The sequence below is a fragment of the Zalophus californianus genome, chromosome 8, assembly GCF_009762305.2.
Source record: "Zalophus californianus isolate mZalCal1 chromosome 8, mZalCal1.pri.v2, whole genome shotgun sequence".
NCBI classification, from domain to species: Eukaryota; Metazoa; Chordata; class Mammalia; order Carnivora; family Otariidae; genus Zalophus; species Zalophus californianus.
The window spans coordinates 6,752,694-7,012,213 of NC_045602.1; the positions used below are offsets into that span (position 1 = coordinate 6,752,694).

Here is a 259,520-nt window from a genome sequence, read left to right on the forward strand (position 1 = left end):
GCTATACATTTGGGCTTTTATCTAGAATTTCATAAACAGAAAACTTCATTAAAACTAATTCAAATTTTACAACTACTAGGAAAGAAAACTGGTAGAGGTGAACAAATCTCTCTTCTCCAGCGACTGGGTAGCAGGATTACTGAGTGGTAGGTAGTATCTTCTTGACCCCCTTAGGTTTGGTGAGGAAGCCGACCGTGAGAAGCTAACCGAATTGTCACGAGAAATGGTCTACGGGCAAGGTACTAAGATCTAGAGCCCTTGTTGCCTTGAAAGAAAACAAGGTAAATAAGTATAAAATATATGTTAGAATTAGAAAATGATGGTGGGTAATCAAGACAATCTTTGTTATTTCAAACAGCTTAATTTGAATAATATGGAGCATGTAATTCTATATTTGTTTTAATAGTAAAAGGTCATTTATTCAAATTTTAATAATTTGGTTTCATATATTATTTCACATTTTGTTAAATCTTGGCAAAACTAAGAAAGGGCTCCTGATGTCTATCACTGATGTAAGTAGCACTACAAAAACCATATTCAGACTCAGAAAATTCAGGACTTAAGTGTGTTCTCTGTAAACAAATGACTGCTGATTACACTCCATAGGCACATTCAGAATACTGTGTGCTCGAAAACAATCACACCGCCTTTATCACACAGATTGTGTAATTCACATTTCTGCCAACTTTGGTCTTCAGTGAGATCAAATCATTGACATTTTCATTGACTTTTTCAAGAGTCATACTACTGAGAGTCTGGAAATAATTGCTCTTCCTTCTGCAGGACCCTTTTATGTTCTTATAAATTCTTTATTTTCTCGATGCCTCACTGTAATGGGAAATTCAGGGTGGAGCTAATCATACAAGCCACCCAAGCCCCATTCAAGAAGTTCTCTGCTCTGAGTCCGAGTAAGGCTGAGTTAATGAAACCTTTCAGCCACCACAGGGACCTGGGCACAGCGGACTCAGGACGGTGTAAACCAAGACTGTGCTTTACTAGTAATTTTACTTACAAAGTTTTGGCTGTGTAGGGGACAGTAGTTTGTTTCTAGTGATGGTTTTAGATGTTTCTTACCTAACTCTGTTTCTTAAAGCAGTAAGAATATACTCTAATTGGTGAGAATTGTGTCTAAAAACTGGCTTAAAACTAGTTGAATTTGAAAACTAATTTTTTACGTACCTTAGTTTAAATTGGATCCTCTGAAGATGTATCTATTTCAAGGGCCGCATTTTCTTCCTAGACATGAAAGGGTTTAAAATTACGTAAGATTTTAATTTCTCTTTCTAGTTAATCAGTCTCAACCAAGGATTCTCAACCTTTCTGAAGTGCTGAACCATTAAAAGACCATCCAGTGCAGGCTCACTGTTACATATAAATTTCTATTTTTCAATTAATTTTCATAATTATGGCCTAGGCTTGAAATGATGGGGTAGGGAAGGGTAAGGGGCACCACCACCAGGAAATTAAAAATTAAAAATTAATTAAAAATTAAAAAAAATCATTTCAAATAGCCCACCCCAGGCTAGCCAGCCCTCACCTGTACCCCCAAGCAAGAAAGTTTCCCCGCCTGCTTCTTCCCTTCTGCCAAGTGTCAGCGTAAGTCTAAAAGGGCAGGTAGGGAATAAGGGAGCCTAGACGTTCAGTCTCAAGTGTTTGCCAAAATTAATTTTATCGCACCTTCCCTTTTCCCTCCTTTTCCCTCAGTGTCACTCACCCACAAAGTGAAGGGGACAGTGACCTCTAGTTCCCTCTTTTCCGGGTAGTTGTGTTGATTTACTCAAGAGTGAGCCAGGAATTCAGGGATTTTTAAACTCTGGGATACTTCTAAATAGGCTGAGAATTCCTGGTATAACCAAAAATTATCTAGTCTTAAAACCTTTTTAGTATTTTAGTCAGAAGAATAAAGAATTTAATTTCATCAAACAGTATTTTCTAATGGTTAGTATTTGTAAGAAAAAAAAATCATGATTACAAATGTATTTTCCTGTAGCACTACAACATGCAAATGATCTTTAAAGAGTTCTCAAGTTGAGAATTTTAGCAAATAAATTTCTAAAATTATTTGGCTAGGCAATTAAAATTATTGACTGCTATCTAAAACTCACATAAATAAAATATCACACAAAAACAGATTTTCCCGTCAATTTTGGAAATGTTGGTTCAGTTACGAATGCTTAAATTTCCCAGAATTTGAGAGCTGACCTTACACGTTCAGCACTGTGAAAATTATATCAATTGAGAGATGTCAATAGCTTCCTTCCATTTCCAGTTTCCCCCACAGGAGGGCTATACTCCTATGCACCACTCCACATGTCCAAGGTGAATGACTGGGCTTAATGTTCTGCTATGTGAACAGAACTATCTGTGGCTTATGGTGAAGGCAGAATGATTTATAAAATATGGTAAGACTCTAAGTGACACAGAATCGAAGGGACTAGCAAGATTAAAGCACCAATTTTCTTTTCTATCATTTTCCACCCAGCTTAAAGCAGAGTTTTGTATACGTGAGGATCAGACTGAGCTATATAGTATAAATAGACACACATACACGCACACATAGACACAAAGCTTCAAAGTAATGATGGTATGACTCAAAAAGCCATCTGGCTTGTCAATTTCTTGTAACAGTATGAGAAGAAAACTTTTCCACAATGCTCATATAACAATTAAGTCGATATCCTCCCAGGATCTGAATGAGCTACTTCTTGTAGCTACAGAAATGCACAGTGGAGCGTTGTGCTGCTGGGCACTGATGCCACAGCACCATCCAGGTGCGGGGACCTAGGAGCCATGCTCTCTCCAAAGGACTATGGGGCAGCTCAGCACACATCTGCCCCGTGAACCTGAACATCTTTCACAAACTGTACACACATACGACAAAACACACACACACAGTACTCTTTTATTTGTAATCAAAATGTGAATCATCATCACTGTAGTGAATAAAAATTCATGAGTCAGAATAACATGCAATTTTTTTATTGTTTTCTAAATCTATTTGTACACTTAATACTCTAGTATTAACTTCACAAACAGCATAAAGAATGTACGACAATCTTAACAAGCTATCAAGCTGCATCTACTCACCGGAAAAAGAACAAAATATCGCCTCTGAAATAATTACTAATTATACAACATTGTGAACTAAAGCACTATAAATACTAAAATGTTAACATTTCAATATATAATGTCAATAACATCCTGCCTTTTTTTAATTGGTTAAAACCATTTGTTAAAGTCATGCGAAATAAACACTTTAAGGAAATGTTAGATTATTCTCAAACATCAAGGCAATGAAACCCAAACAGCAACTATTTAGTGCAATGACTGGTCAACTAAATAATTTATTCAGTGTATTAATAAAAATCTATTAAGTGAAAACCATCACAAATGTAACACTAAATTTGGGTAATTGCACATTCTACGATCTCACCATCTACGGTCTTATCTGTGACTGAGGATATACTGCCAAAATTAATTCTACATAAATAGGCTAAGTTAAAACAACAAAAAAATTCAATGCATGATGACAGGGTCCACTTCTAGTCCATACAATACTTATATGTGATCATTCTCTTAACCCTGCTAACAATAAATGGAAAGTCTCACCAGTTTTATCTGCTTTTTACCCTTGCTTTGTCACATTTTAAAATATTTTAAAGAAGTATATCCTTTCTTATGGTCCTCCCCTGGGGTTAGCATGCCAGTTTTGGAATAGATGAAGTAGATAGACATACTCTACTCTGGCATAGAAGACAATAATTTAGTTTTACCTAATTAAATATTTCCTTGTCATCTGTCAAATGACACTGACCTTTCTGATGTAATTATTTCCTTACTCTCTTGGTCCATGAATATTTATTAGAGCCTATTATTACCCATGTCTCCCTGATTCTCCAGAGAAAGAATTCACGTTTTTCCCTCTCATTGCTAGGCTAAGAAAAGTTGGGCACACCATTTAAGAGTCACAGGAGAGACCAGCATGGGTTCTCAAGCTGGTGGATGGTGCTTATAGCCAGGTCTGGGATTTGGAGGCAAGCCCACAGGCCACTCTCCTAGCAGCTCAAAAAGGTCTTGTCACTGGGGCTCTATTTTGAGCACTGTTCATTCATCTTCTTATCAATTTTTAAAGCCCTTGTTAAACAATATGTCTATTATATACAACACTGGTTCTCAATTTATAGAGCATTTAGTCTCTGGGCTACTCCATAACCTACAAATTCTTATCTTCTACCCTCTAAGAGCAAAATTTGCTTCTGGTTCGTCTAACACCATGTCTTCCTTTGAATATCTGATGAATGAATGTTGTACAAAAGGGGTGTCTAGCTTTCCATTTTCTTTGGCAAATCACGCCCTTTCTATCTAATAATATTTCTGACCTATCTTTATACTTAGATCTTGTCTCAAAAAATTTTATGGGGTTGTGTGCCAATGAAAGTTCCAATAACAACGAGTTTTTAAGCTTCTAATTACAAAGACAGCGGAGGCTGACTGATCAACCACCCTTTCTTATACTTTCCTCTGTTGTAGAGTGTATGTTTTTTTTTACCAAAGACTTTCCCATTCGTTAATTATTTGTGAATGAAATACAAAGATGACATGCATGGATGGTTTCACTATAAACTCAGGTCAATTCTGTCATGGGGTATAATACTATTCTGCTTTTGCTTATTTCTCTTAAAGAATGCTTTCTCTTTCCTCTCCGAAGCCTGCACTATCAGCAGAGGCCACTGCGTGAAGTTCTGAAGAATCCTTGGAGAGCCTTGTGTAACTTGAACGTTGGCTTCGCTTATGCGTCATGCTTTTTAGGTTTTCATTCTGAATAGCAGTTGGGTTGGAACTGGAACCAGGCCTCAGAATGACTTGGGAAGTCTCCCTCATTCCTTCCATTTCATCAAAATTCTGATTGGATCTGTTAGCTGGGGCACTGTTGTTGTTCAGAGTCACAGTACTGGGTGTTCGATTCAGATTATAGGCTTTTTGACACGCTGGCCAGTTTTCTTCAGGACTGCTGGCGATCAAGCTACATTCGGAAGGGCTTTTCTTGTCTTCAGAACAAATGGACATCCGAGCTATAATTGGATCTTGCAGGCCACTCAAGCTATGTGGTATTCCCCGTTTTCCACTGTGGCTATCATCTTCAAGCTCAATGAGATTTGCCTTTTCAAGCTGGGAATCATCAGCCCCTTCATTGTGAAGAGAGTGATTGGGAGAACTTTCGCTGGATCTCACTCCTGAATCGGATGAGTCCTTTTTGTCAAGGAGGGCATCTGACAAATATTCTTTTGCTTTAATGAAGGTTCTAATTGGCTCAGCACTGTGTTCTGGAGACTTTGATACCCTCTCTACTTTGCCTTCAATTTTTTTATCTTTATCATCTTTGAGCAGTGGAGTATTATCTGATTCTTCTGTCCCAGATTCATCCTCATCACTTGGAAGTTTTTGATAGCGCAGTCCACCTCCCTTAAGCTTCAAATCTGTCTGGAAGAGGCTTGACCTTTCTGAGGACTTCTTGCCTGGGAGAAGCTTACTACCTGACTGATCAGATTTCTCATCTTCTTCAGTAATAGGATCCAGGGGTGAGGCATCATTAGTGGAAACCCCTGATGAAGAATAATCTAGAACATCTCCCCTCTTCATTAAAAATGACTTCCTTCCATCATCTTGCTTTGGTTCACTATCCTTCCCTTTCTCTGGTTCTAGATTAGAATGAATAGAGCCCCCTGATGAACTCTGACCTATGTAGTATGTGCTATGTGGAGAAGACCTGCCGCTGATTGTTGTGGAGCCTGTACCCCCTTCTAACTGAGACATCTGAGCGATATATTCTCTATAGGCATCTCTATACTCGGCCTGCACCTTATCAGTAAGCTTTGAAATTTCAATACTGGAATCCTGGGAATTGAGACTCGAAAGACTTGGGGTTCTGCGAGTTTGTGACTGTGAAGACAGAAAAAAATAAATTTAAAAATTCAAATAAGCAAAAAAAAAAAGGCATAATAAATATCAACTTAGGAAATATATATGTACACTCAGAATTTTTAAAGTCCTCAAAATACCAAATTCTTTTAAAAGAAGTCTACATAAGACAGTTTAATGAAAGCTGTGAACTTATGGATAATTTTACTGTTATTAGAAAGCTTTATATAAATTTTAATAAAGTTAGTTTATTATTAATATTTAAAAGTATAATTAAAGGTTGTATTAACAAATAATCTTAGCACCTATTTTTATCACTTTAAACTTTTAGCTTTTATTTAAGGTAAAAGTCACCTTTGTTGATAAAATATAAAAATTCCTCTTAGAAAAGACAAAGAAGATTAGAGTTAAGATATATCTCAAAAACAAAACGGTCAAGTTTTCAGTGTATGTTAAAAAGAACCTTTCTCTGGTGAGCACTGGTTATTGTATGGAAGTGCTGAGCCACTATATTGTACACCTGAAACTAATATTACACTGTATGTTAACTAACTGGAATTAAAAAAATATATTTTTAAAGAGAAAAAAAAGAATTATTCACTAAATATCTTAAAAAAAAAAAGAGCCTTTCTAACTTGTACGACTCAAGTTTCAATTGGGAAAATGTACTCTAAGTGTCAAAAAAAATAATAATAATTTAAAAGGAATAAAGTATAGGGTGCAATATAAAAGACAAATACAGGATTCAAATCAACAGAAATGGAAGCCATGAGGCCAACAGTCAGGTCCCAGTAAACAGGGATATGAAGTATTTTTAAAAGTTTGATTTCCAATGTGAAGTTTTAGGATTAGAATCGCTTTAGATCTCAGAAAAGCTGGTAAGGGAGGAGTAAAGAATACAGATTAGGAAAAAGAGGAGTGAAATGGAAGAAAAAGAACCAAGGAAGTCTAAGAAGGGATAAGAGTAAAGGCTGAAGCAAAGAAGCAGAAATAAGGCCAAGAGTCTTCCTCCCACGGGAAGAAAACGACCCATCTCCTTGAGAAGGTCTCCTGCAAGTGGATTCGGACTGTACAGACAGCGCCATCTCCGCTCTCAAATGCAGTGTGTACACACCACTTCGGGGACCCAGGAGGTCTAAACAACTCTCATCAGAGCATCACAGGACAATACCAGTGCCTCTCACTCTCATTCCCACCAGTGTGTCCAGTGGGGCTTCCAGAAGTCCAAGGTGTGTGAGGTCACAAGAGATTTAATGCAGAAGCAGATACGGGGGCAGTGGGTCTGGTTGCCTTCTATTGAGCCAGGCATCAAAGAGATTTGCAAAGCAATCCCATTTTCACTAAAGTTTGTCTTGTTTTGGAAGATATTGCCATTTCTCATAAAAATGTTATTCATGTTAACACATAAGGGGTTTATTTTTAAATAAATAAGTAATAAAGTATTTCTAAAGTTTCTCAGTTTTTATTTCTAATGTAATATACAGATACAACTCACATAAACAAAAGCTCTCTGGGGTCTTCAACCATTTTTAAAAGTGCAAGGGGACTCTGAGATTACAAGACTGTTGGGAGAGCTGCTGCATGGATGGGAAGGCTAGGAGTTCCCAGGTCACGGGAGGAAATACCAAGTGTGGAAAAGCAGAGGAGGAGGATTTCTTACGTAACACTAAAAGGAATCCCAGGGAAAAGAAAGGAAACACTGCTGCAGAAACACAGGGACGAAAGGGTCAGGTGTGAGCTTATCTTCTCATAAAAGGGAATTTTTATCTCAGTCAGTACCCAATGATCAAATAGTTTCCCAACATAAAGAAAAAGGTACTTGGTAATATAAAAAGATACAACAAAAAATTGTTTTTAGTACCAAGCCAAACCAAACTGCCTTAAAAATCGCAGACCTACCAGGTGCTGCTTTTCCTAAATACTGCTGTCAGCACAGTTTCTCTGCAGCTACTTACTGCGTTTCCGCCCTGGCTTGTCTCCTCTCTTCTCTGCAACCTACTCTGTTTTTCCCTAGTTTATTTTTCTTATTCTCTCCTTACTCCCTCTCACGTGTCTCTCACTTTCTTCTTTATTCCTGATCCTCCCCAGGCTCCTGTCTGCTAAGAACATCCAAAGAAGAAAGTCACCCAGGGGCGCCTGGGTGGCTCAGTTGTTAAATGTCTGCCTTCGGCTCAGGTCATGATCCCACGGTCCTGGGATCGAGCCCCGCATCGGGCTCCCTGCTCAGCGGGAAGCCTGCTTCTCCCTCCCCCACTCCCCCTGCTTGGGTTCCCTCTCTCGCTGTGTCTCTCTCTGTCAGATAAATAAATAAAATCTTAAAAAAAAAAAAGTCACCCATATCTAATATCAGATAACAGAAATAAAATGACTATCCATGAATACTGGGTATAGGTACTGACAACCAGATTATGCTGCTCAAAGGGATAATATATGGTAAATTTCCAAAATAGATGTATCTTAGCCACCGATGAATGAATTTAACAAGAAAATAGCAAGTGAACCCTGAACTCTGCTAACCAGCCTAACCAAAGCAGACCCGTTCCCACTGCCTCTCTGTGCCATTACCCTAGTTTATTGCTTTGACAGTTCTTGCCAATTTCCAAAAAGATCTTTTTTCTTTGTTTTACTCACTGTCCTCTTCAGAAAAATACAGTTCCTTAAGAATAGGGAGCCCTCTGTCTTGCCCACTGAAGTACTCATTAAGTATTTTCTGAATGGCTACATAAATGCACCAACATATTCCCAGTGAATTAAAATCGCCCTACTTCTCTTCAGTAATATGAAAAATTACATTTAATAAATACCTGCCAACTTAGATTACTGTGACGTGGGGCACCTTCATCTAGGCCAAGTGTATTCAGTTCTTCAAAGCTAAAGTTCAGCGTGTAGGGAGTTTGATTGGAAAGCTCGGTATGAGGCAATTCATTGTGTGAAGAGCGACGAGCAGATTCACCATGAGGAACTGGGCCACTGTTGTTCTCACTAAGTAAACGTGGGTCTTCAGGGACCACTTGGTTTTCTGCATTTCTCATTTCTAGTACCTTAACAGAAGAAAAAAAATAACATTAATATCCACACTGAGCAATCACATTTTAGAAGCTTTAGAAATTATTTTTTAAAATAAAACATTATAGTTATTACAATGAAAATGAGAAAGCAGACTTCTTGTGAGTTTCTAATGAATTTGAAACATATCTGCTTATCTTTCATTTCAATTATACTAAAAGAAAGAATGGCAAAACCACCATCATATACGTATTGCACTCTAATCTGACCATTATGTTATTATTACTTTAGTTTAAAATTTAACTGGAGAACAAAACAGAACGCAACTGTAGTGTGTCAAAGAGAACCAGAGCTGCACAGTGGCTAATGTGGTGAAAGCAGATTCTAATCAGAAACTACTGCAATGGGCAAAAAGAGACCTCAGGATAGAAATGGCCTCAATCCAAAAAGCAGCATGGACGAGAAGGTATTTATAGCAAGCAGTGGGGTGCGGGTCAGTGGGTAGAAAATTGCTAAGAGGAAACATCAAGGTTAAGGGGGAATTCTGACTGAACCAACTTGACAGGATTCTCGCTGAAGGCAGGCCAGAGTGATCAGATATCATCTGGGGGGTTGGTGGGGAATGAGGAGTTTGATCACGGACCAAGGATGATCAGATAGTGAGGGTGAGAGTTGTTCCTAAACTGACTTAACATGATGATCCTTGCTAAAACTGGGCAATGCAGGCCTGACAAGGACAGACACCAAGGTCGAGGCCTAGAGGCTTAGGGAGCCTGACTAGACGCAGTTCAAAGAGAAAGCCTTCGTCAATGAAAGCACAGAGAATCGGCAGGTCACCTCTTCCCCAAATCTCCAAGTGAAATGCCCAAAGAAAAGGTTACCACGTGCTGCTATGTATATTCTGCATAACATAATAGACAAGGGTCATAGTTAAGTGTAAAATGTATTTGTTACATGTTTTTTAAAAATACAGAAAAACAGTTGGACCAGTAATGATTAGCACTTGCCTCATACAATATTATACATAATTCTATAAACATAAAATATCTTACTGTGCTTCTAAAAAGATGCCAGTCCCCAAAATTCATACTCATCTCTTTCTTCAGTTCATCAATGTTACACTGAGCTAAGACACGGCCATTTATGTTTGCCTGAATAAAAATAAATGCAAGTATAGAGACAAACAAAACAGGAGATATCTGAATTATTAGTGATTAAAAAGTACATTTATATTTAGTACTAAGAAAGTCATTACTGACTAGAAAATACTGACCTAAACAAGTTTACTATCCTATGTAATAATATTGTAAGCATGCTGACTTTGAACAACATCAGCCACTCCGTATTTTTCCAAGTGTCTTAAGCACAAAAGTAAAACAAATCACTCTTCAGGGACCAACCCAAGAGCTAACCCTCCCAACTATTTCCAAAACTACCTACACACTGCCATGAACAATAAACAAAACCGTTAGTTTTTCTCCTCTAATCTCGTAAAATATGAACAGGAACGAAGCTCCCGGGAGGGGACAAAGACATCCGTCCTTGTAAGTATGTCAGTCACAGATAAAAGTTCTAAATGAAGTAAACTCTGACAAGCTTGTTTATCAGTTATATTAGATAACTTCAGCCAAAGAATGTCCACCCACTAATTTCCCAATTTATTAAATTCACCAAAAATGACTGTGTCACCACTGGGTCTCTGTAATTCTAATTTCTGCCAAAAAAGAACAGATGGAATTTTCTTCATTAATAGTAGGTGGGTTGCTGATTTTACAAAATACACAACCTGGATTTATTAACTGTGGCAAAATGATGGAATACTTCTGTTTAAAACTGATGGAATGTTCAGTCTCCAAGTTAATTCTGAAGACATGAGTGTACAGAGCAGTCCTGGGACAGAGGTCCTGCTGCAGAAATGCAAGGCAGTTCACCACACTTAAGAGATCAGGCGCTAGGATGGGCCTCAGAAGCCAGGGCTGCCGGCAGAGCTGAGTGGGAAGAAGATGCTGTCACAATGGAAACAAAACTGCCAAAGATTCAAGTTGGAGGGCTCACCCTCTCCTGACACTACCCAAGCTGCCTGGAAGAGTCAGGTTTGCACCTCAGAAAGGCAGTGCTTGATGCTTTCACAAACAGGGATTAGCACTAGCCAGAGCTGTAAGGAAACTGACGTAAATGCAGTTTATATTTCCTAAATGTAGACTGAGATTAGTAAAATGATATCTATACATGCTCATAATTCTTTACAAAACTTTTTAGATGCCATTCTTTAAAGTATGCAAACATTAGAGGCTTGTTATTAATGTTTACTTTACTGTAGTTCTCTGCTAGAAAAAAACATAAAAAGCATATTTAGTGGCAGTATCTACTATAACAGGGACGCAGCCTTGCGTAACATGGGAAGCCTTCCCTCAATCCCAGGCATTACTGTCCAACTTCATGGTAGCTACTAGAAGGGCAAGAACAGGACCTAGGAAGAAATAAACTCCCTCAAATGTGTTAATCAAACCTATGAGGTTCATCAAATGGGACACACTCATAAGTCCTATTAAGACACAAAAGTAACAGTTTGGGGAAAATGAAGTGTGGTTTACTCTGATAATTATTAAGTCACAAATAAGTAATATAATCAAAGAAAATAACACATAAAAAGGCTTCAAATGTTCTATGCTGCATACTGGAGACATGAGTTATTATTACTCTGTGATGCTCCATAGAGCTTTGTATTTCTCATCAAGGCATTTCTACTTATATTAGGTCATTTAAAAAATAACACTGTAATACAGCTACTTTATTTTCTTTTATCCATTTATAAACTAAGAAATAATAGGGCAATTTTAGGATACAAAATAATAAGAATCATGTTTCCATTTGGAGCTTTCCTATTTCAACAGAGCATCCATCTTTGAGAAGCTAAAAACAGAGTGTTCATTGTCCACGGAGCCCCATCTCCCACACCCTCAGTCCTGCTTCCAGTCGGCAGGTAAATATGTACATCACCTTTTTGATGGTTGCACAATACTGAGGCAGCATACTCTGGTCCAGCCCTTCTATTTGTTTCAGTTTCTCACATACTGCATCCACATTCATTGAATTCAGTGATATCATTGCTCCTGAGGCTGGGCCTGACCCCTAGATGAGCCATGGAAAAATACACATATGAATAGCTTTTAATGCCAGATGTACACAGCACAGGACAGAGAAACATTCACAGAGTTGCACTGTGAAGTACTCTGATTAATAACAAATTTTCAAACTAAAGCTAAAAACAGTAAATGTGTATAGTATGGGAAATGCCAGTAGGGAACAGATTTAGCTACTGTTTTACTTTAAGGAGTAGCTTGTATTATAGCAAATACAGCCTGATCACAACCACTTTTCTAAGAAGATGGAACATTCCATGAATCAAGCATAGGCTAACTTCTCAAATGTCTGCAGCCTGACCACGGAAGAGTAGGGTGCAGCCCTTAAGGAGGAGTTAAAAAAAAAAAAAAAAAAGGAACAAAGAGGGAAAATTACTGATGCCTATATTATAAAAACACAAAATGTAAAAATAAAAAAAATCTTTGAAATAATTTTTTAAATGCCTAAACAGCTTTAAATGTCTCTATATACTACCTTAATAATATGACAGCTAAAGTTTTCAGATCTTGATCATATTTTATATCCAAGGAACTTAAAATTTCCCTTTAAGAATCTATACAATAAGCATATAAAATATAAAATATTACTTCTTAACACATATAAAAGTAAATACAATCCATTAAAATTTGGTCTCATTTAAAAGAAAAATCACAATAACAAATAATCTAGTATTTATTTAGAAGAAAAACGTTTTCTGAATGTGGTGACATACTAAAGAAGTATTTGCCCTGTGGTCCATTATATATGGATCGCCTCAATTACAGACGTGGACACTGAAGTCTAAAGAGGTTAAGTTTTGGCTTCAAAGTCACAGAATAAATAGCCAGTTAGTAGATTTGGGCCAGAACCCTAACTTATCAGGTCTTAACAACTTCCTACTTTCCTTTTTGAAAAGTTTAAAGAAACTATAACCTATAGTTATAGTGGACCTCTATAATGGAGAGAAGACAAACGAACTAGCATAGCAGATAAAGACAACGTTCCAAATGATCTGCCCTGTTTACCATTCAATCTAATCTTAAAATAAGTAATATTTATCCTATCCTCAAGGATGTGTAAATTTATATTTTCTATCTTCTACCATTATCAGGACAAAAGTACACTATGACACAGCCAAAACGGCCTAGTAGCCAGTTGTTAAACTTTATTTGTAATGTGAAAACATAAATGATACTGTCTTTATGAACTGATAAGTAAATATATACACAAATAGTATATACACAGCATACATCTATATTACATATAAATACAGCTAGGAAATGAGACCATATTGAACAGGGAGTTGGAGTATTAATTCTATGACAGGGAGTCTCAGCAAGTTAACAAGTATGAGACGGGCCCATAAAAGTTTTAAAATTAATGACTTGGAATATCCTGCACCAAACAGGTTTACTCATAGTTTGTTTTTAATTAAATATAAAATTGAAATATGCCATGTTATATGGTCCGAGGTACAATGCTTCAAAAATACTAACAGCAAAACACTAGTATTTCCATAGTTTAGTTTTCATATCTCTACACATAGTTTGATTTTCTGCCTGAATGAGTATAGCCAATATTCAAAACATAATTCCCCAGTATCTACAATGGAAATTTCAAATCCTTTGTATGAATTTTTAATAACCATACTTGTTTTATCTTCCTTTCCTTTTAAACAGCTTTATTGAGTTATAATTCACATACCCTACAATTCTCCCTTTTAAAGTGTATGATTCAATGGTTTTTAGTATATTTGCATAGTTGTAAAACCATCACCATGATTCACTTTATGACATTTTCACATCCCTAAAATGAAATGCCTGTATCCATTAGCGGTCATTTTCCATCCCTCCAACCAACATCGATTCCCAGCCCCTGTCAACTAGGAATCTTTCTGTCTCTAGATTGGCCTATTTTGGACATTTTATATAAATGGAGCCATACAACATGTGACCTTTTGTGTCTGGCTTCCTTCACTTAGAATAATGTCAAGGTTCACCCATGTGATAGCATGTATTAGCACTTTGTTCTTTTTTATTGCTGAATAATATTTATCTTTTAAATGACCTTTAATACTGTCTTCTAAATATTCTTATTCCTCAACCAGTCTCTTCTCTCTGGATACATTTCTACTTTAGATATTCTCGGTTCAAAAAATAACAAATGAACAGTTTGATCACCAAAATAAATAATTAACATACTGGATTATAACTTATTCTATATAGAATGAGTCTATAGTGATATAAAGAAATAACTGAATAAGTGAAAATAAATAATTGAATAAATGATTGAGGAATAAAAGACAGCTTTTCCTTATAGAGTTGGATTAATAAATGTGGAGAGAAACAGAGAATTACCATTAAGAAAACATTACAGTAATAGTGGTTGCACATAAGATACATCAATGTGTACTAAAATTAATGGGCAAAAGTATAAGCAGAAACAGGTTATTTGCAGAGTGTCAAAGTATCTTTCCCAAGATATTTATTCATTACAAAGGAAAAAATAAGACTTCACAGTGTTGAAATCCGGCAGACGCCACCTTAACCAAGTGATTAAGGTTGGCATTACCAGGGTAAGACTGCGGCCCAGCACCGACCCTCTAATAGGATGCGCTGAGAAGGGCATCGCATCATTCCTATGGGTCTCTTACCAGGATATATAACCTCCAGAAGACAAACCCAAGCAGAGGAACAATCTGCAAAACACCTGACCCGTATTCTTAAAAGTGGTAATTAAGGTCATGAAAGACAAGGAAGGACCAAGGAATTGTCACAGACCAGAGAACTCTAAGAAATAATTAGCAACAAACACAACTGAATTAGATCTTGGATCAGAAAAATGACATTAGTGAAAAAACTGGTGAAATTCAAGTAAAGTCTACAGTTAGTCAACAGAATTGTACCACTTTAATTTCTGCTCTTAAACAATATACTACAGTTATGAAAGATGTTAACATTAAAGGAATACTATTTTTGTACCTTTTCTTTAAGTCTAAAATTATTTTAAAGTAAAAAGGTTTTTTTCTTAATCCCCAAAAAACTTTATTTCTGACTGTGCTTTTAAAAAGGAAAAGTATAACAGACATGGAGCAAATTAACTCTGCCAGCTTAGGGGGAAATGTAAACTTTTAGAGTATCTTATTTCCACAGGGAATCTGGAAACTCAGCAATAGAGACCTGCTGATAGATACTACTCTTGTCCTTTGAAAGAGAAAGCTCCATATGATTTTACTTTTATGAGTCTTTAAAACTTGCACTTTATCAATTATCTTAAAAATTTCTCAAAAAAAACCCACAATTTATCATTGGGCATTATGTAGAAAATATATATTCCCTAATGACTTTTAGAAGCTTTATAAGACAGACACACACATGAACATAAGATCCCTGTGATTCCATCAAAGTTATAGTCTGACTCTAGATTAGATTTAAGTAGGGCTTTATCAAGATAAAGAGTAAATTATCAATAAGTTAAAATATGTTACAATATGCTTCTCTGAGGAGGAGAAATGGTAATTATCTGCCAGGTCGTTGCTAAAGTAATCACATATAATACAATTATTTTGAAACCAAATCAATCTTAGTAACCATAATAATGATTTTTGGATGGAAATCTCATCAAAGGAAGGAGAAAGAGTACAAAAGTTATAAGGAAAAAGCATACTTAATAATCCAACAGGTAAATTAATAGGAAACTAATTATGTTACTTTGACAATACAAAGGATGGTAATATTTTCAAGTTTATCATGCATTCTTACTTGAAATATACCTGCTATAAGTCTAGAACAGATCATTTCAGCAAATATCACAATTTATTTTTTTAAAATTTCTAATGTGGATATTTGAATAAAGAAGATGTTAGTTTGTTTAAACTGTTAAGTATAAACTTCAAATTGCACACAAATCAGAATTTCTTCAGGAAAAAGCAAAGATAACAAAACAGACTAGAATTACCTTGACGTACAACTGTATTGTTTTATATGTAAGTAGATTAAAACTACACTCTGAAACATTATCACTTTGGTAAATTTATTAAATAAGTTTAGAATTGATTAGCCAGAATGAGTGCCATGCAAAGGCTGAAAGCAGCTATTAAAATAAACCCAAGGCACTGAAATAAGCACAGATTTATCAACAGCCCAGCGTGAAAGTGCCAAAGACTGCTTCTAATAGTCTAATAAGAAAAGTGAGTAAGATTTCACTGAAAATTTCTGTACCTGTCTCTGTTTGTTAAACCCAGAGTCACACGGCTTTAAAGAAGGAATAAAACAGAATGAAGGACACGAGCTTAAGTAAAACATCAAACAGGTACATAAAATAAACATAGGCAGCACGCTTGTCATTCCTCAGACTTTCCATTAACTTTGAACACACCACCTCTGCAGCAGCACAAAGCAAAGAACGCTCACATGCGCACACGCACACACACACACACACACACACACACACACACACAGTAGTTTAACATGTGCTTGGTAACTTTACAATTGTACTCTCAAAATTCATTGAGAGTACATTTCCCATTAAACAAATGACTCATAGGCCATACATTCAACAAGGTAACTGGGTAAATAAAACTTGCTCTGAAAAGTCAGTATTCCTACCACATACCAACGTAACATTAATATTTAAATATTCTGATTTTAAAACACTACAACTAAAGTTAACCAATTTAATAATAAGACTTAAGCACTTGGAATTCACATGATCACTTCATAAAATGAAATATTATCTAGCCACACTATACTTAATGCTCAGAAATATACTTTTCAAACTCCAGTTTTGTTCCATTGGGCATTTGGCACATGACAGATGCACTAAAACACCATCTGAAAAGAAAGGCCTTAACAGCCTTACAGCTTTATGCTGTAATGGCGAAAAATATCTGCATACCATGATTAACATAATTATTTTAGTGATGTAGATTTTTAAAAACTCCCATTCAAAGCAGATGCCACTGCTGTTACTTATTTTTCTATACCCATTAGGTTGGTGGCAAAAATTGTTTAGTTAAAATAATCTACAGATGACTGACAATATTGATTCAAAGTTAATTTCTAACATTGTTTTTATAAAGGACAGGGCTCTGCTAGCCTAATGTCAGCTGTTCTCCTTCTGACCTACTCAATATCTGCAATACCTAATGGAAACCTTTCTTTCTAATTTACATACCAGCCTTATAAATAGGATTTTCAGGAAGTTATTATGTATCTATCTATATATCTGTGAAGACTTGAAAAAAACATCAAAAAGGAGTCCAAGCTTAGTTTAAGATACCCAAAATACAAAAGAAAGCTATTGTTAACCTAGCTGGAAAATATAACTTATTCTTCAAATTACATGAGAAATAATGAGGTCAAAGTTGACAGATGAGGCTTAACCTACAATTTAAGGGCAATTTAAAAAAAACAAAAGTACTAAAAAGTGCAATGAATGTGATTTATTTTTTTAACTTCTAACTGTACTCTAGTATCTCAGTGATCTCATTACTGCAGTATATTTCTGTGGAAATCTATCAATTCCGTGACAGTTTATTAATTGCTTAGGGAAAAACGTTTTCTTGAGTTTAAGTCTGGCACAAAGACTTTCAAGCTCAAAGTGAATACAATTTTTCACTATATTATTAAAGTAAAAATAAGTGAATGCTTTTCCATACTGAAACAGAATAATAAAAATGTACTTCTAATATACTTTAGAAAGTGTGAATGACCCTGAGAAAAGCCACTGAGAGGTGGCAGCGAGTACCTGTCTGGATCCTACACTCAAACAAAACCTAAAATAAGCCCATTCCTTACCCAAGGCATCTTTAACTTTCTCGTCCAATTCTGCTCCTGAACAATGAGAGACAGCTTGATTTGGACATACATTTGTTCGAAAACAGGTTAAAAGTTCTAAGCCAGTGGTGGAAATAAAAATTATCTACAGTTGAGCCCCATCTTTTTTTACTTTACTTTTTTTTTTTTTACTTTTTACTTAGTTACTCTGCCAATTGGATCCAGTTTAATGAAAACCAAGACCTTCATTTTTAATACCTTTATTAATTCAGCAATTTTCATTGATCTCTAACAGCACACTAGAATTAAGGATACTGTCATTAACACTGTCTTTGCACTTCTGAAGTTCTTCACAATGACACTGGGTACTAATTCTTTTCATGCCTTTTTTTAATTAATTTTAATTTTTTTTAAAGATTTTATTTATTTATTTGCCAAACAGAGAGCACAAGCAGGGGGAGCGGCAGGCAGAGGGAGAAGCAGACTTCCCGCTGAGCAGGGAGCCTGATGTGGGACTCGATCCCAGGACCCTGAGATCATGACCTGAGCCGAAGGCAGACGCTTATCTGACTGAGCCACCCAGGCATCCCAATTTTTCATGCCTTTTCAAAGTGGTATGTAAGTGATCTAAATACAGCTGCCTAAAGGTATCAAGTAAACCCTGAGGCACAGAAGCCTGAGAAAGAATGACTTCGGAGCCCGGATAATTCCCTTGGTAGCCTTTGAACCCCCAAGCTCGATGTGGGCAGGAGTTTCATCAGTTTTGTTCACTGTGATATCCTACTAGGATGGTGCCTGGTAGACACTCATTAAATTTGTTGAGCCAGTGAGTGATCACACAGGCACCTGTAGAACTCAGTGCTAAATAATTTAAGAAAGGATAAGAAGGAAAGAGATGCTGCATCATTCCTGCTTTTGAAGGACTGCTTTTCAGTGAAAAACAGTTTCTACCATGAGCAGCAGACCTTAAATAAAAACTGACTCCCGTACTCCTAAGAGCAACTCTGAAAGACCATAACAAAATGCCACTGAGGCGCCCTGGCCTGAGACAAGTCCTCCGACTGGGTCCTCCCCTTCATGGTCACAGAATGCTCGGATGCCACTACTTCTATTGGGACCTGGACTGAAAGAAAGCACAGGCACCAAGTAAATTCCCTGGAAAGCTGTCAAAATTTTAAAGTATTTGGAGCATTCAAATAACCTAGAAATCCTTCTCAATTCTAAGAAAACAAACCAATTGACACCTTTGGGGCCAGAGAAGCATCAACAGATAAAAGGCTGAGTTAATCTACACTGACTAGTGTATTTGTACACTAGTCCTACTACTGAGACAGAGGTAATTTAACATGAAACAGTTTTGGTTTCTGAGTCTTTAAAGCTCCATGAAATTTGGCCTTTGGTGTAGTAATAATAATAATTAAGTCCTTAAAGTGTCCTAAGGCTGAGTAATCCTTACATCAGACCTATATGGTAGGTCTGCTTTTTCCAGATGAGGTTGGGTATCCAAGAGGTTAAGTAATTTGTCCAAGGCAAAGTGCTAACCACCAGGGTCTATTTGACTTAAGATCAAATACCTGGCTAAGTCATGCTTAGTATTAACAGGAGCAAGGAAGGCAGCATGGTCTGAGGAATGGGCCGCGACACGGGCATGTGGATTCTAGTCCCACATCTGGCACTCTCCTCCTGTGAACCTCAGGCAAGTCTCACAGACCCAGTCCTGAATGATGTCTGCACTGTGGAGCTGAACGAGGCCACAGGTCCTAGTGTCCCTGAGGATCCTTAGGAGGGGAGGCAAGTCCAAGGTGGGGGCCACACTTGTGCTTTTACTGGTTTTATGAACTAGAGTTCTGATTAATATTTCATTTCTGAAAGAAACTTCTCTGCTTTGAAAAGTTTGAAAACTACTGGTCCTTTCTAGCTCTAATCTTCTGGGAAACATATCTTGGGTCCAATGTTAATTTTCTTCCCCAGTTTTAGAAGATGTGGCATATATTTTCTCTATATAAAATTATTTTTTTAAGTTAGCACAGAGTCTTGTATTTTACATCTTCACTTTTGTGAAACACTTGGACATATCTGTAACTTATCTGGTAAGTCCTTGGCTGGCCTTCACAAGCTATAATCATTACAATGTTCCTTAATGTGAGCAAAACCAATTGTTTCATTAGGATCTACTTTATAAAGGTTTATCAGAATTCCTTGTGGTAAAAAAAGATGGGACCATTTATGTTGAAAATAACAGTTGGTTAACTCTTTATGGTCTTGCTCTATTGGCAGTGTTGTTATTTTTACTCATTACTGTGTGTCTGTAATGACTAGACAATTTATCCAAAAGTATTTGTGTGGTTCCTGACTTATCTATAAGCAGCTCTTGTCATCAACTGTTGCAAACAGGAGGACAGTTGAATAAGCAGATGGACTCAACCCATAGTCCTGTTATCTCAGAAATATAAAACTTTCTACTACAGGACTGTAAAGCCGTATGAGCCACAAAGGGCTAAATAATTTTTATATTAATACTTCTATGTTGGTTCAGCTATAAAGATCCTGGACAATGTTCCCATGTACAGGTACTTCACATTTCCACCACTGCTTTTGATTTGGCTTTGAACTAAGTTGTCTATTTTTACTAGTCTTCTACCAAACAAATTTTACATGCTATTGTCATTGTTAATTTCTTAAAAGCAAAGAAAAGCTTGGTAAGCACTTATTATTCATTAAGCCAATCACAAAACTATCGTTTAATATTAAAAGAAGAGCAAATAGTATGGTTATTTTACTAAACAAAGGCACTAATATATGCAGAGCACCTTTATTCTTTGTTACTGGGTTTCTAAACACATCACAAGAATTGCATTATTTCCCCTTCCCCAAAAACTCGTTTTAAATTTGCTTAATGCTCCTTCACTGGTCCCTGAAAGAAACTACAGATATCTTTTAATTACAAGTGTTTGTTCACATTCTTAAGCATAGGAATAGCTACTATTTTAGCATATCTGTGTCGTTAAGACCATCAAATTCTTCACAGTCTCTGCTTTTCATCAAAAGTTTGCTAAGGAATTTTAGCTTAGAGAATTACATTACATGCATGAATGTATGTATGAAGGGTTCTCTGACTAAACTAAAAGTCATTCTTGCATATCATGGCAATGATCCACGCATTAAAGATTCCCCCAACACCCAAACAGAATTATTATGGTTTATTGTGTCTATTATTCCTGGATAACTGGAGTCACTCAAACACTTCAGCTGAAATGTTAATATGACTTAAAAAGAATTATCAACTCCTCAACGAAAACACCAAAATGGTTCTCTTTCTCTCTCTTACTAACATTAACTCAAAGAAAATTAAAGCTAAAAAACTACTGCCTACCCAAATGCATGTTTTAAGTTAAAAGTTACGGATAAGCTCAGGATGCAGTATTTCCCCCACAGTAATTCTAACTGTCATGCCACACTTCAGCAGAACTCTAGATTAAATTGATCATGTCCACGTGGGCGTAACATTCTGTAAATAAATCAATATAAGTTAAAATATAAATTGGATTCCTAAATTCCACATTGAGTAAATGAACATTTTGAGGCTCACCACATTAAACATGTTTCTTATTAAACACAAAGTCCTGAACAATAAATATACGAAGTGATTTCCTATAGAATTTTTTTAAGAAACCCACTTTAAGGTGTTGGCCCAAAAAGGTTTAAATAATTCCCTTTACATAATGAACTACCTCTGTTTATCTTGAAATTTTATTTTAATAAAAATACAGAAAAAAAAATAGTACTACATTCACACTAAGGTTTCATAAACTGTGAACACCCAGATTAAGAATGAGTCACTACAGATGCATTCTGGTCTACACCATCTAGCTTATAATGTCCTTTTGTGGTCTCAAGGGTGATTCTGGATACTTTCAAAAGTATTCCACATGTGCAGTACCAACTGCAGGCTTAAGAAAAATAATCAAAGGTGAAAATATTGCTCAACACTAAGGAACAAATACCACCAACTGACTGCTCCTGATGGCTGCTAGAAAAATCCCGTCCTTCTTGGACAATAAAAAAAGAGCCCATCCCATGTCATTGAAAAAGGGGAAAAACAGGAGGAAATAAAGGGTAAAGTTAAACATTAGCTTTTAAATTAATCCGTGAACTACAATGATTAGTATCAGCTACTCTACACTAGCGGCCATCACAACACAGATGCAGAGTTAGGGGACTGCTGTCACCACAGCTAAGACACTTGTTACTGCTGCAGAAGCGATGACAGGCTTGTGTTCCCACCACAAGACTACTCCGTTACCCGCAAGGAGTCTGTGGGTGAAGGAAGCCCCTCAGCAGCATCCTCCTTGATAACCTCCTAACAACACAAAACAAGAGTGTGGGTGAAAGGTGAGTGGGGCCAAACTAGGATGATGAATGAACACGATGCTAACATGATCAGAGACAACACTGAAACCTGGACATGAAGAGAGTTTCCCTCAGTGACATTTAAATTTGAAATAACAGTTTAAGTTCTATAGCTTTGACCTTCTAACTTATAAAAATATATTAACAGGAAATTCCTTTTTTTAAATTGTTAAACTAAGCTGACCACCAGGAACACATAATATTTTACAATGTATTTTGTTTCGGATTAGATTCAATCATACATTTCAGTAATTCCCTTATCCTATTTAATTTCTGCCATTAGATTAAAATGCTCTTCCAATATATCCTCAAATTTTCATACCATAGAGCTAACACACACATATATATATATGTTTTATATATATATATATATACACACACACACAGATACCATGTATGTATGTTTTTGTAAAAAGATATTAGAAACTAGCAGATGTAAAGGTTTAGTTTTTAAAGTTTTGGTAACAGACACTGCACTATAAGCCAGAAACTCTCGTTGTAAACAACTCAACATTTATTCACTGAGGCCACTAGTCATTTTCCTTCCATAGACATTCATCAGAAATGAAAACAAAATACATTTTATGTTAGTAATAGCTTATGTGTCTTAAAACTATTTATAAAATAAGTTGCATTCTTTTGCTACAGAAAGAAAATAACCAAACTTCTACTGCTGTCTATGTGTCTTAGCAGATTAATACTTTAGTTACCCTTTTTTATACTTACTAGGCCATTGCTCTGATCTCTGGGCAAATTCGTTTTTACTGATGGACGTGAGATGAGGTGTTGGGAGCCGCCAGGGTAATACCTTGGCGTGTAAAGGTAGGGGGCAAAGAATGGCTATGGAAAAAACACGTAACAAAAGAAGGGGATAAACAATTACAGAAATCAAAATGTGATGAGATTTATCAAATGAAACTAACCAATAAAATACAACTCCAAATTTTTAATAATGCAAGTGACAAAACAAAAGAAAAAGAGCCTTACTCATAGTCTATAAGATATCAAACCCAAATTTAAGACCCAGTATTTAAATTTTCAGATTGTTGATTTAATATAAGGTTTTTTAAGCAACTAAAGTTTTACACCTTACAGTGTGACAAGAGTTTCTCCTTAACATTTTTATGGGCTTACCATGTATCAGTTCCTAAGTGATTTACAAATATTAACTCACTCTCTCTTAAAAAAAAAAAAAGAAAAAAGGCAGAATGGACTCTTAATAGAATACTATTTTTTACAAAAAAAGATTAGCCTTAAGCAAGACCAAAAAAAGTCTCAATATACATGAGAAGACCCTAGCATGGATTCCAGGAATATTTTTACTCTAAGTTCCTAGAGCTTACTTTATATCCTATTCCCTGGAGTGTATCTCCTAAATCAGGTGTATTTTTTTTAATGGGGAATCCATTGTTTAGTGAGATTTATAACTATGGCATTTATTTGTAGCCAACTTCACATAAACAGGAGATATGAGATTATATGGGCTAAACATAAAGATTAAAACTCATTAAGCTTCATTACACTGAAATAACATCTTCTCCTACCTTTTTACTGCTGCCATTTAAGAAAATTATTCCCCTTTTAACTTTCAGACTAAAAACCTCAAATAACTAGAACAAAAAAATAACTAGATCTAAAAACATGAGAAAATTTTAAGTGTTTTTAAAATGATAAAATGCCATTAAAGCATCACATCAGCCTATATGGTATGGTAAATTAAAAAAATAAATAAATTTCTTGGTTTCAAAACCTCAACTGTCATCTACTGATCAATGAGCCATTTTATGTTAAATTATAGCAGATTTTAAGACTGCTAAATAAAACCCTGCATTTCAACACTGTCTACCACACAGTTAAATTTTACAAGGATGGAATACATTATAAAATGTTATTGTTCCACCTTTTTCTCCTTGTCTGAATAAAAGAGTAGAATAACATTCATACGACCTGTATGAATAGTGCGCCTAATTACAGTTGAGCTTGAACAACACAGGGGTTAGGAGTGCTGACACCCACCCCTCCATCGTGTAGTCGAAAATCTGTCAAAATAACTTTTGACTTCCCCAAAACTTAACTACTAATAGCCTACTGGCGACTGGAAGCCTTACTGAAAACATAAACATTCTGAATGCACATATTTTGTAGGTTATATGTACTATATGCTGTATTCATACAATAAAGTAAGCTAGATCTAGAACAGAAAATATTAAGAAAATCATAAGGAAGAGAAAACACACTTACAGTACTGTACTGTATTTATTTTTAAAAATGCTGTGTATTAAGTGGACCCACAGAGCTCAAACCCGTGTTGTTCAAGGGTCAACTGTACTTACATGGCCAACATTTTTCAAAACCTGAAAATTTAACTTAAATTCTGGAATTCCTTCATTGCCACATTTATTCTAAACTTCACTTTCTTCCTAGCTCACAGGATATTTCCTTAGGCATGCAATTGGCTTCTGTGACCACTAGCCCCTACGTTTTTCTCAAATTAGACTAAAGAGGGAGACAACAAAAATAAGAAACTGTAATGGACCTTAGTGTACAGTTCCAGAAAGTGTAATACTAGGGCTCATGCTCCATTACCCTGTAGAAAATATTAATGCTTAAGAACAGTAGGATGGGTATAGCTCGGGCCACTAAAGTTGACAGGGTCTGTATACCACCGATCATCGTACTTTCAACTTTTTCAGTAGAAAGTGATCATATTTATACTAAGTAAACAATTACACATGGCTGCAGATAACTTGAAATATAACTCTAGAAATGGGCTACAGCGCTATTATTTGGCAATAACATCTAAATCCTACAAGCAGTATCTTCTATCATAATCTCACATTTAAAAGCTGTAACACATATTAAATATAGGTTTACTGAATACTGTGGAAATTTAAGTTTTAAGTTAAATCATTGTTCTAAATGCCAATATAATTTTGCAAAATGTAACAAATGGAATATCTGTTTATGAACAAATAGAGAAACATCTCCCTTTGTAGCATAGGATAGTCGCTGATGACCTTGTGGAGTTCGCTTTCTTATAAAAGCAAAACGCATCTCTAACATTCAAGACTCAATTGAGATCTAGAACCCATTAAAGTTAAAATTTCTTTTGATTTAAAAAAAATCATATATTTTAACTCATGACCATAACCCTGAGAGCAAGAGTCACTCGCTCTACCAACGGAGCTAGCCAGGCGCCCCTATACCTTTTTTGAACATATAAATACATTACTCAAAAAACAAAAAAAGTTCTCTGTAGCAAATACAACATCAAGATTTGACAAACCACGAAGATGAGTAGTGTTGCAACATTATTCTCTCTACTTTTCTATAGCTTGAAGTATTTTATTAAAATTATAAAAGAGGGTTGCCTGGGTGACTCAGTTGGTTAAGCGTCTGCCTTCGGCTCAGGTCATGATCCCAGGGCCCTGGGATTGAGTCCGAGTCTGGCTCCCTGCTCAGCGGGAAGTCTGCTTCTTCCTCTGCCTGCTACTCTCCCCACTTGAGCTCTCTCTATCTCTCTGACAAAATCTTTTTAAAAATAAATAAATAATAAAATTATAAAAGAATTTAAAAAATCATATTTTAAATTCAAACTTAACATTTTTCCTATTTTAAAGCTAACATGCAGTTTCAAAACAATAACAGAATCCATAGCAGAAAACTTCTGATATTTCCCCCAAACAAATTCTTAGAATGAAAGATTCCTAGCACTTTCTTACTCTGTTGTAGAACGGATGCTGAGGTCCTGTCATCCCACTGTAATAGCTGCTATGAGGCTGTGGTGACACGACCCCACCTCCAAATGGTCCATTGAAGGAAGTGGAAGAAGAACAGACAGATGGAGGCTGACTGTAGCCTGACGGTGGTCTCGGTGGAGCTTCATGTAAAGGCAGTGGAGGATACGCAAGTCCTCCGATATTAATCTGGTCTCTCGCAGCGCGAACATCTAAAAGATTAAATGGTACCCCAGAAGGCAAAAGAAAATAAGACTTTAGTAATTAGTCCAGCTATCACTTCCGCCTTTAAAAGGTTATCAGATAGAAACATGCTTTTTTTCACTCTTGCCAAGGATTCCAACTGACTTAAAGGAGACAGGAAATCCTGACTCATAAAATCTCATCCACAGAAATTCTAGTGAGAAAATCCAACTACTCTGCATAAAAGCTTTTGTCACCATTTGAAAAGTCACCAACATCTGGATTCTTCTCTTCAGTTACCAGAACAATAATTTTTCTCTGACTTTCTAAGGTATTTGTGCTATTCTAACAATGGTTATGATCCATAAAGTGTTACTATTAATAATTCAGTGGTCTAATATTAATATAATGATTACTAAACTGTGGGTTTGCGAACTATATGATTTATCCTTCTCTGAACAAAACAATTCCATAGCCACAAACTACACTTTGATATCAGCCTTCAAGAATATAGTAGTTTTAAGCTCTCTCTTCATAACTCCCAGAAAACTCAACAATGGGTCAGCAGTGCCACACAAAAGATAATGTGTTTCAATAAAGGTTGTGTGTGTGTGTGTGTGTGTGTGTGTGTGTGTGTGTGCGCGCGCGCATAGTGGTACTTCAAGAATAAATGAAATTATTCCAAACCTTTAACATCACTATCCTTAAGTTCCAGTCCACAAATTTAAGTTAAAATTTAGAAAGTAATATAAAAATATGTTTGCCCCTTTGGACAGAGACCCCTATTAAGATTAGTCACAGAAAAATTACAATGGACTGACATCTTAAAGTGGTGACTATATCTTAAAAGGAATCTGATTCCAAAGAAGTCAGGTGTGTGGGTCAAGAAACATTGTAATAAAGTGGTTTAACAAGTAACATTTTCTTAAGTCTCTAAAGGATGTCAAGACTCCTAATCCTCAATTTCATTAATTATCCTGCCTAGTGCTTGGTTCAGTATTTCCTGGGTTTTCATGGAGCAAGACAAACTTCACATAGCTAAATTAGAAATGGGAAACATTCTGAAGACTTCAGATAAGACAAATTAAATTTACTGCTAATACCTACCTGCAATAATTTCCCGTAGCTTGGGGTCTAGGTTTACAGTGCATGGCAAAAAGGTTTTTACATCTCGAGCCACAAGAACTGGGGTCCTTGAAGACAAAAACACTTCAAAGTTTCTTATATCTCCATCTATTTCAAGCAGTGGCTCAACATCTTTAGTTGTTGGAATATTCTTTGATATTCTTTAAACAAGAAACAAATGAAAAAGGTCATTAATGTCACTATTAGAAAGGAAAATTCTACATGTACCTTAAAATTTATTTATAAAAATAAATAACACATTATACATCTTGTTCTCATTAAAAATTTTAAGGAAAAAAATTGGTACACTACAAAATTACTAAGATAACAAGTGTGAGGTCAGAATTACAATGCCTTTGACCAAAGGTAGGACTAGAGCTAGGAAACAGGAGAGTAGCGTATTCCAGGCACTTCACATGTTGGCGTGGACCTCTCAGGGAAAATTAAATGAGTTATCATTTTACACATGAGGACAGTGAGCCTCAGACAAATAAGGTGTCCTGCCTAAAGACACACAACTGCACAAGAGAAGCTGACTGGCTCCAAACTCCATGCTTATTATGAGATACTGTGGTTCTTGCCTTTGCAAAGAAAAGGATAAACAACTTTTAAATAAATTACATAAACTAGAAAAAAGTTAGCATAGGTTTTTCCTTTTTCAAAAAAGGTTTTATTCTCTATTTCTTCACTGCTCAGACCCAATCCTGGGCTGGTAGCCAAATATTAAAAGCCATCTGAGGGAAAATCCAGAGAACAAAATTAGCAAACAAGAGAAGAATAGTGTGCTGGTGAGAAGATAAGGACGGCAAGTTTGTCTTCATGAATTTCAGGGAGTCCCTCTTACGCCCGGACTCACTCACGTATGTACAAAACGGAAAAGCCCTCCGAAATGGGATTACTTAATAAATTAAAATGGCATTCAAACTGATTATTAATATAGTTTAAATGATATGAAAAACTTGGAGAACGATTACAAAGAATCATTTGCCAAAGTGGCCAAAATTTCAGAGCTTAAACAGTTAAAAAGGTGGTTCATCTGTTTCAGAAGTTTAACATAAAATACTGAGAAGCTAGAAAGATTTAGATAAAAACACACAGCTGACAAATCACATGAAACAAATTAACTGAATTTTAATGCCAGCTCTGCTTAAACTTGAATGTGAACAGTGTTCTCAATATGATGAACAATACTGCTGTTCACAAGCCAACAGTCTACTGCTGGTTTCCAGATTGAAGTCTCGATTCTAACCTTTTGAGCTCAATACATTAAGCTCTTCTACTGAAAGAGATATTTATGTAAATGATAATCTTTTGGCAGTGGGCCATTAAAATCATATGTGTCTTTTATTTTTCAGATATTTTCCCAAAGGTTAGTATTTAAAGAATTTCAGTAACTTCACTTTTCAATTAAGACTGAATTTAAATTTCTAGTATTATGAATCATGTGAATTAAAGTTGCCAGCAGTTAAATGGTCCACAGAAAGCATTATAAAACCTCAGGAATCAATGAGTTCTTAGTAAGTTTAAATGCAATTTCTTTCTATGCTACCAATCTAGCAGTACTTGTTAATGCCAACATCAATGTAAGTTAAAAGCATTTTGATTATAAATGACAGTGGTTTATAGAAAGTCCATATTAATTCCTTGGCAGAAATTACATAAGCCATTCAAATCACTTCCATTCAAAATGAGGTCTTAAATTACAGGGAAAAAAACTTCCTATTTAAATCAAAATATAAACAGATTCGAAAAGCGTAATTTATGAAGGCATTACTTATCATACTTTATCTAAAAGTAGCCACCTAATAATGTCATTATTTAATCATTGGAGGTTAAAAATAAGATAAATTTTCTTTAAAAATTTAAACAGGGAAAACTCTTAACTGCCTCAGAATTTTTTACCTTAAAACCAATTTAACCCCTCATAGACCCAAATACTTTCTATCACAGTGAATGCCCATTTGTTAAATAATGTTGTATGCATTCTGGAAAGAGATGGAACATACAGACAGAAAACAGCTACTCTGCACTGTAGCGAATGGGTGAGGAACAAAAGATGAAGTGAAATGCACATCTGTGGAAACACAACCAAACACCCTGAACACCTTCAGAGCTAACTATGCTCTCTTGTTCTGTCTGGACGCAATTAATGCCTACTCATCCTTCGTCTCAGCCCAACTCCCCCTCTTCAAGGAAGTCCTCCCCAAGAGCAGGCCCTCATAGCACATACACTTTCTTGCACACCACATATCACTATTGGAATTATTTTATTAATGTCTACTCCCCCTCTAGACTAGAAGTTTTCTTAAAGCTGGGAACAAGTTTGGTTTTGTTCACTACTGTATCTCCAAGTGCCTTGAAGTGGAGTACTGTCACATTACTTTTGCTTAACAAATATTTGTAGAGTGAATACACACAAAAAAATGCATTGTTCTCAAAGAACTCTACTCTTCTACAATAATTTTCACTTTCATTACCCTTTCTGATTTTGAAAAAGAATTTATGCTTGGAAAAGTGTAGGTCGATCCACTTTCAGTTAATTTTTGTACATGGTGTGAGATAGGGGTCCAACCTCATTCTTTCGCATGTGGAAATCTAGTTGGCCCAGCACCATTTGTGGAAGAGACTATTCTTTCCCCCATGAAATGGACTTGGCACCCTTCTCAAAGCTCAATTGTCCAGAGATGTATGAGTTTATTTCTGAACTCTCAATTTTATTCCATTGGTCTATATACCTATCCTTAGGCCAGTGCCTCACTGTTCTGATTACTGTAGTTTTGTAATAAGTTTTGAAATTGAGAAACATGAGCCCTCCAACTTTATTCTTCTTTTTAAAGATTGTTTTTGCTATTTGGGATCCCTCACAATTTCATATGAATCTGAAGATCAGGTTTCTATTTCTGGAAAAAAAAAAAAAAAGGCTATTGGAATTTTGGTAGGGATTGCACTGAATCTGTAAATCACTTTGGGTAGTACTGACATCTTAATATTTACTCTTCCCTGTCAATGAACATGAGATATATTTCCATTTACTTAGATTTTTTAAAGATTTTATTTATTTGACAGAGAGAGACACAGTGAGAGAGGGAACACAAGCAGGGGGAGTGGGAGAAGGAGAAGCAGGCTTCCCGCAAAGCGGGGAGCCCGATGCGGGGCTCGATCCCAGGACCCTAGGATCATGACCTGAGCCAAAGGCAGACACTTAACGACCGAGCCACCCAGGTGCCCCTAGATTTTTTTTTTTTAGATCTTCTTTAATTTAGCAATTTGTAGTTTTCAATGTACAAGTCTTTAACCTCACTGGTCAAATTTATTCCTGGGCATTTTATTCTTTTAAATGCTATAGTAAATAGAATTGCTTTCTTAATTTCCTTTCAGATTGTTCACTGAGGGGGTATAGAAACATGACTTATTTTTGTGTTGATCTGTAGCCTGCAACTTTGCTGAATTTATCAGCTCTAGCAGCTTTCTTGTGGATTCCTTGGGATTTTCTGTATATAGGATCATGTCATTTGCGATGGGAGATAGTTTTATTTCTTCCTTTCCAATTTGGATCCTTTTACTTCTGCTTCTTGTCTAATTGCACTCAACAGAACTTCCAGTAGAGTAGTGAACAGCAGTGGTGAAAGTGGGTGTCTTAGTCAACTCGGGCTGCTATAACAAAACACCAAAGACTGCACAGCTTAAACATTTATTTCTCACGGTTTGTAGAGTCTGGAAGTCTGAGACCAGAGTGACAGCTCAGACAGCTTCTGATGAGAACCCTCTCCCTGGTTTGCAGCTAGCTCTCTGGTCCTTCTCATAAGGATACTAATCCCATCGTGAGGACTGTACCCTAATGATCTCATCTGAACCTACTTACCTCCCAAAGTCCCCATCTCTGATACGATCACATAGAGGAGAAGGGCTTCAGCGTATGAATTTTGGAGGGATACATGTAGTCCATAGAGCAGGAATCCTTGTCATGTTCTGTCTTAGTGGGGAAACTTGCAGTGTTTCATCATTGAGAATGAAGTTAGCTGTGGGTCTTTTACAAATGCCCTTTTTCATGTTGAATAAGTTCCCATGTATTCCCAGTTTTCTGAGTGTTTTTATCATGAAAGGATGCTGGATTTTGTCAAAGGGTTTTTCTGCACCCTCTGAGTATTCTCTTGCAATCCTTTTTATTTCTGTATGATTGGTGGTAATGTCTCCACTTTCTTTTATTCTTTGTCAGTCTAGTAAAAGGTCTTTGATCTTTTTCAAAGAAACAACTTGTGGTTTTGTCAGTTCTCACTACTGTTATTCTATTCTCTATTTTATTTATCTCAGCTTTTTTTTTTTTAAGATTTTATTTATTTGACAGAGAGAGACATAGCGAGAGCAGGAACACAAGCAGGGGGAGTGGGAGAGGGAGAAGCAGGCTCCCCGCAGAGCAGAGAGTCCAATGTGGGACTTGATCCCAGGACCCTGGGATCATGACCTGAGCCGAAGGCAGACGCTTAACAACTGAGCCACCCAGGCGCCCTACTTATCTCAGCTTTAATCTTTATGATTTCATTCCTTCTGCTAGCTTTGAAATTTTTAAAATATAGTTTTTTTCCTAGTTCCTCAAGGTCTAAAGTTAGGATATTTAGGTCTTTTTTTTAGATATGTATTGGATTTATAGCTATAATTTCCCACTGAGCACTGCCTTTGCTGCATCCCTTAAATTTTAATCACCCCTACAATTCTTATAAAAGTACCTTGATAACAATTCATGAATCACCTTCATATTATGTTGGAAAGGCCATTAGCCTAGGGAGTCAGAAAAATAGACATTTTCCTTAGCAATAGCTAAAGTAAAGTTATAACATAATAAGAGCTAAAACTGCCCACATGCAGAAGGCTGTGTTGAGTGTAGAACAACACTCAATGGAGCAAAGAACTTGTTAGAAGTGAAAACAAAGAGACATCCCCATGCAGTGGTCAGAGCTGATTCTCAAGACAACAGTGCACACAGTGTCAAGTGTTCTCAGTAACACTACTTTTCAAAGCTTACAAAAGTAATCTTGCATTTTAAAGGCATCCTATTCAGTAACTACACTAGGAAACAACAAAGTATTTTTATATGTGGCAGAGTGAATACATAATCACGCCAAATCTTCAGGTTTGTTTCTGGTTTCAAGTATTTAATGTGTTTGATTTATGTGCTTAAGGATGGTCCAATTAGGGTTATATAATACAAACCATAAAAGTACTTGTCTGTTTCCAAATAAAACTTTGGCAAAGCTAAACAATGTATTCTTTTCCCAAAGAGCTTATTCAACATGTAAAAAAAATTATTTCCTTCTGAATGTGTATATATCTAAGAATATGTACATTTCCTACTTGGTCAAAATACTAGGACCAAAGATTACTTTTTTACACTGGAGGAAACATGTAGTCATGTAATAAAAAAATGTTTTAAATGCTCAATACACGAACTCAGTAGACTATCATTAAGACCACAATTTGCATATCAGCAGCTGGGCTTCAGCTAGACCTCACAAGGGCAGCACAAGATATGACTCTGGTGGCAGAGATAACACTACATCCAGGACCTCACGTGACACGGCTCCCCCTCTTCCCAGTTATGTTCACACTTCTGAATTGTAAGTCAGTGCTACAGGCCATGTCTCGTTCATATGTTTCAGTTGTTCTTGCTTCTGGCTTTGAGCATGAAAAATAAACTAGGGCTAGAAATAACAGGAAAATTTTATGACCATAAAAATCTCCTTCTTGGGATTAAGAGTACACTTATTGTGATGAGCACTGAGTAATGTAGAGAGGTGTTGTATCACTATATTGTACACCTGAAACTAATATAACATTGTACATTAATTATACTGGAATTTAAAAAAATCTCCTTTATACATTTTTAAAAGCATTGAATTATTGTGACACAGAAGCATTTACACTCGAAAAGAAATGCAGCTTAATAATCTCCAGTGATGATTCAACTCAATCCAGTAATGAACAACAGTGTGTTCAACTGCTGAGAGAACTTAGTATACCAAAGTCTGGGGTAAAAAAATCTCCCTTTGCAGCTTTTATATAAACTTATTACATATTTACATGTTAGATGCTTTCCATTAAAGGCAGTTATTTCTAGGAATACAATGCCTACACTGCCACTTGAAATGCAACTTGGATGGATTCTGAAAGCATAGAACAGAGGCAATGGCTTTCCTTAAATCCAGATCTGATCATCTCAGTCAGAATAAGGCTGTAATATTTGACAATTAAAATTAAAAAGAAATTAAAAGCAATGAGGGGGGCCTGGGTGGCTCAGTGAGTTAAGTGTCTGTCTTCGGCTCAGATCATGATCTCGGGGCCCTGAGATCAAGCCCCGAAGGGCAGGCTTCTTGCCCAGTCCCTGCTCAGTGGGGAGTCTGCTTGTCCCTCCTCCTCTGTGCCCCCTCCCCACCCCGCTCATGAGGGCACATGCACTCTCTCAAATAAATAAAATCTTTTAAAAAAATAAAAACAAAGGCTGGGTCACTTGTTAACGGTCACTGGGTCAGTTACCTCTCTTTGATTCCAGTTTCCTTACTTCAGAGGGCTGAAGCAGATCTCTCAGATCCTGTCGACAGGCCTTTAGATGCTTCCCACACACCCTGCCATGCGGGAGATGCTCTTTCAAAGTAATGAAGGAAAGCACTGGCCTACACAGTCCCTTCCACATCTGAGCTCCCTTGGTCTTTGGTGTAAAAATGACACAGGAAGCATAACTGTACTTGGCTTTAAGGTTGCAATTTTGGTAACTACAGGGGTGAGAAAGGATCAACAGACAGGAAGGGTAAGATAGGAAAGCCCAAAGAGGCATCTGCCTAGGGTCACCTCGCTACTGATAGGGCACTGCCTTCATTCCTGTGTGTTGTGGAAAATGTTCTGAGGAACGCGTCCCTCTTCTTACATACAATCCAATAGGAAAACTGTATTTGAGGGCTATAAAGAGAAGAAAATTTTAAAAAACTAGCATTTGTAGAACACCTACGGCCTCCCATTCTCTGAGCCAGGTGTTTGATCTAGTTTTCTATCTCCCAACATTCCAGGAGGTACCACTTAAATTTTTGAAATGGGAAAACTGAGGCTCGGAGATGTTAAGCACCCAGCCTGACATTACCTCAGAGGTAGGTGGCCCAGCTGGAACCTATCTGGCCTGATTCAAAGGCCTGTGCCTTGTTCCCTCCACCGGTTCAAACTGGGTGCCACAGACATGGTTCAAAGTTCTTAATTAATGATTTACATATTTTTAATTCCTTAAAATATAATAAAATAGAATGCTGTTACATATTAAATTTTAACACACTCAAGAACACCAACATATAAGCCAGGTCATCTTGGCTTTTTGTTTTAATTTTTCGCAGACTTTGAAATAAAGTTTCTCCTCCATCTTCATGTGTATATTTAAATTCTTTCATTTTTTTAATCTAGTTTTTCTGTTCATAAAATTAGGCAAGCAAGTGTACTACTCCACCCTATGTGCCTGAGTGCAGAGCGTAATAAACAGAAAATCACAATGTTAATTCACAACATGACCCAGGACCTTGTCAGAGAAGCAGCACCCAACAAACACTTCAACCAATTATAAGAAATGTGAGCAACTGTAAGATAATGCTGGTGATTGACCTATGAAGCCAAATTAATTGAAAACATCCTGCCACTACAAAGCAGGTTAAAAAATTGGTAACATTTGTATCTACTTAGGATTTAGAATTTTCTCTTTTTTTCTTCTAATTTTATTTATCTGAGAGAGAGCGCGCGCACGCACAAGCAGGGGGAGGGGCAGAGGGAGAGGGAAAAGCAGGCTCTCAGCTCCATCCCAGGACCCCGAGATCATGACCTGAGCCTAAGGCAGACGCTTAACCACTGAGCCACCCAGGCGCCCCAGGATTTACAATATTCTTAATATTACCAAAACTAAGTAGAGAAACAAAGAGATGTTTAAACCAATGTAAGACTGCAAGGATCGTCCACATGTTTCAATTTTAATATTCTGTAGCACAGCTCATTTTTCTAACTAAATTTATTAGGAAATGTTATAATTTGAATCAATTAACTTATATTCATTCTGCTTTATTTACTGGGATTGTGCATAAGATTTGATCTGCAAAAAGGTTTCCACTAAGGGGAAAAAGCCTAAAAAACAATGTACTAAAGCATGATGCCTACCCAGTTGTTACCACGCAAGTGATAACAACAATTCAGACAGTAAAATAATAGTTTCCAGGTAGAGTTATGAGAGAAGACTCAACCTCGCAGTAAAGAGGTTAAGAGAGGCAAAATAATTCACAACTGACTCAGTATGAAAACAGTATCTATCATAACAGAGTAAAGACTATTGTTTTATATCGAGTTTGTACTATGATGTATTAAAAAATATTCTGATGAAAGTAAATGAGATCCAAGTTTCAAGGCTGTTGGAGGTACTAATAGTATTGTGAGGTGCTACCAAGCAGTAAGAGATACTCATGTTATTGTTTCATTTTAGAAATTTAAAAACTTGTTCCATTAACCATATAGAAGCAGCAAATGTTTTGCAATAAAACTCTGAAAAGCAGGTATAGAGAATGGAAGCTCTGAAGTCAAAGTCTGCCTATGAATATGCCTCAGATTAAAGGAAAACCTTTATTAGACAAGCTGTTTTGAAGACTGAATGTCTATTAAGTATAGAACCCAAGATCTAACAATGATTAGAATTTAATATTTTTTCATCCAAATACAAATTTTTAAGATCAATTTTAAACACTCCTCTTTTTCATGTCCACCCTTTCCCCAAAAGCTAATTTAAAGGTATTTTAGCAGGAAAAAGTACTATTTAAACTCAATGAAAGACTATGCCATATGATCAGATAACCATTCATTTGCCTATGATCATGATTCTCAGTGCTTATGAATGTCCTGTGAAGCCATTAAAAAAAAGGAATGGAAATTAAACGTTAAAATTTAAAATATTTATATTTAAACTCGGAGTTTTCCTTGTTTTTCTGCTATGGAAAGGGAAAAACAAAATGCATTAGATCTTACTTCGTGGCTGAACATGCTAATCATAATGTCTCTAGTGAAATACTCCCATCTTGTGGACTTCTCCGGTATTGCTAACAGAAGCTACTTGTAGCTTGGCTTTACAGGAGCATCTCCCCTTACCTTAGTGTTTCAATTATGAAGCATTCTTGTTTTTTATTCTCATATTTCAAGGAGTCTTAAAAATATTTTGATTTGAAATTCTGAAATCATAAACTTCTGTTGAAGAAAATAATTTCAGGTAAAAAACCTGATCTCTGAAAGTCTCTCTATAAAGATTCTACATATAGAGAGAACATACATATATGTGCGTACATAAATATATATATATGCTCTATACAGACTCTATATAAATATAGTTTGGTGGAAAATTTGAATTCTTCAATAATCAGAATGGGTTTTTTTTAATATAAACGTGCATAATACTCTTACTGTATTATAAAATAAACTGTAAACCTTCATTATTTTTTGTTTCACATATTAAAACATATACTTTAGAGAAATTAATTTTTCTACTTCTGTGTTTTCAAATAACCTTAACTAATATACTTCAATTTTTCATGTTGGAATTAGAAACACACAACTTTGGAATATTTAAAATTCTTTATTCTACATTATCATAAAATTACTGGACATGGCATCATGAGTTCAAATGAGAAAATATTTTAAAAATCAATTTTATCCTATTTAAAGCAAAGTTACTGAAAAGCTACCTAAAAAAAATTACAGCCACTTAGTGCATATAAAAATGATATAAAGTTAAACAGACGTACCAGCTGTTTAAGTGCCAAATATCACAACTGATTTTAAGCATTCCCTACAAAACCTACTGCAGTTACCAGACACAATTAGAACTGAATAAAGCACTTATTTGGGGTTTTACATAAGTTGGTAAGAAGTTTGCATTTTTCTAATAGAAAAGATATTCAATCTGGAAAAAATTCTATCTGCCCATTGATACATAATAACATTCCCATTGACTATAATATATAATTCTAAATATTTATTTGAAAAATGAATAGAATATATCTGGAAATAATAAAATTAGTATAGTTATGTATTTCTAATGTCTCAGACCTACTGCCCCACTGTGTAGTGACAGACCATCTCTCCTGGCTTCCAGAAATAGGCCTGGGGAAGGTCCAATAGTTACAGCTGTGTGATCTTAGGTAACTGCCACTCTGCCTCCCAGACTTAATATTAAATAAAATAATCTATGTAAAGTGCTTAATCCAATATATCCAACATATATTGAAGGCTCAACTAATACTAACTAGTACTTTTATTAGCATGTACCCAGGACATAACAGACTCTATAAATATTTGCTTAATGAATGAACCCAATGAGAATGTTTAGCATGAAAAAATGGAGTCCAGCTAATTTATAAGGCCTTTTTATTTTATTTTTTTTTTTAAGATTTTATTTATTTATTTGACAGACAGAGACACAGCGAGAGAGGGAACATAAGCAGGGGGAGTGGGAGAAGGAGAAGCAGGCTTCCCGCAGAGCGGGGAGCCCGATGTGGTGCTCGATCCCAGGACTCTGGGATCATGACCTGAGCCGAAGGCAGATGCCTAACACCTGAGCCACCCAGGCGCCCCTATAAGGCCTTTTTAAACAATACTGTCAACAGCCTGTAAGTAGGACCTGAAGTGGGAGGGATCTGTCTAAAAGTGTGCCAATATCAAAAACTGACAAGGCAAGAAACAACAAATGTTGGAGAGGTTGTGGAGAAAGAGGAACCCTCTTACACTATTGGTGGGAATGCAAGTTCGTACAGCCACTTTGGAAAACAGTGTGGACGTGCCTCAAAAAATTAAAAATAGAGCTACCCTATGACCCAGCAACTGCACTACTGTATTTACCCCAAAGACACAGATGTAGTGAAAAGAAGTAGCAGCAATGTCCGCAATAGCCAAACTGTGGGAAGAGCCAAGATGCCCTTCAACAGATGAATGTAAAGAAGATGTGGTCCATATATTCGATGGAATATTACTCAGCCATCAGAAAGGATGAATACCCAACTTTTACATCAACATGGATGGGACTGGAGGAGACGATGCTAAGTGAAATAAGTCAGCAGAGAAAGTCAATTATCAGTATGGTTTCACTTATTTGTGGAACATAAGGAACAGCATGGAGGACATTAGGAGAAGGAAGGGAAAAATGAAGGGGGGAAATCGGAGGGAAAGACGAACCATGAGAGACGATGGACTCTGAGAAACAAACTGAGGGTTCTAGAGGGGAGGGGGGGGTGGGAGGATGGGTTAGCCTGGTGATGGGTATTAAAGAGGGCACGTTCTGCGTGGAGCACTGGGTGTTATGCACAATGAATCATGGAACACTACATCAAAAACGAATGATGTACTGTATGGTGACACAACATAACAAAACAAAACAAAATAAAAGTGTGCGAATATGAAGCAATTCCAAACCACGGCATTCATAAAAGGATTATAAATGCAAGGAACCTTAGAAATGTGGCTGAACTCAGAGTTCAGGGAAATGTCTATGAAAACATTGCTTTGATTTTAGTATCACCCAACAAAAGGTGAAAACTAGTAGGTGTTAACTGAAATGGTATTCACCATTCAATTGTGTGTACTGAGAACTTACTAAGTGCCTCACCCAGGGATATACTGGTATAATAACAAGGAAACATTTACCCACATTTAGAACCAAAGAACAAGTATCTGTATGAATAGTATTCTCAAGATAAAACGTGGCTTCTCATTCACCACCCTCCCCCAATCCATGCTTTCCTCAATCCAAATGTCATATTTCTTTACTGTTTCAGAAATAATCACTACTGCCTACTCTATACCAAAAATGTCTAGAAGCGAGGAATTCAGCAAGGTTTAAGGAAGTTACAGTCCATGGAGTTAATAGTCTAGTTCAGGAAACAAGTATTAAAGAAAGAGCAATGAGAATATTTAAAGAAGGGTAACTATGATAAGCACTATGAAGGAAAATACCAGCACATAATGAACATATCTAGTAAAATCTTGGAGAATGGGGTATGCCTGGTCACAAAACGCTTCTTGAGGTTGTGGTATTTAAGATGTGAATGAGATGGTGGGGGGGAGGATGGGGGCCACAGAAAAGTGCAGGTGGAAAGGTGAAAAGCAAGAGGGAGAAAAAGAAAAAAAAAAGCAAGAGGGAGAAGGCATGAGAATGGGCTGGAGAGCCAGGCTAGGACTGTTTAGAACTCCAGGTAGACCTGATTCCTCTATATCAAATTCTGACCAATTATTTCTCTTTATCCTTAGAGCCCAAGTTGACATACAATGACCATCATTTCCATCTTATAGTACTCATAAATCAAATTCAGTATTACTCTACAAGCAACCCATTAGTTGCTCTCTAACACCTATCAGTTAATGCAATGGAAACCACCTTTCATTCACTCTCAATCAGGGGTTTAAATGTGAGGATTAGGGGACAAGCCATGCAGCTGGCAAGTCTAAGGGAAAGAAGGCTATTTAAAAAATGATTCAAAAAGTAGGCTTCTAAATCCAACATTTTACTAGAAAATAAAGAATAAAATGAACTTAAGAAACAAACTATTACAACAAGAAAGATATACATGGAAATTAGTCACTTAAATTACTGGAGATGTTTAGAATAACCAGTTTTCTTTAGTACACTGCAACAAGACTATAGAGGATATTGTTCATTTCTTAGCTTTTTCACACTCATCTCTATGAGCCATTCTCTATCACTCATTTCATCTTTACTGTGGGATCCCCACCTACTTTCTGCACAACTTTTCATTTACCCTAGTTTTCCCACCAAGATTCACTCTTACCCCTTTACCAGCACAGGATTCTCAAAATATGCTCCCTTATGTTAACAGAATTCCCTAACTCCAGCCAAGTTACAGTGATGCAACCAAATACTAGGCACCTTAAAGCATACAGGGTATGGATACAATTTTTTCAAGACCTTGCAACAGATCTCCTTTTTACTCAGTATAAAAAGCCAAAACCCTTCAATGACCCTCCATGTCCCACACTCCCCTGACCTCCCTGACCTCATCTCCTACCTCCTCCCCTTTACTGAGTCCTCTCTAGCCACATCAAATCTCTTGTGGTTGCTATTACTGGTACACCCCGGTATTCTCTGGTCTGAGGACCTTTGTCCGTACTGTTGCCTCCGCCTGTCCTCCCTAGACATCTGCTTGGCTAATTCTCTCACTTCCTTCAAGTCTTTGCTCAACTTTTCCCTTCTCAACAAGAACTACCCTGAATACAGTATTTATATTATATGTATTAAGGGAAAGTGTGTTTTGAGAAAAAAGATGGAAACAATAATTATATATAAGACAGCGATTTAATAAATGTTGAATGGTGACACCACCAACACATACTGAGAACTCACATCATATCAAAAAGATAGAATTTCATTAAGATTCTAAACTACACATAAAAAGCACCAAAACAACATGCATAAAACAGTATTTGGCGTAAGTATTTCTATCTAAATTAGGAGAAATATTTAGTACAAAGGATGTACTTTGTACTACAAAGGAGATGAGACAACCTCTTCACAAATCTAAACTAACTAGTCCAGCTTTTCATGCTATTGAAATTCATAACTTAAATCCACATGCAACAGAAATAAACCTGTTCATAATCTGGGTCACATGATGGGCGTAGGGGCAACAAATAATTGCCCAGAACATGAAGGAAAGAGGAAGGAGGTCAGTCAGAGCTAAGGGAGACATGAGATAACTAGAAATGAGCAAATTAAACTTAGGAAAATTTTGGCTGAATATCAAGTAAGAACATCATAAGATATGAGGTTTTATTATGAAAAATGTCAAGTACAGAAATACCACTACTTGAAAAATTTAAAGATACTGAATTGAGCATAAATGTTATAAGTCAGATGTCTATAGTGCCTATTCAGCAAACAGCTATTTCAGTGAAGTGGAACATGGTTATCATTCTAAGGCTCTCCCAAAACTTACTCAATTGTTTATAAGTATGGCACTATCCTTATCACAAAACTATTCTGACCATATCATCCTGAATAAATGACTGCTTGAGCAATGTCAAAACAGAAATTTAAAACATTATCTTCATGAAAACTACTTAAATTCAGCTTTTAAAAGCCTCTATCGTTGTTTAAAATGCTTACTGAAAAATACCAGAAATAAAGTTTTATATTAAAATATTTCAATGGTTGTCTAAAACGTCGTAATAAAAAGTAGACAGAAAATCTTTATCTATAGTTTTTATTTTACTCCCTTTCTTCTTACTAAATGTATGTTAACAAAAAAAAACCCTCAAATGATCTAGACAAAAGCTTTTAGCTCAACACATAATTGCAAGAAAATTACAATAATTGTACCAATTAAAATAATCTTGAATGAACAGTATGTCATCTTAATGTTCCGATGGTTTTTAGAGGGATCTACTTAATTAGCTGAAATTGCTTTCCAGTGTTAGTATCAAATGTCATTTGTTAAAAGTTGAACAATTTAGAAAATAATTTAACAAAGCAATTTTACCAAACACCAAGAACCAACATTTTCTTTTTCAGCTGAATAAAGCAAGCAGATGTGTCATCAAGTTGCTATAAAAATAAATGAGGCTTTTTATGGATTAAAAAATAAATTTTACTACTAGCGTTAAAAATACTATTTTCTGATTGTTTTTATCAAATCAGATTTCTTTAATAAAATAAATGAATATCAATTATATACTGCTGCTTTTGTCTGCTGTAAATAAAACTTTTTATTATTCAAATGACAAGCAATGGAATCAAAGAACTCAACTATGATTAACTAGAAAGAGTCATCTAAATTATTCTAACATATTCCAATATATGTTCTTTCAATATGCTGATCAAATTGTCTTCACATAGTTTTTTATTGCAAATCATCTTACATTCAATTATTAAGTCAATCCCTTAAGGAATTCTTGAAGATTCTTACTACATTGTCTTTTTCTCTCTTCCTTAGACTAGCTATAAAATATTCTTTGTTAAGTATTTGTAGGCATGTAAATCATGCTTCTTTCTTAAAAAAAAAAAAAATATCTAGGGGCACCTGGGTGGCTCAGTGAGTTAAGTGTCTGCCTTTGGCTCAGGTCATGATCCCAGAGTACTGGGATGGAGGCCTGCACAGGGCTTCCTGCTTGGCAGGGAGTCTGATTCTCCCTCTGCCCTTTACCCTGTTTATGCTCTCTCTCGTTCTCTCTCTCTCAAATAAATAAAATCTTTTAAAAAAATCTAAAAATCCCCCTGAATCCAACCCATTAATGGATGTCAGGCCCAGCAAGTTCTAAAGTCTAAAATAATGGATTAATTTAATGGCAAAACAAAGTTCTGATTATCTCATATCTCCAATATAGAATATTCTATATTTACTTGAACAAAATATCAAAATATTCCCCCTACAAAACTTCACTCCAAGTTATTTTTATTAATACGATGAAAAAATACCCCATCAAAAACATTTCTTTGGCAACTGTTCTATTTCATAAGCAAGATGAAAAAATTACTACTGTCTTTAAGCTATAGGTGATGTATTCTCTTTTGTAAGATACATTTTAATTCATAAAAATGTAAATTTTTGAACATTTCCTTGAGCATTAGAAAGTCATACAGTTTGACAGTCAAGCAATTTTCTATCAGCAAAGAACAGTAGTTTCAGCCTGAGAAGTGTTTTACCATTCAGAAAGCAATGTTTCAGCCTGAGGCTGATGAAACTTGTTAAATGGCTAATTGTTTGAGCTATCACATTTTTACTTTCCTCTGATTGTTTCAAGTGTGTATGTTTTACCTTCAGTCTGAATGTAAGTTCCTCAACACTCAAGCACTTAGGGACAAAAGATATGTTGTATGAAAGTTACCCTCTAATGGTTTAGAAAAAAGGGTGTGTGTGTGTAGAAAACCAGTCAGCACAGGAGACAGTATGAAACTAATGATATAGCAATTGAGACAGAATCTTAACTTCAGATAAACTGCATAAAGGGCACATGGGGTTCTCTGTACTGTTCTTGTTCTTGCAAATTTTCTAAGTTTGAAAGTATTTTCAAATGGAAAACAATTTTATTTAAAAACATGTAAGTTCCTCAAGGACATAACATACTTGTCATATTTGTCCCTCTATGCACCCCACCTCCTGGGCCAGCCCTGCAACAGTGGAAAGCATCAAGGACAACCATATAAGCCTTGGCTCATAGTAAAAACTCATGTTGAGTGAAGAAAATTGACTAGAATAGATAAACAAAAATCAAGGGAAGCTATGAGTCTCTATCCCCTATTCATATTGGTTTCTTGAAGAAAAGAAGAGGCAAGATTTTAGGAAAATATGTTCAAATGATATAGTATCTAAAATGAGATCAAATTACTCCTCATCCTTTTGTATCCTTGTCTTCCTGCCACTATCCCAGCAAAGATTAAATAGGAAACTCCAAAGCTAGTACTTTCTAATTCAAAGTACTACCCAACAATAAGTTAAAAGCTCTGTTTCACACAAACATGCTCAGCATCTTCTATATAATTTAACAACGTGCGGGAATAAGAAATTCTCTGCAAAGAAATGGGATACTATGGACTTCTTAAAGTCTATGTGGTTTCACCTGGATAATTTACTAACCCAAGAGCTGCAGATTCTAATCATGCTTGACCTCCTTGATGGACTGTCCACCTTATTTTCTTCCTGTAGGGTCTGAAGTGGCTAATGTGACTTCCTGGCGATTTGTAGATTTCAGTTCTTAACACACTAATGAGCACTGCCCCTTCTGCATCCATTTGCTTCATACTTTTTAGAGGTACTGCTACTGACATTAGAATCAATCAACCAACCAATCAAGTGTGGTTTGTGATTCACCCTGCCACCATGAAACAAAACACTAGGTTTTTGTGTGTTTTTTTTAAGCTTTCAGTACAGCTATGTTTATATACATAATGATTCTCAACTACATGCATGTAAAGGTTACTGAAATCATATGCGTTTACTAAGAAGTACAGTTCTTGGATGCATTTAGCTTAAACTATGTCCTTAAGTAAAAATGTTAGCAAAGCAACAAATAATTATTCAATATTCGCATCTCCTTTCTCCCAAGGGAAAAATACTAGTTCCCCAAAATATCTATTTATTTATTCATTTACTCTATCCTACAATATGCTCAAAAGGATTTCAAAGGTATAATCGCAATACTATCACCAACAACAAGCTCAAGATTTCTTTGCAGTTAATTCTGTCCTCAGGATATATTCTACTAAGAATAAAGAGTCAGAGTACTAAGTTCAAAGGTGATTGAATTAATTATTTTCTCTGTGTGGTTATGTTATCAATTTTATATACAGTTAGGATCATTTCTTCCTGTTTTTATATGATACTAGGATTTGCTTTTTCCATCCTCTTTATTTTGGAATATGACTGAGAGTCCAACCACATGATAATGGACAGAAATGTCTCATCTCCCATCTCTGCATCCACGACAGGCAAGCATTTTCACCAGATTCTGGTTTACCCTTCCTAGAAGTTTGTTTTCTATTTTGACCAAAAAAAAAAAAAAAAAACCTATTTATATATAAATGTTCTATTCCTCCTTCTTTCTTATACAAGCACTATCATGCTGTACACTCGTTCATACTTTGCTATTTTTACTTAATATATCCTGGAAATTCCTCCATATCAATCACAGAGTTTTTTTCTCATTCTTTTCTACAGTTATAAAATATTAGCGTAGATATGCTAAAATCTATTCAACCAATGTTCCTATACACGTATGCTTAAGTTGCATCGTTTTGTATTTGTGGAGGTGTATATTCAGAGTAAATTTCTACAAGTGGGATCGCTGGACTGAAAGTAAATATACATGTACTTGTTCACTACTGTATCTCCAGCATCCAGCAGCAGGACCACAAATAATAACCACTTAATACATTTTTATTGGATTGAACTGAAATATGAATTTTTTTGAGGACTTTAAAAACCTTGTATTCATTTTCACAACTCTCCTGCTTCTGTCTCCTGGGGACCCAGACTTTGACCACTTCCCACCTTCTTCACAGAACATACAGAGAGGGCCTAGTGCCTGGGGGATTCAAGCACACAGCCCTTGAAATGCAAAAAGTTGATTAGTGTTTCTGTAATCTTGAGATACAGTGTACTTCTAAGCAATATACTCCACTAAAGGAAGGTAAAGAGCCTGACCTGAGTCCTCTTCTGTACCAAAACCACAGATTGACATGGGCTATATTTACTCTGTTAAAAGCCCGGGGAAGGGGGGGGGGCAGGGAGGAAAACTGAAAAACATAATAACTAATAGGTTATCTTAAATAGAGAAAGCTGATGTTTTTACAAAGGCAAAGAAAAATTGTAAAAAAAAATAATATAGCAATGTCTGCTTAATAGGTTAGTTGTCATTGGAGTAAATAAGACAATTTATATTAAACATCTTGTATCTTTATATAGAGTATTACTATCTTATAATATTCTAGAAAGAAATGGAGAACACAGAATTGTAAAAACTCCAGACATTTCATTTTCATCATAAACGTTCACTGTCTTAAGTATTCCAGACAAGGCTACAGCTGAAGAAAATTTAGATGACACTACCATGCTGTGAGAAGCGGCACCCTCTGCCCATGGACTCTGGAGCAGGTACCCAGCTCTAGCACTCAGTGGCTGTGAGACATCAGGACGTGACTCACCTTCTCTGGGCTTCAATTTTCTCATGTGTAAAATAAGAATAATAACACTTACTGCTTCATAGATTGTGAGAATAAAAGGTGTTAAAACAAAGTGTTTAGAACAGTGACAGGCACCTAAGTAGTTTACAGACTCTGAGAGACCTGGATGGAAAGAGCTCTACTACTCAACAGCTAAGTGACTTTGGGAAGTGATCTAAACTTTCTGAACCACAATCTTCCTTGTTAATAACATGGAACTGTTCTAACCACCGAGCTTTCTAAAGCTTCAAGAGAACTAAGGCACCTGGCAGACCCTGGTGCTTGAGGAAGAAAGGCTGGAGATACACATGCCAAAAGGAGAAAACGCTAATGATGAGCAACCCCTCCTCCTTAAACGAGGACACAAGGAGCTCTCCTGTTGCCATGGTTTCAAATTTCTTGAAACCAAATGTATTACTCTAAGAACAATACCAGTTCAGACAGACTCTAAGAATCCTGTTTATAGTTCCTAAATGAAGGCTTAGTTTTTTTCTCAGACATATTTTTATTTACACACAAATAATAATTTCTCAAGGATGAGGTGAAGTGCCAAAGGACTACCTGTCCATGCTAATTAGCACTTTGTGTAAAAACTATACCATGTGAAAAATAAAACCTATTATATTGGTATGAATTATAATTAAGTTAAAACATTTAAAAAGTTAAATTTTAACTGTTTAATAATAACTACGCTCATCTAGCAAACATTCATAACTATGCAACACGTGTTATGATGTAAAACTTATTCATGAAATAAAACTATTTTTCTACACAACCAAGAGAAAAATCAATTGTGTATCTTATAAGAAAAAAGATTTCTTTCTTTTGTTTTTTTTTTTTAAAGATATTATTTATTTATTTGACAGAGAGACAGCGAGAGAGGGAACACAAGCAGGGGGAGCGGGAGAGGGAGAAGCAGGCCTCCTGCAGAGCAGGGAGCCCGATGCAGGGCTCGATCCCAGGACCCTGAGATCATGACCTGAGCCGAAGGCAGACGCTTAACGACTGAGCCACCCAGGCGCCCCGAAAAAAGATGATTTCTAAAATATCAAAGAGCAGACGGAATTCAGGGCCACGTCGCTACAGCATGCGGTACTTATGCATCAATGCCGTCTACTGGGGCACCTACTTGACACGGCATACAGTTTAAACAGCTTTAGTATAAATTAAACAGCAAAATCAAGAAGAGTTCATATCTGTAGACTATTACTACACCATTCTCTATAATTCTAAAGCCTAGGACTAAATAAAATGCATACATGAAAAATGGGGAGGGGTGCCTGGGTGGTCCAGTTGGTTAAGCGACCAACTCTTGATTTCAGCTCAGGTCATGATCTCAGGGTCGTGAGATCTATCCCCGCACTGGGCTCCGTGCTCAGCATGGAATCTGCTTGACATTTCTCCCCCTCTCCCTCCCACACTACCCCTCCCCCACTCTGTTTTTTTCTCTCTCTCTCTAAATAAAATCTTTAAAAAATATGGGGCTTGAAAAATAAGGAAAACTGTATGCTAACAGTACTTTAAGAAAAAATTTTTGTAATCTTAAAAGTTTTAATATATGAACTATACACTAATATATGAACTATACGCTTTGTTAGTTAGTATTTCATTTATATGTTACAATAATTATTTCAGTTATACCGAGTTTTACAAAACTGTATAATTTCTTGGTACTATCTTTTTTCTAAGAGATGTTTATTTAGAGCAGCAATTAAACACTTTGAAGGTATTAAGTATTCTGGCAAACAAAAAGGATTATAATTTCATTTGTGAATTTGATAAATTGTCAACTCTTAAAACTTTACATACTTGACATTTCGCTGAACCTTAACTGCGTATCTTTTGAGAAAAAATTTAATTAATTTCTTATCAGAAGAAAAAATCTTAAAAGTACTTCAAATGACTGACCTTAAAGGAACAATAAATTCCTTTATTGCTTAATGCAAAGAATGTTTTCCAGCTTATATTCAGTTTCAAAAGTCCTCCAGATAACAAAACTGAAAATATCTGTACTAAATGATTTAAAAAATTTAACCTCCTTGGGGCGCCTGGGTGGCTCAGATAGTTAAGCATCTGCCTTCGGCTCAGATCATGATCCCAGGGTCCTGGGATCAAGCCCCACATCAGGCTGCTGGCTTGGCGGGGAGCCTCTTCTTCCCCTGCTCATGCTCTCTCTCTCTCTCTCTCTCTCTGTATCTCTGTGTCTCAAATGAATAAATAAATAAATAAATAAAATTTAACCTTAATATTCTAAGGAAAGACACAGAATAAAAAATAAGATGGAAAAAATAATAACATTTCAAGATTTGCATTTTGTATGTATAAATACACAAAACTAATAGGACTATTAATTAAACTTTTTTTTACCATGTAAGTTACCCTGAAAAGGAAAGACTATATCCAACTAAAGAGGTAAATCCTACATGAGACATTTACCTGTGCTAATACAACTCCAAATTATAATGGAATTAATGAGAATGGTTAGTTGAATACAGAAGTATACATTTCATGCATATTATTTTGTATTCATTTTGCTTTATATGCATTAACTTTTTTCTCAAAAGTCAACTCAATCTAAGATAAAGTTAAATATCAAGAGGTCAGACAAAGTACCTTTCATAGATGGTTTTTAATGTCATTTGATCTGGAATACCTTCAGTCTCTTCCAAATATAATATGAGCCATGAAGTTCGGTATGGCCACTGCTCAGTAAGGTTGATCCAGCTAGCAAGCCTGTCCCAGTTGAAACTAATCTGATTGGCTCTCAGTAATCGTCCTTTAAAAAATATAAAAACATTTTAAAATTAATAGATGTGTAATATTATATTAAGCAAAACATTTAGCATATTGATAAATAATTTAAATATTTAAAAGTTGCAATTTAATTTACACTACAAATTCAAACCTACTATTTATATGGCTTCTATAATCCAAAGAGCTGTACTGGAAAAATGCTAGGGATTAAACACAATTCTGTTTAAGTCTAAAGTAATTTTTTTGTGTCATTCGCTACTAGTGTTACATACTGCCATGTACATGCCGGCAAAAATCTTTCAGAATTATGTGTCAGCCAGTCTCAACACTGCCCACAATCAGGCAGCAGAACATCAATGCACCCATGATGGACCCCATCCTCTAAAGTACCATTCTAAGTTGATAAGGAAATGATACAGTGCATTAGAAGGTGATCACTTCTATGAAGTAAATTAATAAAGCAAGGAATGTTGAAGAAGGAAGTGTAATTTTATATAAGGTAACAAAGGAAGGTCCCATTGAAAAGCTGACATTTAAGCAAAGACTTAAAAGGAGATGAGAAAGCCCATTATGCATCTCTCCAAAGAAAGATCATTACATGGCAGGAACGTGCTTGGCATTTTCAGGGAACAGCAAAGAGGTCAGTAAGGGATGGAAGAGGAGAGTAGAAGATGAGGTCAGAGGTAGGGAAAGAGGTAAAGAGAGAGACATCACGTCAAAAAGGGCCTTGTAAGAAACTGTAAGAACTTAAGATTTTTATCTTCAGCAAAATGGGAAGATAATAGAGTTCTGAGCAGAGAAATAACATGATTGGCGTCTATTTCAAAAGGTCACTGTAGCTGCCACATGGAGACTAGACCAGAGGAAAAGTAGGAGCAGGGAGATGTCAGGCTACTGCTATAATTAATACAGATGAGACATAATGATACAAAGGATAAGGGTAGTATGTTACAAATCATGAAAAATGGTTAGATTCTGGATATAGTCTAAACATAGAACTAAAGAATGCACTACAGATTGGAGGCAGTATATGAAAAAAAGACACCAATGTTTTTTTGCCCAAGGAACTGGGAAAAGAGTTGGATTAACTGAGATGGGAGACTATAAGCGGATTAAGTTTGGAGCAGAGGACCAGAAGTTCAGTTTTGGACCTGGTATGTATCAGACATATATTAAACACCACTAAATATCAAGTAGGCAACTGGAGAGCAACAAGGTTGAAGATATACATTTGAGAATCTTTTGCATGTAGATGGTATGCAACCCTTTGGGACTAAATGAGATCACCAAAGGAGCTGGTTCAGATTGAAAAGGAAAGAAACAATGACTGCACCAGGGGCACTCTGACACTAAATGGTAAGAGTAGATGAGGTTTTTATGGTACTTATCATTACATGACTTTATATGTTTCTGTCTTTACCAATAGGGCAAGAACTTTATCTTGTTTACTGCTTATCTCCACAATACCCAGACTGATAATCTGGCATCTCTAGACAGTCACCATATATTTGTTAAATGCATACAAAGATATTGATAATATGCTAGAACATTTCCATTGTAGAACATAATCAATTTAATAAAGTTTGAGACCTCACTTAAAGGGATTTAATTAGCAAAAATATTGTACATATATTAGATACAACTTCACTTGCAATTTAGTTCATAGCATGTACCCCAACCTTAGTCTAAAAGCAAATTCCAGTGTAACTATCATAACAGTGTTAACACTAGTCAATATTACAAAGTACCATTCAATATGATGCAAAGAAACATACACTTATATACTAAATTTATATTTATATGTATTTGTATTTATATGTAAGCATTAACGTGGTGAAGAGCTGAATTCTATGCTTGGAATTCCGTCACAGGGCAATAATCTTCAATTTTATTGTCAATATTTTTATTTAAAATATCATTTGAAAACTAAAACGATAGCAGCATATAAAATTTGAATTTCAACATTGTTTTAAAGATTTTATTTATTTATTTGAGAGGGAGAGAGAGTGTGCGTAAGAGCACAAGAGCAGGGTGAGGGAGATGCAGACTCCCCACCAAGCAGGGAGCCCGATGCGGGGCTTGATCTCCAGACTCTGGGATCATGACCTGATCCGAAGGCAGACGCCTAACCGACTGAGCCACTCAGGCGCCCCCAAATTTCAACATTTTAAATTATAAGTTAATTAAGACATCCATGTTCTTGGATTGGAATATTCTATTGACATTTTTACCCAAGTCATCTATAGATTCAATGAAATCTGTCAAAATTCCCAATGACGTTTTTTGCAGAAATAGAAAAACCCATCCTAAAATTCATATGGAATCTCATGTGACACTGAATAGCCAAAAGAATCCTGAAAAAGAAGAACAAAACTGGAGGACTCACACTTCCTTACTTCAAAACTGACTACAAAGCCACAGTAATCAAAACAGTATAGACTGGCATAAACATAGGCATATAGACCAACAGAACAGAGAGCTGAAATAAAGCCTCATGTGTATGGTCAAATGATTTTGACAAGGGTGCCAAGACCATTAGATGGGGAAAGGACAGTCTTTTCAATAAATGGTGCTGGGGAAACTGGAGATCCACATGCTAAAGAATGAAGTTGAACCCCTACCTAACACCATATATAAAAATTAACTCAAAATGGATCAAGTTAACTAAATGTAACTTAAAACAATAAAACACTTAGAAGAAAACATAGGATAAAAATTTCTCAACATTGGATTTGGCAGTACTTTCTTGAATATGACACCAAAGCCACACAAACAACAACAAAAAACAAACTGAACTTCAAGAAAATTTTAAAATTTTGTACACCACAACGCACTATCCACAAAGTAAAAATGCAACTCACAGAATGAGGGAAAATATCTGCAAATCATTTATCTGATAAGGGATTAATATCCACAATATACAGAGAACTTCTAAAACACAACAATAAAAAACCCAAACAACCCAATCCAAAAATGGACAAAGGACTTGAATAAACATTTCTCCAAAGAAGATATAGGAATGGCAATAAGCATATAAAAAGATGCTCAACATCACTATCATTAGGGAAATGCAAATCCAATCTTCAATGAGATACTACCTCTCACCTATTAGGATGGCTACTCTCAAAAAAAAAAAAAGAAAAAGAAAAAAGTGTTGGCGAGGATGTAGAGAAATTGGAACCTTTGTGCATTGTTGGTGGGAATGTAAAATGGTACAGCCACGGAAAACAGAATTAGGTTCCTCAAAAAATTAAAAATAGAAATACCATGTGACCCAGCAATTCCATTTCTGAGTATATATCCAAAAGAACTGAAAGTATGGTCTTGGAAAATATTAAGATACACTCATGTTCATACCATCATTATTCACAATAGCTAAAACACTGAAGCAACCCACATGTCCATCAACAGATGAATGGATAAGCCAAAATGTGGTATATACATAATGGAATAGTATTCATTCTTTAAAAGAAAGGAAATTCTACATGCTACAACATGGTGAACCTTGAAGACATTATGTTAAGTGAAATAAACCAGTCACAAAAAGATAAATACTATATGATTCCACTTTTATGAGGTACTTAGTGTAGTAATATTCTGTAGAAACAGAAAGTAGAATAGTGGTTGCAAGGTGCTGAGGAAGGGGAGAAGGGGGAGTAATTATATAACAGGTACAGAGTTTCAGTTTTACAAGATGGAAAGAATTATGGGGATGGATGTTGGTGATGGGTGCACAACAGTGTGAATGCATTTAATACTATCAAACTATACCCTTCAATACGGTTAAGATAGTAAATTTTGTTATGTGTTATTTATTTAACCCAATAAAAAAGAAAAAATCTATCATCTGAAAACTAAAAGTGTACAAAATCTGAATGCCAACATTTTAAATTATAAGTTAATTATACTCAGTCATACAAATTAGCATAAAATTATCTTTATATAAAGAGAAAAATTAAACCTGAGGTGAAATAGAAGATTTTTTAAATCATCAAGTTTTAAAAATAACAGTGTACAACTGATGGTTGATTTTCATTGTCAAAACTAATATAGGTTTTATTAGATACACTTAAGGCAAATAAAAGTGGTATACAGCAGTATAAACATATGAACACAGTACATCCTTTTGTTTCTGAAAGTGAATTGCTTTGCTAATGTGTTCAAGTTTATTATCTACCACAAGATAGTAAGAAACAAAAGTTACCTGTCACAGAAACAATATTAAGTAATCTTCTCATGGTCTGAGGACTTATGTCACTGAACCAGTCCTCGGTAACCAGCAGTTTTGTAAGATCAAAGGACATCTGCCGAGTAATGGTCCGCTGCATCTGCCTTCTTCGGTAAGTATCCTGAAGGAGTTTAAGAACAATGAGAATGAACCAATACTCCCAAGTCTGAGAACTTAAGGCTTTTTGAGAAGTTAATATATGTTTATGATGACAACAAAAATAATCTAAAATTTTAGTCAAAGAGGAAGATTATATACTAATAAGTCATTATTATTATTATTCCCTGAGGCAGAATCTTTACAGAACAGTTATAAAGTAATATTAGCAGCAACTGCATCAAATGGTGTGATTTAACTTCAGATGTATTTTGATTTATAGTCGTACAATTAGAGAAAGCTAAATACCTTTAAGATTATAAATAAGCAGAATTATGTAAAGAGAATTCAAGTCAAACTCTTATAGGAGTTCCAATTTCATAGGGACCCTGAAATAATAAAACAAATAAATTCTTGTCTAGTTGTAAGAATTCAGCATCTTGATGTTTATTTTTAAATGTGTGACAACTACCCTCGCATATGTATAAGAATTAAAGGTGATCCTGAGATTAAGAATTCCTTCATTCTTAATCTCAGGAAACAAACTGAGGGTTGCTGGAGTGGTGGGGGGTGGGAGGGATGGGGTGGCTGGGTGACAGACACTGGGGAGGGTATGTGCTATGGTGAGCACTGTGAGTTGTGCAAGACTGTTGAATCACAGATCTGTACCTCTGAAACAAGTAATACAATATATGTTAAAAAAAAAAAAGAAGAAGAAGAAGAAGAAGACAGCAGGAGGGGAAGAATGAAGGGGGGAAATCAGAGGGGGAGACGAACCATGAGAGACGATGGACTCTGAAAAACAAACTGAGCGTTCTAGAGGGGAGGAGGGTGGGGGGATGGGTTAGCCTGGTGATGGGTATTAAAGAGGGCACGTTCTGCGTGGAGCACTGGGTGTTATACACAAACAATGAATCATGGAACACTACATCAAGAACTAATGATGTAATGTATGCTGATTAACATAACAATAAAACATCTAAAAAAAAAGAATTAAAGGCGCTCTAGTGGGCAGAGTGGGATAGAGAATCCCTTCTAATCCGAGGAAGAATAAGCACAACAAAGGTGAGTTCTCATCTGAAGTCATGGCAGATGCAAGCACAGGGAGCCCAAAAGGCCAAACTACTAAGAGACAAATTCAAAATGTGAAATTATACCCTCCTTCTAATTTAGTACTATCAAATGTCATTCATATTAATTTTGCACTCATACTTATATAGGTTAGAGACATAAAATCAAAACATTAAAATGTCACTGAAGACACATTTTATATAAAATGTCCTAAATGTAATGGTAGCAAACTAGGAAAAAGAAAACAGTGCCAATGCTAGCCCAATGTTAAGTGGCACTATCACTGTAACTTACCTGCAAGTGGACGTCTTCCTGTCTTGTAACACTCTCTTGATCTATACACAAAAGAGGGTTCTAAGAGTGGGGTAGGACAGGGAAAACACGAGTGTTCGAGGAGAAACCTGAGGTGGCTGGGCAGGACACACAATCACTGTGTGGGTGTAAAAGAAAGGGTCACAACCTCACAGATATCAGGGAAAGAGGAAAGCCAGCAGGAAGAGCATGGAGCTCTTCTCACACCACAAGCCTCTTTCCGCCGTACAGCTCTGGTGGCAACAGGCACCTGGAACAGGTACAACCTAACGTGGAATGAATACAGGGCTTCTCAACCCCGGATGACATCATCTGGAGAGCTTTCAAATCTCACTCCCAAAGATTCTGATTCAGCTGCTCTGAGGAAGGGCAGCTGGGAACAGGTTAGGAGAGGAATGGGACTACCACACAATGCACAGTTGTTACGGGCTCTAGGCTCACATGTTTCCTAAAATGCCACCTGAAGCCAAAAGGAAATTCAATAATACAATTTATTTGATGAGTTCGATGCAGTATTTACAGTAGCACATATTTACGTAGTGTCACCTCAGCTTGACCTTAACAGCAGCAGCACAAACACACCGCTCACAACAGCGGCATCTTACCCGCCTGTTAAGGGCTGTCTTGCTCCGAGTTTAGTCATCTCTCCAAGGCTGTTTTGTGAAACTCTTCTGTCAGCATCTTCCTGTATCCCTTAAAGAATGTGTCGAGAGAGCACCACTGTATTAAAATTCTGTTGTACATGATATTTATTTAATTATTTTAAAGATTTTATTTATCCATGAGAGACAGAGAGAGACAGCAGAGGCAGAGGGAAAAGCAGGCTCCCTGCAGAGCAGGGAGCCCGATGCGGGACTCGATCCCAGGACCCCAGGATCACAACCTGAGCCGAAGGCAGGCACTTGACCAAAGGTGCCCCTGTTGTACATGATGTTTAAAGAAAAGTGAAATACCAACAGTATTTTTCAAGGTAAAAGGGGAGTCAGCATAAAATACTACGTAACTACTTCAAACTGAAGTACCTGAGGAACTGGATCTTTACCTGCATTATCTGTGCATGGAATGTCCCCATTTGTTGTTGAAGTCACAAGAAATTTTCTTGCATTGCTTAGTCCACGACTATTAAGGAAAACAGGTAAATGAACTATATTGCGCATATAGTCATGTCCATTTATATTTGAGTCACGAAGCACACTGTTGAGGTTCTGGTTAATTGCCTTTATAATAATATGTGGATCACTTGCAAAAATGGCAATGAATGGGCCTTTTGAAAAGAGAATTCGGACCTGTGGTAGAAAAAAATGTATACTTATGATATAAATTTCAAATTATCCAACAAAAGTCCCTTTCAAATCTGTACTAACCTTTGGTGACTGTATTTTTTAAATACTTTTTTCAATCTCTTATTTCATATGAAAACAAATTTCATTAAATTCTCAATCTGGTTTTTCACCATCTAACAGTGATAAAACCTCCAAAGAAAACAATTAATCCTGTCCTATTTTGAGATATTTATGGACAACATAAAAGGAAAGATCAAAACACATAGGAATTTTGTGAATATACGTGAGGTGCTGGGCACACTGGTCTCTCTCCACAGCTACACACTATTGTTTTAACATACCTTATAGAGAGCCACTGATGTACGCCTATTTAAACAAAAACTACAAATTCTGTGGGTTCCCTACTGTTGCCTCTGATTCTAACCATAACTATCTGCAAAAGAAAGCTGGAGTCACACTATGGACTTCAGAGCTATTTTGTTCGTTTTCTCCCACAGCCATTGAAGCTAAAATTATTTAAATCTCTTTGTGATGAGACATTTACTCCTGCTATCCTTCTGCACTTAAAAAAAATAGTTGGTTTGACAAAAGAGAAAGTACTATTCAAATTCCACTTGAGAAATTCACAAAGTCATTCCTCTCAGCTACCACATGTGACAATTATTTATAAGTTTCAAGACGGCAAAGACATACAGTGTCCAGCATCTGGAGTACTTTGTCCTGCTCGCAGGCATCTAATCCATCAATGATAACCACCAGCCTTGTCTGATTCTGAGTGAAGCTGTCAATGGTTTTTGCCATCCTGGCCATCAGTTCCACTTCACACTTAAGAACCTATGCAAAAGAAAAGGACAGAAGCACCGAAGATAGAAGGACATTTAAGCACATTTCTTAAAAAGCCTGACAGAAACTCATCTAATAGGAAGAAAAGAAATCCCAAGTCCTCACTGCCAGTTGTGGTCCCACTTAAAACTGCAGTGAGTGCTTCACAATTTATAAATGTGATACAAAAATTTATTGACTTTACATAAATTAGAGCATTTCACCCTTACAATGAGGTAGCCACAGTCATACCCACTGTAAAAGGACAAACTGGGCTGAGTGACTTATTTGCCAAGATCACATACTCTGGAAGTCAAAAGACTAGGAACTGAATGCAAATTCAAATGATCTAAACATCACACTACAGTTGGCTCCTGATGGCACATGACCTTGATCAAAGGAAGGGGTTACAGATATTGTATAAAGTCCCTTTTGATTCTAAAAGTATGGTGCTATTTTATATGTTTTGGTGGTTTTATTTGCTTCCTCTACCGGAATCTAGAGGAGCCTATATTATTAGGCAGGACACCCATTACTATTAGGTAGTTGGTGACCTGTGGAGCAATCTCCTAACTCCTAGAAGTACCTTATAAAAGTCTATTTTATAAAAACCTGTATTTTAATTTTTCCCACTTCAGATGTACATTTCCACAGGGCAAATCTGGACTAAAACTAAAAACAAATGCAACACTGTAACATTTACAGAGTCCACACCCTAAAGCCCCACCATCAGGGTCATGGTAGCATACCCACATTCATTTACTTTCTAATGATCAGTGAGTGCTTACCTTCATGAATCCTTCACTTTTCAGTTTGTGCAGTTTTGAGGCAGCATTATGGAGGCGTTTCCTTTGAGAATTTAGGAGAGAGTCCAGCACCTGCCACCATGTACGACAGTTCAGCACAAAGGCCAATCCCACTATTGACGCGATTGATATGAGGACAGCATTCACTGTCAGATGTTTTGGGTCAACTCTAAAGATAGCCAGGAGAGTAATTCCAGCAATAATGCAGCCAAAGATAAAAAGGAAGATGACAAAAGATGGCAGGCAACATGTTTTTTTCCATTTCTTTTTGCCTGTAAGACAACAAATAGTTTTACCAATTATTTACATACCAAGTATCTAGAGGATCCTAACCATGACAGACATGGCATATGAATTTCTGATGTTCAATTCGTGTTTTCACAGAAATGCACTGAACATTCATCTCAGCCTCATCCCCTACACATATACACAAAGAAGGAGGAAGAAGGAAGTCCTACCCTGTGTATCTTCAGTCTTGAATACTCGAAAGAGCCTGGTTGCCAAAAAGCCAAACTCTCTCTCACAGGCATCCGAGAGAGTTGCGATCATTTCAGCCATCGATGTTTCTCCACCTACACTGGACAGCCTGTTGTAATCTGTAAACAAAAACCTTGGGGTGAAAGGAAGTAAAGTGTTACTCAGATATCTAAAGAAATAAATAATTTCCACATACATCAATTCTGTATCATTGTACCCTACATTTTCTTAATGTCTCTTTTTAAAATATTGCCATTCAAGTTCTGAAGAGGGAAAAGAACTTGTAATTAGGTTCCTTCCACTTCTAACATCGTACATACTTGTCTTAGGAAAAGGCAATAACCAAAGTAAAATGTGGCAGAGTTGTATGAAGTTAATTCTGATGAAAAGCAGCAGGGTCAAATGTGGCGGCAGAGCCTCAGGCACAGCATCGGACACATGCAGGGCCCTCGGCACAGGGATTGAAAGAGCCACGCGGAGAAGCGTATGAGGCCCCAACCGAAGAGATCAGAAGGCTGACAGAATACTACAGTCATTAAGATTAAAGGCCATTTCAAAACTCAAGTTTTAGAATGTTTTATTTATAGCTTAAACATTTAGTAAGGATTTAGAAATGAGGTGTAAAAGATTCTTTTCAGGTTGTTCTTTGAGATAACTGAATAATTTGTATCCCTGATCCTCTTGAGTGGATAGGATTTCTGCATTTGCTCCTTTCTCCCCTTCCATCCCTAAATTAAATACTCATCTCAATCCAGTAGAAAAGCACTGCTTTCAAAACACAATTTAGGATCACACTGTACTCTGTGTGTGGTATTAATTTATGCTATTTTTTTTTAAAGATTTTATTTATTTGAGAGAGAGAGAGAGAAAGTGAGAGCAGGAACAAAGCAGGGGGAGTGGGAGAGGGAGAAGCAGGCTTCCCGCCGAGCAGGGAGCCCGACGTGGGGCTCTATCCCAAGACCCTGGGATCATGACCTGAGCCAAAGTCAGATGCTTAACAACTGAGCCACCCAGGCGCCCGTGATTTATGCTATTTTAATTGTTCTAACTTTTTTTTTAAATAACATCTCATTAATCTAAAATAAATTTTCTGTGACAATATTTCCCTCAATTATTTTATCCCACTCTGTATGTTTTCTTAACTTTTTCATTCTACCTTTTCATTTGTAAATCCTTCTCCTAATACTTAATCATATATGCTAATTATACAAGTTTTTATTTTATTTTTTATCTCATATTTATAGTTTTGATGTTTCATCTGGGTTTGGCCTATTAATTTTCATCTTAAGTTACACATTTTATCTTTTAATAATTTTAAAATTCTTAATCATTTAGTATGCATTTAACTATTTTCCTAATTTCTATTGAATTCCTCTTGCTTTCAATTCTGTTTTTCACTTGACGTTCCTCTGGAACCCTCTAACTTTCCTTTATTCTTGACATACATGTTTTTCACCTTTTCTGAACTGTTTTCTCACACATTTCCTATTTGACATTAATAATAATTTTAGATAGGCAAAGTCAATTTATTTCCACAGGTGAGGAAAGAGTGGTTCAGAGGGCACGCTCAGTAGCCAAGGTTACATGCTAATGCAAGGCGATGCCAGGACCCCATCCTATGCCCTGTGCTCTCTTCAAAGTGTTCCTAAAGGATGGAAAAGGTGTCATGGCGGCGGGGGGGTGGGTTATGCTCAGATCAAATTTGGTAAATCAAAGTTAACCAGATTTTTTTAGGGAGAGGTGTCTCTCATCCTTTTATGTACAAGAGGAAGATATGATATAAAGTGTTTCTCAAACCTACTTAACCAGGACATATTGTTTTATTTCTCATATAAAAAGTTCAAGAAACCAATGCCTTGGTATGCCTGGGTGGCTCAGTCGCTTAAATGTCTGCCTTCAGCTTGGTCATGATCCCGGGGTCCTGGGATCGAGTCTCACATCGGGCTCCTTGCTCAGTGGGGAGTCTGCTTCTCCCTCTCCCTCTGCCTGCCACTCCCCCCTGCTTGTGCTCTCTCTCTCTCTCAATCTCTCTGACGAATAAATAAAATCTTTGGGAAACAAAAAGAAATCAATGCTTTTTTGGAACATACACTGAGAAAGCATTATAAACTTTATTTTTGCTTCACTGCATGAAAAGCTACTTCTGTCAAAGGGACCAACTCACCTCACAGGTAAAGCTTTAGTGGTCTGCTCTGGCAATTCAGGTGGGTTTACAAACATCAATTTGAGGAGGAGCTCCAAATATCCAATATGTCTTGCCAATCTAGTGCTGAGGACCCAAGCCCAATTCCAACTCTCTCCTTCCCTTCGTCCACCAAAGTAAATGACAACTGAAATTCAGTTTAAAAAAAGTATTCAAAACAATCATCACTCAAGCAGCCTCTTTTCTCACACTGTCAAATATCAAGTAATGAAAAGTAGGCTTACATGACTTTCCCTGGTTCCATGCTATTTCCTAACTACTCCTCAAAGAATTCCTCAGCTAATTAACCAACATAGAGAAGGTATGTGGAAAACAGTAAGCTAACTAAAATATGATGTAAGAAACACAATCAGAAAGATAATGCCTTAAACAGAAACATATCACTTAGTTCAGACTCAAATGTAAATGACTTTGGGTTTATCACTTTTTGCACCTGTTGAAGTTACCAGTTCCTCCAATAGTGAATCTATTTCCTCTGCTACAACTGAAGATACCCCTAAGAATAGGACTATAATTGTTTTTACTTTGCTTTTAAGTAAAATAAAGATCATAGGCATGATCAAAATGCCCAAGAGCATGCCATTGATTGGCTATGAAGACTTACTTTCAAAAAAGACTTAAATATAGTAAGTCATTAGCATATAAAAAAGTGAGTATAATAAATTAGAGTTCTACTTCAATATCAACAAGCAGTACACCAGTGTTTAAAGCTACTCCAGCCAGGTTGTGGACAGTTCCTCTACGCCAACTTATAAAACAGCAAAAAGATTATGAAAATCTTTTAATTAATTATGAAAATCACTTACAGGAGAGATATAGATAATATTTTATATTTTATCAATATAGATATATAAACTATTAATATCTTTAAATAAAACAAGGAGTTTTAACACTGTCTCTATTTTTGAAAAAATAAAAAGCAAAAACTTACTAAAAAATATATATAAGAGAGCCAAGAAGCTCAATGATACTGCTATCCCAAGATTCAGGTCGACTGTAAAAGTAAACAATAAACCAAGCCCTCCACAAAGCAGCAAGGTCAGAAATACTATAAGCCAGGAAAACTGAAAAAGAGGTTCAATCTGTTGTCCTGCAAAAGTCTTCATTTCATTCTGAAAGAGAAATAGGAAAATCTTAATCCTGTTTTAAGAAATACAATTTCTTTTTTTTTTCCCCCTCCAAGTTTTTATTTAAATTCCCGTTAGTTAACATACAGAGTAATATGAGTTTCAGGTGTAGTTTCGTTTTTTTTTCTCCCAAGTTTTTAAGAAATACAACTTCTAACTCAATTTGCAATTTTCAATATAAACATTTACTGGGCACTTACTACTAAGTCCCTAGATAGAATGTTGCTCCTTAACCATTTTGCCAACGTGCTCTTTAGATAAACATCCTAACTCCATTCCCTAGGGGTACACCCACCCTTGTTTTACCCACTCTCTTGCTTCATACTGAGGATACATAAATCCTTTTTCATATATTCCCATCTGTCAAGATTTTGTCTTTATTTTTTGTGGTTTGTATTATATAAGCAACAAGGTATAGTTTTCCACATACAAAACTGGAACACATTACTTTGCTATGCGATAAAAATTTTACAGGCAATACTGAAACCTGTCCTTGAAGAATGAATAAGATTTTCCCAATCAAAGGGGCAGTGGGAGGAGCTGTCTAAGAAGCTCCTAACAAAGGGAGCAACTCAAGAAAAGTATCTAATCTGTTCTTGCAAGAGCCAACAGCCCTCCGTAACTGCAACACGGGGCATACGCATGAGGCAGTGCTGCTGGGTATGCCATGCAAAGTGACGAGTTTAGGAAGGGCTCTGGATATGATGACTATAAACAGCATATGCAGGGGAGCCTGGCTGGCAGTGGAGCATGCAACTCTTGATCTTGGGGTCCTGAGTTCAAGCCCCATGTTGGGTGGAGCCTACTTAAAATTAATAATAATAATAAAAATAGCACATGCAGAAAATCTGCTACCAAGGGATCTTAAGAATGTTATAACACAACTGGATCTTTGTTTTAGGAAGAGAATTCAAATGACTGTGTGGAGGATCAACTGGAAGCGGTAACACATTCAATGTAGTAAACTGTGCAACACATACTCATACATGAAAATCTATTTTGCTTTACTTAAGAACAAACACCAGAGAAGCTTCGTTATATATACAGACTTTGTACAAACATGCCCTTTACCTTCTAGTTTCTTCAGTAAGAAGGATTTCCCACTTCCCCACTGTGCATACAGCCCCACACAAATGGGTGGCTGCATGGTAGGCTCGCTGAGAATGTCTGCCAGCGCACTGCTATACAAATCATAGCCAAGCATGTCACCGTCTGTTTCAGTAGGAGACAAGTGTCCTGTAATTATAAACACACCCATATTCTTACATTAAAAGAGACATTACCACTAAAAAGGAACATCAATTCTCAGTTATCAATTGTTTATTTAATTAGAAAAAAACTGTTTTATTAAATGGTTACGCCCATATAAAAGTAGGTTAAAAGATTCTTAAACACCGTATTTCACTGAACTTAAGATACCTACTTATTGTAAGATGCATCATTATTATGTATAACTAAGAAAGAAATAACATATTGCCAAACTGTGACACAGTGCTCTCTTATCCACCAATTATAAAACACATTCCAATTTCAGACATGTTAAAATGTGGAACACTGTACATTTTAGAATCAATAAAACATGATTAAAACACAAACTAGTATATAGAATAAATTTAATATGTGTTAATACCTATATACAGAAAGCTATTAAATGTTACTGAAGAATAAATATAGTAATCAGAGAAAAAGACATTATATGGCTCCAGGCAGAAAGGTTTAATGGCTTTGAGAACAGCAATTCTCACCAAATTAATTTACCACTTTAAGACAATTCCAATCAAAATCCACAGGAATTTTTGAAAATTGAAAGGCAGAAGAACATATAAGAATAGCTAAGAAAAAATTTTAAAAGACTATCAGAGAGGGGCACCTGGGTGGCTCAGTCAGTTAAGCGTCTGCCTTCGGCTTGGGTTCATGATTCCAGGGTCCCAGGATCAAGTCCCACATTGGGCTCCCTGCTCAGCGGAGAGCCTGCTTCTCCCTCTCCCTCTGCCTGCTGCTCTGCCTACGTGTGCTCTCTCTCTAACTCTCTGTCAAACAAATAAATAAAATCTTTAAGAAAAAAAAACAAAAAAAAGACTACCAGAGAAAGAGTAGTTGTCTTTGGAGAAAAATAACCAAAAGCTACAATAATTAAAGCATCACAGAACCAGCACAAGATATTAGCATAAGTGGCATTTCAAACCAGTAGGCAAGGGAGGAATTAATAAGTGGTGCTGGGAGGGGCGAACCATCCATTTTAAAAAATTAAAGGAAAACTCTATACATCTTATACCTTAAAAAAATAAGTTTCTCAAAAGGGAAAATGAACTTGTGGGACCTCATCAGATAAAAAGCTTCTGCACAGCAAAGGAAACAGTCAACAAAACAGAGAGGCAACCCACAGAATGGGAGAAGATATTTGCAAATGACACTACAGACGAAGGGCTGATATCCAAGATCTATATAGAACTTCTCAAACTCAACATCCAAAAAAAACCAAATAAGTCAAAAACTGGGCAGAAGACATGAACAGACACATTTCAAAAGAAGACCTATAGATGGCTAACAGATACATGAAAAAATGTTCATCATCATTAGCCATCAGGGAAATTCAAATCAAAACCACACTGAGATACCAACTTACACCAGTTAGAATGGCAAAAATTGGCCAAAATAGAAAGGCAAGAAACAACAAACATTGGAGAGGTTGTGGAGAAAGGGGAACCCTCTTACACTGTTGGTGGGGAATGCAAGTTGGTACAGCCACTTTGGAAAACAGGGTGGAGGTACCTCAAACAATTAAAAATAGAGCTACCCTATGACCCAGCAATTGCACTACTGGGTATTTACCCCAAAGACACAGGTGTAGTGAAAAGAAGGGCCATATGCACCCCAACGTTCATAGCAGCAATGTCCACAATAGCCAAACTATGGAAAGAGCCAAGATGCCCTTCAACAGATGAATGGATAAAGAAGATGTCGTCCACATATACAATGGATATTACTCAGCCATCAGAAAGGATGAATACCCAACTTTTACATCAACATGGATGGGACTGGAGGAGATGATGCTAAGTGAAATAAGTCAGCAGGGAAAGTCAATTATTATATGGTTTCACTTATCTGTGGAACATAAGAAATTGCATGGAGGACATTAGGAGAAGGAAGGAAAATGAAGGGGGTGAAATTGGGAGGGAGACGAACCATGAGAGACTATGGACACTGAGGGTTTTGGGGGGGAGTGGGGGGATGGGTTAGCCCGGTGATGGGTATTAAGGAGGGCACGTATTGCATGGAGCCCTGGGTGTTATATGAAAAACAATGAAACACTACATCAAAAACTAATGATGTACTACTGTATGGTGACTAACATAATAAAATTAAATTTAAAAAAAATAAGTTCCTGAAACATTAAAAAATTAAATGTAAAAAACCATAAAAAATACTAGAAGAAAATACAAGGAAAAAAACCTTTTTAATCTTTGTGTATTAAAGTCCCTTCTTTCTCAATATAATACTAAAGCCAGAACTGCAGGAAAAGACCAACAAATAAACTACAAATCTGCATAACTTTTAGATGGGGAATAAAAAAAAAAACCCATCACCATAAACAAGAAGCTGGGAGGGGGTACAACATATAGGATGGACCCAGGATCCATATCCATAACATATAAAGACACTTAAAATCAATTTTTAAAAAAAATATCAAAAACTCAAGAGAAAAATGGGCAAAGGATATAAAGAGGAAAATGGAAAAAAATACAAATATCCTGTGAACATATGAAAAGATCACCATCTAATAATTTTATAATGCAAATTACATGAGATTTTTTTCTTGAATTGATCTGATTAGCCAAGATTAAGGAGGTTGGAGCTCTCCAGTATTCTCAAGGTCATAGGGAGCTGCCCTACAGTACATGGTCCAAGGCAGAAGAAATTGTTACAGTCGCTTGGAAAGTCGCCCAAAACTATGAGCATTAACTGACTTGCCTATTCTACTTCTGGGCATTTATTCTAAGAAATAATCCTAAAAACACGAGTTAATGAATACATGTACAAAGATGTTTACTGTACTAGCTTTTAAATATAGTTCATTATTAAAAATATTTATAATATGGTATGAACCCGATTATTAATTTTTAAAACTGTATATATAGTACAAAACATTTTTAGAAATGTACAGAAAATCCTGTAGGGTCATTCAAACAGTTACGAATTAAGATATAAGGGACAATGGGAAATTTGCACTTTCTACTATATTTGTGTCTTCATTTTGAAATTTATGTGTGCATTAATATTATAATCAGAAAAAATATTTTAAAATACAAGAACTCATAATACAATAGAAGCATACTTAAAAACAATCTATAAGTAAGAAGCTCAACTGGAAGGTGGTGGGATTCTACTATCTCCTTGGTTTCTGAGACTGGCATATCTCTTTTTTTTTTTTTTTAAGATTTTATTTATTTATCATGAGAGACAGAGAGAGAGAGAGAGAGAGAGAGAGGCAGAGGGGGAAGCAGGCTCCCAAGGAGCAGGGAGCCCGATGCGGGACTCGATCCCAGGACTCTGGGATCATGACCTGAGCCGAAGGCAGATTGCTTAACCATCTGAGCCACCCAGGCACTCTGGCATATCTCTTTTTTAATTCTAGTAGAAAATTGTTCCATATTTCAAAACACCACATATGATTATATACTCATGTACATTCTTCTCAATCAAAAACCATTTGAGTACAATATTCGAAGCATTATGCTAGATGTTACAGAGGATGTAAAGATAAGAAGAAATAGTCCCTGTCCTGAAGAAACGTGGAATCAGAAGGGAGAAAATTCTAAAAGAAAAAGAAGGCCATGTACAATAAGTATAAAAAAAAGAATGTAAACACAAGTGCTTAAGTATTCAAATGAGGCAAAAATTTTGTCTGGTTTAGGCAGATCAGTTAAAACGTCACTGAGAAGGGGACAACTGACAGGAGCCTTGGAGAGAGATTCAGACAAGGAACCTTGGTGGAGATGGAGAGGTAAGACCTGTGGCAGGCATAACAAGCAAACATGGAGAACTCTTAAGTGCTCAGGCCACAGAGAAAACAGAGCATGTTTTGATAAAAGCACAAAGTATACCTGGGAGAATAAGAAGGAAAAGATTTTTAGAAAAGCAGGCTAGATTTTTAGAGGTCTTCAAAGTTGATAGACAACTCTGGATGTACTTCATTTAGATGCTACAGGACAATGCAGAAGAACTCTTGACAGGAAGGAGTATTCTTCCACAGCAAAATAGTAACTTTCTCAACTTCCATAATCTCCAGTTAAGTGATACATGCAAAACTGCTATTGGCTTCTTAGTTTTTCATAGAACATTCATTTTTTAAAAGCTCGGTCAGGAACAAAGCCCAATACTTACTGGCTCCAAATATTTGAGTTAAAATACTTTTTTGATGGCTACAATCAATGTTGTAGGGAGTCTCGCCTGCTTTGTTGGGCCTATAAAGTAACCTCCCATCTTTGGGATTTCTTAAAAGAAGTTCTGCCAGTTTCCGACTCCTCCCACGAATAGCAATATGCAAAGGAGTGTCTCCTTTCTGTAAAACAGAGAGGAAATTGGAACTTTCATATACTTTACATATAGTATATAAAGAATAACAATTTTCATGTTTCAGAAGTTTTCATATTTTTTATATAGGGTGAAAAAGTAATCTGAATTTTTCTCTCTCTCCTCTGTAATTTTTTTCTCAAGATCCTCACCTAGCTTTTCTTGGGTATTATTTCTCCCACAGCCCTCTAGAATGAAGGTCATTCTTCTCCCCTCCCCTCAACTCACTGAAAGGAGAAGCAACAGGCTTTCTCCTTGCAGCACCTCCCAGGCCATGGATTTACCTCTATCCCTCATCCAATTATTTATTGTCCATGATGTCCTCCACTTTCCCCAACTAATTCAAATTCTACTGTACAACTTTCTTCTGCATTTGTCTAGAAAGCTTCACAATCTATACTGATATCCCATGTAGCATGAATGACCTCAGATGCTCCCACGCCCTCTGCCAACCAGCCACCATCATGTTAGGCCCTTAAATTCATTCTACACTTCCCTCCTTGGAGTCCTTCATATCATATCTATCCAACTCTGTCCAGTACCACCTCTTCTGCCCTCCTCACCTTTCACTTCTCCCTATATCAACCTACCTTCTTCCCTTAGTAGAATCCCCAGTCACATTAGTATTCACATCCAACACTAATGAAACATGTAAAAACAAACAAACAAACAAACAAAAAAAAGACCTTAGGTCTGCAATGTATTCTCCTACTTTTTACTTCACAAACACCTCTCTTGAAGACAATGACCTAAGAAGTTAACAAATTAAGTTCTCGGTTCTCATCTACCCTGATCTCTCTAGAACACTAAATGAAAATGACCTGCAAGATTCTTTCTATAGCTTCGATGGCACAACCTTATCTTGATTTTGACTCTCCTCTTCTGCTTTGGGTCTACTTTTTCCTTTTCTAGATTCTCTTCCACATCCTAAACACATGGCACAATAACTATGTATTAAGCTCACTCTATGTAAGGCACTGTGCTGGGTACTCTGGAAGATAAAAAGATGGAAGACAAAACAGTCCCTGACCCTAAACAGCTTACAATATAACAGGAAGAAATTAGATAAACATGCAAATTATAAAACAAAGTAGAATGTGACACATGCCGTAAGTTCTGACCTCAGCTTTCATCTTTCTTCCCATTGATACCTTAGGCACACCATGCAATCCTTACCTCTCGGTAACTAAGTGCCAAATTCTCATCACTAGGCTTGATTTCTTGCCCAAATTCTAGTCCCACACTTCCCAATGCCTATTGGTGACAGTCTCCTGAATGTCTCATCAGCCCTCAAACAAAACCACACCTAAACCAGATTTCATCATTTTATTTCCCCACCTGAACCCCGTCTCTTATATCCCCAAACCTGTGAGAAGGTAGAAACATCATCTGTGGCATTTCTGCCAGACACAAGGTTTCTGAAAATGCAGGGAAGACGTTAACACGCTCAGCCAGTGTGCAGAACTGAGATCAGGGACAGGCTAGGTGAAAATAGCATTAATCTTCATTCTGAAATGTATCTGTAGGAAATCCTCCATGAAGAGCCAGGATCAAGACTTTTATAGGTTTGTATTCCAAATTCTAGCATGACAGCACCTTATCCATCCTAAGTATATGCTGAATGAAAACAAATGCTCCAAGTATCATGTGTGTTTTTCAGCAAGTATGTGCTGACTTGAGGCGAGGCAATACACAAAAGGATATGGAGACAGAGAACTCCAGGAAACTTATTAGTGGGTATGAACAAATATTTATAAATGGCATGTTACCGAATTAATGAGGCCATGTGGAATCTGAAAGGGGCACTTAGTCCAGTGGTTTCTTATTGCAAATTAGGAGGCCAGGGCCTGAAAACAAGTCAACGGCAGAATGAGAAGAGGAGGTAATGCAGGAAGTTTTCTATAAAGCTAAATATATTCAGCTGCAAATCTCTTGATTTTATGTCATTCATTCCTAGCTTCAATATCAAAGTTTACTTTCTTTTATAAGAAATTATACAAACATGGTAATAGATGGGAAGATTTTTTTGTTTTTTTCTTAAGCAATGTTGTTTCTTGATAAATGCAAATACATACTGATTCTGTGTTTTTTGTTTAATTGCCTCATAAACAGTAGAAAGATAAACTTCAATTTATTATGGACTAGGAGAGCCCAAATCATATCATACATTTAGATGGAAAAATTTATATTTCTAACTTCATATATAAATCAATTCATTCCCTTTATGGGAGGAAATCAAGAAGTAGAGAAATTCTGTTTAAAATGAAAACAAAATCAAACCAGGAATCAATTCTATATGAAGTAGTAAGCAATTTAGAGTTAAATTTGCCATGGAAAATATGAACATTTCTCTAAGAGGATTATGGCAAGGACATGGCAGAACATTTTATCTCCTGTTAGTGGATATTAACACTAGTCTGCTCTGGGTCTATCTTTTCCAGACCCTTGGATTCTTTCCTCCTGTTTGTCTGCAACAAGCTCTACATCTGATGATGTCCTCTTTGTACGGTGGTCAATGGCAGCTTGCCATAACCGGTGTGAGCAACAGAAGGAAAATCTGATGCAGCCTCTTTAACAGCATCCTAAGCCTGCCCATTCCTCAGCACGCTATCAGAACAGCCAAGAAGATATCACAGGACCAAAATCCCACATAGATCGCCCTGGCAAGTAATCTCTCCCTCCACAAAATAAAACCAGACTCCCTTAAGTCCAGCAAATATACAGGTCAGTCTACCAACAGCCTTCCAAAAAGTGTTCTCTCTGCACAGATGTTTTACCTTATCTACAGCAGATACTTTAGCTCCTTTATCTAGCAGCAGCTCTACTACTTCAATATTTCTCATCTTGGTAGCCTTTATAAGTGGTGTTTCACCGTCCTGCAGGCACAGATAAGATTTGCCAGATTAATAGCTTTACTCATAAATGTTTAAAGTTACATCAATGTACATATAAGAATTGAAATATCTGACTCTGGCACAAGTCTATATTGAAAATGTTCTCAAAAAAACATAGCTGTAAAAACTAACAAGAAAAAATGCTTTTCCTTTCCCAACCATCATTTGTATCAAATAATTTTATATCACTCAGCCAAGAATGGATATGCCCAGCTCCTTAGCAGCCATTTCTGGCAACAGTCCCCTGCCCCTCATTGATTTGGCTATTTCCCAGTTTCTACCATTGGCACGTGGGCAGCCCCTCCAGAGACTACTTCCCATTCACACCACTCCCACCAACCAACCCACAGCTTGGCCAGTCAATGTCCAGGCAAGCCAGTGCCTAGATTTTTCAGAGATCTTTACCAGCATCACTTCAGTTCTCTGTGCACCTAAGGACCCGTGTGTAACAGGAAAAACAATTTGATACAAGAAGTGTGCCTCTGGAAAAACCTCAAAAAGTTCATGATTGCTTTTCAAAATCAAATTAAGGGATATAGGAAGAGACCATAGTTCAGCAGTGAATTAGGAGACAGAAACCTGGTCAGAACCCACAGATGGTCACAGTGGCTGACACATAGGTTTAAAAAAAAAATTATCATCAAGGAGCCACCCACACACCAAAAGGTATCCCAGGAAACTTTCTGCCTAGGGCTCTAAAGCTACCATAGTATAGGAAGATGCTGGTCCCAATCTCTAGCAGATAAAATAGGAGTATCTTATGAGTGACTCCACAAGTTTGTTTATTCATTTAGAATTCGTACCAATTCAATTCAAATATATCCATTCCAAATACATTTTCCCCATGGAAAACTATTACACATAAGGTCAAATACAATCACTAAAGTCTTACATAGGTTTTATATTTTTCACATGATTTGAGCAAATAGATTAAAGTGACTGGTTTGGGGAACCAAGAACCACTTACACTGGTCTTTTAAAGAAATGTGTTCTGCATTCCAAATAAAAGCATAAAAGTTCTGAAAAAAATGACCTGTCCACAATTTATGAAGAGCTGATATTTTCTGAAAGTATTTCATTAAAGTAACACATTACACACTATATTTTCCTGTGAATAAAGAACTTCTGGAAGGATACAAAATTACTCCCCAATTTAATATAGATTTATTACCAGTAAAATCAGTATAATTCTGATATCAAACAAAAGACGATTGAAAAAATAAGCAGTACTATATTCAGCACTGGGTATTGCTAGGAGAACAGAAATGTCCTTGATACCTTTGTGCATATCTCAGTGTCAGGATTGCACTGTAAGATATCTCTCACCATTGTTGCATTTCCTTTCTCTACAGCCCAATACAAAGCAGTTTTGTTGTCCTATATAATAGAAAAAAATCAACAATCACTTCATTTAAGATACGATATTGGAAACTGCTATTTGTAAACATAAAACATCATTTTTAACATTTCTGCCAGAATACCAACAAACAGGAAATAATATTAACCCTTATTCTATCTTGGATTTACTCTAAGAAATTCTTTATGAAAGAAGCCTAAGAAAACAGTATTACTTGATGTAGAAAGCAGCAATCCCACATACCTGATAAGGTAAAGTATGCTTTTGTTAATGTGGTCAGATTTCCGGGCTGTGCAGTGGAAGTTGTCAATACCTGAGCTCATCCTTGAACAAGTCAAATATTCTGCAAATATTATGACCCTTGGCTTTTCATCTGCCCAATCTTTTCAAAAGATAATGCATGAGAATGTACTACACAACAGAAGGTGAATTTTTTTTTACCATGTTTTCCTTTCTTAATCCTCACCCACCCTGCATCCATTACACCAATCCTGATCTGATCCTTTATAATCCCATCTAGTTCAAAAACCCAAAAATTGATCCAACAGACCCTGAAAGGAGAGCTAGAGAACAAAATAAAGTGGACTAAAACGTAGGAAAACAGGCTTGACAGACAAAAAGGAATTAGGGTAAACTCTAAATAGGGGATCCAGTAACCACTCTTTTAGTGAAAACTATGTTTTTTAACGCCAAAGACAGTCACTGACTTTCAGGGCTGCCACACTAAGTCTCCCACACCCAAACTTTCCTGGTAGAGTTCCCCACCTCAAACAACGTGCCGTAGCTTCCCAACATTCCTGTGTCTGGCCCTCAGACCTCTCCAGCCCTGCCCCTTTCTATTTCCCATGCCACACTGTCTCCCATGCCACACTCCCCACCGGCCCGCAGCCAGCCAGACCTTTTTGCCAGCTAAGGAGTACAGTCTTTCACTTCCCCGTTTTCTTGAATTTCATCTTATTATTCCACTATCCTTGCCTAAAATACCAGGCTTCCTTTTTCTTTACCTATCTAAATCCAACCCATCTTTCAAAACCTTGCTCAAATTCTACCTTCTCTCAAAAGCCTTCCTTAATGCCTTCTTTTCCCACCTCAAGACTCTTACAGTGGTAGTTTCACTAGCAATCAATCATATACCATCTTATACAATAGGCATCACTTTGTATGTTTATGTAAAAACACAAAAATAACATAAACAAAGTAAAACCTCCTTAACTAAAATACACATTTCTTACAAGGCAAGGGTTTCATGTTAAGTCCCCTATAGCATTTGGCATAATATTTGTTAGTTTGATTCAAAAATAGATTTGGATACAAGCTAAACTCAAGGGAAAACTAAGTAGAAATGTAGGCTGGTCCACAACAAAATGGAATATTAAGTAGATTTTTTTTTAACCTAAAGCTCTTGAAACATTGGATAAATTCACAAGTTTAGGGAGATTTACCTAATCTTAGTAACCTCTGTAGCTCTGTGAGCTATGACTGCCTTAAGCAAAGTCCACAGGCACTATCAAGGGGTCCTAGGAAAGGCAAGCAGAATGGGGAAGAAGGAAAAGAAAGATAAAACAACAAGAATGGAAGAACAACACATGATGAGAATGACAAAACAGAGGGAAAATACTAAAGAAAATAAACTGGATACATTCAAAGTATCAGCAACTGTCCAGTATCATACTACTCATTTCAGGATTGAATATATTTATACACTAGTAAGAGAGGTGTATTTGAAAAATATGAGCTTCGAACATGTTCTAATGTCATCTAACGTGACATTAAGAGAAATTCTGTAATAAGGGCAGTCAAACTTAATATAGGCATCCATTAACTATATTAGGATCTACTAGCTCATCTCCAGAGAAAACTCAGAAAGACATTGTTCTCAGTCAACATGCACAAATGATGGTGCACCAATGACAGCAGCACAGGAATCACACACACCTGTCCTCTAATGTCTATATCAGCATATTTCTGGAGAAGTGCTCGAACGATTTCCACATGACCACCTCTGACAGCGCCAATCAACACAGTATCTCCACTCTAAAAAGATCAAAAAAAAAAAGGTAAACTGATAAAAGAACAAATAAACACTGTTTTGAAGTTAATTGTATATTAATAGATATTTCTCTGCAAATTTCTGGGAAAAAGAGTATCTCAAAATAAGAGAAAAATTTTAGTTAACTAACATTAATACCAGACAGTAATAGCCCTAGAGTAAGAGATAGGTTATACCTCAAAATGAGGACTCTTAAATCCACGACGAAAGTTTAGAAAGATAAGTTACCAAGAACAATAAGCCATACTCTTTGAAGGTGACTGACTTCCCACTATAAATGTAAAATTAAATTAAATGACACCAGAGCTGTCAATGAATTCAAATGAACATTGAGAAATAATACAAACCGTTGGACTAATGCTATATGATGAAAGCCATGGATTATAAAAAAGGGAGTTGTACGACTACGGCTGTCAGTGAGTTTATAACCCACATTTCATTAAGGGATAGGGTAGTTCCCAGACCAGTATCCACAGTCATGGCAATCTGGCATTACAAGCTAACAGTGCATAAGACTGACCCATTCCCCATGACAAGGATTAGATGAAGTTCATTACCATCATAAAGACATCTCTTTGCCCTAAAATTATATTTACCAAACAACAATCATTATTAATTATATCTTCCTACTACTTCAAACGTAAAATGGCTATTCTGGCAATGCCTGCCTAATTTTTTTTTACTCTAAATTACAAATCAGTTGTAGGAATTTGAGTTGGGCAAGTCCATGAGCTGTGGCTCATCTCAATCCTTCGTGGGCCTCAATGGGTTATAAATCAAGATGCAAGTCCTTGAGGATTATTGAATTTAGCACCCTGTGTAGTATCTTTAACTACTACATTAAAAGCAGAAATAAATGCAAAGCAAACCCAATTTTAGTTGAGAATGTTAGCATTAATATGGTGCCAGAGTAGTAAGTTAATAAAAGGTTATAAATATCTCATTGCTTACTATGTGCCATGTACCGTTCTAGGTATTGGGAAACAAGACAGACAAGTTCTCAGCTCTAGAAGAACTGACAGTCTAGAGGAGACAGACAACATAAAATAAACACAACAAAAAATTAGACAAATGGCATGTAAATAAATTAAAATATAGTGATGAACATAGAAAGTGACTGGACTGTGACTTTGGATTGGGTCACTGAAGATCTTTCTGAGGAACTCTTATTTAAGCTGAGGTCAGAATGACAAGGAGGAGGCAGCCATATAGTGATCATGAAGATCAGCATTCCCCACAGAGCATAGCTGGTGCAGAGGTCCCAAAACAGCAACAAGAGCAGTATGCTCTAGAAAGGAAAAAAGTTAATATGTTGGCAACCAATTAAAACAGAGGGAAGGGAAGTAGACAGACACAGGATGTGTTCTGGAGGTAGAGCCAAAGGGACCTGCTGAAGAATTAGATGTGGTAGGTGGGGATGAGAAATCAAGGCTAATGCGTAGAACTTGGGGCTTTAACAACAGGGTGAATGGTGATGCCATTCACTCAGATGGAGAAGACTGAAGGAAAAGCAGGGTTGGGATGAACCAAACAAGACATCTGCTTTGCTGTAACTTTTAAAGCCCATCAGACACTCAAGCAGACAGTTCGAGTTGGAAATAGAAGTGTAGTGTTCTGAGAAAAGATTAGAGCAAGAGGTACAATTTTGAAATTCTAAGTATAGCTGAAGGCTTGGAAAGTGAGTAACACCAGCCATGAACAACACTACAATCACAGACATCAAGGACAATTACAGACTAATAGTACATGTGACATTTTCAGTAACAATATTATTTGACAAAGATTAAAAACAACACTCTTCAGAAAGATTGCATACATTTTAACTTCTTAGTTTTAAAAGTAGAAATAAAATTTATCTTTTATTAAAACAAATGTATGACATACATGAAGAATCCTGAAAAGGTGTGAGAAGATAATCTTCCATTATGTTACCACTAGAAGACAAATCTCAAATAGGTAACCTACCCTATCAGGTATGTTCACATATGTTCCGGCATCGAGGAGATCCTGTACAATCTCTGTATGTCCCTCCTTTGATGCAATCATCAAAGCTGTATTTCCATCCTTATCTGTTAAATTACATTTGGATTCCTCTTCAAAATTTCTTTTACTGAGTGTGTGTAGCCTCCTTTTACTGCCACAATCAGTGCAGTCATTGAATTCTAAAAAACAAAAACAAGCCCAAGAAATCAGTATAATCTAGAAAACATATGATTTATGCCACAGTCATAAAACTGATGTTTTCAAAAAGGTGGTCTATTATTAAGAGTGATTTCTGATAATGAAATGCCAATATAAATAGTCACATACCAAAACTGGCTAGGAAGTCTATTTTCTGTTTTGAAGATACATTAATTCTCTTGAGTCAACAGGACAGTTACAACATTCAACTCTTCAAATGATAATCTGAAATTGGATTCGCTGACAATAAACAGACCCTCTCACTAATATAATGAGATGAGATGGGATGATTCAAATGAAACACATTCTAAATTAAATAATCCAAAATAAGGTCAATCAGGCTTCAAACAAAGAATTGTTTATAATAAAAATCTGTAAAACAATGAATCATGGAACACTACATCAAAAACTAATGATGTAATGTATGGTGATTAACATAACAATAAAATTTAAAGTAAAAAAAGTATAAAAAATCTGTAGGAAAACTGAAGTACAACAATGAATTAATAGCTACAGGATATTTGAATAAATTATAATATATTCTTCTGTCTTTCACAGTGATCTAGAAACCACATTTTCAAAAATGATCTCATTTTAGTGGTTCTTTTAAAAGTTGCACATCTGGGCGCCTGGGTGGCTCAACTGATTAAGTGGCCAACTCTTGATTTCAGCTCAGGTCATGGTCTTGGGGTCCCAGGATTTAGCCCCCCATCAGGCTCTGCACTCAGTGGGGAGTATGCTTGAGGAATCTCTCTCTCTCTCTCTCTCTCCCCCCTGTCCCTCCCCCTGCTTGCATGCTCTCTCAAAAAAAAAATAATAAAATAAAATCTGCATATCTAATTTATAACAATAAATCACCTAATAGAAGAACCTGACTCATTACCAAAGAAGTATTAAGTTGCTTCCTGAGAAAACTGATCTATATTGAGATGTCATATAATCTCCTTATTGAAATATTTCAGTCATTAGATCAGCCCCCCAAAATGAGTCATAATTCTCTCACATATTAAGATAGCCTTTTAAAATCCTGTAAGAGTCAAAAATCATAGAAATAAGCCACTTATCCACTTGATAAAACTGTCCAGAAAAAAGGAAAGTGAAAGGTATGAATTTCATGGCTGTCTAAGAATCATGCTCTTTCTCTACATGGCACTAAAAATATTATATACTCCATAAAGGTCAGCAATTAGTAGCTTCTGCCAATATGGAAAACAGGAGAATTGGTTGATATTAAGCCAAGTGTGATTTAGAGTTCATTTTGTTACAATGCAGCCAGAGATTTGGTAGTAACCCTTCTAAATACTTTATGATCCATCTCACATAATACTTAATTTTACAAAGAATACTCTGTATTAATCATTTCTTGAACATAAATAGCATTTCCTTTAACTATAATCTCACAAGTTCAACAGAAAAGCCATCCGTTAGGCTTCTCCAGAACCCTGAGCACATTTGGCACAGGGCTGCAGGCACAGCAGGTGCTCAACAAGTTATTAATAAACTGCTACTTGGTAGGATGTATTGAACCAGTTTTTAAGCTTTCTACGTTTTGACCACTGATTTCTGACATTTTAAATCTATTAGAGGAGGAAAATAAGTCACAGCTAAAAATATACAAAAATTATAATATTTTAAAATCTTAAGGAAAAGGTATTTTAACAGGGCATAACTTTTTCCCACAATTAACAGTATCTCAAACTATTTGATTTAAAGAGTATTTCAAGGGGCGCCTGGGTGGCTCAGTCATTAAGTGTCTGCCTTCGGCTCAGGTCATGATCCCAGGGTCCTGGGATCGAGCCCCGCGTCAGGCTCCCTGCTCAGTGGGAGGCCTGCTTCTCCCTCTCTCCCACTCGCCCTGCTTGTGTTCCCTCTCTCGCTGTCTCTCTCTCTCTGTCAAAAATGAATAAAAATCTTTAAAAAAATAAAATAAAATAAAAATAAAAGTGTATTTCAATACTGATTCAATCAATAGTAAGATTACTGTAAGATGTTCTTTATAGTTTTAGCCTCCCAAAATTTACACGCATTAACAATAGATCCCTAAAAGCATGTTTATAATACATACTATCTAGAACATAATATATTTGTCAGGATAATAGAAAGAAAATGCTTGTTTTTCTAAGTATCACTTAAGAACTACAGGAAAAATTTTCTAGACATATACTAAGAAAGAATATTCTCTCCCTTAAAACTAAAACATATCTCTATTACCAGGGTTTATTAAACAGAAAATATACTTACAGCTCCTTCTTGATCAACATCAGCTCCCATGGCCATTAAATGTTTAACACACTCCAAATGACCCTTCCGTGCAGCCCAAACAAGAGGGGTAGTTCCATACTATAAAAAAATAGTAACAAATGTAAAATTATTATCAGAGCTGTAATAAAAGAAACTTTCTCAACACAAATTTTAATAAAACTCATATTAAGTATTCTTAAATTACCTTTTATACAAATTATAATTTTAATCCTAGATAAGCCATATTTTCCCCAGTGTCTTTCTCCTGAAGAGATGACTAACCGCTGTATGAAACAACTTTTATAATTAGTGACAATTTTTTCCATCATAAAGTCACATGGCCTCTAATTTTCAACAAGCTTTCCTTGCTTCCTGTATCTTGTGAAATACAATTTAAAGTCCAACAGTCTGACTACAGGCAAAAAGAGTAACAACCAAATGACAAATATAATTCTAAGTACTTTACATGGGTTTAACTCATGTTTATCACATAACTCATCTTTATCACAAGAATAAGGAGAATTTGAAATATCACATTTTCACAGAGAGCAAATGAGGCCCTGAGAAATTAATTACAGGTTTAAAGTCACAAAGCTACTAAGAGGTAGAGTAAGACCCATAACCCCAACAGGCCTGCTTCAGTCTGTGCTCTTAACCACACCTCCTAATTAGCCTCTAAACTTGATAAAATAAACTTCCTTAGAAACTGCACTTAAAAGCACCTTTAGCTGGAATGTGATTCAAAAAGACATCAGAGAATTGTACATTATGCATAAAAGCAATGCTGTGTCTTTGGGAAGTCTGGCAATCAAGAGACATACCCACCGTGATCTTTAACTACATGAGACTACAGATTGAAATAAACATGTAATAAACGCCTACTTTCTATAATAGCTCTGTTCAACAAAACTTTCTATGCTGATGGAAATGCTCCATAATTCTGCACTGGCCAATACAGTAGCCACGAGTCTCATATGGCTATTGAGCACTTTAAATGTGGCAAGTATGACTGAGGAACTTTGTTTTTGTATCTTCTGTGTTTAGTACAGATACAGGGTACTGCACACAGTAGGTACTAAACATTTTCTCAAAATGCCAGAGTGACAGACTAGGTGGCATACTACCTGATTCTGGAGGGGCCTTGAATACCAGGTCATATAAACCATTTTTCAATATGCCAGAAGGAGAAATTAAAGATTTCACAATCATACTAAAGTGTCAAATCAAAAACATCAATAGAGAGAATCATATCCACTTTGGACATAAAATAAAACCTCACTAATCTGAATTAAAAGACAGCCTATCTTGATGAGCATGAGTGTTGTATGTTAAGTGATGAATCACTGAATTCTACTCCTGAAACCAACATTGCATTGTATGTTAACTAACTAGAATTTAAACAAGAATTTGAAAAGAAAAAAAAAATAGAAGACAACCATTCTGAATTAATGAACAGTCCCAATACAATATTTTTAAGTACCATATTATAAGTATTTGCAATAGTCTCTTTACAGTCCTTGTCAACCTATTATTTTAGGTGATATTTTTAAAAAATGAGCATAACCTACATAAAGTGTATAAAATACATCAGTCTAGGGGCACCTGGGTGTCTCATTTGGTTAACCATCTGACTTTGGCTCAGGTCATGATCTCAGGGTCCTGGGATTGAGCCCTGCGTGGGTCAGGCTTCGTGCTCAGCACGGAGTCTGCTTCTCCCTCTTCCTCTGCCCCTCCCCCACTTCTCTCTCTCACTCTCAAATAAAATCTAAAAAATAAATAAAATACATCTATCTTAAATGCATTACTTGATTTTTTTCCATATATATATACACCCATACAAGCACCACCCAGATTAATGTAAGATGATTCCCAACATTCCCATCAGGTTAAGCAATATTATTTTACTTAAATTTATACTCAGAATATATTCCAATTATCAAAAATGTCTAATTATTAGCTATTTTCCTATATTTCACTGAATTGTTATTAATTTGAAAAGATTACAGTTACCCACAATGTGTCAAGTTCTAATTAAATAAATACTTATTAATATGTTTGAGATGAATGTTAAGGATTTAAAAAATGAATAGAACAAAATTCTGGGAAATTTTCTAAAGCGTATGGCAAATGAGCTGAGTGTGAAGGATGAACAGAAAGTAAAGCAGACGAAGAAGAAAGAGCTCTTCACACTGAAAGAGCACATGCAAAGGCATGGAAGGGCTAAAAACAGATGAATCCAGGCACCCACATCCTTTGGCAGTCTGGCAGGCAGGCAGTTTTAGGGTTCAGATGGCAGGAGAAAGGGCAGAAAGGGAGCCAAGGCCTGTCTACACACATCATACCAGGGATTGATGTCTTCAGCATTTTAAGTATAAGAGAGAGAGAAAAAAAAAACTAAACCTGAATTTTACAAAGATCATTCTGACAACCATACATAGAAAGCAGCTAGGACTGAAGGTAGGAATAAGAGTTACAATAGAAAACTTCAAATAATGAAAACAGGAATCATCCCTATCTATTTTCCAGAGAATGATGAATGTGATGTAAGAAAACAATGGAGGGAGAGTTACTATGTGTAAGGAATCCACCTATGAGATATCTATCTATATAAAATATATTCATATATATAAATAGAAGATTCACCAGCACAGTCTCATGAGATCATATGAAAAAACTTGCATTTAGACATACTGAGTAGACATAATATGAACTGGAACCTGGAAAGATCCTGCTGACCTACCTTATCAGAGCAGTTGACTTTAGCACCATTTTGCAGTAAAAGATGCACTATATCTGCATGGCCTCTCCCTGCTGCCCAAATGATTGGTAAACACTGTACTGCTGGGAGAGAGGTAGGTGGGGAAGTAGGTAGAAAAGGAGATGAGAGGAGGGAGAATGCAAGGGAGGGAGGGAAAGAAAAATCTTTTAGGTAGATATTTACAACACACATTTGCTAAGAAAAGTAAATAGTAAAGGGAGTAATACAAAGTAATATTTTAAAAAACCAAGTTACAGATCATCCTCCACTTTAAAAAACATATTAATACTCATAAGACATAATCAGCTAATAAAATGTACTCAACCTTAAATACATATATTATGAACACATTTATTTTTACAGATTAATATATTTAATATGATTATCTAGCCAATAGGAAACACTAATAAGAGAAATGTAAAATAAAATCCTTCCATTAACTTACATAATCCTTCTACTAACTTGAGTAAGTTTCTCCTTTTTTAAAAAGCTTTACTGAGGTATAACTGACAAAATCGCAAGATGTTTAAAGTGTACAACATGATTATCTGACATATGTATACAGTATAAAAGGATGTCCCCCATCAGAAGGATAATCTCTCAATCAGCAGTCTGAGATCAAGTCTCAAACAGAACAGCAATGCATGTATTACCATGTAAAGAAATGTACAGAAAAATGGTATGGATATTTGGTAAATACCCTTTTTCTTTAAATTAAGTTTAGATTAAGAATGCATACCCACAGAATACAGGCAAGGTGACTTAGGGATTTCAAAAATCTCCTTGTGAAATGTTATATGTTATAATTAACATTTAAGCTCTAAGAGTTGCCTTTTTGTTGATAAAAACTGAGAAATAAGCTTAGCCTGAGAAAAAAATTCTCATTGTGATTTGACATCACATCTTGCATTATTATTTTTATTAACATCTAGATAATTTCTTTCCAATCTGAAGTCTAAAATACAATCAGCCTTAAGTATTACCTAAAAGAACTTACCACTCATATTACAGTGAAATTTTTGTGAACGCTTACCAAACCAGTGACACTTGGATTGGCACCATGAGAAAGAAGTAATTCTACCACTTCAGTACGGCCTTTATAACATGCCCACATAAGAGCTGTCCATCCTCCCTAAGGAAAAAAGGGTTGAGGGGACAGAAAACTTATAGTCATCTCCAAGCACAAAATGCCATTAATGAAGTTCCTTCTTTGACTATTTCTACATAAAACCATTGTGTATGAAGGCACTACTATGTAGTTTTAAATCCCCAAGCTCCCCAGACAAATACACAATAGAATCTGAAATAAGTCAAATCTCTTAATTCCAAAATTACTCCAAATTTTGACTGTATCATGGAAACTAAAATAGAGAACATTCATGTTCGATTTTTCAAATTTCCAAGATTTATTTTGGCTGTTCAAAAATCTTTTCTTCAAAACACTTTCTATGTCCCTAGATTTCCTTGTATGAGTCTAGACTTTTTCTAGAGAGGCATTCTGGCAATCATATTCAACTCCTGCATTAAACACATCCTATAAATCCAGATTATAGCACCTCTTCTTAAAAACAAGAGGATACTGAGGCAGAGGATCTGCAGGTCACAATTTCCAGCATGAATGAACAACATTATGACATTCTATTTTCTAAACTATAGGAGCAATTTTCTTTTCTTTTTTATTTTAAGCAATTTTCTCTTCAGCTATAATGCAATTCAGTAAAAAAGACCAATGTAATCAAAATTATACAATAAATGTTTTGTTTTTTTTAAACCAGTGTTTAAATCCACATTTGGTTCTGAGAATATAAATCACTTAATCCTTCTGAGTCTCTTTCATCATCACTAAAAAGGAGATTAAAAAATACCTGCCCTGATCTGAAAAAGGCACAGTTGTAGAAAGGGAAAACAGATCAGTGGTGGCAGCGGTTGAGGAGTGGGTAGAGGGGATAATTATAAAGGAGCAGGTGGGGTACTGCTGAGGTGATGGAACTGCTCTGTATAGAACATGGTGGTAGACATAAGACATGCACTTGTCAAAATCCAGGGAACTATACACCATAAGAGTGAATTTTACTGTACGCAAATTTTTAAAAAATCAACCAGAATATGGAAAGAAAAAATTCAATACAGACTGGACCAAATCAATCTAACTATACTACAAATGAATCACAAAATCACATAACTACTTAGAAGCTAACCTTAGGTAAGTTTGGAAAGCAATATTTTGACTGAATACTGTAATGTTAAAGACAGAAAGAACTGTACACAAACACTGTACTTAGTAGGTAAATCTGTTTCTCTCGAGTATTAATTAGAAATTCTGGAACTGCTTTATTTGTATACTAGAATTGAACAAATAAGTAAATATATTGTGTAGATAATAGAGCCAGATTTGTCACCATCAGAGAAGAGTTACAACTTAGGGAAAGGGAAAAGGTTGTAACAAATTGGGTTAGCAGTATCAACCTGGTCTCTTAAAAAAAAAAAAATACAAACACACACAAATATAGAAATAGATGCATGTATATGCAAGAGTTAGTATACAGACATGTATTTTCTATGTCTATCCATTGAGAAGGACTACAAGTAGTGATATCCCAGTAACAATAAGCTCACCTAACACCTAAACCAAGATATTGGTTTCTCAATACCATTTTCCGATAAAAGAAACCATGGTTCCTTGGAAAACTGATTGATTCCAGGGCTGATAATCAGGAAAATAAGCCAGGAAAAATACAAGATAAACATGGGCCTGAAGTATATGATGCCAGAAAGTAAGGAAGTGCTTTAAAAAAAAAAAGATAGGGTATCTCAAAAGGGCACAGAAGCTCCCAATGGCCAAAGTTGGAACAACCTGAGCAGGAAAGTAAGTACAGAACTAAATTATAACCCAAAGAATAAAATAAATGTTCATCAGACTATATATATATATGTATAGATATCTAACTACATACAAATACATAGAGAGAGACATGGAAAGAGAAAGAACTCTTCCTTACAGAAGAATGCAAATTAATCATCGTATTGGGAATGAGGGAAGTAGAAAAATCACCATTAAAACACCACAGTAGTAACTGCTGCATGCAAGACACATTGGTAGATGTTAAAGTAAATGAGTGAAAGTTTAATCAAAAGCAGGACATTTGTATAGTTTCAAAGTATCTTCTCCAAAATACTTAGTAATTACAAAGGCGGAAACAGTAATCTTACAGTGAATAAATCTGGCCGACCATACCAAGAGATCAAGGTTAACATCACCAGTGACGGATTTGCTATCATGTACCTTGATGTGGTGTGCTTAGAAGAGAATACCATCTCCATGCTATCCTTCCCAACAAAGCACAATCTCAATCTAATCATGAGAAACATCAGATAATCTAAATTGAGAGACATCCTAAAAATGCCAGAAGAGGGGGCGCCTGGGTGGGTTAAGCCTCTGCCACAGGCTCAGGTCATGATCTCAGGGTCTTGGGATCAAACCCCGAGTCAGGCTCCCTGCTTAGTGGGGAGTCTGCTTGTCCTTCTCCTTCTCCCTCTTCCCCCGTTCTCATGCACTCACTCTCTCTCTAATAAATAAAATCTTTAAAAAACTAAAATAAAAAAATAAGAGACAAAAATGCCAGAGGAGCAATCTTTAAAAGGGTCAAGGTCATGAAAGACAAGGAAAGGCTGACTATTTAGGTCAAATTATAGAACTTAGCATTTAGTCAATATTTTAATCTTTAAAATGCCTGCCCAGAATTGTTTTAATATCATGCTTTCTTTTTAATTTGTATAATGTTACCCTACACATGAATTTAGGAGAAAACTATACCTGAATTTGCAAAATGAAAAGATTAGAACTGAATACCATTAGTTTAGCGCCCACAAAGGTCCCCTTAAGAAAAAAATCCTTACATTTAAAAAAATCCTCACTAGACTTTGAGATGTTTATATCCTGGCTCTTCCTGAACCCACAGACAAACCCTGGCGGACACTCTCCTCCCCTACACAAGTCCCAGGGACTCTGCCTTCCCTCACAGCTCAGCAGTTACTACCACCCACCCAGTCCGTTGAGGTCAGGGTCCCTCAACACTAACTATTCAGGGAGACACAGCCCTCAGTTTCCCCAATTGTGGTGTTTTAAAGCCAAACATTAAGACCCTGTAAATATGTTAAAAGATGCTGCTGTAATTACTTAGGGGAAATAAAGAAACATATAGAAAACTAAAAAAGCTTAAGATCATTTTGTACAAATCTTACTAAGTCTGACACATTCATAATGTGTCCTTTATAGTTCCTAACTTCCTATTAATATATGTGGAAGAGCAATAGAGGAGAAAACTTTTGTAGTAAGGCAGACCTGGGTTCAAAACTCAGCCTGATTGCTTTGGGCAAAGGGTACTTCCTCCAGTTTCAATTTCCGGAACTATATACATTGAGAACAAAATGCATCCCTAGCCCAGAGGATTGTTCTGAGAAGTCAACTAACCATAGAGAAGCTAAAGCACATAAAGAGACCAGGCATAGAATAGGTACCTAATATTAATTCATCTGATTAACTGGTTTGGGTGCCTTTAATAAAATATTGAGAACTAGGTACCTCCACACATTTCCTTTCTACTTTATATCCCAGTAAGATGAGAACACCACATTTTACTCTCACCTGCCATACCGACCCATCCTCTGCCTAGGTTACTGACATCATGATCTTCTCTCCCTAAACTTTTATAGCAATATACTTTAACTTCTTTTCAGAAATAAGTAGGATATAAATAGTTCTGTTATCTTATAAAAATAAATTGGGTTAGCAGTATCAAATAAAAATAAGTATGCCACCTACTTCATTAAGTTGAGAATACATTTAAGATTATAGAGATAAACATACTGTGTAAATTATAATTATAATATAATAGTAAGTACAAGATGGTAGAATGCTGCAGTTTCTTAAAAACTCAGACCGCCTGCACTTCATATCAGCAAAGTAGTATGTTTTACACGTCAAGGCAGATCAATTCCTTCCTCTCTTTCACTGTTAAAATTAACTTTGGAAAAGGCTGAACATTTCACAGAATAAATAAGCTAGAAATGATCTCGTTCTTCATCTTTATGTCTTAAGCAGATGCCAGGAGCAAATAAGAGCTAAGACAATTAAGGGTCATATTTTGTTAAACTTGTAATGTGTACAGACTAGTAATGTGCTCATGCCTTAACACGATTAACATTTTTTAAATTTATAAGTATTATTCTGAAAATTATAACTTTAAACAACTGAAAATATTTTTAAAACTATACCGTCCCTCTTAAAGTTCCCCTTAAAGGAAACCATTCTCTCATATAAGCTTTAAAACATTGATATATTGGAAGTTAATGAGTTGTTTTTAGTAATATTTCAGAATTTTAAACTCTGAAATAAACTGAAAATGATGACTAAGAATATTCTACAATGGTCATTATATCCCCCGGGTTTTCACACATTCTTGAGAGTTGTTTCAATGCCCAGCCCCAAATCCTAAAAGATTATAACCGCCCCCCAACAAAAATACAATGTTCCAGACATACCTATTACTGTTAATAAGATTCCAGCTAATTAAACAACACACCATAACCAACGTACATACCATATCGCGGTGCTCCAAGTTGACCCCACATTTAAGCAGTTCTTCCACAATGTGCATGTGCCCTTCTTTTGACGCCGATATAAGCGCTGTCCAGTTATCCTTAAATGCACAGTCACCAATGTTATCATTTCAAAACCAAAAATAACAATCCAAAGTGAGGAAAAATAAATTTGAGTTTACATACCAAATGATCATACCAAACTGACATGATTTGACCCACTGTGAACTACTCTAAAATAACACTGCAGCGTGAGCTCTGTTAAGAACATATCTGTGCCTCAGGCAGTGGTGCCGCAGTGCTTTCACAACTGCTTGGTCAGTCTTTTCACTGGACGTCTAATCATATACTGTGTTTTTTTTTAAAAAAGAAAAGATGACTATCAAAACCTTAAAGCTAATCCTTGTGGCTGGCAACCATTACAATAAATTGAAATTAAAGAGCCTGTCATCAGATTTAAGAGCACATTCGTAGGCTATTAAACTAAGGTGATCCCATATGATAAATTTAGAAACTACGTGATAAAGAAAAAACTACTGTCCTTTTTTTTTAAATAAAGGCTACAAGTATCCAAGTATATGTGCTTCTATTCAGCCAGTGCCATCCATATACAAACATGAAGAGCTGAGACCTTTCATTTAAAGTAAAAATTTCTCTCCTCCATCACCCCTTTAAAAAACTGACTTAGCATATTATTAGTCAAAGTTAAGATAGATCTGAAAGAACAACTGTAATCTACTAATTTTGAATCACTTCTTAAAAACAAAGAGCAAAGTTAAGGAAAAGAAAAAGACAAAAAATAAGTAGATTATTTTAATATATACCAAATCTTCCAGATTGCAATTAGCTCCATTTTTAATTAACTCTTTCACTATTTCCAGATTGCCTTGCTCAGCAGCTATCATCAATGGGGTCTGGCCACACTAGAGAATATAAAAGACAAAGAAGGCTTTATGAAATGCCACAGTTAAATATACCACAGTTACGTTTTCACAACAGTATGTTAAACATTGTTTACAGAATTTCTTAAATTTAGAAACACCTTTGAAATCTTAAGTTTTCAGTTTGGTAATAATATAGAAGTCAAAGAGAAAAAGAAAAAAAATTTTTAAAGATTTTATTTATTTGTCAGAAAGAGAGAGAGGGAGAGAGAGCACAAGCAGGGGAAGCAGCAGGCAGAGAGAGAAGCAGGCTCCCTGCTGAACAAGGAGCCTGATGTGGTACCCAATCCCAGAACCCCCGGATCATGACCTGAGCCAAAGGCAGACACTCAACTGACTGAGCCACCCAGGCATCCCTGAAACATTTTTTTACTACAGCATTAGTAGCCTGGTTTTGGCACTACAATTTCATTCAAAGTAAGTAAACATGAATACTAGGCTCTGAAAAGTAATTAGCACAATATATATAAAAATCTTAGCATATCTATAATACATTATATGTTAAAAAAAGAAGAAGAAGATAGCAGGAAGGGAAGAATGAAGGGGGGAAATCGGAGGAGGAGATGAACCATGAGAGACTATGGACTCTGAGAAACAAACTGAGGGTTCTAGAGGGGAGGGGGGTGGGGGAATGGGTTAGCCTGGTGATGGGTATTAAAGAGGGTACGTACTGCATGGAGCACTGGGTATTATATGCAGAAAATGAATCATGGAACACTACATCAAAAACTAATGATGTAATGTATGGTGATTAATAACATAATAATAAAAAAATTAATTAAAAAAAAGGTGCATATTGCCTAAAATTAGTGATCCATAAGCTTCCATTCTGACTAGTGGACCACAATTGCATTCTGGGTTGTCAGAATATGGATGTACCAGTTTATTTGTCCATTCATTTATTGAAAAGCATTTTGTTAGCTTCTGGTGTTTGGTTGTAAATAAAGCTACATAAACATTCAAAAAAAATAACCAAATTTTCTAACTATACCAGATAAAATATGATATAGAACATGATTTTAACTGTATATATAAGATGTTCATCAGGACAAGAGAGAGGAAAAGTAAAACAATAAATAAAAACAATATAGGTACTATATATAATATATATATCGTTTTTTAAGACCTCCCTTAAAACCTTAATTCATTAAACTAAAGCTTCTTCTAATTACACACTTGCCCAGCCTGCATGCCTAGAATGAGCCACAATAGTAAGAGACAGTACTTCTGAGCTCTGAGACAGTGCGGCAGGACCCGGGCAGCCAGGTCTGGGATGGGTTCCCTCCAGCAGCAAGATTCATCTACCCCAAGTACAATACACACGTGGTCAATCTTCTGTAAGTGCCATGGTATGAAACAGATGAGCAGCACTGGGCTAACAGTGATAGTACTAAGGTATATGAGAAAAAATTTACACCAAAAATTAAGTTCAATTAGACAAATATTTATTTAAGCATCTACTTATTATGTGTGTATCAGTGTGGGGGAAAATATCTGTGATTTTTTATAATGCTAATATGGCATCGTTTCTCTGCCTAAAATCCTCAGTGGTTTTCTACTGCTCTTTTGGATCAGAACCAAAATATTTACAGTGGCCATGGCAGGACTACCTCAAAACTTACTCCATGCCATTTCCTCCTCACCAACATACCCTTAAGCTCTTTCCCATCTCTGGACACTCACACAAAGTTTTCCCTCTGTCCCACCCAATTAACTGCCACCCATCCTTCAGCTCTTGGGTCAAACATCAACCCTTCAAGGAAGCCTAACTAACCCCTTCTAATCTTCCTTTACTATACTAATCCTTGTTTGTAATTACTTATATTTGTGTGATTAACAACTGATTATTGTCCATTTCTCCTAAAGGCTCTAAACTCCATGAGGGTGAGAAGCATGTCTGTTTTTTTTTTTAATTTAATATTGTTTTCCCCCAAAAAAGAGAGGCAAACCAAGAAAAAGACTCTTAAATATAGAGAACAAACTGATGGTTAACAGAGGAGAGACGGGTGGGGGATGGGTTAAAAAGGTGATTGGGATCAAGGAGTGCACTTGTCATGATGAGCACCAGGTACTGTATGGAAGTGCTGAATCACTAAATTGTACATCTGAAAATAATATCATACTGTATGAAAAAAATAAACATAAGTGTAAATGCAAAAATAATAATATAATAATAATAATACTGTATCGCCAGGGTAAAGGACAGTGACTGTTACACAGGTACTCAAATATTTGTTGAGTAAATGAGTGAGCAAAGGCTCAAAGAATTTAAAAAAATCCGTCAGTGGCAACATATAAAAAAGCAAATAATTATAATAACTGACAAAGTACAACAGATGCTATTATAAGAATAATACAAGTAAAGAGTTAAATACAAATACTCGTTTAAACAAAGTACAAAAGTAAATCACATTAAATAGAGACATTCTTATATAACAATGGATACTAAATTATACATCATTCAACCAAAGTCATTAGCGAATGAGGTATGCACAAATAGATTTTCCAGGTGAAAAAATTTATCCTTTAAACATTAAATTTGATTATATATTTTATGATAACCATTATTTTAAAAAGCAATGCACACATTACTTACTACTTGTTAAACAGATTACCTTAAACATCATGTTTACAATTGAGTCATAACTACAGACATCAATTATTACACCAAGCTTGCCTCTGTCAGCTCTAACACCTCTTTGACAAACTTTCTATAGCATCCTTCTCCATTCTAATCGACTGAGATAAAAAGTGAGATAACAAAGTAACTGGTATAATACATAAATTAAAGCCAATTAATCCTGAATCCATGGCCCTAAGGATATATGAATTTTACATCAGAGTTTTCAGATTAGTAATTCCAGAGACTCAGAAGTTTTCTGTTTACTTTCTGGGGTCACATTCACATTTCAGATTGTTCACAGAGATAGGTGCTTCTAAAGTATGAGGGAAAAAATAACATAGATGTGCATAAATACCTATAACACAAATAAGAAAGATGGTATAAATTTGATTAACTAGAAACAAGCCAGACAAAAGACTTGAACAATCATTAGTTTCTCTCACAAAAACTATTATTTGTCTCTCCAGTACCCAGAGTGACAAGATTTTATTTAGGGGTAGCAATGTGCTCAGCTAAAAAAATCCACATTGTTCAGCTTCACTTGCAGCTGGAAATAATCCCATGATACTGCTCTAGTTAAGTCTCCCAGGACAGCTCAGTAATTAGACTAGCTCAGCCAGCATGTCTTTTTCCTTCTTCTTGCCCCATATGTGGACACAATGCTGGAGTTGTAGCAAGATGGCTGATATGCAGTCACCAGCACTCAGTGAGGAGTGGAGAGATGAGCAGAAGGAGCCTGGGAAGATATCCTGAAGCCATCATAACAATCTTGGAATGGTTCCTCCAGCTTGTCATCATGTGAGAAAAATAAGACCTTACTTTCATTAAGACACTGTTTTAGGAGCTATTACATGCAGTCCAATGTAATTCTCAACTGATACACCTTTTATACCTACACTAATCAAAAAGATAAATAATTTTCAAAAAAGGTTACCATGAAGTTGTATTAGATTTTCAAAGATAGAAGAAAAGTTACCTTATAAGCTAGGCCTTATAACAAAACATTTATTTATTCTATTAGTTCTTGCTTAACCAATCTTGTAACTACACTTGTGGAGATAGAGTAACTTAGAAACAGCCATGACAACTTTATTCTTCTGCTTCAAAATGAATCACTAAAGGCCCCTTCCATACCTAATCCCACACATCCCAGTAAACCCCAAGTCCATTGCTTCCCAAAATACACAGAATCACATACCTCATGTAACCCCTACTCCACTTATAATAACCTCAAGCCAAAACACATTAGAACAAACACTGCACCAAATGAAGTTTCCCCAATAGGTCCCATACTTTCTCAGCTTCCCAGAAGACTATAGTGCAAAAATATTTCCTATTCAGCATCTCTCTGCTCTTCCCAATTCCTAGGTAGTCCTACTTCTATTTATTTAGATGTACTAGACCTCAATAACCATTGCCCTTTAAAGCAAACCTTTGGAGAATATATACTTCTTCCAATAATTGTAGTGAAATTAAAACATTTTTAAATTCTCCTTTGAAATGTCCCTCAGAGCCTTCTTCTAAGCACATAACAAAATGCATCCCTTGAATTTAGATTCCCACTTCATTTTCTTAGGAGAATACTGTCCAACCTCAGCACTATAATCTTGTACCAAGAAGAGCTGAGAGTAACTTTCTGTTCTTTTCGAAAAGGGAAGAGAAGGGAAGGGAAAGGGAAAGGGAAAGGGAAAGGGAAAGTGAAAGGAAAAGGAAAAAGGAAAAGAAAGGAAAGGAAAGGAAAGGAAAGTCAAGTCTTCACTTCTCTACAAAGGGCAAAGATCTGCCATTATTGAGAATATTTACAGGCCACGAAGTACCTAGTTTACAAATAAAGCAGAGAGAAAAGAAGACAAGAAATTAGCATTTACTGATGACAGCCAATTGTATGCTAAACACAGTATGGCAATTTTCCCCGCATTATTTTATTTTATTGATGTAATCTTTAAGAAACCTTTTCAAAACTGATGAAACACATTAACATAAAGTAATTAAATACTTCAAAGGGCAAGAAAGAAGAGAAGAAAATCCACACAACTTTACAGAATTCTATAAAGTTTAAATTTTATCAGAAGCTGTAGAAGCAAAATGCCAAAAAAGGCCTTGAGAAAGCTACTTTCTCTCCAACCCTCACATTGAGCCATAATTGAAAAATCCAGGTTGTTTCAAATCATTATTTTAAAACTCCAATTTCAACTGATGCAATACTAAACTAGATATAATTACCATTAATATCTGGGGTGCCTGGGTGGCTCATTTGGTTAAGCAGCTGACTCATGATCTTGCCTCAGGTCATGATCTCAGGGTTGTGAAATCGAGCCCCTCATCGGGCTCCACACTCAGGACGGCATCTACTTGAGATTATCCCTCTCTCTCTCCCTCTTCACCTCCCTCCACATGTGTGCTCTCTAAATAAATAAATAAATACTAAAAATTTAAAAATAAATACCATTAATATCAGTTAAATGCTACCTCATGCATGGTATCTAGTGAAGCTCTATACCAAATACACTTCATTCTTTTTTTTTTTAAGATTTTTTTAATTTATTTATTTGACAGAGAGAGACATAGCGAGAGAGGGAACACAAGCAGGGGGAGTAAGAGAAGGAGAAGCAGGCTTCCCCGCTGAGCAGGGAGCCCGATGTGAGGCTCGATCCCAGGACACGGGGATCACAACCTGAGCCGAAGGCAGACGCTTAACGACTGAGCCACCCAGGCGCCCCTACACTTCATTCTTTATGGGAATAAGAATAATATACTTCTGTGCTTATTGATGTGCTATATTTTTCCTAAGTGAAGCTATTTTCTCAGTAGAGAAAATGTCTATGAAGTAAAATTTAATCTTTTTAAAATATCATCATTTTATTATTCCAAATATGCTAATATAGGCTAATGACTTTTGTAAATAACTCTTTATAACAATCTCCAATTACAAATTTTCTCTCTTATCTATTTAAAACAATTATTGACAACACGTAATCACAGAAGAGTTACCTAACCAAAACATACTGTGTTCAATATAGAAACACTGAAAATATCGGCATATCATTAGATGAACTTATTCTGAAAACTCAAAGAATGGCAACAGAGCATAAACAGATTATAGCTTGAAATAGAACAGAGTTCAAATTTGGGTTCTACGAGATAATATCTGGGATAAGAAACTAAGGGCTTAAGCCATTTACCTGTAAATCAAGATAAATAACAGCATTATTCTTTACAGAGTTGCTATGCAAATTAAATAAGCTGATTCAGTAAAATCATTAACTATCATAAGGTTATTGCAATAACAAAATATCAAAATTTTATGTTAAGATTTCCTTATGACAATTAACATTTAATGAAATTAGGTACCCTATGTCAAAAATAATAATCATAATCATAAAGTAATAATTGCTGATTTCACAACTTTAAAAACATTTACAGTATTTGCATATTCATGTTCACAGCAGCACTATTCACAGCAAACAAGAGGAAGAAAAAAACCCAACTGTCCATCAACAGATAAATGCATAAGCAAAATTCAATGGAATAGTATTTAGCTTTAAAACGGAAAGAAATCAGAGCGCCTGGGTGGCTCAGTCGGTTAAGCATCTACCTTCAGCTCAGGTCATGATCCCAGGGTCCTGGGGTAGAACCCCGCATCAAGCTCCCTGCTCAGTGCGGAGTCTGCTTCTCCCTCTGCCTCTGCCCCTCCCCACTGCTCATTCGTTCGTTCTCTCTCTCAAATAAATAAAATAAAATCTTTAAATAAAATAAAGAGGAAAGAAATCTTGTCACATGCTACAACATGACTGAACCTTAAGGATATTATGCTAAGTGACATCAACCATCACAAAGACAAATACTGTAAGATTCCACTTATATGAGGTACTGAGAGTAGTCAAGTTCATAGAAACAGAAAGTAGAAGAATAGTTACCAGGAGCTGGAGAGAGAAAGAAATAGGGAGTTGCTGTTTTACAGGTATGGAGTTTTAGATTTGAAAAAGTTCTGGAGATATTTCACAACATTATGAACTAGTCACACAACTGAACACAAATGAAATGGTTGGGATGATAAATTTTATATCTTGTCCCCATAACAAAAAAATGAAACTCTTTACATGTCTACACACACAGATACATGCATGTACACACATACAGACATACATATATATGTACCACTCCTCATTCACCTTATCCACTGTCAAAAAAATTATACTACATTGAAAATACAGTTTTAAGAAAGTTTTGTTTTTTGATTAAGTTTATTTATTTCTTTATTTTTAAGTAATCTCTACACTCAATGTGGGGCTTGAACTCACAATCAGAAGATCAATGGTCACATGCTCTTCAAGCTGAGCCTGGCTCAGCTTAAGTTTTATTTTTCTTGAATTTTATAAAATAAATACAAACTTTGGCACTTAAATAATTCATACTAAAAGTTTTTTAATCCCTAAAATGCTGTACTGTGGTGCTTCACGATGAAATAAAATCAACAGTTTACTTATTTGTATTGTTGAATAGAAATATCTAATAGAAGTTAATGAAAATGGTAAATATATGGGGGCCCCTGGGTGGCTCAGTCATTAAGAGTCTGCCTTCAGGTCAGGTCATGATCCCACGGTCCTGGGATAGAGTCCCCACATCGGGCTCCCTGCTTGGCGGGAAACCTGCTTCTCCCTCTCCCATTCCCCCTGCTTGTGTTCCTGCTCTATCTCTCTCTGTCAAATAAATAAATAAAATCTTTTTTAAAAATGGTAAATATATACTTCCCTATCTTACTAAACAAAACCCACAACCTATTTAACTGTCTCTTAAAGATGCAGTCTGTTTAGGGGAAGAATGAAGGGGGGGAAATTGGGGGAGATGAACCATGAGAGACAATGGACTCTGAAAAACAAACTGAGGGTTCTAGAGGGGAGGGGGGGGGGGGGGGATGGGTTAGCCCGGTGATGGGTATTAAAGAGGGCACGTTCTGTGTGGAGCACTGGGTGTTATACGCAAACAATGAATCATGGAACACGACATCAAAAACTAATGATGTAATGTACGGTGATTAACGTAACAATAAAAAATTTTTTAAAAAATAATAAAATAAAAAAAAGATGCAGTCTGTTTAAAATCCCTAAGTGTATGGAATGAATATCTCAGGAAGAGAACTAAGTTTCCATTAAAGAAAATATTTTAAAAATTTTGTCTAGTTAATCTATTTCTAAGAGATTGGGTCTAGAAGCTCTCTAAAACTTCCTAGAAACACTTCAGACTTTAGTCATCAAACTTCCCAAATATTGATTATTCCATCTAAAAAAAAAAAAAGAGTCAATCATAAATCTAAACTCCATACTCAATCATGTATGTGAGTTCAAATGTATTCCAAAAGTATGGAATTTGAAGTACTTTTAACAATCTTACCAAGCCTAAGAACTTTATATTTCATACTCACCTGTATCCTTAGCACAATGCCTTGTACACAGTAGTGGTAGTCAACAAATATTCGTGTAAAGAATTTAATTTTAGAAACATGGTCTTAGGGGGTGTCTGGCTGGCTCAGTTAGTAGAGCATCCTACTCTTGATGCCAAGGTCGTGAGTTCAAGCCCCACATTGGGCGTGAAAAAAAGAAAAAGAAAGGAAACTTGGTCTTACCTCATTTCTCTCATCTACATCTTTGCATTTTTCAAGAAGAGCTTTGAGGGCAGGAATGTTTTCTTCCTCTACATAATTTATTACACTCTGTGATATCAGAACTGACATCTTCACAGAAAGCTGTATTTATCTTTATTCCAATACTGTTAAAAGCAGATTAAATAACACATAGTTTGTGATTAGGAAAAAAACCAATTTACTACTAACTATATTATCCTTTTTAACCTTACACTTGTCCAAACACACCTCCACTGGCAGGAGTAAAAACAAGGCCCCATAGTTCAGCTGTCAAAATGCCCACCCCTCCCTTCCATGACTCACACACCTCTCAATCTTAACTCATCCAAAGCCATCCCTACCACCCCTACACAGAAGAAAGTGCTCCACTGTTCCTTCATCTCCGTAAACGGCAGGTCCAGCTCCATTCTTCCATGGAATTATCCATGACTTACCTCGTCCTCGACACTCTACATTCAATCTATTAGAGAATCCTTTTGTCTTCACCTATAAAACATATTTCACATCTAACTGCTACTCACCACCTCCATCACAACCACCCTGGCCCAAGCCACTGTGAGTTCTCATCTAGATCCCAACTGCTCTTCCTACTTCCATTTGCCTTGCCCACAGTCTCTCCTCACAAGCCACCACAGTGATCTTCGGAAAACATAAGTCTGACCAGAGCTTCTGAAACCATAATATGCATCAGAATCACCTAGAGAGCTTGTAAAACAGATGCCTGGGCCTTACCCTCAGAGATTCTGATTCAGTAGGTGTGGGTGCAGCCCGAGTCTGCATCTTTAATAAGCTCCCACGAGATGCTACCACTTCAGCTGCTGCCTGAAGAAGCCCGCCTGGAGTAGTACTGAGTCAGATTCCATCTTTCCTTGCTCAAAGCCCTCCAATGGCTTCTCAAAAAATACAAATCACATGTGTTACCTTGGTCTCGATGACTCTAACTGACCTCATCTCTCACCATTCCCCCTTACCCATTTCACGGCTTGAACATGCCAAGCGCTGTGCCACTTCGGGGATTCTGTCTGCCTAAATCTCTTCCACCAGAAATGCACACGCCCCCCCCCCACTTCCTTCACTCACCCGATTAGGAAATCCTCACCTGACCCTGTGATGTAATACAGTAGTAACTTCACACATCCTCCGTCGCGGTCCCCACACTCCCACCCCCTTGCTCTGCGTTATGTTATCCGTGGCACTTAAACACCACTGCAGATATACCATATTGTGCGTTTACTGTCCATCTACCACTACTAGAATGTAAATTCAAAAAAAGTAGGCATGTCGTTTTACCCAACTGGACATCCAAAGGCAAATAAACAAGTCTCAATGCATACCTTGCACAAAACACATATACTAAAATTGACATAAATATCTAAAAGCACAAAACTTTTGGAAGATAATATAGACTATTTTGGATTAAGCAAAGATTTATTTGATATAACACTAAAAGCATGGTCCTCAAAAAAAGAAAAGTGATAAATCAGAGTTCACCAAAATTAAAAATTTTTGCTCTAAGAGAATAAAATTACTTGAGACTGGGGACGTCTTTTTTCCTTCCATTTTCCCCCTTCTTGAGCAATGTCAATTACTGGTATCCCAAGTTTGTCCCCTCATGTTTATAGCATATGACTTGTATCTCAAGTTTCACAGGTTCACAGATGGATAGGAATCATGCCTCAAGACGGACTCTACCCAGAGCCTCACTCATACCTGATTTAGATTTAGAACTTGAGAGCTGATGAGATTCAAATGAGACTTTGAACTTTGAGTGAATGCTTTAATGAGCTGACACTTTGGAGGGCCTTGGGATAGGGTGATGTGCTTTGCACATGGGGTAGAAGTGTATCTCTGCGGACCAGAAGACTGAAACTATTCCACTATATGATTCCATTTATATGACATTCTGGAAAAGGAAAACTATATGGACAGAAAACAGATTAGAGGTTGTCAGTCTAAAGGACGAGAATGAGGGGACTACATTAGGTGCAAGAGAATTGGGGAAGTTCTTGGACTGTTATATATTCTGCTTGTGGTGGTATTTACATGATTATATGCATTTGTCAAAATTCAAAACTGGAGAATAAAAAAGGTAAATAATATTGATGTAAATTGTACCTCAATAATACCTATTTTTCAAAAATCCTCAAAAAAAAGTTATGTTACTTGATCCAGTAACTTCACTCCTAGGTATCAATTCTAAAAACACAGGGAACATGGACAAAGATTTTAAATACAACATAATTTTATTCATAAGAACAAGAAACTTAGAGACAGGAGATTATGAAAGTTACGTTCAAACAGTGGAATAATATAGGGTCACCAAATGTTTCAAAAAATATTGACCAAAAAAAATGCTTGTGATACATTCTGTGGCAGAAAAAATTAACTAAAAAAAAAAAAACAAAAACCCAACTACATATACAGCAACTCAACTATTATAAATATACACATTTTTAAATACTGAAATGAAACAGATCAAATGGTGATGGCATTAATGTAATTTTTATTTTCTTTAGAAACTTTATTCCCCAATTTTCCAGAATGTGATACTTTGTTTTTCCTGAAGTATAATGGACATACAATATCCTATTAGTTTCAAGTATACCTCCTGATCCCCCTAAGTCTAGTTGCCATCCATCACCACACAAAGTTATTACAATATTACTGACTGTACTTCCTATGCTGTACACCACATCCCCAAATATATGATACTTTTGTCATTGCAAACCAGTTAGAGATTTTTATTAACCAATATCCAATGCCTTCATTTGTTCTCACATCTTAAAGGATCAAGTCTAATACCTCAGTAAGGCATCCAGGATCTGGTTCTAACTACCACTCTTCTCTCTTTACACCAGCACCACTTCCTCCCAAAGCCCAGCGAAGCTGACGCAAAGTTGTCCCTACCTGCATGCTGCTCCACACACCTGCCTTTGCTCAATTTACCCCTTCCATTTTGAACACCATCCTCACATCCACTGTATCAAAGCATCGACCACTCTCTCCAGAGTACAACCATTACCATTTTCTGTCTAACATGTTTCCTAACATCTCACATCAGCCTAACCGACTCTCAGTGCCGTTCTTTAGGGTCTTCACCATCTATACTAATCAAGACTTCAAGAGACAAATTTAAACTAGCTTAAGCAAAACAGGAAATTTATCTTAAGGATACTGATTTATTTCCCATAACCACACTGTGGGAATGGTGGGTGCCACTGCACTTCAAATGCCAGTAGAATTCTAGTTCTCTGTTGGCTTCATCTACTTTCATTATAGACCAACTTCGTCTACACAAATGGGAATATGGCTGCCAATAGCTGTCTAGTCCCAAATCAGATAGTTTCTCAAAACAGAGAAAACAGACTATTCTTTGTTCCCAGATTCAAAAGTCCCAGGTTGGGTCAAGTGCCAACTGGAACCAATTTACTGTAGTCACAGGGTTGGGAAGGGGTTACAAGGTCACATAGTGTTGGCACTGTTTCCAAAAAAGAGGAAACTGTTGTAATCTAGGCACCTGTCCTAAGAATTACTACTGTACCATCTCTCACCTGGATCAATGTAACAGTCCCCCAACTTATTCTCCTCTCTCCAGTCTTCCCCCACCTCAATCAAGTTGCCACACTGAAGCAAGGGTGATCTAAAATACGCTTCTTTTAAAATCCTTCTTTTAGTCCCCCATAAATTCATGCTGGGAGAACAAAAGATGATGGCTTTATTACTCACAAGTTGTTCAAGGGACTGAAACCCTCAAAACCTTTGAAAGCGACTGTAAAGATTCAATTCTATGATTCCTATGAAAAGCTTTGCTCTGTGCAGGGCAGTCAGGACTCATAAACACAATTCTGGATTATGATGGTGAAGATTTACAGATCCTTCAACAGTCTGGACCCATCTTACCATTCCAGTCTCATCTCTGTCTCCCCTCCCAGCCGCATCCCTCCCACCCTTGACCCAAAGCTGCTTCCCTACTCACATCCACTCTTCCAGGTCCAGGCAGGCTAATCTGCTTGCAACCCTTGGCTGCCCCACACTTTCTTTCTTTCTTTACTGCCCCCTCAGCTTAGAAAGCCCATCCTCCACAGATATGCCTGGACAGTTTCTACTCATCCTTGTGGATTGGCTCTAACATTATCTTCCTCTGGAAGCCTCCACTGACTGGCTGCTTACTCTAAGCTGGGCCAGTGCCCTGACTCTCAGACTCTATACCCTGTGGATACACCTAAATTTTGACTGCTCATATACCATTTTACTCATTCTTGTCCACAACTCTAAACTCCAAGTTCTTGAGGCAAGACCCACCTTATATGTGGCACAATGCCTACAAAATTGGGGCTGAGAAAGAGAAAAGTAGCCTCTGACTGTCAGGAACTGGACGGACATGCAGAGTTAGACCTTGGTATTCTCACGTGAAGATAAACATGGACAGCCGAGTGACTATGTAGTGTACACCCAAGAACAATGAATAGCATGGATGGAATGTTTAAGTAAAAAGTAAGCACCAAGACTGGAAAGCGAGGGTGGTTGGTTAGATCTGTAACTTCCTCAAGGATAAGGGCTGTCTCTCCTTTGTTCTTATATCCCCAGAACCTATCACAGGAACATACCAAGTAGAAACATCACAGGTAACTGTCAAATTGAAAAACTGCATGGGTGTACTAAACGTGCCTCTTCTGTAGGTCTTTGCCTGCCCATAGGCTCTGCTACCATCAACAGCCCTGTCTTCTACAATCAGCCATTATCAGGGATGGGCACATGATCTGGGACATGTGAATGCTCAAAAACATAAGCCGGGCCAATGAGATTCCTCTCTTTAGAACTCTTCAGATTCAGAAACCAAAGACTCAGTCATTATGGGCCATGTGCCAAATGATACAGTTTTGAGATAACCAGTCAGCAGAGAGAACCTAAGAGATACGAATAGAGAAGAGGCAGAAGTGAAGCTGCCTTGGACCCTAATTTCTTGCTGATTCTCATTAAGTCCTATAAATCTCCTTTTCCCTGAGGTAAGAGAGTAAATCTCTGTTCCTTTCCTTCTAAACAGCCCTGACTAACATACTGGCAGATAAAGCTGAGCAACACAGTTTTTGAGCAAAAGCAGGAAGAGGGAGATGGCACACTGGCATGATCCTAGGAAAGTTAATCTCCCAGCAGCGTATGTGGTCCAGGATAGAAAAACACAAAGAATTAGAACTCTGGACACCAGTCAGGGAACCACCAAAACAACCCACAGGAAAGGGGACAGGTGGTGAAAATGAAGAAGAAATGACAGATATGAGCTTAAACAATATAAAACCCCCCATATTTGACTTTTTAACCTAAAAAAATACCCAGAAGAGAGGTTCTGGATGTAAAAATCAAAGAAACCATAAGACTGTAGATTTAAAAAAAGGATGACAAGATGCCAAGCATAGGTGACTGAAGGAGGGTGTACCCATTAACAAAAAAGGGAAGTCAGAAGGAAGTCAGGACTTTTCTCTCCAGGGTTATGGCCATGGGGTGCTTTGGCCAGGCTGAATTTGAGGTGCTCCAAAAAAGCTGGGTTGGTTAATCCACCCAGTATTTGTAAAAACAGATCTGGAGATCATGCACACAAAGAATGTAGAACAAGGATTCTCAAACTTGTGTGCACCAGAGCCACTTGGCAAATTTGTCAAATACAAATATCCCTTGGCTTCTCCGCCAAAGAATCCCACCGGCAGGTCTGGGGTGGGCCCAGAATTGACATTTTAACAAGCACCCCCAAAATGATTCTGATGAGAGTATCCATGCGACTAAAGCTAGAGAACAAAGAACGCAACCTGGCCGCAGCATTTCTCCCCCTTGGCTCTCCATCAGCTCCCGAAGGTGCTTTAAACATTTTTAGACGTTCAGTCCTCAGTGTTGTCAAAGTGTGGGCAATGACAAAACATCAGAATCACCCCCTGGAATCGGAAGGAGTGACTCCAGAGCCACACCCCAGGCCAGCTGAACGGGAATTTCTGAGGGTAAGGCTAGGAAAACTACTTTTTTAGCCAGCGCCCCCTAGCGGCTAAAGGGATGGTTCCATAAACAGTTATTAATAAGAAAACATTCTTCATTGGTTTAAACCTTTCTGTCAAAACAACTTGGAAGAAAAATAATCCAATATTGCTGGCTGACAAAGAAATCGTTTCCCTATAAATAAATCATGGAAGCATCGTAATCAACGCCTTGCTGATATTTTGCCAGGCACTTAAAGGCCTGCACAGGACAATGGAGAAATGAAGCCCCATAAGAAAGCCAAGGAAGAAAACTAACCACCCCGCCCTTGGAAGCCCGGGGAAAGAAACCTGGGCACCTGCCTTAACGGTACCAGCTAAGGCGGGTCCCGAGATGGAGGGTGTGCGAACGGAGGCCGCACAAAAGAAAACAAATAGTTTCCCTGAGGCCCCTCCCCCCCCACCCCATCCCACCCCGCCCCACCCCCCAAGCCAAGCGCCTCTGCGCCGCCTCACAGACTGACCACGGGAGACACCGAGTCCGAGAGCTTCCCGGCGCTGCAGCGAGCGCGGCCTCTCCGGAAAAGCCAGACCTCGAGCTCCCCAGGCGCCCAGCCGCGGGCCCCCACACCCGTCCTCGCCCTCTCCCCGCTCGGCCGCGGCCCTGCCACACGTGGCCTCACCCCCTCCCCCTCCGGCCGCCGCCCCCGCCAAACACTCGGCTTCGCCCCCTCCCCAGCCACCCCTCCTCACCCGGCCGCGGGCCCCCACACCCGGCCTCGCCCTCTCCTCACCCGGCCGCGGGCCCCCCACACCCGGCCTCATCCCCCTCCTCACCAGGCCGCCGGCCCTCCACACTCGGCCTCGCCCAGCCAGGCTCCGGGCCTCGCCCCCTCCCCGCTGGGCCTCGCCCCCACCTCCTCTCCCGTCATCCCGCGAAGCCGAACCATCGCACTGACCGTCTCACAATCCGGCCTAAGGACCGCGCAGGCAGCTCGAAGGGAAAGGGCCTGCTCTGTGGCAGACGCTGTCAGAAGACGGGAAAGGGAGAGACTGAGGCTTCCAGCGCTTCAGCCCTCACCAAGCCCGACGGCCATTTTCCTCCCTCTCCTGAAACTGACAGATCACGTGGCGCTGGCGGCAGGGCGGGGCTGCAGGTGGCCACGCCCCCGGAGGGCGGAGGAGCCCGAAAGCCAGCGGGAAGCCGGTGGGCGAGGTGGGTGCGGTGCAGGGTCTGCGAATCCCCGGACTCAGCGGCCCTCCGCCCCCTCCCTGTGGGCTCCAAATGGTTGTATTTTTTTTCCTTTAAAATTTTTTATTGTTATGTTAATCACCATACATCACATCATTAGTTTTTGATGTAGTGTTCCAGGATTCATTGTTTGGGCATTAACACCCAGTGCTCCTCGCAGAACCTGCCCTCTTTAATACCCATCACCAGGCTAACCCATCCCCCCACCCCCCTCCCCTCTAGAACCCTCAGTTTGTTTTTCAGAGTCCATCCTCTCTCATGGTTCCTCTCCTCCTCCAATTTCCCCCCCTTCATTTCTTCCCCTCCTGCTAGCTTCTTCTTTTTTTTTTTTTAACATATGTTGCATTATTTGTTTCAGAGGTACAGATCTGTGATTCAACAGTCTTGCACAATTCACAGCGCTCACCATAGCACATACCCTCCCCAATGTCTATCACCCAGCCACCCCATCCCTCCCACCCCACCCCCCCACTCCAGCAACCCTCAGTTTGTTTCCTGAGATTAAGAATTCCTCATATCAGTGAGGTCATCTGATATATGTTTTCTCTGACTGACTTATTTCACTCAGCATAACACCCTCCAGTTCCATCCACGTCGTTGCAAATGGCAAGATCTCATTCCTTTTGATGGCTGCGTAATATTCCATTGTATTTATATACCACTTCTTCTTTATCCATTCATCTGTCGATGGACATCTTGGCTCTTTCCACAGTTTGGCTATTGTGGACATTGCTGCTATAAACATCGGGGTGCACATACCCTTCAGATCCCTACATTTGTATCTTTGGGGTAAATACCCAGTAGTGCAATTAGCTGGATCATATGGTAGCTCTATTTTCAACTGTTTGAGGAACCTCCATACTGGTTTCCAGAGTGGTTGCACCAGCTTGCCTTCCCACCAACAGTGTAGGAGGGTTCCCCTTTCTCCGCATCCCCGCCAACGTCTGTCGTTTCCTGACTTGTTAATTTTAGCCATTCTGACGGGTGTGAGGTGGTATGTCATTGAGGTTTTGATTTGGATTTCCCTGATGCTGAGCGATGTGGAGAACTTTTTCACGCGTCTGTTGGCCATTTGGATGTCTTCTTTGGAAAAATGTCTGTTCATGTCTTCTGCCCATTTCTTGATTGGATTATTTATACTTTGGGTGTTGAGTTTGAGAAGTTCTTTATAGATTTTGGATCCTTTATCTGCTATGACATTTGCAATATTTGCAAATATCTTCTCCCATTCTGTCGGTTGTCTTTTGGTTTTGTGGACTGTTTCTTTGCTGTGCAAAAGCTTTTGATCTTGATGAAATCCCAATAGTTCATTTTTGCCCTTGCTTCCCTTGCCTTTGGCGATGTTTCTAGGAAGAAGTTGCTGCGGCTGAGGTCGAAGAGGTTGCTGCCTGTGTTCTCCTTTAGGATTTTGACGGACTCCTGTCTCACGTTTAGGTCTTTCAACCATTGGAAATGTCTATTTTTTGCGTGTGGTGTAAGGAAATGGTCCAGTTTCATTCTTCTGCATGCGGCTGTCCAGTTTTGCCAACACCATTTGTGGAAGAGACCTGTCTTTTTGCCATTGGACATTCTTTCCTGCTTTGTCAAAGATAAGTTGACCATAGAGTTGAGGGTCCATTTCTGGGCTCCCCATTCTGTTCCATTGATCTATGTGTCTGTTTTTGTGCCAGTACCATACTGTCTTGATGATGACAGCTTTGTAATAGAGCTGGAAGTCCGGAATTGTGATGCCGCCGGCTTTGCTTTTCTTTTTCAACATTCTCTGGCTATTCGGGGTCTTTTCTGGTTCCGTACAAATTTTAGGATGATTTGTTCCATTTCTTTGAAAAAAGTGGATGGTATTTTGATGGGGATTGCACTGAACGTGTAGATTGCTCTAGGTAGCATTGACATCTTCACAATGTTTGTTCTTCCAATCCATGAGCATGGAACGTTTTTCCATTTCTTTGTGTCTTCCTCGATTTCTTTCATGAGTATTTTATAGTTTTCTGAGTACAGATCCTTTGCCTCTTTGGTTAGATTGATTCCTAGGTATCTTAAGGTTTTGGGTGCAATTGTAAATGGGATCAACTCCTTAATTTCTCTCTCTTCTGTCTTGTTGTTGGTGTATAGAAATGCCACTGATTTCTGTGCATTGATTTTATATCCTGCCACTTTACTGAATTCCGGTATGAGTTCTAGCAGTTTTGGGGTGGAGTCTTTTGGGTTTTCCACATAAAGTATCATATCATCAGCAAAGAGTGAGAGTTTGACTTCTTTGCCGATTTGGATGCCTTTGATTTCTTTTTGTTGTCTGAGTGCTGTGGCTAGGACTCAAATGGGTGTATTTTTGACAAGTGCCACGGGCAATATTTTCTTCCTTGTCAGTGTCACTCTTTTTATTATAGTTAATTTATAATCCCTATTCACCATTGTCATCAAAATTCAGGCAGAGAAATAAATCCAATTATAACTTCAGAAGACATTGCTAATACATGGCAAACTAAGGCCCTGCTCAAGTGTCTTCCTCCGGCACCCAGAGGCCAGGTGTCCACCCTGTCCGAGCGCCTGTGCGATCTATATCTATCCTGGTCTTCCAGAGAGCCTACCTCCTCCCTGCCCGTCTCCCCGGGCCCCTGGGCAGCCCTGGCCGTCTGGCCTCCACCCGGTCTGGGCTGAAGGTACCCTCGGGAGTTGCCCGAGGCCAAAAGCGATTGACAGCTTTCAACTCACATCCTACTGTGGACACCTTTCAAGACTCCCTCCTGTTCTGCTCCCTGGGCGTCTGTGACTCCCATTCTCCTAGTTGGGCTCCCATTTCTCTGGCTGCTACTCTCGGATTCCACCTCCCTTCGACTGTTGATGTTTCCAGAGTTCAGCGCAAAGCTGAGCTCTTTGCCCCCGCACCCAATGTGATCATCCTCCTGTGCTGCTCTGGTCTCGGGACCAGGCTCCTGCCCCCATCCACCGAGACCGAGACCGGAATTGGGAAGTCATTTTATACAGCTCTCCCTCCCCTCCCCAAGGTCATCCTATCAGCCACTTCATCAACCCCGATTTAATGGCTGCAGAAACTCCCCACCAGGATTATCCCAATAGCCCCCAACTCTCTCCCTGCCTCTGCTGGTGCCCCACTAACTGGTTCTCCAGGAGATTGCTCCCTTGGGTCACCTCTTTGATTAAATTCCTCAGCAGCCTTCCATTTCCATAGAATAATTTCCCAAAAAGTACTTGACATGCAGGACTCTCAGGAGCTGGCCCCTGCCAGACTTCCTGCCGTTGCTCTGTCCATTAATCTCCTCCTATCCTGCCTCTACCCCCAGGATGGCAAGTATTTACAGTTCCTGGAACATTGAGCCATCCTGGGTCTCATCTCCATCCTTTGCACAGTGTTGTTTCCTCCCCTAGACGTTCTTCCCTGTCTCTTTGTCCAGCTGATTTCAAGGGATGCTACTGAAGTGGTCCCCAATTTTGTGTAGCTTCCTGATTGACCCCAAGCATAGGCGGTCAGTCCATCTACTGTATCCACCTTCATACGCCACAGTGCCTAGAGGTACTGAGAGAGCTTGTGTTAAAGCATATTTAACCTGTTTACCTGTCTTACCCCTACTCTAAGGTTCACTCCGTCCTTATTCCACATCAACTCCCTTACCCTGTTTGGAACAGTGTCTGGCCTTAGTAAGCCAATAAGGAAGAAACTACACTATTTACAACCCTCTCATACGATTTGGGGTACTGCCTCCTTGTCTCATGCATGTCTCGCCAACATCTGACGGAGCCATACTCTTCACTGGCTTTTTCCAGGAGTTGCCAGATTGATCCCCTGGGAAATACTTTTCAATGGTCCCCAACCTTGGCACATCAGAACCATCCATGGACCTTCTTAAAAAACTAAGACCATGCTCGGGATTTAAAATATCTCCCCAGCCGATTCCAATGACATACCATTCTCAGACTTGGGTTTGAGTCCCATTGTGTCCAAATCAGTGATTTCAATACGAACATACTGTTTTCATGTCTATAATTTTTTGAGGGCGTACACAGGATAGCAGGTGACGTTTTAGTAACCACTGATTGTAAAAGTGACATGGCAATAGGAATGTGTGGTTTCATAGGGATCTGTAGCCCCAGAATGGCAATCTGCACTCTAAACCTAAGGTACTGAGTAGTCAGCAAGGCATTTGACAGGTTTTTTTGATGAGTGTGTGGACACAAAGAGAAAACGTGGATTGGGTCAAAAGGCACTGAAGATCTTGCGGAAGTGTGTTGGCTAGTGAAATGATGACTCAGGGAGATGGGGTTCTTCAATCTTTGCATGCCTTCGCCTGAGGGACACCACTGTGAGAGGAGCTGCCCCCAAGATAATCCCTACCTCACACCACTTCCTCCAGCCCTTTGCACCCCATAATTTTTGCAAGTGCAGCAGCATTGCTTGGTTAGTGCAACTGCCCCTCCACAGAAAGGCCAGGGGTTTCTGCATCAGCTGACCTCTGCCCACCATGTGTGAGCCATGCTGAGTGACAGTGAACCAGCTCACCAGAAAGCCTCTCTCGGGGTAAATTGGAATAGGGGCAGGAAGCTGTCGTTCTCCAGCTTCAGTGGTCCCAAGCCCCTCTGCACTACAGCAGGGAGTTCTCATTTAAGAGCCTTGCAAATCCCATTCTAGAAGTGGGACATTCAGTCCCAGATGTTGAAAAGACAATTGCTTTTGCCAACTTAAACCTCCTCCCTCCTCCTCTCCCCAAATAAAAATCCCTGAAGATACTCCGTGTACAAGTTGTGCTTTTAGGAATATTAAAAAAAAAAAAAAAAAAAAAAAAAAAACAGTCCAGATAACCGCCTGGAAAGAAGCTACTGGAAACAGGCTTTACTCCAGGTCACATGCTAATGGAGGATGAGAGGAGGGTCAGATTCCAAGGATGGCAGAGAGGGAGGAAAGAGAAGCAATGAAGGAGAGAAAAGATTCACTAAGTAGGGTTTCCCCTCCATCTCGGCTCTGACCTGGGGAAGGAAGAAACCTGAGGAAGGGTTTTAGTGTTATAACAGGCCAAGCATTTAATTACCAAAATGAGAACTTTTACTAAAAGTGACTAGATATGATCTAAGAGTGAGGAGAAAAGTTATGAAATGATAAGCCCTACTGGAAATTTCATCCAGGGGTGGGAAGCAAGAAATAGCCAAGCAGCATTTACAGGTGCAGTCCTGAGGAACAATAAGTTACTTTATAATCCCACTGTAGCCCATTCTCTTCTACCAACATAATGGTTACCTTTAGGAAATAATATCTATTTTGATAATGTATATTTCCTAACTCATGCCAAATGCTGTTTATCCCCTTCATACTCAAGGACTCTAACACTCCTCTCTTGCCACAATGTAACTATTGCAAAACAGAAGTGAAATGCCTTCTCCTCAACTTTCTTCCAAACTTCTCTCTCTTTTCACTTTCCTTGGTCTTTCTGCAGTTTGTACAGCTTGCCTAAATCTTTCTGGCAAACTCATCCTAAGGGCTTTCTCGCTTCAGCAGAAACACTTAAATCACTCCAAGAGTCTGGCTTTTCTATTTGTCATGTGCTATTATGTGGAAGGAAAACTAGGAGTTATCTTTCCATCCCTCACCACTCTCCCCATCGACACTGTAATTTTAATCACCCTTTCATCTTTTTTAACAGTATCAGCATATGGGGATGAGGGTTTCAGCAGTCCAATCTCCTTACATGGCTTCAATTTCCTTGTATATTAGATTTTCCATAGAAATCTTAAAAAGTTACGGGGCTCCTGGGTGGCTCAGTCAGTTAAGCATCTGACTCTTGGTTTCTGCTCAGGTCATGATCTTAGGGTCCTGGGATCAAGCTGCCCTTGGGCTCTGAGCTCAGTGGGGAGTCTGCTTGTCCCTCTCCCTCTCCCCTCTGCTCCTCCCCCCACTCAGGCTCACATTCTCCCTCTCTCTCCTTAAAATAAATAAATGAATAAAAATATTTTTAAAGGGGTGCCTGGGTGGCGCAGTCGTTAAGCATCTGCCTTAGGCTCAGGTCATGGTCCCAGGGTCCTGGGATCGAGCCCCGCGTTGGGCTCCCTGCTCAGCGGGAAGCCTGCTTCTCCCTTCCCCACCCCCCGTTTGTGTTCCCTCTCTTGCTGTGTCTCTCTCTGTCAAATAAATAAATAAAATGTTAAAAAAAAACCTTAAAAAATCTTAAAAAAAGAAATCTTAAGAAATTATACACTATCTTGCTTTTAAAACAGCTTTCCTCTGATTATAAAAAGGAACATGTGTTCATTATGAAGAATTTGTAAAATACAAAAAATTTGAAGAGGTATCTCCCCTAATCTCACCACATAGAATTCTCTAACTTTTCTAACAAATTTGAAGCAAAAACTTTATTGAACAGTTATTACTTTAAACATCCATTACTGAAAAGCAGCAGGGGAACAGGGGTGTTCCTGAGATGCCGTTTTTCTGCCTTAATTAATGATGGTGTGACTATCACTTCTCTAGGTATTTTTGCCAGCGTCCTCCCTGACCAGTTTGATTAGTATGTTCCTTCTGCATTAAAACACACACACACACACAGAGAGAGAGAGAGAGAGAGAGAGAGAAGGAAGTTTCCTTCATCCTAGGATGACACCGGGAAGAGAAGGAACATAAGACCCTATGCTCAGGTGGGGTGGGGAGAGAGAGGGAGAGACAGGGAGGGGAAAACTGGAGGAAAGAAAGTTGTAACAGAGTTAATTATCAGTTCACATGAAAAAGACTGAGTTTTAGTTGTTTGCAGCTCAACTGAAGTCAAACAAGGCTACCAGCAGGGCAGACACATTACCATGTTGCCAACCTAGGAAGCTGACTTAACGAGACAACAGGAAGAAGGAAAGAAAGACATTTTTTATTCTTTTCTTTTAAAGATTTTTTAAAAAGATTTTATTTATTTATTTATTTTAGAGATAGAGAGTGAGCCGGAGGGGCGGGGGGGGGGGGGGGGGGAGAAGCAGAGGGAGAGGGACAACCAGACTCTGCGCTTGAGTGCAGAGCCTGACTTGGGGCTCCATCCCAGGACTCTAGATCATGACCTGAGCAGAAGGCAGTCGCTTAACCAACTGAGCCACCCAGGTGCCCCGGAAAGAGAGAAATTAAGGATGCAGTTAATATGCAGATCAAATAAGCTGCATGTTCACTGAACCCACTCCAACCCATAAAAACAGAAAAGTCGTCAAGCTACATTTATATGTGTATTTGAGGCAGTAAAGAGAGTAAGTCACATGTACTTCTCTTCCTTTATACTGGTGCCCAGGCTTTTCCTGAAAGTAATTTTCCTTCAGGGGCACAGGTAGGTCATAAACAGATAAAATTAATGAAAACTTCAACTTTTATCAAGAATAACAGAAAAGTAGACAACAGGATGATTCAAAATACACCCAATATAAGGAAACAGCCCAAATGACTATCATCTGACTTTCTGAATCAGTTTGCTCAGGGAGAAACGACTAATGATGAAGAACTATGGAATTTTATTCCAATAATCATGTGCCCCTGTGACATTTTATTCCATTAGGAATTTGGACCCATAAACCACAGTGTGAGTAGGTATTTTTAGTATACGACGGTGGTCCTTTTTGGTGGAAATTCCCGTATGAATGGGTAAGCCATCCAGACCTCATGCTGCCACAGTGATTGAATGGAAGCTTCTTTTGTCTAGAGTATAGCACTTCAATATCATGTTTTTCTCTTGAACAAGAGAACTTGTTGTTCTTGTTGAGAACTGGCAGGTGAGAACTTCCTTTTTGGCCAGGTATAGATCTTCCACTTACAATTTTACACGTCTAATGATTGAAAGAACATTTCAAATGCTAGCACGAGAAGCCCAGGAGGCTGGCTTTAGGTGGGCCCAGGCTCACGCCTCGGCCCCAGAGAGAAGTAGCTCATCTTTGAATGCTTAGCATTCATCATTATTCCTGGCACATAGTATAAGCTCATGGAACATTTCCTGACTGGCGACAATGAGGCCGTATCCTGATGATGAAACCAGAGTTAGCTAGGCAGGACAGGGCTGGTGGTGGGGGATATGGTATGGAGGGGACTTCTGGGTAAAGAACAGCACGTACAAAGGCAGAAGAGAGAAATTGGAGAAAGTATAATTATCCAACATGGCTGGAACATTATAAAGGTGAGTGCCTTAGTCCATTCAGACTGTTTAACAAAGTACCATAGACTAGGTGGCTTATAACGAACAGAAACTTATTTCTCACAGTTCTATAGGTTGGAAGTTTAAGATCGGGATGCCAGCTTGGTCAAGTTCAGTGAGGCCCTCTTGCAAGTTGCAGTCGGCCCACGTTTACACCATGTCCTCCATGATGGAAGGGGCAAGGGAGCTCTCTGGGGTCTCTTTTATAAGGGCACTAATCCCAATTTGAGGGTCCCACCCCCATGACCTAAGCACCTCCCAAAGGCCCCACCTCCTCACACCTTCCCCCTGGGGTTAGGATTCCAACATAAATTTCATGGGGGACACATTCAGTCCATAGCAGTACGTGTGTATTGTCAGGGGCATAAATCAGGAGAGAAAAGCACCAAGAAGGATAAGCAGGGGTTATTAGATCATAGGTTTTATGCCATACTTAAGAGTTTGAACTTACCAGAAAGGTTTTGGGCAACAGGTTCCTTTTTGAAGCAGGAAAATGAAACATGTTGATTTTGGAGATGGCTCAAGGCTGTACGTTAGAGAATGGGTTGAAGACATGCCCAGAGGGTGCAAGGCAAGCACAATTATGAGCTAGGTGAGAAATGAGGGGGCAGGGGCAGCAGAGAGTCCGTTAGTTGTACAGGAGATGGGACACGGGGGAGTCTCGGTGGGTAAGGAAGGCTAAGGGTGGTGCAGGGATTTCTGACCCGGGTCATCATACCATACCATAGCTAGTGAGACAGGCACTACGAGCGGAATCACAAGTTCTTGGGAGGTGAAACTAGATGATGAGTTTGATGTCCTAAATTTGGGGTGCCTGTGAGTTTTAGGTGCGGAGGGTAGGATGGACACTGAGGAAGTAGGCGAACAGACAGGTGTGTGACCGGGGAATCTGGCGTGGCGTCTCTGCAAACAGTGATCATCCAGAAGCAGCAGGAGAACCAAGGAAGGACAGTTTAACAGAAGGAGAGAAAAGATCTCAAGACAGTGGTCAACAGAGCCAAATGCTGAGAAGAGCATGTGATACAGAAAAGGAAGACTAACCACAATTCAGCAACAGAGGTCAAAACTGACCTTACACGGTGTTCAGTAGAGGGTTGGGTCGGGTAAGGAAGCAGAGGGCCTGTGTTGACTTTTCTTTTAAGAAGTTTTATCATACAGGCCGTGGATTGTAGGATGGTTTTCCAGTATTTGTCTGTTTTGGGTTTTTTTTGCTTTTTCGTGTTTTTTTTTTTTTTTTTTTTTTTTGGATGGGAGTTTAATCCTAAGGCAATGTGTTTATCACATTCTTCCTCAGGCAGATGATTCATGAATTTAAAAGTGAAGTGACAAAACAGGAACTCCGCTTTCTTGAGGGACTGTTGGCCCCTCATCTTCTCACCAGTCCTTGGGTCTCCGGGTGCTGGGCAGCTGCCTTCCCCACTGATGGTATGAATAGCTCGGATCTTAGGGTACTCTCATACTCACCCTGACAAAAGGGATAGTAACCAGTGGTGGCCTCCCTCTACTGAGCACAGTGCGCCCCTTCTGCCCTGGCTGGCAGATCAGGACCTGCCTTTCTGCGGACCGTGCGTCTCAGCCTGTGCTAACGGACGCCATTGGTTTTGCTCTAAAGGATGGGACCAAAAAAAGATAACACGAGCACAAAACAAAGCATATTTGAAAAATAAAAGAAATGTAATAAGAAAATGGAAAAGATTTTACCAGTGAGGAGAAATGCAGTACTTTAATGATATTAACGATCTGGGCTGACATCTGGCTATAGCAACAAGTTGACTGAGCCCACACAAGCCATCTTGCCACAGACACCTGAGCAGCTATACAAAATAGAACACAAAATTATTTTTACAGTCACACAGCTAAGTGTAAAAGAAAGAAAGGCAACCGAATGAAAAGCTGACCAAAAGAGGCTCACGCTGACACAGTTGTTACTTCTGAGGGAGGAAGGAGGGAAATGGATGCTGGCTTTATGCGCCGATATGCTTTGAAAAAAAAAAAAGGCAAATTTTGAATCTAATGTGGCAAAAGCACCTGTTCAATCGGAGCAGTGGGCACATGAGTGTATATTACAGTGTTCTGCAGCAGACTATATGCCTGAAATATTTTGTAAAGTTTTAGTTTTAAAAAATTGTCTAAACTCAATTTCTTCCTATTACGCCTTTTTTTCTGATTGGAGGGAAGATACGTTATTGTCGGGACAGTTGGCACACAGTGGATTTAACCTTGTTATTTTTCTTCTATTTGTGTTTAATACTATAAAATTCTTGACATACGCTTTTCCTCTTTCTCTAATTAATGCCCCTCCCAGGTCTTTCTCAGCCCGTGAAACACTTCCTCACAAACCCAAGCACCAGCTTCTCTGCACAGCTAGCCTGGTCTCTTCTCAAGCTCCCCCGCCCCCTCCTGATTCCAAAGGCCCTGTGTAAAGCTGCCTTGAATAAAGCACTTAGTGCACTACATAGTAATCATTGATTAGGTTCTTGAAGCCAAGGGCAGTGGTTTATTTTGTAGCTACCCAGCCCGTGGGTAGGAACTCATCAAATAATTGTGGAATGAATAGTTCAAAGAAAAAAGACAAAACACATTACGAGGTCCATCTATATAAAACAGGGGGCCTGCCTTACTGTGAAGCAAATTAAGTACCCACGCTGTCGTGCTTGTCAGGGTGAACACGCGTAAGGGATGTGCTGGCAGGCAGTTCGGGCTGTGGTGTCCGTACTGCTCTCGGTCATGGCCCAATTTCAGCACAGCCCTGAATCTCAAAATGGGGTCATTAAATCTGCCATCACAGTCTAAAGTCTTCCAGTGAGAAAGCACCAAGACGGGATTTACTTGGACGTGTTCAGCCTACCGTCTTTGTACAACAGTACAAATTAATGGAGGATTCTTCCACAAAAGTTCAGGACAGAGTCTAGAAGAGCCTCTGGAAGCACATTCCACGGTTCCCTTGAGTTTGAAATCATGGCACAGGAACCTAGTGGGACTGACCGTCTGTGCTCTGCTATAGATACCATATATGATTGTAAGGGTTTGGTTTTGTTTTTTAAAAGTATGCTCTATGCCCAACGTGGGGCTTGAACTCACGACCCCGGGATCAAGAGTCACACGATCAAGAGTCACACGTTCTACCGACTGAGCCAGCCAGGCGCCCCTTATTTAAGGTTGTTTGAATTGCCTTCCAAAGTATTTACAATGTGACTACAGTTTGTTTTAAGTAATTTTTAAGCAGTTAAAGAGACAATGACTCCTTAGAGTATCATCATATTGAAGAATCCTTCAGTAAAAACCGAGCATCTCACCTCTCATGATGTGACAGGCCCGGTATTCAGTCCTAGAGACGGAATTTAAAGCCTCTGGAATTGCAAACACGCACACAAGCACACGTATTTTTAAACTACAGTTTAATCATTTTTAAAGACACACAAATTAGAAAAGAACATTTATATGTAAGTTAAAAACATCTTTAAAACCCAGCAATAAGCCAGCAGCGCAGCGCTGAGGACACGGGTTGGAAACGAGCGGTCATGAAATTATCACGTCACAGGCTAACTGACACAGTGGTAGCTTAAATTTAGAACCATACAACAAGAACTAATTTATGGATCTGTTGAAAAATAACACTTCTTTAAAAAAATATTTTGGATTAATAAAAACAAAAAAAGCACAGAACACCACGTGCTAGTCTCACCCAGGGAAGGCCGACGAGCGCTGTAAAGACCGGCTGCCGGAATTGGGGCCCTCCTCGTGTTCGGGCGACACTGTCCAACCACTGCTGGGCAGAGATCACCATTTGGCTCTCAGAGGAAGGCAGGAATGAACTCCCACAGTCTCACTCTGCATGTGGAAGGGTTTCTCTTGTGTCACCTGAATTATTTTTTTTACTTTCATTCCTACTGCTTTCTAGGGTACTCTTCTGGTTTGGAGAGGCGGTGGCGCCCAGAGGACAGAGATGCAGACCGGCTTGGGACATGTTTGGGTGGGATGTCAGATTCCTTTCTCCTTGGGACAAAAAGTCAGGGGCAAGTGTACTTTGTGGACAAATCTGCATATACAGAACGAATAATACTTCAAACTGGGAAGAGGCCTATCTTATAAGTCTGTCAAACTCTTTACGTGTGTGTCCTTTAGCAGGAAAGGACAAAAAGGGATATTACCAAATTAGTTTCTCAAAGTAGTTACCCCAAAATAGAGACTGGGCAGGATACAGTCATTTCTGACTCCTGTCAAAGGCAGCCAGTCACTTTTTCCATCTCAAACATGTTATTAGGAAAATGGTTAGTCATTCTACTGATGTTGCTCTGTATCTTTCAGTTTTTCATTATATTTCCATTTCTTTTTCCAGTAGCAAAATCTGATAAAACATGAGTGGAGAGGTGGCTATGCATCATTGAGTAAGCTTTAGACAGTGATTTTGTATGGACCTTTATACTATTCTTTATAGAACTATATAGTCTTGGGTTTTTTTTTTTTAATTTGTTTTTGCTTTATAAAAGCTTTACTAGAAGACGACGAGTATAATTAGTTTAAAAGGCAAGACAAATTAGTCGGCATAAAAGTGTGTCTTCAGGCTCCATTCCAGAAAGTTGTCCCAATCACTGACCTACAGACCTTGTCCGTTGTTTACTGGGGTTTCCATATGAAAAATCTATTAAAATAAATATTATTTTAAAACACATAAAAACATTAATAAGCAGCCCACCAATTAAAATGTAATTGGTTGCATCCTCTGTACAACAGCAGCCTCAAAAACAACTTAGTCATTGATTTTAAGAGCATTTCTACAAAATAACCAACGTAGAAAATTTCATTTTAAATTTTCTTCTGTAATGAGAGTTGCTATAAATTGATTTGACCACACGGTGCTGCAGAAACACACTGTGCAGACCCTTGACAGGCTGATCTTTCAAACCCAAGTTTCAGGTGCAACTTAGCAAATCTTTTCCTTGAGCATCAGGAGCATGCACTGATACAAACCCACTTTTACAAGGACAACTATGGAAAGCAGAACTTTCTGCATCTCAGATTCTTGTAGAAATCATCAGCCATTCATTAAATGTACACCGGGTTCAGAGTAAGAGTTTAATAAGGTACTTGAGGGCAGTTAAGATTATATTTCACAGTGTTATGTAGAACTCCGCACCTATGTTAAATCTGATGTACTGAATTTCAGCCAGGATAGACGACTGGTGGCTGAATAAAACTCCATAAAATACTGGTTTATATTTAAAACTCCTGACAAATCCTTCCTGGACACAGTAACAGGCACCCTTCCGAAACAATTATTTTCTCCAGTAATTTTTTCTTTCAATTATAATGTAGAACTCTTACAGTCAATTATCTAACAATTTAGAAGTTTATAACAAGGAAACAAAAAAGTATAAATGTCCAGAGCTGTTTGTGAATATGCAAATTAAAACTTACAAGGTATGAATTTTAAATAGGAAAGATTTTTTTTTGTCCTAAATGTAATCTAGTCCTTGAATTAAAAAAGTGTAAGTTTTGTAATTATTTGTATGGCAAAATTTTAATGTAATTTCTTTTGTAGTTTAAAATGTGTAACTAAACTAAATGTGCCTTAACTATCTTTGAATGAAATAATATTTGAGAAGTTAAATAAGGTAAACCCTGTCCAGTAAACTTGGTGGTTTGTACTAACATTTTCTAGCATACAGCACCATCAATTTCACCTAGCACAACCAACCAAACAAGCAGAAAAAGCAAAAGGAAAACATGTTTCCTTCAATAGAGACTATTTCATCATCAAAGACGCACTTTAAGGACTATATTCAGTGGAAATGGATGCTGCCACACCTTCTAATTTAACAGAGTGGAAGGTTTTCCTCTGTTGCCAAGAAAACCTTTTGACAAGTCAGGGCTTTGAGCTCAATAAGAGTTTTTTTTTTTTTTTTACTTGATGCCGAATCTGCCCTTGTCCATAACTCTTGCAGATCTTGCTAATGGCTCCCACAGATTACAAACACAACTGGTCATAAACTTTTAGAACTGACCCTTTAACTTCCTATTAAAGAACTTCCATCTAGAGGACAGGTGACTTGCCCAAATCCTAACTCATTAATAAAAGAGCCAGATGAACATCCAGGTCTCCTCCCAGGACAATCAGTGCTTCAATGTGAGTTACCTTCACTGTTTAGAACCATCCTTTTTACCGCACATTTTTCTGAAAACTGGGATCTGTGGAAATGTCACACATGGCAGGGGTCAATGACAAAAATACTCTTCAACCAAAAGTATGGTGGTGGCTGGACATTGCAGAAACAAAATAAACCTTCTCTATTAGGCTGGACGTTTTCGAAGCCAAGTAAATTTCCCCAATTACCCTGAGTTCCAATAAAAATGCTTATTTTAAAAAACTGAGACTGTTACTTATAAAATGGTGATAGCTGAGATACATCAAATTAACTGTTACTGCTTCAAGAAAATGAAACTGAGGGAAAAATAATTATTTTTGTTCAAATTTTTTTTCCCTGAGTAGTATAATAATGAACCAAGAGTTTAAGTATGATGGTCATTGATCATCTCTGGAGTAGTTTCATGACAACCCAAGAGTTGAGAAATAATAGAAATATGTACTGCATCTTGTTCTGTTGATCAAAAAAGCAGCAGCACATAGTACAACAAATCCCTTTATATTAGCAGTATGTGGAGACAGACCAGTTTTCAAATCTCCTACTGTAAGCAGAAGTGAAGCATTAATCCTTACAACACTCCAAGCAGATATATTCATTTCATAGAGTACAAAGAGTTTCTTTTTGAGGAGAAAAGTCAAGCTGAGAATTAGAATTATTTCTTTAGTTTTTCTTCTAGATTACACACTTATGGTTATAATTTCTCCAAAATTAGAGAAAAGCTATCCAAAAACCCTTTCATACAAAATTAAAAAAAGCAAAACAAAACAAAACAAACCTAGTTGATCCAAGGGGATGAAAATCAGTCAAACTGTATAGATAATGTATCATCTTCAAAGCAACTGGAGAATTCTTTGTCATCTTGCTGTCTGCATGACAGCTCTAAGAGTACATTCATCAAGCAAGAAACAGGTAACAGTGATTTTAGGTTTACAGACTAAGAAATGACATAAGTAACAGAAATAAATAGGGATGATTTATAAATGGCCAGACGGGCTGAAAAAAAGTTTTATTAAGCTTTCTTGTTTTCCCTTATGACATGCCTAAGCTTGTCCTTTAAACTCTAAATTTGTTTACATTTTTTTAAAATAGTGATCAGATTCTCTGCAGCATTAATGAAACTGAGGAGACCTTTTGGGGGCAGATACTTTCCATGATTATTCTTTTCTATCCTCTCACATTACACAGCTAGCTTAATTTCAATGCATGGGAAAATAGAGAAAATTTATTTAGCTATCCATCCTTTTCTGGGAAGTTAATGGGGCATGGCTAACCTCAGCAGGTAGAAAAACTTTACCTTTAGAAAAATAAAAACATTTTATGTAAACAAAGACTAGGATATTTCTAACATTTTACAAAAATACACTGATATTTTTGCTGATTAAGACCTCAAAAGTTCCAAGTACATTTGCTGTTCCTTTCTCCTTTAAATGAAAGACTGCACAGCTTAAGCCAGAGAGTGGTTCTGCCCGTAACTTCATCTGCAAACTTATTCAACAAAAATATAGAAGACTCACCAGAGACAGACGATTTGCATTTCATTAAAAATCTAAGGCAAAAAAAGAAAACAAACTGGTCAAATAAAGGTGAAATCCAATAAAAGATTGGTCAAATGAAGGTGGAGTCAGAAGGCCCTGCCCACCCTCCTCTCTCCCAGCCCACGATCCTGGGATTTGGGATTTACTACCTATGGCTAAAGCCCTGATGGGATTAAAGGAGACATCCAGTAATTGGAGGTGAGATTAATTGTGGTGAAAATGGCCTAGAGGATAAAAGCACATTTTTCTACTTTCAGAATCTAAAACTCATTAAAGAGACCTAAGAGCAGGGGCGCCTGGGTGGCTCAGTCATTAATTGTCTGCCTTCAGCTCAGGTCATGATCCCAGAGCCCCGGGATGCGGGGCGGGGGGGCCCACTGGCTTCCCTGATCGGTGGGGAAGCCTGCTTCTCCCTCTCCCACTCCCCCTGCTTGTATTCCCTCTCTCGCTGTCTCTCTCTGTCAAATAAATAATTAAAAAAAAAAAAGAGTTAAGAGCAAAATTTTAATGTGAGAATTTAAGAGTTTAGAAATTACTTTCTTTGACTCTCTAAACATGAGGGTCAGACCCAATGACTGTAAGCTTTCACGTCCCTAAGAATTTCTCAATTATGAGTTACGCTGTCAAGGATAAGGAAGTGATTAGACAGATGGTCACCTTACTCCGTGATTTCTCCTTCATAGCCCTCGTGCAATCTACCACGATTATCTTTATAATCCCTCTATAATTCTATATAATTTATGCTTGGTAAGTTTCATTTAAAAGTCCAACATATTAAGAAGTCATCACATGTTTATGTCTTTACAGACTCACAAAGAACTCAGAGAAAGAAAGGGGGAGAGCACTTCTGCTGAGCACCTGGGCCCTGTCCCACCCAGCCTTGCCATGGCTCCAGCCCCGGTCCACATGGTGCTTCCTTCATTCATGCCTTCCTTCCTTCGTCATCTTCTCTTGCTCAGTTTTCTTTCTTTTTTTTTTTTTTTTAAGAAAATCAGCTTAAAATATCACATTACCAACCTTTAATTATGTTGAAGAAATTCTTCCTTGATGGGCTCTGACTGACACAAAGTAATTAAACTCTCCAGGACAATAAGCTACCCAGAATCTGGCATCCATTAACTGTTTACGGTTTCACTACGTACTATAGTCATTTGAGATACTTTAAGAAAACCCTTCAAATACTGAGATGTTTATTGCATTTTTAAAGTGTCCACAATCTTAAATATCCTGTTTCAGATTCCTCCAGAATTCCTTTACAGCACATGACATCAAATACTGAAATAGTGTTCTCACAATATTACACTCGAAAATACCATTTAGGAACAATATTTTAGGAAATAGAGGGTTTAAGGCAAGACATTCATTTGGAAAAGGTAATTTCTCTCAATCATCTAGATCGACAGGGTTAGTTTTCCACCTCTTCAGTGCCTTGGGATACGCAACATACATTCAGCAACAGGGCACATGTATGACCCTACGGACATCTGCTGAGGTCCTGAGTGCCCATTGAAATAATGGAAATATTTTTATATAAGGCGTGGCCCACAGGGACATGGCATGGGAGGGGTTATTCACTCCATTCCCAATCTGGTATACAGGAAATTCCCCACCAAATCCGTCCCATTTGCCCCCCCCACTTCATCATTTTTCAAACGAACACAAAGCCCTCGAAAAGGTGCTAAGATTGGTTTCTGTTAACAGAGACAAAATAGCCATCAGAGTGTTTTCCCCTTCATTGCTTTAATGATGAATGTCTAGAGGCTATTTCTTGATTCTGATTGCAAACATTGTTTGTTGTGGAAAAACTATTCTGTCCCAAAGAATTTTCTCTTTCATCACACTGTTTGGATCGAGACAGCTGCACGTTTTCATGTGGAGTCTTTCCTCTTTGAGTTTTTTTCACCGGCAACAATAATACTAAGATACCAGCAATGTGCAGGCAGTAATACCAGGAGCTAAAAGAAAAAGGACAGAGTTTACTTTATTAAATTTTGAGAATGATTCCTTAGCAACGGCATCCTTGTCAAAATGTCACAGGTCCTGCGTAGGATGTGCATATTTACTCCATTAATTGGGCATTCCCGCCCCCGCCCCTGCCCCATGACATGAAGCTCTCCAGCTCTGCAAGTGGGTATTTATAAAGCACCCTATAAAACCAGGCCACTTAAAAGCACGATACTAGATATCGTATTATATTCCTCTGTTAGGGTCATAAGTCCATGGCTACACAGAACAAAAACAAAAAGGTACTTATTAGCAGCTGCAGTGACCTGAAAATAATCTCTCAGTTCCACAGAACTGAACATTAAGCAAACAAAGAGAACGCAGAGCTACTCAAGACCTGAATGCTCTGGCCTCCTCCGCTGTGACGGTCCCTAATCAAGTTACAGATATTCCAATGATGTGAGTAATAGATAATATTGCCTCTTGATGGTTGCTGTCACATAATAAAGACCATGTTATTAAAAATATTATTAGAAGCATCATTCTTAAAATCAAATATAAATCAAATGTGACCTTTTAGAATTGTAAACTCAAGTGATTGTGAACAAAGTACCTGGGATAGAAAATCTAACCAACTGCTCAATCACATGTAAATTTATGTGATCATTTTGCGAAAAGGGGAATTTTAGCTGGAGTTCCTTGATGTCTTTCTGTGGGAGCATCGCCATATTTGGGCAACAACTTTTGACCACTCTGGGCTGTCGTTCTCAATGCAAGGGTGGTGGAAGCTCTATGAAAGGTGAAATTTTTGATCTCAAAGATATCACTAACACAGCGAGAGTGGAATCTGGTGGATGAGGAAGAGAATAAAGAGAGAAATCTAACAGGGAATGCAAAACAAGAACTTCTATAATACAGAGAAGACAAAAGATCCGTGAAACATAAAGGAATAAGAAGGGAACAAACTCATGAAAAAGAAGTAATTCAATTTTCTTTTGGCTAAAGCAATTAAGAGAATTAACAATTCCTTGTAAAGGATAAGCTACACATTTTTCTTTCTTTTTTTAAACTGCTCTGTCATACTCCCTATTGTTCCTCTTATTTCAAGTTCCCCTATCCTTTCCTTTTCGGAGTTAGCCATCCGACAGCCTGAACTTTTGGTGCACAGACTTTACCAGTACTTACTCGTAATTATCATAAGGCATATTTTGCTTCCGCTCCCAGAATATTCCCAGTGACACATAAGCCTCTGCTTGAATACATACACTCCTACACCCTGACCCCAGAGCAGGGGTGAGCAAACTCCAGCCTGCAGGCTGCATCTAGCCTGATGTCACTGTCTTAACCAGAGGTACACGGACCTATAACATGGTATTAGCCCTGGGTGTACAATATAATGATTCAATATATGTACATATTGCAAAACAATCACCGTGGTAAGTCTAGTTAACATCCAAGTGTAAAAAGAACAGCCACCCTTTCCAGTCAAACCCCTGAGAGATCTGAGGCCGTGCTCGCCCCGCTGATACTTCTCTGTCTAAATCACACTCCTCTGAGGGGTGAGTGGTGGGAATCATTCCATAAAAAACCTGAGACTTGCTGATTTAAGATGAAAAGGTAACTATAGAAAGTAAGGGGGTGGTGCTATTTTTCTAAGCCATGCAATAGCAAAGCGCTCGCTCTTCAAAACAAAGTGGTTCCCACTGGCGTCTCTGTGAGAGTGACACTTACCTGTAAAACATGAACGATGGGTTTACGGAAAGAAGTACGAATGGCACAACTGTGTAGCTTATTGCTATTTGAGTCACTATCCATGTTAGAACATCATACAATAATTTCAGTTGGGGAGGTTTGATGAAATAATGTCTAAAGTTACTTCTCATCTGGAATAAAGAAACAAAAATATTTGCTTCATCTTTCATATTGTTTATAAAATCACACTGACCGTATCTGCTGTTTCAAGGATGAGGAGTGACTGCTATTCCCACGCTCAGCTGGCGGACGTCTACAATGGGGCCACCCCCGCGGGGGAAGTCAACTCGGTTCAGGAAAAACGAATGGGCATGTGCGTAAAAGATACGGAGAGAGCCAAATGTGGGAATGTGGGAATCCGGGTGGCGGGCATGTGGGAGTGCTTTGCAACTTTTCTGTAGATTTGAAGTTGTATTAAAAGTTTCTAAAAAAAGTTAAAAATAACACTCCTTAAATCGTATTTGGTAGAGTATGTAAATAAAGTTCTGTCTGTTTTCACCTTTTCTACTACAATGAAATGAGACATCCTTCCTCTCCTTTAAGCTCTGCGTTTGTGAAAGACAGATGGGTATCATACACTGAGCTGAGGTCAAAAGACACTTAATCAGAATAAATGGCAACAATGCACATTACTCTCAAGATAGGTGTTTCCTAATAACTATTTAAATTTTTTTTAGCTTCCAAAAAAGTAAAAACATTTCAGTTTTGAAATGCACAAACCTAACCAAACATTATTTCCTCTTTTCTACTGTGTTCCCTGCTTTTCTTGTAACATGTTCAGAGGTGAAACACAGCCCTGCAGCGAGGATGCCACCGGGTTTTTCAGAAGTGACCTGCTGGAATTTTTTTTTTTTTTTAAGATTTTATTTATTTATTTGAGAGAGAATGGGATAGAGAGAGAGCATGAGAGGGGGGAGGGTCAGAGGGAGAAGCAGACTCCCTGCTGAGCAGGGAGCCCGATGTGGGACTCGATCCCAGGACTCCAGGATCATGACCTGAGCCGAAGGCAGTCGCTTAACCCACTGAGCCACCCAGGCGCCCCAACCTGCTGGATGGTTAATGGCGCTCCCATAGAGAGACCATGATTCCTAGTGGCCGGGTTGGATCCCGGCACCCACCACGTCTTGCCCGGTTCATGGCCACAGCAGCTACCCACCCTCTTCCATTCCATCCATCGATGGCAAATCATTTCTCCTGAGGCATGGCTTTCGGCATTCCATCCCCCTGCTTAAAAACCTCACCTGGCCCCCAGGTACGCAGACAGAATGAGGATTAGGCCCTTTCCCAGGCTGGTGTTCAAGTTCTTCTAGGACTACCCTTCCCTCTCCCTCCCCTGCACTCCTTTGCTCTTCCAGAATTATCTACCCCTTAGGTATTCATGATGTCTCTGCTTCAACCAGATTTACTTGTCATTTCCAAACACACTGGGCACTTTCAAACTCGGTTCTGTTAATGTCATTTCCATGCCTAAAATGTCACGTTCCGCCCCCATCACACTTCACTCACTTTTGAAATAATGTTCATCTTTCAAAGCCCAAATCCAACTAAACTTCCCTAATGAGGCCACCTCGGGTCAACCCAACCAAAAGGATTTCTTTCACCTCGAAACAACTACGTTACTTACTGTAAAACCCATGGGATGTATCACACATGCCTCATGCTGTATGCACGCACACATACACACACGCGCTCACACACGTACATACGCCTTATGCCCCAGTTAGACCACAAACGACCAGAAGGTATGGCCCTTCGTTAATACTTCTCTGAGACTTCCCTCCTATACCCCCCATGGTACCTGAAAATTGTATAAATATCTGCTAGTTTGTTAAATGAAGGCTTCTCCCCTGTAAGTGCTGTAAGAAGCCTGTTCAAACACCGTTTCTGTCATGTTACTTGCCTCTGACTTTCGAGGACTTACACTAAATTGTCCTTCTTCTTTGTCCACCCATGTCACCAACCTAATTTCTCAACTATTTCCCAAAATATTACTCCAGGTTCCAACCAGGCCAACACTCTATAAAGAACTGTGTCCACCAGCCCAGCAATGGCCCATCCACTCTGTTCATACTCCACTCTTCATCTAAAAGAGGACTCAAACGTGACAGCTTTCAGGAAACATTTCTAAAATAAACCTACCCTTCTGATCCTCTTTATTTAACTCAGTTTTTAGCTCTTGTTCAGAAAATTCTGTCAAGACAATGAACACTTTGTGGGGTACCTCCCATGTGCCAAGTCTTCTCCTCAGATGAACCAAGTGTGGAGCCCCGGGAGTGTTCAACAAACACGGGAGGCACACACCTCACTTCTGGCCACAAGGCCTGCCTGTGGAGGGGTCCTCAGCCTCCTCCACCAGTGCAAAGGGACCACCACCGAAGTAGGAAATGGAATTCTGGATACTCACAGCTCGCGCTGCCATTGTCATCACCATTCCTGTCAGAAACGTCAGATAATATCCTGGATACACCCCATGCCAAATGGCAGACAGAATGAATGTCTGGATAGTTGGACTCAAGGAGGCTCGTTCATAACAAACCCTAGAAGCCAGAAAACCACGGAGAGGCAAGGGCAGTGAGTTTAGATAGTCCACAGCGATCATTCTTTTCTTACCTGACAGGACAGAGAGTAACCAGGAAAACAGCCACCACTTAACATCAGCAATAACTTGACCTGTGACCTCAGGGAGGTGACAGCTATTTTCCTACTTAACTAGGAAAATAAATTTGATTTTCATCTTTTTATGGTATATGTAATAAAGTGAGCATTGCCAGTGTTTAGAAATCTACACGATTTACCAAAAAATCTTTAATATTAAAGATTTTTTATTTTACTTTTTTTAAGATTTTCTTTAATGACTTGTTTAATTAAGAACTTTCAACTGACCTAATAACACTTCTTTCTGGCAAGTCTGGCTGTGGCTTAGTCTAAAATTTCTCTGTAACAGGGTAAAGCACTCAGATGAAAATAAAATTTTCCAAAGGTATCAAATTTATTTTTTCTAAGTCATCTCTATGCATGGGGCTCAAACTCACGACCCCGAGATCAAGAGTCACGAGCTCCACTGCTGAGCCAGCCAGGTGCCCCAAAGGTGTCAAATTTAAAACACAACAGTAACAAAAATCACACAACAGATTAGCTGAGAGAATCTGCAGCCAACGGAGAGACTGCAAGGTACCACGAAGTGACACTACTGTATGGTGGGCATTTCGAGGGATAAAGATACTCAACTTGTCACAAAATAAAGGACATTCCCAAAACAGGTCACTTGACACAGAACAGTGTTTAGAGCTGTACCGTCACAGGGCAAGATTCCATAAAGTAAACTTAAGGTAGAGTAACAGGTCTCACTGGGAACAAGAGGCAGAGTCACCGTGAGTTTCTGTGCGATTTCATAACGGGATGTTGCTATACTTGGTCTGCCTGTATCTCCCCCTTGGCCATGCGACCAACTCCTATCACAGATCCCAGAGGGTGCCCCCCGCCCCTGCTCCCGCTCCCGCTCCCTGCTCTTCCTCCCTACAGGGAATGGTGCGTGTAGGTGACACTGCTGTGTTTTTAACAAGATCGCGAACTCTCTGGCTGCAGGGGCTGGGTCTTTTTGTCGGACTCATCCTTGTATCCTGTGCCTAACATGCAGAAGCACCTGTCAAACTGAAATATTTTATTTTATTTTTATTTATTTTTTTTTAAAGATTTTATTTATTTATTCGAGAGAGAGAGAATGAGAGATAGCACGAGAGGGAAGAGTGTCAGAGGGAGAAGCAGACTCCCCGCCGAGCAGGGAGCCTGATGTGGGACTCGATCCCGGGACTCCAGGATCATGACCTGAGCCGAAGGCAGTTGCTTAACCAACTGAGCCACCCAGGCACCCCAAACTGAAATATTTTAAAACTGGAACTGTTCTGGAAAATCTAGGGCATCTGTATAGTGGTTGTGTAGCTACTTTGTTTTTACTTAACACATCTCCAGGGAATGAGAGTAGGAGGACACCGGCGATCTCAGACCCCGTAAAGATGCCAGGGAGGGCGCACCGAGAGGCCGGTGAGAGCTACGTTCACCACTCAGGCTGAAAAGTTCTCACATCTGATAGACTCTCGCTTCAGGGGATGTTAGCAGTGTTTCCTGGTTAACACCAAGGTCCCAATGTCACTCAACACACTGTTAATTTGATCAAGAATCGGAACTCAGTGAAGCTCAACCTCAAGTATTAGATGTCATAGCGCAGCTAAAGCCTGTTCTTGAAGAAACATACCTTTTGAGCCAAAGAGCTGTCTGAATATTCCAATTATCAAGAAACATCTTGAAACTTGTTGACATCTGAAAAACAAAAGAACTTTTTTTCTTTGGCCCACAAAATGATGAAGCTTGAAACAGAAGTAGTAACATTTTATTGTGCTAAAAATAAGTTACTTGACATTGATGGTTAGGGTACGGATTTCTTTCCTTAATACTGCTTTTCTAACACAGTAACATCATTGTGTAAGTGGAATTTGTTTATTTTAGAGACCATCTACACGAGATAAATGGATTATCACCATTTTCTCCTATATGTTAACAGTTACTGGGGTTGTCATAGGATTATCCCAAAGACATTCCTGACATGTGAATGACCTTTCAGTGACCCTCCAATGACTCTTTCACTGGGGACTAGACATCCCATCAAGCCACGATCCCCTCACCTCCATGCCTCTGCAGCCACCATCTGTGGCCACCCGGAACCTTCGCCCCACCTGGAACCACCACCGTCCGCCCAGCTGTCCGGTCTCTCCACACACGCCTCTCCCATAAAAGCTTCCCCTTGACCTCAGAGGGAACTTCTGGTCCCCTACCCCTCCCTCCCTCCGTAACTATCTCCTCCTTGCATCTTCACTTCCTTCCCACCATGTAAATTCCATGGTCCGTTATTTACTACTCTCATCAAAATGCTGGGTGTGTTTGTTTCTTTTTCCTTTTAACTCACCTCCCTATCAAAATCCTAACCCCAGATCAACTTTACTTTCCCCCTTCCCTACTTATAACCTCTGAATCTGGGTGCAGAATATCATACAGCCCTCGAGACTTCTGTCCGAAATCCATCCTTCTTGATCTCAGTTGAGGCTTCAACCTACCAAGCAATCCTTGTTTCCCTAAACAGTGTATTCTCCTCTTCCTGAAAACAGCTATTGGATTGAACCATTTTAAACTGTTTTTTTTTTTTTTTTGTGGGTAAGTCAAAAGCAGGTAAACATCAGCAATTTCAGGAGATCCCAACTAGTACTTCCAAAGTTCCCCACTTTCGTATCTCTGGTCCTATCCCTTCCTCCCCGTCTTCCCTCCCTTCCTCCCTCCCAACAGGTGATTTTGCCTCTAACTTATTGAGATGATATAAACCATCAGACTTCAAATTCTCACATCAAAACTACAAAGTCAGCTGCCTCCGCGGTTCCCTTCCTCCGCCCCTGGTTCCTCCTCCAACACGGTCAGTCCCTGCACCTGGCCTCTTACCTCCCTGCTCTCCATCTTCTTAGGGACCTCGTGTGTCCATCAGCCTCTCTCTCCCTCTACCATATTTTCACACTGTCTTCCAATAGTCTAACTGGTAAACGTGTCAATCTCTCCATTTTAAAACAAAATTAAACAAAACAAAAATCCCCCCTTCAATCACCCGTTCCCTGCAGCTGTGGCCTTATCTCTACTCTCCTTCCCTATACAGGTCATGAATGCCTAGGAGTTGTATAATCTGGCCTTTACGCCTATCCCTCCCTGGACACTGTTACCAAAATCACCAATAAACTCCCCTGTTGTTACAGCTGATGGCGCTCGTGAGCCCTCCTCTGGCTGCACATCTCAGCAGCCTTTTAACACTGACTACCGTTCCCTCCTTCAGAAAAACGAACTCCTTTATTCTTCACTTCCTCTTATACCATGCATTCTCAACGAGGGTGATATTGCTCCCAAGAAGATAAAAACCAGTTCTTGGAGGCAAAAAGTCTTATTATTTTCATGTATAAAGCACACGTATACATATAGTACATACACTGATATACGGTGTATGCGGTATTCAATTTCATGGGGGCTTGATTAGGAAAAACGCGTCTCAAAAGTCTCCACAGGGAAGCAATAATGAACAGGAAGTTAGAAACACTGCCATGTATTCATCACTCAATTTCCACAATTATCAGTTTTTCCTTCCCCTTCCGCATTTTATTACTGACATTAAGAGAATTTCAAAGCAAATACCAGACATCTTGGTTCACCTGTAAATAGTTCAGAATTTACTGGACTTTTAAAAAACCAAGATCAGACCTAACAAAATTCTTACTCCTTAATATAATCATCTAATACTCCTTTTGTATTCAAGTATCCCTGATTGTTTAAAAACATGTTTTTCAGGTTGGTCTGTTCAATCGTGATCCAAGCAAGGTGCACACAGTGCATCTGGCTAAAACTTCTTTTAAGCTATAACAGCCCCTCTCTGCCCCCCCCTTCCCATGTCATTTATTTGTTGGGAAAAAATGGGTCATTTGTCTTGCAGAATTCCCCACTTCTGGATCTGGTGTTTAACTTACTTCTCCATACTCTACACTCCCTCTAAATTTAGCAAGACTGAAAGACCTAACCAGGTTTAACTGTCTCAGCAAGTGCATGAGAGACGGTGCTGTATTTCCTACGGCAGCCCATCACAGGCGCTTAATGACAGACTGTCCCACTTGGAGTGACGAGCCTTCAGTGATGCTAAGGTGCGTCGGTGGGTCCTGACCCATTCACTATAAACAGACTGTCTGTCAACCTTTCACTTAAAGTTCTGGTAGTTTCTACTGTTGGAGTAATTCTCGCAGGCTGGCAAACTGATGTCCCCTTTTCGTTCTGCTCTTCTCCCTCTGGCTCTTCCTTCTGACCTTCCTGACCCGCCTTCCGCAGCCCAGCTACAAGCACAGGTGCTCTGGGGAGCGGGGGGTTCTCATCCCTTCTGGGCCTCTCAGTGCTCTCTCGTGGCTACTCGCATGGTTCCTCCCAAAACTTGAAATGCTACAGGCTGACAGTTCCCCAAGTAGGATCTCCAGGTCAGGTGTTGTGGCTGGAGTCTGGTCATTTATCTGCCTGCTGGACAACTTAGCTGAGTCTGAAATCTGAACACACAGTACGTTCCCCTTCAAACCTGTGCCTGTTTTTTGTTCCTTCTCGCAGCGAAAGGCATCGCCATAAAACTGGCTTAAGCCAGGTATCTGGTCCCGACGCGTAACTCACTCTCTCTTGCTGATGACACTGTAACACCGAGTTCTGCTGAGTCTCTGGAACAGCGCTCCCAGGTGTTGATGTCTCTCCAACCCCACTGGCACTCCCCTGGTTCAGGCCACCATCACTTTGGATAAACACAACACCCTCCTAACAGACCACTCTGTCCCACGAGGGCAACTCATTCTACCTGATGCAACCAGATCGCTCCAAACCACAGCTGTGATCACCTCACTTGTCTGCATAAAACTCATCCACAATACTCCATCGCTCTTTAAGAGCTCCAAACTCTTAATATGGCCTCTGGAAGTATCTGGGCCTGTCTTCAGTTTCTGCAGGCTCATCTGTCACCACTCCCTATGTTGTGAGCCTTACCCTGTCAGGATGTTCCCCCTCTCCTTGGAGTGCCTGGCAACCTCCTCCTTACCTTTTAGGACTCAGATGAGACATTATTTCCTTCAGGACCCCTCCCTGAGCTATCTCATCCGAGATGGAGCCCATCTTGTAGCACACACCCTACACCTCTCCGATCACAATCTATCCTTCTGTGCCCCTTTGCCCCGCTCTAGATTAAAGCTCCCCAAGGGCCCAGATCACACCAATCTTACTCACTGGATCCCCAGTGCCTGGCACACGTGCTCATGACCGATAAATATTGGCTGAATGAGTATTATTAATAAAAAGCCTTCAACACCACTCTTGGGACATCACATCATAACCCATAAAAGCAAAGTATGGTACATAAAGTATCACATGGTAACTAACCTGTAAATGATTGACTAACCTCTATTTGTTGAATTCTCAAATTGGAAATCAAGTCCCAACGAGCTGTTCCGTTTTCATCATATCCTCTGAAACCAAAGCCTGCAGCATTATTAATAGCATCAGCTGCAGTAAACAAAGTGAAAAGAGCGTATTAAGAATCCATATAACAATCTACCATGTTCTCCCAGAAGGTATATGTTATTATATACTAGGATCTTTTAAACAGTAGATTTATTCATTTTCATCTTTATCTGATATTATAATAAAATGGGCCTTGATCCAGTTTTTAGGATATCCTAACAGTTTCTAGGATATTCCCTCGTATTTAGGATATGAGCTGTAAAGTTTGTTTCTTCTAACAGAGGACTCTAATTTTTCAAATTGGTCTTTAACTACATATCCTCAAGAGGGCGCTCTCCCCGCTAGCTACTAAGATACACCTCAACACGTTAACAGTCAGTCCATTCCCAGGCAACTTACCTAAGGTCCATGCAAAATAGTATTTGGGTCTGGCAGCCAAAAGTGAGACATAGAGATAGACGACTTTTGTCGGCCATGAAGCTGTAGCCTGAAAATGCTCATCAATGTTATACTCCACAGGTAATGTTTTAGAGATGGTCAAGTGAAAGAATAAGGAAAGTCCACAGACTAAGAGCTTCTGAATGACTGCGACCTGAAAGAATGGGACAAGATTTCATAAGCTTAATCTATACCCCTTTTAATTCATCTGCTATACTACTGTCAGATTAATCTGGCATAAACTCTATAACTCTCCTGGTCAAAAATCATAAACTACGCTGCACTCAGCATTTCAAGCCCTCAGGGTCTCAGGATAGGAACATGTATGTCCAGCCTTCTCTCTACTACCTCTGGATTAGGGCTCAAGTCACACTAGAAACCTCAATTTATGTTTTCAAAGCTTTCAGTTAAAAAAAAAAAAATACCTGAAAGCAAACACAGGCCTATAGGTGTGAATACACAAAAATAATCACATGAATAACTTTTGGGAGTGGATTTCATATTATACATACACACACACACACACACACACACACACACACACACAGCTTATTTTTCCATTGTGCTTTTCCCTGTATTTTCCAAATGCTATGTGTATTTCATGGACATTATTTTTACACTAAACAATTTAATGCATCCCTTTAAGTCTGACAGTTCTCCAATGCAATTTTGTTCACAAATGATAAAACCAAAAGAACTACACACCCAAGAAAAAACGGTTTGCATGAAAGACTGGTGGGGGGAAAAAAAAGGCCATTCTTTCCTATATCCTGGTAAAGTTAAATCACCTTAAAAGAATCCAACTCATGGTGTTTTTGTATTTTTAGTAGGCCAGAATATTTCAATCTGACTCAATATAGGGGAGATTATAGCACCTGCCAAGGGAAAGAAACATGTGGAAGAAAGGAAAGGCTGCGTCCAGGTAATGGAACATAACAAAATACTTGGATTTTGAGTGTCCAGCATAGTAGTCAAATACTATTCAAATTAACTAATCTGCAAATGAATATTCCTATTGTCACACTTTCTATAACAGTGTCAAAAGACAGGGCTCAAAGGCAAGAGTCAAAGCACGCGCCAGATTCACTGCATTTCTGAAAAAGCCGTCTTTGCTCTCGGGCCGCTTGTTAGGAGGTATTGAGCACTTGAGGACTCTGCTGCAGCTTTCATTCTCATTTTCCTCAATGTTTTTTTAAAGCTTTCTCTAGTACAATAAGGCTACCTTTTCTTCACCCCTCCCCCCAAATATATAAGCTTTACATTTGAGAAGAGATTTAAAACAGGTAATTAGAGAGAAATTGTAATTGTAAGCACAGTGAGATGAAACAAATGGCCTCATACATTAACCTAAAAATTGGGTGTATCACCTTAGTGACACAATGAGCAATACTGTGGCCGTTAGACGAGACACACAAGTTTCCAGGTCTCAGTTTCAAAACAAAAATTAAAGTTGCATACACTTGATCTCAACTACCAGGTGGCTCACAAAGGCTCAGGCAATGTGGGATCAGGTAGCTCGGAAGGCAGGAGTGAGGGCCTAAGCCTGGGAGGCCAGGTATGACCCCTGGTTCCCATCGCCTCCCTGCTTAGTAAGGGGGCACCCTTCCACCATTCCAGCAGGAGGCCAGAAGTTAACTCTCAGAGAAGCTGAACCAGAAAAGATCCAGGCTTAGGGACATGGGTCCAGAATGGGGGGCTGGGTAAGTGCTAGAATGAAAACGGGGAGACTCTGGAGGAAGTCTGCAGCCTGAGAGGTGGAATCTTCAGCCCCCGTGCCTGGGCCAGCCCCAGAAACCAGCTGTCAAGTTTGTATCTACCTCGTAAGATGGCAGAAGACTGAGGGATCCTGCACTAAGAAGCTAAGGAGCCCCAGAGGAAAGTCCTACAGATGTCATGACAGAGACTGACAAGTGCTCCCCAGGAGCCACCCTCCCCTTCTTGCACAACGATGGAATTTTTATATGGGCCCGTCTAGCTAAAGACCACACGTGACTATCCCCTTCACAGCTGAGTGTAGCCACGCGGTCCATGCGATGTTGGCTCGAGTACAGCTCCTGTGGCGAGCCAGCTTACATGGTGGGGATGGGGGCAACGCCCTAAGGATGGCAAAAACAGGGGAGAGCTTGGATCCCCAACCCACGGAGCCGCCACATTACCCATGGACCACTGACACTTCAGATGTCATGGGAGAGACCTTGTTTAGGCCATTGTGATTTTGGTCCTTGTTTCAGGGCCCAAACCTGTACCTGATTTAGATAAAGACAATCAGGAGGTCCCCAACAGAAGGGCCACTGGCTACCTGATTGTCCTACTTTGGATCCTAAGAGTCTACATACTCCAGGGATGTACAAAGAACTTCCAAATGCCTTTGAGTGATTTGTAAATAACTACCACTTCTGACTATATAGACTTTACACATATGGAATTTACGCTAAAAATATAGTAAGACAGTGAAATAATAGATTAAGAGTATTTGCCCTTGCCAACAACCTCTGATTTATGATGTCTACAACCCAAAAGAGGAAAAGCCACCTTTTATAAGAGTGAATCCCACAAAATTTCAGAGTGAGGTGACAGAATATATAAATTTGTATTATTCTTTGTTGGGTTTGATTTACTGCAACTCAGAAGTTTATACCACTTGAAATTTTTCAAGTATTTTACACCATTATGTCTAGTACCTTGATTCCTAGCTTTTAATCCTCTTTCCAGTATTCCAGAGTAAGATTCTGGAATATGGAAGCTATCTGTATTAATCCTTTCTTTCTCCTGTGGCACTGAGATTTCTAAAGGCTTAAGCGGTCAGCCTGGAGACACAAGTAGTCAATGGAAGAGATCTGAATGTACTCAATTTCAAGTCTGAAATTCAAGCCCGTATGATATGGCATTTATCAATTAACATTTAACCAGTAATAAAGTATGAAGACAAAAGCACCTTTTTGGTACAAAACACAATGAGTCACATGGCAGAAAAGAGATAAAATAAGAGCTCTTGTGAATGGGTGCAAATTTCCTCATTCACGCTTCATTTTATAATTAACTTGGAAAGGAAGGTGATCCTTTGCTCCAAAGCCCCACATTCAGAAAAAACATACTAGCCCCCTTTTTTGTCTCATAGTTTTGATCGGCCTAGTTCTCATGGGACTTTTAGCTTCTACCAGATCAAATCCAACAGAAACTCGGCCTACGCAAAGCCTCAGAGCCTTTCTTGATAAAGGAGCATCTATCCCAGCAATCCAAAGGAAATAAAGCTTATGTTCACTTGTGAGGCAATCTGGCACGGACTTCGTACTAGGACTGCCTGGGTTTGAATTCCAGTTCTCCTGCTGCCAGCCTGGGACATCTCAGTCAAATCACGTAGGCCTGACTTCCTCATCTGTTAAGCGGTGAGAGTCACAGCACCTACCCTGTGCTGTGAGTGCTGAGAGAGTAACTGTGAGGTGTCCCCAACAGGGCCAGGCACACGGGAAGTGCTTTCAAAGTGTTAGCTATTGTTAACTGTTCTATTGTGGGGAAGCAGGAAAACTTTTGTGGACAAGGTGGTATTTGACGTAGGCCTTTAAAGAGGAGTAAGACTTCAACTGGCGATGACCAGGAGGAGAGGGAAGTCAGGAGGGGAGAAGAGAACACTTTAGATTAGGTGGAACGTGAAGTGCAGGGAAGGAAGAAGCCTGAGAAACTAGGCTGGGTCGGGTCTGTGCAAATGGCTTTCTTGTAAAATATTCGGTAACTATAAAACGTCGTTTTCACTCAGGAGCTCAGTACTGCTTCTTTTTTGTTTTTTTTTTTTAAGGTTTTATTTATTTATTTGAGGGAGAGAGAGGTGGGGGAGAGAGAGCACGAGCAGCGGAAGGGCAGAGGCAGAGGGAGAAGCAGGCTCCCCGCAGAGCAGGGAGCCCGATGTGGGGCCAGATCCCAAGACCCCGGGATCACGACCTGAGCCGAAGGCAGACGCTTAACCCACTGAGCCACTCGGGTGCCCCCAGCACCACTTCTTAAGTAACCTTAGTTTTGTTCTTTGATGATGATCGTACCGCTACTAGACATCACTACTAACTGCAGTGTGAAGAGTCATTTATCTTAAAAATAGTTTCAAAGGCACAGTAAGTTCAGACCTTGAAGATATCAGTATCGTTGAACAAAGAACACTACGCAACACAAGCTGTCGAGGCTCAGGTCAACCTCACGAGCTTACGTTCGGTGACGGCTCTGCTCTCTCACACGGCATGTCCTCTTTCCCACTTGCGCCTGGCGGCGCCCTGTGGTGCGCCCGGCCCTCGATGAAGGTGATGTAGTCTCTGTAGGAGCAGAGTGGGCCCGCCAGGATGCCCATGAAGTTGCAGTTGTAGCTCAGGTACTCCAGGAGGCTCGGCATGCGCCTGCGGGTAAAACACACGCAGCTCGTGAGACGGGGCCCCGAGCTCACCGAAAACATGGGTGCAGGAATCAGGGGCTTCCACCTCGCTGCTCTTCCCCTTTGTGCCACAAAGCAAGCTTTAATTTTCATTTGCATTCGTATGACAGGAATTCCAAAGATGAGGATGTGGTAATGCCCAGCACTATTTCTGGAGAAGAGAATTTCCGTACAGATCTTTGTGAGCAACTACAAAGGGTTGCCACTGGATTTCTCCATTACAAAACAAACCTGAGACCGACAAGAGACGGCATAAAGAATCTTCCCCTACCAGTTAGTCGGTCACTCGCCCAACAAATCCATGTGTGCATTGACTACGTGCCCACACACTCCAGGGTCTAGAGATGCTACAATAACAAGGCAGAGCAATAGTCTGCATTCACAGAGCTCACATAACAGATGCAGAAAGCAGATAATTGAAAAAGTGTATAAAATATTTTCAGAGGTGCTAAGTACTACAAAGATAAAGGGTTCTTCTTATATCTATATAAGAAGGCCTTCTATAAGGCAGTATCTGAGCAGAGATGGGAAGGCAGTGAGACAGGGAGCTATGTGAGTAACCGGGACAAGGATTCCACGCAGAGGGAACAGTGAGTGTGAAATCCCTGAGATGGGGTGCGTCCAGCAGCAGGGAGGCTGGTGTTGCTGAACCAGGGAAAGAAACAGGAGAAAAACCAGAGAGAACCAAGGTGAGGTCATCTAGGGCTGCCTTATAAGCCATGGTAGGAACTTTGGCCTTTATTCTGAATGCAATGAAAAAACTACAGTAGGGTTTCCGAAGAATCCCTCTAGCCCGAGTATGGACAGGACAAGGGTGGATGTCAGAGGCCAGCCAGGAGGCCACTGGGATCCCCCGACAGGAGGTGACAGTGGCCGGGAACAGCGGGGGAGCAGCACCTGCATACGCTCTGGCAGGACAACCCGGGGGGTTTGCTCACAGACTGGACGTGGGTGCAAGAGAGTACCGAATGAAGGATGCCTTGCAACATTCGTCATTCAACTGCTTTGAGGTCTGTCCCGATGGCACATGGCATCTAGAGTTTATGGAGCTTTCTAGATCTTAATGCAAGGAACTGGGTAAAAAATACTTAGTAACACAAGAACCTATATAGACCGTATACATTATCATATAGATGAATTAGCAGTCTATGTCTTTATTTTCTTTTCCTTTTTTTTTTTTTTTTTTTTTTTTTTTAAAGAGAGAGAGCACATGTGCAGGAGCAAGAGGCAGACAGCGGGGAGGGGCCGAGGGAGAGAGAAGCTCAAGCAGACTCCCTGCTGAGCGTGGAGCCCGCCCCGCCGCGGGTCTCAAACTCACAACCCTGAGATCATGACCTGAGCCGAAATCAAGACTTGGATACTTAACTGACTGAGGCACCCGGGTGCCCCTTATTTATTTTCTACCAGCAGTTCCATTTACTAAGTTTGCTTCCCACTGACAATTATAAACTATAATCAATAGAAGAACGACTCCACCTGAGGATGGGAAGCAGGCTTCTGGAAGACGTTATGATCCTTCCTTCCTCTCTGAGAAGTGGTTTCCTTAAAAAGCACAAACCCTCTCTGTGGCCAAGAGAAGCTGAGAGACCCCCTTATATGTACCTTTATAAAAAACAATAAACAAGAAAGCAGTGCTTCCTGTCCATCTGATACTAGCTACATCCCCACTTAGCCCAAACTCCTTTTTTAGATCTTTCCAGAATTATTCTTCTACATTTAAAAGCGTTTTGAGCCTTACATATTTTCTCCTGAAGGCTCAAAACTGAGGAGAGAAAAATGTTGCTGGCAGATTTGCTCTTGCATTTTTTTCCGTAATGCTGAAAGAGAATGCTTTCTCACTGCCTCACTTGCTGGGGTAAGCGCCCGACAATCAAAAGCCATGGAAGAACTTCCTGTGCTCCCGTCACAAATCTCCATCTCAACCCACCCCAAACAATGCCAGGTTATCAAGGCGCAGCCCAGTCCTACCAAGTCAAACTATGTATCACAATTTGCAAGGACAGGAGATAACTCTGAACCGTGAAATTTGCTGAAGTAATTTCTGGCTCAACGGTCATATCAAGTGACAAATCATTTTAGGTACTCAGTAGATAATTTTAATATTTGCTCTTAAAATGAGAACAAAGTATAACTGTAATACTTCATTTATGACATTACATGAAAGAATCATCCTTTCATTCCATAAATATTTATTTGGGATCAACTCCACATTGTCCCAGGTTCGAGCTTCTCAATCTCAGCATTACGGACTGTTTTGGACAATACTTCTTTGTTGTCAGGGGCTGTCCTGGGCACCGTAGGATGTTTAGCGGCATCCTGGCCTCCACCCACTAGGTGTCAGCAGCACCTCCCCTCTCCACTGTGACAACCAAAAATGTCTCCTGCGGGGGCACAAGCACCCTCAGTGGTGAACTGCTATTGAGGCCATGAGGACAGAATGATAAATGGGCCAAAGTTCTATCCTCACAGAGTTTACATTAGAAAGACAGAGAGAGGGACAAGCAAAATAAATACATAACATCAGACAGTAATACATATTGTGAAGAAAAATCAAGCAGGGCCAAGGACAGAGAGTGACGGCAGAGAAGGGGGTTTCTGACAAGGAGCTCTGTGTAGTTACAAGTGGCAGAGCTATGAGCTCTTGTCAGGTCTTGTACCTAGTGGTCCTAAGCGGTTAGTCTGCTCCCAGTTAACTACATGAGGAGCCACTGTGGGGTTTCCCTCAGAGGAGGGGAAAAATATAATCCAACACACATTACAAAGACCCCTGGCTGCTGAGTGGAAGGTAGACGGTGGAGGGAAAGAAGACAGAAATCTGAACCCTGCTGGGGAGGCTGTTCCAGTAGACCAAGCAGAGAGCGAGGGTCCAGCTGGGGTGGTCTCAGTGGGAATGGTGAGAAGCCAGTCAGATCAGGGTCAGTCAGATGTCATGGTCACATGAGAGACAGGTCTCCAAGGGAGAGTGAACTTGCCAGTGAAGCAGATTTGCAGTAAGAACGCGTGAGTTTGCCCAAGTTTTCGCCCTAAGGCACTAGTGACAAATGGTGCCGCTGTGAACTAAGCCAAGAGCGGGCTGGGGAGAGGGAAGAGGGAGGCAGGACTCAGGAGTTCTATTTGGAACGTGCTCTATTTGAGATGCCAGCTCAGACCCATGCTGGGATGCTGAAATGGCAGCTGGCTGCAAGGCTGGAGCTCAGGAGACAGGTGGCAGGACAGTTACGAGACCTCAGATACGCAGACAGTATTTAGGGGCAACGGACTGCGCGTGACACCCAGAGAAGACGGCGATGTCTAAAGGCGTGCCTTGGAGTCCACGAATACTAAGTGGTGAGCCTCGCAGCAGGGGGATTCAGCAAAGACGACAGAAGTAAACAGCCACGGAGGCAAGAAGAACACCAAGAGGGTGGTGTCCCGGAAGACGAGAGAGGAATATTTCAGGGACTGAAGGGTCCGCTGGATCGGACGGTACTGAGAGGCTGAGCTGCATGCAAACCAAGGCTGACCACTTACACCCCCCGAGATAAAGGGTCCCCTTGGAGCATGCTATCAGACCAGCGGTGAGGACACACCCGACTGCGGGGGCCCGAGGAAGGAATGGGGGTGAGGACGGGGAGACGGTGACATACATCCTTCCCAGAGTCTTGCTCTACAGGCTGCAGAGTAATGGGGAGGGAGCTCGAAGGGGAAGTGAGGTAAAGGTGTGTCTCCTTTCAGCGGGAAAAGATGGAGAAACGATGAGTGACCATGCAAGGGGCGGGACAACCGAGGAAGCAAAAGCCTTGAGTTAAAGAGAAGCAGCTGGATTCGGTGAGAAGTGAGAAGCTAGCCTCGGACTGGATGAGGGACAGTGAATCCTTGGTATGGGACAGAAAGAGGATTATTTGTTACAGACACAGGCAGTCTGGCAGGTTTAGTGGTAGCAAAATGAAGTAGGGCTGCCTTTCTTTTCTCCAAGAATCAAACTTTGCTACCACCCTAAGTGAGTGCGGGGGAGGGAGTGCTGTAAGTCTGAGGAAGGAGCGCACACGAGCTCATGGTGGGGGGGGCGGGGAGCGCACGGGACAGATGCAGCCGAACTCCTGGCAACACTAAGGCCATGATTCTAAATTTGCAGTAACACACTCAAAACAGGTCCAATCTGCAATGAATGTTTTCCACTCTGCTTTCTTCCACTGTTTAGGTAGGCAGAGAGTCGAATTTAATAGGGTTTGGGGTTTTGCCAGGTGGGTGTGTGGGAGGGAAGGCAGAAACGGGGGGGGGGGCGCTGAGTGTCTCTTAATGAGAGGTTTAGGGATGGGCGAAGGACGCCTAAAGATTACAGAACCCAGATCAAAGTAATCTGAGTATATTCAAATGTATACCTACTGATATGTAAATACTGACTATAGAGAATATCAAAATAGGAAAACATAAGAAGATTCCCAAGACATGCTACCAAAAGGGTCTATCTACTATCACAAGCTTAACCTCATTCTTCTGACAGCCATGCATCTGTTTGTTCTAGATTTACTGAAAACAAGGGGCTTCCTAGGAATTTTTCTTTAGGTAAAATGATTCAATCTCTAATTATATTAGGTTAAGATAGAGCCTTCCAAGAAATTAAGCTATTCCTTAGTCAACAGAGTACTATCATAAATGAAGTAGAAGCCTACCCAGAATGAATTCCTCAAATAATATCGAGAAGGTCTTACTGGTTCTTCATTATTTCAAAACATGGTGTCTATGTGTTGTATTAACATATCTTAGCCCAGTAACTGCCATCAAGTTATCGGTCTATAAACAGAAGCAGCGATTATCACTCATTACTACATGGCAGACATGAAGACTGTCTTCAGGGAACTCAGAAAATCATAGGAGAGAGAGAAAATTTAGTGATATCCGTGTGGTACATAAGCAGCACATCCTGTAGGCTGATATATCCAAGGTGCCATGGGAGCCTTACAAGGGACAGGTAGCCTAGCCTCGCAAGATGTGGTGGCAGGGCGGTGTGCGGAGGGAGGAAAGTTTGGTTTTCATGAAGTCAGTACCGCCAACAGGATGAGTCAGCCTTAGCCATGAGAGTGAAGTGCATCTGAGGCAGAGACCGCGCGAATCAAGGCACGACACGGTGAGAGAGAGCACGTACCTTACAGCCAACCCCCTCTGTGATGACGTCAGTTCTTCATCCTTTCGAAACATCCCTGAAAAATAAAAACAGGGACTTTTATCAATTATGGTTTCCTCCAAGAAAAGAATGGTGTTTTTCCCCATTCACACTTCCACCACTTTTCTCATTGGAAATTCAAGCTATAATCCCAATTTTGGAATCACTGGTTCCTTTCTTTCTCATTGCAACACAGGTTCAATCACATCAAAGGATCACCATGTAACCCAACACATCTAGGTCTGTAGGAGATAAACACCACAAATCAGGGCACAAATCCGACTCTTCTCTAGAGGAAATCATTATTATCTTAAAAATTCCAAAATGCTAGCATATTTTATAGCAAACACTATGACTTTCAAAAGGGGGCATTAAGATGTTTCTATTATTAGATGATTTAAATGACTAATCAGTATTATGGGCTACAAGCTCAACATAAAGCAAGGAATGATTTCCTTATCTCTCGATGACTCTAAGGAATGAAAACTGTACTTACACACCTTCTCCATCCATTTCTTTACCTTCTCTCCCCAAAGAGGAGGATACGATTTACAATTACACATCAACTTACTAGATTCTAAGCCCAATTTAAAGACCAAAGGAGGACTAAATTAAGAGGCAAACAATATACTTAAAAATTATTTGTAGGTCTTCCATAGGAGAGGGTACAGGATGGGTGATCTATATATACAGTGGGGCTAGAAGCCCCATGCAAGAAGCTCCCTAGGCCACGACGAATGACGGGTCTGATGGGGATGCTCCTCCATTAGCATTTCCTATGGCAAGGTGTCCCTTCACTGAAGATATAAAATACGAATATATAAATATTTATGCTAAAAATATATGTCACTGTATGTATTATATATTAAGGGATAAGGGGCATGGGGAAAACATCAAATATTAATAAAAATGTAACACAGAGATGAAGCAGGGACTAATAACACTTGATTGAGATCAAATGTCTATTTCCTTTATATTTTAAATTGCCACTAATGTGGGTCCTATGACAGGATCCCATTCTTTTACTCTGTTTTTGTCACTGGATCAAGTGTGAAATTGAGATTAAACACTGCAGAAAAATAAATACACTTTAATGTAGACAGAGTTAAAGATTCCCCTCTCTGACCTCCTTAAATACAGAGCAGAAAGTTAGGGACATATCTCAGGTGAAAGTACATTTGAATAGGATTTCTTTCAGCGACAAAAGATTAATTTCTAAATTCTTACCATCATGAATTTCGTAAGCCAAACTAGTGATCTTCTGGGTAATTATCATCATTGGGCTGTGACAAAATAAAAAAAACAAGTATTTGAAAGCAGAAACTTAAAATAATACTTAGGATGTATGAAAAAGAGTTTACTCTGCTTATACAACTACAAAATGCTGACATTTTTTAACATACAAAAAGATTTTGAAGGGATTTCAAAGAGATAATCCAGGGGCTGCTGTGTTTGGGGTAGGTATAGGAGCTGACGGATCCAGGTCTTCTCCCTTGCTTTAAAAAAAAAAAAAGCAGGAAGGGAGGGAGGGAGGGAAGAAGAGAAGGGAAGGGCGGGCAAGGAGGCAGGCAGAGAGAGAGGGAGAGAGAGAGGGGGAGAAACGCCTGCTCAAGCTCCACCTGAGACCCTGAGGGAGCAGCAGCCCCCGCCGCGCCCCCCCCCCCCCCCCCCCCCCCCGCCGTTGGCGACCTAGAACTCGAGACCAGTGGAAAGAGCCCCCAGGCATCAGGCGTGGCCTGGGCTTTCTGATTCTGAGTTTTCAACATACCACGCTGCCTTTTGCCTCAGCTGACCTACAGGTGGAAAGTGAGTTGGGAAAAGGGGAATAGGTAGAAAATTAAAAGAGGCTGGGTGAGAATGTAGAAGAGAACAGGAGGGATGGGGGGGCAGAAAGAGGACAGTGCCCGGCTTGCTGGTCGGGGACCCCGGGGCTAAGGGCCTGCGAGAGCTGCCCTTGGCCTAGAGCACCCTTTAAAGAGGGCTCCAAGCCATGCCACAATCAAGAAAATGGCAATCGTTTCGCCATATTTTATAATCTCTAATTGAATGGACAGTTTGGAAAGGAAAAATAAATAAATCCACATTTTGAAAGCCACCAGGATATACATTTATCCTTTATTACGTTAGCTTACAGACATTCATGGTACAGAACAATTAATCACAAGGTATTTATTTATATTTTTGGAATTTCACTAAAACCGGGAACTCCTGTTTTGCCTACAGGTAGAGTGTGAGCATCACCTCCTCGGAGTCCAAATGGCCTCCGTTGCGCAGGGAAGGCAAGGCGTTGGGGACAGGCCAGCCACGCCACCAGCGAGTGCAGGAGGAAGCTCAGACCCCACCACAGAGACCCGGTGCTCTTCCACCTGCCCCAGTGCTCAGCACGAGTGGTCAGTGTCCACTCCACCTCTGGCCAAACAGGAGCATCCTTCAACACGTAAAGAAAGGAGGACGCCATTGGGGGCCATGAGAACTTACGGCTCATTCTCCTCACCCAGCAGGCAAGATCTCTCTCTCTCACACACACACGCGCGCACACACACACACACACACACACACACACACACACACACAAAACCTGTCCTGTCTGATGACAACTGCTCTCAAATTCAGTGCATGAGGGAGGAGATTCCCATTGGGTTCCCTTAAAAGTCAGTTCTTCCTTTTCTACCACTTGCTCTCAGGAAACGAGCCCTCAGCCGACCCATCCTCCGGGCTGCTACGAATACCCAGCTGCCCTGTTAGCTTGCAGGATGTTTCACGTGCCTCTGAGGTTTGTAAAAACAACGATTCCCACTTCCCTGAGGGCAGAGAATCACTTTTCTCATCCTGCCTCATTCTCTTCATAGTTTAGTTCACCAAAGAATTATAAAATACTCTTCAGTTCTAAATTCTAATTCCCATTGTTCCTCAAAACATAATAAAAACGATATCAAGTCATGAAGTTTATCCACTCAGTGACATACTAAACTGTTCGGTACATATATGTAAGATGCTCCATAAATGCATATACGTGCTTTCGGCGTGCACGCCCTTCGTGCCCCGCGCCCCGCGCGTCCCGGCAGCCCCAGGCAGTTCCTGCGCTATCAGGTGTGCAGCCGCAGGATGCCTCCGGGAAGTGAGCTGGGCTGGGAGAACGGGTGGTGTGAGACCGCGCTGCTCCATCCGAGAATCACGCTCCCTAACAGGGTTGGAAAGAAGGCAGGAAGCAGAGCTGAATGCTCCAGAGTCTTTCCAAATATTGCTCCGTCCACTTCGACCACTCTTTCTGGAACTGTTTTGCAAGGATAGCTCCTTCTTCAAGTCCCAGCTGAGAAGTCACTTCGTACTAGAGGCCCACTGGACAGCTCTGCCTCCCGTAGCCCCTCAGCCACGATGCCCACACCTGTCCTTCATTTAACCTTAGCTTGTTTGCTTCCTTCCAAATATTTTCAGGTTCATGGGTGTTTCGTTGATCCAATTACATTGGCTGTTTTAAAATCTCTTTCCTTTCTAGAAAGTCTATTAGGTAAGGAACAGTCTTTTTCACTACTGAATCCCCAGTGCCTAGCCCACGATATGTGCTAAATAAAAAAAATGCCAAATACATGGACTCTTCTAAGTGTCCAGTCAAGGTCTCTTACTCCTTCTACAGGTTGATCATATTCACTCCTGCCTGTCCATTTTCATCTGTGCTTGAAAGCATTTACCATACTGTTTTGTAATTTTTTTGATTTACTTTCCTGTCACCACAAAAGTCATGGGCTACTGAACACCAGAAACACTGCCTTATTTATCTCTGCACCTTCGATACTTGGCATACACATGGGCTCAGAGAACCAACTGGTTTGCAAAGACTTCTCAACATCATTTTGTTTTCTTTACTGGTGATCATTAGCCCTGAACGTTCCCTCTGTTGTTGTTGTTGTTGTTGTTGTTGTTTTAAGATTTTATTTTTTATTTGACAGAGAGAGAGACAGCAAGAGAGGGAACATAAGCAGGGGGAGTGGGAGAGGGAGAAGCAGGCTTCCCACGGAGCAGGGAGCCGGATACGGGGCTCAATCCCAGGACCCTGGGATCATGACCTGAGCCGAAGGCAGACACCCAATGACTGAGCAATCCACGTGCCCTTCCCTTTGGTTTTAAATGGCTGGCAGTTCTGCTGCCTCTGGTCCAACCTGTCATGGGGTGGGGGCAGGGGGTGGCAAATGTGAGAGTAAAATGCTAGAAGGCAGAATTACTACAGAGAGACTCTGAAGGAGTAAGTTATAAATGAAAATAAGACAGTACTACAGTATAGGGTTCAGTAAGGCACAAACAGATTATTGAGAGCTCAGAAAAATAAACCAGAGGGGAAAATGGACAGATGAGTCCAACACAGGCATGTGCAAGACCAGGAAACAACAGAGTGATGGGGAAGGAGAACCAATTTCACCTCACTACAGCCGAACCCAGGGTGCGAAGAAAACACTTCTAAATGAAAACAACTCCACTGTTCTCAAAGAGATTACCTGCAGCGGGTCTTAACAGTGCATTTTGTTCATAAATACTTGTTTCAGTGACTCAGACATTATTTCACTTATACTTTTACTGACATTTTCACTACCTGTTGATTTTGCATCTGGCGGAGCCTGCAATAGGTAATCACTTCCCGGGTTCTAGAAAGTCTGAGATCACTTGATGTGAATCAGAGAGGCCCTCTGGCTTCCCCCAGGGTGGAGTGTGAAGGATGGAGGAGGGGAGAAGGTGGAGGGCTTCAGAACCTCCACCGAGTACGCTCTGGGCTGCGGACTGAGCCACCTGTACCTTCTACATGACGACATCACTGTGTTTGGGTGGAACGACACGTACTTACTCCTGCTGGCACTCTGCTAGGAATGTGGGAAGATATGGACTCTAACTGTTCAAAATAAATACTTCAATTGATGAAATAGTTTCAGGTAATATTTTTAAAAAGCGAATCTGATGTAAAGAACTAAAAGCTCTACACTTCTTAAAACTTAAAATGATGCAAAAGTTAAAAATCATTTATATGCATTTTTTTGTCTCTACAAATAATGAGAGTAATAGGATTTAGTTAGAAAATGAATACCGGGTGATGGGTATCAAGGACAGCACGTGAGGTGATGAGCACTGGGTGTTATACGCAACTAATGAATCGTTGAACACTACATCAAAAACTAATGATGTTGGCTAATTGAACATAATAAAAAAAAAAGAAAGAAAATGAATGCTAAAAAGAATAGTCACTTTCTTAATTGTCCATCATCTCTAGGAGATGCTGACTCTAAAGACATCTGCATACGAATGTGACAAAGCAACAGCAAGCACCTGCCAGGTCAAAGGTCGGTTTGCCACCAGGGTATAAGTCACCTGACAATAGAGAGGAACTGTCAATTCTCCCCCGTAGTCATCTCTTTCCTCCACAAACAGCAAAAACCCCTGCAGCCAAACAAGCCTCACACACCGAATGCCAAAGAATACACAGGGAGACATGATGGAAAGGGCATGGGTTTCTGAGCCACGCTCATTCATTCACCTTACTCCCTCCTTCAAAAACAGGTGTTCAACAAGCACCTACAATAAGCCAGATGCTGGAGACACAACCGTGCACAAGATGAAGGTCTCGCTGCCACAGACCTCACAATGGACAGGACAGAGAGAGATAAGAAAGGAATAAACAGGTAAATGCCTCGTATACCAGATGCTGCTGAGTGCGGAGCACAAGAACGAAGCAGGGCCAGGGAAGAGGGAGTGCCCGCAGAGGGTGATAACCGGCCTCACCCTGAAGGTGACATTTCAAGCGAGAACAAGGCAGAGAGCAGCTTGTGGAGGTTAAGAACATCCAGGAAGGGAGAAAAGCAGTTCAACGGCCCTCAGGCAGAAATGTGACTGGCCCAGGGGGAGACGGGACTGGAGCAGGTGCGGAGCGGAGACAGGGGCAGAAGCTGGAGACAGGCGGGGGCAGATGTCAGACCCAGAAGGCTTCTGTAGGGGCAAGTGAGGACGGGCTCTGAACCCAGCGACGCACGAACTGGAGGGTTTTCGGCATGAAGTCACCTGGTTCTAAATGGATGTATTCTGGCTCTGGGCTGAAAAAATCTCGGGAGCCATGGTGGGATTAAATAGGCCAGGAGGGGATGGTGGGGTGAGTGGGCAGGAGAGGGTGACAGCACGTGCAGGCTGACGTGGAGCCCGGCTGTCGTCAGAAGGGAAAGATGACAGCATCTGATGACGATCCGACAATGGATTCAATGTAGGGTTTGAGATCTGAGGCCGCCAAGGTTTCTGACCAGAGCAACTACCTAGAAGGACGGAGGCAGCTGAGAAGGAGTGCAGGAGGGGCAGGGAGGGGAGGCGGGGAGTCTGTTTTGGGCACGTCCAGTGCGAGGTGCCTCCTGGACCCCCGGGTGGAGGTGCAGGTGGGGACCACGGCAGCCAGCCACACGAGTGAGAAAGCTCCACCCAAATCCTGCCCCCGTCAGCGATCCCTTGTGGGAGACTGAGAAACTATTTCACTTTTCCCCCCAAATTATTATCTAAAAAATCGAGGTAATGATGCCACTGTGTGGATCAAATAAAGTAGCAATATGACAAATACCTCGAACAGTATCTGAGACACAGCAAATGTCTGAAAAAACCTTCTTTTAATAAATATTGGAATTGCTACTAGGCATCAGGCACTGAAGGACATGATAATTAGCTGTAAAGTGTGGTCTCCGGAGAGCCTTTCTCACTAAAACAGGGGATAAACAGGTATGTGAATAACTGTAGAAAAAAAGGGTTGCAAGCCAAAGGAGACATTTGAAGGAATGCGTGCGGAGATGAGAGAAACTTCAAACCGAGGGGAAAACCTGGAGTCGGGTCATGTCCCCTGGGCCTGTATAAGGGGCACGGATGGCTGGCCTGCGAGGGTGCCCGGAGCAGAGGGAATGGGCTGGGCAACAGTCCAGAGAGGAGAGCAGGGCCACAAGGCTGCAGCATCAGACAGCGAGGAGGACAGGCAGTCGGTGGGGGCTGAGGGGCAGGACCAGGCACCCCCCCCGGGGGGCTCAGAGCCTTCAGAAAACTGCAGACCTCTGATAAAGATCATTATAGCCCGCTGCTTTGTGAGCGACAGAAGAGCGGAACAGGCTTAGGGAGGCTGGAAGCCAGACCATTCAAGCCATAGAGTAGCCTGTTTGCTCTTGGTAACTTGACCTACGTTAGTAGCAGCCAGACAGAAGGTCTCCTCTTACCAAATGTAGGTCAGGGTGTGGGAGACACTCCCTTGGGATAAAACAGGATCGACGGAACATTAAGGTTCAGCGGTTGAATAATTTACATCCATCCCGCTTACGACACAGTTAGTGGGCTTCATGTGACAGGAGGATGATGAGAGCAGGGGCCTTCTAGAACTCAGCACAGAGCACAGAGAGACATCTACAATCAGACCCTCAACTTGAGCAAGGCTTTCTGAAAGAAGTACATGCAGGGCACCTGGCTGGCTCAGCGGGTTGAGGGTCCGACTCTTGATTTCAGCTCAGGTCATGATCTCAGGATTGTGAGATGGAGCCCCACTTTGGGCTCTGTGCTGGGCAAGGAACCTGCTGATTCTCTCTCTCCCTCTTCCTCTGCCCGCCCCCCAAATAAAAACAAAACCAAAAAAAAGGAATGCATGTGACAATCACACCTGTAGCTTTTAGACCCGTGGTCTGTCCCTTATATGCTGGACAGGACTGTCACCTACAAAAGTACTTTGCACCTAGCAAAATGTATAGCACGTACTCAATAAATCCTAGCTGAATGGACACAGGAGTAAGCAGTAATAAAATGTTTGCTGAGGATCTGGTACTATGTGGTTAGCTATAAAACATATCCTTAATTTGAGTGGAAAATTCTGTCATGTACATCTCTTGGTGGATGCACTAAGCTATCCCTTCAGCACAACAAAAAATGAGATACTCTAATCAGAACTCATTACCTTCCTGCCAAAAAAAAAAAATCTGTTCTCGCTTCCACCTACAAGTTATCTTCAAAGAAGGCAAGCATTTACCTTTCTTCTGTCTCAACACCATTTACTGAATAATCAAGAAGTGCTTTCGCCACTGGATCTATAATCCCACCATTTCTATTCTGTACCTTTATTTCTCAGATCCCATGAGTATGTTTCTCCCCTGGCTTCATGGCTTTGTCTATTCCTGTGCCAGTCTTGTAATATTTAAGTGCCTGCTACTTGACAAACAGTAGTGTGTTTTACACTGAGATTGCTATTCTCGAGCACTTACACTTCTAGAGAAACTTTTCAGTTCATCTCATTTCCCTCAAAACCCTACCTTGAGCTGCATTACACCTACAGATTAACTTGAGAGGAATTACCATCTTTATAATACTGAATTTTACCACCTAAATAACAAGATGTTTCTCCAGTTAGTGTTCTTTTATATCCTACAGTAAAGTTTTATAGTTTTCTACACAGAGGTCCTGTGCATTTCTTTTTACATGTATTCCTAGACATATAGTTTTTAACTGCTTGTGAAACTAGGATCCTTTCTCTATTATATTTGCTAACTGGTTATTGCTGATATAAAGGGAAGCTACTTAATTATTTTACACTTCTTCTGTATCTATTTTCTGAGGCTAGCATGAAAGTCAAAACTTCAGTAGCTTTTCAGCCTTTCTGCGAAAAGAAACTTCTATTAAGAAGTGAGTCCCTTAGTGGCGCCTGGGTGGCTCAGTCGGTGAAGCTTCTGCCTTCGGCTCGGGTCCTGATCTCAGGGTCCTGGGATCTAGCCCTGCATCGGGCTCACTGCTCAGCAGGGAGTCTACTTCTCCCTCTGCCCCTCCCCCCACCCCACCCCCGCTTGTGCTCTCAAATTTGTAAAAAAAAAAGTGAGTCCCTTTTATCTGATCAACATTTTAACCATATCTTGAACTCATGCCTAACTACACACACACACACACACACACACACACACGTGCACGCACACACATTCGCACACACAGTATCAGTTTCCCGTGCCTCATGCAAATAAGAGTGCCCTGTACAAAAGAGCTCCCATGTGATTCCTCAGCAAGAGCCCAGCTTCACTTCCTGTGCTGCCAAATTCAGGGCAGCATGAGCACTTAGGACAAAGGATGGTTCACTGTATTCAACTCTACCTTCTGCAGACATCCAACATTTTGGATATTTACCCTCATTAGGATCAAGTTACGATCTTTTCTGCTCACGTGTTAAACACACTCAAGACTTCTAAATGCCTAAATATTTCATTAGGGGAAGAGTCTGCCTCTAGGAGTGGCTTGTGTCCTGTGTCCAGTTAAAAAAAAAAAAAAAAAAAAAGAAAGAAAGAAAAAAAAAAGAGTCTTTCAACTTCTGCCAGACGGCCTCCTTCAGCTAATTTGTCTCGGCCTAATCTTTATCAGTTTACTGCTGATGGTCAAATGTTTCCTCCTAAGGGATAAACATTACACATTACACTGGGAGTTTTTTTATCAGGTTGTCCATCTTTAACATGCTATGTTGTTTTTCTTCCACATACTTAAACATTTTTAAATATTTAAATATTGAAATGAAATTTCAAATTTCAGCAGCAAAATACTTAAAAGCCATGTCATATAAAGCTATTTTTAAACATGCATCTTGCTCTTACTGCAAACTACCCTCTAATTTGTGGGCCATGTAAGTACTCTTTCCCAATAGGATGTGAGCAGCAGTGGTGAGGAGGCATGCCCTTCCTTTGCTCATCAACAGCGCCTCCAACAACATAATCACAAGGATTCCAGAGATGCTGGAGGAGGTGAAGCCCTGAGAAAGAAGCTTCCCTAAATGCGTGTGTGAAGCAAAGGGTCCCTCCTTAGAGGACTGCCACGTGACTGAGAAATAAACATGTATTATGCTGAGCCACTGAAACTGTGTTGCTGTTTCAACAGCAGTTGGCCTATCCCCAGCTAGAGAGTAGTAGTGAACAAGAGTTTAGAATGTCAGGTGAGAGAAATAAGAAAGGTAACAACTAAGATCAAACCAAAGGAGGGGTGGTGAGGGCCCAGCAAACAGTGCGTCATGCAAATCCGTACTCACGCCGACCGCATCCATGACTTCAATTTAGCGACGTTGGATTACTTTTTAAATCTGGCAGTTTAAAAATATAAGCAGCACGATATTTTTTAAATGAAGTAGTATGTGGAATCCCAAATATAAGCTAGAGACACAGAGCAGCTGTGGCTGAAGTAAGACTGGAGGGCAGAGCCTTGCCTGCTTAGTGCCCCCAGTACATGGCTACAGTATCCAAGCACTCAAGAAGGCAATTTGAAAAGTCATGACCCTACAGTCTTAACTTCAGTTGCTAACATTAACATTTCTGTTATCAACATGCGTAAACTGAATTTGTCAAGAGTATTCTTTTTGTTTCTATTTCATACCAAATGCTTAATTCATTCCTAAGTTCATTATAACGCAAACACTAAAGCTATGAATTTATCTCTTAGATTGCACAGCTTTGCCCACGTTGCTCAGGTGGTTCTGCATTGCGTTTGTTATTCTCCTCCCCCGTTCTTCTCATGTATTTTCTTTTTTCTTTACTAAGGTATTATTATTATTATTGATTCAGTAAGTGTTTATTTAATGCCACTATGTGCTAAGCACGAAGGATACCCCAATGAACAAGACCAGTAGGGTCACTGCTCCCAGGAAGCTTAAACTAAGTGATCTTGACTCTTGTAAGCATTCACAACTAGTTCCTACTTTCATTATACCCTAATGACAACATGCAACCTGGCTGACATCTTCAAATTCTGAAGATTTTCAGTGGCCCAACATATTTACTGATCCTGCCTGTTGGCTCTTTTCCTGCAAGAATATCTATAATTTGTAAGCTAGATCACCAGCACCTATTCTCCTTTTCTGAATTCCAGATATATTTCTCTATTCTACTCAACATATCGCTAATTTAACTAGTTTTTTTAGTGTATTTTATCAGTTCGTTTTGGCTTGGTTTTGCTTGTTCTTTTGTATGCCACCTCCTTTCATCCAAATCAGTTTTTAAGTCAGTTTTAAAAAAAATAAAATCTACTTGAATCCCATTAAGGAGAAAAAAAATTTCATCTTCTAAAATTCTCTTGTTTCACAGCAGTAATTTTTCTCTAAGTTCATACAACTTTGGTCCATTTCTAATGTTGAATTAACTGTTTTTCATAGATGCCATGATATACTTTATTTTTTCCACTTTGCTTATCCTTAGCAGAGGTCCCTTTAGAAAGATGGTGAGCACATTGGTCCTCAGGGACTTGGACTACATTTATCTTGGAGCAGACATTTAATCAGTTTTGTTACAGGACAAAGAGTACCACAGAGGAACTACCTCCCTTTTGGAGGAACAAAAAGGCAGAAGTTATTTCCACAACTCAGCTGAATACTAGACACAAGAATATAGAACATTCCATAAAAGTGAAATGCATACAAGTAAAATACATACTCAAGTGTCTTCTCTAGGAAATTCAGAAGACAAGGCGAGGCCAAGGACCTCTGGTCCAAAAAAAAATCTCAGGGGGTATTAAGAAGCAAGAAGAGGTGACCAGATCTTATACAGAAGCTGGTGAATGACTGACTATACAAAAGAGGCTCAGGAGAACAAAGAAAGAAACAGAGAGTCAAGGACAGACTCCAAGGGGCTGGTTTTCAATAGTTACAACTGATGACAGAGATTTCCATAAAATTAGAGAATGCTTCCATTATCAGAATGCCATACAACAAATTTAATTGCTACGTATTTAGAAATTGTATATAAGTCAACTTAAAAGGACAGGTTATTTTTGTGACTTATACAGCACCATAAAAGACCACGTCACAAGAAGAAAACATCTAAGTTTGGGGTGCCTGCGTGGCTCCGTTGGTTAAGCATCTGACTCTTGGTTTCAGCTCAGGTCATGATCTCAGGGTCATGAGATCAAGCCCCGAGTCAGGCTCCTCACTCAGTGGGGAGTCTGCTGGATATTGTCTCTCTCTCTCTCTCCCTCTGCCCCACCCCCTGCTCGTGCTCACTTTCTTCCGCGCGCTCTCTCAAATAAATAATCTTAAAAAAAAAAAAAAAGAAAATGTCTAAATTCATAGAAGAATTTTCAACTAAAACATCTGTTGATCACTTTTCATTTTAACTACTAAATGCAACTGTACGTTGTCCTTTCATCAACATGTCAGAATAGATAAAACAGGGTACTGAGTCAGTGTTAAACTTACCCTGAAAAATCAGCAGAGTATTGTCCATAATCAAAGATATAGACTCTAGTAATTTGGCACACTGTGAGGTATCCCAAAGCAAACACAAAACAATATCTGGAAAACAAAAATAAACTAGATTAGTGAAAATAAAAGATTCATTCTGTTAAAAAATACATTTTAAAGTAATTTATTAACCATATGATTCAAAATTTAAATGGTTCAAAAATTAAATATTTCTAGATCTATTCCACAAATAGCTTTCTTCAATAAACTGTAAAAACTCTTTACTAGTATCTACTTTACTTTTGTAAATTTTGTACCATCTTCAATGGTAGATGCATCTAATTACTGCTTTTATTAATTTTTTCCTTCTGAAAGACCTCCATGAACCAAATTATATATTTGAAAGTCATATTCACAAGTATAAAACTGTGAGTACTGGTATTTCTATTTATTCCTCCTTCTTTTGTAGAAAACACAACGTGGCCCAAAAATATTTGGCTAAATTATACACTAAACAAATTCTTAATAGGATTTTAAAAACTTGTTCTCAACATTATAAAATCATTCATCCTTAGTGTGGATCAGGTGGCATTTACTCACATTTTATAGGCATGAACACTTAGTGATTTTCACATTCTGGAAGTGCTTGGGACAGAGTTACAATAATTAAACACATAGTATGGAAAAGAATTTACGTATCAATATGAAGAGAACAAAAACAGATTCCAGAACACACAACACTGCATAGGATGAAGGCTGAATTGCAAATGAGCAGGGAGAGATTATCATCTAAATAGTTAACAATATAATTCTAGATAGACTAAAGAACTACTGTCAGCAGAAAAACCAGAACACACAGGAAATGTGGATAAATATCCAAACGTTCTCAAACTGGGGAAGGACTTTCTAAACATTGATCGTATAGAAGAAATCAATAGGAAAAACCCAATATATTTGGTTACTTTAAAATCTTAGGTTTCCTGCGTAGGCAATTTCAGGTAGTTTTATGAAAGAAATCTTCTAAACTTGGGGCGCCTGGATGGCTCAGTCAGTTGAGCGTCTGACTCTTGATTTCAGCTCAGGTCATGATCTCAGGGTCCTGGGTGTGAGCCCTGCGTCGGGCTCTGTGCTCAGCGAGGACTCTGCTAGAGGATTCTGCTTCCTTTTTCCTCTGCCCCTCCCAACTCACATGTGTACACACTCTCTCTCTCAGATAAATATTTTTTTAAAAAAAGAAATCTTTTAAACTTTAGACAAATAGGTAATTTTGATCTACTTGAATTATTCCTGGGGGGGGGGGGTGGAAGGGGGATAGCTTCCGAATTCAAATGTTTTACAAAACTAATACACTTCTGATAACTATATCTGACAAAATAGCACACATGCATACTCACACACAGAGTGCTGACAAATCAAACTTAAAATAATGTCTAAAAATCATGTGGCTGACTGTGTTTCCCAAGGATGACCACAACAATATCTCCCATCTCATACGCTCTTCTGTAATCCGACCTTCTGCTCCCCCATTACGAACAAGAGTCTATTTCTCTATCCACTTTGAATCTGTGTTGGCCTTCCAGCTCCTCTGACCAGTAGATTACGGCAGAAGTAACACTTTGCTAGTTCCAGGCACAGCCATAATTAGCCTGGCACTTTCTACTTCTTGCCTTTTGGAAGTTGATTGTCATGAAAGAAGTGTGACTATCCTGAGACCACCACATGGAGAGGTTCTGGAGGATGAGACACCATGCAGAAGGGAGAGTGAGACAGACAGACACCAAATCGTAAGATATGTGAGTGAAGAAGTTGATGCCATATCAAAAAGAGACGATCTATCCAGTTGAGCCTTTTCTGAATTCCTGACCCACAAAATTATTAGGAAAATAATATACCTATTTGTTTTAGGCCACCACAGTTTGGTGGAGTGGTAGTATCAGAACAGAATTTGGTAAGTGAAAATGGGGTGCTACCATAATAAAAATCTGGAACACAAAGCACAGGCTTGAGGACTGGGTGCAGATGGGAAGTATAAAGGCCTTAAGGAGATTGCTAGGGAAGATCTGAAGCGTAGTAAGGAAATTGCCATTGGAAACTACAGAAATTGGCTAACACTGCTGCTCAGTCCAACATGGAAAACAGAACACATACCACTAAAAGTGCCAAATGGTTCCTTCTAGATGTGTACAATAAGGTATGGATATACAGAGATGAACTAAAAATGAGCAGTATTCAGGTTTTTAGCAGAATTTAGAAAAAAAAATAGGGCTCAGGATAATCTTTCCAGGCACAAAATATTCTCAAAGATTTCACAGTAAAGATGAAGTGAAGAGTATTCTTTAATCATACATCAGGAAGATGTAAGGGCACATTTTTAGAGAACCTCTCAGAAAAAAAACAATAGTTTCCAAGAATCTTAAGGTTATGCCTCTTAGACTCTCTGCTAGACAAGAACGTTTTCAAGAACCTGAAGGATGTTGTCCCACAGCACGTTCAGACCACAGTAAGAGGAGACGGTCTAAAAGAGGCTGTGGGTGTGGCTTCTGTCTAATGCAGGAGACTTAGAGACAGAGGAAGCCCACAGGAGTCTTTTTTTTTTTATTCATTTATTCATGGGAGACAGAGGAGGAGAGAGAGAGAGGGAGAAGCAGAGGGAGAAGCAGGCTCCCGAGGAGCAGGGAGCCCGATGCGGGACTCGATCCCAGGACCCCGGGATCATGACCTGAGCCGAAGGCAGACGCTTAACCATCTGAGCCACCCAGGCGCCCAGCCCACAGGAGTCTTTAAGAGAATTATACGAGACTGGATGGAAAGGGAGAAGCAGTTCAAAATGAAGAGATCTTTCTGTCCCCAATTATCTACTGGTAGGTAGCAGGCTAAGAAAGCTGTTCAACCACAAAATCTGGCCATTTCTTGCATAAAATGAAGGACAGCTCAGGGTGTAGAGAAAGAGCCACAGAGAACAACTCACAGGGATGAGGTGGGGCACTACTCAAGGAACTGGTAAGAGGTGTCCATCTGGACCTCACAATTGCTATGGACCAGAGATTGCTAAGAGACTTACATTCCTCTCCTCTTTTAACAGAAGGATCTACTACGGTTACCCTCTCACTGTTCACCATTGTATATTGGGTACTGGGTGGAAAGAGACAAAAACTTCCCCATTGGTCCTCACATGAAGAAGAGCTTAATTTGAGGAGCCACACTGAAGAAGCCTCATCCACAGTAGACCCAACTTAGATGACCAGATGGAGGTGTCAAGCTGGATGCAATAAGGAGGTGACACTCTGGGGGTCTTGGGAGGAAGAGAGAATATTTTTATGCAGGATATATGTAAACTGTGGGGGCCAAAGGACTGTCTCCAAATTGCTGCCCCCAGTAAAAACCCTATTGCACATGTAGCTCCAAACAGCAAGAGATGGAATACAATCCTTTTCCCCCTGGAAGGGGCTGGACTTAAGAACTTGGTTTACCAATAGAATATAATGGAAATGACTTCCTGAAACTTCAAGGCCCAGTCATAAGAAGGCTTGCAGCTTCCTCCATTTTATTCTTGAAATGCTTGTCCTTAGCATACTCTGAGCCCAGCCATCACACGTGAGCAGACCAAGCCCGCACAGAGAGGTAACAGTCCCAGTCAACAATCCCAGCTGATCTCCCAGCCAACAGTCAACTTCGACTGAAGGGAACCATCTTGGATGTCAAGCGGTCAAGCTTTCAAATGACCACAGCCCCAGCCAACATGTAATAGCACCCACATAAGTCCTCGAGCAAAGATTGTCCAGCCAAGTCTAGCCAACACACAGAACCATGAAAAACAATAATAAACTGCCATGAAGCCACCGAGTATGGGTGGTTTGTCATGTTGCAAAAGATAACTGAAATAATTCCTTAGTACAGAGTTTAGTGTACTAAAACTCATGGTAATTTAAAATAAAATATCTCGATCAGGTAGGGCTTATCTGATAAATGCAGGTATGAGTCACTATAAAAGGACTAGTGATATCTATCATCACAGTGATGCGCCAAAGGGAAAAACAGTTAGAGTCAATACAGAGAACGCCATCTAATAAAATTTAACAATGTTTCCATATAAGAATTAGAACTCTCAGCAAACTAAGAGAGAAGGATGCATTCTTAACATATAAAAAAAACTGTCAGAACACTCAGTACTTTGTTAGCCCTGAGACACTACTAATTCCTGGGGAAAAGCATATGGAAGTTTCTGAAGTGGGAAAGAAGTAGGAATTGTGTTAGTTTGGATGAACTTAATCTTAGACTTACTCTGAAAATTCAAATAACATAAAGTCCACTCTTCTCAAATTAATCTCTAAATAAAACATCATAATCCCAATCAAAATCCTAACAATACTTCCAGCAGAACCTGACCAACTGACTTTCAAGGTCTTCTGGAAAACTAAACAAACCTACGATGAAGAGGACTTGCCCGATCCCTGCAGATAAAAGAACATGTCACAGTGATTTATAATGTAGTATTGTTTCATAAAGAGATCAAAAGATTAACCAAACAGAGAAGAAAGTTCAAAAAAGACCCATCCAACTGCAAGTTTTTGTTTATTAAAAGCTGGCATATGAAATTAGTGGGAGAAGGATGAATGAGGTAAATGAGGTTAAAAAGTTAGCTCTCCTCTCAGAAATAAAAATAGTTTCCTGGTTCGCACTACACACACACACACACACACACACAAATCCAGATTATTGTAAAAAAAAAATAGGACAATAAAAAGTACCAAAATAAAATACAGAGGAATATCCTCAAAATCCTGGCATGGGAAAATCTTCATAAGCATGACAAAAATCATAAATGCCATGAAGATAAAATCTGACAAATATTTACCATATAAACACTGGAAATTTCTATAGGACAGATGACAGAAAACTAAATAACAGAAATCGTTTACTACACGTAGGTTAATATCTTTAATAAGAAAATTCCACAAATCAGTAAGAAAACGATTAAGAAATCAAGTGAAAATGGATGAGAATGTGAATGAGTAAATAACAGAGTTAAAAAAATTACAAAGTCAGACCATTTAGAAAAATAAATGAGTGTCTGGCTGGCTCAGCTGGAGGAAAGGATGACTCTTGATCTCGGGGTCATGGGTTCGAGACCCATGTTGGGTGTAGAGATTACTAGAAAAAATAAATAAACTTAAAAAAAAAGGAAAAAGAAATGAGATTCAAGATAAGGAATGATCAGGAAATCATAATAATAATCCAGAAATGCATATTAGAACTGAACCTGGGCGGTTCAGTTGGTTAAGGGTCCGACTCTTGGTTTCAGCTCAGGTCATGATCTCAGGTTGTGAGATCAAGCCCCGCGTTAGGCTCCACACTGGGCGTGGAGTCTGCTTGGGATTCCCTCTCTCTCCCTTTGCCCCTTCCCCACCCATGCCCTGGTCAAGTGCTCTAAATAAATAAATAAATAAATAAATAAATAAAATGATAATACTTGTCCAGTATCACTGGCAAAAGTTTAAAAATAGGCAATATCCAGTTTGGGTCAGGAAAGCAGGCATTCTCAAATGTGGTTGGTGGCGATGAAACTTTAAACAGCCCCTTTTTTGGTGAGTGATTTTGCAGTATACATCAGAATTTGTATACTCTTTGAGCTGCCAATTTCACTTTCTGGAGTCTATTCTAAAAAACAAAAATACTTACATATATTTACAAAGATCTACACATGGATACTCATTAAAGCACTGTATTTTAATGATGAACAGAACCAACGATCTCCAATACGGTATTAGTTAAAATAAGTGGAGATAAGAACTAGAAAGCCCCACTATGGAATTCAGTAATAGTGAATAAGGGGACACCTATATGCACACACAATGAAGGTCAGTTAAACAGAAAAAGTGAACCCTAAGGAATAATCCCATTTTAGGTACTAAAAACCTAGAGATACACAGATGTATCTACACATTATATACACATTTGTGTGTATATAAACATATATTGATATATCATGGAAAAAGTTCTAGAACACAACTGTAGTAGACACTCTAGGTTGACTCACTCCATGTGCATTTCTGTCTCCATTGTCCCCTGTTCTCCTCTACTATAGAGGCCAAAGAGCTAAATATTCAAGGCCCAGCCTCTTGCAGCTAGAGGTGGCATGATGCACAGATCCTGCCTATGACGTGTATGCAGAAGTCTGCTGAGGTTCCTGGAAAAGACTGAGATCTGCGCTGTCCACTATGGTCTCCATTGGCAAGAGTGTTCCAGATCTAGTTCATACCAGCTCATGAAAGCTGTTAGTTTAAGAATTTTTGTAAACTGGTGGTTAAACACAGCCATTATGAAAAATTAAATGTGAACATAAAACTAAATAGTATTACAAAGGCATTAAATATTCAAAACTCATCACCTCAATTCCTTCTTATCAACTGCTGTCTTCTGTGCTCTGGAGGCTATTCACATATCCTGTATTTGCCTGATGGAATACTCTAGAATGGTGAGCTACTGAGCATTTCTTCCCAGACCCATTCAGGGACTTCAAGTTAGTCACTTCAAGGCTACCAGGATAGAAGCATTTACACTATAAAAACTGGCAAACACTATAAACTTTCTTGATCATTTAAACCAAGGATCAACAAACTAAAGGCTGTAGACCAAACTTTGCTCACTGCCTGGTTTTTTAAGTAACACTTTACTTGGCCACACCCATACCCGTCTGTGTACATGTATCTACGGCTTCTTCTGCCTTACAACAGCATGGCTGAACGGTTGCAACAGCAACTGTAATGATCCTCAGGGCCTAAAATATTTAGGGAAAGTTTACTGACCTGAATTAGAATTAAAATGCTGAAAAAAAAGATAGGGGGAAAAATGATGAAGAAAATGCTAGTAATGAACATTAAACTTTTAAAATGGTGTCATGACTACAGCCATTGTATTGAACAAGAAAGAAAGACGAAATAGTCTCCCATTATGCAAAACCTATTACTGAGGCAGCACAGAAGTTGCTCACACATGGACAGATGTGTGACGTTCCAACATACATCTTCCTTGTCTGATTTTCATCTTACTCATTAATATAAACAGAAATACCAACCAACATTCATATTAGAACTGCCTTCATTTGTCCACGATATAAGCAACTTCTTTACTGAACTGGATGGTAACCATTTATTTGTACTCTGATTTTGTCAAATCATGGATGAAGTGCAACCACAGGTGAGCCTTGTAAGAGTTTGGCAAAAATCAATGAAAGCATTCTGTAAGAATCGACTGGCTCTTTTTACAATTTACAATGAAGAGTACTGTATATTTATTAATAATTAATTATTAATAAATTAATAATTTATTATTATTTGTAAATTATGTACTATCTTTCCACTATATCAGTAAAATTTATAATAAATTTGCATAGGTATATTTATGCATCTTGTTTCCCCAGAAAGCCCGTTAGGCACTAACATTTCCCAGCATTATCACTGACTAGCCACATGTGGTTACGGAGCACTCGAAATATGGCTAGTCGAAATTGAGATGTGTTATAGCTGTAAAATACTCTGCTTTTTGAAGCCTTCACAAAGAATTTAAGATCTCTCATTAATATTTTTTATACTGACTATATTTTGAAATGACAATATTTTGGATATACCGGTTAAAATAAAATATATTCTTTTCTTCTTTTTTAAACCGTGAGTGTTGGAAAATGGAGAATTACATCTGTGGCTTACAATGTATTTCTAATGTATGGTGCTAGATAATTTTCCTGAAAACAAAAAAGCGGAGAGACAGCTTGTGTGGCTTTTCACACTTGTGAATTCTTTCTGCCCAGAAAACAGATCTAATGGTTGTTGTAGCAACCATCTTGCCTCCGTGAGGTGGCAAACAGGCTCAGATAGCACAAAAGAGCAAGAGAAGAGTCCTGCTTCTTTAATGACACAATGAGCTGCTGCATTGGCTCTGAACAACCTAATCCAGCAAGAATCCCAGGTGGTGAATTTTGTCCCCTATTATCTGCAACTGAAATGCATTTCGAGCTGATGGCAAAGCACATTTAACTTCTGTTGTTTTCTTCTAAGTTAGACTGCAGGGCAAGGTGACGGGGCAAGCCCGTGACTTTTCACACTCACAAATCAGCAGAAGAAAGCAGCATATGAGCCAGTATGTATGTGCCTGGTATTATCATAAGGGCTATGCTCAAGGTATGAGTTCCACTGAGTGCCTTTCAACAGAAAAACATACATGCAAATACCCTCCAGACAGAACGGACCTTGATGTAAATAATGGCCCCATCACTTTTTATTATTCCTACCTGTGACAGTACAAGAGTTATTTTAAAAAGGCAGACACACAGGGATCCTGATGACTCTAACTCAGTCAACTGTGATCTTGTCCTTCTTGCAACTGCCTGGGTTTATGGGTAGGCATAAAACTTAGGTCTGGTCAGTGAAACTTGACATAGGGCTTCTGGAAAGGCTTTGCTCCTTCCTGAAGTGTAACCCTTGCTATTGTCATGTCTGTTAAGTGAAGCATTCACCTTTAGCTTATAAAAGGAGCCAGCCTATGGACAGTCAACAACTAGGATGGCAAAATAGAAAAGTTAAGTAGAGCAAACAGTAGAGCTTATTGATGCCCTGGTTAAGACTGGGTTGCTGAATTAGCCAAAATGAGCTGCCTTGCCTCATGACTTCTTACTTTGAGAGTTAAATCTTTCTATACTGTTCACACCACTATACCACCATGATGGGATTTCCGCTCTTTGCAGCCAAAAGCATCCTGATATAATTATTACTCATAACAAAATTAAAGCAACAGCATTTGAAAAGCTCTAGAACAGAACATTTTCTTATTTGTTAAAATATAAAAGTTCAATTACTGCCTCATTTCAAAAAGAGAAATCACATCTAAAATATTCATTTAGATATCAGCTACAGAGTGAAGACTGTTCAGGGAAAAAAAAAAAAAAAAAAAGGAGAGAGAGCTCTGGGACTATGGGATTAATGACCAGAAATGCTGAGGGGAAATGAAAAAGAATTCTTCCTGAATGAGGAAAACAGGTAACATCACCAAAAGGTTCAAAATCCTAACGGGAGCAAAGACAAAATCTAACAAATGAGTAATTGTTTTAACGTGCTGAAATCAAATTAAACTGTTCGCTTTTCCAAGGTGCATGAGCTCAGATGACCTTGGTTTTTGCTCGGCTTCAGAAAAGGCATGCACATCTGTATTCTAACTCACTGTCTTCTCTTTATTTTGCTTTTCCCTCTGTCTATATTTTCCCAGACTCTGTTTGTTTATACTTTGGTCTTGAAATTAGGTACTTATAGTTAGTTGTGAAACCTTGAAACTTTGCTCTTCTCTTTCAAACACTCTGTTGGCTAACCTGTAGTTTTTGCATTTCTATATAATATTTGAGACAACTCTAAAAATACAGGGACACCATATAACAAAAAGCATATTAGCAAACAGGGTCTTGGAAAGAATACACAGAGGGGGAAGGCAAAATAAGGAGAAAGTCAAGTCAGTATTCTTATATGTAAGTCTTGTGCAAAGTTAGTCACGTGGATCAATAAGCAGAGGAGAGTCCAGAAATAAAGCCACACATATAGATGAGTTGCAATCTAATACAGAAAAGATGGTATTTGCAATGAACAATGTTGGGACAAATGGATATATGAACAGAAAAAAGTTAATTTCAACCTGTAACTCATACCATACATAAAAATTAGCTCAGAATGGATCAGTGATCTAAGCCTAAACAATAAAACTATAAAACTTCCAAAAGAAAATGTTCATAATCTTAGGGCAGATGAAGATTTCTTAGAAAAGACACAAAAAGCTCTAAAGTATAAAATAAAAAATTGATAAGGTGACTTCATCAAAATTTCAAAGTTCTGTTCCTCAAAAATCACCACTAAGATAACACTTATCATGATGAGCATGGAGTAATGGATGGAAGTGTTCAATCACTAAATTGTCCACCGCAAACTCATGTAACACTGCATGTTAAATATACTGTAAGTGAAAATTAAAAACCTAATTTAAAAAATCACCACTAAGAAAATGAAAAGGCAAATCACAGATGAGGAGAAAATACTCATAATTCATAAAACTGACAAAAGACATATCCAATTAATAAAAAGAATGAATTGTAAAATAATAATAAAGTTCAAGTCAGAAGATTTCAACAGACTTGTACCAAAAGAAGGTGTCCAATTTGTCAATTAGCCCAAGAGAAAATGCTTGACATCATTAACCATGAGAAATCTAAATCAAAATCATAGTGAGGTACCGCTAAACACCCATTAGCATGACAATTGAAAAGTATGATAAAACCAAGTGTGGTTGAGACTATACAGCAACAGGTACCCTCATACTTCACCAATGGGAATGAAAATTCATATAACCACTTTGGAAAAGTTTGGCAGTTTCTTATATAATTAAATATACTTTCACCCTATGTCCCAAAAATTCTTCTGCGGCACACAACACATGCAGGAGAAATGAAAACATATATCCATCTAAGACTTGTACAAAAATGTTTTAGAAGTTTTATTCATAATAGCCCCCATTCTGAAACAACCCAAATGTCCATTAATAAACAGGTGAAAGGAAACATAGATTATGGTACATACATTCCATACAATGGAAAGTCACTCAGCAACAAAAGGAACAATCTGTTGATAAACACAACGACATGGACGAATTTTAAAACATTAAGCTGAGTTAAAAAAAAATGGGGGGCAGACACAAAAGATTACATACTACACTATAGAGTTCCATTTATACAAAATTCTAAAACAGGCAAAACTAATCTCTAGTGACAGAAAGCAGATCACTGGTTGCTGGAGACGGAGCCGGACTGAATACACAGGGAAAGGAAGAAATTCTGGGAGATGAGTAAAAATGTTCTCTACTTTGATTTGCGTGGTGGTTACAGTTTATGCATTTGTCCAATGTTAACTACGCTGGAATTGAACTGAACTGGTGGTTTTATTTTGTTTTAGGTAAATTATACCTAAAGTTGATTAAAACTTATTTTGGAAACAAACACATTGTATACAACCTCCTTTGTGTATTCCTCCTCATCCTGGGGCCCCAGGGTTTGCTTTTCTTGTCCAGGGACACTGATTTCCAAGAGGATGTCACCCTGCCCCATGATTTCACATACTTTCTGTATACCGATAGCTACCAGATTCTCAAGCTCCAGCCTAGATATGCCTCCCAATCTCCAAACTCAAACAACCAACAAGCTACTTAATACTTAACATCACTAGGTGCTGCCTAGTCAGTCAGTCTTTGGAACTTAACATGTCCCAAGTAGAAATCCTGATCCCACCAAAACCACCTTTTCCCTAGTTTTCTCCATCCTGGTAAACAGCACCATCTCTCATGCAGTTGCTTTGCCCCCCCAAAAAACTAAAGTCATTTTTGATGTATCTTTGTGATTCCCATCCCCATATCCCAGACCTCCAAATCCATCTTCATATTGCATATCATTATGACTCATATCCATACCCAAATCTATCTACAAATATACACTGGATTGAGTAATTCCCACTGGGAGCGGGTCTGGGCCAGGACTGATGTAATAGCATCCTGATTAGTCGCCCTTCCCCTGCTCCCTCCCTAGTCTGTTATAAACACTGCATCCAGACTGCTCAAGACTCCCCAACAGCTGCCCACCACACCTATAACAAAATCCAAGTTTCTTCAGGAACTTTTGTTAACCCCGGATCTAATTTTTTAAAAAAATAAAACTCTTTTCTTTGGTTCTACTGGATGAATGATACACATTCACAGAAACTTTTATTTTGATTACAACCAAGAAGATTAAAGACTGATGGCATTAGGACATTACTGATCCTAGAGAAGCCCGGCAACATTCAAAGCACCCATCACACGTGTGCATAGGCAGATCACAGAAATTCTAGCAATTCGGGGGGAAGGACAAGTTAATTACCATCAGTGTTGTCTGAAGTTGGCCATGATTTTCAACTGGTGCTATTTTTGCATTAACTAATTTGGTGAGATAGGGCTCCATTTCACTTTAAAGATAATTTTGTTCTTGTATAATTGCTTGTTGCTAAACCATCCTTGGTCTAGGTGGTTCCTTTCCGTCTGTCTCCTTGGCACTGCTGGGTGGAAACACGATGCTGACAGCAGAAAGCTCAGGTTAAAACTGCTAGTGGGTCACAAAAGACTTTAAGTCAAGGATCTAGTTTTATTCAAACTGTATCTCCAAACCTTACCTCTACTTGCTGGCACATAATCCTGAAGCCCATAGGTTATCGTTTAATTTTGAAAAGAGACTCCACTCAGTTTAAACAAACACCTGTAAGTAATTCTCTAAGCCTACATATCAAATCCATTTTTCTCAAAATTGATCCCAAAAATTTTTTTTAAAGATTTTATTTATTTGAGAGAGAGAATGAGAGAGAGAGAGAGAGCACGAGAGGGCGGAGGGTCAGAGGGAGAGGCAGACTCCCCGCTGAGCAGGGAGCCCGATGCAGGACTTGATCCCGGGACTCCAGGATCATGACCTGAGCCGAAGGCAGTTGCTTAACCAACTGAGCCACCCAGGCGCCCGATCCCAAAATTTCTATCCACAATTACACATTTCTACTTCCAGAATACACCATTTCAAATTAAATAACTACAATTCACCCACTCTAGCTAGCCTTTTTATTTTTTTTATCTAGCTAAACAGCAATAAACATAAGCTAAGAACTAAAAATTAAATTGGTGGGGTGCATTAGATTTAACTCTAAAGATGCCACTACTGGGAAATGCAGACTGAAAAGTACTCAATAAACAATTTATAGGAGCAGAGACTTGGAAAGATCACTGCCTAAAAATTATTCTTATTTTCTATTTAAAAAAATTTGATTAATCAAGTTTGTCTGTTTTCATTTAGTGGTTTTTATGTGGAAAGCAACCTGAAGAATTGTTTTTCTATGCAATGGCATCTGAAAGTCAAGTCAACATCCCAAAGAGGGCTCACCTCTTCTTTTGTCCCTATTTATAAGAAAGTCATACGTACACCGAGTTTCAAAGTCAAAGGGCACGACATGCTCGTCTCGACAGAGCCGTGTGCGGGCCCACACACCCACTCTCCTGGACCAATCCCTGAATGGGCAGGACAGGCAGGCCCCTTGACAGCACCATCCTCTGCGTGCGCTTCGGGCCTCAGCTCTCCCAATACCTTCATCTCTGACTTTATACCTTGGACAGCAGACAGCTTACTATCACTTCAGTGGAGTTTCAGGGAAATGTGTGTGTTTAATCTGCCACAGACAACTGGCAGTCGCAAAATTCCGCCTTAAGGCCATTATCAAAATGTCAGGTTTCTAAAATCTTTTTTTTTAAGATTTTATTTATTTATTTGACAGAGACAGAGACAGCGAGAGCAGGAACACAAGCAGGGGGAGTGGGAGATGGAGAAGCAGGCTTCCCGCCGAGCAGGGAGCCCAACATGGGACTTGATCCCAGGACCCTGGGATCATGATCTGAGCCAAAGGCAGACACTTAACGACTGAGCCACCCAGGCACCCTTCTAAAATCTTTTTGATAATTTCCTGAATTTTATTCTAATAACCCAGTTATACATTTAATGGACTTTTATTTTTTTAAAGATTTTATTTATTCATTTGAGAGAGGGAAAGAGATAGAGAGCACGAGAGGGAAGAGGGTCAGAGGGAGAAGCAGACTCCCCGCTGAGCAGGGAGCCCAATGCGGGACTCGATCCAGGGACTCGAGGATCATGACCCGAGCCGAAGGCGATCGCCCAATCAACTGAGCCACCCAGGCACCCTAATGGACTTTTAATAAATGTGTTACTTTTCTCATTTTTTTTTCTCTGCACACAATAGCACATTCTAAATAAAATAAATAAAATCTTAAAAAGATAATAATGGCCATTCTTCACATGTTAAGATCACATGTCTTATCTCTTCCTAGAGTTGGTTGTTAAAGACGTCTTTTGAATCAATACACTTGCCTTTTATAGAGGAATAGAAAGAAGAGAAAGATACAAGTCAGGGATGTTGTCACAATGTTTGAGAACCAATCACCAGTAACAGCGCTGGCTTTCGGAGGATTAGCTCCAAACCAGTTACCTCCATGCCACACTTTGTAAACACTGGTTTCTTAGCTGTCCACAACCTTCACGACACTGAGCTCCTCAAGGAGCTTGACAAAGAGAAGACATTCTCTTCATTTCTGTTGGGTGGGACATGTGCATGCAAGTGAATGGTGGTGATGAATACTGGGTACAGTAGAATTAGTGTGAAAAGATCAGCACAGGCCAGAAAGGGAATGGAAGGCTCCTCCCAGGATGACAATGTCTATGTTGGCTCCAAACACAGAACAAGAGTGACGGAGAAGATGGTGCTTCCCAGTTAAGTTGAGTGTGTCAAGCCAAGAGTCAGTATATAATGCCATGGCCAGAGTGACACTTATCTAGCAAAAACTGGGAAAAACAATAGGAAATAAGCTTAGTTGGTAGAACAAGGTTCAAAGTATTCTGAAGAGCATGGATTTCTTGAATATGAATGTTTTGGGTATTCTCCTGTAGGCATTTTTTGAGCAAAGAAGTAATAGGATGAAATAGTTATCTGGAGAATAATAAAGACTAATCGATGTATACGATGGATGGTAAGAAAAAGGAAGTCTGGAAGTCACAAGTATGGTTAAATACTTCTTTCAAGTCCCTGGCTAAGGGAGAGAATGTGAAAGAAAGTGCTAAGGATTTCCAAGGAAAAGTATAAAGAACTCCAACTTTTTAAAAAAGATTTTATTTATTTATTTGACAGAGAGAGAGAGAGAGAGAGAGAGAGAGCAATCGAGCACAAGCAGGAGGAATGGCAGAGGGAGAGAGAGAAGCAGACTCCTTGCTGAGCAAGGAGCCCTATAGTGGGCTGGATCCCAGGATCCTGGGATCATGACCCGAGCCAAAGGCAGATGCTTAACCGACTGAGCCACCCAAGCACTCGGAACTCCAACGTTTTATAACTTCTTCTGCCTATAGAAACTGAGAAGAACAGGTCAAGGTTTTATATTTGGGTGTCTCAAGAAAACACAGAAGTTGATTCTGGAGTAAAGAACCCCAGGTTGGAATGCTGGCTTGACCTCTTCTGGCTGTGACTTAAGAAAAGTTGCTTGAACAGAGCCTCAGCCTTCTCTTATTTAGTAACAATTTTCCCCCCAGAAGATTTCATTCAATTCTAAGGCTTGAAAGCTTTTACCGCAATCACCAGACCCGTCTGGCTGCCAAGCTGACACTGCCACGAGTGTCTAATAAAGGCTCTCCTACTGAGTTGCGTTGCAGAGCCAGCATGTTACTCCTCCTCCACCTCATACATGACACCCAACACCATCCCACCAGTGGCTCAAGCCTCCAGAAGCCAATCCCTCCTTTTCTTCATGCCCTACAGCCAATCCTCAATCCAGTCCTTAGTCCTGCCTCTATAATCTACCCCTTTGTGTCCACCTCTCTCTCCACAGTACCTCCCAGGTCCGAAGCTACCAACACGTCTTGTCTGGTTTCCCCATCCCTTTGGAAGCTCCTGCTATACGTTCCCTGGAACAAGGCCATCCAGCAGCTGGAGCCGTAGTCTGACAAGGTACATCTCTCCGCTCAAAATTCGCTGGTGGGTTCCCACTGTACCTACAACTACAATCTGGCCCAGCCTGCCTCTCTGAGTTCATCTCATAGCACTGGGGATCTTGCTCACAAGGCACAAGCCTGGGCCTCTCTCGGGTCTCTGACGACACCAAACACTCTGAAGAGCCAGGCACGGGTCACTCCCTCCCACTCATGGGCTCTCTCTCTGCTTCTGTGAATGGCTGGCTCACGTGCATCGACTTTCTCCGATATTTCATTCATCTCTCTCTCTGAAATAACTTCACTTCTATATTTGTCGACCCACCTGTCTGCCTCCCGCACATAACACTAACTCCAGGATGGCAGGCTTGGCATTGGTCTTTGTCTGGAACAGACTATGGCACAAAACAGGTACTCAGATGTTTGAGTACTTGTTGATTAGAGCCCCATACTCCCAATTTTTAAATTGGGCTGTCTTAGTATTGAGTGGGAAAATTCTTTATATATTCTGGATGAAGTCCTGAATCACATATATGTGTTGCAAATATTATCTCCCAGTGGCTTGCCTTTTGATTGTTTTAAAAGTGTCTTTTGAAGAGAAAAAGGTTTTCATTCTGATGAAGTACAATTAGTCAATTTTTTGTGGGGGCCATTCTTTGAGGGTCATATCTAAAAAGTCTTTGCCTAACCGAAAGTCATAAAGAGCTCCCATATTTTCTTCTAAAGTTTTATAGTTTTAGGTGCCAGTTTAGGTCTATGATACATTCTGAGTGACTTTTTATGTATGGTGTGAGGTAAAGGTGTAATATTGCTTCTTCACATATTCAATTGTCCCAGCACCATCTATGGAAAAGACCATCCTCCCCCACTGAATGGCCATGGCACTTATGTTGAAAATCAGTTGACCATAAAACAATAAAGGGTTTGTTTCTAGACTCTCAGTTTTGCTTCAGTGATATATGTACCCACCCTTACACTATTATCACAACATCTTTATTACTGTACCATAGTGTACAACAAACTTTGTTCTTTTTCAAAAAAATTTTCTGTTATTCAAGGTCCTTTGTATTTTCATATACATTTTATAATCAGCCTGTTAATTTCTACTTAAAACACTTTCTGAAGTTTTTATGATAGATTACATTAAATCTGTAGATCAGTTTGGGGAGAACTGCCATCTTAACAATATAAGCCTTCCAACCCATGAATATGAAATATCTCTCCATTTAATCTTTTTTTTTTAAGCTCTACACCCAACATGGGGCTTGAACTCACGACTCCATGATCAAGAGTCACGTGCTCTTCCAACAGAGCCAGCCAGCCAGCCCCATTTAATCTCCTTTAATTTCTCTCAGAGATGTCTTGTAGTTTTCAAGTGTAGTTGCAAGTATTTTATTCTTTTTGATGCAAGTTCCAAGTATTGTATAAAATACAATGGAATTGCTTTTGTACTTTCATTTTTGGACTGTTTGGAATATATGTAACATATTTTATATATATATATATATATATGTCTCCTGATCTTGTATCCCAAACCCATTTATTAGTTCTGCAGTGTCTTGTATAGCCATTCTATCACTTGTGCAGTTACTGTTTGCAAGATATATCATATCCATTCTTACTTCCAAGCTGTTGGTGTCTTCTCTTCTAAAGAATGTGTCTTGCAGATAGCATATGATGAGGTCTTTTTTTTTTTTTTAATCCCATCTGCCTTTTGATTTACATTTAATGTAATTACTGATGTGGTTAGATTTACATCTGCCATTTTGCTGTTTGATTCAGGTATGTCTCGGGTCTTTTTTGTTCCTCCTTTACTGACTCATTTTTTATTAAAAAATGTTTGGTAGCATATTGTTTTAATTCCTATGTTGATTTTTTTCATTGTACATTTTGTAGTTATTTTGTCAGTGATTAGGGATTACAGTGTGCATCTTATCACTCTCTTTCAGATTAATGGTGACTTAATTCTGATAAAATACAGCAAATTTGCTGTATTTCCTCCCTTGTCTTTTATCCTACTATTGTCACATATATGGCATCTATATACGCTGTAATCCTAATAATACAGTGTAATTATTGCTTCATACAGCCCTTTAGATAAATTAAGAAAATGTATATGTACACCATCTTTTCTATTCACCACCGACATTTACCATTTCTGGAGCTCTTCATTTCTTCCTGTGGATTCTAATTACTATCTGTTATATTACCTTTCAACCCAAACAACTTCCTTTAGAATTTCTTGTAAGGCAGGTTTTTTGAGTATCTGGGAATGTCTTTATTTCACCTTCATTTTTGAAGGATAATTTTGCTGGCTATAGAACTTGTGGTTGAAAATTTTTTCTTTCAGCATTTAGAATACGTCATTCCACTTCCTTCTAGCCTCCATTGTTTCTGGTAAGAACTGCACTGTTCCTCCTAAATAATTTCTCCTGCTGCTTTCAAGATGTCCTCATTCTCAGTGTCTTTCAACAGTGTGATTACAATGTATCTTAGTGAAGATCGGCTTGTTTATCCTACTGGGGGTTTGCTGAGCTTCTTGGGTCTGCAGATTTATAGTTTTCATCAAATCTGGGATACTGATGGACATTATTTCTTTAACTGCTTTTCCTCTTTCTACTCTCCTTTGGGAGCACTGACTACGCACATGTTGGTGTGCATGATGTTGCCCCATAGAAATTGGAAGCTGTTTGCTTTTCTTCGGTATGTTTTACATCTCTTTGACAGACTGACTAATATCTACTGATCCACCTCTAAGTTTACGGATTCTTTCTTTGGCTATCACAAATCACTATGTTGTGCAGTCAGTAGGTTTTTCATTTCAGTTACTAACTTTTCAACTCTAGGATTTTCATTTGGTTCTTATGAATAGTTTCTATTTCTTTAGTGATATTCCCTATTTGTTGACTCATGGTCATCATAGCTTCTTTTATTTCTTTGAACATATTTATAATAGCTGCTCTGAAATCTCTGGTAAATTCAACATCTGGATCTATTTAGAGGCAGTTTCAGTTGACTGCCTTTTCCCCCGTTTGTCCTAATTTTTTGCTTAGAACTGGACATAGTAAATAATATAGTAAACTCAGTTTTGATTGTTTTGTTTTGTTTTTTTCTTCAGCATTGTTGTTGTGCTGTTCTTTTTTAGCTCGGACTTAATCTGCTGACTCTTTCTCACCCATGGTATGCAGCAGCCGATGTCTCTGCTCAGTTTTTTAAATACTTGGGTCTTAGTTTTCAGTCTCGTTCTAGGGGTCACCCATGTCTGCATAGCTCAGTGGTCAGAGCTTGTGTTCCAACACCATCAGCCAGTAAGGCACTGCTGTCTGCCTATGTATCTACATGTGGGTTAGAGAACTCGTTCACAGTCCAGGGCTTGTGAGGTCTGCCCCAGCTTGTACTCTCCCCCAGGCCCTCTCAGGCCTCCCCTATGCCTGGATGCAGCCTCCAGGCAGCCAGTGCAGCATGGAGATCTTCTCAAACTCCTTTATGGCTCTCTTATTTCCAGTGTCTCCCAATTCAATGTATGCTCCACATCTGCAGGACAGGAGGGCTGGAGGCATTCTCTGTTCACCACTGCGTGAGTTTTTTGCCCTCCAAACCAAGTCAGCTGCTTCTGGCATTAAAGCTGCTGTGTCCATGGCCAGCCCTGCAATAACAGGATTCCTCTGCTAAGGAGTGAGGAGTGGAGGTAACCCCAGGCAAGAATACCACCAGTTCCCATTATTCTTTCTCCAAGTTTAGCAGTTTCTTTTAATGAATAAATGCTTCTCAAAATGTTGTTTGCTTCTGGTCAATTTCCAGAGCCCTAAAATGGTTTTGACGAGTTTGTCCAGTTTTATAGCTGTTTTGGTTGGGGGAGAAAATTTGTCAACCTCTTCATTCCTCCATGGCTGGAAGTCCCATCAGTTAGAACGCGTTTTGGTAGGCTAGTACAGAAACATTATATGTGTTAGAGGTAAATTAAACTTCCAACATAGACCCAGAAAAGAAGGAACTTACCCATACCTAGTGAAGTCTTGATGGCAAGAGGAGATTGCCAGACCTCCCTAGAAGGAGTGAACTGAGTTCTGTCAATGGGAAATCATCTCTATATTTACTACTCTAACAGAAGAATTTTTTAAACACTAAAAAACCACCTGCTTTACCAGCAGAAGGCAGCCATGCCATCTTTACATAAGATTCAGAGGTCCCTCATTGTGTCTGCCGTCACGTTAAGAAGCTGTTGTCCTTTGTAGGGTCAAGTAACCACCTCTTCAGGATCCCCACTTTAAGGCTTCTCCCTGAGTACAGAATCTGGTCTTTGGTGACCAGAAAACACTCTTGATTCCTTCCTAGACACCGGCAAGTAATCTTATGTTCCTTAAGAAAACGCCACTGTCCCTGGGAAGTCTGGGCTGGCTGAGTGATGTACCCTGCTTTTCTGACCAGGTGTCCTCCCAGCCGGAACAAAGAGACCGCATTGAGTTACAAATATAATAAAAGTCCTGAGGGATTTCGTGTGTTCTTTTATGAAGCCTTATTCACAGAAAAAAATGGAGAGGAGCTTAGCTGTATTCACTAGACTAGACACAAATAGTGACAGTGATATATGAAGTCACTCCATTCTTTCCTGTTCTCACTTTGTTTACCGATGACTGAAAGGAACCAAACCACCCAGCTATTGTTCAGCTTTAAAAAAAAAAAAAAAAAAAAATCCAACTTTTGCTCCCATACCTGGTTCAGTAACATAATGAAGTCACTTAATTGTTCTCAAAGTTGACTCAAATGTACAAATAAAATTGGGTTTTGGCTGTTGCATTAAGCAAGATTATTTTATCTTTCAAAATATAGACTTTTATAATTTACATCGAGATTTAAGATCTCTGGATTTTAGTTCAAAATATCATCTGATTAGTAGTCCCCCACCTCAGCCTCTCCTAGTAAGTCAATCAATTTGCATAAACTTAAAGCTTTTAGTAACATCAAGAACTACAACTGGCAGACAATGTAAGGACAGAATCTTGGGAGCAACTGAGAAAGACAATTATCCACAAAAAAACATATCCAGATTTCAGCCTGTTCTCCATGCTACTAAAACCAGGACTCTGAAAACAACGAATGTTTGGAAAAGGCTTCACATCACCCCTACCAGTCCCCAATTCAAAGATCTTGGGCCCCTACCAAGAAGAAGATTAGAAACCTGTCACTCCCTGTTCCTCAGGGGCTGCATTTTAACATAAGGTCCTGACCTCCCTCCCCACCCACACAAAAGACCACTCATCTTTCTGCTATTAAACTTCAGAGTGAAAAATTTATAGGAGGAAAGCAGGGGGAAGAAAGTGATTCAATTAACTCTTCAAAGCTCCTAAAAGCAAGAGAAAGACTGTCAATTACAGTTTTCCATCATCCATATTTTGTCTCATAATACCAAAGATCTAAAAAGTAGGAATAGGAAGAAGACACCCGCAGAGCTGAGTAAAAGCTGAGCTGGTCAGGGCTACTCAGACACTGGGACCTGGAAGAAGAGGAACATACTTCAGTCTGCCTTTGGCTGTAGGTTTGAGAAAATGGTCAGCTCATGAGCAGAGGCCATTCAGATGCACAACCCAATCGCTAATGCTGTCTGACCAGATTCTGAGGACACAAAATCGAATACAGCTCAGTCCCTGTCCTCTCAGGTTCCAAGTCCAGTAAGGGAGGTGAGCACGTACCAGGTAACACATGCCTGGCACCCGCCCCACACCACCCAAGGGGCTCTGTGTATCACTAAACCTGATACTCATGTACTTTCACATTTTAGCATCTCTGAAATCAAGAATGCTCTCCCAACTGACAGCAAGTAATCCTCGTCAGTGGTAGGTAAAATGATAGCATATCTTACAATCATTGACATTTTACACTTCATGAAATACAGTATACCTCATCTTTGCTACAGTCCTATGAGGTAGGAATTATTATTAATCCTAATGTACAAATGAGGAAACTGAGGCTAGAGAATAAGTGACTCAGGGTCGCCTGGGCGTCAGACTCTTGATTTCAGCTCAGGTCAGGATCTCAGGGTCATGGGATCGAGGCCTATGTCGGGCTCCATGCTCAGTGGGGATTCTGTTTGCGATTCTCTCCCCCTCCCCTTCTCCTCCCCCCTCTCATGCTCGCTCTCTCTGAAATTAATAAATCTTAAAAAAAAAAAAAAAAAGGGGGAGAGAGAGAAGCTAAGTACCTCAGTGTGGCCAAGCTAGCAAGCGGGTGAGCAGGATGGGGCGGTGTGGCTCTCTAGCCGGGATCTCAACCACAGCGTTGCTCCGCCTGTGAACAAATCTGTCCAGCACAGCATAATATGTGATATACAGGAGCTGTACAAGGTGAGACCAACTACTTCTGGCAGGAAGGGGAGAAGGGGGAAGGGCTTGGGCTCCAAGGTCACACCCAGCAGGACCAGCAGGAATGCATGTTGGGGTGGGGGGCTCCCGGCAAACACAAAGGGACCAAGTGTAAAACAGCAGAGTGTGTGTTCAGAACTACAAATGGCCCATTATGGCTGGGCCTGTCAGAGTTGAGGAGTGAGAGCGGTAACCGAGGGAGGAAAGGAAGGCAGGGCAAAGGCACAAAGGCGCTGCCAAGCTGCCAAGCTCAAAGGAGCCCGTGCACAGTCCAAAGCAGAAGAGAGCCACGGTCAGGCAGACATTTTAACAGCCCATCGGGGCACCAGAGCAGAGGCCAGACTCACGTGCATGACCCCTGGGCAGCCATGGACTTGAGGCATCGGGAGGGAGGGAAGAGCAGCAGCTAATGAGGCTCACTACATGGCAGTTGCTATTTTACTTGCCTACAAAGGTCTAAACTTCAAAACAACCCAAGAGGAAACCGAAGCACCAAGAGTTCTTAGTGACGGCTAGACGTGGAGGGGACAGGGAGCAGCAAGGACCCCCTCCCATACCTGCCTTGGTTGCCCCGCTGGAGGATGCCAGAGAGGGCGTCAGCAAGGAAGAAGACAGCTGAGGCCCGAGATGTGTTTGGTTCCACATGCGGGCTGGGTGTGGAATGAACGGGACAAGGGAGGGGGCAGCATCCTTCTCTGTTTGGGAAGGACCACCGCAGACCACCAGCTCACATCCCCTCCTTGCCGGGGCCGTTCCCCTCCTCTTCCTCCTTGCTGCTACCCCTTCTAACACCTTACCCTGCATCTTTAAGGATGATCTTCCGAGGATTATCTTCATCTCCGTCCCAGAAATTTTAATTAAGAACTTACATTGTCTGCTAAGTGTGAGAATATAGAGATAAGGTGAATGGACTTAAAGGTCACTGAAATTCAGAGTAATCTTTGAAAAGAATGGGAAACAAAACTGAAAAACATCCATTAAAATAATCTGCAAGAACATAAAGACTTAGGTGAAATAAGAAACAGCCATCCATAGTAGCCCCGTGTGGCTCTCTCTCAAACACCTGGCTGCCCAAGTACATTAAAGATCTGTGTCCACCCCAGCCCGGACGTTTGCCTGGTGGTGTGTGGAATGATGAAGAGGTTGTGAGAAACTAGAGAAAAACCGAAAGCGAGGTCAGGAAGACGCTGACCGGGAGAACCAGGGACAGCGGAGTGGAGACATCACGGTTTCTGGGCTCTGGATGCATGTCTCTGTCATTTCCTGTACCACCAGGGAGGCGGCCCGTCGTGGACGGAGCCAGGGGGAGCAAGGGAGTACATAAGCACACGGAAGTGCTCTCTGAGGGTTCCAGAACTTACAGATTTCAGAAGCAGAATGTACCAGGCAAGTGGACAGTGAGAGCACAAACATAAAGGACACTGGCGAGGCGCTCAGATGTCTTCAATGACGGTGGCTGGGTGAGAGCTCCACAAAGCCCACACGGGAGGCATGAAAGAATTCTAAAGAGGCTACTCTCAGATTTTTCGGTCTCAGGATCCTGTACCCACTTAAAAATTATTGAGGAAACCAAAGAAGCATAACCTGCATAAGCAAGAGCCACGAGTCTTTACCACACTAGAATAAAACTGAGAATTTTAAAAATATTTAATTCAAAAATAATGATAAACCTAGTACATGCCAATATAAACAATACTTTTAGGAAAAATATATTTTCTAAGTATATTTTAAAAACAGTTAATGAGAAGAGGGGCAATGTTTTACACTTGTGCAAGTCTCCTTCATGTCTGACTTAACAGAAGATACCTAAACTCACAAATGCTCTAATGCAGTATCACCCAGCACGCAGTCTCTGGAGAAAGCCCCACTGTCTACCCACAAGAGAATGAAAATGAAAAAGGCAAATAATGTCTAAATGTCATTATGGAAATAGTTTTGACCTTTCCACCTCCTAGAAGGACCTCAGGGACTCCCAGGGGTCTCTGGACCACACTTTGCTAACTATGATCTAGAGGAGGGCAGACCATGGTGATCAGGAGAGACAAAAGACAGAGCATCCAGGTAAGCCCCCACACTGGGAAACCGTGAGGGGAGGTGGGAGAACATCTGCCTCATGTCAGCAGATATAAACATTCAATCAGATGTCAAATTCTGCCGGCACTCTTTTTGTTTCATTGCTTGGTGGAGGTGGTGGGGTGCGACATATCAGAATCATGATCCCATTCCCCTAAGTTATGATATAATCTCCCTTTACTCCCAAGAGGTGAGAATTCCTGGTACAGAAAATATATTGCTAATAAAAGTATGTTCTGTTAGGTATTGGGGATAAGAAGAATGATTTACTTATAGAAGCCATCAAATGAAGTGCAGGTAAATTAAGAACCTAAACCCCAGAGGGGCACCTGGGTGGCACAGTCGGTTAAGCATCTAACTCGGTTTTGGCTCAGGTCGTGAGATCAAGCCCTGCATCGGGCTCCACGCTCAGCACAGAATCTGCCTGAGATTCTCTCTCCCTCTGCCCCTCCCGCTTGTGCTCCCTCTCTCTAAAATAAATAAATCTTAAAAAAAAAAAAAAAATTACCCAAGATTTAGAATTACAAGTTTTAGCTTCCCAATACAGTGTTCAAACTAAGATTAATTTATATTACTTGTATGCACACCAAATAACAAGGAAGGAAAACAACCCCGAAATAAAAGGGCTGGGACACTGAGTGTTTCCCATAGAAAATCCACACATCGGTACGGCTGGGGAGGAGCTGAGGTTAGTGGCTGGGTGCATGGGCTCTGGTACTGAACAGGTTTGGTTTCAAACTCGGGGCCTGCTGAGGACTAGTTGTATGGGGCAGGTGCACGGCTCTCAACCATGACGCCGAGAGAACAGGCTTCCAGCACTGGGCAGTCGTGATGACCACGTGGGAATTCACTTCAGCATTTGACGTGTATCTGACATAGAATTTGGATTTAATAAATGTCGGCTGTTAATGGTAATTTAGCTATTACCACCACTACATTATTAATAATTAAGGTTCTGTTGTCCTTCAGGGAGTTTATCCTATTCACCTCTTAACTTTTATCCTTCTCTTTCGTTGGATATTTTTTTCAATCCTTTAAGTCTGTTTTCTAAACATTTTAGTGCTCTCGTGTTTAAGAAAAAAGCTTTGCATAGTAATCTAAGAGACAGCTTTCTAATCACTGGAATTTTAAAAGGAAATTGTTCCAACCATAGGAGTTCCAGACAAGGGTTTCCAAAACTCTGAAAGGCCAACTGTGCCTAGCCCATCCCAATCCTCTCTTCTTCCCAAGACAAGTCATGCTAAGGGCACATCCTTTGTAATAACCGCAAGATTAATTTCTAGGCCAGGAAAAGACGTGTAATCCCATCTCCTTCCGGTCTTCATTAAGTGAAAGCTCAGTTTTCACTGTGAAAAACAGATGCCCGCGCTCACCCACCATCATACCCTTTCACCAAAATGCCTGGCCTGGCCGTGTTCTGGGTCCTCAGGTAGGTCATCTATTACCATCTATCTTTCCATAACTGCTCGAAATATGAATTATTTAGTAAGCTAGCAACAAGTAGGAGGAGGTCGGCACTATTTTCCCTACACAAATTAATTTATCTAAAAGTATTTTAAAATTCTATTTCTCGTCAATTGACATTGAAACAACATTTTAGAATCTATATTATGTATTTTAGTATATCGACCTGACTTACAGCACTTACAAAAGTCTGAACAAGTTTAAAGAATGGGAGAGGTTTTAGAGATTAAAATCACTGTTATTCGGATATTTATTTAAAGGTTAAAGCATTTTTAAAAGACCCCAACACTTCATTCTAATGAAGACTAAGAAAAAGCCAGTCAAAATACAATGCCTCAATGGTGCTTGTTACTCTTCCAAAAAATAAATAGGATTTGTATGCTGTCTGGTAAACAGGCGAAAATCTTCTAAAGACAGCAACAACAAATCTTTAAAAGAATGTTGATAAGTAATCTAACAACATACATGAATTTCACAGACTTCCATGCCTGACGGTTACTGGTTCTGTGACTGTGGTCAAGTGAACTGACCTCTGGGATCTTAGGAATACCTCCTAAGTAGGCCTGTTGGGACAGTTAATTGGGATATTTGTAAAAAGCACTCCACAAAGGGACTGGCACCTAGAAGTCCCTCCATCATTCAAATGCCAAAGTCAGAGTCCAAGGGCTCTCTCTTAAATCATACTGCTTCTAACACTGTGAAGACAAAACTCACACATGTGAACAGGTTACTATAAGGATACACCACAGGTACTTCCATCCGTTAGCAAGCCCTAATTTTCCAAAACCATTTCCTCACTTCTTACTCAAAAGTTAAGAAGAAAACAGTCACGAAGCTTTTATTCTCACAAAACTTCGACAAGGACCACATATTTTATGTAAGTGGCATGTGTTATGACATATTACTGAGTGATTTTGCTCATCATTCTAACAGATGGTTATGTGAGTTTTTAATTTTTCTTTCAACATTCTGGCAAGGATGAAGGTCTTAATGTAAAAGTAAAATTAGTTTCCAGAAGTATCTAAAACCAAAAAATGAGTCCTTATACTTTTCCAATGAAAAGTACTCTTATTTTTAATTATCACAACTAACCAGTTATTTTTGATAATGTATGAATTGTTATCTTCAAAACAAAAAGGATATACCATTTAATTGGATAATATTGCCAAAACTCTTTCATTTTTTAAATGATTAATTTGGGGTATTAGTTATTAATCTGACATTTTTAGACAGACCTGATGTGGCAGAACCTCATCACACAAGTAATCCTTGCAAACTTCTCTTTACTCTAACACATTCAGATGAACAGCATCGCCCAAAGTAACACCTTTATTTACCAACGGATGTGTGTCAGTCTTATTAGCATCCCTACATTAATATAACACCCCTGCTTTGCATAAAAACCCTTGCTTAATCCTAAGGAGAAAAAAAAAAACTTGCTCAAGGATGACCAAACCCTCCTTCACAGAGAGATCCAGTATACAATTAGAAATAAAATTTAGAATCCAAATACCTCCAAAAGAGATACTATAATTGACTGAATGACATAAACGAAACTGAATCATGCCCTTTCCTGAGTTCAGGCTTTTATGGAATGATGCTATGTCCTCAAGATTTTTCAGAAATCCAACGGAACCTAAACATCCTATTGCCAAGTAACAGGTTTTCCTCCCTATGAGAATTGAGAATATTCAAAAACCTTAGATCCTAAGCACAATATGCTACAAGGCCACTGCATTTTTTTGGAAAAAGATATCTGCATCTGTGTTCTAAGGAAGAGCGACGAACACATACAAACCTCTGCCTTTGTTGGGGACCCTGTTGGCTCTCATTCCTTTTTTCCTCAATCAATTTAGGGCATTTCTTTTCTAATGACCCATTCTCATAATCATCATGCTTAATGGTTAGAAGTAATCTACTGCAGAGGTAAAAAACTTAGGCCCTGGGTAAAGGCAGACACACCTAGTTCCAATCCTAGATCCATCACTTACTAAGCTGTGTTTCCCTGTGGGATAGGTCTCCCACGCTACCTCCAAAGGCTAGTGCTAGGATTAAGTGCCAATGCATGGGCTTTGCACAGTGACTGATACACAATAATTACAGAAGCATTAACTATTATAAAAATAAGATCACGTTAAAAATCGATTTTAGAATTACAGTTTTCCAACTGAAATTCGACTTCTGGCACAGCCATACCAAAAGGGCCTGTACCTTTATCCCCAACCACCACAAGGCTTTCAAACATGGTCCACGGAGAGCATAAGAGAAAAAAAAATCTAAGAGTTCAGTTTCCTTCCTGCCATATTTTATTCCCTCTCATGGAAGCATGAGATTGTTCTCAGTGAAGTTAATATTCTCCCCACAGAGTTCCCGCTGAGCCACTACCCGCTGCTAATTAACTTCATGAGGACAAATTTTCAAGTGACTTGAGGCTTCTGCCTGCCAGATGGCATTTCCGAGATCATCATTCCTTCCTAGTAGAGTTCGGGCAGTTCCTAATGCCATTTTTGTCTAGGAATCCATATTGTAGGAGTCTCGTTAGAGCTGGCAGATAATAAGTGGACATGACCCTGGGCTACCTGCTCCTTGGGGTCTTCCTGGATGGAAATCAAGGCCAGGTCAGCTACAGCTGCCTCTTCTTGCCCCAGCCCCACCCCAACCCCCAGGACTGCGGCTCTATGGGGAAGAACAAGGAGGAAGTGAGCCAGAAACACAAACAGAGCTGCAAGTCAACCCATCAAGCATGCCATTCAAGGCCTATCGCAGGAATGAACGTAAGATTTGGAAATACCAAACCAAAAACATGGAAAAAAAAGACTCAAAAGCAAAAGCCGCAAAATACTCAGAACAGTAAAGATAACCTCACCTACTGAGAGCTTCTAACATCTAAATGCTCAACCATGGGATTAAAAAATAAGTAAAAGATCCCTGCCAAGGAGTTCATGTCCTGGGAAGAAGAAAAGACGAATTACGGTGCACGGTGGCCAGGTTGATGGCCCAGCTCTAACATGACATCAGGAGGAAAAACAGCAAAATACGTGTCACTAAGAATGACCTCTGAAAGCATCTCATGCACAATTTGAACACCTCTTCTAGCTGAACACTGTATGCAAACAACAAGCATAGCTGGATGCCCCAAGCATGAAACGGGCAGGCACATGCTCCTTAGCAGAGTCACCAGTTTAATCCAATTTAGACCCAAAAAGGTTAAGTGACTTGGCCAAGGTCCCAAAGCTAATGAAAATTCAGCAGAGTTTGAATTCAAACCCATATATCCAGGACTCCAAACCTCTACTCATCCAGTCAACCACTAAGGCCACCTGGGTGGAAGGCAGAGTTTGCATTCGATCTTCTTCCATGACCTAGCCAGCTGTTCAATTTCATCATCAATAAAGGAAGCATCTGAGGGGCACCTGGGGGGCTCAGTTGTTAAGTGTCTGCCTTCGGCCCAGGTCATGGTTCCCAGGGCCCTGGGATCAAGCCCCACATCGGGCTCTCTGCTTGGCGGGGAGTCAGCTTCTCCCTCTCCCATTCCCCCTGCTTGTGTTCCCTGTCTCTTTCTGTCAAATAAACAAAATCTTTAAAAAAAAAAAACCAAAGGAGGCATCTGAGGAAAGTATGTGTTAATATTTCTCAATTCTTAAAAACATACGTTAGCATAATTTCTCCTTAACACCAAATATCTGTACTCTGTTCCCAACTGTTTTATTCTACTGAACATACAGTAAATGGCTGATACACATACAGCCTGTCCTCATGAAGTTAATTAGCATTCCCAGCTAGCCGCTCCCTCCTTTACGCTTCCCTGGCCCTGAGTATATTCTTCTTTTCTAAGACTCATCACAGTGTGACTGGTAGTTTGACAGGAAGACAGAGCACGTCCTCATACCCATCCCTGGATCCCAGTATCAGCTAACAAATATCTGTTGCATGACTGACTGTCTTAGTATCTCCAACCCAACAGTGCATTTCAGAGGGTGAGGACCACATCTCCATTATCTTTAAGTTTCTGGAAACACTGTGGCACACAAGAAATGTTTGTTCAAATTAGTAGGGAGGCAAGGCGTTAGAATGGTTAAGTTTAAAACTGATTTCCTCCCTGACAATATAACCCCATCCACAGCCTGGCAGCCTGTTGGACAGGTATGATTTTACTGTATATACCTACACCTTTTACATTTTTTATTTAGGTCATCTGTTTTGTTGAAAATTACTTGCCAACTTATAATGATCAGCTTAACTTCTTTAGGCTAAGGGGATTTTCTACTCTTTCTGTTTTAACCATTCCACATTTCTGCTGTTTGTATTTAGATAATGGCAGTTCCTTTGTGCTGTGTTCCAGAAGTCTGAGAATTTTTAGAACTCAAAACAAGTTTTCCCATAGAAAAGTCAGAAAACAAAAAGCTGACATGAAGGGCGCTGAGGTTCCCACGCCCGTCCACAAAGGCTTGTTTTGCACATCTGAGCAGCACAGAGCCCAGCCCCACTGTGCTGCCTTCTCCAGGGAAAAGGCCTTCCTAATTTCAGGAGGATGCCCAAAACACATTTCTACTCCCCTTCCTCTTCTACAGGCTACACCCAACCTCCCACTCCCACCCTTTCTGCCCCACCCCCATTCCACTCTCCCTGGGGACCCGGATCGAGGTAAAGCCCAGCACAGATGTGCAGGCTCGAGAATTAGGTCAGGGACTCTGCCCCAGATAGACGAGGACACAGGGCTACGATAATGGCAGCCCTGAGATGCAGCTCGGGGGCTCTACAGGAGGCAGGGGCTGGGGCCCTGAAGCAAGAGCTTCAGGAGACGACAGGGAAAGGGTCTGCTGTCATGCAGGAGTCATAGTATCATTCATCCATTTGCTCATTCATTCAACAGATGCTTCATGAGAACTCGTAGGTACCGCACTGTATTCCGAAAACAATAGACATGACATGGCTGCTGTTTTGGCCCCCAAGGAACATCTGACTATATCTGGAAACGTTCACAGTTGTCACAGCTTGGGGGGGGGGAGGGGAGGAGGCGCTACTCGCACCTAGTGGGCGGAGGCCAGGGACGCCACTCACCATCCTACAGTGCACAGGACAGCCCCCACATCAAAGAATGATCCAGCCCAAGATGTCAACAGTGCTGAGGCTGAGAAAGCCTGCTTTAAGTAATTTATGACAGCTCTTCTTGAGAAAATTATCACAATTTAGAATAATTTTTAATGTAACAGAATTATATTTTGATCTAATTCTATTATAGGGAAATCCATATTGATATGGGAATAAAGAGGAACACTTACTTGTGCATGTTCTCCACTCCTATTATGATCATGATACAGTAGGAAATTCCACTTTGTACAAGAAAATGTAAGGCATACCTATAAAAAGTAAGAGCACTGTTAGAATAGGGGTACCCATTCACAGACATCAAGATGAGACCACTGAGGCTACAAAGTGCTTATGTATCACACAGAACATCTCCAGGTAAAAAGTAAGGAATCTAACTTCCAGAGCCTAGAATTCTGTGAACACCTTACAGGGGGTCCCATATCACAAGCCCCAGAAGAGCTGGAAAAATAAAATGAAACCTCATAAAGGCACACTCAGTGCCCTGGCATTCCCTGTCTCCTAGCTACATGGAAGCGCTGTGGGGTTATGTGGCTCAAGGATTACAGCTTTTTCCATAACTCAAGGCACAATGAGGAAAAGGAGTAATAAATCTGGATTTCAGAATAGTCCTGAGAGAACATTAGTTGTTTTCCCAAAGACCTAAAACTGTTTCTCACAAAGCAACAAAAAGTACCAAATAATAGTATTGACTGAAAACCAGGTACACCCAAATCTGTTTATTCTGAAAGCATGATGGCTCAAATCAAATGATCTAATTCTTCATTTGCAGTCATCCATCTATAAAACATTCTGGCTGAGGTGACACAGAATTTTGTAATGTTCCAATGAGGCAATCCACCATTAAATGAGAGAACTAATTTACCCATTCATGTCACAAAATTCAGGCAAACATGATTAGGATTTCTGGTTTTAAACTCAATCCAAACTATCCCTAAGATTATGCATACATGGGCACACAGACATGAACTCACAAATTCCTTTCCCCTTTGATGGCATGAATAATTTACGAAAAAATTTTCAAACCATTGTACACAATTTAAAATATAAATAAGGATCTTAATCCGTGATTAAAATTACTTTTTAAGCTAATCATTACAGAATAACAGGCATCTCCAATGTGGGAAAGTTACTTAAACTTTTGAATACATTTTTCCATAGAAATATTATAAATAAGAAGGAGGCTCCAAGGCAGGCCCACAGAAGAAACTTATTTAACCCATTGAACAGAGGATGTCAGTCAGTCCATCTCTCTCTCTCTCCCTATCTAACACACACATAACACACAGGAAAACAATGTTGGCCTGGAATACTACTTTGACTAGAAAGTCATGAGAAAGCAGAAAAACATATATGAGTATAAACTGAAACAGAAGGAAGCTTTAAAAACATGATTAAAGCACACTTTTCTAATTAATATCCACCTCCTATTTGTTGCCAGCATTAACAATTCACTAACAGATTTAATGGGGAAATGATGAAGAGGATTACTACATACTTTTAAGGGCTTTATTGAGAGTAGAACTCATTAAAGATACTGGTCTTAAAAAATATTTTTTTTGAGGATTCTTGGGGAAATATACTTTTCTCCTCTTGTGTGAGTAAATTTCCTTGGAACTACAACAACTCTAGAAGCTACAAGTTTTATTTCTCAAACTGTGCCACGGTTTCTTCTAGACTACCCTGGCACCACGGTTCAGACGATGTGCTTGGCAATCTTGTGGGGTGCAAAATCGCACGTTGCTAGCCTCCTGTTATAACAGCCTTTGTCACTGTGACCGTACAAGTTGGTCCATATGAAGCAGATCTGCGTTCACCTCTGCATCATTGACCTCCGTGACAAGCCTTGAGGTGCTTTTCCACTCATTTATGGCACCTGGTGACTTTCTTCATAATCCCCCACATGCAGCCACTCCACTTGCTCTCATTAGGAAAAGGAGCATAATAAATAACAGAGGAGCCACAAAGTATTTTTCAGGCTTAAGAGAGAATCCGTGCAGGGTGTTGACTGGGGTGTCTGGCACACAGTAAGCACTCAACTATTAAGTATTATTAGTAAAGTAGAAATTCAAGATAGGAGGTATCCTAAAGGTCTTTAATGCAACTGTCATCATTTTAGAGTTGAGGAAACTAAGTCCTGAAGTCACATACCTGGTTAGTACCCTAAAAGACATTAAAACTCAAGTGGTTTCCTTCAGGAAACTCACCCGAAGGAAACTCACCCACTGGCTGACTCTTCAAGGGGCAGAGTGGGGCAGGACCCACAGACTGTGCATCACGCCTCTCAAGCCGCCCGAGGACTTTGAGAAGAAAGTGATCTTTTATCTCAAAACTTCAGGGTTTTTTTAGATAACACATCTTATTTTGAATTTCAAATCACACTAAACACAGGTATAAATTGTATGTTTAGCAAAAAAGAACGCAAGTTTAAAAAGGTGGAGAAATACCTCCCCACTTGTTGAATGGATCTGTGTGGAGTGTGTGTTTTCTGGCAAGCACCATCCTGGGCACTAGGAACAAAGAGTCAACGGGACACAGTCTCTGCAGAGAGATTACAGTGTAGAGGCAAAGACACACAAATAACAGAGTATGTTAATACTGTGTGACAAACACTAAAAAAGAGATTGGATAAACAGAAAATTTCCAATCTGGACTGCCACCTGGACTTCAGTAATGACAGATGATAATAATGAAAATGGTCTTGACCCTGGGTACTTTCCAGGTTCATAGTGAGCTGGCTATGGCGCTAAGCTCCTCTCTGTAGTACGACACCTTTCAGCTCTCCCCATGATCACTGACTCCCTTTCACAGATGAGAAGGTAAAGCCAAGGGTTGGAAGTCCATGTCCAGAGAAACAGAGCTACCTGCCCAAGGTGCACCGAGCAGAATCCAAGTCTGACTCCAGAGTCCAAGCTCTATTCCACTAGCTTTTACTGTTATCAAAAATAGTTAAATAAATAATTAAAAGTATAAGCAAATTCTCAGTTAAAACAAACTTGCAGATGATGGTTAAAAAAAAAAAAAAAAGGCCAAGACCAAATAGAAGTAGGTAAAATGATCAATTCTATTTACAGAGTATGAACATATGTCTTCCAAAAGGGAAGTTGTCTAAATCAATACCAGAATGACTGCCTCTGAGCCTAAAAAACCAAAGTGCTAAACTGCAAATTGAAAGGATACTCTACTTCCCCTACTCATTCCAATTAGCAAAGAGTTATTTAGACCTGGTACAGAGAAGTAAAAAAAAAAAAAAAAAAAAATTCTCTTCCCAAAGAAAGGAATATAAACGTTTCTTCTTCAAGGAAAAAAAAAAAGACCAGAGAACTCTATTTTTAAAAATCCTGGTTCTCCAGAATCGAGAGCCCAGAAATGGACCCTCAACTCTATGGTCAACTTATCTTTGACAAAGCAGAAAAGAATGTCCAATGGCAAAAAGATAGTCTCTTCAACAAATGGTGTTGGGAAAATTGGACAGCCACATGCAGAAGAATGAAACTGGACCATTTCCTTACACCACACACAAAAATAGACTCCAAATGGTTGAAAGACCTAAACGTGAGACAGGAGTCCATCAAAATCCTAAAGGAGAACACAGGCAGCAACCTCTTCAACCTCAGCCGCAGCAACTTCTTCCTAGAAACATCACCAAAGGCACGGGAAGCCAGGGCAAAAATGAACTATTGGGATTTCATCAAGATAAAAAGCTTTTGCACAGCAAAAGAAACAGTCCACAAAACCAAAAGACAACCGACAGAATGGGAGAACATATTTGCAAATGACATATCAGATAAAGGGCTAGTGTCCAAAATCTATAAAGAACTTATCAAACTCAACACCCAAAGAATAAATAATCCAATCAAGAAATGGGCAGAAGACACGAACAGACATTTTTCCAAAGAAGACATCCAAATGGCCAACAGACACATGAAAAAGTGCTCCACATCGCTCGGCATCAGGGAAATCCAAATCAAAACCTCAATGAGATACCACCTCACACCAGTCAGAATGGCTAAAATTAACAAGTCAGGGAACGAGAGATGTTGGCAGGGATGTGGAGAAAGGGGAACCCTCCTACGCTGTTGGTGGGAATGCAAGCTGGTGCAACCACTCTGGAAAACAGTATGGAGGTTCCTCAAACAGTTGAAATTAGAGCTACCATTCGATCCAGCAATTGCACTACTGGGTATTTACCACAAAGATACAAATGTAGGGACCCGAAGGGGTACATGCACCCCAATGTTTATAGCAGCAGTGTCCCCAATAGCCAAACTGTGGAAAGAGCCAAGATGTCCATCGAGAGATGAATGGATAAAGAAGATGTGGTATATATACACAATGGAATATTATGTAGCCATCAAAAGGAATGAGATCTTGCCATTTGCAACGACGTGGATGGAACTGGAGGGTGTTATGCTGAGTGAAATAAGTCAATCAGAGAAAGACATGTATCATATGACCTCACTGATATGAGGAATTCTTAATCTCAGGAACAAACTGAGTGTTACTGGAGTGGTTGGGGGTGGGAGGGATGGGGTGGCTGGGTGATAGACACTGGGGACGGTATGTGCTACGGTGAGCGCTGTGAATTGTGCAAGACTGCTGAATCACAGATCTGTACCTCTGAAACAAATAACGCAACATATTTTAAGAAAAAAGAAAAAGAAGAAGATAACAGGAGAGGAAGAATGAAGGGGAGTAAGTCAGAGGGGGAGACGAACCATAAGAGATGATGGACTCTGAAAAACAAACTGAGGGTTCTAGAGGGGAGGAGGGTAGGGGGATGGGTTACCCTGGTGATGGGTATTAAAGAGGGCACATTCTGCATGGAGCACTGGGTGTTATGAACAAACAATGAATCATGGAACACTACATCAAAAACAAATGATGTAATATATGGTGATTAACATAATAAAAAAATTTAAAAAAAATCCTGGTTCTCACATATGATTTGAAATACTAAGGATTACGTAAGGTCAGGTTCCTCATGGCACTGTGTATAAAGCATCTGAAAAGGCTTCTCAGCAAGGAAACACCCACTCAGTACAGAGTCCTAAGGAAAGAACATGCTTACCTTCACAGTGCTCTGTGTTGTCCGACTCCAAAAGATACTACTTACATTTCAATTTTCTACTCTGTTTCTACTGACCACAACATGAATGGTGTCCCTGGACTTGGCCAATCTGAACTATCAGCCTTCCCCAACCCCTCTTTAAAATGTGTCCCCCAGGGGCTCCTGGGTGGTTTAGTCAGTTAAACATCCAACTCTTGATTTTGGCTCAGGTCATGAACTTAGTGTCCTGGGATCAAGCCCTATCTTGGGCTTCCCGCTCAGCAAGGAGTCTGCCTGAGGATTCTCTCTCCCTCTCCCTCTGCCCCTTCCCCTGGTCACATGCACACACACGCTCTCTCAAATAAATAAATCTTTAAAAAATATATTAAAGGGGCGCCTGGGTGGCTCACTCATTAAGCGTCTGCCTTCAGCTCAGGTCATGGTCCCGGGGTCCTGGGATCGAGCCCCGCATCAGGCTCCCTGCTCCGTGGGAAGCCTGCTTCTCCCTCTTCCACTCCCCCTGCTTGTGTTCCCTCTCTCACTGTGTCTCTCTCAGTCAAATAAATAAATAAATAAATAAATAAATAAATAAATAAATAAATAAATAAAATTTAAAAAAATAAAAAATAGGGCGCCTGGGTGGCTCAGTCAGTTAAGTGTCTGCCTTCAGCTCAGTCATGATCCCGGGGTCCTGGGATCAAGTCCTGTGTCGGGCTACTTGCTCAGCAGGAAGTATGCTTCTCCCTCTGCCTCTGCTCCTCCCCCCTGCTTGTGCTCTCTCACGCTCTGTCTCACTCTCTCAAATGAATAAATAAAAAAGATCTTCAAAATAAGTAAGTAAATAAGTAAAAAATAAACTGTATCCCCTAAATACTGGAGCATTTAAGGGTGAAATATGCGGACTGGGATATAATTTTAATTAATTCAGAAAAATAAGTTGGGGAATAAATAAGAATGGTGAATAAATAAGAATGGTGGAATTTTTAAAACTGTTGAAGCTGGGTAATGGGCATATAAGGGTTCATTATTCCCTGTACATCTCCATTTGAAAAGTTTCATAATAAAAAATGTATACATATATGTACACACACACACTACCCCCTGGTATGATTTATGAGAAATTTAAATAGAATCACCTGAGAAAACTAGGAAAACTTTGATGCTACAAATCTGCTGTCATCAGAAGGAAGCCGAAAAGACGGTACATGGGAATTAAGAGATCACCTCTAAGTCTCAGGACGAGATACCTACAACTGGCCGCGCCTATCAGAGGACTGGCCACATGGCAATATGGTAGAGGCTGAATAGATGATCCCTGATTAATTTTTTTTCATTAGTTTCTAGGAAACATCTGCAATTGCCAGAGCCAAAAATTAGATTAAGAAACACCAGTATATCCCAAGCCTCACAAGAATCAAAAACAACATGCTCGCACAAACACAGAGGCGATAACAAAGTCCTGCAGATCCTACACCCCACAAGAGGAACTACTAAAGCACAGATCCAGCAAGTCCATCCTCCCCTCTCAGGGAATTTTCATCTCAAATAAGAGTCTATAGAAGAGCAAACCTACAAAGCCTTATCTGTGAGCGTGTTAATAGTACAGCAAATGACCAAGCAGCATAAGCTCTCACTTAAAAAGGAAAATTCAGAAGAAATCACAAAGAAGCCCTTCCACTGAGTCTCTGCTGCTTTGCCAAGACTGTGTGCTCTTCTCCTGATTTGCTTCTGTCACCCAACCAGTCACCTGTAACAAACAGGAAGGAGGGTATTTCTGTATTTAGAGCTCGCCGGGAAGCCCTGCAATTAAGAAGGGAGCTACCTGAGGGGAACACACACACCTGAAGGGTCATAAATAAAGGCTTTGTATCATAAAGAATTCTTCCCCACCAAAAACAAAAAAACCTCTTTTTACTAATGGCAGCAACTAAAAAATGGTAATAGAGTTCTATCACTGGGCTGTACCCAAATGCATGGTAAGAAAATACTACTTTAAGTGGCTTATTTGTCTTGGCATAAAAGATGTGCAAAATAGGTGAAGAGAACTACTCAGGACAGAAGGAAATGTTTGTATGTCTTTTTTCGTCATCTGTCCTATTTCATACATTATAAATAGTAAATTGCCCTCTGAGCCCAAACTGAAGAGACAGGGCCCATTCTCCACACTTGATTTTTTCTATTAAAAATAAAAATATAAAACTTTACACGTAATAGATAAGAACAAAACCCACATAATGTATCTTTGTACACACTCAATCACAAAGATGTCCAAAGTCTTCATTTAAATATAATTAAAATAATTACTTACCATCCAAAGCAAAAAAGTGCAAGATAAAGGCCCAAAAGGGTAGCAACGACATGTCTTATAAAAGAGCTAGTTTTGCTTGAACGTAGATAAGTTCGAAACCAAATGGCTGCTAGCAAGGCAAAGAGTTGGCACACTACAAAGTTGACCTGTAAAGAAAAATTAAAATTCCATATTAGCAACACAGACTTGACTCTTTCATTTAATGTCACATTTAAATTCTCAGGACAAAAACCACCAAAGCTATATAAAATTAAGATCTTCCAAGTTTACAAGAGAAACAAAAACAAAAGCAAAAATCGGGGCCTTGGCAGGGATGACAGCTCTGAGTTCTAAGAGACGGGCGGGTGCACGCAGCCTGTACTACAGGGCCAGGCGGCACCCAGCGTAGAAAGGCCTGGAGGGGCAGCTGGAAGAACCTGCAGGACATGGGGATGCAGACACAGAAACAGCACAGGGTACCCTGTGGTTTAAGGGAAAGAAAAAAACATGTCTTAATGACACAGGCATCCCTCTATTAGAAAAGAACGGCTCTGAGCTTCTCCAAAAGTCCCCTGGGTCAAGATCTGGTCAGGACCCCCGAAGGTCTGGTGGAATGCATCCTCCTCCACGTGGAGTTCGCGGCCACTCCTGGCAGAGGGCACCAAGGCACAGCGGCGGGTCTAGAACCACCACTTAGGAATGGCAGGGACCAGCTGCCTCCTCAGCTCTGGGGGATCTCGAGGACTGATGCAGGAGGCGAATGGACGAACGACAAGAGCGGAAGGGGCCTTCAGAAAGCAATGAGGAAACACATTGACTCTCAAGTCCACCATGTCCGTTTTTAATTTTCTTCATAACTCGCAGACACACTGCTCTTAACTGTGGGAATGAGGTGCAGGCTGACATCAGCGCGGCTGCTCTTCTCTCCCCTAATACTTCTGCCCTGGCAAAACGGGGCATAGTAGGCTAAGAAGAAGAATCTCTTTGGTACTTAAAGACAAGAAAAATCTCCATTTCTTTCCTATGAAATATTTTCTCATAGGCTATTAAGGAAAATAGCTCTTAAAATCTAAATACAAGAAAAAAATCCATTTGACATGAGGAGCTTGCAAAAAACACAAAACAACAAAATCACTGTTTCAGGCACCTCAATTATGAACAAATCACACTATCTACATGTAGATGCTGCCATAAATCCAGACATTTCTGCCTAAAGACACACACAGTTATGTGCTTTTTCTTGCATTACAAGGAGAAAAACAGTTGAACATTGTTGTACTTTGTCTAAGGGACCATTGTTCTTTGAAACAGTCAGACTCAATACACGCAAATTGTCATTCCAACAGGTTCTAAGCACTTTTTCCCTCCTAAAGGGTCCTAACAATATTTTCTTAAACTAAAAGTAAATACATCGGAAAAATAAATATTTTCGATACAAATACTACTCACACCTGCAAAGCCTCATCCAGTTTAAAAACTTCATTTCAAACATCCTCGAGTTCTTCAAAAATGTATAGAGCCTCTACTATGGGCAAAGCATTAGGAAACCAAAAAATGCACAAGTCCCAGACCTAGCCCTGGATAACTTTAGAATCTAATGAAAAAAGAAAACAGGTACACAAATAGCTTCAACTCAACTATTAAACGTCTTTTTAAAGGTTCTATGAGAAAGTGCTTTTAAGAACACCACACCAAAGGAAAGCGCACAGAGGGATGAATGTCTCAAGGCAGGTGACAGGATTTCCCAATCACAGCTGATACCCACAACCGTCTGACGAGTTTCTCCCTGTCTCCCTCCTTCTCTCTCTCCTCCCTTTCTCTTTTCATTAGTGTCTAATATAAAACAAAGTGTGATAATTATCATAGAAGCATTCTTGGGCCACTGACATACAAAATATTGTATTTTTGCAAATACCCATTTCAACATTGTCATCTTACAGATAAAGAAAATGAGATCAGGTCTTACTCCAGACACTGAATCAAAATCTTAGGGGGTAAACCCAAAAGTCGATATAAAAAAAAAAGAAAAAACACCCCACAGGTCCTTATAATCCTCGACGTGTAAGAGCCAATAGTGTTGGAAAATTAGGGAAAGGGCATTTTAAACAAACACATGACAAAAACAAACAAACAAAAATAATGTGAAGGAACCACTGAGAAATTAAAGTGCAAAGGAGCACAATGTGGACTCCTGGGGCGGGGGGGGGAGGGTCAGAATGGGAGGTGGATTTGGAAAGTGAGGGCTCTGCGTGTCATGCTGAGGAGTTTACAGCCGAGCCCTTAAGAACTGAAAAACCACTGGAAATTTTTTAAAATAACAAAGTGATATGGTCCATCCTCTGCTTCTGCAAAGGCAGGAGCGGAACAAGGACAGGAGGCTGCTTTATCAGCCTCCCTGAGAAAGGAGCCCGCAGTGGCAGGGGCAGAGAGGAGGGGACCAATTCAAAGGATGCTCAGGCCGGAGGGCGGTCAGGTCTGGTCACTAGAGGAAGGGATGAGTGAATATGAAGGGCAACAGGTCGTTAACAAATGATAACATGGTGAAAAAGGACAATGTGGGGGGGATATCCAGAGCAGAAAGCCACATTTTATAGATAAGGAAACTACGTCTTAATGTTTAGGTGACCTGTCTAAAATAAATAGCTTAAGAATAATTCACAAATTATCCACTAATGGCCAGGATAACTGTGCAGGAGATATAAAGATGCACAAAATGTGGTCCTGCTCCAAAAAAACCAAGAGTAAGTCACAGACACAGAACCAGAGTACAGTTTAAGCGCTAAGGCTCAGACCCCAGGAGAAGCCGGAGGAGGGGCACTCCATCCCCCGGACCTGGGGAAGCATCCCCACGGCAGAGCCAGTGTCTGAGCCTTGTGTCTGGGCTAGGGAGGGTAAGGAATTGGATGGTCAGACAACGGCAGCAACTCTAGGAGGAGGGAGTAGCAGAATTCGTATCCAGAAAAGAAGCTATAGGACACCCAGACGCAGAAGTCCACACTACTACCTTACATAGAAAAAACTAGAATACACATACACACCCAAATGTTCAAATAACTGTTCTGAAAGGTCTTAAAGGTAAAACTTTGCCGAACTGAAACCATATCTCAGTCATTCTTTCATGGGTGGGGTAGGGCTGGGGAGGCCAATGATTACCAGAGAGGGAGAGAGCAAGAAAGAAGGAACACACCTACGCTATCTGAAGATACATCATGTCCTGGGTACTTGGCACTGGTTATCTCATTTAATCCCCAGAACAAAGTGCCATTTCCTCATTTTACTCAGCCAACTCCAGGTCACTTATAACAACAGGTATCCAAGTCCGACTGTTCTAGGCTGATTAATGGCTGCCTCTCTACTTCCAGAGAATGTCTGAAGGTCAAACTTGATTGCGACAGGCAAGACTTCTAGAAAGGATGTTATCTGCAAAACACTGCCACCCTATTAAACAGAACATCGATAACTGGTCGCGTCCCATTGCTAATAAACACAATAAAAAAGATCCTATGTGGAGTTCATGTACATTTGTTTTGACTTGTTACAGGTCAACCCTTTCTACAAGCTTTCCTTTAGATGGAAAGAAATTTAGACTAAGATGACTTAATGTTCTTTTTTCAAAGCTGTTTTGTTGAAAATATATACACATGACCTGATGTGCCTTCAAAGAAACTGCCACCAGTAATTTGGGAATGGGGGAGGGGGAGGGCAGGCAGGGTACAGGAAGGAAGAAAGAAGTAAAATTGGAAAACCTTAGCTAACTTAAGACTTACTGGTAACAGTAAAAAACGCTGCACAAAAAAGTCCTTATAAAAGCAACAGTTGTAGACATATCAGAGGATGTTCTTTAAGGAGCATGTTTTGCATGAGCTGGTGAGAGAAGTATTTTCTTCAACACCAAATGACGTAGCTTGATATCACAATTAAAGTCAGTGTCTAGGCACTCAGGTTAAAAGCCTACTACTCAGTAATTTATGACACTCCAATGTAACAGCAACAAGATTAATTATTTTTTAAGGACATTCAAAGAAATACTGAAATATTTAATATCCCAAATAAATTTGTAAGCGCATTTAGGGAGAGAACGATCCAAGATAGTGACCTAGGAGGCTCCTGAATTCACCTCTTCCAAAGGACACACCACAACTCAGAATCCACAGAGCGATCTGTAACTATGGGAGGCGCTGCATGGTAACTACCTTACTGTGGTGATCATCTCACAATATGCTCACATACCAAATCATTATGTTGTACCCCTTAAACTCATACAATCACAGACATCACTTACATCTCAATAAAACTGGGGAGAAAAGTATTTAGGTAGTTTAAAAGCTATTTCAAAGATTAAATAATGGGAATAGGGTAAAGGACTCTTCTTCTGGAAAGACTAAAATCACACCCCATTTCATCAGCTCTGCTGCTAACATCTTCCTGCATTCTTACTGTGGGCCAGGGGTGAGTAGGCTCCTCTCAGGTCTCCACCTGACCAGCGGTTGCTTGCAGTGCCCTTGAAATCCATGGCCAGGGCGTGCTCAGGCCCCACTTCCATGGGCTCCTCCCCGTGAGTGGGTGTGGCAGGAAAAGAAGGTAGGCCCGTTTCTAGGACACTGGAGACTGGCTTTGCGGACCCCATACACAGGACTCAGACCTGTAGGCGGCTGGCTCTACCACCTTCTTCCAGGCCCTTCCGGCTTTCTGTCCCAAATACTTCCCCAGGTCGATCGCTACTTCCCCAGGTCGATCGCATCGAACTGCTCCTCGGGGACCCAAACTAACACAACCATTCTAAGCCCTTTACAATTATCAACTTAATCCTCACACAAACCCTCTAAGTTGTGCTCTACTGTTTTAGAGATGAAGAAACCAAGAAACCAATGTACTGCCTCCTACACTTAAAAACAAATTCCAGATAAATTAACAGTCCATACTCAACTGTGGCGGTCATTCATGCTATTCACCTACTGCAACTTCTCCTGTCCTTGGGCAGAGGAAGAATGAATTTCCTGACTCCCTGCCATGATGAGCCTTGGCCAGTGAGCTGTGAGCAGAGTGATGTGTGTCACCCCTTAATTACCAGAACCAGAACCTTCAGACTTCAGAGTTGTCTTCCCATCTGCAATGTTCCAGAAACGACGAGCAAAGTCCCCCTGCCAACTTGTAATCAGACAAGTAGCAAGACAGACCTTTGTTCTTCTAAGCCTATGAGATTTAGAGATAGTTTGTCACCCCCGCATAATCTAGCTTATTCTGACTTGCTATGATAACTAAAATTATGTATGTCCTAGACAAGAATGTAAGAGATTACATAAGCTTATTGAGTAATATAAGTAACATAATAAATAATATTAATTTTACATAATAAACAGATTTGCTACACAAAAGTTAAAGACTTCTACACAACAAAGAATACTAAAATAATGTAAGTAACAGTCTAGAAGGAAAAAATGCGTACATAAGATACATGATAAAGGGTTTTAATATTCAAAATGTAGAAACAACTAAAAGTCAGTAGGAAAAAACGTAATTAAAAAATAGGAAGGGGCCCCTGGGTGGCTCAGTCAGTTTTGCATCTGCCTTCAGCTCAGGTCATGATCCCCGGGTCCTGGGATCGAGCCCCACGCTTCTCCTTCTGCCCCTCCTCCCATTCATCCTCTCAATCACTTTCTCTCCCTCTCTCAAATAAATAAAATTTTTTTAAAAATTAAAAAAAAAAATAAAATGTGGTTAAAAGAATGCATACATCTGTATGTTTTGACGTGAAAGATCACCAGGATAGTCTAGTAAGTGAAAAGCTGCAGAACAGAAGAAAAACCCAAACTACGGATACATTCCCTCATTCTATATATATATTTACTGTACTAACTACGAACCTGCTATGCATCCACAATGTGCTAGACGTTAGCATGGTCTCCACATAATCTATTCATGAATGCTGCACGTCCCTACTTGCCAGTGCTCAACAAACAGCAGGTGTGCTCTAGGCACAGGCCGTGTGCTTGACAGGCCGACTTCAGGTAACCCTCAGGACAACCCAGGGGACGCAGCTCTGTGCTGCTCCCCACACACCGCCCTGCTTCCCTGTGCACATGCACAGAACCAAGCATCAAACTATCAGACTGGTCACCCCTAAGAAGGAGGTCATGGAGAAGAAGTAGACTTGAAATACCCCAGTATTTCCGATGCTGAATGTAGTGAAACCCCCTATGCAAACCCCTCCCATTTCCCCCACAAAAGGAATAACTACTAGCCTAAAGTTGTAGTGCTCTCATAAGTATTTTCAAACTTTTACCACCTGTGTAATTTTATCCTCACAATATTCATGTGACCTAAATGTTATCTCTACTTTAAAGGACACAGCAAGCATGGAAGATTTGGGATCCAGACCTTGTGACTCCGTCTTAGGCTTTTTCTTTTAGTTCCGAAGTTGAACCTGATGCTACCATTTTCTCATTTTTACCAAGGGTGCCTACACTTTAACGTGCAGCTAAGAAAATGTTGTGCTTCAAATTTCCTCCCTCTCCTGGAACACGAGGAGGGGATTTCGGAAGTGTTCAAAATGCGTATCAAGTTATACACTCATCACTGTGCAATTTTCTGAACAGATCTGGGCTATCAAATAGGAGATCACCAGCTACATGTGACTATAAGCACTTTCATGTGGTTACTCAAAATCGAGATATCAAATACACACCAGACTTCAATGACCTAGTATGAAAAAGAATATAAAATTACCTCATTAATAATTTTTATATTGATTACATATTGAAATATTTTGAACATACTAAGTTAAATAAAATATTTTATGAGCATTAATTTCACCTGGGTTCCTTTTTACTTTTTTAATGTGTTTACTAGAAAACTTAAAATTATATATATGGTTAACATTTGTGGATCACATTGTATTTTTATTGGACAGCCACAGGCAAATCTGATATACTTTTTTAATTTAAATTCCAGCACAGTTAACATATGGTGTCATATTAGTTTCTGGTGTACAATATAGTGATACAAGTCTATACATTGCTCAGCTCATCACGATAGATGCACTCTTAATCCCTGTCACCTATTTCACCCATCCCCCTCCACCTCCCTTCTAGTAACTCTCTGTTTGTTCTCTACAGTCAAGAGTCTGTTTTTTGGCTTGTCTTTTTCTTTGTTCATTTGTTTTGTTTCTTCAATTCCACATATGAGTGAAATCATATGGTATTTGTCTTTCTCCAACTGACTTATTTCACTTAGCATTATACCCTCTAGATCCATCCATGTTGTTGAAATGGCAAGATTTCATTCTCTCTTATGGTTGAGTAATATTCCATTGTATATACGTACCACATTTTCTTTATCCATTCATCAGTCGATGGACACTTGGGCTGCTTCCATAGGTTTGGCTATTATAAATAATGCTGCAATAAACATAGTAGTGCATGATCTTTTCAAATTAATATTTTTGTATTCTTTGGGTAAATATCCCATGGTGTGATTATGGGATCATAGTATAGTTCTATTTTTAACTTTCTGAGGAACCTCCATACTGTTTTCCAGAGTGGCTGCACCAGCTTGCTTTCCCACCAACAGTGGAGGAGGGTTCCCCTTTCTCCGCATCCTCATCAACATTTGTTGTTTCTTATATACTTTATTTTAAAAGCTTAAAAATGTTCCCCCTCCAATGAAAAAATGTGTAAACTGCTACATGTGCCCAAGAACATTTTGTCAGTTACCACTACAACAGAACTAAGCATTCTATTAGCCAACAATTGACTTATTTTAGAGTAAAAATAGAATTTTAAAAAAAGTTTAGAGTACAAAAACCTAAACCTTGAGGCAGCTCAAGAGGAGTACAATCCTCAACATATTAACAAAAGTGGCCCCAAATATCAATTCCTACCTCCATATCTCTTATCAAGGGAATACAAAATCTGTTTTAATGTTACTTTTCTATAGTATTACTGGCTTTTAGATAGTGCCTTTACATTCTCAGCCAGTGTCTTGCAAGGTAAACAGCCAGGCTTTGGGAGACCCCACACTGCTGGGGTGGGAAGTGAGGCACGCAGCCTATAGCCAAGGAAAAAAGGGTTCTCAAGGCCCCACAGACAGAAAGAACAACTTTTAACATCATCGGCACTGTGCTCAAATCTACCTGTGTAAATCCAGCTGTGTAAGCATCATCCAGACAGCCAGTTTGAAATGGATTCTTGGATACTTGCCCCAAAAGTTTTATTGCCCAAGCCTAAACCAGGACCTGAATTTTTTTTTAATTCCCCAGGCAAAACTTGTGTGTAGCCATGTTGGGGAAACATGTCCTCATCAACCAACCTCAAATCCAAGTAGATACGATGGGCAACAAAGGCAAGGCATAAAAACACTTTTTAAATCTTTAGGAAATAATACAAATTAAACCCATATAAAATACCATTAAATACCCACCAGTTTTGCCAAAATTTTACATCTGACAACACCAAGCACGGACTACAGTGTGGACAACGGGACCTCGCAGAAGGCTAACACAACTGCTTGGGAAAACAGTTACATTCTCTTCCAGGACTGAAGCTATTCATACCTTATGACTCAGCCACTTCACTACTTAGACGTGTAATATGGGGAACACGAGACACGTACAAGATAGTCAAAACAGTGTGATTCACAATAGCCAAATGCTAGAAAACACCCAATGCCCATTAACAGTAAAATGGTTAGGGGCACCTGGGTGCCTCAGTCGGTCGAGCATCCAACTCTTGTTTCAGCTCAGGTCATGGTCCCAGGGTCGTGAGATCCAGCCTCCAGTCAGGCTCCGTGCTGGTGCTGGGCGTGGAGACTGCTTAAGATTCCTTTCTCTCCTTTCCCCTCTATTCCCCCCCTTCCCCTCACCTCTGTCTCTTTCAAAAACAAATAAACAGTAAAATGGCTAAATTGTGGTATACTTTTACAATAGGAAACTACATAGAACAATGAAAATGAAAGAACTATAGATTTTTTTCACAACATAGGGATTAAATTCAACACACAATGCTGTACAGAAGAAACCACACATCTCTTGAATTCATTCAGAGGAATACAAACAACATAAAAACATATATTAATAAAAAGCTCCAAAAAACAAGCAACAACCCACACTGTTTGGGGATGCCTACCTGAGCCGTAAAGCTACAGACAAGAGCATGGAATGATTATCACTGAAGTGACAACTGAAGGGAAGGGATCAGGTTACAATGAGGAACATCCAGGGGGGGTAATATTCTATTTCCTTCCCTGGGTGGTTACAGAGAGACTGACTTTTTAATTGTTAAACTTTATGCATTAGCTATGGTAACATTAGGTGCTGTAATAAACAGACACCCAAAAATATGTAATGGTCCCAACAAAACTGGGGATCATGTCATGTAACAGCCTGAAGCAGATATTCCCTGGCCAGTGGGCGGCCTCCCTTGGCGGCTGATTCAGGGGGTCCCTGCTCCCTCCATTCTGGGGCGCCATCATCCAGAACCCCCTCATCGCTTCATCCAGCCACAAGAAGGGACACATGAGAGCCTGGGAAAGGCACACCTGCTCCTAAAGAGCCCCAGCCTGAAAATGGGACAGGGGTCACTGTGGGCAGAGCCGCTGACGGAGCCCCAGCACCCTGCGAGGCCTCCTGGGCCCTGCGCTCGGGCTGCGAGCCAGGACAGGCAGAACGCTGACTCCCGCCGAAGAGCTCAGTGGCCTCTGCCTCACTTTCGCCGTTTCACAATTTCCTACACGGGTGTTACGTTTCACAGTTAAAAAGGGAGCATGAAGAACTATAGGTCTATCTGTCCAAGTAGCCATGAAGGGATTGAAGGGGGTCAAGGAAGAAATCCAAAATGTCGTCCTCCATACGCAATTAAATTAGGAAGGCGAGGCATGAAACTGACAGTATTAAATTGTTATGTGTGTATCTATACCTTATGCTTATCATGAATGTTGAAACCCATAAAAATCTTAAAATTAGAAGTGTCCTAAAAGACCAGCCAGTCCAGCCCCCAGTCCATAGAGTGTTTCCCTCAGAAACTGCCTGGATATGGTTGGTCATCCATCTTCTGACTTCCAGAGACAGGACACTCACTACTTCGCAAGCCAATTTGTTCCATTCTTGGAAATCACTAAATTTTCATAAGTTCTTCCTGACAGAGACCTGAACTCTTCCTCTGAGAAGTCCTCCTTGCTTCTGCTGGCCTGTCCCCATCCAGGTCAAGTGTCCCTCTGTGGTCCCACAGCACCTACACACACTCCGTGGCTTGTCTACCGTGTGCACGCCTCCACATTCCTCAGATGGGGCAGAGAATCTGGTACACAGTAAACAAACTTTTTTTTTTTTTTTAAGAAATTGGCCTATTTTGTGTCTTTTAGAAAGACACAAAATAAGCCTAATTAGCTTTCCACAAGAATAACCCCTTTGAAGATGCACAAACTCCTTTCCACAGTAAGCCACAGAAACGCAACAAATGCTATTTGGAGAATAGCATTCCAGACTTTTTACCAACTTTGTCCAATTCATTTATACACTACTCAAATAAAGAAAACCAGGTATTTCTCTGCTTTTGATATAACAATTCCTGAATCCTACAACACCAATATACAGCTTTCTTAAAGTCACAGTCTGACGCTTTGTCAACTAAATTTTAGAAGACAAAATACTGCTTAGGATTTTATCACTTGCTCTGACACCCACCAGAAAAGTTAAGTCACTGAAAAGAATTCCAAATAAAAAGTTCTAAAGAAATGTAAGTGGGGAAAAAAAAGACTGAAGAAACAAAGTTTAGCTTAGTCCAGTATTTTCTTTGAAGAACAGGTCGAGATTTCAATCCTCATTTCAAATGCAGCCATTCTCAGGGAGTGGGGAATTAGAACTCTCTATGCACTCTCAACACTAATGGCTTTTAAATATTCAAATTAAAGTCAAGAATTATATAATATCTCAACAGTACTGACAAAGACAACATCTCAAAACAAACTTTAATAGACTCATTTTTCTTTACAAAATTTAGCTAATAATTTTTTTAGTCCTAAGTATTAAATACCATTCCTCCTCACAAATTATTGTTCTCAGACTGAAAAACTGTTCCATAAACCCAGTTTTCCAAACTGTTAACTGAATTAGTCTATTGGAAAATGTAAAAACAAAACTTGATGGCTTTTGGTGTAGCAAGTGAATACCAGGTCCAATGTCACTTAACAGAATATATCATGACTATACAAATAAATTAAAAGGAGCGAACAGTTCAATATAGACTAAGAAGGAAAGCATCACACTCACTAATTAAAATACCTAAAATTTTCTAATGAATGAGGGATCACGAACAATAAAAACCTGTCCAACAAAAGCTTTCTGCTTGAGGTTTAAATGTCCCTCTGAATACACCAAATATAATTTGTAGTTTGTAGTTTGTAGTATGGTTGGTTTTAATTCTTTGGGTGTTCTGAAAAGCTAAGCAGAGCATCAGAACCAAAACAGAACAAGGGTAGGAAGATGATAAGGCAAAACAGAATGAAGCAGCAGAGCAGGCTTTGGAGTCCAACTGCTGTTAACTTGTTTAGTATCTCTTAACTTCAGCTTAGAAACCAACATCTTCATACAGACAAATAACAACCAGCTAGAAACTCTAATGGATGGAAAAAACCCAGCTACAAAAGCAACCGGAAATATTAAGTAACAAAAAGTAATCTTAAAAAGAAATGGATAATACCAACGTGAAGCAAATTTTAAAATGCTACATATATATATATATACATATATATATACATGGGAAGAGATCGAAAAACTACTTGACTAGAAAGGGCAGCCATTCTTGGATAGGAAGACTCCAGTGTCATAAAAAATGTTCATTGCTCCCTATATCAATCATTACATTTAAGTCCAGAACAATAAAAATGTCAATAGGCTTTTTAGAAAAGAAAAAGTTGATCTTAAAATATAGAAATATAAACAAGTGAAACAGCCAGGAAATTTATAACAAGAGGAGACTTCCCCTATCAGAGGGTAAAGCAAATTTAAAAACTAGAATGAGGACTAGATGAAGAGAAAGATCAATAAAACAGAACTGGAAGTCCAGAGATAGATTCAAACACATCATGGGCATGTAGAATATGACAAAAGTAACATTTTAAAATGTTCTGGGGCAAAACCAATAAAAAAAAAATTAGAGGCAATTCCATTACCATAAATATAAAAAATTCCCTAGTTGCCAAACACTATAAGCAAAGTAAAAAGATAAATAATAAACCTGAAAGGAATACTTGGAAATTATACCATAAAAAGCTACTTTCCTCAATATATATAAAGCTCCTACGAATCAATAATAAAAAAGGTAACAGGGGTGCCTGGCTGGCTCAGTCTGTGGAGCCTGCAACTCTTGATCTTGGGGTTGTAAGTTCAAGCCCCACGTTGGGTGTAGAGATTACTTTAAAATCTCCAAAAAAAAGTAATAAAATAATAGAAAAACGGGCAGATATATGCATGGTGAGTTCTCATTCACATGAAAAACAATGCCCAAACTCTGTAATAAGAGAAATGGAAATTAGAATAAAGTAACATTTCACCTATCTAACAGAGTAAAATGAACTTCAAAAGCACTCTGTATTGTCAAGTGTATAAGGAAACAGGAACTCTAAAACACTGGCAGTATATACTAACAGAATGCTGATGGAGAACAATTTGGCACTGTGGGAGAGGATGCATTTAATATTATGTATATGCATTGCAGCATTCTATAACAGGAATAATTGGAAAAGACAGAAACTAGTTAAAGTATGGTACATTAAGTCAATGAAAAGCTAAACAGCCATCAAAAAGAATGAGGCAATCCCGTAAGTACTACCATGAAATGATCTAGATTTCCTAGAACAGAAGACCTTTCTCCTTGCCAAGAAAATGTTGATTTGGTTCAGTTACCAGGCAGCCGCTTGCCTCAAGAAAAACTAGAGCCTTCCCTAGTGCCAGGGGGTGAACAGTGACTGGTGTTAGACAGTCACTGCCAACAACTAATTCAGGACACGGACGTGTGCTGCGGTTCTGGTCCATGAGAAATGAAGCTGAGGACCGTCGGCAGAGTCCTCCTTTTTACTTCCCCACACGTAAAAATGGATACAACATAGATATGCGGGTTTTGCCCCTGGACTTTGCGATTTACGTGAGACCCATGGAATGAGAAAGGTGCCTGAGAGTTAGATGAGGCACTGCCTAAGAGAAATAAATAGAGAAACAGAAGAAAAAGAACAAAGAAGCAGGTCTTGATAACATCATTAAGCTGCTGAGTTAACGGATCCTGGAAGCATGCTATCCCTCGGTTTCCACAAGGTCACAGACATGCCCTTGGGGATATCGCTGGAAGGATACCCCAGTAAATGGTAACAGTGGTTGCCCTTCAGGGTAGGGGATAGGGGTAAAGAGAGATTTTTCATCATATATCCCTGTCTACTTTTTTATTTTGTACCACAGTCATTTATTATCTACCCCCAAATAATTAAATTTTTTAAAGTGATACATGCTTGTGGGGCGCCTGGGTGCCATGGTCCGTTAAGCATCCGATTCTTGGTTTCAGCTCAGGTCGTGATCTCAGGGTCGTGAGATCGAACCCCACATCTGGCTCTGTGCTCAGTGCAGAGTCTGCTTGAAATTCTCTCTCCCTCGCCCCTCCTGCTCATGCACTCTCTCTCTCTCTCTCAAATAAATCTTTTTTAAAGAAATGATACATGCTTGTTTTCAAATTTCCAAACAAAAAAACTGAGCACCAAGATTTAGGATCACAATTATCTCATCTCCCTACATTGCCTCTGCATTGCTAGTTTCATCCCATTAAATGTCAAGTCATGGCAGCCAGGTCTTAAAGGATATGAGCATTTCGAACATGATTAGGTCACTGCCCTAGAGGAACAACTCTTTCAACAAGCATAAAGTAAACTGAACTCCACTACTGTCAGAACCAACTTTGGTGAGATAACACAAAACTCTTAATTCAAGAACTACCACCTGCCCCTAATTAGTAAAAATAAATTCAAACCAAAACTTTGGAAAACTGGTTTTTATAAACCACCATAAAATCTACAGATTATCCAATAAGAATAACAGTCTTCACAAAACTCAAATTGGACACATAAACTGAATTCTTTACTGTATCCTCTTCTATCTCCTCATTCTACCAAACCTGCCCCTTCCCTTTTGGGGCCCCAACTTAGTTAATGGGATCGCTTCCACCCAGCCCCTCAACTAGAAACTATGGAACATTCACTCATATTTGGGGGGGCTTCCAAAGCACTTTTTTAAATCACTCCTATACAGCACTGGTCACTTACTGGCCTATTAGTCTGACTTTCCTTTAGACCGTGAGCTTCTCAAGGCTTGAGAACAAATTCTGTTCATCTATGTATTCCCATCCATCCCGAATGGAGTGTCTGGCTCCATGCGTGCTTCTCATTGACTGAAAGAAAAAGTAGGGGGGGAGAATTCATGCCTCTGAGTTTGCTTAAAACTTGTGAGAGGCTTAACGCTCTTAATATTAATTGCTACAATTAAAAACTTCACAACCAGAAATTTAAAAAAAAAAAACAGAAGCATGAAGATGAATTCTAGTCACCATTCAACAAACACTGTTTAGGTACAATGAACAACACAGACATGGTACTTTCTGCGCTCACAAAATCTACGGGCAGCAGGAAGACACGCAAATGGACAACAGGAATGGCTGCTGAGCAGGACGGTAGGCTGAGGGTTGGCCCCACGCAAACACAAAGCAGAGGGACATGCCTCTTGGGACTATATCCTAGCTCCTGAATTATACGGCAACTGCATCAATTATATGGCAACTCCCACATCAACAAAACACATAGCCAGCAAAGAACCCTGCTCTCCCAGGACAGGCGCATACCTAGACATGATATTCTCTCCTCTTCCTTCCCAGACAACGGCACAGGGAACTGCAAGGCAGGAGCCAGACCTCCCATAACCACCTACTCCACGGTGAATGCAACATCATTAAAAACAGCCAGACTCCCAGGGGTTTATTAACTGACAGATCCTGAAGCATATTCTCAGATCATCCACAGAAGCCAAAAAGCAGTAAACTCTTACAAATGCACAGAAGCAGAAAGCAAGTGATTGCATCAAGACCTCACAGAAGTTAGAAGTACCTATCTTCTACCTTCCAGATTAAGGAGAGCTTATCTCCTTAAATTTCACTCTTAACCGTCTATGTAAAACTCCTAGGAACTAATTAAGGGGAATTTATTTATACTTGCCTATGAAATTAAAAGGTGCTAGATTAACTGCATCCACAGCTGCTAAATTACGAAGCTCAAGTAAAGGCAATCTGCAGAAACAAATTTAATCCAGATAAAAATAAATAAACTCAACACACACACATCCCAAAATATCACATGAGCACAGGCACAAAGGAAGGGTTAGTCTGTCTAACATCCACGACACCTGTCAAACGTACTCTGCCATAGGACTAACAAGTTGCTCATCCGTGAACAAGATAAAGGGGGATAAATATAAGAACGAGGAACTACTCCCCCCTTTTTATTAAAAGGGTTTGGGGTGTGTGGGGGTGTGTGTGTGTGTATACACCTCCATATTTGTCTCTTCCATGGTCACAAATAATACTAGCAAATCAGAAGACTTGTAAAGGGAAAAAGATGAATCTAAACTGACAATGACTGGGTAAACAAATCATACTGTATCCATACAACAGGCTATTCCTTAGCAATAAAAAGGAACTCTTAAGACACACACAACGACATGAATAAACCTCAGAATAACTGAGTGAGAAAGGTGAAAAAAAAAGAAGAACAAGAGGACTACAGTACAATTCTATTTATATACATTTCTGAAAAAATGCAAACTATTCTATAATGACTAAAACAGATCAGTGGTTGCTTGGGGATGCAGGGCAGCGAGAAACAAGAGGTAGGTGTTACCTAAGGGGCACAAGGAAGCCTCGGGGGTGATGGATATGTGCGTTAGCATTGTGGTGACACGTGACGGAGGGACACATTCGTCAAAACATCCAACCTTACACTTTAAATATGGATAGTTTATCGTGTGTCCATTATACCTTAAAACAGCTGTTTAAGGGGCGCCTCAGGTGCAGGTGGTTGAGCGTCCGACTCTTGATTTTGGCTCATGATCTCAGGGTCCTAGGATCGAGCCCCATGTTGGGCTCCCGCTCAGTATGGAGTCTGCTTGAGATTCTCTCTCCCTCTCCCTCTGCCCTTCCCCTGGCATGTGCACGCTCTCTCTCTCTTAAATAAATAAAATCTTTTTTTAAAAAAATGGTTTAAAATGTTTTAAGTAAAAAGCAATTCACATTGACCATCGTGCGGGTTTCCGTGAGAACATCACAGCATGTGTGATCACCTTGACTTTTAGAAGGCTATGTCATTTCAGTTACATATCACACTTGTGGACTAGCGACAGACAGCAGTTTTGGAACAAATGTAGATAGGAAACACCTACGGGCTTGTATTTCCTCCCTGTTCATCACTCTCATGGTTTAAAAAGACCCATTTTAGTGAAACTTCTTAAGTTCCTCACAGAGAGTCTCTGTGACTCAATAAATGTCTGGTCTTCAGAAAGAAGTGAGCTTAAAGATCACCCCGTCCCACTTCCTCAGTTTAAAGTAGACTGAAGACTCTACCCTTTCTTAGGGAGTTCACCTCTGTTCACTGACACTTGACTTTGTAATCTTAGTCTCGACCTCTCCACTAGGCTTCAGACTCATTTATCCAACCGCCCACTAAACCATCTCACCTGATGTCTAATAATATCTAAAACTTACAGTGGCCCAAAAGGGAACTCTTGGTCCCCCACCACCACCATCTCACCCAAATTTACACATCTCAGTAAATGCACCATCACAAATTCAGCGGCTCAACCGAATCACGAATTCAGCTGCTCAACCAAATCAGCTGAAGTGCAATCAACCCTTGACTACTACTAATTTCTTCCCTTCCACATCAAATCCACTCCTAACTCCTTTCAGTTCTCTCTCCAAGTTGTACCAGCCATGCCTCTGGTCTCCATCTCCACTGCCGCCCACGCCTCTCCCCCGGATACTACAAGGTCCCCCATTCCCTCTCTTGCCTCTACACCTCAACCACCACACAGCAGCCAGTCACACGCTGGCTTCAAAATAAGCTAGTAGACTGCCCATCATCATTAAAATAAACTAGTCTTTACTCTGCCCTCAAAGAACCAGGCCCCCTCCCTAGCCTCATCTACCACTATTTCTCACTGACGGCCTTTAAGCCATACTGACCTCCCAACACACCAAACTCATTTCCACCTCAAGGCCAAGGTCCCCCAACCCCACACCTGGAATGCAGAAAACACAGATACTTCACCATTCACATCTAAACTCAAGGGGCACCAGTCGGTTGAGCGTCTGACTTGGGCTCAGGTCATGATCTCAGAGTGCTGGGGTTGAGCCCCACCGGGAGCACCTCATCAGGGTCCTCTGCTCAGCGGGGAGTCTGCTTCTCACTCTCCCTCTGCCCCTCCCCCTCAAATAAATTTGTTTATTATATTTGCTAATAAAATTTATTTATCAATTTAAATTGCCATTCATTCCTGCTATCAGAAGCATTAGCCCAAGTAAGAATAGTGATCCTTTCCTAATTTACCTTGAAAGCATTCATATCCAGGGACCTACCTACTGCTGGGTAACAATCACCCACCCTAAAACCCAAAGTCAATTTCAATACTCCTATTAAATTTAGAAGGCTTTGAATTATGCAAAAAAACTCATTGTTCTCCTGGGCTGCCTCATTAGCATCAGATTTCACTTCAGTACAGTAGCACCTTACACATATGTTGATTTGATTTGAAATTATACTACCTCCCAAAAACAGTATACTTTTCAATAAGGATCATGTCAATATAAAAAGTATTAACTTTTAATGATTAGCTTGAGCTCTGAGATAGTGTCCTTGGAATATTTAGCCATTAAGCACTTATACATTATCCAAATGAGCCAATGTAAGCATTTTTGATTTTTCACCCATTTTTTTAAGAACTTTTAAAGCTTTCAGACATCACTATCCAAAAAAGAAATCACAAGCGATCATTATGTCTCTTGATGTCATATGCTATAAATTATCCTATAGTAAATCCTTAAAAATAATCCCTAGAATGTACATTTCATGAGAACAGGGATTTTCTCAGGGGATACAGTAGTAGTGTAAGAGTTCAGTAGTATCCATTAACACCTATTCCTGGCCCATGACCGCACATAACAAACATGTGTTGTTAAATACTTGCAAACTCATATTTGGTTTCATCATTTTCAGATCACCATGTTATTCCAAATTCACGTATAATCTCTTCTTCCTATTGCTTGATGTCATTTTAACACTAACCATGAGCTAAAAAGTAATTCTTTGATATAATCACGACAAATATTTGACTTCCAAATTACGTGGTGACATTCGGTGAGTTGATCACAAGAGATCGTCATCTATCCTCTTATGTAGGGGATGCAGAGCAGGCAAGACTCCACGCAGTTTGAGATGCTGACTCCATTACCAAACTCCTAACAAGAGTTTCCGCTCTCAGGCTAGGGAGGAAACCACAGCTGGAAGACCATCTGTACATCCCAATTTATCAAATATTTACACCAACTCCGAGGTGAATGTTAAGTAGCTCCATACAGCTGATAAAGTCAACATGATTAAGTAGTCGAAGGCAGCAATTATGAATCATAGAAAAGCTGCTGGGTTTCGAGGTGTGTCACTAGTAATTTATTCCTAATGAAAGTTAAAATAGTCAAGTTTGTGAACAATTTACTTTAATAAAGCTTATCCCCAAAACATTACTCTTGCCCTCACATTTCTAAGAAAACAACAGCAGAGCCGCAACTGGTTTGCTGGGAAGTACATGTGACACATTATACAGAAATGGAAATGTGTCTCATAGGAATGTCACCTAGCATATCACAGCGGGCTGACAACTGTGCATCTAAAGTAAGCAGCACATTCCTACCCAACAAACTATAAATACAAATCCTTGCTCCAGCCATAACCAAGTAACCTCTGCCATTTATAACCTCTTTATGTCATAGTTTCTTAATTGGAAAATAAGAATAACATCTATCTACATTCGTGGATTATGAAATTGACAAAGAAAAACAGGCATTATACAGACTTCGCTTCCTTCACCCAACACGGTCTGCCTGCCTGGACAGCTGGACTGAGGCAGAGCGGGCTCAGACCCCACTACGGGAGCTCCCCTTAGATGAGGTAAATCTGGAATAGTAAAATTCATAGAAATGGAAAGTAGAAGAGTAGTTATCAAGGGCTGGGGGAGGGAGAGATGGAGAGCTGTTGTTTAATGGGTATACAGTTCCCATTTTGCAAGATGAAAACGTTCTGGGGATCTGCTGTACAACAATGTGAACAGACTTAACACTATGAAAGCATACAGTTAAAAATAGTTAAAGTGGCATATTTTATACACTTACATATGCTATATGTTATCATAATTTTTTAAGTTTTTAAGTTATTTTAAGAAATAAATAATCAAGGGGCACCTGTGTGGCCCAGTCAGCTAAGTGTCCAACTCTTGGTTTAGGCCCAGGTCAGGATCTCAGGGTCATGGGATCGAACCCCGTGTCAGGCTCTCTGCTGGGCGTGGAGTCTGCTTAAGATCCTCTTTCTCCGTCTCCCTCCACCCCTCCCCACCTCTCTATAAAAAATAATAAATTTTTAAAAAAGAAGGAATCAAGAACTTCATCAAATGAGACATCATAAAGAAAATGAAAAATCACACTACAAACTGGAAGAATGTATTTTACAACACATACAATAAAGAATTCAAATCCAAAACGGAGAGAGAACCTCTAAAACCACTAGGAAAAAGACAAACTACCCAATTTTTAAAAAGGCAAAAGAATGAGCATTTCACAGAAGAGAAATACAAATGGCCAGGAGCTATATGAAAAAATACTAACCTTACTGTGTTCAGGAAAAATGAAAATTAAAATCACAAAATATCTTTTTATACCCAAAAGAATGGCCAAACTGTTTCAACCTGGTAACTAGGTGCTAGGTGCTGATGAGGATGTGGAACAAGAGAATTTTAATACACTGTTGGTGGGAGTATATATTGGTATCACCACTTTGGAAAATAGTTTGGCATTATTTAATAAAGTTGAAGATACATTCTCCATGACCATTAATTCTACCCGAGGTAGATAAACCTTAGAGAAATTCTCACATATGTGACAAGGAGACATGAACAAGAACTTCACTACAGCCTTATTTATAAATAGTAAAAACCTGAAAACCACCCAAAAGGCCTTGGTTGGGAGAGAACACAAATAAGTTATAGCATAGTCACACTCCACAGAAGTGGGAATGAACAACTGCAGCTAACCTACCAAAAGAAATGTATCTGGCAAACATAATATTGATTTAAAAAGCAAGACTCAGGGCGCCCGGGTGGCTCAGTCTGTTAAGCGTCCCATTCTTGATTTCAGCTCAGATCATGATCTCAGGGTCGTGAGATCCAACCCCGTGTTGGGCTCGCAGAGTCTGCTTCTCTCTCTCCCTCTGCTCCTCCCTTGTTCACGCGCTCTCTCTCTCTCAAATAAATAAAATCTTAAAAATAAATAAAATAAAAAGCAAGACTCAGAAGAAAACATATGGTATAAGTCATTTAAATAAAGGTCAAAAGTCAAAACTGAGCAAAACTAAACACCATGCTGTTTAAAGGTACACACGTTCATGGCTAATATCAACTACTAAAAGGAAATGGTAAGTCCCAAATTCTGGAAGTTACTCCTGTCTTGAATGAGTTCAGAGAGGGGCACCCAGGGAGCCTGAAAAGTTCTCCCTGAACTTGTAAGTATGGGTGAGGATTTCATCATCCTCTAATAACATGGTGATCGCTCCTAATCCCCTGCAAATCTAATTTTTAAAATGAAATCCCCAGGAAAGGGAGGACGTACTCAGACAAAAAGCTCTAAAAATAAGTAAAAAACTTTGGGGGATGGAAGGGAAAAGGAGAGAACTGTAAATCCCCCAATATTATTAAATTTGTTTTCTAAGTAACAACCTACCGACTCCCATAGAGCAACTTAAGCTTGACATCATTTGTGGCACTGGTCACATGGTCATGTAGTTTTAATGCGTAACTGCCAAATGTCTCTTAAAATTCCTATTATGGCACCAAACAGTATAAAGCCTTCAGCCTCCCTACATTCACCATCACCAGGAGAGGACTCAAGACGGGAAAGCCAGCTGCCGTCCTTGGCCACTGAAGATTCAGGGTGGAGAAGGGGCAGGAATGCAGGGAGAGGCTCCCCTGGGGAAGAATTCTGCGTCAAGAAAATGAAGACTGGCAGCTACGTGAAAATGCAGCTAGCTCAGAGCCCTCCCACTCCTGAATGGCATCCCTCTAAGGAAGAAAATGTAATACACTGGGACACTGGCTGTCTTTGAGGGCCCAAAACATATGTACACAGTTCCTCTGGGAAACAACTTAAAATTTCCAATGTCTTTTCCTGATAGCTTATAACGCCCACATCAAATTCTGAGTTTTCCACTGCTCAACTGGCCGTATTAGCTGGGACCTAAAGTCAGACACAGAGAGCCATTGATGCTGACTGAAAGATCACCTGTTTTCTTCTTTTTACTCACAACGCTCTCAGAAAGGATGTTTGTTTGATTTTAATTTTTCTCATCATTCTAATCAAATTACCACAGGCTCTTTATTCTATCAAACCAAATTCTTAGTGTGAAAGCACAATGGAATTCTTTAACTGAATCCCAAGCCCTCCCCTATCCTGAACTCCAGTCTCACAGTCAATGGTCTACTCAACATTTCTACTTCAAAATCTAGCAGGCAACTCCAAATTAACACAGCCAAAGGAAAATCCTTCATACCCATCCCTTCCCACGATCCAAAGCCACTCTCTTCCCTCCTCCAGCATTTGCCAGGCGCTCAGGCCAAACACCTAGGAGCAGGTCTCATCCCACTCCTCTCTCTCCAGTGCACCCAGATCCATCAGCAAGCACTGCCGGCCCCGCCCCCCAGCACACCTGCCCCACCCTGAACACCACGGGCTCTGCCCCCCAGCACACTGCACCCCCCCAGGAGGCCCCCATGTGTGAGCTGCTCAGAATGACTTCTTCCAGTGAGTATAATGTGGAAAGTGAGGGTAAAAAAGAGAATTCAGTGGAGAACCCGGACAAACAGGGCCTCAGCCCAGTGATCAGAATTATACCAACAGTGATAAGTCAAGCTGAAAGTACACACACTTGATGTGAAGTGATGAAAACAATGCTGCACCTCTGTAGTCTTCCAAACACCCACAAGCCCAGACTAATCATGAGAAAAACACGTGACAAATCCCACTTGAGGGGCACACTACAAAATGACGAACACTCCTCAAAGCTGTCAGGTCATCCACACCACGGAAAGTCTGGGAAACCATCCCAGTCTAGGGGGTTTTAAGGAAACACGACAACTCAATGTAACATGGAAAATTCTACATAGGATCCTGGATCACAAAAGGACCTTGTTATGAACTGAATATCTATCTGTATTATCTGTATCCCCCACAAATTAATACATTGAAGCTTTAAGCCCCCAATGTGATGGGATTTGGAGATGGAGCCTTTGGAGTTAATGAGGTTTAGATGAGGTCATGAGGGTGGGGCCCTCTTCAGGGGATTAGTGCCCTGATCAGAAGCAATAGCAGAGAGCTCTCTCTCTCTCTCTCTCTCTCTCTTTCACTTCCCACCATGCACCCCTCCCCTCCCCAAACATGCACGCACCAAGGAAAGGCCATGTGAACACACAGCAAAAAGGCAGCCGTCTATGAGCCAGGAGAGAGGCCACACCAGAGCCCCACATGCTGGCGGTCTGAACTCAGACTTCAGCCTCCAGAACCCTGAGAAATAAATGTCTGTTGTTTCAGCCACTCCATCTATGGTATTTTGTTATGGCAGCCCAAGGTAATACAGACCTTAAGTAAAAACTCAGGAAATCCAAATAAAGCATGGAAGTTAGTTAATAACGCACCAATGTCGGTTCACTAGTTGTGATAAAGGGCCATACTAATATATTAACAACAGGAAAAAGTAGATGTAGGTTATATGGGAACTTTCTGTACTATCTTCACAACTCTCTGTAAATTTAAAAATGTCCAAAAATAAGTTTAAGGAAAAAAACTCAAATGGCTTCCTATCCTATATAGACCATTGCCAAATTCCAGCTAATTTTTTTTTTTTTTTTTTTACTGCATAGTATCATTTATTTGTTCAATTAAAAAAAAAAAAAAAGCCAAGCTCATAGAAACAGTAAAATAGTGGTTGCCAGGGGCTGGCAGGGGACTGGGGTCTGCTAATTAATCTCTTTCAACTCATCACCTAGCAGTCTGGTCTACCAAGTTCACTTTCATGAGGGTTAGTTATCTGGGATATGGGTTACATAGGTGCATATGCATTTGTCAAAACAGATCAAACGATACACTTCTGATCTGTGCATTTCACTGTATGTAAGTTATACTTCAATAAACATTTTAAAAAACACATGACTGATGAAATGAGAAAGTTGATAACATAAAAATTGCCCTAAACTTGGTAGCTTAAAACAAATAACAACATTTCTTTTGCTCTCGAAGCTGCAACTTGAGCATAGTTGGACAGGCAGAGCTCATCCCTGCTCTGGCATCAGGCAAGGACTGAAATTATCTAGACTCAACTCACTCGCATGTCAGATCATTGGTGCTTGCCGTCTGAGATCTTTGCTGGGGCTGTCGGTTGAAACACCTATACCTGGCCTCTGTATGAGCCCTGGGCTTCCTCACAGCGTGGTGACTGGGTTCCAAGGACAAGCACTCTGAGAAAGAGAGAAAACAGAGACAGAAACAGAGCCACACATACTGGTGGAAGCTGTGGCCTTTTAATGACCTAACCCTGGAAATCGCCTAGCGTCACTTCCACTATATTCTGTTAGTTGGAGCAGTCACAAACCTGTCCGGGATTAAGGGGAAAGGAAATGAGCTCCATCCTTGATAAGAAGTGACAAGTACTGGAAACAGTGCTGTGACCATTTTTGGAAAGTAAAATTTACCACAGGTTGAAATACAAAGTTAAAGGAAGTCTCCAAAAGACATTGAATAGCAAGAGAGAATATATAGACTTAATTCATCCAAGATGTCACCATTTAACAAATAAGAATTCTAGAAAGAAAACAACAAAATAGAAGGAAGAAGTTATCTAAGAAACAGTTCCAGAGGATTTCCCAGAATTAAAGAACATGAGTCATCAAACTGAAAGAACTTACCAAGAATCCACACTGAGATCATTAAAGATCATCAAGAAAAACAGAAAATCCTGTGAATCTTCAAGGGAAAAAATCAGGTCAACTACACAGTTAAGAGAACCAGAGTAGCATCAGACTTCTCATCATCAATACCGTATGCGTAAAATAACAACACAATGCCTTAAGAGTTATAAGGGAAAGCTATTTTCAACCTAAAATTTTACGAAGATACTTTCAAATACATAAAGACTCAGAAAGCTGACTTTCCATGGGCTCTTTTCTTAGGAAGCCAGTTGGAGATGTGCTTCGGCAAAATAAAAGTCTAAAGCAAGAAAGATGGCGCAGGTTTAAAGAAACAATGAATTTGGCTCATTTATGCAGTCAAAAGAAGCTGCAGAATGACAATGTTGCAGCAAGCTGATACAGCTATCAATCCAAGGTGGAGATGGAAAGTACAAGGCTCCAGAAGACAATTATCCAAAGGAGAGAAAAATAAATTCTCAAAAGTGTAGGTGTTATTCCTAAGGATTTGGAATTCAAAATTTAAGTTAGCAATATACTTTCCAAATTTCTACAACGGGCAATATTATTAATTTTAATAAAAAAATTTTATATAAAGAAAATTTTAAATTAGCAAATTTAAAGGACAGAAAGCTATTAAGAAAAAACGTTTTTAATTTTAAATTTAAATTGATTGTTTCTCTGCCTAAAACTAAGTCTTTGGAAGTTTTTTTTTTTTCTCCCAAAAGAGAAATGACCATTAAAACCTTACACTCCCCAACCCACAAAACAAACGAATTTTCTGTTTAGCTGCCAACGAAAATTGTCAGTTTTTAAGGGTTCCATTCTGTGTCCCAGAAGAAGTAATTTTCAAAACATACATAATTCTAAAAAAGTTAGAAAGCTGGCAAATCCACACAAAATCATTTCCATCATATACCTTCACTCATTTTAGAAGTAACCACCCTGGGGCGCCTCAGTGGCTCTGTCAGTGGCTCTGTCAGCATCCAATTCTTGATTTCGGTTCAGATCATGATCTCAGGGATCAGGGATTGAGCCCTACGTCAGGCTCTGCACTCAGCAGGGCGTAGGCTTCTTTCTTTCTCCCTCTCCCTCTGCCCCTCCCCCCTGCTCATGCACTCTCTGTCTCTCTCTCTCTCTGTCTCTGGAATAAATAAATCTTAAAAAAAAAAAAAAGAAGTAACCACCTGTTGAAAGCACTTATGTGTCCGTGTGCACACTGCAGTGAGAACCACCCAGTACAAAAGTCATCAGATCCAAGCTGTAGAGCCCCAGGGCTCAGCTGCTGGAAGGGCCTGGAGGCATGGGGACAGCTGCACCAACGCTGTCTATCCCAACAAAAGCGAGCTTTGTGGTGCTGTTGGGAGGAGCAAGGGAGTGAATGTGAGATCTGAGAAGGAACTAGCATGCGCCCAGCACAGAGTGGGCACTCTTTCACACAATTTGCCCATATTCTGAAAGCATGATCAGTAATCGCTGCCATTTGTTGAGCAGCTACAATGTACTAAGGTATCTGGTAGCCTCCATTACCTGAATAATGCTCTCTGTAACCTGGAAAACAGTTACTAATAACCCCATTTTTAAAATGAGGAAATGGAAGCTCAGAAAATTCAAATGTGCCAAAGTCAGAGAGTAGGGGAGTCAGATTCAAGCTGAGGCCAAAACCAAAGATCACACTCGGTCCACTCTGCCCCCAATGTGCATATGACTGATTTATAACAGTTGGGGAAAGAACGATGAAAAAAAATCAACATTTTCCAATATACAAAGGCTAATTCTGAACCATGAGACTTAAACTGCCAGGAAGGTTCTAGGTCCTGTGATTCAGGGGCTCAGGTGAAACCTCCCTCGCCTGGTAAAGCAGGACAATCCCTGGGCTGTTATCCCTCCCTGTGGCCATCCAGATCTTGACACCACACCTGATTTTGAGACCCTGTCTTAAGTGTTCGCCAGATGACATTTTAGTGTGCAAGTGCAGTTGTGACTGGAAAAGACCAGGGAAGCGCCAGGGTGAAGACAGAGGTAGACTGCTTCTGCCAGAGTTAGAACAGGTAAAGTTCTCCACCCTGGAAGGGAGCGCCAGCCTCATTACATCTTGCATCTTGTCACTAGGCTCAGTCAGAACAATGTGTGACAACGTTGATGGGCCGCAGAGACTGCGAAAACAGAAGCAACGCTGAGGACAAGGAGCTCCAACTCAAGGATGCCTAACAGAGAAGACAGATGGGAGAACTAACCACTGTCTGGTAATGTTATCTGCCGTTGACCAAAACTTACTGTCTTCTTAAATTTTATCAACATACATACATGTTTCCCTACAGTATTTACTGACTGTTCACATTAATGAGATATATCCAAAAAAGACTTAACTGTATTTTCTCAGTGTTAATTTCTCCTACTTTGTCTTTACTTTTTAATTAGAAAACACATTCTAATATTAACATCTGCAAATTATTCATCAATCTGCAGTGGAGCCTAACTTCGTTACCACTAACCATTCACGAGAAGAAAAGAAACACAGTAAAATCTAGACAAAATGAAATACTCAGGGTCTGTGTTGTTTTTGCTTACTTGGTTCTTCAGTGAAACAGAAATTGTTTTAACTACGATTGTTAAAAATCTTAAATATATATATATATATAGGTCCACCTTCCTTTCTTGGTGTTTACTTTTTTCTATCTCTTTAGCTTAAAAATAATTTAAAGCAGATACCTTTTTCTGACTCCAATACCCATATGCTTTCACTATGCCATTTTTCTCAAATATCTAGTCACTGATGGCTACAAGCCAACACGAAATCATCTAGCACCGGAGAGTCAGGAGATAATGAAGAATTTCTTCTCCCAAGAGCTTACAATCTAGTCTAGTAAGTACGCAGGAAAAAAAAAAAAAAAGATCACAGTCCAGTATGATAACTGCTGTATAAGTCACACAATAAACACAGGTGTTACAGCACTAATAGTGGCTAACAGTGATTCAGCACTTTCTGTGTTCCAAACTCTACACAGAGAAAAGACCTTATAAAAGTCCTCATCACACCATGTAGTACTTGTTGGGGGGACCCTCTGTTCCCTGGGTGTCATCTTTCTCCTAGTAATGCACCTGCCCTACCTACTCCTTCCAATCAGAGGAGGAGCGATTCACTCAACTTCTGGGCTTTTTTTTTTTTTTAAGATTTTATTTATTTATTTGACAGAGAGACAGAGAGAGCGCACACACAGAAGCAGGGGGAGCGGCAGGCAGAGGGAGAGGGAGAAGCAGGCTCCCCACTGAGTAGGGAGCCCGTTGTGGGACTCGATCCCAGGGCCCTGGGATCATGACCTGAGCTGAAGGCAGACGCTTCACTGACTGAGCCTCCCAACCCGTTCTGGGCTTTCTTTAAACCTGCCAGTCTACAGGCTGCTTCCCTACTTGGGAAGTTTACGGGGGAAACTGTTTCTTCTGGGGGGGAATCTGCAGACACCCAGCTCTGCCTGCACTAGGGGAATTAAACTTACTCCCGGGAGTAAAGCACTGGGAACCCTGCACGGCAGCACCTCAACGTCACCACCTCCAATCCAGCTTCTGTCAGTAAGGCTGACAATCCGATCCATGTCTTCTGACTCTTGCAAATCTCTCTCTCTGTTCTAAATTTGGCAAGAGGGAGTTATTAATGACTAAATCCTAAAACTCCAACATTACCATTATCTCCATTTTACATACAAAGGAACTGAGGTGTCTCTATTTAGAGGTTAAATACATAACTAGTTCCAGGTTTCCTACCTAAAAAGCAGCACTACCACCATTTCCCACCACTGGCTCTCAACAGGAAAAAAATACGTTTCTGAATTGATAATGCATTAATCTTAAAGGGAAATGACAAAAAGGAAATAGAAGTTAATGCTAAGACAGGTCATCTGTTCTATCATTGGCTGCTGATAAATTATATTTGGTTAGCTTTAGGAAACAAAAACCTAAAAAATACATATATCAGGTTCCTAGTTCATTAATACAATGGACAAATATTTATTGAGCACCTGCTATGTGCCAGGCCCCATCCCAGACACTAGCGGAAAAAAACAGTCCCTCTTCTCATGGAGATTACATTTTAGTAAGAGAAACAGACAAACAAATGAATATATAATGTGAAAATGTATGAAATAATGTAAGGTCAATATTTTTAAAAATATGACAGAAAGAGGAAAATGACAGAAGGCTCTTTTTTTTTAAGATTTTATTTATTTGTTTTGAGAGAGAAGAGAGCATGAGTGGGGAGAAGAGCAGAGGAAGAGAGAGAGAGAGAGAGAGAGAGAGAGAAGAATCTCAAGCATACTTCCCACTGTGCACAGAGCCCAACCTAGGGCTCAGTCTCACAAGCCTGAGGTCATGACCTGAGCAGAAATCAAGAGTCGGATGCTTAATCGACTGAGCCACCCAGGTACCCCAAAATGACAGGAGTTTCTATTTTCAAATGAGGAGATCAGAGAAGGCCTCCTTTAGAAGGCCTTGAGCAGAAAGCTACTTTAAGTGAGGGACTAAGCTATACAGATATCTTCAGCAGGAATATCAAGTGCAAAGGCCCTGAGGTAGGAACATGCTTCAGATATTCAAAGAACTGTGAGAAGGCCAGTGTAGTTGAAAGAGAAAGGAGGAAAAACCTGTAGGAAATTAGGTTTGACAAGTTGGTGGGGCCCAATTATGGCAGGACTTGGGATTCTAGTCTCAAAAAGAAGAGACTTCCCCAGGGGGCCCTGAGCAGGGATAGGACCTATGACTTAGTACTAAATATCTATCGTCACTTTCTTTACATTTCCTAAAGTAATGTGACAATTTTTTGTTTCTTCTTCATGTGCAGGCAGAGAATCAAGGAAGTGTGGAGTCCTCCTATTATTCTCAGAAACATGAGGCAGGACTCACTAAAAGGAGGATGAAGGAAAAATGGACATATCTGCTCAATTAACCCATGACACCTCATTAGAGGTGTCTCTGGGTGACTTCTGAGCACAAGACAGGCAGATACCAAGCCTCCAGCGTCCCTTGACCATACCATCCAATCCGTAACTGGCACAGTTCCTTTTCACGTTAAAGTCTAACTCAACACCACACAAACTGGAGTAAGATATGAGCCTGGAATGAGAACATGTAAGCAAATACCATGAATACATTAAGCATGATACTGAAATTCTAGAAATGCTTTTGAGTAACTGATTTGTTTTAAAAACAAACAAACAAAAAAACCTGCTGGTAGACTTCCAAATGGTTTGGAGGCTTAAAAATTAATTTAGTATCATTTTTCTAAAAGTTGGAAGTATCATCCTAAACTTGTATGCAATGCAAACATCTGACAAACACCTGCAGAGGCAGGCATGCCCATTGGAGGGATGCAGGAGATCTAGTCCTTGCAGCAAAGATCTTACTCAGTCTAGTCGAGGAAACAACCTAGTAAACCAACACTTCTAAAAACAGAGTACAGAAGAGTACCTCACTGAGTGCCAGCCAGAGGCAAGGTATACAAGAAGGCCACATGCCATCTGTGGTAGGGCCTCTTCTCGATCCCTTCAACCAAGTGCTACAGGCGGGGGAGTGGGGGAAGCATGTCCACAGTTGTGAGCAGACCCTTACCCAAGCTGAGCAGCACTGGCAACCTGCCTACACATAAAACATTCCCATACAGAAGAACAAGGCAAGGTAACTTATTATTTTTTTTTAATAGGCTTGAACTCAGGATGGTGAGATCAAGACCTGAGCCAAGGTCAAGAGTCGGACGCTTAACCAACGGAGCCGCCCAGGCACTCCTAGACAAGGTAACTTCTAAAGGGTGTAAGTCTGAAGAAATTTTCAAAAGTGAAAACATGATTAAAAATATTAAAGGAGAAAATAAACTGTGGTAATTAAGAGAAAATGAAAAGTTCTCATAATTGTTTTAAAAAAACAGTAATTTCGCCTATTGTCTCACATCTAAGAAACTTCTTATCCTAAGGAAACAAACAGGCATATGTACCAAATGTATATATAAGGAAATTTACTGCAAAAAATTATATACAACCTGAGAAATATTAAACTATATACTACCCAAATGTTGGAACATTACATAGGTTCTGAAAAGTAATTTAATAAAATTGGAAATGATTTTCAAGATGCTAAGTAAAAATAAAAGGTTACAAAAATTTAATATTCTGGTATGTACTCAATTTTGTTTAAACACACACACACGAGTCAGCAAAAGTAGTCTGAGTTGAAGAATAATGTGTGATTTTCCAATTTTCATCTCTATACTCTGTATCTTATAAATTTTACACAATGAATTATGTATTACTTTTTAAATCAAAGAGAAAATATACAAGCTAAGTTCAGTTGCCTATTAGGGTACATAATACATCATTGGTAAAAACAAAAATGAAATAAAAAATGCATAAATATCAAATGAATTTATATGTAATATAAGAAGAATCAGCTCCCAAAAAGAGGAGAGAAAAAAAAAATATATATATATATATAAATGAAATACCTAATTTCACCCACTTTTCAAGTTACAGATAAACTGAAGTTTGGTTTTGCCCTGTTACTCAGCACAAAACCACTGTTCTGCTTCGGTTTGGGTCTTGGCCTGTAAAAGGCCAAAAGGCCTGATGCCTATTTCCTGGTATCCCTGAATTTCTCATTTATCTCAATTTTATCTCACGAGATAACTTAACCTATCATTATTTCTGAGCAGCAAAGTAACACCAACCTTACAAACAATGCATGTCATTCACATTTATTCTTCACGATGAATATTAACTTTCAAATATATGTAGGTAAGCACTATACATTTAACTTGGAGTAAATTCACCTTACAGGATTTATATATTACTAATCTATCAGGTAAAATATAACTACATATTTCTTGCCACAAGAGTAAAATGCTGTTATAATAAGTACAAAAGTTATTAGTTATTTAGTTCCATTTAAGTCATGAAAAATGACCTTTCTTAATGAAAATGCTCTATTTGGGAATTCTACACATCTTGTAAGAATGAATTAAAAACAGAATAATCAGCTCTGCTATCTCAATTTCACATGCAGAAAAACTCTAAACTCACAATAATAACCATAATGAATCATACATACACAATAAAAATATATGAGAACTATGAAGAAAAAGAAGGCATAAAAGAGAACTAGGGTATCCAAAACCTGTTTTGTTTCTCGCTAATTAAACCTCAAGTCAACAGTCTTCATAAGAATGTTCAAGAAGAGAATTCCTATTGTTCTGAAGCTACAGAGGGAAACAAATGTTTGCAGAAATAATTAGAAGACATCGTCAAACATTTTCAGGAGTTGGAAGACAAAAAAATTCTCAAGATTTGCCTGGATAATATTCAGCTTTAACTCAATGTTGATTTTAACCATTCAGCCATTAGACATTTAACTAAAAATGTGATTTGATGGACCCCTATTTAAACATAGTCTTAGATGACACTTTTCCAGCATTTCATCCATGTTCTTCAGGTATGCTCTTTTTTTCACACCTGAACCCACAATCAGCCAGCTGTGTACAAGGAGGCCACTGGGTCGAAAAGAAGTGGCATTTGGGGCATGCTCAATGGTTTCTATCATTGTCCCAAATGTATCATTTATGAGAACATCCTCCATTACTCAACCAGTAATTTTATTTTTTAGTACATATTAGTAAATAATAGAGGGAAAAAGCAATAAATCTGAAAACAAGTATGCCAACAATGCAATACTCTCAGGAGGGCAACACTTGGAAACTGAATCTCCAGATGTGGGGCATCCACCCCAGGAGAGCACAAGTGTTCATCCATAAGCCCATGCATTCCAGATTAGAAGATTTCGGGGTATTGATACCTAATTTACTAAAGTGTAGTTGCCCATAAGCCAACCATGTAAAGAAAGAATGGAATGTCTCCAATGACCTAAAAGGTAACCATAAAGAAATGGGCTTAAACAGAGCATTTCTGGATAATTTCAGAAAGTTTATGGGCCACAGGATGACAAGCTCCCTCACAGGTACAGCTATCCAGAAATGGAACTCACTGCCCCAACAGAGGAGCAAGCTCTCCATCACAGAAGGGTTCAAGGAGAAGCCAGATGGCCACCCACCAGAGACTTCCCAGCAAAGACTGCATTTCACACGAGTCGTGCTCACCAAAGGTGCAATGGCACCATTGCTCATGGAGCGCTGGCTCTGTGGTACAGAAAGAGCGAGGCCCAAGCGACTCACGTGGCTTGTGACGCTCCATGGCAGAACCACAACTGAACCTAAGCTGACCCTGGCACCTATGATCTTAACCACTGGAATCTTAATGCACGAAGCATGTTTGCTTTTTAATCAGCGACATCATCAGACCCTGCCCATCTCCTCTCACTCTCTGCTGTACGAGGCCTCACGCAAAGCCTGGCCAGCAATCAGTATTTACTGAAGGAGTGAGCCTGCCCTGCTTTCCTTTGCAAACAGTTTCCTCAAATGCACGTTGCACAGCCTCTCTGGGATGCCAGGAAAATTCATCCTTCAAGATTTTGTCTCGAATGTTACCTTGAATGACCAATCCAAACCTGAGTTACAGCTGCTTTTCCCTAGATGATTCCAGAGTGTGATGGAGCCTGCCCTGCTCTCCCAGTCACAGAACTGTAGCTGGACGTGGCTGCCCAGGTAGGTGACATTGACCAGCCCCCAGCCAAGGCCCCCCCCCCCCAACCATCTCCTTGCTGTGACCTGTGGCCATGTGCCAAAGCTCTAGCAAAAGGAATGAGTCACAGTGGTATGTATCTGCCACTTCTGGCCCACAACTGTGACCACGTGGGTTCTTTCCCCTTTCCCCTGGAACCCTCCAAGTTCTCAAAGTACGGTCGTCAGGGCAGTGGCAGTGACATCTGTGAATCCCCTCCTCTTGCAAATTATCAGGCCCCAACCTGGACCTACTGAATGAGAAACCTATTCATAGGGCCCAGCAATCTGTGTTTTCAGCAAGTGCAGCAGGGGATCCTCATGCCACCCCAAGCTTAAGGACCACTGTCGTAAGCAAACCAGCCTCAACCAGGCTGATGGTAAGGCCCCAGGTGGAAGAACAATGTGTTGAAAGGAGCACAGGTGTTTGTAGGACCAGGTGGTGCATAACTATCCACCAGTCTAGACCATTTGCATCAAAACTGTTACGTGAGGAAAATAAATGACTATTTTTAAGTCAACAGCTTACTGTTGGGATTCTCTGTTGTAGCTGCCTTATCCAAACTAATTCCAACTAAGCCACCCAGGCACCCCAGCAACTTTCCTTTTTTAAAAAAATGTTCTAAAAGTCGGGGCACCTAGGTGGCTCAGTCGGTTAAGCATCAGCCTTTGGCTCAGGTCATGATCCTAGGGTCCTGGGATCAAGCCCCACAACGAGCCCTGCATCTGGCTCTAAGCTCAGCAGGGAGTCTGCTTCTCCCTCTCCCCACCCCCTGCTCGTGCTCTCTCTCTTCTCTCTCTCAAAAAAAATAAAATCTTAAAAAAAAGTATTCTAAAAGTACCAACATTCACCGCAGACCACAACCCTACAACAATTTACAAATTTCCATAATCATTCTCAAAGGATACCAGTTTGTCAAAGGTTTGTCTTCTACGTGACTACTACCTAGTTTACTTGATTCCCAGTTTCAGAGAAGGCTCTGGATTTTGGTCACGGTCCACCTTCCCGGGATATGACTTAACAGTAATACACAACACATTTGGCTTTCCTTTGCTGTGCCTTGCCCTGTTGCACACTGTTTGTTGTCCAACACAGAGATGGCTAATCTTGCTAATCCATGTCACCAACCTGGCCAAGGCACACTGACCTACAGGGCCGTTCTTCATTTTACAAGAGCTAAACCTTCAATATCATACATTTACCTAATCTAGAATTAGGGACAAAATAGGGAAATGCGGTTTAACATTTTCATTATTTTCCAGAGGCCCTTGCTTTCAATAAAATCAATACAAAAAGGAAAACAATCCAGGACCAGCTTTGGGCATTATTCCAATTTATTTTGTCTTTGCTGAAATGGTCCCAACATTCTTTTGTCTTTAAAATTCTGAGGATTTTTTTTTAAATCTACTCAAGTGTTGGCTACCAAAGTTACTTTATAAATTACTTTATAGTCCAATGTGGTAAACTCTGAGTCTGTGCCAAAAACCTTCTTAGAACAGCATATTTCTCCATTAATTTATATTTCCTGTACTTTAAAAAAAGGAAACCACTTTAGAATGGAATCCTTCCAATCCATATTGAAAACTGTAACAAATATACAGTTTGACAATACCCAAAATTCTTTCAATTTTGAACAGTTTATCGGAATTTCCATTCAAATCCAATGGAAGGCTGAAGCTCAATTTCGTGATGCCAAATACACCAAGACTTTCCTTTACTATGTGATTTAACAATATTTTACAAGAACAAAAGGAAAAGACACATTAGTCTGATACTGTAGGAAAGGTACAGAAACCACCTCATAGCAGGATTATCATCTTAGACTAAGGACCCCTTAACTATCTCCGAAGATACTAAGGACCAGCAAGGGAAGCTTCACCCTGCCCTCTACCTTCAACTTCTTGGCTCTACTCAGACACCCAGTCTTCGTCATTTCTATTCTTGGTAATCAGCTAACATGAACAGCTGTGCCAGTCCAGTATTAGAAAAGGCACGCTAAGACTCACAGTGAAGCAACTGTAGATTAAACTTAAACTCCAAAGCCTGAATAGTTACCACAAGACAAAATACTCTGGCCAAAATTCAATGTACACTCCCAAAAAACTGAAAAACTGGTAGGGGCTTATAAAGCAATCAAGACCTTTTCAAATATTATTTTATTCTCTATTAGCTAGACATTTTTTTTTAATGTCACACCCCATAAGACAGCCTGAACAACTTAGATCAGTTAATCACTGTAATACTGGATCTGCAAAAAGAATGAAATGATAGTTGTGTGAGAGTCCAACCTTCCCTCTTTAAAGGGATATTAACTTTCTGGGGCACCTGGATGGTGCAGTCGGTTGGGCATCTGACCCTTGGTTTCTGTTCAGGTTGTGGCCTCGTGGTTGTGGGATCGAGCCCCACGTTGGTCTCTGCACTCAGTGTGGAGTTGGCTTCAGATTCTTTCTCCCTCCCTCTGCCCCTTCCTGCTCTCTCTCTCTCAAATAAATGGATAAAATCTTTAAAAAAATAAAAAATAAAAAAATAAAGGGATATTAATTCAAATTATTCATTATATATAATTCATTATATATAAATTATTCAAAATATAACCCACTCCCAAGGGAAAAAAAACTAGTTGGGGAAAACATAATTTGAAATTCTGTTGGCCGATTAAAGGATGAAATTACGAAGTGATGAAATCTAGAATTACTTCTTCAACTACTGCATGAGTTTCCAGCCTTCTCTAGTCCTGAGTGCCAGCTATAGTTATTATCTGGTCTACTCTTGTTCCAGGGCAATAAACTTCAGAGCGGATTGACCACCGTCCACTGCAACAGAAACTGCTACCTACTTCTTAATGGCCAATAAGCTAAATCTGGCTTGTTCGTGTTGTTCGAGCTCAAAAAAAGAAAACTTAAGGATATTTCAGCCAAAATTTTAAAAATCCTATTTTCACAGAAATCTAGCATTCCAGCTTCCCTTGAAAAATCAGCTTTGGTGACCATCAGCAAAATGGAGTGAGGGCTTTCTTTTAGAGTGAGCATGGGCTTTGCAGATGGCCACGCTGTCCACGCCTCCTATAAGGGCTGCATCTACACTGACGTTCATTTACATTCCTTGCCTGGTGCCCTCTAGACATGTGCATTTGGAATTTATGTTGGCACTACTACTTCACCTAAGCTGTGACCTGGTCAGCTAAATGGCACCTTCCAATAAATAAAAACTCCCAGGGTTTACTCAGACAGTTTAATGCTGGTCTCAGGCAATTCTGCTTTTATACATACAACTTCTAGAAATTCATTGCAGGTCTTTACATTTATCTCTGAAATGTAATACTGTTAAATTAGATGCATTCAATTCAATCACTATTGGGCACCCACTAGACTAGTGGTTTTGCAAAAGGCAGAGCCTTTCTCTCCATTCAGTTTTAACAAGGTAAGTATCCACCTGAAACTAATGATACACTCTATGCTAACTGAATTTAAGTAAAATAAGTTAAAAAAAGAAAAAAAAAAGGTAAGTATCACCTAAATATCTTTCATGTGCATAGGTCTACATATAATTTAGTTTCAAAAAGAAAAGGATTCAGGGGGGCACCTGGATGGCTCAGTTGGTAAGCATCATGCCTTCAGCTGAGGTCATGATCCTGGGGTCCTGGGATTGAGCCCTGTATCACGTTCCCTGCTCAGCAGGGAGTCTGCTTCTCCCTCTCCTTCTTCCCCTCCCCCCTACTTGTGCTCTCACTCTCGCACTCTCTCTCATTCTCCCAAATAAATAAAATCTTTAAAAAAAAAAAACTGTTTAAAAAGAAAGGGATTCGACTCAATCACAAGAGGAAAGTCGGAAAGAACTCAAATACATGGAGGCTAAAGAGCATCCTACTAAAGAATGAATGGGTCAACCAGGAAATTAAAGAAGAATTAAAAAAATTCATGGAAACCAAGGAAAATGAAAACACAACTGTTCAAAATCTTTGGGATACAGCAAAGGCAGTCCTGAGAGGAAAGTATATAGCAATACAAGCCTTTCTCAAGAAACAAGAAAGGTCTCAAATACACAACCTAACCCTACACCTAAAGGAGCTGAAGAAAGAACAGCAAATAAAGCCTAAACCCAGCAGGAGAAGAGAAATCATAAAGATCAGAGCAGAAATCAATGAACTAGAAACCAAAAGAACAGTAGAACAGATCAATGAAACTAGGAGCTGGTTCTTTGAAAGAATTAACAAGATTGATAAACTCCTGGCCAGACTGATCAAAAAGAAAAGAGAAATGACCCAAAACAACAAAATCATGAATGAAAGAGGAGAGATCACAACCAACACCAAAGACATACAAACAATTATAAGAACATATTATGAGCAACCCTATGCCAGCAAATTAGATAACCTGGAAGAACTGGGTGCATTCCTAGAGATGTATCAACTACCAAAATTAAACCAGGAAGAAATAGAAAACCTGAACAGACCTATAACCACTAAGGAAATTGAAGCAGTCATCAAAAATCTCCCAAGAAACAAAAGCCCAGGGCCAGATGGCTTCCCAGGGGAATTCTATCAGACATTTAAAGAAGAATTAATACCTATTCTCCTGAAACTGTTCCAAAAAATAGAAATGGAAGGAAAACTTCCAAACTCATTTTATGAGGCCACCATTACCTTGATCCCAAAACCAGACAAAGACCCCATCAAAACGGAGAATTACAGACCAATATCCTTGATGAACACGGATGCAAAAATTCTCACCAAAATACTAGCCAATAGGATCCAACAGTACATTAAAAGGATTATTCACCACGACCAAGTGGGATTTATCCCTGGACCGCAAGGCTGGTTCAACATCCGCAAATCAATCAACGTGATACAATACATTAACAAAAGAAAGAACAAGAAACATATGATCCTCTCAATAGATGCAGAAAAAGCATTTGACAAAGTACAGCATCCTTTCTTGATCAAAACTCTTCAGAGTATAGGGTTAGAGGGTACATACCTCAATATCATAAAAGCCATCTATGAAAAACCTACAGCAAATATCATTCTCAATGGGGAAAGGCTGAGAGCTTTTCCCCTAAGGTCAGGAACGCGGCAGGGATGTCCACTCTCACCACTGCTATTCAACATAGTATTAGAAGTCCTAGCCACAGCAATCAGACAACAAAAAGAAATCAAAGGCATCCAAATCGGCAAAGAGGAAGTCAAACTCTCACTCTTTGCAGATGATAGGATACTGTATGTGGAAAACCCAAAAGACTCCACCCCAAAACTGCTAGAACTCATACAGGAATTCAGGCAAGTAGCAGGCTATAAAATCAATGCACAGAAATCAGTGGCATTCCTATACACCAACAACAAGACAGAAGAGACACAAATCAAGGAGTCGATCCCATTTACAATTGCACCCAAAACCATTAGATACCTAGGAATAAATTTAACCAAGGAGGCAAAGGATCTGTACTCAGAAAACTATAAAATACTCATGAAAGAAACTGAAGAAGACACAAAGAAATGGAAAAACGTTCCATGCTCATGGATTGGGAGAATCAACATTGTGAAGATGTCAATGCTACCTAGAGCAATCTACACATTCAATGCAATCCCCATCAAAATACCATCCACTTTTTTCAAAGAAATGGGACAAATAATCCTAAAATTTGTATGGAACCAGAAGAGACCCTGAATAGCCAGAGGAATATTGAAAAAGAAAAGCAAAGCTGGCGGGATCACAATTCCGGACTTCCAGCTCTATTACAAAGCTGTCATCATCAAGACAGTATGGTACTGGCACAAAAACAGACACATAGATCAATGGAACAGAATCGAGAGCCCAGAAATGGACCCTCAACTCTATGGTCAACTTATCTTTGAGAAAGCAGGCAAGAATGTCCAATGGCAAAAAGACAGTCTCTTCAACAAATGGTGTTGGGAAAATTGGACAGCCACATGCAGAAGAATGAAACTGGACCATTTCCTTACACCACACACAAATATAGACTCCAAATGGCTGAAAGACCTAAACGTGAGACAGGAGTCCATCAAAATCCTAAAGGAGAACACAGGCAGCAACCTCTTCGACCTCAGCCGCAGCAACTTCTTCCTAGAAACATCGCCAAAGGCACAGGAAGCCAGGGCAAAAATGAACTATTGGGATTTCATCAAGATAAAAAGCTTTTGCACAGCAAAAGAAACAGTCCACAAAACCAAAAGACAACCGACAGAATGGGAGAACATATTTGCAAATGACAGATCAGATAAAGGGCTAGTATCCAAAATCTATAAAGAACGTATCAAACTCAACACCCAAAGAACAAATAATCCAATCAAGAAATGGGCAGAAGACACGAACAGACATTTTTCCAAAGAAGACATCCAAATGGCCAACAGGCACATGAAAAAGTGCTCCACATCGCTCGGCATGAGGGAAATCCAAATCAAAACCTCAATGAGATACCACCTCACACCCGTCAGAATGGCTAAAATTAACAAGTCAGGGAACGACAGATGTTGGCGGGGATGTGGGGAAAGGGGAACCCTCCTACACTGTTGGTGGGAATGCAAGCTGGTGCAACCCCTCTGGAAAACAGTATGGAGGTTCCTCAAACAGTTGAAATTAGAGCTACCATTCGATCCAGCAATTGCACTACTGGGTATTTACCACAAAGATACAAATGTAGGGACCCGAAGGGGTACATGCACCCCAATGTTTATAGCAGCAATGTCCCCAATACCCAAACTGTGGAAAGAGCCAAGATGTCCATCGACAGATGAATGGATAAAGAAGATGTGGTATATATACACAATGGAATATTATGCAGCCATCAAAAGGAATGAGATCTTGCCATTTGCAACGACGTGGATGGAAATGGAGGGTCTTATGCTTAGTGAAATAAGTCAATCAGAGAAAGACATGTATCATATGACCTCACTGATATGAGGAATTCTTAATCTCAGGAAACAAACTGAGTGTTACTGGAGTGGTTGGGGGTGGGAGGGACGGGGTGGCTGGGTGATAGACATTGGGGACGGTATGTGCTATGGTGAGCGCTGTGAATTGTGCAAGACTGTTGAATCACAGATCTGTACTTCTGAAACAAGTAACGCAACATATTTTAAGAAAAAAGAAAAAGAAGAAGATAACAGGAGGGGAAGAATGAAGGGGAGTAAGTCAGAGGGGGAGACGAACCATGAGAGATGATGGACTCTGAAAAACAAACTGAGGGTTCTAGAGGGGAGGGGGGTAGGGGGATGGGTTAGCCTGGTGATGGGTATTAAAGAGGGCACATTCTGCATGGAGCACTGGGTGTTATGAACAAACAATGAATCATGGAACACTACATCAAAAACTAATGATGTAATATATGGTGATTAACATAACAATAAAAAATTTTAAAAAAAAGAAAAGGATTTGGAATTTGTTTGTATAAGCAGAGAGTTATTTCAATATACACGTAACTGAGTAACTTAAGTATATCCAAAATAAAATTTAAAAAATCATATATTATCTGTAAATCCGACCTTCCACGAACACCTACTTTGGCACAGAAATCCTCTAAAACCTAAGAAAGTTTCTATGGGATTATGGATTAAAACAGAAATTATGTTACATTTTTGTCCAGTGCCTAGTAAGAGCAAGGTGAGCTGGTCAGAGGCCTGGGCCTTCACGTAAGAGTGAGGTCCATCTGGCTGGCAGCTGGGAGGGGTCCCCTAGATTCCCCACTCCACGAGGACACTGGCTGTCCAAGAGAATCCAGTGTTGAACCTGCTGCTGGCCGGGCTTCCCTGGATTGGCTGGTTCCAGGCCAGGGGGGAGATAGAGCAAAGGAGTCCTTCTGGAAGGGCCCAGCTGAAAGGGGAGAGGGCGTAGCACCAAAAGTGGCAGCCCTTTGTTCTTCATGAATAAAGACAATTATGCCCTCTGAAGGCTTCTTTATTCTGAATCTCCTGATAACAATGCTGATAAAGCTTCTCTTTTCAATCACCCCTAATCACCCCTTATTGCCAGACACTGTAATCATGTAGCTGAGAATACTGGTACCTCTCATGGTTATCTTCATTTCCTTTTTGAATAATCATCACAGTCCTCCAAAATTCTTCAATGCTTTACCAGTCGCCTTTTAAGTAACCCTCTTGAAGAAAATAAAGTCAGCCAAAAGAGTCGCTGGAGCTTCCTTCTAACCAAGGGATGTGCTGTGGGGTCTTCAGTGAGCCTCACAACGCAGGCCTGTGACGCTCAGGGCTACGCGGCCGCTAAGAGGCTCAGTAGCGACCCGCTGGAGGAGACCAAGTCACGGGGGGACCTGAACCCAATTTGCAGAGCTCTTAGCCAGCTGTGCTGCAAAGACAAGGAAGCGCCTCATCCAGTCAAGGGCCACCACTGATTTCCCGGCCCCCAACACCGAGCGTCCGCTGTGTGCGCAGTGAGCACGACCTCCTCATGGGGCAGGGCCCACCGGTTGCCACATTTTATAGACCAGGCCACTGCCGCTTGCAGAAGACCCGTCGATGCTAAGGCCACACCGCTGCGGAACGATGATCACTGGTGCTCACCTGTGCTCGTCCCCACAGGAGTCCTACCGACTCCAGGCACGGTCTAAGCCAGTCCTAAGCATGAGGGATACAAACATGAGTAAGAGGAGGCCCCTATTCTTAAGCAACCGATAGCCCAGCAGGGAGAGGTGTAAAACGAGCAAATAAAATAATTTGTTTAAAGGTGGTACAGGGCCTATCAGAGCAGGCTAAAGCAGGAGGGGGCATGAGGCAGTTGCTTGGGAGGCCTCATCAACAAGGGGGGCCACATCCCCCGGAAACCAAAGGGGGGGGTTATCCCACCACTGCCTCCTAGAGCTGGAAGGATATGCACATTTGAGAAGTGGCCAGAAGAAAGGGGAAAGACCCCAAGATGTGCCCATTAACTCCTTCCTAAGACAGACAGATCGGGACGATAGTGGGCTTTTGCTCCACAGACAGGGAGGGGCTGGTGGGAGTGCAGAGACGAGGGGAGAGGTAACCTGAACGGGATGACTGCAGACAGAGGAGAAGCTTACTCCAAGGCAGGGAGTGAAAAGACAGGAAAACATACTGGAGGGAGCACTGAGTGAGTGAGTCCATAGGTACTGCCAGCAGCAGAGCGGGATTTAAATCCCCACTCCAGCACTCCTACTCTCCTGGCCTTTGGCATTATACTGCCTGGTCTACGCAGGGGGCTCTGAATAATAAAAAAGGAAATAATAATATTTTCAGCCAATCCGGGGGCAAGCTTCAAATGATAATAAAAAATAATTTTAAAAAATAATAATAAAAATTTTAAAAAGCCACACTTAAGGGCGCCTGGGTGGCTCAGTTGGTTGAGCGACTGCCTTCAGCTCAGGTCATGATCCTGGAGTCCCGGGATCGAGTCCCACGTCGGGCTCCCTGCTCAGCGGGGAGTTTGTTTCTCCCTCTGACCCTCCCCCCTCTCATGTTCTCTCTCTCTCTATCTCATTCTCCCTCTCAAATAAATAAATAAATAAATCTTAAAAAAAAAAAAAAAAAAGAATTTATCCTTTAAAAAAAAAAAAAAGCCACACTTAAGAGGTTCTAGGCCTATCCCTATCTTCGGGGGCCAGTGGTTCTCAAAGGAGGCTTGTAGTAGGAATGGGGGGGATGGGCAACGCCTCTCAAGGGGCAGGTCTCACATTCAGGAAAGACCCCACATTCTGACTCCTGACACTGTCTATACATGAGGTTATACACACAGTCACTGGAGATGAACGACAGGATTGAAGGGAGACATGGACATCATTCAACAAAAAGCTTGTCCCATTTCAGGGCCCTATTGCCTAGAGTACACTACGAATTTTATTTTTCCAAATCTTGGGATCATATTGCCAACGGCACCATTACACTGCATTATATTTTAAAGGTAACCCGTTAAATGATTAAATACAAGTATTTAAAAAATACATCACACTGTTATAGCCTTTCAGTCATATGGAGACCCCTTAAAAAGCTAACGCCGACGGTAGCGGGGGTAGGGAGTAAGAAGGAGCCTGGGCAAAAACACAGGTTCCCTGGCCCTCGTTCAGAAGGTGCTAGGTAGACACTGTGAATCTATATTTATAACAACAATCACAAGTGATTTTTGATACAAGTGATCTCAGGGCCACACTTGAAAAAGCATTGCACTAAGCAGCACGGGAGCTATGAGGAGTCTTACCCAGGGAAGTAACTGATGAGGAGTGCATTTCTTAAAGTTTGCAATTTGGCTGTTAGTGTTGGAGGCAGAAGCCTGACTACAATGGTTGTAAGAGTGAAAATGGAAACAGCAAGAACCAACTATTCTTTCAAAATGTGTGAGAAGAGACAGAATGAGGATGTGCGCTGAAGAGAAAGACAAAAGGGTTTTTATTTGTATTCAGCAGGTAGAGAAATGAGTAATATTGTCAAATACTTATTAGTCATCATATTGTTGTAGATATTTAAATGCCTCCAGATCCACCCTCCAGTTTAACTCTGTGCCCCCAAATCATTGATTGCCCTCTGAAGGAGACACCAGCAGGAGATGGAGGATGGGAGGGATTCATCTCCCATCCTCCGCCCTCAAGTTCAGCGGCGGGAGACCACAGCGCCTCTGGGAGCAGCCCTCAGGGCTCCCCCCTGGGGTTCCGCTCCTTCCCTCCCCTTGTCTCTCTAGGCCTAGTGAAGCTGGTACTGGGGGACTATACCATTCTGTGCTGATTTCCCTGCCCTTATCTTAGTAAATAGTTCTTAAGGTCTCCTTGGTTACCTAGTTCAATCTGGCTCCCACCAGAATCCTGACTGATACATGTAACACTAAACAGAATAAAGGCCAGCAGAGTATCATATCCAAAACGCTTTTGTGGTTCAAATAAGAAATCAGTCACTTCAAATGGGATTCAGAAAAAGATTTATAAGCAAGGTGTACTGGACGCAGAATTGGAAGAATGCTTAGGATTTGGATAAGCCCAGGAGGAAGGGGTGCGTTACTAGCGCCGAACCGTTCAGATCTCCTGGATCCTGATTCTGTCTCTTCACACATCAGCTACCCCCCACCTTTTCCACACCCTACAGACAGACCAAGCATGACTCAGGCTTCACCCATGCCATTCATAAAATTATTAAATGATCACTCTTCTGAGGACTATGTGTATGGCTTGTTTTATTCGTTAAAAAATCTTGTGAAGTTCCATCATTGTGGAATCCCACCTGTTAGCAGACTGCAGGCAAAAGCTGTGTGTGTATGAGTTGTTTTGATTATTTCCCTGGAAAGTCAGCCCTGACAGACCACAGTCAACAGAGACGAGGGTTATCTGTACTCATCAAGGCAGTGCCAACACAGGGAGCTCGAAAGCAGGGGGACAAAGAACTCCTGAAGCTGTGAAGAAGCAGAAAAGCCACTTCTGACTCCAAACTCAAAACTAGATTTTAATCCTAATTTAATCACTGTGTGGGCATAGGACTGAACCTCAACCTCATATTTCCCTTCCTAAAAAGGAAGTCATAAAGATTAAAAACGGCATACATACAGACAGACCTTAACTTACATACACTTCATAATCTGTGGAGAGGAAAGGTGTATCAAACATATATGAAGAGCTGGGTGCTTTACAGAGATTATGTGTTTTAATCTTCACAGTAATCTACAACTAGGTGTTATTTATTATTTATTTTACAGATGAGGAGACTGGGGTTTAAAGAAAAATGCAGTAATTTGCCAAAGAGCCCAGGGCCAGCCGAGTCTGGCTGCAGACCCAATTATGCCTTTTCCACTACAGCACCACACTACTTCCTACAGACAGAAAAAGGAACAGAATTCAGGGAAACCAACGTTAACTGCAATGTTCAGGGCATGTGGTTATTTTGCTTAGCTGCTTCAGATTAAACAGAGAGGCAGTTTCAATTCTTCCTGTTGAAAACTTCTTCAAAATTTATTAGTCCATTTTCCTCCCTTAAGTTTTTATTTATATTCCTTCCAACTCGGTCCAGAAAGAATTTGGGGCAGCTTCTTCAGTTAATGAAACAAACACAGAATCATGGAATTTTAAAACTAAGCACAACACACATTTTACACAGAAGGAAACTCATTTATGTAAAGTGACATATCTAAAATTAGTTAACTGACAGGGCCTAAAATACAGATTCAAGATTCCGAGTTCCATATGCCTTCCTTATTAAAAGGAAATCTTCCACAGCAGATTGTCCCAGTATTTTCTGGGTTATCATGATGAAGACTGATGCTCATTATGGGTGTAAAAGTAGACAGGACAGACAAATGAGTTAAATATTTATGTCCTAAACCTAAAGCATTCAAATGGCAGCTTTAAAATAAAATTAATCCTTGATGTGCTTGTTGTTGCTATTCACCTTCTTCTCCCTAAAAGTCATAATCCGAGAAAGACCCAATACTGAAAACTCCACTTATTTCTTCATCTGTAAAATGGGGTTCATCATAGCACAGACCTGTGGAGGATTAAATAAGCTAACGTTTTAAACTACTCCTTTCCCAAACATATTAATTCACTTCATTGGATGCCTACATTGGGGGGGGGGGTACAGAAAAGGTCAATCAACAAACTGACCAAAATGGAACCAGAATTTTATTAGCCTCCATCCACACTTTTTTCTGTCTTACAGACACACACAGTTTTCCCTATTCCAACCATTACCACCAGCACTTCAGTGTTTGGGAAGTTCTTTATCTCCATTCTCTCCTCCCAAAATACATGGGCAACCCAGATCTACAACAGTGATGTACCAAAATTATTTGCCACATGTTAAGACTATAAATTACAATTGACCTTTCACTCAAATGGTTAACACCATAACCCATACAACATATATATAATATATATACATACGGCTAAAATATATCAGACCTTGAATCTCACCTGACTTCACAAGGTACTGCGAGGCTCAATTAAATCATACAATGCGGTGAAAGAGGTCTGCAAGCTGTAAGGTGTTACCCGCTGTAAGGTGTTACCCACCGTAATTATTACCCGACTTTGCAGGATTAACTACAACAGGTCACCCTCCTTCCCCCACCCATCTGTCTCTCCCTCCTCCAAACCTTTCGAAATATCCTGAGTCTCCCTCTTGCCCTCTCTCCCTGCCCAAACAGCTCCACCCACAATCTCTAAAATGATGGCCCTGTCCCCAAACAGGACTGTTTGATGAGGCCAACTGGCTGCCAAGAATGCCAACCTGGATACCCTGTCGCTGGGGAAATTTACTCCAGTTTCATAGTATTACCGCATCATGGGAAATAAGGACAGAAAATGGTAAAAGGGAAAGACAGAGTAAAAGTCTGGTAACTCAGAGAGTTAGGTCCATCAAGTGCATTAGAACGTATGATACGATGAAATTAAAAAAACCCACTCTAAAAAATAGGTTGATCTGGGACACGTAATTATTCTCACTTTGAGGCCTTTAAAAAATTCACCACACCAGCAGCTAATAAAGAACACAATTATATTCAATGACATCTGATGGCTTCTCCACAGCACAGCTCTCCCTCAGTCCAAATCCTCCTCAAAACCGGCTCTCCATCTACCCCTTCCATGATGACCACCCTAGAAATAAAGTCACCTGGAATGCAAGGCCTAGAAAGGGGAAACATCAGATGCTTAAAGCAACATTTACCCTCACTCTATATTGGAGTTAATATTTTCATTTAAATTTAAGGCATACTGAACAAATACTATGGCTACCTCAAGGTCACTCTGCAATTCTCAGTTAGGATTAACCAACCCAGGAGTCTAAGGCAAAATCTCCTTTTCCTTGCCTGGTCTTACTGCAAAACATTTCTCCTTTCTCCCTTAACTTATACCCTGCAATGTGCATTTGTATATTCCATACAGACCAGTATTTTCTATCATTTCGTAAATTCTACGCTCAGTCTTGTACAAGAATTAAACTATTTCTCTGGCCCTAAGGTCCTTTTCTTCCTCTGACGTTCAACAACTGCTTTTTTAATTTCCTAAATTTTCAAAACACTGTTAATTAGCACATACCAAATTAACATACTAACAAGTTATATTTTTACACTTTTCATTTCCTGATTTGTCTTTTTCCTGTTGAATCACACCATTTGATTACAAGTAATTCTTAGGCTTCCTCTCAACTTAAACTCAATTATTTACATGTTACAAAAATTAATTTCTATTTTGCTCAATTTTAAAGTAATGATTAAATGACTCTTTATCAATCCAATTTACAACATGAGTTTTTAGTTACTGCAAGAGTTTTCTCGGCAAAAAAGTCAATTCTTCAGTGCTTCAAAGAAATAGTGTCTTAGCACTATAAAAAGTTAAGGTGTGTGCGGCTATTAATCCAAATTCTTAAGATTTGCTTAGAGAAGAGGAAACAACTCAAAATACAAATGGCTGCAAAAATTCAGAGCTGTCCCAAGAGAATGAAGATTGTCCAAGATACCAAATCAAGACCTACAGATAATAAAGAAGTCAAAATTTCAAATCCTGTCACCTTCCCTTGAGACTCTTATTTATTTCAGTACTGAAAACAACTTGCTCTGGATTGCTGAGATGTTTACATAAGTTCACTAATACTAAATCACTTTAAAGAGTTATAAGCATTATATAACTTAAAAGGTATTAGCATAGTAAAAAAAAAAACAATTCATCATGGTGGGCAGAGGAAGACTACACCCGTTCCCTAAAATTAATGAAAAGTCATATGGTGACAGATGGTAACTACACTTATCTGGTGAGCACTGTGTAATGTACAGAACTGTCCAATCACTATGTCGTACACCTGAAATTAATATAACACTATATGTCAACTATGCCTCAACTAAAAAGAAAAAAGTCTGAGGCCTATCTCCCTTGCTCCTCACCATCAAAAAAATTTTTAAACAGATACCTACCCTGCATTTGCTGATACCCCAGCAACAACCTACTTTAAGTCAGGGGTGTAATACACTAAAAGGTCATACTGTAGTTCAGTTTGGAAAAGTCAGAATCCTCCACAGGGCTGAGAAGATTAAAAAAAAAAAAAATCCTACGTTCTGATCAGTTTATTAATAAACAGAGAAGACGACTACCTTAGTAGAGTATAATGATTAATTTCACTACCGGTACTTTATTAGTACAAAATGTGTTCTAATTGTTGCTCAAGATTTGTAGGGGATAGGTATTTTACCATGAATCAAAAATTATAACTGAAATAGAAGTAAGGGATTCAGATCCAAACAGAAAGTAAAATTTTTGATATACTCAGGCACACTTCAGTCTTTAAAAAACCAAAAAACAAAAAACCAGTAAAGCACAAAGCAAGTTAGTGTCATAATGTCAGGTACAGGAGTGGATTCCCATCTTGCTATGAAACCTAGCCCGGCCACAGAGGAATCCTGCCTTATAAATGAAATCCCTGATGACATCAAATGACAGCAACACTCTCAAGAAAAGGACAGTGAACCAGGATCCCTTGTAAAGTGCAAACACTTCTAGATCGAGCACACCTGAAATAATTTGAAGCAAACAATTCAGTTAATTACCTCTAGCCTGGGGCTAGAGCAACTATCTCCACCGCCTCCTTCCCCAACAACTACCCTAAATGTCACTCAGAGAAAATACTTCCAAACTTTTTCTCAATAAAAATGGCGCTGCTTTTCCCATCACAATACTGTTTATTTCTCAACAGTCCTTAGGCCTTTCACACAAACTCAGCTGGCCTCATCTCAATACCCCCCCCCTTACCTAAACAGTGTCCTGTTTTTTTAGGGGTGGGAGAGAGGGGTAAGGTGTCTTCTTCCAACTACAAGGTTGCAACTTTCTCAGTTAGAAACCCTGGGATTACCATCTCACTTTGACTTTTTTCCTAACCTCTGCCTTCCCCGCAAACTGTTGCCTGTTAAACAAGCCACACTTCCAAAGCAAACTGTCCCAAGGTGCATGCAGGTCGTAGCGCCCTAAGCTGGTCTCCCCCACGCCACGCGCGCGAGTCTAGTGCACTCTCCACTTGAGGTACATCCATCCTGCTTCCCCGTGGGGCATTCGATGCCACGCGCGCAGGGCACAGACACCCCGGCTTCGTCAAAGCACAGCCTTTCTACACCGTCTACACCCGTGCCCACACGCACTGCAAGTGGCTTCGGGACTCCGGATCGCCGAGTGCCCGGCGCACGCACGACCCGGGTCGGGGAGCTGCCGTGGCGGGCAGCAGGGCCAGGCATGCACGCGCGCACGTCGGTGCCCGGAGCCCCCCCGGGCTGCACGGGCACGGCCGGGGTGGGGGCTGGGTGGGCACGCCGGGGAGGGGCGGCTGGCGCGAGATGGCGCGCGCACAATAACAGGCGGGTCGCCCCCTCCCCTCAAGGGGCGGCCCCTCCGCAGCCCGTGCCCCGAGTCCCGGCTCCCGCGCGGATGGCACACGGCCGGGGAGGGGGCGGCGAGGGCGCGATGCCAGCAGGGCCGCCTCGGGTACCTGGTCGATGGGCAGCTGCACGGCGTTGCTGAGGGGCTGCAGCAGGGTGGAGCCCGTGGTGCTGGTGGTGGCCATGGCCGGCCTGGCGCTCCGCCCGCCGCGCTCCGGCCGCCCGCGCCGCTCGCCCGCGCGCCGTGCCGGGCGACGCCGAGGATGGGGATGCAGCCGGCGCGCCTGCCCCCTGGCCGCCCGCGGTGTGAGCGGCGCGGGGCGGGGCCAGGGAGGGGCCGGGGGCGGTGACCGGCTCGGCCCTCCCCCCGGCGCCCCCGCCCTCGCCCGCGCGCCCGCGCCCCTGCCCGCGCCCGCGCCCGCGTCCCCGGCCGCCCGCGCCCGCGCCCGCCCCGCCCCCTGACTTCCAGCAGCTTCCAGCGCCCCCTCCCCACCTCGCGCGCTCTCGCGCCAGACAGCCCCGCCGCCCAATCGCGGCGCGGCGCCTCGACGCCCGCAGCCAATCAGAGGGCGCCGGCCGCGCCGCGCCCCACCCCTATCTCAGGCCTCGGCGAGGGGCCGGGGGGACGCCGTGCTGAGGCGAAGGGCCGTACGCAGGCGGCCCTGCGCGGTGCGGGTGTGGGGATTTCGCCCTGTCACCCCATCTTCGTCCTTCCCGACAGTCGGCGGACAGCCACCGTTCTCCAGGAGGAACCCTGGACAACAAAGGGGAACGGGGTGGCCGCCAAAGGGGCGACGGGAGGGTCGCCGTCGAGCCAGCGCTGCGGGAAGCTGGGGACAAAGCCGGAAGGCTGGGAGGAGGAGGGTCACAAGCCAAAAATGTGACCTGGATAAGATGTCCGTTTGTCTTCTGTGGAAAGCCCAAACTTGAAGCCAGCCCCAGTCGTGTGTGCCTCTCAGTCGCCCCCAAGTCCCCAGGGCCCTCCAGGGGTGAGAAACCCCGGTGCAGCTGGCCCCGGGGCCGCAGACTCCTCACCTGAACCGCTCTCGGCGGCCAGCCGCGGGTCGCCCAGGAGCCGCCTGACTCGGAGGGAACCGGAGTCTGAGCAACGCGCCGCAGACACCTTCCCCCCAGTCCCCACGGGTGTGCTGTTCGCACACACCTCGGTGCATACGCGGGCTGGTCGGTGTGCGGCGGGATGTCTGAGGTATTTGCCCAGACTTCATGAAAGTGAGCCATCTGAGGTCCTTAAAAATGCAAGTGTCAACTTTTGTGTAGAAGACTCCGAAAGGATTCCTGGAGGAGGATATCAGGAAGGCGCAAGATGCAACGATTTAACAATCTGCAATTTTGGGGTAGGAACAGCTAATGGTTAGAGTTCAACTGCAGGTTACACACCGCTTTGAACGCCTTAGAGGTGTCGATGTCCACAACAAACCATGGGACATAAGTACTCTTAGCACCCTCAAACCGAACTGAGTCACGGAGAAGTTCAGGAAGTTCCCAAAACGACACAGCTAACAAAGAGCAGAGAAAGGGTTGAGATCCAAGTAATCTACTTTCAGAGTTTGTCTTTTAAACACTAGGCTCTCTTCTTCCTCACCCTTAGACCCAGTCCGGAAATTCTCATAAGCTCTCAGGTGCTCCGTTCACGAGATTACTACCTAGTCTCGGACGACGAGACAGCACAGATAGGAATATACGGGCCTCTGCAAATCCCCTGGACCTCGGTTGTCTCACTGACAAGGAGGCAGTTGGACTAACAGGTTCAATCCCTTCCCGCCTGACATTCCTTGGTTGTTGGGTTAGCTTAATCCTGACAACTAAATTGATGAAAGGACAGCAGGAAAGAGCAAAATGCCAGGGCCTTCATTCTCCCTGGGGTAGTGTTCCAGTGGGAGTTGTAATCAATGAGAGAACAGACCCGTTCCACGGACTGCTCATTAAAATAGATTATACCAGTAATATGGAGCTCTCGATTAATATAATGTTAGAAAATATTCTTTTCCTTTTCTCCACTGTGGGGAATCGTACAAAAAGCGTACAGGTGTCTGAGCATACAAACTGATGGAAAAATTAAAATACCATTTAAAAAACTCAAAAGGTGGGTGTTGGGAACATCTTGCAACCTAAATAAAGTAGCATAGAGATACAGTCTTCAGTCTAGAACAAATAATGTCTACAAAAGGGAGTTTCCTTAGACTGAATTTTGATCTTAATAGGATACAATACACCTCTATTTGGGGTGACCACATATCTACAACAGGGAGGGTTTTAGCCACCTGGAAAATTTGGCTGTGTCAGAGTTGTAAAGCTATAGGTAAATGTAGTGTAATATTAATACTTAGATTTTAGAGTCAGACCTAGGTTTTCGGCTGTTTCTGCCTTTGATTAGCGGCAAAATTTTGGGCTACTTAACCTTTCTAAGCCTCAGATTCCTCATGTATAAAAATGAGGATAATAATAGCACCAAAACCATGGGTTATGAGGTTATAAAAGCTTACCTAAATGAAGAGTTCACAGCTGCGCCTGGTGTATGGTAAAACTCAAGAAATGTTAATTACCATCCAAGAAATGGAATTCTGAATATGGAAACTATTTTTCGTATATTAAAAAATACTCTACCTTCATGTTTTTAATGACGAAACTGAGGCCCATATTTTGAGCTAATAACTCAGTGATGATAGCAAAAATTTGATGCAGGCCTTCTGCCCAGTATCTGCTAATTAGGCTACAAGCTCTTAAACTGTGATGAAGGGGGAAGGAATTGAACTAATTACATATAATGCCTCACTATCCTACCTCAGATAACATCCATCCTATAAGAGTGATTCTCACATTCTTAATTCTTAAAAAGAAAAAAAATTATTGAGTACTTGCTATGTTCATGAACTCTGTGGGGTGCTATGATCAAGAGAACAAAAATCATATACAAAACAGAATGGGGACGCCTGGGTGGCTCAGTCAGTTAAGCGGCTGCCTTTGGCTCAGGTTATGATCCCGGGGTCCTGGGATTGAGTCCCACCGGGCTCCTTGCTTCTCCCTCTGCCTGCTGCTCCCCCTGCTTGTGCTCTCTCTCCCTCTCTCTCTGGCAAGTAAATAAATAAAATCTAAAAAAAAAAAAAAAAAAAAAAAAACAGAATGAAGTGCTATAGGAAAAGTACCAAATAAGGTCCTTTTTCTAATGTTAAAATCAAAAGAACACATCCAGGAGAAAGAGACTTGACTGGAAGTTAAAAGACCCAAATTTTAGTCGTGACTTTTCCACTAAATAACTGTGAACTTGAGAAATCTGCTTAACTTTTCTGTGCCTTAAGTTTCTCATTGTTAAGCTGGATAATATAACTTCATCCTACCTTACAGGAATATTCTGACTGTGAACGTGAAATTGACAATAGGCTGTTATTTTTAAGATATTAATAGTATTAGTGTTAGAAATAATAATTCGTAGGGAAGAGGTTTCCGTATAGCAACCACCTTTGAACAAGAGTTACTTAGACCCAATTGTAGGAGCGCTGATCGGAGTTCACATATAATAAAATGACTGTCTACCTTGCGCTCTCCTCCTAAAATGGCTGTGGTAATTAAAGATTGCTAAAATGAAACTTATTTTTAACTTTGAATAAATCACTCAGAAGAAATGAATAATCTGCCAAGCTGCTTTTGTTTCATAAAAATGGTATGTGTCATGAAAGGAGACTTCTTAGGCAATTATTCTCCCTGGTCTATGCTCCTATATCTCAGAATAACTTGGAGGATGAAGGGCATTGGACCATACACATAGTAAAAGCCCCAGTTAACTGACTGGCATCTTCAAGCACTTACAAGCTCACCCTAACCGATCAAAAACTGAAATTCAGGAAGTCACCCTTTAAGACCTAACATGCTTCAATTAGGACATCACAAAGTACACCGAACAAGAGGTAACAAACACAGGAAACTGTAAAGGTAGGAGATCTGCATTGAAGTCCTGGCTCAGCTGACTTCTGGCTCCGCCACTTATGAATAAGTCGCTTCGGTTTCGTTTATGTACACATTAGGAGATTTAGAAACTAAATAATTTCGCGGTTGCCTTCTTTGTCTAAAATTATATGATTCCTGGGACACCTGGGTGCCTCAGTAGGCTAAGCGTCTGCCTCTGGCTCAGGTCATGATCCCAGGGTCCTGGGATTGAGCCCCGCAATCGGGCTCCCTGCTCAGTGGGGAGCCTGCTTCTCCCTCTCCTCCCAGCTCCTGGCTCCTGCTCTATCTCTGTCTCTCTCTCTCAAATTAATAAAATCTTTTAAAAAATATTATCCGATTCCCAAGAATTTCTAGATTTTTTTCTGTCTCCCTGAGCCTACATACAGTCTAGGTTTATTTGACTTAAGTGCTGCAAACAAAACTATTACTCATCAGTTTGAGGATTGCATTGCTTTCCAGTTGCTGTTCTGGTTTCAGAGCTACCTCTGATTTATCTCTAATCAAACTTTCTTCTTCAAAATGTCTGTGATTTTCAGTGACCCATGATGACTTCTGAGTTATATCTGTGCATCTTGGGGAAACATTCCATTTTCCTCATAGATTTACTCAGCTTTTTCACCTTTAGATGAACGAGTCAAGTCTCCATAAAAAGAACAGCCCCTTAGCGCTTAGAGTATGCCATCTGAAACCCTTTGTCCCTGGGTATTTTAAAACAGTGTACAGGGCGCCTGGGTGGCTCAGATGGTTAAGCGTCTGCCTTCGGCTCAGGTCGTGATCCCAGAGTCCTGGGATCGAGTCCCGCATTGGGCTCTCTGCTCCTTGGGAGCCTGCTTCTCCCTCTGCCTCTCTCTGTCTCATGAATAAATAAATAAAATCTTAAAAAAAAATGAAACAGTGTACAAACTCTCATGCTTCCACATGTTTGCATAATGGCATTTGTGTCCAAATTATGAAACACGTTAAATGTAAGTCGCAATACCCACCCCAGATTCCATCATAATACCATCACCACAAGGAATGCTGACTGCATCTACTTGGGGTGCTACACTGTGTAAGAAGAACTCACTTCCTCAGTTCTGCTTAATATTCCAGGTTATTTCTGTTTACCTATAATTACAAGAAGAGTTCCTTTCCTTAGATATGTGGACCTATCACTGCTCTTCTAACTAGTCTAGTCTGACTAGAGGAGAGGAGTTATACCCTCCTCTTCTGTTACCAGCTCTGCAGTAAAGAGAAAGCCTTTGGTGATTCTCCAGCCCACCACGTTCTGTGTAGTCCCCCAGAGGCCTAACACTTTGAGCAAATTTCCCTCTTCGTGGGTAAATGTGTCAAAGAACATATTGTGTTGTAGATATTTTCTGCACAAACCCTTCCTCCATTTCTGTCATTTTTCAGATGCTGGGTTTTGCTTCACAGATTACAATATTGATGCTAGAGTCCTAAGCAGTAAAGAATTAGGAATGAGAATCATCTCTATGTATAAAGTCTGTGGTTACCACATCTGACCTAGTTCCCTTGTCAAAGGACTTGCTCTCCTGGACAGATGACTCTTCTGGTTAAACATAAGGTACATGCTAAGGAATGCTTTGTAATCAGATAATGACCTGGTTTTGATTTCATCAAATTATCTTTTAATATATTTTTCACTTAAAAGCTGATAGCTATTCTCTCTTATTTGTGTTCTTATATGTAAATTCTGATCTGGGCTTTAAATACTGTATATCACAAGACAGTTCCTATGAAAATCACAAATCACATTAGGGGCACCTGGGTGACTCAGTCAGTTAAGCCTCCGACTATTGATTTCGGCTCAGGTCATGATCTCAGGGTTGTGAGATGGAGCCCTGTGTCAGCTCTGCGCTCAGTGGGGTGTCTGCTTCTCTCCCGCTCTCTCTGCCTCCCCCTGCCCTGCTCGCTCTCACGTATGCTTTCTCTCTCTCTCTCCCTCTTTCATTCTTCCTAAAATAAATAAATATTTATTTATAAATATTTATAGATATATATAAATATATAGATTTATTTATAAATATCATAAATATTTATAAATAAAATAAAATAAAATCACAACACAACACAGTGGAAATCTGGGGTGCCTGGCTAGCTCAGTTGGTAGAACATGTGACTCTTGATCTTGGGGTGGTGAGTTCAAGTCCCATGTTGGGCATAGGGTTTACTTAAAAAACAAAATAAAATTGAGCTATAATTAACAAGATATTTTTAAAAAATCAAGTGGAAATCTGTAATGAAAGAGGTACCAAATGTTCCCAAGGTAGCTTAAACCAATTGCACTATTAGATTTATAAATGAGTTGCCACTTCCAAAATGAGAATGTAGATCAGGTGAAAATACTACCAGTGGAAGCTCCTTTCTCAGATTCTTCATTTGAAATATTACCCCTAATTTTGGTGAGGCATTGGGAGGGTAGGATTACAGAAAGTGCTAGGTAAAGAAGTTGAGCACTGGAACCAGATTTCTTGAATTTGAAGCCTACTTGTTACTTATTTGTTTGGGGCGAGTTATTTAACCTCCTTGGGGCTCAATCTTCCCATCTATAAAATGGGAATAATAATGATTTGTGCCGTTCAAATCACATGATTCTTTTCACACTGTAAACTCTCAATAAACAGTAGCCATCATCACCCCCACCATCATCATCATCCTCACCATTGTTATTATAGGAGTCTCAGGTCTCAAAGTATACAGTCACATTTACAAGGGAAGCCATAGACTAAGTAGAAGTGTAGATTAACAACAAAAAGTTTAGTTGGTTTACCCCTCCAAATTGAGATTAACAAAACCACTGAGGACTAAAATTTGGAGTAAAAAGAGAACATTGATTTATTTTTAAATTTAATTGTTTTAAATTTTTATTAAGTTCTGTTTAGTTAACATACAGTGTTAATTTCAGGTGTACAGTGTAGTGATTCTACACTTCCATACATCACCTGCTGCTCATCACAAGTGCCCTCCTTAATCCCCATCACCTATTTCACCCATCCCCCCACCCACCTCCCCTCTGGCGACCATCAGTTTGTTGTCTATAGTGTTTCTTGGTTTGCTTATCTCTCTCTTTTTTCCCCTTTTGCTCATTTGTTTTGTGTCTTAAATTCCACATATGAGTGAAATCATATGGTATTTGTCTTTCTCTGACTTAGGCAAATGGCAAGATTTTTTTTCTTTTTTATGGCCGAGCAATATTCCATTGTGTATCTCTACCACATCTTCTTTATCCATTCATCAGTCAGTGGACACTTGGGCGGTTTCCATAATTTGGCTATTGTAGATAATGCTGCTATAAACATCAGGGTGCATGTGTCCCTTCTAATTAGTATTTTTGTATTTTGGGGTAAATACCCAGTAGTGCAATTACCGGATTACAGGGTAGTTCTATTTTTAACTTTTGAGGAATCTTCATACTCTTCTCCAGAGTAGCTGCACCAGCTTTTATTCCCACCAGCAGTATGAGAGAGTTCCCCTTTCTCCACATCCTCGCCAACACCTATTGTTTCTTGTGCTGTTGATTTTAGCCATTCTGATAGGTGTGAGGTGATATCTCATTGCAGTTTTGATTTGCATTTCCCTGATAATCAGTGATGTTGAGCATCTTTTCATGTGTTGGCCATCTGTATATCTTCTTTAGAAAAATGTCTTCTGCCCATTTTTAAATTGGATTATTCATTTTTGGGGTGTTGAATTTTATAAGTTCTTTATACATCTTGGATATTCTTTATCAGCTATGTCATTTACAAATATATTCTCCCATTCTGTAGGTTGCCTTTTAGTTTTGTTGATTGTTTCCTTTGCTGTGCAGAAGCTTTTAGCTTTGATGTAGCCTCAACAGTTTATATTTGCTTTTGTTTCCTGTGCCTCAGGAGATATATCTAGAAAAAAGTTGCTATGGCCAATGTCAAAGAAGTTACTGCATGTGTTCTCTTCTAGGATTTTTATGGTTTCAGGTCTCACATTTTGGTCTTTTTTCCATTTTGAATTTATTTTTGTGTATGGTAAGAAAGTGGTCCAGTCTCATTATTTTGCATGCTGCTGTCCAGTTTTCCCAACACCACTTGTTGAAGAAATGGTTTTTGTTTCATTGGACATTCTTTCCTGCTTTGTCGAAGATTAGCTGACCATAGAGTTGAGAGTTCTTTTCTGGGTTTTCTGTTCTGTTCCATTGATCTATGTGTCCATTTTGTGCCAGTACCATACTGTTTTGATTACTGCAGCTTTTGTAATATAACTTGAATTGTGATGCCTTCAGCTTTGCTTTGCTTTTTCAAAATTGCTTTGGCTATTCAGGGTCTTTTATGGTTCCATACAAATATTAGGATTGTTGAGAACATTAACTTAAATGATTGATCACAGTCCTGGCCTATCTCACCTGAAACATTAACAGAGCTTTATATTCACAGAAATAGTTAAGAGGACTAGATTTAAACTTTGTCTTCTTCATAAATGCTGGAAAATACTGTGGTAAATTATTTTGTTTTTTAACTGTATCTATTCCAAGCCTTTACAACCTACACAGTAGAAAAAAATGTAGAAAAAGACAAACAGTAAGTAATATAAGGATTTCATGGAGAACTGAGCAAATGAATGTTTAATTTATAATTTGGAGTATTACTTTGTGAAACATTTAAAAACTATTAATCTGGGAGCACCTGGGTGGCTTAGTCAGTTAAGCATCTGACTCTTGATTTTGGCTCAGGTCATGGTCTCAGGGTTGTGAGATCGAGCCCCACGTTGGGCTCCATGCTGGGTGTGATGCCTGCTTAAGATTCTCTCTCTCCCTCTCCCTCTGCCCCCACCCCTACTCTACTCTTTCTCTCTCTCTCTCTCTCTCTTTCAAAAAGAAAAAAAAAATTATTACTCTGAATGATGATGTTGAAAATTCTAGGTACTATTACATTTCATCCTTCTGTATAGTATTTCTTTAAATACTATCTCTCTGAATCCACAAATACTTATCTTTTTTTGGTCAGCATCCAACTGGTAACCAATGAAATGATCTTATATTATTCTAGGACAGGAGCCAGGAACTTGATTTTATTGTATAAAGCCACTCTATTCCTCTTTGTGTAAAATATATTCAGCTTCTGGTCCCTGGATATTTATCTGAGAGAGCACTCAAAATTGTTCCCTCTGGAGTTGCTTGAGTGTCACTGAGAAATAAATTGAAAGAAAAATAAAGCCCACTCCAATATGTCTGATGCAACCCAACAAGTCAGTGTGTCTCAGTGGCTTCCACAGGACTACCTTTACCAGAATCACCGAGGACACTTATTTAAAATCCAGATTTCTGGATAATACAAAACACATAGAGAATCAGAATTCAAAGAAGGAGAAGGAGAGAGGGGGATGGAGAGGATTTAAAGGTCAGGGCCCTGGAATCTGAATTTTACCAGTGTCCATGGGTAATTCCTAAGCACACACTGAAGTTTAAGAACCATTGCTCTAGGATCTTATTTTGTTAAGAACCTCATTTTAATGAAGCAAATACCAAAATAAGCCACAGATGTTGACTCTTATACTAGAACAAGTAATTTAACTAGGTTTCAAGGTCTTTCAGATTTATAAATAATCAATCCATAACCCTTTTTCTATGTCAAAATAAATCCACTAATACTAAATTAGTAATAACTATGACAACATTACTAGACTCATTCTGTAATTTAAATGAAATCAAAATGAAATGCTCAGAGTAAATTCTTGATTGTATATGTGTAATAAAGATATAAATATTCTTCGATGTTTCTGGTAACTGTGGTTTCTTACAAATATCATAAATCTGCCAACTTTGAGATCCTGCATTTGAGAGCCAGCATTGGCCAATATACCATTCAAATGATAGAGTATTTGGACCAGGAAGAGAATGTGGGAAGAAAAGGGAATTCATTTACCACAGTGTTCAGTTTTAAGAGGATTGTTTAGATCAAGACCTATAAATAATATGCATATCTAAAGTCTTTTCCAAGGAATGGTATATCCAAGGACTTCTATGAAGTAAAAGCAAATATAGACAAATATTAACAAGATCATCCAGGGAGAAGACAAAAAGAGAAGCAGTTAAGAGGCCTTAGAACAGTACAGGTATTTTTTTTTTTGCTTTTATTTTTTGAATTTCACTGCTATTTATGTGAAATGGCAATATGTGTACAAGTTAAAAATCCAATAGCACTGTCTGACTTTAACAAGAAAGGAAGCTTCCCCTAACAACTCCTGATTTCTCCCCATTCCTGATTGTTGCTTCCCACAGTCAACATTTTCAACTCTTAAAATTGTTCTATGGTCCCCTGAGTTTTCTTCAAAAAAAAAAAAGTTTACACTGCTATTTCAAGACTTACTCATTTTAAACATTATACATTGACCACTTTACTGTGGATGATGAGAATATAGCTATTTCTCCACCCTTCCTTCAGCTCTATCTTCCCAATATAATTATATCACTACTGTGGGTTAAATAAATATTCAGAGTTTCCATTATTATAACCTCATAAATATTCTTCAAAGATGAGCCATATAGTATACTGTGATTGTGTTTCCATGTCTCTACTACTTTGTATTTGTCCTGGAGGTAACATTTACCTTTCTTTTTCTTCATTCAATTTTCTGTGTAGCTATCACTAATTCATCTCCTAATCTGGCCCCACAACTCTAAAACTCCTATCAACAGGGTTGTAGGCATGGGGTAATCTATCGGTTTTATGCTTCCCTGGGTGTTCTGCTACATTCTCCTGCTCCATTCTGGACTGGCTGCTCTCTGAGCTCTAAAACAAGCCTTCAGCCTAGGGTTTTCATCTGGTGTCATGGAAGGATTTCTTTCACTTTTTTCCTATATTGGAACACCTGAATGTTACACAGCCAGGAACAACACTCAGTTACACCACTGGACTGTTCTAATAGGAACCCCATTGCCACTGCCACCTGCTGTTTGATACTTAGGATTCTAGGGATCAGATAGCACATGATTTCTCAGCAGGCACAATACTGCTCCAATAGGGACAAAAATGGTTTGGGGAGGGAACGGGTAGGCCAAACATATTTGCTTTTTTAAAATATAAAGCATATACTGGGGCATCTGGGTGGTGCAGCCAATTAAGCTTCAGACTCTTGGCTTCAGCTCAAGTCGTGATCTCAGGGTCGTGAAATCCAGCCCCGTGTTGGGCTCATGTGCTGAGCGTGGAGTTTGCTTGAGATTCTCTCTCCTTTCCCCTCTGCCCATTCCACTTGTGCGCGCTCTCTCTCTCTCTCTAAGTAAATAAATCTTTAAAAAAATAAAATATAGAACATATATATAGCACATAAACGGATATACAATATATCTGTGATATTAACATTTCATAGGTGGGAGTAATTAGGAAGGGAAATCTAAAAAGGCTCCTCGGGGGAGCAATGATAAAAAGAAAAAAACTTGAGAAACACTGAGATACTACAGCCTTTGCCACAGATGCCACAGAATATCTGATACCCTATGTAGCTACTACCTCACACATCTCCACTTTCCAAGTCCCTAATGGGTGGGTTTGCTTGATGGGACCTTGGCAAAGCACAGCACTTTTGCTGCATGGGAACCTGGGAAGTACTTTTTTAGCTCTGGAGTATTTAAAGTAGAGGAAGGCCGTTAGGAAGAGGAAAGAGGGGGAGTGGCTGTTGAGTGCCCCAGTCTGTAATATCTGCCTGGAATTGTAGGTTGAAACCCTTTTGCACTTAGAATCTTGAAGGCAGTGCTCCATTTTATTATGAGCTCCAATGATGCTGTTAAGAAATGCCACTTTAATTCCTGATTCTTTGTATATGATCTTTTTTTCCTTCTTCTTCTTTTTCTTCATCTGAAAGCTTTTTGGATATTCTTGTTATCATTAACATTCTGAAATTTTAGTTATGTGTCTTGGGATGTCTTTTCTACTTCTTATACTGGGTATTTTGGGGGCCCATCCATTTCCAGAAACACATGACCTTCAAATCAAGGAAATTGTCTTCGATCTTTGATCATTTCTCCACTTCATTATCTCTGTTCTCTTTTTATGAAATTCTCACTTGAAAGCTATTGGACTTCCTGAATTTACCCTTTAATTTTTTTTCTATTTTCCAACTCTTTGTCTTTTTTTTAAGGTTTTTTCCAACTTTTTTTTTTAAAGGTTTTATTTATTTATTTGACAGAAAGAGAGAGAGAGACCACAAGTAGGCAGACAGGCAGGCAGGCAGAGGGAGAGGGAGAAGCAGGCTCCCCGCTGAGCAGGGAGCCTGATGCGGGGCTCGATCCCAGGACCCTGGGATCATGACCTGAGCCGAAGGCAGACGCTTAACTGACTGAGACACCCAGGCGCCCCCCAGCTCTTTGTCTTATATAACACTTTCTCAACTTTATCTTCCTGATTTACTGATTTTTATCCTTCAAATATTTTCCATTAAATCAGTCACAAAACTTACATACATTTCCCTCACTGAAAATTCTCGTAACAAATAAAAGTAACAAAATGAGATAATGATGAAATATGGTTTACACATTTAAAAATTTCATGTTACGAGAAAAGGAATTTGTACAACAAAACAAGCGGTCACAACCCACCCAAATGCAGGGGCAAAGCTGATGCACCCATCAACTAATTCACTGTGTTCTACTGTTTACATAATTACTAAATCAACCACTTAAGAAATATAAGTGAGAACATTAAGAAATAAGAGATCTACCTGATGATTTCTGATTTTCACAGTAGTAGTGCTCAACTCTTAACAGCATCTTTATTGACTCTAACTGTTAAATGTTTCCAAAGTAAAAAGCAAACTTGATTCTTATAGCCTGCTGAGCAGGTTTTACTGAGATAGTGGATTTCATTGTATTTACAAGGAGAATCTGACTCAATATAGTAAATAAAGTAGCATGAGTAATAAAGAACATCAAATAAATATCACTAAGAGTAATGCTTACACATATTAAAGTATTGATTTGAACCGTGTTTTAACTGAATTTAGCATCAATTAAATCAGCCAACTTTACATATCATAAGACATTAGCATCATATCAAAGCATATGAATTCACCCATCAGTAGTTTCCAAATCTGGTACACCTAACCCCAAATTAATATTTGTACAACTGGCATAGTTGTTAAGAATTAAGTTTATTGGGGGGGCGGAGCAAGATGGCGGAGGAGTAGGAGACCTGGATTTCGTCTGGTCTCAGGAATTCAGCTGAATAGGAATCAAACCATTCTGAACACCTACGAACTCAACAGGAGATCGAAGAGGAGAGTAGCAACAACTCTCTAAACAGAGAAGCGACCACTTACTGGAAGGTAGGACGTGCGGAGAAGTGAATCCGAGGCGATGTTTGGGAGGATAGACGGCGGGGGAGGGGGCCTCCGTCGGCCGCTTCTGGCAAGTGCTAGAGCCGCGGAGCACAAAATCGGAACTTTGAGAAGCCGGCTCCGCGGAGGGACGTCGCTCCAGTGGCTGGAGCCAGCTCCAGTGGCTGGAGGGGGTGGAACCCTCGCGGGACAGTGTGGTCTCAGGACCCTCGGGGTCAAGAAAGACCGGGGGTGCCTGAGTGCAGCAGAGCTCCCAGGTACCGGAGCGGGGAAGCCGGCTGCAGAGACGGAGCCGAGGCGCGGGCTCTCAGCTCGGGGTGGCCATAAACTGTGATCCGCAGCCCAGTCGGGCCAATGCTCCTCCAGCAGGGACCCAACAAGCGGCAGATCCAGGGAGACTCCCCTTTCTTCCCCGGGAGGAGCGGCATGGGAACGCACCGCAGGGATCTGCTGGGTTTGCAGACTCCACACGGGGTCGGGTGCCAGAGATACAAACGCTCGGTCACAGGCCGGGTGAGCACAGAGTGTGGCCGGAGACCGGGGACATGGGAGTGACTGCTTTTCTCTGGGGGCGCACTGAGGAGCGGGGCCCCGAGTTCTCGGCTCCTCCAGGCAGAGATTAGGAGGCCACCATTTTCACCCTGGTCCTCCAAAGCTGTACGGAGAGCTTGCAGGGAAAAAAAGCTCCTGAGAGCAAACTGGAGCAGCTTGCTTAGCCCAGATGGACAAGGGCGGGGCAATTCCGCCTCCAGCAAAGACATTTGGGAACCACGGCAACAGGCTCCTCCCCCAGAAGATCAGCACGAACAGCCAGCAAGCCAAAACCAAGTTTACTGATCAAGGAGAATGGGAGAACTCCAGCGCTAGGGGAATACTGCATATAGAATTCATGGCTTTTTTACCATGATTCATTAGTTTTTCAAAGTTAATTTTTTTAACTGTTTTTTTTTTAATTTTTCTTTTTCCCTTTTTCAACCAACATTTTATCAATCCCTTTTTAAAAAAAAAACATTTTTTATTTTTCTTTTTCAGAGTCATATTTTATCCCTTCATAGTAGTTACCCTTATTTTTGGCATATATATATATATATATAAGTTGTTCTCTCTTTAAAATTTTGAGATACAGTTTCTTCTAACAGATCAAAATATACCCTAAATCACTGGTGTATGGCTTTGTTCTAGTCTCCTGCCTGATCACATTCTCTCCTTTTTTTTTTAAATCTTATTTCTTTTTTCAAACAACTTCTTATCTTATCAATTCCTTTTACAAAATCTTTTATAATTTTCATCTTTACAGTCATCTTCCATCCCTTCATTGTATCAACCCTTATTTTGTACATATATAAGTCTTTCTTCCTTTAAAATTTTAGGAGGCACTTTCTTCTAACAGACCAAAATACGCCCAAAATCGTGTGTGGCACTGATCTATGCACTAGCCTGATCATATTTGATCATATTCTGTTTTTTTTTGTTTTGCTCTGTTTTTGTTTATTTTTATCTTTTTCTTTTTCTTTTTTTTTCCTCCTCTTTCTTTTTTCTTTCTTTCCCTTTCTTTTCCCCTGGCTTCAGGTCTTTTCTGATTTGTATAGAGTATATTTGCTGGGGACGTTGTTAACCTGTTAGCATTTTGTTCTCTCATTCATCTATTCTCCTCTGGACAAAATGACAAGATGAAAAAAATCACCTACCGTCTGCCAGGGACCTACTCAATACGGACATTAGTACGATGTCAGACCTAGAGTTCAGAATCATGACTTTAAAGATACTAGCTGGGCTTGAAAAAAGCGTGGAAGTTATTAGAGAAACGCTTTCTGGAGAAATAAAAGAACTAAAATCTAACCAAGTTGAAATCAAAAAAGCTATTAATGAGGTGCAATCAAAAATGGGGGCACTAACTGCCAGGATAAATGAGGCAGAAAAGAGAATCAGCGATATAGAAGACCAAATGATGAAAAATAAAGACGCTAAGAAAAAGAGAAACAACTACAGGATCATGAGGGCAGAATTCCAGAGATAAGTGATACGATAAGACGAAACAACATTAGAATAATTGGGATCCCAGAAGAAGAAGAAAGAGAGAGAGGGGCAGAAGGTATATTGGAGCAAATTATAGCAGAGAACTTCCCTAATTTGGGGAAGGAAGCAGGCATCAAAATCCAGAAGGCACAGAGAACCCCTCTCAAAATCAATAAAAATAGGTCAACACCCCAACATATAATAGTAAAACTTACGAGTCTCAGAGACAAAGAGAAAATCCTGAAAGCAGCTCGGGAGAAGAGATATGTAACCTATAATGGTAGAAACATTAGATTGGCAATTGACCTATCCACAGAGAACTGGAAGGCCAGAAAGGACTGGCATGATATCTTCAGAGCACTAAATGAGAAAAATATGCAGTCAAGAATACTATATCCAGCTAGGCTGTCATTGAAAATGGAGAGATAAAAAGCTTCCAGGACAAACAAAAACTAAAGGAATTTGCAAACACGAAACCAGCCATACAAGAAATATTGAAAGTGGTCCTCTAAGCAAAGAGAGAGCCTAAAAGCAGCATAGATCAGAAAGGAACACAGACAATATACAGTCACAGTCACCTTACAGGCAATACAATGGCACTAAATTCATATCTTTCAATAGTTACTCTGAATGTAAATGGGCTAAATGCCCCAATCAAAAGACACAGGCTATAAGATTGGATTAAAAAACAAGACCCATCAATATGCTGTCTGCAAGAGACTCATTTTAGACCCAAAGACACCCCCACATTGAAAGTGAGGGGGTGGAAAACGATTTACCATGCTAATGGACACCAAAAGAAAGCTGGGGTGGCAATCCTTATATCAGACAAATTAGATTTTAAAACAAAGACTGTAATAAGAGATGAGGAAGGACACTATATCCTACTTAAAGGGTCTATCCAACAAGAAGATTTAACAATTGTAAATATCTATGCCCCTAACGTGGGAGCAGCCAATTATATAAGGCAATTAATAACAAAAGCAAAGAAACACATTGACAACAATACCAATATAGTGGGGGACTTTAACACCCCCCTGACTGAAATGGACAGATCATCAAAGCAAAAGATCAACAAGGAAATAAAGACTTTAAATGACACACTGGACCAAATGGACTTCACAGACATATTCAGAACATTCCATCCCAAAGCAACAGAATACACATTCTTCTCTAGTGCCCATGGAACATTCTCCAGAATTGATCACACCCTAGGTCACAAATCAGGTCTCAACCAGTACCAAAAGATTGGGATCATTCCCTGCATATTTTCAGACCACAATGCTTTGAAACTAGAACTCAATCACAAGAGGAAAGTCGGAAAGAACTCAAATACATGGAGGCTAAAGAGCATCCTACTAAAGAATAAAAGAGCAACCAGGAAATTAAAGAAGAATTTAAAAACTTCATGGAAACCAAGGAAAATGAAAACACAACTGTTCAAAATCTTTGGGATACAGCAAAGGCAGTCCTGAGAGGAAAGTACATAGCAATACAAGCCTTTCTCAAGAAACAAGAAAGGTCTCAAATACACAACCTAACCCTACACCTAAAGGAGCTAGAGAAAGAACAGCAAATAAAGCCTAAACCCAGCAGGAGAAGAGAAATCATAAAGATCAGAGCAGAAATCAATGAAATAGAAACCAAAAGAACAGTAGAACAGATCAATGAAACTAGGAGCTGGTTCTTTGAAAGAATTAACAAGATTGATAAACCCCTGGCCAGACTGATCAAAAAGAAAAGAGAAATGACCCAAATCAACAAAATCGTGAATGAAAGAGGAGAGATCACAACCAACACCAAAGACATACAAACAATTATAAGAACATATTATGAGCAACTCTATGCCAGCAAATTAGATAATCTGGAAGAAATGGATGCATTCGTAGAAATGTATCAACTACCAAAATTGAACCACGAAGAAATAGAAAACCTGAACAGACCTATAACCACTAAGGAAATTGAAGCAGTCATCAAAAATCTCCCAAGAAACAAAAGCCCAAGGCCAGATGACTTCCCAGGGGAATTCTACCAAACATTTAAAGAAGAATTAATACCTATTCTCCTGAAACTGTTCCAAAAAATAGAAATGGAAGGAAAACTTCCAAACTCATTTTATGAGGCCACCATTACCTTGATCCCAAAACCAGACAAAGACCCCATCAAAAAGGAGAATTACAGACCAATATCCTTGATGAACACGGATGCAAAAATTCTCACCAAAATACTAGCCAATAGGATCCAACAGTACATTAAAAGGATTATTCACCATGACCAAGTGGGATTTATCCCTGGACCGCAAGGCTGGTTCAACATCCGCAAATCAATCAACGTGATACAATACATTAACAAAAGAAAGAACAAGAATCATAGGATCCTCTCAATAGATGCAGAAAAAGCATTTGACAAAGTACAGCCTCCTTTCTTGATCAAAACTCTTCAGAGTATAGGGATAGAGGGTACATACCTCAATATCATAAAAGCCATCTACGAAAAACCTACAGCGAATATCATTCTCAATGGGGAAAAGCTAAGAGCTTTTCCCCTAAGGTCAGGAACGCGGCAGGGATGTCCACTCTCACCACTGCTATTCAACATAGTATTAGAAGTCCTAGCCACAGCAATCAGACAACAAAAAGAAATCAAAGGCAAACAAATCAGCAAAGAGGAAGTCAAACTCTCACTCTTTGCAGATGATATGATACTGTATGTGGAAAACCCAAAAGACTCCACCCCAAAACTGCTAGAACTCATACAGGAATTCAGTAAAGTAGCAGGATATAAAACCAATGCAAGAAATCAGTGGCATTCCTATACACCAACAACAAGACAGAAGAGAGACAAATTAAGGAGTCGATCCCATTTACAATTGCACACAAAACCATAAGATACCTAGGAATAAATTTAACCAAGGAGGCAAAGGATCTGTACTCAGAAAACTATAAAATACTCATGAAAGAAATTGAAGAAGACACAAAGAAATGGAAAAACGTTCCATGCTCATGGATTGGGAGAATCAACATTGTGAAGATGTCAGTGCTACCTAGAGCAATCTACACATTCAATGCAATCCCCATCAAAATACCATCCACTTTTTTCAAAGAAATGGGACAAATAATCCTAAAATTTGTATGGAACCAGAAGAGACCCCGAATAGCCAGAGGAATATTGAAAAAGAAAAGCAAAGCTGGCGGCATCACAATTCCGGACTTCCAGCTCTATTACAAAGCTGTCATCATCAAGACAGTATGGTACTGGCACAAAAACAGAGACAGAGATCAATGGAACAGAATCGAGAGCCCAGAAATGGACCCTCAACTCTATGGTCAACTTATCTTTGATAAAGCAGGAAAGAATGTCCAATGGCAAAAAGACAGTCTCTTCAACAAATGGTGTTGGGAAAATTGGACAGCCACATGCAGAAGAATGAAACTGGACCATTTCCTTACACCACACACAAAAATAGACTCCAAATGGTTGAAAGACCTAAACATGAGACAGGAATCCATCAAAATCCTAAAGGAGAACACAGGCAGCAACCTCTTCGACCTCAGCCGCAGCAACTTCTTCCTAGAAACATCGCCAAAGGCAAGGGAACCAAGGGCAAAAATGAACTATTGGGATTTCATCAAGATAAAAAGCTTTTGCACAGCAAAAGAAACAGTCCACAGAACCAAAAGACAACCGACAGAATGGGAGAACATATTTGCAAATGACATATCAAATAAAGGGCTAGTATCCAAAATCTATAAAGAACTTATCAAACTCAACACCCAAAGAACAAATAATCCAATCAAGAAACGGGCAGAAGACACGAACAGACATTTTTCCAAAGAAGACATCCAAATGGCCAACAGACACATGAAAAAGTGCTCCACATCGCTCAGCATCAGGGAAATCCAAATCAAAACCTCAATGAGATACCACCTCACACCAGTCAGAATGGCTAAAATTAACAAGTCAGGAAATGACAGATGTTGGTGGGGATGTGGAGAAAGCGGAACCCGCCTACACTGTTGGTGGGAATGCAAGCTGGTGCAGCCACTCTGGAAAACAGTATGGAGGTTCCTCAAACAGTTGAATATAGAGCTACGATACGATCCAGCAATTGCACTACTGGGTATTTACCACAAAGATACAAATGTAGGGATCCGAAGGGGTACGTGCATCCCAATGTTTATAGCAGCAATGTCCACAATAGCCAAACTGTGGAAAGAGTCAAGATGTCCATCGATAGATGAATGGATAAAGAAGAGGTGGTATATATACACAATGGAATATTGTGCAGCCATCAAAAGGAATGAGATCTTGCCATTTGCAACGACGTGGATGGAACTGGAGGGGGTTATGCTGAGTGAAATAAGTCAATCAGAGAAAGACATGTATCATATGACCTCACTGATATGAGGAATTCTTAATCTCAGGAAACAAACTGAGGGTTGCTGGAGTGGTAGGGGGTGGGTGGGATGGGGTGGCTGGGTGATAGACATTGGGGAGGGTATGTGCTATGGTGAGAGCTGTGAATTGTGCAAGACTGTTGAATCACAGATCTGTACCTCTGAAACAAATGCAATATATGTTAAGAAAAAAAAAGAAGAAGATCGCAGGAGGGGAAGAATGAAGGGGAGTAAGTTGGAGGGGGAGACGAACCATGAGAGACGACGGACTCTGAAAAACAAACTGAGGGTTCTAGAGGGGAGGGGGGTAGGGGGATGGGTTAGCATGGTGATGGGTATTAAAGAGGGCACATTCTGCGTGGAGCGCTGGGTGTTATGCACAAACAATGAATCATGGAACACTACATCAAAAGTTAATGATGTAATGTATGGTGATTAACATAACAAAATTTTTTTTTAAAAAGAATTAAGTTTATTTAGAAGGGAACAACAGACACAAACATGCATGCATCTTTATAATTTAATTATTTCACATTACACATGAACAATGTTCAGATTTAAGTTTTGAGCCAAGTTTCCTTTTTGTGAGTTATATTTATGTATCAAGGCTTTCTTACAAAGATAATTCTTAAATGTATGAATT

At 39.8% G+C, this 259,520-nt stretch overlaps 2 protein-coding genes across 7 annotated transcripts; both read right to left on the reverse strand.

Annotated features, from left to right (window-relative positions):
• Positions 1-2,963: 2,963 nt before the first annotated feature.
• KIDINS220 (kinase D interacting substrate 220) lies at positions 2,964-102,113 on the reverse strand. Its single transcript, XM_035728745.1, is given in 34 exon segments — positions 2,964-5,940; positions 8,724-8,960; positions 9,978-10,076; positions 11,926-12,057; positions 16,269-16,301; positions 17,847-17,882; positions 22,129-22,185; positions 22,962-23,075; positions 25,958-26,184; positions 27,263-27,441; positions 48,615-48,777; positions 52,960-53,104; positions 55,068-55,090; positions 55,093-55,155; positions 55,505-55,748; positions 56,439-56,579; positions 57,356-57,645; positions 57,832-57,983; positions 60,015-60,180; positions 60,985-61,164; positions 62,252-62,416; positions 66,566-66,743; positions 69,532-69,630; positions 70,927-71,025; positions 72,941-73,039; positions 75,021-75,136; positions 75,139-75,217; positions 77,478-77,576; positions 80,218-80,310; positions 81,263-81,367; positions 85,836-85,934; positions 86,658-86,756; positions 95,021-95,163; positions 101,958-102,113. Coding segments are annotated over 33 exon segments (5,382 nt in total). The 5' UTR covers positions 95,129-95,163; positions 101,958-102,113; the 3' UTR covers positions 2,964-4,677.
• Positions 102,114-119,055: 16,942 nt separating this feature from the next.
• Positions 119,056-239,470, reverse strand: MBOAT2 (membrane bound O-acyltransferase domain containing 2). 6 transcript variants are annotated; one of them, XM_027621233.1, is made up of 14 exons: positions 204,810-204,831; positions 204,238-204,362; positions 189,961-190,106; positions 182,776-182,853; positions 152,033-152,128; positions 141,067-141,122; positions 139,822-139,876; positions 134,478-134,661; positions 130,244-130,436; positions 129,783-129,886; positions 126,036-126,100; positions 124,188-124,320; positions 121,763-121,914; positions 119,056-120,042 (listed from the first exon to the last, which is right to left on the reverse strand). In XM_027621233.1, the coding sequence occupies exons 4-14, from the start codon at positions 182,805-182,807 to the stop codon at positions 119,820-119,822; spliced, it is 1,293 nt and encodes a 430-aa protein (XP_027477034.1). In that variant the 5' UTR covers positions 182,808-182,853; positions 189,961-190,106; positions 204,238-204,362; positions 204,810-204,831; the 3' UTR covers positions 119,056-119,819. The 6 variants fall into 6 exon arrangements, with proteins under 6 accessions (XP_027477034.1, XP_027477032.1, XP_027477033.1 ...); XM_027621231.1 differs by lacking the exons at positions 204,238-204,362; positions 204,810-204,831 and adding an exon at positions 239,309-239,470; XM_027621232.1 differs by lacking the exons at positions 204,238-204,362; positions 204,810-204,831 and adding an exon at positions 213,652-213,784.
• Positions 239,471-259,520: the final 20,050 nt, after the last annotated feature.

What these genes read in the sequence shown, in the direction of transcription:
- MBOAT2 (XM_027621231.1), bottom strand. Translation starts at nt 239,383, where the DNA reads ATGGCCACCACCAGCACCACGGGCTCCACCCTGCTGCAGCCCCTCAGC. An exon ending in GGAGTGGAGAACATGCACAA is followed by an intron (nt 152,129 to 182,775) that starts GTAAGTGTTCCT and finishes TTTGTTTTCCAG; the next exon opens with ATATTGTTTTGTGTTTGCTT. An exon ending in TGACAATGGCAGCGCGAGCT is followed by an intron (nt 121,915 to 124,187) that starts GTGAGTATCCAG and finishes TCTTTATTCCAG; the next exon opens with ATGAGAAGTAACTTTAGACA.